Here is a 229,732-nt window from a genome sequence, read left to right on the forward strand (position 1 = left end):
GAAAGGACATGTCACGACCGCCGATCGACCGCAGCTTGCTAACGCGGAGGTCAATCGTGATCAGGGAAAGCCAAGGCAGGAGCGTGAGGTGAACTGAATTTGAGGTAAGAAGTTATGACCTGCACTCTATTTGGGTCAGATATAAACCGAGTTTAGGTGTAGTTTATTTAGCAGCAGTTCTCTTATGTGTTGCTGATAGTCGGCTAGCTAGCTAGCGCCGCTAGCATAGTTAGCTAGCACCGCTAGCGACCCTTCGTGAAAAAGCACCCAGGCTTGGCTTATATTGAGGCGGGTGAAACTCGTGTCAGCACCCGGTCGTCGCCGACAGTATGTGTTTTAGCTGGACTTATTTTTCGCTTATATGGACCGATGATTTATTTATTTATTCATTTTAGTAACGGTATAAACAGTGAAAGGTGGTGGATTGGCCAGATGTAAACTTCAAATATCTGCTCGTGTTACCAAGACATCCCATATTAGCTCTGATGTTTTCGGTGCCTGCAAAGAGCTAGACAGGTAGCTAGCTAACCCGAGCTGGCTGTCTTTTGACTCAGGGTCATAGCTGGACTTATTTTTCGCTTTTATGAGCCGATGAGGGTTTTTTTTAGTAACGGTACAAACAGTGAAAGGCGGTGGATTGTCCAGATGCTGGTCGATGTGGAAAAAAATAACTGAGTTGTTTGGTAGTCGCTGACGCCGGAGCTACAACCGAGGGCAGCTATCCACCGTGTGTGTCAGAAAGAACATGCGGGGAACGAGGCGGCGAGATGCATCGCCGATCGACCGGTGGTAGATCGTGGATCAGGGAAACCGAGGCAGGAGAAGCAGGCGGCTGCCGGTCGGAGCGTGAGGTGAACTGAATTTCAGGTAAGAAGTTATGACCTGCACTCTATTTGGGTCAGATATAAACCGAGTTTAGGTGTAGTTTATTTTCGTTGTGCTGACTTTTTACAATCAGTTATAATAACTCGTACTGCGTGGTAGCTAGCACGATGGAGTTTCTATACAGCTGTGTGCCCGCTAAGTTACTGATGTTGAACTTATGACAGCCTCCCCTGTCATTCTCTCGCCTGTTCAAACTTCAGTCATGAAACTGATCAATGATCGGCTTTTCTCTTGTTTGTTTATCGCGCTAAACAACAGCAGCACGTTTAAGCTTGATCAGCTGTTGTTAGAATTCATTTGATTTTAATTTCTAGTATCAGCTGATGTTTGCTGGAGCCACAGCTGTAGAAGCGGCTGGTCGAAACCAGGAGATGACTTTACTGAATCATCAGAGCTGAACTGGTGATGGAGAAACAGGTTTACCTTTTTTAGGTGACATGAATGAGTTGAAGGGAAGTTATGAACTGTTTCTGAGAGAAATAAACACCAAGCTCCTTTTTTTATTTAGCTGACAGCTGGTAACTGTGCAGGGGCGGATCTAGCAAAGCTTTTGCCAGGGGGCCAGGTAGGGCATTAACAGAGAAAGGTGGACACAAAGATATACTTTTCTTTTCTTACTCTCATACAGGAGTGCAGAATTATTAGGCAAGTTGTATTTTTGAGGAATAATTTTATTATTGAACAACAACCATGTTCTCAATGAACCCAAAAACACATTAATATCAAAGCTGAATGTTTTCGGAAGTAGTTTTTAGTTTGTGTTTAGTTTTAGCTATTTTAGGGGATATCTGTGTGCAGGTGACTATTACTGTGCATAATTATTAGGCAACTTAACAAAAACAAATATATACCCATTTCAATTATTTATTTTACCAGTGAAACCAATATAACATCTCCACATTCACAAATATACATTTCTGACATTCAAAACAAAACCAAAACAAATCAGCGACCAATATAGCCACCTTTCTTTGCAAGGACACTCAAAAGCCTGCCATCCATGGATTCTGTCAGTGTTTTGATCTGTTCACCATCAACATTGCGTGCAGCAGCAACCACAGCCTCCCAGACACTGTTCAGAGAGGTGTATTGTTTTCCTCCTTGTAAATCTCACATTTGATGATGGACCACAGGTTCTCAATGGGTTCAGATCAGGTGAACAAGGAGGCCATGTCATTAGTTTTTCTTCTTTTATACCCTTTTTGCCAGCCACGCTGTGGAGTACTTGGACGTGTGTGATGGAGCATTGTCCTGCATGAAAATCATGTTTTTCTTGAAGGATGCAGACTTCTTCCTGTACCACTGCTTGAAGAAGGTGTCTTCCAGAAACTGGCAGTAGGACTGGGAGTTGAGCTTGACTCATCCTCAACCCGAAAAGGCCCCACAAGCTCATCTTTGATGATACCGGCCCAAACCAGTACTCCACCTCCACCTTGCTGGCGCCTGAGTGGGACTGGAGCTCTCTGCCCTTACCAATCCAGCCACGGGCCCATCCATCTGGCCCATCAAGACTCACTCTCATTTCATCAGTCCATAAAACCTTAGAAAAATCAGTCTTGAGATATTTCTTGGCCCAGTCTTGACGTTTCAGCTTGTGTTTCTTGTTCAGTGGTGGTGGTCTTTCAGCCTTTCTTACCTTGGCCATGTCTGTGAGTATTGCACACCTTGTGCTTTTGGGCACCCAGTGATGTTGCAGCTCTGAAATATGGCCAAACTGGTGGCAAGTGGCATCTTGGCAGCTGCACGCTTGACTTTTTCTCAGTTCACGGGCAGTTATTTTGCACCTTGGTTTTTCCACACGCTTCTTGCGACCCTGTTGACTATTTTGAATGAACGCTTGATTGTTCGATGATCACGCTTCAGAAGCTTTGCAATTTTAAGACTGCTGCATCCCTCTGCAAGATATCTCACTATTTTTGACTTTTCTGAGCCTGTCAAGTCCTTCTTTTGACCCATTTTGCCAAAGGAAAGGAGGTTGCCTAATAATTATGCACACCTGATATAGGGTGTTGATGTCATTAGACCATACCCCTTCTCATTACAGAGATGCACATCACCTAATATGCTTAATTGGTAGTAGGCTTTCGAGCCTATACAGCTTGGAGTAAGACAACATGCATGAAGAGGATGATGTGGACAAAATACTCATTTGCCTAATAATTCTGCACTCCCTGTATAAAATATTTAGCTTTTATTAAATAGTTATCTGAATCTTACAACCAAAGTTTGTATAATAATACACAAGATTGGCTGTAGACCATTGTTCATCATTCAGAACACTGTGTAAAATAACAAAAACAAAAAGTGAATGCAAAAGTGCATAAATATTTATTTTACGTGTTTGATATGTGTGGCGGGCGTGGTCTGCAGTGCCGCTGCAGGGGAGGTGGACCCACGGTGTAAAGTCTGTGCTCTCTTGGCTGTTTTTGGGTGTGTGTTGGGCTATGAGTTGAAAAGCTACAGCTGCCTGTGTGGGTACACCAACCATGTGTGAAAAGTGGTCCATAACGTAATGCTTCAAAGCGTGTTCATGCAAACATTGTCGGGTCTGCCGTGGTACAATGGGACTTCTGCTCATGAACCTGTGTGCACAGCGTCTGCAAATCGGCTGTACTGTACGGTAACTTCATCTTTACACAAAACTGTAAGCTGTCATCTGTGAAGCGTGAGCGGTGTTTGTTTTACCATAGTTCATGGTGGAGAATGGCTGCTCTTCTGAGTTTTGCTCTCTGTAGCCGTATGAATGGCAACTACAGTGATTAGCAGCGGCATAGGCACACATAAAATTTCTTCTGAAATTTTCGCTTAGTTATGTGTGCCTATGCCAAGAGGCACACATATTACTATTCGTCGGATTTATTATTATTATTATTATTATTATTATTCTCCAGTTTCCGCCTGAAATTTTGCAGCGAATCTCGCCCCGCAGTTTTGAGACAAGCTTCATATATGTTACCTCATTTTGTGCGGCCGGATCTGGAATGGTGTGCTATGACTTTTGGTGTTTATGAATTTTATAGTTTTTAAATATTAATATTTTAGTGAAAATTTTCCCGCGCTCCTCTGCCAAACAGTTTTGACATTAGGATTACATATGTTAGATCATTTTGTGCGGCTGGAGCTGGACTATTATGTTGTGACTTTTGGTGTTTATGACTTTTATAGTTTTTAAATATTAATATTTTAGTACAAATTTAGGCCAATTCATCTTTTGGCGCCAAATAAACAGACTTCATTTGTGGTGTGTTGGCTCTCTCTAGTGGTATGCGGGAGTGGTACAGCCTGTCTACCCTTATTTGGATTACCGTAATGATGACAATTTCAACGGTGCGCACAGCGTCGCTGCTTTCAGGAGCCATTGGAATTTTTAAGGTTGCGCAAATCATTCAAAAGTTACGGTAATGCTTGGTGGAAAACTCAATATCCCACAATTCATAGCACGCCTCTACAGAGTGAACAATGGCAGCCACCACTTCGTTTTTATATGTCTTTTATTCGTGTTTCTAGGTCACAAAATAAGCTTTTAAGATATTTTCAGGCGAGAATGTAGGTGTGTAAACTTCAAATATCTGCTTGTTTTATCAAGACATCCCATATTTAGCGACAGTGCTCTGACCACGCCGGTCCTGCCTGACAGCTAGCTGGCTACCTAGCTAGCTGCCGCACTTGGCTGCAAATGGATAGCGAGGGACTCTCTGTAGTTTCACCTCCCGGTCTCTCGCAAATGCTCGCATAGAATCAGAGTTACAGCTGGATGTGGAAAAAATAACTGAGTTGTTTGGTGGTGGAGCGACAACAGAGGGCAGCTACCCACGGTGTGTCTGAAAGGATATGCCGCCAACGAGACATATGAGGCCGGGCAGGCGATTGCTAACGCGGTGGTCAATCATGGATCAGGGAAAGCGAAGGCAGGAGCGTGAGGTGAACTGAATTTCAGGTAAGAAGTTATGAACTGCACTCTATTTGGGTCAGATATAAACCGAGTTTAGGTGTAGTTTATTTAGCAGCAGTTCTCTTATGTGTTGCTGATAGTCGGCTAGCTAGCTAGCTAGCGCCGCTAGCATAGTTAGCTCGCGCCGCTAGCAACCCTTCGTGAAAAAGCACCCAGGCTTGGCTTATATTGAGGCGGGTGAAACTCGTGTCAGCACCCGGTCGCTCTCTATTTGGGTCAGATATAAACCGAGTTTAGGTGTAGTTTCTTTAGCAGCAGTTTTCTTATGTGTTGCTGATAGTCGGCTAGCTAGCTAGCCGCTAGCATAGTTAGCTCAGCGCCGCTAGCAACCCTTCGTGAAAAAGCACCCAGGCTTGGCTTATATTGAGGCGGGTTAAACTCGTGTCACCACCGGTCGCGCTCTCTATTTGGGTCAGATATAAACCGAGTTTAGGTGTAGTTTATTTAGCAGCAGTTCTCTTATGTGTTGCTGATAGTCGGCTAGCTAGCTAGCGCCGCTAGCATAGTTAGCTCGGCGCCGCTAGCAACCCTTCGTGAAAAAGCACCCAGGCTTGGCTTATATTGAGGCGGGTGAAACTCGTGTCAGCACCGGTCGCTCTCTATTTGGGTCAGATATAAACCGAGTTTAGGTGTAATTTATTTTCGTTGACCTTTACAATCGTAATGCCACGGAGTTTATATACAGCTGTGTGCGCACTAAGTTACTGACGTTGGACTTTATTTTATTCATTAGGGTTAGTTCATAGAGTTGCCGTGCCGCATAAACGGAATCGTCCCACATTCAGAGAAAACATTATGATTTATTCTGTCGCTACTGAAGCCTCCCCTGTCATTCTCTCGCGTGTTGAAACGTCAACCATGAAACTGATCAATGATCGGCTGTTCGCTCTTATTTATCGCGCTAAACAACAGCAGCACGTTTAAGCTTGATCAGCTGTTGTTAGAATTCTTTTGATTTTAATTTCTAGTATCAGCTGATGTTTGCTGGAGCATGAAGATGAAATCAGGAGATGTCCTTACTGAATCATCAGAGCTGAACTGGTGATGGAGAAACAGGTTTACACTTTAGGTGACATGAATGAGTTGAAGAAGTTATGAGTTGTTTCTGAGAGACAAAGACCAAGCTCCTTTTTGTGTAGCTGACAGCTGGTAACTGTGCAGGGGCGGATCTAGCAAAGCTTTTAGGGGGAGCTAGGGCATTAACAGAGAAAGGTGGACACAAAGATATACTTTTCTTTCTTACTCTCATATAAAATATTTAGCTTTTATTAAATAGTTATCTGAATCTCACAACCAAAGTTTGTATAATAATACACAGGATTGCCTGTAGACCATTGTTCATAATTCAGAACACTGTGTAAAAATAACAAAAAACAAAAAGTGAATGCATGTGTGAAAAGTGGTCTATAATGTAATGCTTCAAAGTGTGTTCATGCAAACATTGTCGGGTCTGCCGTGGTACAATGGGACTTCTGCTCATGAACCTGTGTGCACAGCGCCTGCAAATCGGGCGCTGTACAAAGTAACTTCATCTTTACACAAAACTGTAAGCTGTCATCTGTGAAGCGTGAGCGGTGTTTGTTTTACCATAGTTCATGGTGGAGAATGGCTGCTCTTCTGAGTTTTGCTCTCTGTAGCCGTATGAATGGCAAACTACAGTGATTAGCAGCGGCATAGGCACACATAAAATTTCTTCTGAAATTTTTCGCTTTCTAGTTATGTGTGCCTATGACAAGAGGCACACATATTACTATTCGTCGGATTTATTATTATTATTATTATTCTTCAGTTTCGCCTGAAATTTTGCAGCGAAACTCGCCTGCAGTTTTGAGACAAGCTTCATATATGTTACCTCATTTTGTGCGGCTGGATCAGGAATGGTGTGCTATGACTTTTGGTGTTTATAACTATTATAGTTTTTAAATATTAATATTTTAGTGAAAATTTTCCGCGCTTCTCTGCCAAACAGTTTTGAAAATAGGGTTACATATGTTAGATCATTTTGTGCGGCTGGAGCTGGACTAGTATGGTATACACTTTTGGTGTTTATGACTTTTATAGTTTTTGAAATATTTAGATTTTAGTGCAAATTTAGGCCAATTTCCATAGAAACAGACTTTATTTGTGGTGGGTTGGCTCTCTCTAGTGGTATACCGGAGTAGTACGGCTGAAAATCTGTATGCTTGTTACAAAACTCCATATCCCATAATTCATAGCACCCTCTGCCGAGTTAAACAATGGCGGACACCACTTCGCTTTATATGTCTTTTATTCGTGTTTCTAGGTCACAAAATACACTTTTAAGATATTTTCAGGCGAGAATGTGGGTGTGTAAACTTCAAATATCTGCTCGCTTTATCAAGACATCCCATATTAGCGACAATTCTCTTAAGTGTTGCTGATAGCCGGCTAGCTAGCTAAGCCGCTAGCTTAGCTAGCTAGCGCCCCTTCGTGAAAAACCACCCAGGCTTGGCTGATAGTGAGGTGGCTAAAATTTGTTTAATCGCCTGATCGCCGGCAAGGGTCTGTGTCTTAGCTGGACTTATTTTTCGTTTATATGGGCCGATGATGCTGGTCGATGTGGAAAAAATAACTGAGTTGTTTGGTGGTGGAGCTACAACAGAGGGCAGCTACCCACCGGTGTGTGACAGAAAGGACATGCCGCCAACGAGACATATGAGGCCGGGCAGGCGATTGCTAACGCGGTGGTCAATCATGGATCAGGGAAAGCGAAGGCAGGAGCGTGAGGTGAACTGAATTTCAGGTAAGAAGTTATGAACTGCACTCTATTTGGGTCAGATATAAACCGAGTTTAGGTGTAGTTTATTTAGCAGCAGTTCTCTTTATGTGTTGCTGATAGCCGGTTAGTTGGCTAGCTAGCTAGCGCCGCTAGCATAGTTAGCTTCGCGCCGCTAGCAACCCTTGGTGAAAAAGCACCCAGGCTTGGCTTATATTGAGGCGGGTGAAACTCGTGTCAGCACCCGGTCGCTCTCTATTTGGGTCAGATATAAACCGAGTTTAGGTGTAGTTTATTTAGCAGCAGTTCTCTTATGTGTTGCTGATAGTCGGTTAGCTAGCTAGCGCCGCTAGCATAGTTAGTTTCGCGCCGCTAGCAACCCTTCGTGAAAAAGCACCCAGGCTTGGCTTATATTGAGGCGGGTGAAACTCGTGTCAGCACCGGTCGCTCTCTATTTGGGTCAGATATAAACCGAGTTTAGGTGTAATTTATTTTCGTTGACCTTTTACAATCGTAATGCCACGGGAGTTTATATACAGCTGTGTGCGCACTAAGTTACTGACGTTGGACTTTATTTTATTCATTAGGGTTAGTTCATAGAGTTGCCGTGCCGCATAAACGGAATCGCCCCACATTCAGAGAAAACATTATGATTTATTCTGTCGTTAGAAGCCTCCCTGTCATTCTCTCGCGTGTTGAAACGTCAATCATGAAACTGATCAATGATCGGCTGTTCGCTCTTATTTATCGCGCTAAACAACAGCAGCACGTTTAAGCTTGATCAGCTGTTGTTAGAATTCTTTTGATTTTAATTTCTAGTATCAGCTGATGTTTGCTGGAGCATGAAGATGAAATCAGGAGATGTCCTTACTGAATCATCAGAGCTGAACTGGTGATGGAGAAACAGGTTTACACTTTAGGTGACATGAATGAGTTGAAGGAAGTTATGAGTTGTTTCTGAGAGACAAAAACCAAGCTCCTTTTTTTGTGTAGCTGACAGCTGGTAACTGTGCAGGGGCGGATCTAGCAAAGCTTTAGGGGGAGCTAGGGCATTAACAGAGAAAGGTGGACACAAAGATATACTTTTCTTTCTTACTCTCATATAAAATATTTAGCTTTTATTAAATAGTTATCTGAATCTCACAACCAAAGTTTGTATAATAATACACAGGATTGGCTGTAGACCATTGTTCATAATTCAGAACACTGTGTAAAAATAACAAAAAACAAAAAGTGAATGCATGTGTGAAAAGTGGTCTATAATGTAATGCTTCAAAGTGTGTTCATGCAAACATTGTCGGGTCTGCCGTGGTACAATGGGACTTCTGCTCATGAACCTGTGTGCACAGCGCCTGCAAATCGGCGCTGTACAAAGTAACTTCATCTTTACACAAAACTGTAAGCTGTCATCTGTGAAGCGTGAGCGGTGTTTGTTTTTACCATAGTTCATGGTGGAGAATGGCTGCTCTTCTGAGTTTTGCTCTCTGTAGCCGCATTGAATGGCAAACTACAGTGATTAGCAGCGGCATAGGCACACATAAAATTTCTTCTGAAATTTTCGCTTTCTAGTTATTATTATTATTATTCTCCAGTTTCCGCCTGAAATTTTGCAGCGAATCTCGCCCGCAGTTTTCAGACAAGCTTCATATATGTTACCTCATTTTGTGCGGCTGGATCAGGAATGGTGTGCTATGACTTTTGGTGTTTATGACTATTATAGTTTTTAAATATTAATATTTTAGTGAAAATTTTCCGCGCTCCTCTGCCAAACAGTTTTGACAATAGGGTTACATATGTTAGATCATTTTGTGCGGCTGGAGCTGGACTAGTATGGTATACACTTTTGGTGTTCATGACTTTTATAGTTTTTTAAATATTAATATTTTAGTGCAAATTTAGAAAGATTCTTCTTTTGGCGCCAAAGAAACAGACTTCATTTGTGGTGTGTTGGCTCCATCTTTTGGTCCCACTGAAACAAATTTCAGACTTCATTTGTGGTGTGTTGGCTCTCTCTAGTGGTATGTCCGGAGTGGTACGGCCTGTCTACCCTTATTTGGGTAGCAATGACGACACTAAGCAATGACGACACTATCAACGGCGCGTCTCTTCGCTCCTCCTCCGCTTTGAAATTGACCGTAAACGTGCTTTTCTGAGACAGCGTCGCTATCTCTTCGGTGGTAACGCGTCTTTCCCCCCCTCCTCCGCTTTGGAATTGAACTTACAGGGATTTTCTGAAGTGTTTACTAAGACACCCGTAAGCTTTTACAAGGTAAGTGTATCTCTCTCCTCTGCTTTGAAATGTAGGTTTGAAAGAGATTTTTTGTGTGTTTCTGGGTTAGCTCTTTGTCTGGATTTCGGCACTGTGCTAAAGCTAGCTAGCGGATATTGAGCATAGCTAAGCCTCTTTGGCCCTCGTTTGACATTGACTTTGAAAGGAATTTTCTATGTTTGGACGCTAATATGTACAAAATGACTGTGGTTAGACGCTGATCGGCTAATTTAAAGCGTATCTGCGTCCCTCTGCTTTGAAATGTAGGTTTGAAAGAGATTTTTCGTGTGTTTCTGGGTTAGCTCTTTGTCTGGATTTCGGCACTGTGCTAAAGCTAGCTAGCGGATATTGAGCATAGCTAAGCCTCTTTGGCCCTCGTTTGACATTGACTTTGAAAGGAATTTTCTATGTTTGGACGCTAATATGTACAAAATGACTGTGGTTAGACGCTGATCGGCTAATTTAAGCGTATCTGCGTCCCTCTGCTTTGAAATGTAGGTTTGAAAGATTTTTTTTGTGTGTGTTTCTGGGTTAGCTCTTTGTCTGGATTTCGGCACTGTGCTAAAGCTAGCTAGCGGATATTGAGCATAGCTAAGCCTCTTTGGCCCTCGTTTGACATTGACTTTGAAAGGAATTTTCTATGTTTTGACGCTAATATGTACAAAATGACTGTGGTTAGACGCTGATCGGCTAATTTAAGCGTATCTGCGTCCCTCTGCTTTGAAATGTAGGTTTGAAAGAGATTTTTTCGTGTGTTTCTGGGTTAGCTCTTTGTCTGGATTTCGCACTGTGCTAAAGCTAGCTAGCGGATACTGAGCATAGCTAAGCCTCTTTGGCCCTCGTTTGACATTGACTTTGAAAGGAATTTTCTATGTTTGGACGCTAATATGTACAAAATGACTGTGGTTAGACGCTGATCGGCTAATTTAAGCGTATCTGCGTCCCTCTGCTTTGAAATGTAGGTTTGAAAGATTTTTTTGTGTGTGTTTCTGGGTTAGCTCTTTGTCTGGATTTCGGCACTGTGCTAAAGCTAGCTAGCGGATATTGAGCATAGCTAAGCCTCTTTGGCCCTCGTTTGACATTGACTTTGAAAGGAATTTTCTATGTTTGGACGCTAATATGTACAAAATGACTGTGGTTAGACGCTGATCGGCTAATTTAAGCGTATCTGCGTCCCTCTGCTTTGAAATGTAGGTTTGAAAGAGATTTTTTCGTGTGTTTCTGGGTTAGCTCTTTGTCTGGATTTCGGCACTGTGCTAAAGCTAGCTAGCGGATATTGAGCATAGCTAAGCCTCTTTGGCCCTCGTTTGACATTGACTTTGAAAGGAATTTTCTATGTTTGGACGCTAATATGTACAAAATGACTGTGGTTAGACGCTGATCGGCTAATTTAAGCGTATCTGCGTCCCTCTGCTTTGAAATGTAGGTTTGAAAGAGATTTTTTGTGTGTGTTTCTGGGTTAGCTCTTTGTCTGGATTTCGGCACTGTGCTAAAGCTAGCTAGCGGATATTGAGCATAGCTAAGCCTCTTTGGTCCTAGTTTGAAATTGACTTTGAAAGGAATTTTCTATGTTTTGACGCTGATATGGTCGGCTGCATCCTTCGGAGGACCCGGCCTTCGCGGGTCTCACGTGGGGCGGTCCTTCGACAGCCTTTTGTCGCCTGGCTGTGACGTAATTGGCCTTCAAACGCGGCCTCTGGAGGATGCAGCCGACGTTTTGGGACACAGCTTTCGACTGTATTCCAGCGGTATCGTTTGTAATTAAAACTTTTAACAGGCTACTGTCGCGTCCGAATCAATAGCTTCGTTGTACCCGCGTTTCACACCTCTTTTTCTGTCTTCATAAGGCGTTAACTACAGCAGTCTTTAATACCTCAACTCTTGCTTCAGCCAAGGTAAGTGTCCCCCTTATATTTTCTGTGTGTGTTCAGGTGATATCTAGAAAATAGAGCTGTTGTTTGTAATTAAAACTTTTAAGATTAGATGGTACAGTGTTTTTACTCTCTTCCAAACAGTAAAGTTCCTCTTTGTCTCTCAGTAGGAAATCTAAACCAGACAGTACAAGGGTACATTTCAGCGTTACAAGCCAATCAGTTTGCTAATTGTTCTGTGAGATTTGTTTGCAAAGTTTAAGGTGTTAAAGCAGGAGCTGGCATTCTGCCAGAGCCTCAGCAACAAGACCGCCTCCCAGCAACGAGACTGCCTGTCAGCCTTGCAAGGTACCCAATTTTCCAATTACTCTATAACAAAACTGTTGTGGGCAACAAGACTGTCTCCTATGTTTGCAAGCCAATCACTTTGTTCTTGTAAGATTTGTTTGAAAAGTTTGAGGTGTAAACTGAGCTGTGAACATCCGGGTTTGCTTGCTGCTGGCATTCGACCAGCGTCTCAGCAACAACACTGCCTCCCAGCTTTGCAAGGTAATTACTTTCCCAATTACTGTACACCAAAATGGACTAACTGTCGTGGTCAACAAATCTGCCTCCCAACTTTCAAGGTAATCACTTTCCCAATTACAATATACAAACTGTTATGGAACTTTACTTAACAAAGCCTTAAGACCGGTAGTGACACTATCAATATGTCTATTTAAAGAAAAGAGATTTTTTTTTTTTTTTTTTTTTTTTTTTTTTGTTCTTGTAGTCATCTTGTCTATCAATGTATCAGAGGGTTAAAATAACAAATTGCTTGAAATGCCAATAATTAATATTCTGTTTTTATGCTGACATTCTACCAGATGCCGAGAAAAATAAAAGATCCCAGGCACAAAAGAAGCGCTGGAAACCACTTGACTTGGTCGATCCTGCTGTCCCAATGCTCACTGGCCACAACCAAGATGAGGCAGTCAGTCGTTTTCCATCTGACCAGGTAATGAGGATATGGTAGTGATCACGGACAGTCGAACAGTTTTCGAAACACATTTGAGACAATTAAGAACACTTACCCATACAGTTTAGGATTTTTTTTGTTATAATGTCACACACGTGGCATAACAGTGCATGGTATGCAGAACATTTAAATGAAATGAATGTGTCAGGTCACTTAATGTCTTCTATACCCTTTTTCCTGGGTTAGCAGACGGCACCAGCCAGGTTATCTTTGGAAACACAGGATAGACCCACCTCCTTATGTTCCCCAGGTCCCAAGGTAAATATCAAAAATATTCCTTTATTAAGAAATTACAAGGTATGCCCACCCATAGGGCTGCTCGATTATGGCAAAAATAATAATCACGATTATTTTCAATGAAATCTAGATCTCCAGTATTTGACAATATTTATTTAACAATAACAATGTATTGAATAATGGCTTTAAAGATTGTCATAAAATAGTGTGCAAATACTGATAACAGTGTAAATGTTTACAATATAAAAATAAATGAAAATGTAAACATGTATGTTTAGTGAACTTTACAGTGTTGCTCCGTGGTGCAGGTACGACATTGTAGCAAACTTTACACACTATGTCTACTTGATCCACGTCTGACTTCGCGAACCCATAATGTTTCCACACCACTGAAAGTTTTTTTTTTTTTTTAAATCTCTTTTCAACCAACGGCAGTCACTCTCCTCTCCAAATAACTTCTGCTTAGCTTTCCAAGCTTCCCTCTGTTAGCTCCTCTTAATTGTTGTGATGCGTGTTCGAAACGCAGAGAGGTGTGCTCGATTTGCCACATGGAGCAGCGCGAGAAAAAAGCACCAGGGAGGTGCTAATAATCGACTCATTCTCTCGACTCCTTTTCAATGATCGTTGAAAGCCCAGATCGTAATTTTGATTAAAAGTAGATTCATTGAGCAGCCCTACCACCCATGTGTATAACCTGTGTGTATATATCTGATCTTTGGTGTCTATAACCACAGTTAATATGTAGTCTTTCACTTAAAGCATGTTTGCTAACTCAATTTTGTCTAATTTCTATCCAAAACAAAGGAAAATATGACAAAGGGTGTTTTTTGTTTTTTTTTGTTTGTTTGTTTTTTTTCATAGCTCTGAACAGGTAATTCTGATGTGGTAGTGAGCACATACAATATATTTCTTATAACACTTACCCATACAGTTGACCATTTCTATCTTGTAATGTTACCCAACTGGCATAACAGTTCATGCCATGCATTGCATTGTAAAGTGAAATTAAAGTGTCAGGTCACTTAATGTCTTAACATTATATTCTTTTTTGCCTGGGTTAGCAGACAGCACCAGCCAGCTTGTCCTTGGAAACGGAGAATAGACCCACCTCCTTATGTCCTCCAGGCAGCAAGGTAAATTTAAAACAGTATTCCTCCATTAAGGATTTATAGTGGACAGTTACATTACCATTAAATGTTAAAGACATATGGTTACATGTTTGCCTTATGTAAACAGTAAGAATTTTGTTGTCTCGCTTCTGTTAGTTTTGTTTAAAGTTTTAAAGTTACACTCACTTTCAAATTTCTTAGTAGTTATGCAAACAGCTGGAATTTTTTTTTATCGCTTTGTAAGTTTAGTAACCGCTACTGTTTCATGTTTTCTTTAAAGTATCCAGTGTTACACTCTATTTCAAATCTGTTAGTAGGTTTTCTAATTTTGATTAACTGTATTATCAGATTTCAGACACTCGTCCACCAGCAAAACGAGTCTGGGCAACCGATGATTTCCACACGGCATCAAATTCTCCACCTAAAAAGGTAACCCTAACCCTATGTATAGTCACCGGGGTTGATATTTAGTCTTTCACCTTAAGTGTGCTTGCTAACTCGTACTAAATATACTAAAATCAATTTCTTTCATCAGACTCCTAAAATGCAGACATCTCAACAGCTGTCTGTTTAGCTGTTTCTATATCTATTGTTCTGAAAAAACATTTATACCATTTTATACTTAAAGCTTCAGATAAATTGACATCCACAGTGAAAAGCAGTGCAAATAAATACAAACATTTTGTGACACTGATCTTTTCTCAAGATGAATGTCAGTGTGTTCTGTTTCAATCACATTTAACCTGTAACTGAATTTTGTGTCATTTCTTTACAAAACGTAACACAACTATGAAACGTGTTTTTATGGCACATGTACAGAACCATCTGGTTTAATCTGAAATCAGTGATTGAATTACATCTAATTTAAGAGCATCTGAAATCCTCTTACGAATAATACGTAAACAGGATTTCCTTTCATATATTTGTATTTAGGCTGCAATTTAGTTGATGTTTGAAGGCCCGCATCAACCTAAAATAATGTGTTATACTGAAAGAAATTAACTGCTTTAAAAATATGAGGAGCAGAAGGTACAGGTATGACCTTTGTAAAAGGTCATTAAAAAAACAGCTCTAAAGTAGGGCTGCCACGATTAGTCGACTAGTCACGATTACGTCGACTATCAAAATCGTCGACGACTGATTTAATAGTCGACGCGTCGTTTGAAGCTTTGTAAGATCACAAAAGACGCAGGAATAAGTAGTAGGATTTAAGAGTGTAATAACGGACTGAAACAGAAGATGGCAGCACTGCATGTACAAGGATGCCAGCTGCCGTTAAACCCCGAAGAAGTAGCTCTGTCCCAGAATTCATAGCACAGCCCAGCTTAGTTTCCAACAATGGCGGCAGCTAGTTAGTTTTAATATTACTGTTATTATTCTTTCTGGGTCACAAAATAAATGTTTAACATATTTTCAGGCGAGAATGTAGCTGTGTAAACCTCAAATATCTGCTCAGTTTATCAAGACACCACATATTTTCAAAAGCGCTCCGACGTTTTCGGAGACGTCTGTTAACCACTAGCTCGATAGCGAGCCGGGGGCAAGGCTAACTAGAGCCCGTGAGAACACCGGACTCCCGGCAAATCGTTTTCAAACCCACCGCCGTCTTTCGTTACTCAGGTTAAAAATATATGAGTCACTTAGATAACTTACAAATGATATTGTTTGGCTTTTTTTAGTATTTTATTTGTTCCCGAGTAAATCGGTTTGGCTGAGATTAAAGTTATAGTTTTTACACAGCAGCTAAATAAACGTCAAGCAGACAACTGATTATCAGAAGTGTGAGATGCTCGAGAATATACTCCAGTGTCCTGTTATATTTTAGATAGCAAGGAGCAGACGGCTGAGTTTATTAAACTCCACCGGAACAATCTGCAAATATCATTAAAATTTAATAAACTATCATCTTCTCTTTATTTTTAGTTAGCATATACCTTAAACACTTTAAGCTGTAAGCTAATGATAGTTATATAAGAGCAGATGCATGCTGGTGCAATAAGCTGTAGTTTTACGTCCAACGGATGCATGATCTGATTAGTCGACTAATCGCAAAACTAATCGGTGACTAGTCGACTATCAAAATAATCGTTTGTGGCAGCCCTACTCTAAAGCAAATTACAGATATCTAAAATATTTGTCATTTTTACTTCCCACCTCTGCTCTCTCTCACTGTTCCTGTCACTGTCTTTCTGGCTTATCTGATGCTGTGTATCTTTAGATTATGCTGTAATATGATTGAGGAGTGATATAATTTGGCTTGAACGTTGTTTCATTATTTTACCATAGTTAAAAAAAATTTTTTTACTTTACAAGAAAATCTAAATTTATACAACTATTGCCACTTAAAAATGTCTTACATCATTGTACCAAGAGTTACATATGTTTTTACTCAACCGTGAAATGCATATCATTAAATACTAAACAATAACATGTGTCACCTTTACCATTCCTTGATCAGCCTTTCCACAACACAAATGAACAACTACTGACAGAGGAGCTACAGAGAAACGCAGTTCAGCACTTCTGGTGTGTCAGTGCAACTCATTGTCAAAGTGATGAAAGGTACACAGAATTCTCTCGAAATCATCAGTGCACATGTAATGCCCTCACATTCCTGGCCTACCTTAATGAGGAACACCAGTTCAACACAGCCCGACTTGATAAGGTGCTTGAACAGGGAGATGCACTCTACTGTTGGATTAAAACAAATCTTCAGCAGGAGAGGCGTTATACACAAAATCATCTGACCATGGAGGACCTGCCCAAAGAAGTTCATGCTGACATAAATGTCTACAGTGTGAAAATGGACAACATAAGGTACGGATACCTGAAAGCAGAGGACAAAACTTATCAAAGAAAAGGATGGTGGTTGCCTCTTGCTAGTCGCCTTGTATGTCTGTCAACAGATGTGAACTATGCTTTGCTCATGGTTTCGCCTCAGTGCATTGCAGTTTTCCGTGACAAATCTGGGAGGTATGGATTATTTGATTCACATTCAAGAAGTGCAGCAGGTTTACCCCAGCCAAATGGAACAGCAGTCATGCTCACTTTCACTCATGTGAATGACCTGATCACCCACCTGCATAACCTTTTCCAAAATCAAGGCAGGTATGCAAGATATGAGTTTGTGCCTGTTTCTTTCAAAAGAGTCAGCACTCACAACGAACAGCCTGCACAGTCAACTCAAGCAACACCAGGAGCAACAGCTACATCACCACAAAATGATGAACCACAAATCACAAATCCCACTGTGCAAGTGCCTCAACCAGAATCAGCCCAAACCTACATGACAATGTTAGAAAGTGCTTTAAACCCACAACAAGACAAAATGGCTTCAAATCAAATTTGTGAACATCAACTTGAAACATCTGTTGATCCAACAAGCAACATCCAAACAGAACAACAGGAAAATCTCGAACTCAATAATGAAAGAGATAAAGTCCTAGATAAACCCCCAAAAAGCAAGAAATGTATGCAGATTAAATAAACGACGGCGTGGGAAAGCTATTCGTCAAGCTCAAAGTCACAAGCAGCATCTAAAAGCTAAAGAAAAATCTTCATCTGAAGACTTGGCAAAGAAGATAAACAAAAAAGACACGAAAAGCAACGATATGCCTGCTTTCCTGAATTTCGAATGAAAAATTACAGGCTGTGAAAACTCAATATGCTCAAAACTGTCATCGCCAGTAAACAAAAACTGTTGTCAGCCAAAGGTTATTATGCAAATCCTCATATTCAAGAGAAGATAAAAGCCCACAAAGTGAAGAGATACCAAAATGATCCTCATTTTCAACAAAAAAGAGAGACTACATTATCAGAAGATATACCACAGATGCCAGCTTTCGAACCAGACAGAAACAATATGTGTTCAAGATACAACACGGATGCTGACTTTCAAAGCAGACAGAAGCAATATCTGGTCCAAAGGTACAACACGGATGCTGACTTTCAAAGCAGACAGAAGCAATATCTGGTCCAAAGGTACAACACGGATGCTGACTTTCAAAGCAGACAGAAGCAATATCTGGTCCAAAGGTACAACACGGATGCTGACTTTCAAAGCAGACAGAAGCAATATCTGGTCCAAAGGTACAACACGGATGCTGACTTTCAAAGCAGACAGAAGCAATATCAATATCTGGTCCAAAGGTACAACACGGATGCTGACTTTCAAAGCAGACAGAAGCAATATCTGGTCCAAAGGTACAACACGGATGCTGACTTTCAAAGCAGCAACATCTGGAAGAAACGGATCTGGTCAAAGCAGAAAGGTACAAAGGTACAACACGGATGCTGACTTTCAAAGCAGACAGAAAAAATACATAAGAACAAAATATGCATCGGATCCAAACTACAGGCACAAACAAAAAAAAAATCAATTCATGCCAGGTATCATAATGACTCACAATTCAGACTGCACCATATACAGCGCTGTGCAGAGTACCAGAGACACAAAATGGCTACCACTGCATCTTTCGCCATTTATAAAAAGTTGTGTGCGCAGAGAATAAAAAGAAGAAATACAGACGACTAGTAACACAATTCCAGCAGGGTCCACAGTCTGAAGCACAGCCCCAGCTTGTAGTGAATAGTGTGATGCAAGCAGCCACATTAGCTTTCCGTGAAACAATTAAGTTAGGACCCACCCATGTCTGTACAGTGTGCCACAGAACTCTGTTTCCTAATCAAGTTAAACACTGCAAAAGATCAAAGTATGTTAAAAATAGTCACATTGTTGACACTTGCTTGACAGGAAAATTTGTCCATGTTTGTGATGGGGAATGCTCAGCTAATTGTACTTTCCCAAAACACAGAATGGAGGAGTGGATTTGCTACAACTGTGACAGCCACCTACAACGAGGAAAGATCCCTTCCATCGCAGTGGCAAACAATTTAGCACTAGCACCCATTCCAATTGAACTGAGTCAATTAAATGTACTAGAACGACAACTGATTGCTAAAATTCTCCCGTTTGCCAAAATCATTGCATTACCAAAAGGACAGCAAAGAGCCGTACATGGGGCTGTTGTTTGTGTACCGTCGGATGTGGAAACCACAGTAAACTGTCTTCCCAGACCTAGCAATGAAGCCCAGCTCCTGCAGGTACAACTGAAAAGACACATCAGATTCAAAGGATACCAACACTTCTACACTGTGAACATGAAGAATGTGTTAGCAGGATTATCAAAGCTAAAAGAGATGCATTCAGAATACAAAGATGTATCTATTGATGATGACGCTACTTTTGCTGATCCCACAAATAATCAGATAATCGAGACGGAACATGACACTGCTGATGCAGATATTCAAGATGCACTGCCCAGAAACTTCGACAACCAAATTGTACCAGAAAGAAGAACCACTGAGGATACAACAGCTGGAATACTTGAGCCATGTCATGATGTAAACGAACTATTGGAGCCTGAACAGTCAAATGGAGAGCCCTTACAAGATACGGAGAAAGAAAAGGAAGAACTTGCCTGGTCTTGTTCTAGACACCTGTATGCAACCACCAGATATAGCACAGGACATTTTATCATATGGTGAAGGAATATTTAGCATTGCACCCGCCCAAGGAAATAGACCTGTTGGCTTCTTCTCTGTTCCTAAACTTGAAGCCATGGCCTTTCCTGTGCAGTTCCCAACTGGACAGAACACATTAGATGAAGCCAGACAAGTCAAACTGTCCCCAAGCATGTATTTTAATACACGGCTGTTCTCTGCAGATACACGGTTTGCAACTGACCAAAGCTACCTATTCTTTGCACAGTTTGTAACAGAAACACACATGGTTACAAACAGCATGTCCATCCAATTGCGCAAAGGTAAGGCAATCACCAAGGATGGACGAGAATTTGTAACAGAATGCTTCAAAATAAAGACGAAGTGGAGAGACTGATAAATAACAAAGATGCAACACGCTTCATGAAACCTCTGAGAGGTACTCCAGCCTATTGGGAGAAGGCACTGAAAGATCTGCATGCTATGGTCAGACAGTTAGGAAAGCCGACTTTTTTCCTGACATTTTCAGCTGCTGAAATGAGATGGCCTGAGGTTGTTGAGGTCATAAAAACTCAACAAGGTGAACAAGTGGATTTTTCACAACTTGACTGGAACACAAAGTGTGAAATTCTCCAAGCAACCCTGTGACTGTGATGCGATTGTTTGAAAAAGAGTCGATGCACTAATGACAACACTGATCCTGTCCCCAGCACAGCCCATCGGTGAAGTAGAAGATTACTTTTATCGAGTGGAGTTTCAGGCCAGAGGTAGCCCTCATATCCATTTACTGGTTTGGGTCAAAGATGCACCTAAATTTGGAAGCGACCTTGAAGACCATGTGTACAAATTTATTGACAAGTACATAACATGTAAGATGCCTGACCAAAATGCCGATCCTGAACTTCACAAAATTGTGTCTGAGGTTCAAGTCCACAGCAGAAATCACTCCAGATCCTGCAAAAAAGGTAATGTGTCATGTAGGTTTGGGTTCCCCAAACTACCGGTAGACCAAACAATGATCACTTTCCCAAGCCCAGATGATGACGATGATCACAATGATAAGCAGCATAGCACAAGTAAGGAGAAAGGCACAAATGAAAAACAAAAGCAAAAAAACAGACGAATGGCGCTCGCAAAAAAACAGAAAGAGGCCAAAGAAAAACTCCAGCCATTGAGAGATTTGCTCTGTGACCCAAATTCCTCGTTTGAGGACTTGTCTGAGCTGCTTCACAAATGCAGATTAACTTATGAACAATACTTGGATTGTGTCTTCAATTTAAGCAATGGCCATGTCATCCTCTTAAAGCGTGAACCTAATGACTGCTGGGTGAATGCATACAATGCAGATCTGCTGAGAGCCTGGAATGCCAACATGGACATCCAATATGTCATTGATGACTACAGCTGCCTGATGTACATGATGTCTTATGTCTCTAAACCCGAATTTGAGATGACACAATTTCTTAATGGAGTCATCCAGGAGGTCAAAAAGTCCAATGTCAATGAAAGAGATGAAATGAAACAGATAATGCAGGCATATGCTAAACACAGAGAAGTCAGTGCCCAAGAATCCGTGGCAAGGACATGCAGCCTGCCACTAAAAAGTGTTCACGCAGTGTGGTGTTCATACAGACTGATGATGATGCCCTGAAAATGAGTCTCCGATGAGCAGGTTGCAGAGCATGGCACCAGATGATGAAAATGTGTGGATGTCTGGATTGCCAGAAAAATATGCAAACAGACCCAGAACGCCTGAGTTTGAAAGAATGTGTTTGGCTGAATTTGCTTCAGAGTACAGGATTCTCTACAGCCGTCAAACAGAGTCAAAAATGCCATCCCTCTTTTGAATAACATGGGTTATATTCAAAAGAGAACAAGAGGGAAACCTGCAATAATCAGATATCCTCGCTTCTCAGAAAAGAAACAACCAGAGAAGTTTTATAGCAGACTACTAAAACTTTATTTTCCACATCGATCAAATGATGACCTTAAAAACACAGAACACCCCACATCCGAACAGTTCTACAAAAGTGGACGAAAACATGGTTTTGCAGTACGGCCAATTGTTACCTTTAACAAAAAGCGTTATGAAAGCCATGGCAAAACAATGGAAAGGGCATTGGAACAGATTGAACAACAAGGCCCACTTATCAATGCATGGAACACCTTTGCACCTGAGGTTGAAGTAGATCGTTTAGAGTGTGTGGCCCAACGACAATCCAGACATGACACTGACGAAAATGAAATGGACATTGTTCCAGACTACCAAGTCAGTGGTAGCAGCAGTGGAGCCATGCCAGCAATCATAGCACCAAAGCTGAGCCCAGACTTTGTCAGAAAAATGTACCAAAGTCTGAATGAAACCCAAGCATCCATATTCTCACGCAGTGCGTGAGTGGTGTTTCAAACTTGTGTGGGGTCACTGTCCTGAGCAGTTCTTTTATTTTGTCTCTGGAGGAGCTGGCTGTGGAAAATCACATGTTATCAAGTGCATATATGAGGAGGCAACAAAGATTTTGCACCAACTCCCCAGATTCCGTGACCAAGCAGACATGTCCTACCCTGCAGTCCTGCTGGCTGCATTTACTGGCACTGCAGCTTTTAACATATCTGGGAAAACACTGCACTCTCTGCTAAAGCTGCCAAAATCTTTAAAACCGCCGTATCAGGGACTGGGGAATGCACTGGATGAAGTGAGAGCTTCACTTTCAAATGCAGAGATTCTGGTCATTGATGAGATATCTATGGTTTCTAAAGACCTTTTGCCTACATCCACTGGAGACTTCAGCAGATCAAAGGAAACAAGAAGCCTTTTGGTGGGATGTCTATCCTTGCAGTAGGAGACTTTACCAGCTGCCACCCTTGGAAAAGCCAAACCACTCTGTGTGTACGAGGACAATGTCCTTGATCTCTGGAAAGACTATTTCCACATGGTCAACCTGACAGAAATCATGCGACAGAAAGATGATCATTCTTTTGCTGAAGTTCTGAACAGGATAAGAGTAAAGCAAAAAACAGATTCTCTTGAAGCCAATGATAAAGCCTTGCTCACACAGGCTATCCATGACATAAAAGACTGTCCATCTAATGTATTACACATTTATGCTACAAACAAAGAGGTGGACAAACACAATTCAGCAACTGTAACTGCTCTTCATTCTGATATCATAAATATTCAGGTCGAAGACTACAGAAAAGACCCACGAACGGGTGAGATGGTCCTGCTGGCAGATATGATGAAAGGCAACAAAGAGATTTACCTGATAACATACAAGCTGCACCTGGAGTGCGTGTTATGATTATTAGAAATTTGGATGTTGAAGATGGGCTTGTTAATGGGACATTTGGAACAATCACGAACATTGTGACAACCACACAGGATGGACCAAAAACTGTGAATCTCATTGGACTTACGCTGGACAATCAAAATTCTGGGCAAAAATTTCGCAGAAAAATACAAGGATCCTCAGACAACCTGGTATATATTGAGAAATGTGAAGAATCTACAAGTAAAAAAGGAGTTCTTCGCAGGCAATTTCCAATGAAGTTGGCCTTTGCATGTACAGCTCACAAAGTACAAGGCATGACAATGGAGTCAGCAGTAGTATGTTTGAAGCGTGTTTTTGAACCTGGAATGGCCTATGTTGCACTCAGCCGCACAACCTCACTTAAAGGACTCTACATCACAGACTTTGATGAAAGGAAAATCTATGCTGATCCTGCCATCACAGATGCACTCAAAAATATGAGACATGCATCATTTCAGAATGCAAGACCACTGTTGCAATTCTTAAAATCAGTTGTTCCCACAGTCCCCACGTTGACAATTATCCATCACAATGCACAAGGTCTCCCAACTCACATGGAGGACATGAGATGCCACCATGAACTCAGCCTTGCTGATGTTTTATGCATAACAGAAACTCACTTGTCTGGATCATCAGTTTCTCCCCGCTTCCAGCTCGAACAGTACAACATGGCCACACGCAACAGACACGTCTCTTACACAAACCATACAGACATGGCAAAGGTAAATGGCGGTGGAGTTGCAATGTACTACAAAACAGTTCTTACAGCAGAGTCTCGAAAATACCTGCAAAATGTGACTGACCTTGAATTTGTTGTTATCAAGGTTGAATCGCCAGTCACAGCTTTGATAGCAACTGTATACAGGCCACCAAATTACAGCCACGTGAGGTTTTTACCACAAATGCAATGTCTTTTGGACTCATTGGAAATGATGAATTGCCAACCAATTATTGTTTGTGGAGACTTCAATGAGGACCTTATGAGCAGAGGAAAAAAACCCATCCAAGAACTGTTTCAGTCAAGAGGATATGCACAACTTATTACTGCTGCAACTACCGAAAAACACACATTGATTGATCACCTTTACATATCACAGCCAAACGCCTGCCTCCAATCAGGTGTTCTGAATACATATCACAGTTATCACAACCCCATTTATTGTGTAATTCACTAACACAAAATGACTGCAAGGTTGTGAGGATATGGACTTGCCAAGTGATCTTAGTGTCTTTGCAACTGAGCACACTCTACCACCAACAAGGACAGCTCACCAGTGGGAGCTGATAGATAAGACTGCTCTCATCCATTGAAGAGCTGACCAGAAACGTGAACAGAGAGACTGCAACTGCACCTGATGGGATCCCTGCCATAACAGGTAATTGTATTTTGTTTCTTACTTTATATTGTAACATTTGATATTGATATTGTTTGAAACAAACTATAATCTCATCCATTCATTAAGTCATCCATTCATTCATAACTCCTCAGATGTGTTCTGTCCAGTGAAGGCAGTGGAGAAGCCCTACACTGATCTTGAAACTGTGCCACACGCTAGTAGAGACCGGCTACAAGGATGGGCAGGTATAGTGAAATTAAAATGCACCTTTTGGTTCAACAGGTTTATATATATACAGTCAAGTGATCAAAAGACACCAGTATTAAACCCATTTAAACCAACTACATGCTTGGATTGGAACTGTATACAGGCCACCAAATTACAGCCACGTGTGGTTTTTACCTCACATAGCAACTTACCCCATCCAAAGACACCAGTATTAAGCAAATTTCCTTTTTTACTACCTTTTAATATAGTTTTGGGTCATTTAGTTCTAAAGTTAGATTTGTTTTTCCAATTATTTTTAGAACTTCATTACTTGCCATTTCGCTAACTGAAGAGCTGCGCTTTGTGATGTCTCTTGTTTTATTGTTTTAAATTGTGTTTTCCTTTTATCTGTTTCTAGCTGTTTTCGCAAAGTCAGCCAACCACTTGCTTCCAAATGACCCTTATCCAGAAGTATCCGTGAGTGCCTCATCAACAGAAACTAAAGTGGAGACCTACCTCTCAGAGAAAAACGCACACATAAGAAAAGCCGACCCACTTCAGTACTGGGAAGAACATCCTAATCTGTTTCCCTCTATGGCTGCTGTTGCGATCCCAGTGTGCCCCCTGTAGCTCTGTGGACAGTTTTGGATTTGTTTACATCTCACCCAACCGCTCACGGCAGATGGCTGCACCTCTCTAAGCCTGGTTCTGCCGGAGGTTTCTTCCTGTTAAAAGGGAGTTTTTCTGAACACACTCTACCACCAACAAGGACAGCTCACCAGTGGGAACTGATAGAGAAGACTGCTGATGCTCTCATCCATTGAAGAGCTGACCAGAAATGTGATCAGAGAGACTGCAACTGCACCTGATGGGATCCCTGCCATAACAGGTAATTGTGTTTTTTTCTTACTTTACATTGTAACATTTATTGATATTCTTTTGAACAAACTATAATCTCATCCATTCATTAAGTCCTCCATTCATTCATAACTCCTCAGATGTGTTCTGTCCAGTGAAGGCAGTGGAGAAGCCCTACACTGATCTTGAAACTGTGCCACGCTAGTAGAGACCGGCTACAAGGATGGGCAGGTATAGTGAAATTAAATGCACCTTTTGTACAACAGGTTTATATACAGTCAAGTGATCAAAAGACACCAGTATTAAACCCATTTAAACCAACTACATGCTTGGATTGGAACTGTATACAGGCCACCAAATTACAGCCACGTGTGGTTTTTACCTTACATAGCAACTTACCTCATCCAAAGACACCAGTATTAAGCCAATTTCTTTTTTACTACCTTTTTAATATAGTTTTGGGTCATTTAGTTCTAAAGTTAGATTTGTTTTCCCAATTATTTTTTAGAACTTCATTACTTGCCAGTTTGCTAACTGAAGAGCTGGGCTTTGTGATGTCTCGTTTTATTGTTTTAAATTGTGTTTTCCTTTTATCTGTTTCTAGCTGTTTTCGCAAAGTCAGCCAACCACTTGCTTCCAAATGACCCTTATCCAGAAGTATCCGTGAGTGCCTCATCAACCGAAAATAAAGTGGAGACCTACCTCTCAGAGAAAAACGCACACATAAGAAAAGCCGACCCACTTCAGTACTGGGAAGAACATCCTAATCTGTTTCCCTCTATGGCTGCTGTTGCGATCCCAGTGTGCCCCTGTAGCTCTGTGGACAGTTTTGGATTTGTTTACATCTCACCCAACCGCTCACGGCAGATGGCTGCACCTCTCTAAGCCTGGTTCTGCCGGAGGTTTCTTCCTGTTAAAAGGGAGTTTTCTGAACACACTCTACCACCAACAAGGACAGCTCACCAGTGGGAACTGATAGATAAGACTGCTGATGTGCTCTCATCCATTGAAGAGCTGACCAGAAACGTGAACAGAAAGACTGCACCTGATGGGATCCCTGCCATAACAGGTCATTTGTATTTTTTGTTTCTTACTTTATATTCTTTGAAACAAACTATAATCTCATCCATTCATTAAGTCATCCATTCATTCATAACTCCTCAGATGTGTTCTGTCCAGTGAAGGCAGTGGAGAAGCCCTACACTGATCTTGAAACTGTGCCACGCTAGTAGAGACCGGCTACAAGGATGGGCAGGTATAGTGAAATTAAAATGCACTTTTGTTCAACAGGTTTATATATACAGTCAAGTGATCAAAAGACACCAGTATTAAACCCATTTAAACCAACTACATGCTTGGATTGGAACTGTATACAGGCCACCAAATTACAGCCACGTGTGGTTTTACTCGCATGGCGACTTACCTCATCAGAAGACACCAGTATTAAGCCAATTTCTTTTTTTTTTACTTCATTTTTAATTTAGTTTTGGGTCATTTAGTTCTAAAGTTAGATTTGTTTTCCCAATTATTTTTAGAACTTCATTACTTGCCAGTTTGCTAACTGAAGAGCTGCGCTTTGTGATGTCTCTTGTTTTATTGTTTTAAATTGTGTTTTCCTTTTATCTGTTTCTAGCTGTTTTCGCAAAGTCAGCCAACCACTTGCTTCCAAATGACCCTTATCCAGAAGTATCCGTGAGTGCCTCATCAACAGAAACTAAAGTGGAGACCTACCTCTCAGAGAAAACGCACACATAAGAAAAGCCGACCCACTTCAGTACTGGGAAGAACATCCTAATCTGTTTCCCTCTATGGCTGCTGTTGCGATCCCAGTGTGCCCCTGTAGCTCTGTGGACAGTTTTGGATTTGTTTACATCTCACCCCAACCGGTCGGCAGATGGCCGCCCCTCCCTGAGCCTGGTTCTGCCGGAGGTTTCTTCCTGTCAAAAGGGAGTTTTTCCTTCCCACTGTCGCCAAAGTGCTTGCTCATAGGGGGTCATATGATTGTTGGGTTTATCTATATACATTAATGCTTGTATGCTTTTCATTTATACTTTTGCCTTACTCTTCAGTTCATAATATAAAGTTACTTGAATGGTTTCCTTTTCGTTTTTCCTTTTTATTTTATATTGCTTTGCTATTTACCACAATCTAAATATCATGTTTAAATGTCATACATTATTGTAAATGGTATCTGTACAAAATATTGTTTGAATAACATGATACATTTATTAGTCCCTAACGGAAATTTCATAATTTGCATGTGGTATTTTCCCTTGACATTAAAATACGTTTGAAATACAAATTGAATACCGCTTAATGGACATCTTTTTTTCTACCACTTTAAACGACTCAAAACTGTAAAATCTAAATTGTAACTTCTCTTGAACACCTGACACTGAAGCATAATTTATTTTCTTTTATATCTATTAACTTATTTTGTAATCATGTAACTGGAGCATCTTTCATCTCTGTATGCCGCATATAACAGAGATCACAATACAGCTTACTTTGCTTTAAGTTGAAAATCAGCTGTATTCCATTTCCCCCCTCCTTGTGGTATAAAAAGCAAACTATGCTCATGTTGCATCTTGCTCCCTCTGGTGTTATAAATGACAACCGGCACTAATTGAACCACATTAAAGGCAAACTACACTCATTGGCAGTAGCATAGGCACACATAAAATTTCTTCTGAAATTTTCGCTTTCTAGTCTTGTGAGATACAAGTTTACACAAACAATGTCAATGTGGGGAATTCCCGTCTCCCTTACTGGGACAAACTCTGGATGAGACTTAAATTTAGGGATCAGAGTGAAAGTCTGTACAACAGCCTGTAAAGCAGTGAAAACAAGACTGTGTGTGTGTGTGTGTGTGTGTGTGTGTGTGTGTGTGTGTGTGTGTGTGTAAAAGATAGCAAAAAAGCTTTCACCCCACATTCTCATGAACAAACACCCAAGAGACCGGGCAGACCAGCATGCAGCTGACATCACTGCAGCCTGTGAATGAGCTGTCTGGCTGGCTCCCTTCATGAGAATGAAGACCACCAGAACCTCAATAAAACCAGTAAACGCCAGGGTCGGGCAACTGCTGCAACAGTTTACAGGCATTCCTGTGGGCTTAAACCCCGCTTTCAATGCTTGAGGTGAATTTAAATTTAACACATGTTGCAGCTGCTGGAAAACAGTGATGCAGCTCTAAAGAGAACTTGTACACAGGACAGCAGTCGTGAAATGAAGTGAATCAAAGTACCTCAACATGGACAAAGTCCCATAAAAAGTGGTAGTTTTCCTGGAATTTATGAATTTTAAATTATAAAAAAAAAGAAAAAGAAAAAGAAAAAGATCACATGTACATGATAAAAGTTAAATATTGCTAAGGCAGTTGTAGCGAGTAAATCCTATATTTTGATGCTACTGGTTCCTAATTGTTTGTTAGTAGACGTTGCTTTTACGTGCACTCAGTCACAGTTCACAGAGCCAAATCTTCGTTTCCATTTATATTCACGAGTCATTTATTTCGTCCGTTTATCTTTCCATTTCACAAAGACAACATTTAACCAGACTGAGCACAGCAGAAAACCGTTTGCCCCTTCTCATCAGCAAGACCTGAACAGAATTACCCTTGACCCTAAATAACCCCGTACCTGCCTCTGTCATAACAAGTACAGAAAATGAAATACAACCCCCTAGTGGCAATAAAGATAGGGGCACAAGAAAAATGACTCCTACACCAGTTATCTTCTTATACTACTGTAGGAATTTATCTTCGGTTCTTTAGGCCAATGTAGCAGCTAATGTTCAATGGATTAGGCTAGTGTATCAGCTAATATTAACTTGTTTTACATGCTGTTAAATTGGTTAGGCTAACATAGCAGCTAATGTTATCTTGTTTAACATAATGTAGTACCTTATGTTAGCGCCTTGAAGCTAGGAATGTATCTTGTTTAAGCTAATGTTAAACGGTTTAGGACAACACAGCAGCTAATTTTAGCTTGTTTAGGATCATGTCACATCTTATGTTAGCTTATTTAGCTGAACATAGCGGTTTACATAGTTTGTTTAGGCTAATGACGCAGCTACTGTATCATGAAATGAGGCCTGTGATATAGAGTGGCCACATCAGGAAAACAGACCACCACCACTGGAGTTCAGTGCTCCCAGGACGACTGTGTTAGTATCCAAATAAACCTCTAAACAAGGCTTTTGTGACAGCCTTTTGCTCGTCTCCTCCCCCGTTTCAATCCTCACACCCCCTCCCATTCTGCTGCCACTTGGCCCATGGACCCGCACACTGAGGTCTCTGTTCAGTGGGGTATGGGAGAAAAAGGAGGAGGTGGTGTAGGGGAGGAAGGAGGGAAGCTTAGAAAGGACGTGGTAAAAAAAGTAGAAGCCGTTCAAGAGTTGAATAACAGGAGGGCACACAGAGGGGTGACAGAGCTGAGAGAAAGGGAGGTAAAGCCAAAGGGGGATGGAGGGGGGAGCGGGTTACAAGATGGATTTCACAAACCCATGAAAGGTGTGAAAAAGAGAAAGCTGCCTAGCAACGAGGAGCAAAGACATGAAGAGCGACATCCACACTACTACCCTGAACACGTCTGGTTTTTAAGTCCTTGTATTGTTTGTAGTCGTGGAATAATAACAATCGGCAGGGAGAAAATCTAAGGTTCTGGAATGATAGAACCAAAGTTACATTTTCTGCATTAATTAAGAGAAATCTATAATACTGTAAAAGCAACAAATTAAGGTCACTTGAAGACTGTGTGTGTGTGATGGGGATTAAGAAACAGTTTGTTCCTTTATTAGATGCACATTTACTGGTTACTGGCAACAATTCAACAAAATCAGCAGCCTCTTCGGTGAGTTGCCCACCCGTGGATGAAGTTTCTTTCTCAGACCGTTGTGTGATGTCCATGTCAGTGGGGAGTCTGTCTGACTGAGACACTCCCAGAGGAGACAGTGAATGACACCGAGGACCACCACATTAACGACTCTGACAGATAAATGCCACACAGGGAGAACAGGGGCTAGCATACTTTGAACTTTTTTTTATGTGAAGTGACTGTCCTCTACTTACATACTTAACAGGGTTGGGGGAAAACAAAGATCTAGCATAGTATTGCAATATTTTGCATGACAAATAGGGATACCAAATATCTCTATTTTATTAAATTACTCAAAATACTCTGGGGCACTACAAATGAGGGGGCTCACCTCGGGTTCAGGGCTCATCGTGAGCCGAGCAAACATATATTAAATGGTCTCAACCAAAAACCCAGCCAGCCAACACTGGGCACACTTAGCTCAGCGGTTCCCAACCTTTTTTGCGCCACGGACCGGTTTACGTCCGACAATATTTTCACGGACCAGCCTTTAAGGTGTTGCGGATAAATACAACAAAATAAAACCAGTACCGGTACCAAAAAAACAGAAGATTTATTCATAACACACAGGAAAAGACGCAGGGAAACCGAGTTAACGACAAAAACAATAAAAAAAAATGATAATAAAAACCCTAAAAACAAACATAAATTTCACACCCGAGCCTCAACTCTCGCGGCCCGGTTCCAAACAACTCACGGACCGATACCGGTCCGTGGCCCGGGGGTTGGGGACCGCTGACTTAGCTGACAAAACTACCTCATGATTCAGGGCAAAGTAAAGACTCAGCCACACAAGTGAAAACAGGAGAGCAACCTTTGGGCAAACTGCAGTCGCTCAGAGAGATTGTTGAAGGTTTGGACTTGACATGAAAGGTTGCAACTGTAATAGTTTAACATCAATTTCTTTGTAGACAGACGACTGATGTGTGATTTTTAATGATTTATTACGGTTAATTGATGTATTTCCAAAAACAGATTGCATGTATTTGCCAACTTGATCCCATCCAGTTGCAGACTGATAGCAGCCTGACTCCATGTTATGGCAGGATTTGGTAACAATGTTGCTGTGATTGACAATCTTTCTTTGAACCAACAACAACAACAACAACAAAAAAACTCATATAGAAATGTCATATTATTGTTGGATACAACTGACACTGACAGTTTAACTTTCAGGACATTATTAGCATTTTTTTAAGGTGATAAATTACACGTGTCATTGAAAAATACTAAAAATCACAACGATATCGTATTGTGAGCAAAGTATTGTGAAATTGTATCTTGGCTTGTCTGGTGATTCCCTCTTCTACTAGTAAATGGATCGTGGACAGAGTCATTATCTTTGACATATCTTTTTTTAAAAATACCAGCGTAGTCTCACAAGTAATCTGTGTATAGGCAAAATGTCGGCCCCAAAAAACGATGGTACCATGAAACAGTGTGTCTCATTAGCACACACACGCACAAAGTTTCCATAGCTACATGTTTATTAATTGATTATTAATGCAAACAATATTAATTCACACATTTTAGTTTTCAAAGCCACTATCAGCTCATCTGCTTCAAATATGAATGTTGCTGGTGAGGAACAGCAACTAATCAGCAGGCTCGAGAGGTGTGTGTGTGTGTGTGTGTGTGTGTGTCTGCAGTCTCCTGCAGCAGGCCTGGTACCAGAAAAAATGCGATTCAGGGTGTGTCTGAAATCAGTGGGTGTTGCACAAGTCCTGACATGATCACTGTTTGCCTAAAATCAGATCTGGATAAAAATGAGGAAAAACCAAAACAGCTTGAGCTCTTTAGCTGTTAACTCGCTTCATCAATTATAGGACACAAATACCTCCAAACTGCTGAACCTTTGATGATACACTATGTAATGTCTCCTGCTGGAGAAACCAGTCCACTGCTGCAAACACATCATGCAATAAAATGAGGCCCACGGATGGTTTCCTGTCATCATCTCCAGCTTTTTGAGTCAGGGACAGATCTGAATACTAGATCGGTGCATTTGCAGAAAGCAGCTTTCAGTTTCTCAGTTGACCAGCAAGCATGACTGCTGACTGCTGGCTGTTAACGTGCTCAATGCTAATGTTAGCTTTCCTAACATTAACCCCCCAAAAACCCCAACCAAAAAAAACAAAACAAAAAAACCACAACACATGTACTTTCAATATGGATCATTTCATATTATTCAGATCATTCATGTCATTCATGGTTACACTTTTAGCTCTGCATTGCCTTTCAGTGTCCTTGAAATCTCCTTCAAATTTAATACCTAAAACACAAACTTTAATCTGAAATGATCTGTCGTGGACCTTTAAATACTAGGATTAGACTGAGATTACAGACAACTGCGCTACCCTCTGGAGATGATAAATAGACCTGGCAGGCAGAAACAGTAAACGCCCCATCACAACTGGGACAGCCATCTGAGGCTGAGGTCAGTCAAACCACTTCACAACCCAATCCTCTCTCAGAGGAAAACGACTGAAATCACCGTCAGTCATGAATAAACATCACTCCAACCATCCTCCAGTTTACTGATGTGGTCCTCACGTCACCTTACATCACCATCTAATCCCTGATTCCCCTCAGTCCTGATCAGTTGTTGCACAAAGCTAGTCCATGAGCAGGGAAATACAGGACAAGGCTATTCTTCTGTCAGCACTGCTTCTAGCCTTAGGCAGTGGTTATGTACAGGTCACAAGAACAAACAGGAGTTTGAAGGAGCATGCTACACAGGAACCTATAAAGCTACCTGGCATTTTTATTTGGGACAAACAAAAATAAGAAAACAATAAACTGTGTGGAAAACTGTTTCAAAAAGTGAAGGTAACACCACCACCAATCTGTTGGGACGTTTACTGTGTAGCTGATACCAGCTCATTTAAGTCCACTATTACAACAGGCTACATCATCGATCACTTTATGTGACAGGCTGAGTTAAGCTTAATGACGCTCTGTTTCTGGAAGACTAATCATTTTCTCTTCATTCAGGAAGTCGTAAACAGGCTCCCAGGTCTTAAGAACATGTTGGGGGTTTTTTTTTAAAAAGAGCTATACATAATTCTTGTAATTTTTCCGTGCACCTTCTTGATTCATAGAATCTCTAGAACTGAGGTAAACAGTGCAAAGGTAAGACGACCCATAGAAGTGTGCCCGAAGTGTAAACACATGCTTAAACAAAGAGGAATTATCTTAGAGATGATTTATCCACCATTTAAAACGTTTTTAGAAAGTTTCATTTACAGATGGAAAATCTGTATTTTAGTGTGAAAGCCAGCAAAAACAGACGGGGGATGCTGTAAGTTTGTTGGAATAACAAGATCGGGATGCTCAGCGCTGTCCGGCTGTAAGACACACTGTGAGCAGTTTGCTATGAAAAGATCAATAACTGCAAAGACTCAGCTCGACATGCTTTCTTTACCCTACAGAAACAGAATATGCATAGCATATATGCTGTGTGTATATATATATATATATATGTATCCCTCCGCTAGTGATAATCACCTCAGGAAGCATTAGCCATTAGGCACTTTGATGTACTGCCTCGGGCTCCAGGCCCCAAATCCAGTCTCCTCTCAAAGTGGAATCAGGCCAAGCTGACTGGGATCACTGGGAGATACATGATGGGTGTGTGAGTGTGTGATCGCCACTATGTGTCCCAGAAATGCTTCACTGCTTCAAGGAGAGGTGATGATGTCCTTGAACAAGGGGTAGAGTTTCATTTATAAAATCCAGTTGTGATCCTACTTAAAAAAAAAAAAAATCTAAAGATTTTCATACATATTTAGTGGATTTTGTTTCCCCCAAAAGGCCCTCTGAGCCAAGGACAGGACCCTTTAACAATGAGGTCTTGTTTTCCCAGCACAGGGACCACACTCACCCTCTCTGCTCTGTTCAGTGAGAAAGCAGTGAGGCTGAGCTAACAACAAAGAGCAAAGCTCTTAAACCCAACATGTGACATTTGGGTTGCTCAGAGTACTGTTGAGTCAGTCTCAGCAGAATACAGTTCAGTTTTATTCATATAGCACCAGTTCAGGACAACAGCTGTCTCAAGGTGATTTTACATAGTAAGGACCCAACAACATTAGAAAAACAACAATGATCAGGACTGTGAGCAGCACTTGGCAACAGTGAGGTGAAAACGAACTCCCTTTTAAGAGGAAGTGAGCTCCAGCAGCACCAAGAGGGGCAGCTCTCTGCCTCCACCATACAGCTTTGTAATGTGTCACTTCCTGTTTGCCAGTGAGAGACCAATGTCCAGTGTAACTCAACCTTATTCAGGATGAGCCAAATTACTGACAAATTAATTAAATGAATAAACAGTATTCCGGGCAAAATGAGAAATGTTACATTTAAACATTTTTACAACTGGATGAGAGCCGACTTTCTCACTGCCCCACAATCCCACTAGTGCACTTCACTGTGGGATGTTTCCTAGGTTTGCATATTACAACATTTCCCAACATTTGGCATAATACTGGACAAACAACACAATTTTTAGAGGTACTAACAAAAATCTACCTAAATACTAAACAAACATAAAGATACCCAGTGATCCAACTGTGAACCTCTGTATATTGTATATATATTATTTTATTATATTATATATATATATATATATATATATATATATATATATATATATAGCTCGGGTCCTCTACCAGATAGCTTGATATATATATATATATATATATCTGCATATATATATATATATATATATATATATATATATATATATATATATATATGTCATTCGAACCACATCACACACACACACACACACACACATCTTAGCTCGGTCATTCTCCACCACACCTTGGGGGCATATGACCTCGGGACTTCCAGGTTATACTCGGCACAGATGTTCCACACACACACTATGCCGGCCACTTGGTTATGGCGCTCCATGTATGCCTTGCCTGCTAGCATCTTGCACCCTGCTGTTATGTGCTGGATTGTCTCTGGGGCATCTTTACACAGCCTGCACCTATATATACATATTTGGTATATATATTCAGTAATGCACATACATTCTTATATTTGTACATAATTTATTCTCATAATTCTCAGATTCTTATTGTACTTTGCAGTTGGGGCCATCTTCGTGATGTATTCGTGGAATTTCACTCACACTGTGGTGCTGTACCAGTGTAGCAGCACATGTGATGTGACAATAAAAGTGATTTGATGTGTTTCATAAATAAATATGCACAGGCATAAAGTTCAACCTGACCTCTGGTGGCTGTAAGACACCTGCAGGCCAGGTGCTCATCAGGAATGTTAGTCACGCTCTCAAACATTAAACCTACATAAAATCTGTCCTTAAAAAAATCCAACTGAAATCTGATCACCAGCCAGTAAATGTGGTGCACATTTGGTGGCACAGATTGGCTTTTTGAGGATCATTTTCGTGGCTCATTTGGCAAGAAGAAATCCGACTGACTAAACCACTACAGACACCCCCCCCCCTTTTTTTTTTAAATGCACAAAATCATAAAATGGGGAGATTAACAGTCTGTACTAGAGCTTCACAGGCTGGAATCATTCCAGTTTATCTTTAGCTGTGCCAATTATGGAGCTTCACACTCAGCAAGAGATATTTGCACATTTCAAGTGAGATTCCATGACACGGATCCAAGAATACAGGAAGCCTGAACATTAATGTGCTATTCTCAAAGAAGCCACCTTCAGACAAACAGTCATGAGCATGCAGTGCTTCTGAGCCTCGTGTCGAGGTTTGACAGAGATATAAGTGACCGAGATTTACAGGATAACTTCAGATTGTTTATTAATACTCATATTGTCATTTAAGCCCACTAGTCCTGGTGTGATCCATCACTTTGCTGCTCAGCACAAATTAATTTTGTGTTACAGAAATGAATCCGCTGTGAAGCAAGGACTTCTCACAAAGCTCATTATTGTTGTTACTCGTGTGAACCAGAGTTTGTCTAAAGTAGATCTCTGACTCACACACACTCCGTCTAAAATACTGTATTTATAAGTGTGTCTGAGGGCAAAACCCATGACTGCCCGCTCATGACTGGCTCAGAGAACCAGAAGATTTAGAATAATTTTCCACAGTGGGTCATGAACCCACTGCTGGTGGGTTATACACAGAGCTGTCAACAAGAAAAGTTCCCATGGCAACATTAAATGTTCCACAGAACATATAGAACAATCCAACGAACCTGTTACTTTTATTCACCCATATGTTATGTAGTATCTAAAGTATACTAATAAAGTTAATCACCATCTGAACTACTTTTTAGAACCGTTCCTTAAGTACAAGTACCAACAACACACTACGACAACACCTCACTACACGTCAGACTGTGTATTATTGGTAAAGTGCAGTTAAAGTAAAAGTAATGATTCTGATGAACAAATGTTCCATCAGTGTTATACAGATCAATATTACTGCTGCAGATGTTTAAGGCTGTGTTCAGATACTATGGTTAACTGTCACTACCTAAGGCAGGAATTAAAATCTTAATGAAACATTAAGGTGGCGTATTAGCAAAAACATAAAAAAATCCTATACTTAGCCACAAATTTTATAATACATTTCACCAAAACTACTACTGTTACTACTACTAAAAAAATAATAAAGATTATAATAGCAACTATAATAGTGCAGAGAAATCTGCAGCTTTATCGGTCAATAATGGCAGTTCAAACAATGGTAGCTTCTACTGCTACCTTCTTGCAGACAGCACAACAGGAGCACTTTGCTGCCCTGACCTCCTCTAGCTTTGACCGCAGTACTTCTCCCCCGATTCATCATTGTGCTGGCCTGACGTTCACGTGCTCAGCTCCCATTCAGAACTTAATCACCATTTCCTTCCAAATAGGTCACAGTGAAAACAGCCAGTCGGGAGACCAGATGAAGGGATTAGCCTTGAAAAACAGCAACCTTCGCATATGTTCAAATGAAACTCCACATCAGAGTAGGTGGGGTTGTTTACTCTGGAAGGATGCTGCATTCACCTGCATAAGAAGGTACCTCAATCTGTGTGTCCGTGTGTTTGCTGAGGTAACAAGTGACTAGCAAAGGCAAGGAGGAGGGAAAAAAAAAAAAAAAAACCTTGGGTGACCTATTTCACGATAGGCTGGGCAAACAGCCCCGTTACCAGGAGAAACCAGGAGTTAGATGCTAACTCATTACATGTATGCTAAACACTCGAAAGTAAACTAACAGGTCAGCTCCTTTTTTTCTAAAACAGTGATCTGGACATCAGATGCTTCCTGTCTGGCTGTAAGGTGCTTTTATTACACTTTTCCCCGGGGAATAACAAACTACAGTATCATAACATCTGCTATTTATGGTTATTTTAGGGCCAAATAAACAAGAGGAACACTTCAATTAGAAAAAGGAACACTTTCAGGCTTTTGTTAAGAGGAAACGGGAAAGAACCTGAACTATTTGTTCAGCTGAAGGGTCCATTAAAATTAGCAACAATGGTTTACTTTGAGGCCAGTGTAAGAGGTATCAGAAGCAAACTAGAGATGCAACTGCATTTGAATTAGGTGCACTTGTCTTATCTAAGCAACAGCCCAAAAATATGCACTTTATACATTTATAAAACAGAGGAGAATACAAAAAACAGCCAAATGCCAGATGTTTAGTCCTTTTAATTTGAAAAACTGACAACAAGCCTACAGCTACAACAGCTGACCAAAAATGTTCAATCAACATTTTGAATAATCAAATCACTGCCTCAGCTCAAGAACACGTCACAGCATGCTTGATTGTAGGGCTGGGAGATTAGCTAAAAGTTAACCTCTTCAGATCCTCTAACCGATATAATCTGCCCGCGTTGGTTACTGTTTTTGTTTTTAAATTCTGTTAATACTTCCCCCATTATATCTTGTCACATGACTCTGCCCTGTCCAGTCTGTGACATGGTGACAGCAGGAAAAGTCAAACACTGAGCAGACACTAATAATAACAATAATAATAATAAAAAAACCCCAGTAATAATACAATGATATTTTTGTTTGTTTTAAAGTTGTTTCATTTGTTCTGAGCATCAGTTAAGAATCCACCAAAACTGTTGCCATTTGCTGTCAATGAATTGATTAATCAACTAATCGTTTTAACTTTGAAGCACTTGAAAAATGTTAAAAGTGAAATGTAAAATATCTTCTCATGAATCATTTGTTGTATAAAACAGTAAAAATTCCCATAGTGAAAACATGTCCCAATATCAGTGTAAACGATAAGATTACGCAAATAGATTTCTGATAAGACAAAGAAAACCTGCTATGTGGTCATGAATATGATGTTGCAACACAAAAAGCGACGGACTATCAGAAACTGTTAGTGGATCATTTTCTGTCAGTCCGTTCATCTTTGCTGTAATTTGTATTCTGAGTGTGAAGCAACACTGGATGAATGGAGAATATCATCGTTATGCGAAATGTGTGCAGCTCTAAAACACTGATGGGACACCTTCAAACAAGACATTTTCTGTCAACTAATCGATTGATGGATTAAATATGTCACACGCCTACCTTCCAAGCTGAAGTCTAGCAGTACATACTCGTACACGGTGTCTGTTTTGGTCTCCACCTGCGGTCTCTTCAAGGTGGAGTAGATTTTCCCGGGGCTGCTATCCTCCGGGTCTTCTAGTTTCCGCAAGCCGCAGCCCATGGCCTCCAAGGCGGGGACTGGCGTTAGTGTGGTGGGAGCACCGGAGGAGACTCAGCCTGTCTTTAGCTCGCAACTTCAACTGGACCGCCCCATCCCGCCTCGGTCCACGCTGTTGATTCCTTGAAATTTATTTTGAATTTCCTCTGAAAAATAGCAGGAAAGGCTTTTGCTCGGTGGTTTTAAGAAAAGAAGTTAAAAAAAGGCCCGAGAGATGACTTCATAAAGCGGCTAATGCTTAAAGAGTACGCCGCTGAAGTGGCTGCACGTCAGGAGCGTGGAGAGGAGGAGCGCGATCCTTGGAGAAAAGTTTCCCTCTACAAACAAGCTAGCAAAAACGCACCAAGAATACAACTTCCGCTAAAAATTCAAAGTAAAATAAGAGAAACAGGAAACGACTCATTCAATGTCAATTACATTTGAATGCACGTAAGGTTTGAGGATTCTACAAACACTACTGCTTTGCTTCATTAGGTGGTTCACTTTCACACCTTCGCCATTTTTGGCGAATAATAAAAAATTATAAAATATTTAAAGTATAAAAAGTATAAATATAAAAACTGACATAAACACTTATACTTGTTGCTCATGTGTCGTCTGAGATGATAAAATTAGTAAATATCAAAACTTAAAAGCACAAGGAAATGCAAAATATGACTATTATATGCTATACTATTATAAGAATGAATCAATTACTTCTCAGAACCAAACAGAACAAAAACTTAGACCCAAGCACCCAAGAACCAACGACCATGACTAAAAGGGTATGTTTTCTGCTTTCTTGTGTTTTCTGTTTTGCTGTTGAGTTGCTTTCAAAGACTGTGCGGGTTTTAAAGCCTCTTTTTAGTTTACTTTGGTCTGTTTGTTTCATGGAGGCCATTATGTGTCTCTTTGTGTTGTTCTGCATGTTTTTATTGAAGGTTTTCTTTCTATTTGTTGTCGTTTTCACTGTTGGGGTTATTAGTCGAAAAAATAAAGTATTGCACACTACTTTTCTTAAAAGTCATGCAGTGCATTACTGTCTTACTCTCTGAAGAAAGTAATTTATTACACTAGTCATTACGTCACGTTTGTGTTACTCACTAACATGACCTGAAGTGCACTTTCACATGATTACCATTAACGTTTAAGTTTGAACATAGTGCTGCTAACATAAAGCAAAAAGTGGTTTAAAGCCAGTCCAAAGAGACTTCAGTGTCCCCACAGTGATTCCACCATAGAAACATACAGGTAGAAAAGTCTACAATGCTACAAGCCGACTCCTCATCCCTCAGTAGATGTTTGCAAAGAGTTTAATGCTTTGATGCATTTTGCACTTTATCGTTGCACTTTTGTACTTTGGTGCAATAAAAATCTGCAAATCTCTGCTTCTCAAAAGTTAGAGACCGCTCCACCACTGTCCTCCTCACTGCACACAAACCACAATCAGCTGACTGTAGCACAACTGTGCAGGAAGAAAAGGACACATTTGATGCTGGTGTGTAGACAACTCAAGAACCTTTGTGATGCAAGCAACAAGATAATTGCAATCATGAAGTGATTACTGAGTTCAGTACAATAACTTGTTGCACTGCAGTGAAAAATGTTACACTGAAACATGTTTTACTTCCCTCCTTTGGCCATAACGATGAAAGCATCTTTACAGCATTTTGCGCCTCTTATGATAGTTATTATGACTCAGAGATATTGACTAAAGAGAATTAAAAGAGAACTGTTGGGTAACTTTTAGTACTCAAAGACACTCATCCTTTCTGAATAATGAAACGGCAGCAAAATAACTAAAGAGAGTTTGAGTCAGAAGTTTTTGTCGTCACAAAAATGATAGCAAGTAGAGCGGAAACCAGAGAGAAATTCAGGTGTTGGAGACGTGTGACCCAGCTTAAACTGTCAAACACATTATTAAGGAGCAGCAGTTCTTTGGAAAAATGTCATGTGTGTCGTTCCGTCACTAATGAGCAGTGTTGGGCAAGTTACTTTCAAATAGTAATTCAATTATAGTTACTAGTTACTTCTTCAAAAAGTAACTGAGTTAGTAACTGAGTTACAATATTCTAAAAGTAATTAATTACTTGGAAAAGTAACTATTGCGTTACTTTAAAAAAAAAACAAAGAACGTTTAACCTCTGGCGCCCAGAGTATAATTGGCCATTTTTTACTACTCTTGATTTTCTCTCCACATTTTACCTTTAAAACTATTTGCTTTGCCTTGTTTGGTATCATTCTTTTTAGCACAACCTCACGTGCCTGAATTTACAGTTATGTTCTCATTTTGTCATACTGTATAACCAGAATTGATCTAAAATCAGACAAAAACATAAAATCAGAGTAGAAAAAGTTATATTTTTACTGTAACAACCATAAACATGTTTAATGAATCATATTTTATAACTTCAAATGCAAATATTAATTGTCAATTTTAAAATCCTATGCACAAGTTTTGCAAACAACAAAGTTATTTGCATCCATTTACCTTTACCCTTTTTTAAATAACCATTTCAAACTATTTACAGAACAATCAGCTGTTCTTCAATAAGATGCCACACAAACTATTTGTGCCACTCCAAAAAAATCATTTCTGTCCACTATAAAGGAGAACATCACAGCCTGATACCTGCAGGTCTGACAACAGCAGGTGTATCACTGCTGTTTCTACCTGGAGACAGCAGTCGCCTCATTGTTCTGACACACAACACAAAACTATCCACAACACTACACACTAACTACACAAGACAACACATTAACTACACACTCCAAACACGCTAAACGTCACAAATCTCACATCTCAAAACTCTCTCTCTCTCTCTCTCTCTCTTTTCCTGCTCTCTCTCCTCTCTTTCTCTCTCCCTCTTCTCTCTCTCTCTCTCTCTCTCTCCGTCACTCCTAAAACTTCCCTGTTTTGTTTTGTTTTTTTGCTCATAAGCAGAGAGTGCTTGCTAGCGCTAACGTGGCGAAACTATTGAGGAAAAAAAAATGATATATCGTTTATCATGACTCTGGTTTTACGTGGCCTATCGACACAATTTATAAACTAGCACCTTGTTGCTTTGTCTTTAAGTGGTCATGAGCTTACCACGACTACTTTATTCTTCCTCAGTCAAACAGCAGCACTCATGCGATTGTTTTGCCTCCTTAGCTCCAGGTGTTGTGCTAGACAGTGATCGTGATTACCGTCCGCGGGAGCGCGCAGCTGCTTAAAGCTGTAGCGCCCAGATTACTTACAGCTACTTCCTGCAGCTGATATAAGATGCGGTGAACTGAACACAGCTTCAACTGTTTGTTGAAAATAGTAACGGACCGCGTTACCTTGTTAGTAACTGTAACGGCGTTGTAACGATAGGAATAGTAATTAGTTAGATTACTCGTTACTGAAAAAAGTAACGCCGTTAGTAACGCCGTTACTTGTAACGCCGTTATTCCCATCACTGCTAATGAGGGCGCCTCCTGTGCATCAGCCTGCTGTTCTGCACTCCTAATGGTCTTCAGTGGAAATCACAGAGTGACTCAGGTCAGCACACACACACAGAGGTCTAAGGTCAGCATTGTGAAGGTGTGTGCAGGGGTCACTGTCTCAGCCTTGCAGTTTGATGCCACATGTTCTGCTGCCCTCGAGCTCTGCTCCAGATGTTTTTAATTAGCACCCAAAGCTGAAGCGACAGCAGTCAGCCTTTCAGTTCCAGATAGCTTAAAGAGTGTGAATCCATACAGTGTGACATGAGCATGCTGGTAAAAAGGGCTGTGATTAAATTACACACTGGCAGCTATGTCAGTGAAAGCAGACGGGCAGATGGCTGACAGCGGGACAGGGAGGCGGAGGTGCGACAAACTGTTCAGTGATTGTGCGCGTGGCTCTGGGCACTACAGAGTCTTGGAAACATTAGTAAAGAGCAGGTGATGTGGAGTATTTCCCTCACTCGATGTTCCCTCTGTTAATGTTGACTGATTATTGAGTTTGTTGCACTGAAATCCTAAACTGTTGGCAGACAGACTGTGAGACAGCTGGCCTTTTAGGCTGTGTTAAAAGCTTGGTAATAGTTTTCATATTAGTGCTGCTTCCTCAGAGCTCTGGCACAAGTTGTAAGAAAACCCCCAACTTATATCTCCTGAGTCCCAACTCTGTTAACTCTCCAACCCCCACCACCCCATGCAATATGATCTTCTAACAAATGAATAAAGTTTTATTTTTTTCTCTGTGTCTCAAGTAGATGTTTTACATGTTGGGTACCTCCTTAAGTGTATCATTTAATCTATCACTGACTGGCAATAATCAATGCAGAGGAGTATAGAAGACAGTTTTCACTATGTGTATATGAACGAGTGGACACTGTGGGAAGGCTGTGCAGTGTTGGAGGTACTAGAGATTAAAAATGCTTTTTTTGAGACAGCCATAATATGAACTGACACAATTTAGAAATGTTAGTTTTCTATAAAACGTTTATTAAAGTGACTACAGACCACAGTAAGATTATATTAGCAGACATTTATTAATATATAAAATGATTATGGTGTAATTTAAATTGATATTGTGCTTGTTTTTGCTTTGTTAATGATGTTTTCAGTCATGTTAACTATTGTTTGGTCTAAACGAACGAAAGGAAGGAGACAAAGGAAGGAAGCAGCTTGATGGATGAAGGGCATTATGAGAGGAAAGGAAGACAGCTGCAGAAATCACAAATATATACAGATATTTCACATTTATAAACTGCGTGTAAAAATATATTTGTTCTTGAAGTCTTGAACTTTGCTTGAAGTCCTCCAACTGTCTGTGTGATCTTTTTTTGGGTCACGCTTGCTCCGTGTGGGTTTTTTCATTTTTACCCAATGCACTGCATACATAGAGCTGCATAATACTGATTATTTAGAATGCTCAACTCAGTTAGGGGTCAAGTTCAGTGTTAACTGGCTTTATCTTCAAAATTACAACAAACAGCTTGCAAATGACCGCCACCTCAGCCTCTCCGTTAAAGGGAAATGTGCCAGAATGACAAGAAAATAGTGTGAGCACAGAGAAAACCCTGCCAGACACACGATGACCAAACCCAGAGGGATTTGGGATGAAACTTTTAAAATAACTCTGAATGGTTTCGGCCTGTCTGAGCCTCCAGCAGGAAAACCACTGTCATCCAGGAGCTCCACCCAGTCAGGATGTGCTGAGAAGGAAACCCGGGGTCCTCCTCCACTAAACACAGGCTGGAATACAGGAAGGAAGGAGACAGTTTATACAGCAGTACATTAAACGTTTATGGCATTAATGTCTTCCTCCTAATAATCCCATAATTACTACAGACATTATTTTTATGTAGTGAAAAAGCAGCGCACGAATGAATGCTATGTGGCTTATTAGTAATATGGTTTTGTATAGAATAACTATTTTATGAAGTGGTGAAACTGGTTTCTTTACATCAGTGATACAGTATCACAGGTATAACATCAAAATGTACTTAAAGTACTAATGTGAAAATACTCAGTTCCAGATTCAGAGGCACCCCTGCCCCCATATCTATGTATCTTTAATTCTTTTCTCCGCCTTTTTTAAACATTTAATTTGAAACTTTTTCATTCTATCAATGAAAATATATTTAGCGTATAAATCATTGCAATCTTTTTTTTTTTTTTTTTTTTTAGCAGGGTTTCTTGAGATTTACAGTAAAGCAACAGATGCCACAAAGTATACTGTCAAGGTACAAATAATTGAATTTTGTATGATTGCCCTAAAGATGAAGAGGCTGAGCCACTCTGAGCTGATGGTTGGATTGATGGCGCCATCTAGTGTTAAAAACACACATATGTAATTTAAACTGCTGACCATGTGTTGCTTTAGCTTATTTTAGAGATCAGTGGACTACAAGCATTCAAGACTTCAGTATTTCTGTGGGCTTTTCAGCTATATTTATTTATTTATTTACATATTTATCCGATTATTTTACTTCCTAATTTTTCAGAAGAAGCAGGCGTACGGCCTATCTGTATTCTTGATGAACTTTACTTCTCACCATCATTTAAAAAATGTCTTCTTTATTTTATTTCTTTAGTTTCACACTGCTTTTTTATTTCTTTGTAATCCCTGCCCTACCTCCTGCTATCCAACACAAAGTGACAGATCATAAGACATCACGCATCTTTGCATATATTGTCATGGTCTGTGTGCAGCAAGCAGGAATGGAGGACCCAAGTGCAGGACTCAAGACGGCAAAACTAAACTCAGCTTTATTTGCTGGACGCCAAAAAGAACAGAAAACTAACTAGACTGGGAATCATGACAAGGCTTAACAGGCAGACAGAACACAGCCAAGTATGAGGGTACAACACACACAGAGCAAGGAAAACACAGGGCTTAAATACACACAGGAGCAATGGGAGGGAGACAGGAGGGAAACACAGCTGGGACAAATCAGACCTAAAGAGACAAGGCAAACAGGAAACAGGACAAGGACTATCAAAATAAAACACACAACAGGCACAGAGGCATGGACTTGACACTGAACAAAAGGAACACAGAAACAAAACCTAAGGACTGGAAATCACAGATCAAAGAACTACTAGAGCTAGAAATACAGAACCATAAACCAAAAGACTAGTAATGATAAACCACGATGAAATCAAAGCTCAACAATAATAGAAAAATCAAAACACTGGGTCACGACCCAGGACCGTGACATATATAGGGTACAAATAGTCTGGAAATCATTGCTCGTTTTAAATGTGCATTTTACAGAGTGTCCTCAGTTTTCCAATGGGGTTGCATATTTTGTGTTATCAGTTTCAAAAAACAGATAATATTTTGTCAGTGCAGACTGAAATATTATCCTCCTCAACTTTATTTCTTTATTAACTTCTTCACATCTTTCTCTATTCTATTTATTTATTTAAGAAAAAGCAGGTGTACAGTTCATCTTTACCTTCTCCACCATTTTCAAAAATTCGAGTTTTCTGCATACTTATCATAATGAAGGAAGCAGCGAGTGGCTGGATAAAAGCAGCAAATAAAAATGAGTGATTTATACAAATTCTTTGTACTTAGAGGAAGCTGATTTCCACATTCGTACCTACTTTAACTTCTTTGATAAGCAGGATGTTAAACTTATTAAACTTCATATGTTGACTGGATCTATTTTCTTATTGGTCTTTGTCATAATTATACTCTGACATATTCAATGTTTTAAAGCAAATTAAAGAAAGAAAACACCATGACAGCCAGCACTCTCTGATCTTATTTGGACTTTGTGAAGTGTTTGGACTTGTTGTGAATCTTTCTTCACAGAGATGGCGTGTGACTTTTCTTTGGTGTGGGTGAGGCTGACCTGGCATAGGTATCAACTCATTAGGGTTTTATCATTGTCTGTCCTCTTGGCCTCATTACATACACCCCAGTTAAACTCAAGAGAAGCTTCTGATTATTTCAAGGTTCACATAAAGCTCTGACTGATTTTCACTGTGGTGTCAGAACTTTAGATTCAGCTTTATACCATGGTTTGTGTTACTGTCTAACAGCTCCTGATTCATTATGAGCAGCTTGTAGTAACATGACAGCCCAATGAATATGTCTGTAAGCCTCTGGGTTCACTATGAGTCAAGTCAATGGGAATGAAGGATCCCTGTTACATCCCTAATCCTTACAATTGTGTGTGTAAGGTGTGCAGCAACATCTCCTCAGGTGGACAGGGATGGTCAGAATGAAAGTGCTGTTTGTGTAAATAAAGCACCAGGTAATATATTACCTTACTGATTTCTGACAGGCTGCATAATGAGCAGACGTCCAGGACAGCTTCCTGTTGTCTGTGCAACATTATTTAAAGAAAAACATTCTGTCTCAGGAAGATGCTGAAAAACAAGTTCATACATTTGTTATGTAGACTGGATATTACCAAGTTGTTCTAAAAGGCCCACGAAAGCCTTCAGCTTCTCTTCATGTTAGCTGCCCTCTTACATCCAGCATTGAATTTAACACTGTTACATCCTTAATCCCAAATGATCTAAAAGACCTTGTCGTTTGTCCCAGTAGAGAGCTTCGCCATCACACTGCCAGCTTACTTGTGTTTCCTGTAGTATTTAAAATTATAATGGGAGGCAGAGCCTTCAGGTTTTAGGCCCCTCTCATCTAGATCCACCCTGGTTTCAGGAAACAGACACTCTCTTTAGTTTTAATAATAGGCATCAAACTTTCCCTTTTGATAATTCTTATAGTTAGGGCTGGATCAGGCGACCCTGAACCTTGTGGTTATCCTGGTATCAGGCCAGGCTGCTGGAGTCTTCTTTAACTTGTGAATTTATACGTCATTAACTTTTGTCTGCTATTTCATGTACCTTGTATTTTGGCCAGTTTTTCCTACTATATAAAACTGAAGTAGTTATTTTTGAGAGTCAGAAAGAATGCTTAAAGTTCAATTCCCAGGTTTACTCCCAAATGAATGACCACCAACCGAGCCAGAAATCTTGTAGACGTAGGTGAAAACCTGAATCTTACCAGTCACAGAAAGACTGACATTTAACCTACTATCACCTTAACATTCTGAGAAATGATTGTCATGATCAGAATAAGTTTGGTTGACTCAGAAGCGAACTTGGAGTTGGGAACACGTTTAACAGGTTTATCTACAAAAAGTGTGAAGGGGTTTGGTGATGGGGCTGACAGAGCAGGGGCAGCTGGGCTGATGATGGAACAGGCAGACAGTGATGGCTTCCACAGGGAGGGTGTTTCAGGAACTATCAGTGTTACCACTAACAAAGCTGTTTAATCAGCAGAGGTGGGAAGTAACAAAGTACAAACACTCATTTACATGAGTAGTTTTTTTTCTGATTACTTTTTACTTTTAGTTCCTACATTTTAAACAAGTATCTGAACTTTCTACTCCTTAAATTTTCAAAACGGGCTCATTACTTTTAGTTTAAGTGGGAGTTATTATTTCACATCACTGCAACACCGGAACGACTGCCGGTGGCTGTAAGGTACGGTTATGTTACTTCAGCATCTAGCTAGCTGTACAGAAGACGAGTGAGCATAAAGGGAATAACATGTTGTTTCTATTAGTTCAACAAACATCAGCAACACACAAACTGTTCGTGTTCAGTTTGTTGCAGAGTGTTGCTAGCTAAAGGTCCAGAGAGCTGACTTCACTCAGAGATGGAGAAAGATAAGAAAGACAGGAGAAGAAGAAGAGAGCTTAGATGTAAAGGACTGCTCAGTGGGATTTGATAACCTGGAAATTTAAAGCACATGCAAGTCCTCATGTTTTAAATCAGACATCAGGTCTGTACATGTGACATTATGTTTTTTTCATATCATGAAACCTGCTGCAAAACAAACTTACTTAAAGTCTGCATGAAAATCCTCTGCAGGTTAGTGCAGGATAAACAGGTTAGTTTGCTGCACTGTGATGGATTTAAAGTAAAGAACAGTGTGTGACTGGTGCACAGTGGCTGTGGTCTCATGGTCAGAGTTAGGTTAGATCAGGTGAAGCAGAGAGACATTTGAAGTTAAGCTGATGATGTTTAGATTCATTGACTGAATTCCACCTTCACACCAACTTTATACTGGAAAGAAGTCAGGTTGATTACCTGACAGGAAGACCACAATATGTGCGTCTTCAACATTTTGTGTCTGACAAGGTAATGAGCAACACAGGGGCACCACAAGGGACCGTCCTCTACCCTCACTCTTCACCCTCTACACCACAGACTTCAGCCACCACACAGAGACCTCCATCTTCAGAGGTTTTCTGATGACTCTGCGGTGTTTGGATGCATCAGCGAGGGTGATGAGTCAGAGGTTTTCTGATGACTCATGACCAAAGTTTTGATTGTGTTTGGATGCATCAGCGAGGGTGATGAGTCAGAGTACCGGGCTGTGGTTGACTCCTTTGTCACGTGGTGTGAGCAGAATCATCTGCAGCTCAACATGGCAAAGACCAAAGATTTGATTGTGGACTTTAGGAAAACCAGGAAAACCTTGACCCCTGTTCACAACGTTCAGTGAGGGTCAAACTCCCAACATTCTTGAGCCACGATCTCCATCTAACACACTGTAATCACTAGTATCTGTACTTCAGTAAACTTAAGTTCACAGAATGTGTGTATTTATTGTCACCTCTGATAACAGGGTACTGCAGAGATGGAAGGCTGACATCTGGCTGTACTTAAATGCACAGATGGGTAATGAGCTTAAGGAGAGCAGGTGCACCAGACAGAGATCTAGTGAGAACTGGAAGGACGACATGATTCCAGGAGGACCCCACAGAGACAGTAAGACCTGCTCACTCACACACACATTCACAGCAGAGGAATGAGCGGGAGAGGGAGGGGCAAGGGAGAAACAAAGGAGAGAGGAGGAAAGGAGGAAGGAAATATGGGGACCAGGGACATTAGACACTTGGAGGATGTTCATTCAGCCTTTTTACTTTGTGGGAAATAAACAAACCACAGATATGACCCCAAACCATTTAATGTTACGTAGCTGGACATTCTTGCTTGATAAAAAAGAAAAATTATTCACATTCAAGACATTTTTTCCCAGATCGAGTAAATGAAAAAATATGGAACTATATTTTTAAAACAAATACCTACATAAATCTGAATATGCAAAATAGTCTGCAATTAAAAGTGAAATTTTGCAGAGCCATTGCACCTGGCTGATTGAAGGAAGCATGGCAAGAGTGCTGTCGGTTAAAACTGTGGAAAAGATTAAAGAACTAATTTAAGCTGTAAACCCAACAGGGAGTGTACAAATCCAAATAAAGCAGGAAGATTAAGAAAATAATAATATACCAGTAGATAGGACACTGCAATATGCCTTTGATATCTGAAAAATGCACAACAGAATAAATGAAAAATAACTGCCAGTAGTCAGTGTGACAGAAATAGAGGAAATGGATTTATGTCCAGAAAAGCCAAGAAAACCCAGCATTGATAGCTAAACAGAAGAAAACAAGGCTACAGGGTGCAGAGAGAAGCAGTGGTGGACTGTGGATGACTGGTGCAAAGTGATGTTCACTGATAAATTTGCTAAGGAGATGATGCTGGAACTTTTGTGTGGTGCCATTCCAGTGACACGTGGAACAGGCATGACTACTGGAAGAAAAGAATGAACTTGCCCACTCATGATATGGGTTTGCATGTCAGGGAAAAGCCCAGGGGAGCCATTACCTCAACTGTAGGTGCACAGCTTACAGATTTTGGACACTTTTGTTATTCCACTGACAGAAGGTAGACTCGTTGAAGATGATAATGCATTTTGCCAGACATCAGTTCTAAAGCTTTTCTCGGGAAAGGAATATCACCTGAATGAAATGGCCCACAAACAGTCCAGATCTCAGTCCAGCTGAACATTTATGTTGGAAATTGAAGGAAATGATCCATGATAAGACTGCATCCTTCCTGTGACCTCTATTTCAGAAGGTTGGAACCAGCATGATGGAGAACATTGTTTTTAATTAGCATAGCCCAAAGAGTTCAGGCTGTTATAAAAGCCAGAGGAGATGGAGCAAAGTGCTAACAGTATTTACTTTTTAAATTTCATTTATGATTCTATTCTTTTTTTATGCTCCACCCCTGGTTCACTGTGTCTCTTTCACGCTTTGCATCTCCAAAGTGTGAAAGAGACACGCATGCAGAAGTTGCAGTAAGCTGCAGTACCAGCAGAGGGAGATATTTTATTTCAAGCCAGCAGGAAAAGCATTGAAAGAGACTTTACTACACACTTACATGTACATACATATCAGCCACCTAGCTTGATCCTTTTTGGTGATTAAGGACCCTGGAGTGTACTTCATGCCTTCCTCTGCTCTGCTGGTAATGCAAATTCTGTCCACTCGGGTTTTTCCTGCTTTGGAGAGGCAAAGAGTGAAATGGACACGGTGAACTGGCCTATCTATTACACACTTTGCTGTGATATTGGATTGTGCTGGGTTTTTTCCTTTAACGAGGAACAGTTACACAGTTGTAATTAATTTCGAGAGATGTTTGACTTAGAAGGAAAGAAAAGGATCTCAAAATACTTGTTATTAATCTCTGTCTCTCTTCCACAGCATGTCTTTATCCTGTCTTCCTTCTCTCACCCCAACTGGTCGCAGCAGATGGCCCCGCCCCTCCCTGAGCCTGGTTCTGTCGGAGGTTTCTTCCTGTTAAAAGGGAGTTTTTCCTTCCCACTGTCGCCAAAGTGGTTGCTCATAGGGGGTCATATGATTGTTGGGTTTTTCTCTGTATCTATCATTGTAGTTGTCGACCTTACAGTATAAAGCACCTTGAGGCGACTGTTGTTGTGATTTGGCGCTGTGTAAATAAAATTGAATTGAATTGAATTGAATTGAATTGAAAATCTGCCTCAGAAATGTAGTTCTTCTGAGCAAAGTAACCAGAACACAGCATGAAGACATTTGAAAAGGGAGATTCGTGTTATGAAGAAAGACTCCTTCATTCTGTGTACAGCAATTTGGTGAACAACAGTTGCTCTGTAGTGCAGGTGTAGGAAGCTTTTGTCACTCTGACCCAGGAGACAGAGAGAGACAGATTTGCAAAACACCGTGGGATATGTAGAAGTTCAGTTCTCAACACCTGTTCTTCTTTCTCTTCTTTACAGGCGAGTATTCCCTGTGGAGCATTCGCAACACTTTGACATACAGATCCTCCCCCACACACCTGGCAGCATACACAGCACAAGGGAATATTCGAGAAAACTTGGAAAATGATGTTTCTTTTTCAGAAATAAAGCACCAAAGCTCAGTTTAGCAACAAAAAATTGTATATTATTTACCAGGCTTGATTTGATGGTCTTAACACGCACAGAAATAGCTGTTCTGTGTCAATGCTTCCACCTTAAGCTGTATAAAAGTGGGTTATCTGCTGACTGATAGGTGGAGTAGTGTTTCAGGCAGATTTCTTTTCATCTACTGAGATTATAACTGGAGCCAGAAGGCAACATGAAGAGCAAGGAACTAGCAGGAGAAGAGTATGCCTGAGAGAAGACGAGAACAGAGCAGAAAATAGATATGCCAAGTACAGCAGCAGGGAAAAAAAGAAACACGGGACAGGTCACGCATGGAAACCTGCTGGATGTGATAGCAGAAAAATATTTTGATCAAGGCCAATGCAGACAGAAGAGAAGGGTAAACGTCAGACATGTAGAGGGTTTACTGTAAGATTTAAATCTCTCATCAACAGCAGTGCAGAGAGGTAGTGGAGATAAGACCAGTTTGAAAAATGACAAAAAAGGAAAGGAAGTGTGTTCCAAACTGTAGTAGCTCATCAGACCGAGCATGCAGGGTGTCATGTGATGGGCTGGGTGCTACCTTTGGACCTGGCTTAGTCATCTTCATGGATGATGGCACAGGTGATGACAGCAGCAGGATTTTGCACACAAACAGTCCGTCTTGTTATGTACTCACTGTCACTGCTATGCACCAACTCTCACCATAGACTGTACAAGGATAGTCAGCCACACAGCTCAAACCAAAATATAGTGATTAGCAATTGTACACATAAGTGTGTCTCCAAAATGAGTCAGTCACCATATGTTTTGGTAAAATGCCCAAAATGTTTAGATTTAAAAGGACTAATTTGAAAACCTGATTGTTTTTTTTTTCTATTTCAAAGATCCTCCATCTGTGATGTAGCTCACTGCTTTCTGCATATTGAATCCTCAATGTTAGCATTTCAGCTGCTGCCGTGCTGGTTTTCTGAAGCCAGAATTGACCATATTTAGAGCCCAGAGTAGCTTTCTTTATCAACTAATGCTAACAAGCACTGTTAGCTATCTGTACCTGTAAACTGTATGGGTGCACTGACACACAGATGTAGCTGCAAACGACAGACCAGTAACGCATTAATAAACCAGAGTTTTCACCACACAAAACTTAATGGACAGGCTGCAGCTCACAGCAAGCTGTGTTTATTAATCAGGGACTAATAGCAGAAACATGGTTGAGAGCTCTATTCCAGCTTCAATGGGAGGCCTAGTAGACAGGTGCCATTAGAGGAACTCCAGCTGTTTGGCAGTTTAGCATCAGCTTGATTTTCTAGCTCCAGAGGCTGTGGCCTGTGCATCACCTAATGCCTCCTACTCTTCAGGTGGATTGCTGCCCTGAAATTCTCTTGTCACAAAGTTTCATGTTTTCCACCATCAGTGATTGCATCCGGGCTCTGAGGAGGCAAAGCAGCTGCAAACCCTGATGCCACCTCCATCGTGCTTCAGTGCTTGATGATATTTCAGTCCTTTTATTCACACCATTTTTACCCAGTGTCACGGTGTGTGATGGCAGACCGTGGGGATGTGGGGAAGGAGAACCCAAATGCTGGACTCTTTATGATGAACAGTGCGTTTATTTACAGTGAAGTACATATAACACAACAAATCCCAGTGGGCTCCCCTGACTCCTGTGTTGTGTCTTTTCCCAAAAGTCCGTGTTTAGTGCTCTCCGCTCCCGTGTCTCCACACTCCCCGTGCTCGCTGCTCTCTGCCACTCCACGCTGCTCCTGGGGGAAACAATAGAAGCAGCCGTCAGGACACTTTAAAACTGCAGGCATACACACAGTGAACTTGTCACACTAAGAAACTGACGTGGAGTCTCACACAACGATCCCACGTCGGTGGGAGCTCAATCACACTCTTAAATAGCTCCCCCGACGAGGCTGGTCAGCTGTGTGGCATCATCTTCAGGTGTGGCCACGCCCACCAGGCCTGAAGGTGCCTGCCTATACATATAAGCATGCAAACAGGGACAGCAGCACAGTGCATTAGAACCAAATAGATTTTCCCAGACAACTGCTTTGGTTTTACCCTGGGCAGTGTTGCCAACTCCTCAGTAACGATAAGATATTAAACAAGACACGCTGACACCCAGTGCATAATTGGTCATCTCTCATAATAGTGGAAACAGAAAGACACATTAGAGCCTAAAATTTAGTTTTTTCCCAGACAACTGCAATTTTGGTTTTTTAATGTTTTACCCTGCTCCTTTACCCGGGCTTGGACCGGCAAAAGTGGACCTTTGTGTGTGTGTGTTTATAAGTAGTTTTCACTTTCCACATAAGAGTAAAAGAGTAAAAGAAGAAAAACAGCCCCCGGCGCTTTCACGTCTTTTAGCGACTTTTTAAGAAAAAAAAACGAGCTGAAAGAAATCTAAAGAAGATTTAAACCAGACTGCAATTTGTCACTTTTATTTTCCGTTGATGCTCATTTGATAAGCTACTTCCAAACATCTGAAAAACAAGAGCGCTCTGACACCTTCACCATTTATAAAACCTGTGCCTGCTATTCAGCTTATCGATCACTTAACTCATTCTTTTGTCTCTGTTCTTAGCTTATAGGCACTTTGTTTGTTTTGCACATGGAGCTGGAGCTGTCAGATAAAGCAAAGCAGATACGGCACAAATAGCTGCGCCTGAATAAACGTACTCAGTGCTACATGGTGACAAACTGCAAACATTGAGAGAAATATCCCCAAATATCCCCAAAAGCTAAACTGGAATGCTTCTGAGAAAAAAGCACGGACGTTGTTGATAATCACTAACAAGCTGACTGCAGTGTAATGATTGCTTTTAGCTTAACATTCACTCAGCTGGTGTAAAAGTATTTAAAACCCAGGGATTAGGGCTGATCAGCCACCCAGGTGGTGGATTATTGCAGCTTGTATTACAGCTAAATGTTTTTATAGCTGTCTGCGTGATTAATGGCAGAGTAAACAAAGGGAGGGTAGCGACTCATAGCATGTTTAATGAGATCTGATAAAGCACAAAAGGAAAGTGAGACACTGCAGAGAGCGAATGTATCCAAAGACAGAGTTTCCATGACACAGAGATGGAGCTTGTAGGATCGTATGAGCTGTTTCTCAGCATCGGGAGTTTGTTTTTCAAGGTCCTGACGAGAACAGCACGCACCCTTATGCTGACCAACATTTTACACACCTGCAAGAAGCCTTTACTCTGACTTTCTCACACCGCGGTGGCAGCATAGCATGAAGGCACGAGTTTCAGCAGAGGGACACTCTGGAGCAAAGTCATGTTCCTGTTTTCATCCTTTGCAAAGTTTCACCCAGGAGTCAAAGCACAAATTTAGCTGGCACCTCTTCTCAAAACTGGTTTGTCAAGTTGCAGCAGCAGTGAGCGTGCTCACATTTGAATGTCAATCATAAGCCTGGAATAAAAGTTTCAGTTTCAGCAAACAGGAAGCTGAATGAAGCTGAATGAATCTCCACTTTGGAGAGAAGTGGCCTCGTATCATCTTCTAGCTCTTTTTGCATGAATTACAAGCCTCATATTAAAAGATCACATTATTAAAACAACAGTAAACTTATTATTCTAAATGATAAATGATGCCACGTTGTCACACCTTGAAATATTTGAGATGCCTTCCCTTCACTTTAACCCTGACATGACCGTATTAAGGGCGTCACTGTGACATCAGACAGAGCCAAGAGTGGAAGATTGAGATTACTTGTTCACACGCTGACCTGTATCATGTGAAACGTAGCCATATTTAATATAAGCATGCATCAATCGAACACTAGTTATATGAGAGAGAATAAAGAAAAGCACAAATCCAGTTTACCTGCACCTGACCTGACACCTGTCTGTCTCTGCTGTGGTTTCATGGGTCATGCTACCTTTGCCTTATTATTATTTTCTGTGTCTGTTTTTGTTTTTTGTTTAAAGAGGGTGACTAATAAATCTTTAGAAAAAAGATTATAATCTTGGAAACTTGGGAACATTTTTCTTGTTTTACTCATATGCTAAATCCAGTTTCCCCCTAACAGAAAAGCCAGTGAGCTACCATTTTGCTCTGCACGCCTACTTGTTACAAGGAAACGATTGCTCCTGTGGTAAAATAACGTACACAGCTTGAATAGTCAGGCTTTGTGCTTTCAAACAATACATGATTTGATTCAGCAATAGGCCAGCGTCAATCAATTCAAAGTACTTTTATTGCCTAAAGCAGGGAGACACTGTTAGCAAAAACAAGGCTTAGCTGTGAAGTCACATCTACGTGGGAGAAGGTGAATTCAGCATGAACCTGACGATCTGACGGACAGGATGAGAACAGTGGACTGATAAGACAAAGAAATAAAAAGTGCATTTCAAGTTGAGAATACCGGCTGGTTACAGGCCAACTTAGAGACTTTCACTCGTAACTTTTAGAGAGCAGAAAGAATAAGTCACATATGCAGCATCCGTATTAGGAAAAGTTTGTAGGATTCCTGCCACTGCTCCCAAACAGCTGATGAATGAATCACAGCTACTGCATCGTGCCTGTGGCTCAGACGAGGTGGCTGACCTTCATCACCATCTAAAGACGTCGGATTCACATTTTCAGAGCTGATTCTGTTTTCTTCCTGTTCCCTTTAAAAAGACAGAGACTATTAAAATATTCTGCAAGGTACCAGAAAAATCCAACTTAGCAGTAACAAAAACGCAGATTTGTGTGTTTTACTTTTTGTGTTTCTACGTCCTTTACGTGCCAGTGCTTGCTCTGAATATTGAGGAATAAATAGTGAGATAATTACAGCAGTGTAAATAACTAAAAGCAAAAGATTCCTCTCTGCTTTCTCTTGTTCTTTTCCCACTATCATAAAGTTCTTCATGCTCTTTCATGTTCCTGTCTCTTTGACCCAGGGCGTTATAGTTAAACTTTATAGTTTGTGTTTATTTGAATATCTTCTGTTTGCTTTCTGTTACTATATTTTCTTCATGTATTTCCTGAGTGCCTTCAGTCTGAAGCTCTTAGTTCCTGAGTACAGTTTTGTTTATATTGCTTTCCTTTTATTTCTCGTTAAGTCTCCATTTCTGTTCTTGTTCCTGTTGGATATTGATAATCTTTTGCTCGTGTCTTGCTTTGACTTTTACTTCCTTTATCTTGTATCCCATGATTGGTTACACCTGTTTTTTAACTCACCTGTTCCACATTCACTGGATCAGCCTTTGTGTATTTAAACCCTCAGTTTGTGTCTGTCCTTTGTTGTGTCGTCTGCTCTGTGTTTTGCGAGTACTTTAGCCTCTGAGTATCCTGCGCCAACTGTTCCAGGAGCTTCTGTAAAACTTGTATATGTACATGTCACATGAGCCTTAGGGGGTCTCCACCTCTGCTGCTGGCTTGGTCAAAGTCAGTCCTCAGCCAAGCCACTTGACGGTCTTCCTCGCTGGTTGCGAGCCTCCAGAGGAGAATCATGACGTGCCCCATCTCCTTCATCGCTGCCTGCTGCCTCCTTGACCTCCAGTCTCCAGCGTCCTGCATTTTGGCTCCACAATATACTATTTATATAGCAGAATATGATACAGAAATGTCAAGCTGTTCCTTTCATTTATTTTTGTTGATATAAACATAGCCTCGAACAGATGAAATAGGATGGAATTGTTTAAAACTACAGAAGAGATTTTCCTTTGAATGATTTTGTACTAAAATACATTTAAACTCCTGTAACAGTAAAACAAGCTTCTCCATGTTCCTGGTTATCATGGAGACAAGCTTCATAACCAGAACAATAAGTACCACTCTATTTATTACATGTCTAAAAACAAGCAACGGTGATTACACCTCCGCCCACCTGAAAAGCCCTGCAGCACGTGCTGCTGTGCATATTAAACACACACCGTGTAAATAGAAATGTACATCCAAAGGAATGTGGTAAAAAGAAAAATATATACAATGTTTAAAACTGTATCCGGAGGAACAGTGTGTGAGGTTTATTGAACTAAAATATCCATAATATTTTCTGCAGTATATAACACTGCTTTACGGGAACAGCTTTCGAGCTGGTGTAGCCACCTTTATTCAGCAGAAACAGAATGATGTGGTTTGCATAACTGCCGCCTGCTACACAACAAATTCAAGGGAAGACAGCTGACTTTAACCATAACTTGAATCACTATGCATGATTATAACCACATGTATGTGTTGCGCTCGTAGACAAACGTAGCCACAATTACACAATGTAGGATTCATCTCTTTGATATAAACGTGCACAAAGCAGGAAAGAGATTTTCTCACGGTGCACAGGTGGATTCATGAAATCAGCAGCACTGGCACACCTGGAGGCACTGAGCGTGAGTGCAACACATTTTCAACACATTCACTTGAAAAAGAAAGAAAAGAGAAAAAGCATTTGCATATATTTCATTAAAATTTGTGTCTGTGTATGAAAATGTTGTGTGGTGTGTGTGCATTATGCAGATACCTGAAGGTCTTTTCAGTTTAAAGGGATATTATTGAGAAAAGATATAATAAATAACTAAATAAACAGCCAACAGCAGCAACAAATAATGAGAACCGTTAAATCAAAAATAAAAGGGAAACAATAAATATCGAGAGAAGTTTTTAATCTTCAGGATTATTGTACATCTATTTAACTGATAAATTAACAGTTATTACCTGTTACAGTAATGTACAAAACAAAGTCACAATAAAATCCCCATACAGCATTTCCTGTTACCCTTTAAGTAGAGGTCAAAGGTCAAACATGACAGCACTATCCATGTTGGTTTTGATAAAGATAGTAAAGCGGGGAGAGAGAGGGGAAGACATGCAGCAAAGGGCCGTTGGTTGGACTCAAACCTGGGCCTACTGCTCGTGGTCCTTAAGGCCTGTGGTTGCCCGCTCATCCTGCTGAGCTAAACCGACGCCCCCTTATACAGTATTTTACAGACATTATATAGACAATACACTCTGCACTTTATAGTGTCATAGAATTATAGTTTCTAAGTTTCAAAGTGTTTTGTCAGTTTTGGACCAATAAATCATGAAGTTGACCTTGAAGGCCTCGGTGGCTGTAAGTCAGATTTTAATGTTAACATGAGCCCGCTCTGCAACTCTAACACATTCTATCAGCATGCATTCAAAGTTTTTCAAGCTATCGTGCTCATAGACAGAATGAAGAAACACATGCAAACACTACCAAAAACACAACAGAATCATAATTATTAAACAGAAACTAGAATTTGAAATGATAATAAAGGGAGGTACTGTGGTGACAGCTGGGAAACTATGTCAAGACCTCAGATGCAACCCATGGTGGTTCAGAGGGGGTCAATCTTGGTCAGGAGTGTTTCTGTCGTTCTGTGGTCAGTAAATTATTCTTTTAAATAAATTAATGGGTATATGGTGTAACATTCCTCTTATCCAGACAAGATTAGCTGCTCTGGTTGCCCCCAAAGGCCGAGGAGGATGCTGATCTAGGGCATACCACAGTATGTCCCAGTGCTATGTGTGGCTGTAGCCCCAGCTATCTGAACCAAACCAAGAAGAGTCAGGACTGGATTCCAGGTGTAGTGTTTGCATGGTAGGAAGCTGTTCTCACTGCTGTTCTGTGGGAAGATTAATCCAGTGGATTATATGTAGTGATGCCTTTGATTTCCAAATTCAAAGTATAGTTTTTTTTGGCAGCTGTTAGCGAGACAGGGAGCAGGTTCCTGAGTTTTCCTTGGATTATGTTAAGTTCTGGAATAATATCAAGCAAGCAGCGTGATAGAGATAGAGGGTTTCCACGGCTCACAGTAGTGGATAATCTCTCAGTTACTGCCATCCAAAAGGAGTGGACGGGGGTGACGAACCCACGTGGCATGAAAATCATCATCTGTGCTCCTTGAAGTGCACTGTGAGCAAGTGTCTGTGTTACTTAAACTCATTTAAACTTAAAATTTAAAATGTGGATCTTTGACACTTTCATTACCAACGTGTCTGACATAATTTTATTTATGTTTTTAAAAATATGATTGTATGAATTCAGCTAACTTTTCGATGGCCCTGGATCCCCAGAGCTCACCCATAGCATCACTGCTGTCCATGTAAAATTACTTCAGCTGCAAGATATATGATAGGCTCCTGTCAAAATACTGGCTATTTAAAGTCACCCGTGACATTTCAACAGTATTAAAATCGAGGCCATTCATTAAGCCTCCACTTATTCTTTCTGAGCCATTCCTTGGTGGATTTGCTGGTCAGCTTAAGATCATTATCTGGATCAAACGTCTACTTTGGAATCTGCAATTTTCAGACAGCTAGTGTCACATTATGTTCAGGCGGCCTCTGATATGTTGGAGAATTCATAGTTTAAATAGGCCTAATAGGCCTAATATACTTAATCTCATGCACATTATATTACTATTACAGATTTGAAGGTGTGGTAAATGTCAGGGTGTACTCTTTTCATGTGATATACTTTTACATTGCTGTTCATGATGAAAATGAATACAAAGTGGCAGTTTTATGTGTAATTTGAGAATATAACATATATACATATATATATATATTTTTAATAGTGTTTTCTTTAAAAGTCATGAGCTTCCTTGGGATGGACTTAGTGTTCATGAAACCTGGACACTATAATGCAACAATCTGTGCCTCCTCTCCTTTTATGAGAAAATATAAACAAATGAATTCCTTCTTTCTCCGAACAAACCAGGTTGCATACTTACTAGCAGCGAGGTGCCACTGGCCAGCTTTATGCACTAATAGGCCTCACCCACTGACCAAATTCCACAGCTGTGTGGCTAAAGGTCCAGCCACACACACACACATTCATATCTACTCAGTTGGGAACACCTTCAAATAATAATTCAGGGGTTTCAGTGAGTTTAAGCCAAATCTCGACCAGCTTCAAAGTGTTTCCACTACAGGAGAAGGGTGCTGAAGTCCAGCTGGGATTTAGGACTCTTTCATGTTGGCTTTGTGGCATAAAGGTATATTATTTCACATGAGCGTTGTAAGTATGTTCTCTCTGCAGGATCTGCTTAAACAGGAATATTGTTGATGTATAATGGCAGAGGCTCACAGTCACACCTGTTCGTTCAAATGGATTTAAACTCGATCTAATTTCACATTATTTATGTTTTAAACTGGGATTTTTAGGCTCCTAGAATAAGACTGTTTGGACTTCATGATGAGTTCGAATTAAAAATAATTTTTGAAATGCGACTGGAAAGTATTTAGAGTTTACCGCCATGACATTTAACACATATATTCAGGATTCCCAGAGGATGAATCCCATAAGTGACTTTCAGCTGCTCCCTTACTCACACTCGGTCACCACAGCAGGTAGCTTCACATGTTTGAAGCAGCAGATTTTTTTTTTTTTTACACCAGATGGTCTTCCTGCCACAACTCCAGAGGGATCTGTGTCTCCTACCAGGATTGAACCAGGGATTTTCCATGTGGTAGGTAAAAGAGGAAACGAAGAGCAAACACCTTTTATATACGATGATAATCTTTTTGCTTAGCAGTGCTGCTTTTAAGGACAAGATAGCCACGTTCCCCAGAGGATGAATCCTATGGACTCTGATGATCTCCTGACTTTTCTTCAGCACCTCTTGGTGGTTTATGTTAGGTTATTAATAAAATGTCTTAACAGCTGAGGCAGTGACAGCCCTGAGATGTCTCAGATATTCTTGTTCCCCAGAGGACACCGATCATACCTTAGAGCATTTGTTTTTAATGAAATGAAGACTTGTTGAACTCCTAACTGTTCTTTCATGGCCTCCTAAAGGTTTGTACAGAAGAGGTAATCAAACCATTTGATTGCTGTGTTGGAGTAGGGGTTAATTAAATGTCTTAACATTTGTTTTTGTTGAAATGGAGGAACTCCTAACTGTTCTTTCATGGCCTCCTAAAGGTTTGTACCCATGGAGGAACCCCCCCAAACACACACACACACACACCCACCCACCCACACACCCTTTAAAAAACCCCTGCGTTCTAAATACTTTATTTATGTTTTTAAAAAATAATTTTTCTCCCAGATAAATTCTACCCTTTCTTTAAGCTTGATGATTTCTGTCTGTAGTATCTAAATTACTTTCAGTTTGTGGCAGCTCAAGTCAAGTTCTAGAAACATCTCAAGGGTTATCAAGGGATGCATCTGACCTCAGCCTAACGAAACAGCAAAGCGTTCAAATACTTTTATAAATGAGAGACTGGAGTTAATTGGCTTCAGGAAAATACATGGTTCACATCCAGGCGCAGAGTGGTGAGGTGGTCAGCACCTGTCACCTGCTTTGAATAATGTGGTTGGCTGGGGTTCCGGCTTCCTTCCACAGTCCAAGGACGTGCGTGTTGGACTGTCAGCTGTCCAGGGTTTACCTCGCCCGAGACAATTAATGGATGGGTGTTTTGCATCCATCTTTGCGGATACTTTGTGGCATCTGTCTGCATCAGTTCACCCTGTTTATACGTCACTGAGCGAGCAGTAAATCCCTGTTGCTGCCTCTTTGACCCTGATCTCTGACCTCGCTGGAAGAGGCTGCTGCTGTAATGAATGAATAATGTAACACACTTTTATTGCACCTGTGCACTAGTCATTACTGGTTGCCTGTCACTCTAAATCAGCATCCACTGGACTATGATAAAAGGTCAGAGGTCATAGGTCAGGCTTGAAGCTCAGTTCTGTCTCAGTTCTCAGTTGCCTGACCATGAAACCCAGAAGACGGGTTGGTCCTGGATAGTTTGATGAAATGGTTTGTTTGGATGGGAAATTCCCATTTCCCCGCATTCCTCTCAGTGGGTCAAAAAATATGTTTTACACTAAAAAAAGAAGATCAGATTCTGTGCAGAGGCTCACTGGAAATGTTTTTATTTTAGTTTCATTATCTGGTTTTCAGGCCATGTTCTACAGTATTTGGGAGTTATATGTGTAGCCTGTGGTGTCTAACAGCATTAGGTATAAAAGCTATTTTTCCATCATATGAGACCTGAACCTAAATTTTACTTTTGTTATTCATTGTTATTGTTTGGCCAGTTTATTTATAAATTTTGGGTCCTGAAAACATCAGACTATAGTCAGAGTCAGCACATCATTTGTCTTTTGCTCTGCTTGCATCTAGTTTTGATGTCAATCAAAGAAAAACACCAAAAACAACATTTTAAAAAAGTATTCATTCATTTACACTGAAAACCTGCCTAAACTGAATGCGTAACATCTGTTCCTCCTCTAATCCAGAAAGCTGAGCTTAATTAGAATCAAATATATGATCCATTTCAGCACATCGGACACGATTTGTTAACTCTGTGCGGATAAAATGGTTTAAATATAGGCTCAGCTGGGAAATACAAACAATACATTATCCCACATAATGTCCTGTCAGCTCCTCCCCACCAAGTGTTAGGAGTCTCTCTCGGTCCCGTGAACTCGGTCGTCCACCTATCGGAGGCTCTGAGTGGCTCGGATCTCCCCAGCCGCCCCGCGCACTGGCTGCTCCGCGCGTCATTCGTGCTTTTTGGCCGGCGTGTGGGAGGAGCTGGGTAGAAGCGGTGAAGGGAGGGGTTCGCGGGCAAGAGGCGGCGCGACTGTCAGTTGTGTTCCGCGTCCTCGTCAAAAGTGGGCTGTTGTTGGCCTGAGTGCAGTCAGCACAGCCGGAGCGGCTGTTTCAGTGAGAGCGACGCACCGCGAGGAGGCTCAGGTTCGCTCCTCTCCGCACTTTGACGTCCTCGAGCTGTGGGAGGAAGGCAGGGGAGCAGCGCAGCCACGCAGGCTCTACTCTGAAGTGTCCTCCAACATTTTCTCTCCAGTAGCAGAAAGAAAGAAAGGAAGAAAGGAAAGGCGCTCCCTCAAGCTTTACGCGCGCTCCCATGTAGTCCCGCTGTTCGAGCAGCAGAGGAGGCGGACGGGAGACGGAGAGGACTTGTTGCGCGTCTTCGGGGGACGCATCAGTTCAGCTTTCATCCAAGTGTGTCTGCGCGCGCATATGATGCTCTGATTGGAGCGGGCATGGACTGTGGAGATCAGCTCCGACTAACAGCCTGAAGTCAGCGCGGATTTGTGCTTAGCGACTGAGAGAGTCTGCTCACAATCAAGGAAACCGGGGTGCTTAGTTTCCTCCAGGCGGACAGAGCTGCTGCTGCTGTCGGTGCTCGGGTGAAGACAGGACTCGATTCATCTTTAAATGGCATCCAGGCTCAGCAGAGGCAAACTTTATTCGGGTCAGATCCGACGAGTTGATTAATTTTTCCTCTCAAATTACTTTTAAATCAACTCCTCCGTATCCTCGTCGACATGTCTGAGCGTGATGGATGTGGAGATGGGCTGTGCAGCGACGAAGCGCCCGACTATATTCCACAGAGAGCGCCCCGCGGTCGGCGCAGCGGTGTCATCCTCCCCGGCGGCGGCGGCGGCCAGGACACTGATACCATCCTGCTGGAGTCGGTGAAGGCGGCACCTCGCCGGAGCAGCATCATTAAGGTAGTGTAACCCCAACCCAGCCTGCCACACTGTTTATTTATTCATTTATTACTTGTTGTTCTGGGTCAGTTTTCCCGTTAAGTCATGAGAACATGAGCCCGAACGCCAATCCCTGACTGGATCCGTTGGATCCACTTTGATTCATTCAGGGTTGGGAAATGGCTCAACAAGTGACACGCCTCCTCAGGAGGAAGCCTGTGAAGCTGCAGGGACGAAACATTTTGGGAATAAAATTTCACAGCTTGCTTTTAAATGTTTTGACTTTCCAGTCCCTGTGACGCCAGGGTTCACGGACCACTGCACCTTCCCAGTGCTATCCAAGAATTTAAATGGCGCGGATGCATGCCAGCACCCACGCATGTCATGGCACACTTCCAGCTTATAATGCCTATAGTGTATTTTATCTTTTAGGTAACATGTGCATCACGTAAACGTCCACAGTTTGCGTCTTTATCATTTGAACAAACAGATGAGCTGAGCAAAGTATGCACAGTTCTGAGCCAGCTGCAGGGAGAGGATCGTGCACAGCAAGGGTAGAAGAATGAGAGTTGTTTATGGATGAAATGCTCTGATAAGATCATCTTCACTGTGCTTCCCTGCACTACGCATACTTCCATCCTGGCTCACACAGTAAATAAATGTTACCTGGTTCAACTCAATCTCACTGCGGCTTACGCTGGAACGACCCCTCACCTGCTGGCCCCCTGACCTCTGACATGCTGCTCCAGCCTCACCTGTGCTCGGATTGCAGGTCACTAAACTTTCACAAGGAGCAGAGTGAGGAGGATCGTGTTCGAGGGATGTCTAACATATCTGCTCAGCAGGATCCTCTCCACCTCGGCTCACATGTCACCTGACTTGTAGCAGCAGTGTATGTTAATAAGTGCTCAAACTCCAGGTACCGAGCTACTTAAGTACAATTTTAACTCTCCTGTTGTCCTGGGGTCATTTTTTACCCCAGAGGACAAAAGGAGTGTGGCAATCAGGAGGACATTACGAGGGTTAAGCTTCTTCTCCTGCCTGTATGAAAAATTCACAATGTAAGAAATGAATAAATGAGATCAATCGTCACTAAAATTTCATAGTTTCCGTATCACTGGTGTAGCTCACCTGGGTGGGCAGGTGACTCATATACTGTGAAGCTATTGCTATTGTGAGGCCTGGGTTCAAATCTGCCTTGGGGTCATTTACTTCTGTCTGTTCTTTCCCAGGGTTCCTGTCTTACTCTCCAGTGTTGTGTCTCAAGTAAACCCCCCTTTTTTCAGTGCTAGGGCTAAATGTGGACTAAATGTGGATTTGGAGGTATATATGCACGTTACTCGACACCCCTGAATCAACATCTTTATTTGTATCTCAGACAGTGTAATACATTAGTTATTAGTTTTTTCTGTAACTGTGACTGCTCTCAGTTTGTGAAGACAAAATTTTGCTCCCAGTTCTTATATTGTGATGTTTGTGCTGTAGTCCTTCATTCACATTAGAGCCAAACACTGAGGTTTATGACCTTCTGAGTCCACTTCCCATCTGATGCTATCAGGTCACTCCCATATTTCATGTCAGCAGTCAAGTCACATGGGATGGTGACGATTCTGGCCCTCATCAGGGGTGTACACAGGCAGAGAGAGTCAGCCCCATCTGGGTGACCCAGCTGAACACAGAGTCCTTTGACAGCTGCCGGCAGAGGAAGTAGATAAAAAGATGGACGGAGGAGAAGCGTGATGTCGGTGACAGCCACCGTAATTAATGGAAATGTGTCAGGATGTCAATTACTGCTAACGATTGAAACCAAATCGGATCGTAATCCACCGAAAAACCCCAACTTTCCCCGATTCATAAAGTGACTGTGATGCACTGCTCATTGCTGACCTGTGTTTGGGAGGAAAAGACCTTTCACATCCTCTGATAATAAGAAAGGTTGTTAATATCAAAGCTATAGTCTCACCTTTTGGTGTAGAGAAACCATGTAGAAATATGTGGATATAACTGTATGGACAAGGACAGTTATTGTGCATTAATTAGTTGTTGTGTTACATCTTTGGAAATCATCCCCAACAGCAACCACATTAATTAAGAACTAAAGCCTCTTAAGAAATTTGAAATGACTGCTCTGTTTTTTTTAAGTTAAAAGTTCGTCAAAGTTTAAAAGAAGATGAACAAAACAGCCACAGAGACACTAAAGCTGACCTCAAAACTCAAAACTACCACAGAGAGACTCAAACATACAAAGAGATGTAAAAACTGATAAAGTCTGGATTTATGCATCATTTTCTAGTATGATTGCCGGGTGTAGGGTTGGTCCTCTGGTCTCCAGAGTGTAGAAAGACTCCTAAATTATTTGATGGTTCACTCCTTTCTGCAGTCGCTGTTTTCTCTATCAATTTATCGTCTGTAATAGGTCCAGGATGTTGTCAGAGTTAAGGTTGTTAGACTTGTCCAGCCATGGTCAGAGGATTGCACTTTTAATTTATAAAAACAAAGCAGGAGGGACATAGTGTTCAAAGTGAAGGAGACGTTTTTTCCTCTGTCTACACACACAAACTGTGATCTCTTGAGATGAAACCAACAGAGCTTTTTACTTGAAAGATGTTACCCTTTACCTTCAGTGAAAGTGAAGTGAAAGGACGCGGCTGCTTCCTTCACATCTCACATTACTATGACAACAAATGCTCACGTGCCTGCAACACCCACACAAGTTACATGTCTGTGGGCACACACACACACACACACACACACACCCCTGTTATTGCAGAACACTCCATCAAAACACACACACACACACACACACACACACACACCCCTGTTATTGCAGAACACCCCATCAAAACCAGTGATGGGAATAACGGCGTTACAAGTAACGGCGTTACTAACGGCGTTACTTTTTTCAGTAACGAGTAATCTAACTAATTACTATTCCTATCGTTACAACGGCGTTACAGTTACTAACAAGGAAACGCGGTCCGTTACTATTTTTCAACAAACAGACGGTTGAAGCTGTGTTCAGCTTACCGCATGTTATATCAGTTGCACGGAAGTAGCTGTGGTAATCTGGACGCTACAGCTTTTAAGCAGCTGCGCGCGCCCCGCGGATGGTAATCACGATCGCTGTCTAGCACAACACCTGGAGCTAAGGAGGCAAAACAATCGCATGAGTGCTGCTGTTTGACTGAGGAAGAATAAAGTAGTCGTGGTAAGTCAATCACATGACCACTTAAAGACAAAGCAACAAGGTGCCAGTTTTTAAATTGTGTTGATAGGCCACGTAAAACCAGAGTCATGATAAACAATATATACGCTGCGTTTTTTCATCAATTTTTTCCTCATGTTAGCGCTAGCAAGCACTCTCTGCTTATGAGCAATAAAACAAAACAAACAAAAGTTTTAGGAGTGACGTAGAGAAAGAGAGAGAGAGAAAGAGAGAGGAGAGAGAGAGAGAGAAAGAGAGAGCAGAAAAGAGAGAGAGCAGAAAAAGAGAGAGCGAGTTTTGAGATGTGAGATTTGTGATGTTTAGCGTGTTTGGAGTGTGTGGTTAATGTGTTGTCTTGTGTAGTTAGTGTGTAGTGTTGTGGATAGTTTTGTGTTGTGTGTCAGAACAATGAGGCGACTGCTGTCTCCAGGTAGAAACGGAGGTGATACACCTGCTGCTGTCAGGCCTGCAGGTATCAGGCTGTGATGTTCTCCTTTATAGTGGACAGAAATGATTTTTTGGAGTGGCACAAATAATTTATGTGGCATCTTACTGAATGCAGAACAGCTGATTGTTCTTTAAATAGTTTGAAATGGTTATTTAAAAAAGGGTAAAAGGTAAATGGATGCAAATAACTTTGTTGTTTGCAAAACTTGTGCATAGGATTTTAAAATTGACAATTAATATTTGCATTTGAAGTTATGAAATATGATTCATTAAACATGTTTATGGTTGTTACAGTAAAAATATAACTTTTCTACTGTGATTTTATGTTTTTGTCTGATTTTAGATCAATTCTGGTTATACAGTATGACAAAATGAGAACATAACTGTAAATTCAGGCACGTGAGGTTGCGCTAAAAGGATGATACCAAACAAGGCAAAGTAAATAGTTTTTAAAGGTAAAATGTGGAGAGAAAATCAAGAGTAGTAAAAAATGGCCAATTATACAGAGAGGTTAAACGTTTTTTTTTTTTTAAGTAACGTAATAGTTACTTTTCCAAGTAATTAATTACTTTTAGAATATTGTAACTCAGTTACTAACTCAGTTACTTTTTGAAGAAGTAACTAGTAACTATAATTGAATTACTATTTCAAAGTAACTTGCCCAACACTGATCAAACACACACACACACACACACACACACACACACACACACACACCCCTGTTATTGCAGAACACCCCATCAAAACACACACACACACACACACACACACACACACACACACACACAGACAGCTAAGTCAGTCCTTGTCCAAACTCTTGCACTGATGCTGCATTTGCACCTTTTAGCTCAAGACCTTTAATGTAGCTAACGGCAGAGATCATTATATCAGTTTGTTCTCCTCTAATCAGCTTTAAAGGTAACTGAATTCATCAAATGGCTCTTATATAAACGTATATGTACATGGAAAAATTAGTATCGTAACACTGTCATTAAATTTGTCACCTTTTTCCATACCTTACATATTTAATATGTTTAAGAAATTTGCTGTCTCCACTAGAATATAAAGTAATGCCCATGGGTGCCAAACAATATTCGGCTGCACAGGAGGCGTTTGTAGCGTCACTCTAGGTGTGAGAACACTGAGTACAGACAGGGAGTGAGGGGAGATGGTGACAGGTATGACCTGCAAAACAAGTCACTGGACAAATGTTTATTTTGGAGTTTTTTGGTCAAACTTTTATCCAGTCAAAAAAAATCTTGTTATTCTAGTCTGTGTCGCAGTTACTGGTAATGTGTCAGTACTGAACCTGTTCTCAAAGAACGGCAACCTTATTAGCAGACCACAAGAACTCATGCACATTTGCAACAACATTTTTATTAAGCAACTACAACAAGTGTTGTAGTTGCTGATCTCTGGTGATCAAATGTTTGGAGTCATGATCGACACAAGTGTATGTCTGTTACCTCTGAACCGCTGTTGTTCATCTTTTCCCCTCATAATCTATCTGGGAGAGTTTCACGTCCATCCAAACCCTGAAAACCTTCCAGCAGCCAGTCACCTCTTGACCCTTGTTGCCAGAAATAGCTTGTCCTCCTTCTCCAGTTTAATAAGCAAATAATTGTATGTGTAGGGCCTCAGAGAAAAGCCCTCTGTTGCTTTTTAAGGGTGGAGGGGCACAGAGAAGAGTGGAGTAGGAGCAATGTGAGTTGGTTTAAAATGCACAAACTGGCTTGTTAGTTCATTCGCTTTAATTTTTTTCTAGCTAATACAAATTAAGAAACAAAATTGGGTGAAGACCAGAGTATCTTTGAAAAAAACATCAGCAGAAAGACGTCTGAATATAGGGCTGGGCCATATTATACCGTTCACTGTAATACCGGTACAATGTTAGGCAACGATAAGAAAATGAAATATCGCGATAGAATATGGGTAAAACACGCATGCGCAGTGCCTTTGTTTTCATACGCACATGGCCGAAAAAGCATGGTGGCAACGGAGAATGAGAAGGGGGAAAGCGGATAGTTGAGTGAAAAGGATGAACCAGAATTGGTTTGTAAAAATGGTGAAACTTCAGTGATGTGGAACTGGTTTGGTGTTTGTCCGTCAGATACACAACAAAGCACTTTTTTTTGGTAGAACATGCAAGTGGGCCGTCGTTATTGCCGTATTTGTCGGACTAAGGTGCTCGTAAATCTGGGAGTAGCTTCAGGTCCCAAAGTCAAACGAACACACAGCATCACTGCGAGTTGAAAACTGTCTAAATTCTTTTATCTCTAATAAAACGATCAGCATTGCTGCTTTACCAGGTGTAACTATGAAGTTTAACATCCAGGCATCCATGAAAACAGAACTTATTACATTTAACGGAGTTAGACGTTAGCAGGAAGTCAGCGGTAGTTAGCTTGTTAGTTTCGCTAGTTACCTAAGCATGATATAGCATGTTCTGACTGAGAGATTTCTGACGTTTCTGAAATTAAGACGTACAGCTCTGCTGTCACTTCCAACATAAATGAAGACGGGAAACTAAACAGCAGTGACGTTTGTAGGGTTACTGAAGTTGGGCTAGCTGGTATGTAATGATGTGCTACGCGATCGCTAGCGACACAGCTATGTTAGCATAACATAAACACAGTGAAGCTGGAGGATGAACGCTAACTTTTTTCCACTCGATAAAAGTTAACGTGAGGGTTCCTGATGGTTAGGGACAAATGCAATCGCATGGCAGGATGCTGTAAACGGACCAAACTTCAGTCAGGAGAACAACTGAGATAATCCATCCACAATACCAGGTTAGTCATTAATATACTGCAACAACATGGGAATAGAGCAGCTGTGATAGAAAACAGCATTAATGAATCAATGGTACAGAAGTGGAGGAAGCAAGAAGAATGAGTTGAATAAAGTTTGATTTATCTGACTGCACCTTATGGTCCGAAAAATACATATTTGACTTTTTTATTTGGCACACTGCAGTTTAATGTTGCAAAGCACCTTTTTTTAACTTCAGGGGATATTATACATGGTTATGCTCAGGATATGTCAGCCCATTTCTACTGGAAATGCCTTTTGGTTAAACTTTCAGCAAGGAATTTGCATTTGCACTGTTACATTTTTATATAGCTTTAATGCACATAAAAAACAGCTGCTTGTTTAAGTGAAAATAAATGGATGTGGTTTTTTGCGCTAGTAAAGTTGTGGAGTTGTATTTTGTCTCGCAGAAATTATATCGTCAGTTATATCGTTATCGCTAATTTTCAAATATATATCGTGATATATGTTTTTGGCCATATCGCCCTGCTCTACCTTAATACACAGCAAAACTTGAAAGTCTAACTGTTCCTCCCTCATCATTCAGGCTCATTCATGAGTTGTAATTCAGGTTGTAGTTGCTGAGGCGGCTGCCAGACGCTGCTTCATCACGTATAAAGAGTCAGCAAAGGGGACGTTAATCTCAATCAAGTTAAACACATTAGGCTCAGGCTGTAATATCAATTTTCCCTAGCAAACCATCAGCAATTAGCTTACGGCATTACTGTGTAACAGACCAGAAGGCAAAACATGCACTCTGTGGTAGACATGCCAGTCAGGCTGGGGAGTGGGGTATAGGATTAGCAGTGAATGAAAACAAACACACACACACACACACACACACGCAGACACACACACACACACACACACACGCAGGTTTTCAGGATCGGGCTCAGGGGAAGGCTTGGTTGGATGTCTCCCTGACAGGCCTGCGTGTTGGCTGACTGCTCACTGCTGGAGTGCTGAAGGACACCATCTCTCTCCATCTCTGTTGCTGTAGTGTTTTGAGCGTAGAGCCTTGATGCCTCGCAAGTTGACTAAAATTAAAATTGCAGCAGCATTTCCAGGAGCCATCGAGTTTCCTGAACATCACAGATGTTTAAGAAGTGAGACAGGAATTAATGCATTATCTAATTCTTTTCCACAAGCAACTTGATGGAGATATATTAATCTGACTGTGGCTCTGTCTGAAACAAATAATGTAACCACTATGCTATTCGAGCTCTGGCGGCCAGGATCACTGTATTGGAGACTCAGCTTCGCACCCTTGAAGAACCCGTAGCTACCCAGGCCTCTGTAGTCGGTGCATCCAAAGGTAGCGTAGGGCCCCGAGCAGCCAGGGAAACAAGATGGCTGGGTGACGGTGAGGAGGAAGCAAAGTCTTAAACACAAGCCCCAGGTACACCACCAACCTGTTCATGTGTCTAACCGCTTTTCCCCACTCGGCGAACTGGCAATTCTGTTCTGAGACATGCGAAGCTGGAGACACCAGCAACCATAGTCAATCGTCTTTCAGGGGCCAGAACAACACTGAGGGAAATTTAAAACTGCTGGCTAAGGGTAAATGTAAATTCAGTAAAATTATAATTCACGTCGGCAGTAATGACACCCAATTATGTCAATGTTTGTAAAGACCCTTTGGCTGGCTTTCTGATTTTCTACATCTGAAGATATTCATCAAGAAGTGTTTATCATAGATTCCGACCGTGTAAGTAATACTTTATACTTTGTGACAAATATTTGGGGAACATCATGAAATGTAACATCCCCACTGAGTGTCGTGTCCTGCGGATGGCCGACTTCAGCCATGGTGAATTGACATGAAGTAGCCAACATTGCAAATGGCCAGCATTGCAGGGACTAGACAGTCCTGCAGAGAGGAAAACTAACGTTTCTATGTGGCCCAAACTTGGATAAGAGAATATCCGGGATATTAGTTGAATCATATGCAACGACAACTGCTACATAATAGCTGTCTGGAAAGGTCTAATGCTAAATGATTAACAGTGAAATGAGCCTAAAATGGCTTGTGTCAGGTTAAAATGAGGGAGTGCATAAAGGGTCGGTAGGATTCTTTTAAGCTGAATTATGCAAAGCTACTTGAGTAGCTGGAGTATCATAATAAAAACATAGAGCTGGAAATAATAATAGGTCTCCTTTTAAAAGCCCTTTAAAATCATAATGAGGTGAAAACATAAAAGTTTAAAAGTGCACAGGAATGTGCCTCTCATCCATTATCCCCGTCTGCCTCTTTTCCCCCTGCAATCCGCTCTCCTTGTTCTGCATCTTAACCTTGCCAGTCCTGGCAACTTTCTTCCATTTGCCACCACTTTGATTTTTGCTGTTTTCCAAGGCATCATTGTTCTGACTTCACTCTAATTTTCTGCCCCCCCCTGCTGTGCTGAGAAGTGAACAATGATTTGCTTGCGCTGCACTCCTGGAAACCCGTCAAGAGTAATAACAAAGCATCCCCTGTGGTTATGTGGATTTTGTGTGTGATCAGTTGCTAACCACTAAGGGCCCTCTGTCTTCCAGTATCATTCAGCCACTGGTGCCACATCTCTCTGAGTACAGACCTCATCACAGCTGCTGGTCAGGAGTTTGTGTGAGTGAGAGCGAAAGAGACAAAGCACATGTGGCTCTGTACACACACTTGTTATTGTTATCATTTCTCCACACTTGTGCGTCTTTTGGCCTTGGAGGGTTCAAAAATAGAGAGACGGCAAAAGTTATGTCTCTTCACCTCAGAGTATAACGTGAAATTTTGTAGTTAATAAAAAAATAGCGAATACAGGACAAATGTATTATGGTGCCTGGCTTTACAGCGCAGCATCGTGTGAAAATAACAGATCCATTTCTTTAATATTTAAAAAAAAAGATCCGATGTAATCATAGGAAGTAGTAAAAAGCAGAATACAAATTGAATTAGCATAGGTACAAAAAGTAACCGTTGGAGCCTGACTGATTTATCAGCAGGCCAATATTAGACATTTGCCGATATATTGATATTGGTATTTGATCAATAGTGGTGGCTGTAGCTCAGAAGGTAGAGGAGGTCATCCACTCATTAAAGGGTTAGCGGTTCAGTCTTTGGCTGCTCCAGTTTCCAGACAAGATACTAAAGCCCAAGTTGCTCTCCAATGTGTTTATCAGGGTATGAATGCATGTGAAAGAAAGCTTGTATGTGCTTGTATGAATGGTTGAATGAGGCAAGTTCGATAACGCACATTGAGTGCCCAAGCAGAATAGAGAAGTACTATTAAGGAACTAGTCCATTTACCAATAAACAAAAATTAAAATGGTAAAGAAGATGGGTGAAGGGAGAAGGAGCAAGGGGAAGACATTCAAGGGTCCAAAGCCTGCATTAGCCTTTTAAGACTACCTGCTCAACACAGCTGGGGTTTCACTTGATGCAAAAACAGTTAGAAAAGAGCTCGGGAGCCACCTGCAATAACAGCGCCAGAAGAAGCAGGTTAATTTCGCCTTATGAAGGTGTACCCATAAAAATGAACCATATAAGAGGGAACGGGATCTCAGAGGGAGAAGGAAAGTGAGAGGACTTGGGTCTCAGCACATTAATGGAGAAAGCTATAAAGCAATCTCTGAAATCTATCCGAAAGCCCATCTATCTACTATGAGGCAAGAAACAGAGTATCTTCTGAAATATCCCACAAACACAGTGAACCAAATACATCAGGTAAAAGCCAAAGGTACCTAACCATATTTGGTGAAAAGGCAACACTGTATCCAACTAAAAGAAACTTTTTCTAACAGTAACATTATTGACCGATATTAACTATTGGAACATTGAGGACTTTACATAATGAAAGGAACCAACGAATCCTGAGGCTTATCGAGACATTCTTCAGTAGAATGTCATGTTGTTGGTTATGGATTTGAAGCCTGACTGAAAATGGGTCATTCATCAAGAAAATGGCCCAAAGCATTCCAGCAAAATAATCAAGGCGGAAAAAGACTAATTGACGGTCTGCATTAGCCATGTCAGAGTATGGACTTCACTGTGATCAGAAAGCTGTGGCAAGGAGCAGTGTGCAAAAACCCCTGAACCGGGTAAAAGACATGCTTTTCTTTTCTTTATAAAGAAGTTCTTTGGTTGAATAATTTGCTGGTAATGTGGATGCGAGAAGCTTTTGACAGCTGTTAGTTTAAATATATAATCTAAAGGCATCTCAATCAAATAAAATGTTACTAGTGTCACTGGTAATAGAGAATGCATTTAGCTATTTTGCCAAAGTAGGCTAGTAGGCGTTCAACAGCACAAGATTTTTTTGTTATTAAATTGAGCGCCTACATTGATTTCTGTCAGTTGCAAACATGCATCAGAAGCTTTTTGTACAAGAAAGGAAAAAAGGGGTTCAGGTATTTTTAGCTATGCTATCGCGAAGCTACTTGTGACTATGTAGTGTGTAGTTCTCTTTGTATTTCACAAGGTTACACAAAGTAAAGGTCCCACGTGTGTCACGGTAAAGTATTAAGGTCACATGGCTTTGAGGGTTGGTGTATGTACATTTAATGGATCGTGTTTAACTTGAATAATCTGACTATAATCAGAAGTTTAACTTTTTAAAGGAAGCAATCACTTGACTGATACTTGAGGATGTATTTTATAAGGAGCTATAATCACGTTTGTTGGAAGTACGGGAAATACAACTCACAAGCGAGGAGTGCTGCACATCAGAAGGCTTCCAGAAGCTGGCCAATCTGAGGAAAGTAGAATTTTACAGGTCTTAAAGAGACAGCAGCTAAAATAGCAGAGAAAGAGGCGTAGAAGTGAGCAGCTGCATAAAGGGTCCGTGTCGGTTAAATTCACATACAGAGCCACTGTGTCAGACTTACACTACTTTATTAAAGGTAGGAAATAATGACAGAAAAAGACACTACTTAAATCATTGAGAGTGTAGGAAATAATGACAGGGAGTTAATGCGACCAATGTGGCCGTTGGTCGCATTAAAGCTATTCTTATTTCTGTTAATGATAAGAGACAATAATGATTTGGGGCATCAAAACCGTGACCTTCACTGCAAAGTCGACAAGGTCTCTGGTGCTGGAACTGCAGACACTAGAGCATGGAGAGGATTTTGGATTTGAATAAGTGAAAACACAGAGTAGTTTAAAGTTGAGTGGGTGCCATGCAGGGGGACTGTGGGCAAGGATAGAGGAGAGTTGTTTATATCTACAAATCACTTCCTGTTTAAAGCTCTCTGATGCATCCATCCGCATAAACACATGCACAGCTGTCTTTCTGTCACTGTCAGTCTTTGAGTTTTTCCCTGTGAAAAAGAGAGGGACAGAGAGGGAAAAGAAATGTCAGGAAGCAAGGAGAGCAGAGGATTGAGATACACACACGGAAAACTGCTCAGTGTGTTTTGACGCGTTGTAGAAAGCGAAGCGCCAAGAAATAAATGTGAGGGAGGGTACTGAAAAAGGAGCGAAGGAAAATTAGTGTCATCCAGGCAGATGCAGTGTGTGTGTGTGTGTATATGAGTGTCAGCGCAGTAGTGTGTGGCGTTAACCTCAGGGTGGATGTATCTGAAAACTCTAGAGACTGCATGTCAGCTTGTTTTGCTGCGTTGGGCTTCAGCCTGGAGGGCAGTGCACAGACGCACCAACAGACATTCAGATCCTAAATGATACAACAAAGGCCATTTTCTCACTGTGCTTGCTGGTTTGAATCCTTCGCTCAAAAGCACTGCTTCTTTGGGATGACATGGAATTTGATCCCAATACCACTGAATTTCCACCACATTAATAATGCACTACAAACAAAATGCACTAAAGCATATGCACATGGTATGGCTCTATTTATATTTCGAGCTGCTGCTGTTAGCATTGGGAGATAACATACTAAATTAACCCAAAGCATAAAGTGTATGTAAGAGATAGGTGTAGATTCCAGATGAGTGTGACGTTATGATGGCTACGTCCATTAGAGCCCAAACAATTTATCAGCGAGCCAATATTAATGACCGGTTATTAGCTATTTGCTGATCTATCGGTACTGGCTGCATTTATCAGCCTATCAATGTTCCCTTTTTATGTAGGGCCTTAACAAGATGCACAAAAGATTTGCTTAAGGCCCACAAACACAAATTCCTATTTTTATATTGTAAAAATTAAAACTTTCCAAAACCTCAAAAAGACTTTTAGAAATTTCAAGTTTTGTGTGACCAGTGCTCTAAAATTAAGCCAATGTACAGCTGATTACCAAACATAAAGACAGCAAATGTAGCTGCTGATTTCAGTTTCCTGTCATTATGCTAAGTTAAGCTTATCTTAATTGTGTTGCACACACATCAAAGTTGTATAAGAAAATATTTATCTATGATCTTTCTAGTGACACTAGGTACTGTCTATGAAGTCACAACCCAATCAGACGACTGAGAACGACGTGTTTCTTTAATAATGTCAGAACAAGACAGCGTAGAACATTTGTGTCTGTTGTTTTCTTTTTGCTGGCAGTGCAGGAATGTCGTTTGTGATGTTATCGTGATGCAGTCATGAACTTTCATCATATGAACTGTGATTCCACTGATGTAGACCAGCTAATCGTCGTGGACTTGGTTTGGGGGAAAAAATGTGCACATAAAAGTTTTCAGTGTAACTGCTTCTGGATTCTAGCTCCAGTCTTTTGTCTGGCCTCTGTTGCTCTGTAGCATGTTTTCTGCAGCAGTGCTGCATCATTACAGTGTGCTCGGTCCAGCTGACATGTTGCTTGACAAAGACAGTGGGTGTGTCCTGACTTACCAGAAACTTGTATCTGGTCGTGTGTGTGTGTGTGTGTGTGTGTGTGTGTGTGTGTGGCATTTACAAATGTTTGTTGCTGTCTGAAGAATAAACAGCTGTCAGGTGATTGTGAGCTTTTCTCTGTAAGCATGTATGAGTGAGTGTCTGTCAGTGAGTTTGTGTTTGCAGGACATGTTTCAGTTTTTTCAGAGAGGAGGAATGTGCGCGGCTGCCAGGGTTGGCCTCTGTGACTTCACTTGGACTAGCACAGATCCCTGGCAGCACATACACCTGCTGCCATGGTAACCACATATGACAAACTCCCTCCACATTCTAACCCCTTCCGCTCTCTGTGGTGTTGACTTGTAGTACTCGGTTTGTGGTTTCTGTTTACACAGGTTCATTGTGGGTTATCAATTAGTTTTTCTGACATAAGGCAAATCCTCATAAGCTAAATAATTGATTTTAAAGTGAAGACCTGGTTGAAGTGTTTGGGTTACTGTTCTCACTAGAGTCCTTTTAAAGGATGGAAACACAACTGTGCTGAAGAAATGTGTTGGCAGTCCTGCGTTGCTCATCGAGACCAAGCAGGTCTTAGAATGAACACGTTCCTTTGTCACTGCAGCAAATCAAATCAAACAGTCGAGGAATGTTCTCGATAAGTCTACCCATGCCCAGTGCTGTGGTGGGTCCATTTGTAGATGTTAGATAGATCCTTTCCCCATTTCCAGTCTTTATGTTAAACTAACAGAAACATATTTTGCTGCTTTTTTGCTGATGCTTGTAGATTAGCTTGGTATTAGGACAGTAATCAGACAGCTAACTTTGCTGTTTTGCGATAAGCTCTGTGGTTGGCTGTAGATTAGTTTAGCATGACAAAAGAATCCTGAATAAACAGCTACCATTGCTGCTATATGACAAGCTGATCTGCTGCTGCGTGTAACGTCATGCACATGCTAGTCTGTTAGCCCTGAAAATGTGTCATATTTTCTGCTGCTTATCTGGGTCCAGGTCACAGAGGCGGCAGTCTAAGCAGAGAAGCCCAGACCTCCCTCTCTGTGGCCAATTCCTCCAGCTCATTTGGGGGAATACTGATGTGCTCCTTGCCAGCTGACAGATATAATATCTCCAGCGTGTCCTGGGTCTGCTCTAGAATATATGCCTGGAACATCTCACCTAGGAGGCGCCCATGTAAAGCTTTCACGTAAAGCTAAAAATATTACATTTTAAGTACCTACAAATGTTTATAAACAAGAAATTCTTTCATGTAAAATATTTTAGTGCCTTGATTTTACTTTTCTGACAGAATCACATACATTTTGTCATGCAACAATGGGTGAAGGGTCTGTGCAGACATCTATGTGCCTGCACCTGTGCATCTGTGGAAACTTACATTACAACACACTAACTACACCCTTGGTATTTCTCCAGCAGTGTTCCTTCTTCCTGAGTGGTATAATAGCGATCACTACTTCTTCATGGTGTCCCCAGCTATGTCCAGCCACCACCATTTTGTCAGGACCAGAAGTATAATCTTAAGGCATTCTCCACCACCCTTGGGGGCAATCAAACTGAGGCAGGTTAATATCATCGACTGTTTTAACTATGCCGCCACTTTGTTATGGCGCTCCATGTATGCCTTAAACTGCATCTTGCACCCTGCTGTTAGCATTGTCTCTGGGGCATCTTTACACAGCCTTGTTCTCCTGATGTCAACCTCAAGATCTTGTACTCAGAATCTTATGCCATGATTAGTGCCCATGGTTATGTCCATTTGAGGATTTCTGGATAGTATCTGCCGGTGGTACATACCGTGAGGGCCTGTCCTCCATGATGGTTCCTCGCCTTCCTTCAAACATTGCTGCCTGTGAGAGTCAGTTGGGGCCATCTTTGAATTCGTGGATGTTTCTTGTCTCATCCTGGACTGTGGTGATGATGGTCAAATGCATACAGCCTCACTGGTTGATAAGTGAACTTCCAATGGGAAGGAAGCTGTCTTTATGTCAGTGGCTTTTACCTGGCCAGACCCCTAGTTGAACGGGCACATAGGTTTTGATATCTTGCACCCATCTGACACAGACTTGCCTGACCCCACAGGACTTGGTGGTTGCACCACTGGTCTGCCGTGGTTCGCCACCAACACTGAACCATAATTTCTCCATAACAGAGCACTGGTAGCATGTTGATAGTGGGAAACATACAATATATGGACAAAGTACTGGGCCACCTACAGGAGCAGCTGGGCCATGCCGTAAATCTCCCGGTGCACAGTTTTGGTGCTGATGTTAATCCCAGAAGAGGTTTGGAACTCTGAGTGATTGAATCAACAGAGTTTTGGCAACTTTTATTCACTATGTGAACAGCAGTGGGGACAGAGCATCTTGGTAACCCCACTCTGTAACTTGTGCTATGGGCTGGAGTTGGCCTTAGTGCATTCTGCCACATTTGTTGGCTCAGAAGGCTCTTGCAGTTGGTTGTAGGATATTCAAGAGGGAAGAAAATACAGGCAGTGCAATCTGCTTGTCTGTAACAGCTCGGCGACTGTTCTGTGAAAATATGAAATTCTTGCCAATCCCTTTCTTTAGAACAAACCATTATATTTATATATATATATATATAATATATTTCTCAATATAGATATATGATGATATAGGTATATATATTTGTATATATATATATATATATATATATATATATATATATATATATATATATATATATATATATATATATATATATATATATATATATATATATATATATATATATATATATATATATATATATATGTATATGTAAGATTGGATTGAAAACACCTGAAGTCAAAGATTAAGATTTCTATAGCGTAGCATCCTGACCAAGTGAAACTGTCACAAGTCAACTTGTTCCTCAGAGTAACAGAAAGCTTTCCGAGCTTTCTCATCTTTGTTCACTGAGAAGTAGAAACAAAATGTCATCAGATACAGAGCAGAATTTGGAAGACTGAAATGAACAAAAGTCCCATCCACAGTTTCAATGGACCATTAATATTAGTGGGCTAAGACATGCCAGCATTACACAGTGATGTGAGAAACGCACCGAACGAGAGAAAAGTCCAGTTTAATCAATGAATCTGAGATTAGTGGCCGTGACAGAGGGGATTATGTAAGGAGACAAACAGGAGAGAGATTGAGTGTGAGAACCCCACAGTGACATATGGTGGAGGGAATATTTAAGTCAGAGGGTTTACCGGCACCAAATCAACTCTGTCCCCACCGAGAGGAGTAGCAAATCATTCTTTAGACATGCTTCACCCTCTAGTTTGCATCTCTGTGGAGAAGGATTCAGGTTGTAGATATCGAGCTCATTACCAGAGAAAACTAACAAAGAGAATGGTGAAGGTATTTGTTCTGTATAGTCCAATGTACTTGAAGGGCATTTTCAGTTTATGCACACTCGGTGTCTTTACGCTCTTGTCCGATTGACTAATTGGCTCATAATTTTAACTTTAATTAAGAGAGATTACATCACTTTTAATAATCTTGCGCTTGAACAGACCACTAAAGCACATCAGGCAAGATAATATTGTGCTGTACTAAAACGCACAGCCAGGTGAGAAGTCTGCTGGCTGTTTGGTTGTGATTCTTGGCAGCAACCACCAGCGGTCACTAACAGGATTACTGGACTAATCATCTTTCTCTCTGTGTCCTTTGGGGACAAATCATGTCTGCATCCAGCCAACATCTGTCCGTCCTCTGTCTGTTGACCCACATTCTTCAAGTTCATGTAACGTGCAGGTTTACAAAATGTTACCAGATTCTTTGGTGGCCATTCGAGGGCAGTAGAAAGGCCATGTCTTAAGATGATGTGAAATTAGCAATCAGATGTGTTTTTCTTACTTATTAAGCAGCTAACATTATAATTCGTTCTTTCATTGTGTCTGATCAAGTCCATCTCTCATTCTCTTTTTGCTCTTTTTTTAGTTTGCAAAAACATGAACTGCCTTTTTGGGTAAATGTGTAGTTCACCGCTCTATGGAGCCACCTCGGATGTTGCCAGCTGGGTGTTTTAGGCTCAGATTTACTAACACTTTGCACCAGAGCAAACTGGGTTTTGGGATTAAAAAGTTCTGTCTGTACTCACTAAGAGATGCAGTGACAAGATTGCTTGTGGGAACTCTGATATTTTTTGCGCTTGACCCTGTTGCATATGTATTTCTGGGAGTTCTTTTCTCAAGGTGCAAAATATAGGAAAGTTATAACTCCAGTGATTCACTGACGTTTGCCACACACAATTTACTTCTTATTGCACCAATATTTAAAACAAAAAACAACTTATATTTTGCACTTGACACTGAAATGAACTGACTAAGTTTAGAAGAAAGCCCTCAAAGCCTGATTGCACTCATTTTGCTGTTTTTAGTAAATCTGGCCCATAAAGAACAACGGCCAGATCTGATGCTGAAACCAAGTGATGCTAAAGTGCCCTAAAGCTGCTCTACTTTATTGTGGTTTTTGTTGTAATACCAATAATTTACAAATGGACTTCATGTTGTGTTGAATGCTACAAAACAAGCAGTAATCATCTGATTACCAAGGTCACACCAATTGAGCAATAGGGTCATTTTCCAATCATTTTCCAGTAGATGGAAAGATGTCTACTCCTGCTGGCCAATAGAAAGAAAGCAGGTTTTCATAGACTTGGAAGACATCGTTTAAATACAGTCTATGATCCAGAAAAGTGAAAATTTAATCTGTTTGTCACTGAGGTAGTAAGTAATCAAATGTGTGAATTCTTTGGAATATTATTGTGAATGAACAATTTTTTCATTTCATGCTGATGTGTTTTTCACAAGTTTTCTAATAATTATTTATAATATTTAGTACTCTCATGTGAAATTACAATTTTAAAGCTGTTCTAGTGTTTTTCAACATTTACTGATTTTAGAATTTGTAGTATTTTTGATTTTGCCTTCATATTCTCACATTTGTCAAGATTTCCTTCCTTCAGATTATTCTGGTATTACACTGGTGCCCTCTCTCCGATTTCAGCTTTATTCAGCCTTGGATAGCGACAGAGGAAAAATGGTAAACGACACAAAGGGTGGCAGCTTCACAGTGAGCCAGGCACAGGTACAGAAGGGCAGTCAGGTGTTTTTGAAGGCACAGTTTGTTGGGACGCGTCATATGGAGTTAGTAAGTAGAAAAGAGGCAGGAGCAGAAGAAATAGATCCAAAGGTGGAACCTGCAGAAATGTGCAAACAAACAAAGCAGTGCAGGTGTTTGTCAGCCCCCAGCAATATATTGTCACAATATTGCTTCTTTCCCTCACAAAATAACATTCTGCCGCCTCTGTTAGGTTGTTTTTGCCCCAGACGGTAACATTTCATCTTTTCTCTTTTTCTCCAGGTGTTGATATTGCCTAAGGTTGATTGCTCTTGTTGTTCTGTGTACAGTTATACAAATTTTGCACTCTCAAGTACTCTCCTCACGTTTCAGTGGGTTTATACTATTACGTTTTTGCTGCTGTATAAATTATAATTACATTGGTGAAATTTACTGGATGTTCCTAGTGATCCACTTCCTGGTTGATGAGGGGAAACATGTACTGATTGAATGGTAGGACTACGAAGGGCTGTTTAAAAAACAAACATTTAAGTAGTTTTTATTTTTACTTTGTAGGTTAGCATTCACGTTAGCTGCTATATTAGCCAAAAGTAGATATTGTTACTTTTTGCATTAGCTAGTAGAAGCTCATAGGCTCGTTGACTCGGGAGTCCAGACTTCCGAGGATGGGGGGGATTCAGCACTGTGCCTGGCTGACCTGACATCACAGCTCAGGTCGGCTATATCAATGTGAAACAATTTGGAAAAACTGTGGAAGATGCTGGATTGATTTGTTCATTATTTGTATACTGGAACGATCTTTGAATGTGGGAAAGAAGAGTACACCATTATACTGAAGTAAATACTGAATAACTGACAGATTTGTAACTGAATAAACTAGAATATATAAACCTACAGGTAACAACCATTATTATATTAATCTTATGTATAGTCTTTAATCTTGTTCATGACCTTTATTGTAATGTTACATGAAGAGAGTTCAGCCTCATACACAACTCAACAAGCAATGACTGAAGCACACACTTTCTCTCTTTTCAACATTTGACATATAAACAACTCACATTGCTTATTAAACAAATAACAAAGGTCAGGTCAGACGTTACAATTATTTTATTTTATTTTAGTCTCTCTCACAACTTACAACAGCCAGCTGGTGTTCAGAATCGAGTTCAAAACACATAATTTGATGATTTCTGGAACTGACTTCACATCAGTCTTCTTCTGGTGAAAATGCTCTCGCTTTCCTTTCTGGATTAAATCAAAAGAGGTTTTAATTCAAAATAAGATGTTAAAGCAAAGATGAGTGAAAGATTCAGTTCAAAATATACTGATAATATAGATAAAATTGTATAAAAAGATCCAGTTATGGAGCTTTAACTTTAATTTCAGCATGATGGATTTGCTCCAGAACAAATTAAACACTGAAATAAAACAAACATGAAACAGATATAACCTAAGTGAGTTATCTCTCCACTGACAGGCAAACGCCACCGAGGGTTTTGAAGGCAGTGTGCTGGGAGCAGGCTGTTCTAAGCGGGTATCACAAATCCTGACTGCCCAGTTAGCGGGTGGCTGGCGAGGGATACTGGCTGTCATACTAGAGGGAATGGACATCTCTGAATCTAACACATATTTGAAATTTAGGCAATTACATTCTCACTGAAAAACAAGTTTTATTGTGATAGCTGCAAATAAAATGTCTACAAAGCTGTAACATTTGTTACAGGTTTATACAAGGTTTAAGTGGAAACTATACAATAAAAGACGTAAAGACATCTGAAGACTAAGGCTGCCTCATTTCACACTCACACATACATGTACAGTGATTTAGCTGCTGAGGTGACTGCTCCGTGTGCTGGGTGGTGGACACATCTCACATACGTGGAAAAACCAGGCACTCCTCTTTGTCTCTGGCACAGTAACTTGAGTTTAAATGTAAGTCAGATCTCTCCGTTTCATAGACGCAATCCATGACTTGTAACCTTGAATGAGGTCATCTTTGGTCTGTTTCCTTGGCTACCAAAAGGAGAATAAAAACGCTGACTTCCTGGACTCTTTGGCTCTTTTCGAATGCACACACCCATTTCTTTATGTCAACAGATTTTTGGAGGGTCTCACAATCCTCTGAGATGAAACTGTAGGGTGGATCAGGCTCATGTTTTCAGTGGAGCTTTCAGTCAGTGTGGAGAGAAAAAGTGAAATACCACAAAACATTTCCATGGCTTAGCTTAGCAATAACCAAGATGTTCAAGAAAAATGTGACCACACTGTACACCAGGAGAATTCTGGTGTATTTCAGCCTGAACCCTATTGTGGCTCCAGTCGTTATGATCAGTTTGAATTCTCTCCCACTTGGGCCTTTGTCTTGTGACCTTTTGGAAATTGATTCATTTGAATGTTAGTGCAGCACATGACAGCTAGCATGAGACCCTGGAACAGCAAAGCTAATTATGCGACTATATAAGAAAGCATGATTGCCATTACTGATGACAGTTTGCTCACCTTTAATTCAAAAGCAATGATGTAAGAACTGAGTAAAAGCCGGGTGATGCACTACCACCCGAAAGGTTGGACACACCTCATCGTTCCAGGATTGATCTCCACCTGGAGCTTTTTCTGAAATAACCAACAAGTGATTGGGAGCTGATATTGGCTGCTTTTCCATCACTATCATCCATCACATTATCTAACAGTCCTTAAAGACCCTGGAGGAGCATTTTGTCCCTTCATAAATAATGATGAAGATTTAGCTCAGTGTGTCAGTTGTCTTTATGGTACCCATGTGGCTAAATGTTTCCTTGAACTCTTGAGAGCCGGTTAAAAACTGTTTAATGTTAAATATTTTCTTAAACAACTACAAACCCAGTGTCCTCCTGCACCTCTGGACCAATGATTCGTTTTTTTGGATTTAAGAAATATTGATGTTCAGTCCTTTTATTATTTTGTCTTGAACTTAAGTGTTTCTCCCTGTGAGTTTCGTTATGTATATTTCTAGCTCTTGGTCCTGTTTGATTATGTTAGTACCTATTTATGTCCAGTGTTCCCAGTCTTGCTTCCGTGTCTCGTCATCAGCACCTCCTGCACTGGTGAGTCATGTCTCCATTATTGTTTACCTTTTAGTCTGTGTTGTATATGTTGCTTCCTGTTTTATTTTGATAGTCTCTCATCTCTTTTGCATTATGTTGACTTTTTCTTCCCCTGTCCTGTTATGTCTAATTTGTTCCTGCTGTGTTCCCCAGCTGTCTGCACTCCCTTAATCACCCTCCTGTGTATATCTTGTCTCAGACTGCCTTTGTCCCTTGGAGAGAATGTCTGCTCACATTTCTGTGTGTCTCAGTCCTCATTTATTTCTACTTTAGGTTCAGTAAGTTTCTGTTTTCCTTTTACGTTTTGGTTCTTTGTGTTTTTGTACTCTGGACAACCGCCTCAGTAGACGGCACGTTCATGTTTCATTCCATCTGTCTGAGAGTCTGCTTTCGGGTTCTCGTCTCTTCTACACACCCATATACAAAAATAAATATCCACTAACCCATATTTTACTAACAAAAGAACAGAAAATATATAAAAGTTTTGGACCAGGAAAATTAACAATTTTAAGAAAGGAAAGATCATTTTTAATTCTATGGCATCAACACCTCTCAAAAAAGTTGGGACAGGATAGCAAAAGGCTGGAAAAGCAAATGGTACGAAAAAGAAACAGCTGGAGCAACATTTGGCAACTAAGTGGGTCAAAAAGTCAGCAACATCACTGGGTTTAAAAGGAGCATCTTAGAGAGGCAGAGTTTGTCCAAAGTAAAGATGGGCAGAGGTTCCAGTCTGCAAAAAACAAACAAATTGTGGAATTAGTTTAAAATAATACTCCTCGAAATATCATTCAAATATTCTGGGAATCTGGAAAAATGTCAGCGCCCATTGTACAAAGCCAAAATGAATATTGGATTCGCATGAGCTTCTGGTCTCCAGGCAGCACTGCATTAAAAATGGGCATGATTCTGTCATTCAGATTCAATCAAAATTTGAAATTCTTTTTGAAAAACCTGGACACCACGTCCTCCAGAGTAAATAAAGGAGGCACCATCCAGCTTGTTATCAGCACTCAGTTCTGAGGCCAGCAGCAACATATGCTGTCATCCAGATTCTGGCTTTTTCAGGGACAGCCATGCACATTTCAACAAGATAATGTTAAACTACATACGTTGCCTTTTAGAAAAGTATGGCGTTGTAGTAGAAGAGTCTGAACTGTCCTGTCTGTGCTCCAGACCTCTGATTTGACACATCATCAGTCAAAAAAATACACCAGAGAAGATGCCCGACCTCTATCAGACAAGAACGAGATAACATTCTTCTCCCAATAGCCCAACAACTGGTCTCAGTTCAGTTCCCAGTTGCTTACAGACTTGCAGAAGAAGAGGGGAAGAAGAGGGCTACACAGCGGCCCCATCCCAACGTTTTTGAGACGTGTTACTCTAATGAAATGAAAAATGAGCCAATAATTTAAAAAAAATGGTAAATTTCCTTATTTTTTATGTTCTATTATAAATAAAATATGGGTGCATGAGATTTGGAAATCATTGGATTCTGCCTTTATTTACAGTATATGTGTTTATTTATTTGTAATATTTATAGTAAATATTAAAGTCTCAGCTTTTTCAGAATTGGGCTTTTACTTAGAAAACTTTGGCAGCTGGGTGGTTGTTTCTTTTTACAGACTAAGTTTTGTAATAGCGGGCTTATGCTTGGTATACATAAGTTAAAATTCCAGTTCCATTGTACTGCCCTCGAATGGGCATTTTAAAGCATTCCTGAGACATTGCATTCACAGGACTGGGACAGACATAAGTTGACAGGTGCACCGAGCATGCAGAAAGGACAGTAACGTTTCATTTTTAATGCCAAAGAAAGTGGAGAAGCGATGCATGTAGCAGGTAAAGGTCAAGTCTCCTTGAGCTACTCAGGAGGCAAACCTTGAATCTTCTCATCCGTGGTTGGACGTGTTATCTATTGCACCACTATCCCTTTGTGGCCCCGGCTTTTGTAACTCCTTTGTTTCTGTAGCAGTTCTCCTTAACAGGTTTATTAACAAAACAAATGCCCTGTATGAGGGTCAAGCTCATGACCTTGCTCACGCTGTGTACCACACTAACGGAGCTCAGTAAGCTGTAAAAGCATGTACAGTGGATTCTGTGGTGATTAACCATCTTTGACTAATCTCATGATTAGTCAACGTAGAAAAGTCAGCACCCTAATAATAAATACTCAATAAACTGGTGAGACGAAATCAGCCACCAGACATTTTCCTGACACAAAACATACATCTGTTAGTTCATGTGTCCCTTTTGAGGTTCAAAATCACAAGTGAATCAGATTTTTCAAATCTATCAGGATTGATTTATAAAAACATATCTTCAAAACTCACTTGTGAATGTGACGCTAGAAAAAATAAGAGAGCTCATACTGGAAAATACACCTAACTTCAGTCCATGTAAAATGCAGCAGATCCTGGAACAAGTCATGCATCAGTAGTTAGGAACACTAACTGCAGCTGCTGTGACCCAGATTTGAACAGGTTTGCTGTGACCACAATGCAGAGTGGAGTCCTAACCACTATCACAGCTACTCGTTGACCTTGAAACCCTGCTGTTGTGATGGCATCTCAGCCCTGCTAATGCTGTGGCACGTGAGCTCTGAATGTTAACATTAGAACCTTTTTCTGTGCCCTGTTCACTACACTGCTGGCCCTCCACACTATGCCGTTACATTAAGGGGTTGTTTGACATCTATGGTCTTTTAATTAGCAAAGAAGTATCAAGAACATAATCAAATTGCTTGTTGAGTTGTTCACTTGCGTGCCTAATGAAGCAGATCCTAATCTGGCTGTGTTATATTATATTGTCCATAGAACATGGCATAAAACTGTCACATCACAACATCAGCGATGCACAGGAACATGAAAAGCCGGGGCAACATTTTTTTGCAAAATGTGCGAGAAAGCTGTTCTTGCTAAAGGTGGAAACAGAAAACTGGTTTTACCACTTCAGAAAAAAACACTGTTAAGCACAACTAAGGCACATGAGGAGAAGATGCAGAGGTACTCTGTGGTTAACCACCTTTCCATTACCTGACATTACCCAGTCAACAGGGAAATGTCAGCATAGCCACCGTTGACCTCAAGACTCTGTTGTTGTAATGGCATCTCAGCTCTGCTGATGCTTTGACATATGAGCCCTGAACACCATGCCTTTGAGTTTGAGTTTTTGCAACATTGCACAACAACAGATATGATTGTGTAATTGGCAAACAACTGTCGAGAGCATGTTGAGCTGTTCACGTTCTAAAGAAGGAGATTCTAATAAAAGTAGAAGCTAGAGGCCTGGCAATAGACAGAGCTACAAATACAGATGCAGCGTTCACATGTTCACCACACCAGTGTTTGGCTTTTTGTCACATGTGGTCACAGTGTCACTTTACTCCTCCTGAGTGGCACTGAGAAATAATGGCCAGAAAAGAGTTTTAGTAGAATCTTCTGGTGCAACACATCTAACGAAAGTCGGGACAGGACCATCTGTGGGAACTGTGGAGACCAGTTTCTGGACTTTTGTGAGAAGAATGTTCTCATTCTTGACTTCCTGACTGACTTCTTTGTTGTGTTTTTCACTTTCATGTTTTCAGTTGCTGAGAGGTCTGGAGCACAGGTAGACCAGTTTAGCTTCTGCTACAAAGCCATGCTTTTGTAATAGATCCAGTGCACAGTTTAGCATTGTCTTGCTGAAATTTGGAAGGCCTTCCCTGAAGCATGACACCATATGGTGCTCTAAATTTTGTGTTACATTTCAGAATTGATGTTGCCTTTCCAGATATGCAACCTGCTGATTCCACCGATGCACCCCCATACCATCGGAGATGCAGGCTTTTGAACTGAGTGCCGATAACAAGCCGGATGCGCCCTCTCCTCTTTAGTCAGGAGCATGTGGCATTTTCCAATATTAATTTCAGATTTCAATTTGTCTGTTCACAGAACAGTTTCCACTTTGCCTCGGTCCGTTTTAAATGAGCTTTGGCCCAGAGAAGAGAACAGCGTTTCTGCATCATATTCACATATGGCTTCTTCTTTGCATGATGGAGCTTTAATCCCCATTTGTTGATGGCGCAGTGAACTGTGTTCACAGAGAGTGATTTTCTGGAAGTTTTCCTTAACCCGTACAATGATTTCCATGACAGAATCGTGGCCTTTTTTAATGCAGTGCTGCCTGAGGGCTTGGAGATCGTGCTCATTCAATACTGATCTCTCTTTTTATACCCAATCACCTCACTGACCTGTTGCCAATGAACCCAGTTAGCTGCAAAATGTTCCTCCAGCTGTTTCTTTTTAGCAACACTTGCTTTTCCTTTTTTCAGCTTTTGTTGCCCCGTCTCAACTTTTTGGACAGTTGTTGCTTCCATCAAATTCAAAATGAGCTCATATTTTCATGAAATAGTGAAACCTGTAAAGTAGAAATGATTCTAGTGAAGCAGTCTGCAGCGCTGTCATCCTGACAAACAGCTTTAATAATTTTGGTTTGTTTACCACTTTTTGTTCTCTGCATAGTTCTATATGGTGTTTCATAGCTTTCATGTCTTCAGTCTCGTTGTGCAATGACAGTAAAGCAAAGCCTTTAATAAGCAGGTGTGCCTGATGTTTTGACTTGCAGTAATAAACTGCATTTGGATTTAGACTCCACTCATGCATCAGCATCCTCAAACTGATGATCCATAACTTAACTTCTAGACATGATTCTGTGATGTCTCTGATTTTGTTTTGACATTTGTGCAGATGCTGATCAGACCTCGTTAATGAGCATCCAGTGAGAAGACGAGCTGGTGCACAGACAGCCAGACACAAACAGATTTTTGCAAAGCAGGCATTCCACTTGAGGACAGAAAGACATGTGGGACACTTACACTGCACACACACGTCTATGCTGCAGAGCCCAGTTTGGGCCTCTATTCACATTTAAACAGGGGCTAATTAAAATAATTACCGCTCTTGAAGCATGAAGAGATGTTCTCCCCAACACCGCTTTCCCCCCTCTGCAGTTTTTGTTGCTGCTGCAGGGATGGAGGCGTCATTAGGAGTCTATTCACTCCTGAAATAGTCTTCGCCTCGCCGTACGAACATCCCTCATTTTTTGTCTTTCTCGTTCATCTGTCAGCGTTTTCTTTTCCTCTTATTAAGTCATAATTGCCAACATTTGCTTTGAGGTGATTTCTGTACAAGTTGTATTTTCAAGTTGCAATTTGTTTTTTCTGTCATTGTCAGTGAAGCAATAAAACGTCATTCATTCAATAGTTGGTTATATAAGTTCACTTCTCACACTCATACTGTTTTGTTGACAAAACAATATTAGTTACTGGATGTAACTAATGTTTATGTAATAACGTTTATCTACTAAATGAATGCTCACAAATCTCAGTGAACTCAGCAGTCATAAGGAAATGATTACTTGCGTTTTTTGCATTTTTTGCATTTAGTTTTTCTAAATAAACAATAAAATGGTGTCAGATGTAATGTTTTGTTGTCACCTGATGTTGCCTCATTTTAAAAACTATTAAGGACAAGATTTTATTTTTTACCATGAGTGTATTATAAATCAATAAATAATTTTTAAATTGTTTTTTTCTCTTTAATTTTTCTTCTGGCTCCACAAAGTGCCTCATTTTTCTCTAACCTTTCCCAGGAGGTAGGACCAAGTCTCCATCCCCCAATTCACTCTCTGGTTGTAAATCCTCAGTGTGATATAATAGCACCATTTCCACAGTGTTTTCGGTTTTCTACAGGTGTGATGTGTCGTCCATCTTTATATACAGTCTGTCACACATTTGTACACAGCTCCCAGGCTTCATAGCAGGCACCTCATCCAGTGTGTCGGACAGACTTTATTTTTGCTTCAGTCTCTGTATCAGACTGTTGTGCGTTCAGTTTCATTGAGAAGGCCCCTAAAGCAGCCCTACAGAGCTGGAGCTTCCTGTGCTGTAGATGTATATCTAAATGCATGTGTTTGTTTGTTTTCCTGTGTGGCAGATTGACAGACATGAGGATTAATCCATCAGTGAAATTCATCTGACACCAAGTCAGACAGACATATTGCTCAGAGTATCTGGGGGCTTGGAATGATTTCAGATGCAAACAGGACTCGCTGCACATCATTTCACTGCAATAGGCTCTGTTATTAGAGCCTCTATATTAGTGAGCTTTCCTGATCTGTTGGTCTCTCTGTGTGACAGTGGGCTAAGTACAACAACAGACTGTGACTTTCCAATCCTATTAGTCTCCTTTCTCCTGTGACACTTTGACCTCAGGAGTATTTACTGATGATTTGTCATGGTTTTGTAGAGATAATCTGCTGCTGCAAAGTCTGACGGGATTACTACAAAGCCGAGCTACCCCATACCTCTGTTCAGTTTCTTTCTTATTCCTATTCAGGGAATGCAAATGTGGGGTGGGAGGTCGGCATTTTACAAGCAGCTAACATATAAGTGCTTATTAACACTGTTTCTAGACTGCCTCCAAAATATGCCCAATGCTTTCAGGGGGCTGCCCCAGTAGCGGAATAAATGTTAATCCAAGTTTTGTCATTTTTTTTAGCTCTTTGTTGTCAAAAAACAAGAAAATCTGCAGGAAGTAGCTAAGTGAGCCACTTTGTCCATCGTTTAGGATGTGACACAACCACTGTGATGAAGGAAAAATGTGTATCCTTAACTGGTAGGTGAGTGGGTCCTGCTAGGTAAAGGGATGCTGCACCAAAAGCCTCCTTGTGTTTTCTTCAGTCCCTAGCAAATTGCAGCTGTTACAGTTTGCATGGAAAACACTGACTTATCTGCTAACACTCGTTAACTAGTAGTCAGTGGTAGTGTGTTGGTTTGCAAACTACAGCCAATTTCCTGCAACCACTCGCTAACCAAACAGTATATAGAGTATACCGGTTTTGCCTGATGGTGCCAGATGGTCATGTAGTCATGGCTATATTCACTTGACCCCTACATTGTCACAAGTCCAAAATGGCAGACAAGTAAATGTCAGCTGGTTACTCGGCATTTGACTGCAAAATCTGAATGGTAACAAAAAGCTTTTATTTGTAACTGTTAAGTTTTAACAATGCAATCAGTGGGGAGTGACTTTAGAGGCAGCCTGAATTGCCACTAAAGGAATTACAGGTACTTTCATAGTAGCCCTGAAACCATTGTTAATAATAACATATACTTAATTAATCCCATAGGAAATTCCTTAGTCCTCTGCATTTAACCCATTCACTCAGCGAAGCAGTGGGCAGCTACCAATCCAGCGCCCAGGGAGCAGTGTAGAGACAGTACCTCTGAGCAGCCAGTGGATTTGAACCCCTGACCTTCTGTTTATGGGGTGAACACTCCACCCACTGAGCTATCTCTGCCCCTGTCCCCTCCATAATTATATATTTTGATAAAGAAACCATTAAAGAGATGTTCAAGGAGAAATCAGCTAATCAAGAGCTAGTTAAACTAATATCCACTGTTTGACTATCAGAATCAGAATCAGCATACTTTATTAATCCCTGAGGAAATTATGTGGGTTACACTTGCTCCAGGGAGCAACTGTAACAACTAGAAATCCTTTGATATTCTTAGTTCCCACATGATTAAATTTATAAACATGTGCGTGTGTGTGTATATGTATATGTATATGTGTGTGTGGGAACCATCAGCTAGTGTTTATTAAGATCATTAAATCCTGATGAACTGCCAGCTGTGGATGTGAGCAGATCATCCACGTACATGCTTGTGTTTTGAGCCTGTCGTGGTTTGACTCCACAGAGATACGAGACACTAATTGGGATAAATTTAAACATTGATGACATGCGGTGTTAAGGTCACTATTCAGAGATTAAACACAAGTCTTGGTGATAGAATGTCAACAATTAGCAGTAATTAGCCGGCTCGTGTGTGACTTCACCTTCACGGTTAACGACAGTACTCTCACACTGCATCTTATTTTCTCACTTTGACAACTTCTCCCCACATATCAGTTTTTATAAGGTGCCAAAATTTGTGATGGCTTAAATGCAGATACCATTTCTAGTGCCTGCTGAAATATGCGTGGTTTTTAGAGCTACCCGTGTTGAAGCTGCGGTGACTAAAGCCCGACCAATATTGCATTTTTAAGACTAATACCAGTACCATAAAAAACAAAATCTTCACTGTACAGTTGTTACCGCATTGAAGAACAAGAGTCTGTATAGTGGTGTATCTATGCATCCCACATCTTCTCCGTTAGGGTTAATTAGTTAAGTTATTAACAATCATTAGTCATTAAAATGTGAATTCTTTCAATCTTAATAATGAGCTGAATAAGAAGTGTTTGTACAGCGGTGACACACATCTTCACCTGGTGACATAGCTGTTTATAGAAGCAGCATTTAAAGTTTCGATTGCGGGATGATGGGCATTTAGGATTCCCCTCGCTCTCCCTCCTCCCGTGGCCTGTCTGTCTCTGCTGCTGGCATATCGTAAACATTTCAGTCACACTTAGTTGCAGCGCTGGCTGATTTATTTAGCGCTTCTCTGTATCAGCCTGTGCACAAAGCTGTCCTCTCTATCCCCACCTGTCAGTACAGCTCGCTTCAACTGCCTTCTAGCATGAATGTAGAAACGTACACTCACTCTTCTTCTGTCTTCAATTCATTGCTCTTCTGTCCTGCTCCCATTGTGTTCCACATTGCTCTTTCAGTCTCAGCGCCCTATCAGGAGCCCCTGTCCATCATACTTTCCTCTCAGCTGTTTGGACTCACACTGATGAATGGCACGCTCTTCACAGAGGGTTTTCTCGTCACACATGTTGCATTCTTTCTCCTGCCTGTGGCAAATGGAGAGCAGATACTTCATATACTCAGGGTTCTTAAGCTTGTGGTGAAGCAGGAACAGAACTTCGGCTCTTTAAAGCATTTTAAAAGCACTTCTACTCAATAGCACAATTTTGAAAAAAAGGTTTTAGCTTATAGAGGCCATCTATGTCCACTGTGAGCGACCATCTTTGAACAGAGGCGGTGGTTTATGACACCAACTGTCTGCCATCTATAATCCAGTTTTGAGTTCCCTCCCCAGACGCCTTAACGCCCACTCACATCCTGGGCCATCTGACCTCAGGAATTCACATGACAAGGTGGGGCCAGGTTTCACAATGAGCTCACCCGAAACCCTGGCTGATTAGGTCCCACACCCGCTTTCACACCTTGGCTCATGTGATTAGAGGATCACCAGGGGGTCCTTTGTCCCTCTTTGGGGGGAAACTCCCACTGGGTTTAAATCTGGGACTCGCGGCCATTTGACCTTAGAACTGAAGAAGCTTCTCGGATGAGAGGTGAAACGTCTTCAAGCAACTTAAAGAAGTCCAGACGCTTTTCTTTGCAAACTCCTTTGACTGTTTTAGCTTATAGGTCATGTAACCCTCAAGTACGGTATTTGTTTTCCCCAAAGATCATTTGCAGCCAAGCCAAGAATGAATCAACTTGGCAAATGGGTAGAAAATCTTATCATGTAGGAAAAAATTTGGGGGACCGAAACTGCCAAAATTGAAAATAAATTACTGCGTAAAGTAAAATGCCACCTAATGCACCAATATTTTCAAAACGAATGTAGACATTAGTTTCATTAGTTTTATTTCTAAATGTGACACGGGTGGTATTTGCAAAGCCTGGGGTGCTTGTTCACTTCACTCATGTGTGAAAACACAGACGAGTATATTCGTTTATCATATTGTTCTTTTTTTGTTCATTATATCACTGAATATAGTGAGATGGCAAATGGTGTTGAAGCTCTGCCGGAGGTGTGCGATGAAGATCTCACAGACTGGGCCTCTGCCAGGCGTTCCCAGGGAACCTCACTATATGTTTAGGTGCGCCCAGTCTGTCCAGTGTCCTCCCCCGCCACGTGATCAAACTCACCACCAGGTGGTGAGTTGTTGAACATATGGCCACAGGTCTGGTCATACGATTACAAAATTGATCATTGACCTGCGGTGTTACGTGCACTTATGGACACCCTTATGTTCAAACATGGTGTTTGTTTTGGACAAACTGTGGTTTGCACAGAGGTCAACAATAAAACACCACTCGGGTTTAGGTCCGGGAGGCAATTCCTCTTAATCAGGCCCCTCCAGGTTTCACTGTCGTTGCCCACATGAGCGTTGAGGTCTCTCAGTAGGACAACAGAGTCCCCAGGCGGAGCACCCTCCAGCACCCCGCCCAAGAGGGCTGGGTACTGTGAATCGTCATTCGGCGCCTAAGCGCAGACGAAAGTCAGGACCAGTTCTCCAACCTAAAGGCACAGGGAACAAACCCTCTCGTCCACTGGGAGAGACCCCAATGTACAGGCAGCAAGCTGAGGGGATACTATGATACCCACCCTAGCCCGCTGCCTCTCACCAGGGGCAACTCTAGACGGAGACAGAGTCCAGCTCCTCTCCAGGAGGCTGGTTCCAGAGCCACAGCCATGTGTTCAGGTGAGCCTGACTATATCTAGCCGGTAACCTCAAGCACTAACTCAAGCTCCTTCCCCATCCGAGAGAGGTGACATTCCATATCCCAGTTGCTAGTCTTGGTAGCCGGTCTGCCAGGACCTCTGCTCCTGGCTGCCACCCAACACACATGGCACCCAAACCCTACGGTGCCTCCTGTAGGTGGTGGGCATATGTACTAATGTGAAATAGTACAGTATGTAAATTCACAGATGTCTTATCTTATGCTTGATATCAACCTGTCTGTTCAATCGCTCCGTCACACTAGAGAAAAAATAGGACTGCAGCCTTGGTTGCCCACTAGTGTTGTCCGATATTACAAATTTTGGGAAAGTATTGCCAGTTCAATACTGTTACCTATGAAGGCAGTAGTATTTTATGACTTATGAGATGAATCATCATCAATTTGCAAATTCTGAACAGATTTTAATGATCACTAAATCAGAAGATGGGCCTATGTCCCTTTTTCAGGCTGTGCCCGGCCAGGCCCCCAGGACTAAGGCCAGGCCACCAGACGCTCGCCCTCGGGCACCCTCCCCAGGCCTGGCTCCAGGGTGGGGCCCTGGTAACCCTATCCCAGGAAGGAATAGGCTTGACCGTGCGCTCATAGGGGTCTTTTGAATCGCTCTTTGTCTGGTACATCACCTAAAATCAGTTTGCCATGGGAGACCCTACCAGGGGGCAAAAGAGAGATTATCATACGTGCATCATTGACAGAATATTAATACTTCATTTTTAAATCAAAGTTATTTTGACACCCAGTACTGACCCAATGTGCAATAGATAATATTCAAATACTGATAACAATATTGGCTCTAGCTATAACTAAATAATATTTTATCTACAAATTACACAACTTGAGTCTTTAATAAAACATTATTTGGTCTCCTCACTGTCTCTATTTCCTCTACTTTTCTTTAGAGTATGTTTATATATTTATATCAGTATATGGTGTATTTTTTGGGGGGCTTGTCTTGTCTAGACGTCTTATTAAAGTCAATAACGTGGACCAAGTGGGAGAGAGCGTATAACTGAGATGCCTTCAGGCAACTTTTCTACTTTAAGCCTTTGTGCCAAGAAACGTGCAGGTAGCCCTACATGCATGTATGATTTTTGTTTTTAGGTATCTGTTTTGTACAATTACCTGCTGAGAGAAGGCAGGTCTTATCTGAGCTACCAGTGAAGCATGAAACTGGACCAAATGCAGATACTGTTATTACACACCTGAGAGCAGCATGAGGCTGATAGTGTGTGTATTTGTGTGCTCTTGTGTGCTCTCACCTGATGTAATTGAAATTCGGAAAGGCATGACCCACTATATCCACAAACTAAACCATTAGCTGTGCAGCAGCGCGTGTCAGCCTCATATCCACTGACTGCAGTGCACCTGCAATAGAAAAAGAAACTCAATCTTCAATAAACTGGAAGAGCAGATCCCATTTTTCCTTTTTTTCTGGGACAGCTCCCAATAATCATCAAAACTGCATCGTTTTTTTAAAATGTAGTTTATCGTTAATTTTGGCACAACAAGCCTTTAAATGGGCTCATCCATGACCAGTTTTCTGATTTGATCACCTGTATACGACTGTCACTGTGTGGAGAGCTCTCCCCTCAAAATACTGCCTTAGGAAGGTTTTTGGAGATGTACATGAAAAATCAGCTACTGATGGAGCTTTTCCACAACAAAGTTCTGATCGTGGAACCACAGGATTAGAAACATGTCAGAAACCAACCCTCGCTTTCACTAATTTATGCCACGACTGCAGCAGCATCATAAAGATAGATGTTATTTTTTTCTTTTTTCCTGCAGCAGCAGCGGCGGCAGCAGCAAATGTAGGTCAGAGAAACTGAGGTAGTTGGCCGACCTCGTATTTGCAAGCTTTTAGCATCTTACTATGCAATCCTGCTGCTGTCAGACTGTGCAACCAGCTCTGCTGTAGCCCACCAGGCACTTCAGAGACACCAGTGGACAGAAATATGACCGATAGTTGTTTTTTATAATCTGCATTCTAGGTAAAGTAAGCTTGGTGATATAATGTGAAATAGTACAGTATGTAAATTCACAGACGTCTTATCTTACTCTTTAATTATGCTTGATATCAACCTGTCTGTTCAATCGCTCCGTCACACTAGAGAAAAAATAGGACTGCAGCCTTGGTTGCCCACTAGTGTTGTGCGATATTTCAAATTTTGGGACACTATTGCCAGTTCAATACTGTCACCTATGAAGGCAGTAGTATTTTATGACTTATGAGATGAATCAACATCAATTTGCAAATTCTGAACAGATTTTAATGATCACTAAATCACTGATTTTTACTGTCCACAATAATTAGTCAACGCAAAAAAACACACTTCAGCTTTTCATGTACTATACATGAAACACTTTGGGTCAAGTTTTGTTGTTTAAATGTGCTATAGGCTATAAATAAAACTGACATTTATTTTATTTTATTTTATCTCATAATTATCATTTAACAATAAAAACCTTAGGCAACAGTTCCCCACACCAACACCAATCCCTGTCCTGGTGAGGACACGTTTTTCTTTTCGGTATGAACACAAAGCCAACAACACAAAGCAAAATTGGTCCAAAATGGCTTCAGACAGTGGTGAGCAGCCTGACTGCTCATAACTGCTTTTACTACCTGCTTAAGTTCAGCCTCTGGCTGCTGGACTCAGCTTTCACTTGGCTGTATCGTCACTCTGGGTCCCGGCTAACATTGTGTTAGCATGCTGTCTGCCCAGGAAGCTTGCAAAGACACAAAACTGTGTCATCAGTATAATACAGTTGTTTCTGTCCTGGGAGTGGTTTGCACTACTCACCACCACGCTCTTGTCCTTTTGTGTAATCAGGATAAAAATCTGTAAATGTCCAAACTGCAGACCACTCTTTGATGTCTTTTTCTATTTCTATCCACTTGTCGTGCAGATAACTGAAGAGCCTTTTCTAACTCTTTAACATGTTACAGCCAAGACTGATCAGCAAACAGCAAACGCATTAACACTGTCTATAACATTATATAGTTAGCAATATGCTATAACCAGTTGAGCTTCAGGCTGGACTCTACAGTGTCTCACTATTGCCACCTGAGCTACAAAGTGATGTTACAACCATGTACGGCATGCTTATCTCTGTGAAATCTGGTCATTGCAAGGTAAATGATGAGGTTAAGCACATTTGCATAGCTCTTTCAGGTAAATTGCAGCGTGGGTGAACTTTTAAAAACTGCCTTGGTAGTTCTGACCTTTTACAAAGTACTCCAAACAGCAGGTACTCTTGTCATTTGTCTATTCATTGCCATTTAAAACAGATGGCTCTGGACATCACTGCAAACTTTATTATTCATTGTTCACTTGAGAACTCTGGAAACTTGTTATCTTCACAGCTGCACCATTCGAACAAACTTTGTTTGTGTGGGATCTTTTGTTTAAGTTATTGTAATGGTGTAAAACTCAGCCTCACTGCTGCAAATAAGATATAAGTAAGAATCAGATCCAGGGTCAGTCTGCATGTTCCACATAACTTTCTGACACACACTTTGGCCCATATGTTCTCCTGAGGCAGCCTGCCAGAAGTTAACAAAAAGGTTGCTTGGACATCCAAAGCCAAAGAAAACCTGATTCACGAGCTACTGGTACTGGGAGGCATTTGACTAACCAAATTACATCCTGATGTGAAAACAAAATAATGACTCTTTAATTTTGCTCTTGCATATATTTGTACAAGCCTCTCATAACCTGTTGAGAGACTTGTACAAAACTTCATCACTTTGAAATTCGAACCAAAGAGGTGTAGTCGCACGCCTCTTTAGTCCAGCAAAGCCTCTGTTCCCTGTAAATGCCTGCTAGTGTGTGGCTACAGGCATCAAAATGACGACACACTTTCAGTCGTTGTAAACATTAATCATGTCGTGACAGTGAAAAACAGGCCTCTCCTTACACTCAGTAAAAGAGGACACAGAGTACGTGGGATTGACTGTTTGTCTTGTAGCTCATTAGTTCTTTAAATTACATACCCCATGTTATATTTGGATATATGTGAAATGTTAGCGTGTACATGATGTTCTCACCGTAGTTCTGTGTTATTTATTGTTGGCATTTGTGTCCCTGAAGGCATTACGGTGTTGTTGGGGGTCCTAGCTGCCCCTGTGGTGCCACATTGCTTACAGTAAAGATTTTTCAGAATGAATCCATTTGTTGTCTGAGGAGTCTAGAGCTTCACATCTGTACGAGCGTGCATGTCACTGTAGTGGCACTTATTTCCATGGTTACAGTGATCCAGGATGGCCTATGAAAGCTTGCCTCCTGCAGACATTGGTGTGTGCTCTCATTACAGCCCAGTGTGTGTCCTTTCCAGCTGAGAGACGGGTAGGGAAAAGAGTGACGGAGGGCAAAAGCAAAGCTTGTGGGAGAAAAAGGTCCTAGTAGTATGGGAGTAATAAAACAATCAAAACTTCTCAAGAGAGACTCTCGACACAACAATGGAGAACACAGATTGATGCTGAGAGATGAAGAAAATGAAACAGCAACTAAAGCTGTGATAGTCGTGATGGGGCCTGACTCACGCCTCAACACCCTCGGGGTTTTTAATGTGTAAATCAATCTTCAGTTAATGTCTCCTAAAGATTACTGTCATTTAGTAATCTAAACTATTTAAGCAATAACTTTAATAAAAACAATTTTCCTTTCAATATTCTATCTAATATCTTTCCTTCCTTTAACTTTTCTGACTGATATGAGTCACTCTGTGTGGACAGCAGCTAACTGTTACAAACTAACAATGTATTACTAATTAAAACATTCACTGATGTACAGATACATAGAATTGTGCACCTTTAATCAATCAAACATTTTATTCCGTCCACCATGTTCTTGCTATTTCATACTGTAGTGGGATAAGTAAGCCACATCCTTCCAGTTATTAGTGCTAATCACAATGAGTTAAGGGTCCAAACCTAACAGCATTAAAAGCTGCATGCTATGTGAATCATGTCATGTTCCCATGAGATTATTAATAATGCACCCAAAAGCATTTCCTCTGTTGTATATCTGGTGTGGTGTGATGCACAGCTGCACAGTAAATGTGGCAACATTTGCCAATATTTTTTCAGTAGAACTTTTCCTTCTAAAAGTAAAATGTTTTGTACACCACCGCTGGTCGATACCAGGACCTTTGGAGTTCCACAAGTCTCCATATGATCAAAGTCCTTCCACAAGTATACCTGCCAACTTGACACTTATTTGTTATTATTCTTGTAATGTTTCTGACCATATTCAATATGAGCAGAGGAATCTGTGTATTACACTATAGGTCAATGAACATGATGCATCCAAAAAACACCCCAAAACAGCTGTTACACCTTGTTTCAACAGACTGAGATATACTGATGGTGGCTACTATTACCACACATAGGTTATGTTATGACCTACTGATCCATTACTCTAAACAGGATAAGGCTGTCCACTACGGCCCTTATATATTATTAATAATAGGTCATAAGGCCTATGTTAGCCTAAACAAATGATCTTTAGCTGATAATTTAGCCTACACAGGCCAGTGTTAGCTCATGTGTTATCTATAACAAACAAGCTTAATCTGCTGCATAGTCCAGACATTTGACTCAGTAAGATAAGCCCCATATTAGCCCAACTAAAATAATGCTAGTACTAAACAGCTAACTATTAGGATAAACTTAAAGGTGCTGAATAACTTTATAATTTTAACTTTTTCCTGACAAATGCGTGGAAAACACTACTTTGTTTGTCTTTTGTAATTTGCAGATGACTTTAGCTGATAAATCTGTAATCTCAGAAAATGTTACATCAGACACTTTGAGTAAACTGCATGTAAACACGCTCTTATTAATGGCAGTGCTGTGAGTCAAATAGGTAAATGTGGTAAACAACAGGAAATTTTAACCAGGAGTGGCGATGTGTGATTCTGGGGCTACAAATGACTGAAGAAAGCTTTCTATTAAAAGAGCAGTGGGTCTTTTATGGGTCACTCATGTTTTCATCCTCATAAACAAATTGAATTTGTTGCTCAGGTTCTGATCTTTCATGGAGCCATTTACAGTTAAATATGCAGACTAAAAATATTATCTAAGGAGACGATATTGTAATATAAAAGGAGTGACTCATGTGGTCTCCATGGAGATGGTTATGCGAACACTTCTAACCCCTTGATACACACAACATGCTGTGTTAGTGACATGAAATCACATTATTTTGGGAGCTGTTTCTCTAAACATTCATGTATGCCAACACATGACAAATATAAAGTCAACACTTCCTGTGAGGCTGGATTGTGTTAAAGGAGACGGAACATTTGGGTCTGAGTGCTGATCAGTCGTTACAGTGACTAAGAAACGATGTGGAGCCATGAGAAGTAGTCTGCTTCTTGCAAACTAATGTCAGACTCAAGCACAGGTTTAGGTCTGTGTGTGAGTCTGTGGTAACAGACATACATACGTTTATGGTCAGAAGCTTAAATACACATTGTGGGTTTGAATGTCATTGTACTTTTGGGCTTTTGATGATTTCTGGAATGATTTTACAGCACATATCTTAATAACTTAAAAAAACACAAGTGCACAAGCTACTTGGGATTTTCTCTAATATACAATAATAAAAGTATACATTTAGGCTCAAATACACTTCCCCCCACTAATATTTGGTTAATTGTCCCTTAGTAGGTATTAGCTCAAGCAGACTCTTTTGGCAGCCATGAACGAGCTTCTGCTGGATGGATATGTCTTCATTTAAATTGGTTTGGGAAGGCCATTCCAGAAAGTTAAGCCTAGCCTACTTTATTCATGTCAAAACGAGTTCTGATGTGTGTTTACGATGGTTGAAACCAATGACTGTAGAAATCAGTCTACAGTCATTGGTCGAAACATTCGGTGTCCAAGTTTTGACCATCTAGTGCTCGATTTGAGTTGAAGTTCAAAAACCGGGGGATAGCCCTCCTTTATTATTCCATCCACTTTGTGTAATGTACCAGTAACCTCAGAGCATGATGCACGATGCTATGACCATATTTGCCAGATGGTGCAGTGTTCTTAGATTTAAAAACCTCGCTTTACGCTTCCAAACATACCTGTGACCTGTCACTGTGACCAGACTGAGTGACTCTTTGTCTCGTCTGACCATAAAACTTTTCTCCAGGCATTTGGCCTGTCCATGTGGGCAGGTTCCAATTTTAGTTGATCTTGAAGGTGCAAATACTGAAGCAGGGCCTTCTTTCTTGGTCCAGTTTCTCTCAGTCCATGTCGAAGTCCCTTATTATTTACTGGGTTGTTCCTGAAGATCCTAACCTAGTTCCTCTGATATGACCGTGACAGTTTGGATCTTCTTTCAGACCCTGACAAAGTGGTGACACGTCTGAATAACCTTTACTTACATACAAATGCTGAAACTAATGATCTTGGAATCTGCAGTTGTTTGGAAATGGCTCCAGAAGACCTTCCAGACTTCTACCGTACTCTTACTTAGATCTTCACTGAGTTTCTTGGACTTTTCTATTGTTCTGAGTATCGACCAATCCACTTAAAAGAGATTGTAGAATATCCACTACCACTTGCAAGTTTAACCATTCTAAATACAGACGCTAAGAAGACAGGCAAGGAGAACGAAGGAAGTAAACACACAGGAAGCCACATGAGGAGCTAACCATCAAAATAAAACAGGAAGTAAACTGTCACAAGAATAAAAACAGAGAACGGAAAACAAGGCAGAGAAAATGATTCATAACTGAAACCACAGTGAGAATCCAACGATACAAAAGATTTTACACCTCTTGAATGCATTTGAGGAAAAAAAATAGTCTCAGCACCTTTAGCAATAAAAGGCAGGAATGAACTCATCCGAGATGGATTTTTTTTGTTAGAATATTCTGGAGTGTCAGCAGTTATTAGATTAGTTCTGTTTCTGATTAGCACTGTTTCTTCAAGTAATTGGCAAGTAGGCCAAGAAATCACAGCCCTGCATTCAGACTGTCTCAGGTTCTTAGGCTGCTTTTAGATGTGCTTCGAACTTATCAGATAGTCTTTTGACTTAGTTTCGAACTGGAATCACGATTTCAAACTTAGACCTGAAAATATGCATTTCAGACTTTATACTGTTTTTGAACTGCTAAATTTCAAGAGACTAAAACTGTGTTTTACTCTGGTTTTAGATTTACATTGATTGGACTGGTTTTGGACTTAATTAATTTAGTACTTTAAGACTGGTTTTTGGTCTGACTCTTGTAAAACTTGTGATAGTTCATCTTTAGGTCTCATTTTATTCTTTCTTAAGTTAACCCCATTAATGATGCTGGACTGATCAGATGCCTTTCCAATATGCTGCATGATCAATAAAGAATCTGAGGTGTGTAAATTATGTGTACTACAGTATTATATAAGTAAAAAGTGAAGTTTTTAGAAGAAGCAGATACTCGGGCAAAATTCAAGTACCTCAAATTTTGCTTGAGGAAATATAATTTGACCTTGACATAATAACATATCCTTTGTATTTTAAAAAACAAAGAATAAATATCTTTGGGTAGTGACTAAAAGTATTTTCAGAGTTACAGGGGATCTTGGTTTATACCAACAACTCCAACACCCTGTGTGCTTTTCTGCATGGGACTTAAACCACAAAAACATTTTTGTGTTATAAGGGATTTCATTAATAAGAAGCACGAATCACACAAATACTCTGCACCTTAAACCACAGCATGTAACAAGGATACTGAGGAACAGAGATATGGATGGATGGACGAGAAAAAGAGAGGAGAACGAAGGAGTTGATGATTGACTAAGAAAAGATGGGTGGCAAAACTGAGACAAGAGAAGTGGAGGGAAAGATACAGCTAGCCAGAAACAGATTATGATAAATGTCATTCTATTATTGCCTGAATAGAATTTAGGACAGCAGAGGGAGGGACGGCGAGACAGAGGAAGACTGAGAGAAATCGAGCAGCTGAAGCGAGAGGAGGTGTGTTGGCGGTTAGTAGAACGGTAAGTCCAGAAGTGTGTCAGGACATTTTGCAACACCATGACACACACCGTGACACACACCGTGACACACTGCTTAGTGATGCTGTCATCGCTGAAGGGTGCAGATGGGCTGGTCTGTGTGTTGTCTTAGCAGGTATTCTTTGGTGTCATTAGTGCAGTATTGGAGTATGCCACCTTTGTTTCTCCTACTGTAAGAAGTAAAAATGTTTGCTGTGAAAAAGTATTTGAGACAAATTTAATGTATACAACTCAATCCAAAGCCTGTGATCATTATATAACCTTACAATGTAACTATAGCCAATGGGCAAACAGTTAGACACCAGTATATTTGAGGGCTTCAGATAAGAATTACTCTGAGGCTAATTAAGATTCCAAGGGGTACATGAAGCTTAGGACTAGAAGTTTTTTCATAGCAAGTCATCCAAACCACGCAGCAGCAGATTAATTACTAATCTCATGTTGTGGATCTTTGCTGTGCTACTGTGTTTACGTTATCCTAACAATAGCTCTGTTGATATATGTCTCTCAGTCAGGCATTCTAACTTCTCTAACTTTTCTCTGTTAAACTGAGTAAATCCTCTTTTTTTTATTCCTAGATTTTAAATTTTATTGTAACACCTGAGTGAGAAGCTACACTGAACATATTGGAGATGAAAGAATTTTATCTCTCAGCGAGGCTAGTGTTTGAGTTTGGGAACCAAAAGAAGAGTTTGGACCTGGAAATGGCTAATGACATCAGACTTCAGAGGCAGATTCTTCAAAATACAATGAAGTAAATATTCCATCTGGAGGTTTCTAAAGGAAAAAATCAGTTCACATAGCTCAGTGGAGCAAAATGCAGCAGCAAAACTTGTAGTATTAATGAGGTAGTCTAAGGCTACGTTCACACTGCAGGCGAAAGCGCATCAAATCCGATTTTTTTATACCCGTATCCGATCATGGTATGACAGTGTGAGCGGCACAAATCCGATATTTTCAAATCCGATCTGGGTCACTTTGTATGTGGTACTGAACCGATCGTTATCCGATGTTTTAGAAAGCGACTGCTGTGTGAACGGTCAAGTCGCATTAAATCCGTCTTTACGTCACTGACACAAGACAGGCGCCAATTATCACCGCCGCGAAGCGCCCGATAGGACATCGCGACGATTTCCTACCATCCGGTGAAACTGTTGGGAAGACAACGTTGGAGAAATGTGAACATTTTATTTTTACTGTATTTTCTGCAGATTCTGACAGAAATCTGCAGCTATCCTCTGAAGCACCGCTCCTCTAAAACAGCAAAAAGGATCATTATTAGGTTATCTACATTATTATGTAAATAACAAAATAACTTAAAAGCAAAATATGGAAACATAAAGTCCGAAGTCTTTATATTAAGGGCCATCAGTCAAACAATATTGTTTGCTCTGGGTCTAAACAGAGCGAGTTGTGTGTGGCGTCTTCTTTTTGCGCATTGGCCGCTTTGAGTGTTCACACTGGAGAGCGTTTGATGTCGCATTTTATGTGTAGTGTGAACAAGCAGACAAAAAATCGGATTTGATCAAAAGATCGGAATTGAGCACTAAGACCTGCAGTGTGAACGTAGCCTTATTCTTGTCCTTGTTTTATGTGTTATATAAAGTGTTACAGTAGTTCCTATAAATGGAAGACGCTCATATTGAAATGAAAGTTTCAGACAGTGAGGTCAGTGTATGTACAAGTCCTGTGAACCACAAAGCTGTGGTAATCTTTCATTGTGCCGTCTGTTATTGTCTTATTTTATCAGCTACAATACATTAATCACATTATGTTATATTTTGTTTGTACTTCACTGCATAGTAACAAGAGTTGTATATTGATATGTTATAAGAGATATGAGAGAGATATAATAATAGTAATATAATGATTGTAGCACATGTACAGATGGATATTTGTATGTTCCATGTCTCTTCCTAGATGAGGGCACCGATCTTGATGAATCATTGGGGCGATCGTGGCTCAAGAGTTGGCAGGTCATCTTGTAATCGGAAGGTTGCTGGTTTAAGGAAGCCCTCAGCCTTCCACTCTGCACCCAATTATCAGAGGTGACAATAAGTACACACATTCTGTACTTAAGTAGAAGTACAGATACTAGTGATTAGGGGCGATCGTGGCTCAAGAGTTGGGAGTTTGCCTTGTAATCGGAAGGTTGCCGGTTCGAGCCCCGGCTCCAACAGTCTCGGTCCTTGTGTTCTTGGGCAAGACACTTCACCCGTTGCCTACTGGTGGTGGTCAGAGGGCCTGGTGGCGCCAGTGTCCGGCAGCCTCACCTCTGTCAGTGCGCCCCAGGGCAGATGTGGCTACAATGTAGCTTGCCATCACCAGTGTGTGAATGGGTGGATGACTGAATGTAGTGTAAAGCGCTTTGGGGTCCTTAGGGACTAGAAAAGCGCTATACAAATACAGGCCGTTTACCATTGCATAAACATTATCTGAGTGGAATGCCATCACACAGAATGGAATTAGGGGTGGGCGATATATCAAATATACTTGATGTATCGTGAGTTTTTTTCCATGTACGATGGTTAAAATGGCTTTGTCGTAACCGTCGAGTATAAATTGCCATGGCACTGTTAAGTTGTCTGAATTCACTGTGAGGTGTTTTTTTCTCCCGCACGCTGCAAATGCATCATTAACCACCTCCTCCCAACCGGAAAGATTTAATCCCGGCTCACTGTGCTGAGCATGCGTGTTTATATTCTACCAGATAGGGAAAAATATGGCGACAGTTTCAGATGAGCGAGTGAATGAGACTCGCTGTGGTTTGGATTTCACAAGGAGGATGTTGAACAAAATGCAGTAATTTGCAAAACATGCCGTAAAACTATTGCCGTAAAAGGCAGCAGTGCCATGAATTTATTCCACCAGTCAGCCAACCAGTGCAAAATTAGGAATGTTTTAAACTGCACAGGTCAGCGTGGTTTAAAACTGATGGTTTAAAAAAATGGGTTAAATAAAACGTTTCAATTCATTCAGATATTTTGTATTCAAAGAATTTTAGGCACTATGTGGTTGAAAATAACATTGTTTTTGGATATAGATATATATATATGTGTATTTATATATATATATATATATATATATATATATATATATATATATATATATATATATATATATATGTATATATTGTGTATCATGATATAGCCCAAAAATATCTCGATATTAGATTTTCTTCATATCGCCCAGCCCTACTTGGAATGTCATGACGGAGAGTAGAAACTAATAATGAATAACAGTATTTCATAGTAAAGGATGGAGACTCTTAGTACAGAATGGATTGTCATGACACAGAACAGAATCGACTGTAATGTCGTAGCATAGAATGGAAAGCTAAAATACAAATTGAAATTCCATAACACTAAATGGAATATCAGTGTAGAATGGACTCTCATAATACCACCTGGAATGTCATAATGTAGAATCGAATTTTGTAATACAAATTGGAATCCCATAACATAAATATTAATACATTTATATTTTTATGCTTTTTAAACTATATTAATTTATAGTTTCATCTGTCATCTTATTTTTTATGGAATAGAATGTTAGTATAGAATTTAATGTAACAGTACAGAAGGGAATGCATAATACAAAATGAATGCTATATTATAGAATGGAATGTCAAAGCAATGCAGTATGGCATCGTACTCCAAGGATTTTATTTATGTACCCTGTCTCCCACCAGTAGTGCGAGGGTTTGCTAGTATAAATAAGAAGAATGATGAAAAACATAAAGGGACTAGGCGTTTGCAAGACTTGCTTGTTGCTGAACTTGCATGCTTGCTATGCATGCTTTTTTGGTCTATCTGAAGAAAGTGAAACTCGACCACCAAGCTAATTATGTCTAAAGGAAACAAAGTTATGTTGGTAGTTGACATTAAGTGAGCTGAGATGCAAGTTTGAGAGAAAAGGGGAAATGCAACGTGTGTTGATTGGTACTGACTTGAGGTTCTGTGTGCTTGATTAAAAATAAAAAACAGTGAAAGTAAGACACAGAAGACCTGCCCAGCTGTGACGCCCTCACCCTGCTGCCAGCATGTGCTAACTGCAGGGCGATGTGATTGTGTGCATGTGTTGGGGGAGGCACAAAACTAATACCCAGGGGTTGTAAGTGGATGCCGGAGGTTATCCAGCTAAAGAGTCAAGCTAAGCTAACACTTACATATGTATACTAACTAGCACGCTCTATGGAACACTACAGTTGTTTTTCCTTAAGAAAAAATAAACATTATGTAACGTAATTTGCTTATGTAACAAAGTGAAGTTGCTACACATAGAAATAAGTATGCCTACACACACAGACATGTACACACACATGCAGACACACACGCAGACACACACATTTACTTAGACAAATGCACATGAGAAACAAATGCAGGTCGCATGGTTATATGAAGCAGGGGTAAACACACGCGCACACACTGAGATATAAACACATTTAAAATAAACAGGAGCTCTATTACGTGCAGCACTTATGCATTTATGTCATTTCCATAGTAAGCAACAGGCCTGCGCACACACACATTGTGACCCCAGCAGCCCACCGGATATCTTTGTGTGTTTGTGTTGCTGTTGAAAGCAACATGGGAATACTGTCTGGTTAGTCTAATTCCCACACACACAGACTCTGGGAGCAAATTCATGTCAATGAGCCTGACTCTTGATTTTGCCTGTGTGCTCTTTGCAAGGTTTCTGTTCAAGAGGACGTGATACATCATTCACAATTATATCTGCTTGCCTGGACATGCATCTTCCTCTGTGTGGACATAAGCCTGGGTGCCTACCTCTAAATAGCTCAGTGAAGGGGTTAAAGTGAATCACCAGTAATCCTTGAAGCTTTTCTGTTGCAAAGGCCAAACATATTTAAAAATGTTAAATCTTGGTTTGTCAGACTGTGCCTCTGTAAGGTGCTGCAGAGCACTAGACTAAATGCATGCAGCCTAGTGCTGTTAAAGTGAAACACAGCTGTGATGACGATGTGACGTAAGGTAATTTCTATTTACGATTTAAAAGCCAAGGTGCGACTCTGCTAATGTCAGGTGAAATAAAAACGAAACATGTGTTACTCACTCTGCTGCATTTACTATGTAGGGTGTGGTGGATGAGTCACTGCTATAAATACATTAATGAGAACTGGATACCAGAACTTAACAATAGGTCACTTGAATGAAAACTGTTCTCTTGGCACAAATGGGAACAGACACGCTCGCTTCTGGTACGCAGTCTGCTGCGCATGCTCATTGGTGTTATCCCAAATGTTACTGCCACTGGTTTCTGGCTGGCCAGTAGACCTTATGTTTTGTTAACAACGTGAATATAAAATGTATTTAATTAACTCTGGAACTTAAAACCTCGAAAGACAATCCCCCATGAGCAAGCACTTTGGCGACAGTGGGAAGGAAAAACTCCCTTTTAATAGGAAGAAACCTCCAGCAGAACCAGGCTCAGGGAGGGGCGGGGCCATATCTGTGATGGGCTGGGGTTGAGGGGAGGAAGACAGGACAAAAGACAGAGATTAATCATAACTCATAATTACATTCAGAGTGGTGTATAAACACATGAAAAGGGGTGAGAAAAGGAGAAGTGCTCAGTGCATCATGGGAAACCCCCAGTCTTTGCAGCATAACTAAGAGAGGAGGTCACCTGATCCAGGCCTAATATAAGCCTAACCCTTAAAAAAGAAAATAAAGAGGGTAGAGTTTTATCCAAAGATACTTTGGACAGTGACAGCTAGACCCAAATGGGTAAAGGCATGGGTAACGTAGTTACTACAAATGGGCAACACAATAACTACAGAAAACAAAAGATTTTTTTTTAGACTGTAAAAAGTTTGATTTCCACTGTAAAGCAGGACATTTTAACATCAGGATGTCTTGGGATGGACTTGTAAATGGAGTTTTTGGCACTTCTGACTCTTTAATCCACAAAGATTCACATCTACATTGTACTGTATTAACTGTTTGTTCCTTTGAAAACTGGAAATACTGCCTAGTCCAGATTATAGTTCAGATTTGGAACTCTCTTCTAATTAATCATGCCAAAGTCAGAAGAAAAAAAACTTTCTGTGCTTAATACACTTGAAAACAGCAGATGTCAAAGCCAATTTAGGGTTTAATGTCTCTGAAATGCAACGAAGACATTTGAAATATAAAGTAAGATGCTCCTTTTAGGTGCAAGATTTAAAAATACATAGAATAAAAAAAATACTGTACATGAAAATATTTAATAGAAGTACTTTCTTTATTATGTATTGCAGCACAGGTGTTAGATAAATTGATGCTTTTATGAGGTCATTTAGGACACCATATTATAAGTGTGGGAGTGTGAATGATGGTAGGAGTGCGAGTTTTCATATTCAAGCTTTTCTTGACAGCTTTCAGCTCAATATGAACATACAGTACATTATGTTCACCTAACAAGTCATCAGCTGTCATTGCCCAATAACTGACACGGTGCACACGGCTTTAAGCTTCTTTCATCTTTTGCTTTTTGTTTCTGGTGGATACTCGTTAAATGATCATTCTGAACAAATGCTAAAAAGCCGCAGGTATGATCCTTGGCCTAGTTCATACCTGCGGCTTTCAGACCTGAGCCTGTGTGTCACTGCTGAATTAAACAAAACTGAACCTTGAGACTGTTTGAGACAACTGGATGCAAAGTATGGTTCTTTGCAGGATGGTAAAGACAAGCTCTGAGCTGAAACAGGGATATCTTGACTGTATTCATTTAGATGAAGTCAGATTTTAATTATTGGATTTTTGACATTTTAGTTGACAAGAAAAAAAAACACCAACAACAAAAGATTAGTGGATTTTACTTTAGTTTTCATCTCTAAATTTTAGTTAATTTTAGTTAAATTTTAGTTTTTTAAGCCCATTTTCCTCAAACATTCCTCTGGGATGTTTTACTGATGGACATTTTAGTCAAGGTTTCCTGGAAGGACTGAAGGACATTATTGCAATGACTTTGTCCATTTATTCATCTAGAGCAGCGGTCCCCAACCTTTTTTGCGCCACAGACCGGTTTATGTCCGACAATATTTTCACGGACCGGAAAATATTGTGGATAATACAACAGAATACAACAGAATAAAACCAGTACCGGTACCAAAAAAAGAAGATTTATTCATAGCACACGGGAAAAGACCCAGGGAAACCGAGTTAACGATAAAAATGATAAAAAATAACGATAAAAACCGATAAAAACCCTGAAAACCATAAATTTCACACCTGAGCCTCAACTCTCGCGGCCCGGTACCAAACGACTCACAGACCGGCCCAGGGGTTGATCTAGAATATTATCAGTGACAAAAATGTTTAACCCGTCTGATGTCTAAGACATCATTGGTGATAACCCAACCCGAACCTCAGGCAATCAAAATACAAAAAAATTTTTATTGCCAAAATTAACATCATACCTCTATAATCTGCATCAACAATGCACCTCCACTGATTAAGCCAAGTACTGCAGCTGTCTTTCCCCAATGTCTCAAAAGAAGAGGTTTGTCAGAAAACACTGATACAGGAAGTCTCCTCCATCATCAGTCCAGGATGAGATCTGAAAAAATGACACCTCGCCCTTTTATGCTTTTAAAAATGAAATATTAGTCTTGCCACTTTGTTTCCTCCTGAGACCTTCGTCCCAGTCTTTCTCTTGTTTTGCTTGTTTCTGAGTCCAGCTGCTTCCTGTTTCTCTTCAACTCTCTCAAGGCCATTTTCTTTTTTTCCCTTTTACTTTTACTAAATAACAGAAAGGTTCTCCTCTCATTACTCTCCTGTTCATCCTCCCAGGCCTCGCCTCACTCATGTTTTTGTCTTCACGGTGTAGTTGGTGTATTGAGTGTAATTTTCTTGTCAAGCAGATTTGTCCCCTATAAATAGGGATTTAGATGTGATTCAGTTCTAATTCTGAAAATCTCTTTCTGTGTTCTGTACAATTTGGTTAATATGTTGCTGTGTATCCAGCAGCAGCTCAGCTGTGAGGAAATCCTGTTGTCTCATGGAGGGTTTACTGCATTCTACATAATTTCTATCCATCTGCCTCATCTGGATTTCATGTATTTCACTCTTTCTTTTTAAATGATCGCAGGCTTCACTTGTTTAACTTTGATATAAAAACAATTTCTAACCATCACCCTTTCAGAAACATAAGCAACCAGCTACGGTGGCCCTGAGAGTTCAAAACACAATGGAAGTAGAAAAACAAAACAACAGAAGTGTTTTTGGTTGCCTGTTTGCTTCGTTCCTGTTTAGCAAGATCGCACACACACGTAACATACACATAATGTCAACAACGTATATGTAGCGCAGCTATCCTTTTCAGATAATCTGCTTTCAGGGCTAACACAGAGAGACCTTTCTCGTCCACATTCACAGTTATGAGCAATTCAGAATTAGCAAAAACTTTATTCATTGCTGTTGCTATTTTTAGTTTGCTGCGACTTGTTCGTGTGCCTCAGTAAAGCAGGATCTCCTCCAGTCTGTCAAAATAGCAATTCTTCAACTTCCTTTTGTGGAAAAGGGTGACACTGCAGGGAGACAAATCTGAAGAGCGGGGCAGGTGGTGAGCGGTGGCGGTGTGTGGCGTTGCCAAAACACTTCTGTGATTGTGAATATAATGGCATGCACTACATTTCAGGTCATTACCGCTCAACACAAAACAGTGTGTTCATGCTCACATTCACACACAACCCTGTTTCTGTTAAAAGAAATCTTGATCTGATGCAGCTCTTTCAGGCTTGATTTGAATGTCGGGTCAATTTGACATAAAGGTTGGATGTCTGTGATGAAACCACAGACGCACAGCTGTGAGTAATAACAACAAGATTTACAGAACAGTCTAAAAATAGAATCCACACTGGAAGCAATCGTGAGGTGCACAAGAAGACAACCTTGAAGAGAAGGTCATCCAAAGCACATCTGGGTTATGATCTTTTGGGCGTTGGTGTCCCAAACCTTTATCAGTGTAGCTCATATATACAGTACAATTTGTGCATATGCAGCTCCACAAAACATACTTCATTCGCAGCCAGGAATGCACTCTTATGCTCAGACGTGAATTGAGTGGGTTCACACGTAGAGAGGGCTGGTTTTAAAGCTCGAGGGAATTATTTATCTGCTGTGTAAAGAAACAAAGCCATCACGACTCTGACTCTGGGAACCCACGCAAGTATGACGTGAGAACAGGGCTGGTCATAAAACAGATCAGTTCAAATCAATTCCATTTGATTTTCATAGCATCAAACAGTATTAAAGACCACATAAAAAACAGAAAATAGAAACATAGCTGTGGCCTCTGGAGAAAGCGCTCGGTGGTAGTGGGGAAGAAAGACTTTTGAGTTGAAAGTGCTGATTTCTGTAGCACACATCAGTGCAGCCTAAATACACAAGTTTAGTTGCGGAAATCCTCTGGGGCTCAGGCACTCACACAGGAAATGGGTGTGACACTGGGGTGTGGTACACTTAACAGTAGTGCACACACAAATTACTTTCCTCCTCCTGATTGTTCACACACACACACAAAAGGAAGACTGGGAGCATTTCAATTTCACTATCCCATCCAGTGTCCTTCACCTGGGGTTGCTAGGCAGCAGCTGACATCATATTTAAATTAAAAGGAGCAATAGCAATTGTTTTCTATAAGCGTGCGTGCATGTGTGTGTGTGCGTGCAATCCAGTCACTGCTCTGACATGTCGCTGTGTGTGCACTGGTTTTGGAGGGCGTTGCATAACTGCTTTCTGGGCCAGTGCTGGACTTGTCTGTCAGACGCACTGTTTGACTGTCTGCTGTGGAGCCTTCTGCAGACATTATTGCTGCTTTAGGAGTTTCCTCCAGCACACACAGACATTTTCTACACACACACGCACTATTCTCTATAGTTGTAACGGCACAAATTTAGATCCTCTCACATTAAAACAGAGCAGAACCCTTTTAGACGTTGGGCCTGATTAGTTAATCAAAACTCAATTTCAAATACAATTTTGGCTTTCGATGATTATGAAGACAGAATAATAGGGATAAAATGATTGTTCTGATTCAGTTTTGCTACGAGGCGCTCATTTTGTCCACTTTGTGTTATAAATCAAGCTTCTCCCTAACGGCTCAAACTCACTTGATTCAATTCAGTTTTATTTATAGAGCACCAAATCACAACAACAGTTGCCTCAAGGGACTTTATATTGCAAGGTAAAGACCCTACAGTAATACAAAGAAAACCCCAACAATCATATGACCCCCTATGAGCAAGCGCTTTGGCGACAGTGGGAAGGAAAAACTCCCTTTTAACAGGAAGAAATGACACTACAGCAGAACCAGGCTCAGGGAGGGGCGGGGCCATCTGCTGTGACCAGTGGAGGGTGAGTGGATGAAGACAGGACAGGAAAAGACATGCTGTGGAAGAGAGCCAGAGATGAATAATAACAAATGATTAAATGCAAAGAGGTGCATAAACAACGAGTGAGAGAAAAAGGTGACTGAAGTAGAAACACTCAGTGCATCATGGGAATCCCCCTGCAGCCTTGAGCTATTGCAGCATAACTAAGGGAGGATCACCTGATCCAGCCCTAACTATATGCTTAAACTATATGCTTTATGCTTGCTGTCTAGTTCAGTAGGAGCTAAAAAAGAAAGGCTACAGAAAAGCACTCAATCTAAAGCTCTGTCTGGTATGAATGGGTAAATGTGGCAAGTTGCATAAAATGCTCTGAGTGCTCAGGTAGAGTAGAAAAGTGCTGCATAAGAACCAGTCTGTTTACTATTCTATGAAATCCCCTTTGTTCATTAACTAGGTGATAACTTGTTAATTAATATTTGAACAGCTGAATAATACAGTGAGCTCATATTACAGAAAAGGAAGATGAAGCGTTGTTTCCCTACAGATTTCTACACAGCCAGGCTTCATTTTGCAACCATAGATCCCCCTACTGGAAATGATAGAGAATGCAAGTTTAAGGCAATTCCTCATTGGCTTTTTCACTCTTTCAGACGTAGCTGACATAGAGTGTAAGGACAGACAGGTAGTGATATGTAATTCCGAATCGTGAAGTAGTTAAATCTATAGTTGTATATTTAAAAATGACTTTCTTAACCTTATTTTGTGAAAAAACATAATCTGTTAAACTGCATAAAGGAAAGGTGGTCGATGACGATACTGGTATGTAGTGTCATCTTTTGTGGTTCACAGATCTAAAGAAGTATTATATTCTATTATTTTAACTCTATATATATATGGGAAAACTGCCTTTTTGTCACTTATCTCCCATCTAAATTAAGCCTTTTCTTCTCCTGGCCAGCATATTTGCATTTCTCAAGTCCAGGATAAGCAATTCTTTCCAAATGGCCCCTTAAGGTAGGGACACACATATTTGATGGATTGAAAATGATTTGTTAAATACAAAGTGGCGAAGTCTAGTCTAGTCTGCTGACTTTTGTTTTTTTTAACAGGACAAAAATCATATTTTGTGTGATATTTAAAAGACTTATTTTCCTCCTGAAAAAGTTATTGACATCAATGACCCAACATGTCCCTTTTGTTGCTAGGCAACTCTACTTGGAATCAGATTTTTTTAACCAAAGACTAAAGTGCTGTTCCCGAGGTACATGCCTCTTTGCCTTCTCTGACCTCACCTTCAGTATAATTGTAACTCCTGACCTGTAAAATTCCATGACTTTATGCTTCCCAGGAGCTTTAATGTTGACAAAATCACTCCACAGACAGACAAACAGACATACAAATTGCCATTTTTCAAAACTCTGTATGTAGTTTTCTCTCTTGATGGTGTTTCCAGGACCAAATTTTATCAGGACCACACAAAAAACAAACAAACAAACAAACTAAAACCAGCCACTGCAACTGACAATGATGATGTGGATGAAAAGACAGATTCTGTTGTCCCGTGAAGAGCTAGAGGTTCCAAACTAAACTAAACATGTTAAAATAAAAGGAAATGAGTAAACCTCTTTATGTAGTTGAATAAGACTCTTAGGATTCAGTCAAGGCCTTTTAACATACCAAACTAGAATCAGTGGGAACAGCACATACAGACAAAGATGGCAGGAATTCCCGCTCTTCATATTCCTCATGTGTCCAACATAAACAGTTGGCCTTTTGTTTTTCTCATGAACTTCACAAGATAGGACCGAGCAACATATACTCAGCAGTAAGAACTGAATGCAATACTGCGTATCTTTCAGAGCACAAAAAACACATATAACAACAAACATAAACAGATGCCAAATGTTTTCAGCAGGTGAACGGTCTGAACTGCCAGCAGGCCAGTTCAGCACCCGGACCTGCGCTGTTGTAATAGCTACAGTATGCGGTGCAGTATTGTCTCCATTGTGGAAGGTATTACCTGAAAAAGATGTTTTCTGGATGGGAGCATGAGTTGCTCTAAAACCTGTAGATGCCCTTCAGCATTGATGGTGCCTTTCCAGATGTGCGAGCTGTCACAGATGCAGGCTTTTGCACTAAATGCTGATCTCTAACGGTGATGGTGACTCAGTTTGGAGGACACAGTGTTCATGTTTCCCAAAGAGAATTTCAAACTCCAAACTCAGTTTTGATGAACGTTGAACGTTGTGGGATTATTGGATCCTGTTCACATTTGGCTGCTTCTTTGCATGGCGTGTTACAGCTTTAACCTGCATTTGTGGATGGCATGGTAAACTGTGTTCTCAGACACTGAATTCTTGGCGTGTTCCTGAGCTCATCCAGTGATTTCCATGACAGAATTATGTCTGTTTTTAATGCACCTGATGGGCATCTAATATTGATTTTCGGCCTTGTCCTTTACAGACAGAGATTTCTCCAAATTCCCGGAATGTTTTAATGATATTATGTACTGTAGATGATGCAATATCCAAAGTCTTCACAGTTTAACGATGAGGAACGTTATTCTCTTGTAGTATCCGTGTGTCAATGCTCACATTTGGACCTTTTACAGAAATGTCCTCTCTGTGATGGTTTTCCAAGACTGGTCCACACAAAATTAGGAAGACCTGCACGTGCATACACCCTGCCTCACATAGGACTCATGATGTATTGTATTGTATATAGCATTTGTACTCTATTTTTATCTCATTGTATATTTTATTCTATTTTATTCTACTGTATATAGTATTTTATTTTATTCTATTCTGTACAGTTGTGTACTGTATTTATTCTTATTTTATTTTATTCTAATTTTTGCTTCATAACTTTTGCACTGTCCACTTCCTGCTGTGACAAAACAAATTTCCCACGTGTGGGACTAATAAAGGTTATCTTATCTTATCTTATCTTATCTTATGATAAGTGCATATATATTGTTCAGATTTATTATGCATCAGGATAAACCACCTGAGATGTTCTGACTCAATTATTTAAAATAAGTTTTCCCTCCTTGTCTTCTTTTTCTTCTTCCATCCTCCTACTGCCCTCGTTGTTTCTCTGAAAGATTCATCAAGCCATTTACCAAACATCATCTTTTCAGAGGCTGCCATCCGACTGTGTCCCTTGCTTTTCCCTCATCTTCATGTTTGTGTCTCTGGGGAGCATTGAGATGGCTGAATGCTTCTGTTTTTAAATGTGAATGTTCTTTGTGTTTATTAGCATGACCACTTCTTCTTTCTTTGAGGTAAAATCTTCTGATTTTACCTTTTACTTTTGTAATTCTTTCATTTATTTTATTTCCCTAAACGTTTGAGCTCGGATTTTTCAGCTTCCCATCTGCTCTTCTTTTTCTTTTTCCCTCGTTTCCTGTCTTTCCTGCCTGCCTGTCCTCTTTCTCTCCCTCCTCCTTTTCCTTCTGTCGGGTCTCCATCCTCTTGATCTCAGCTCCAGCTTAATCTTTTGTCCCTCATCTCTCTCTGTGTCTCTCGCATTCTGAGAGTGTGTTTATCTATGCATGCGTGTGCACATTCGCAGATATCAGCTGGTTGCGAGGCCCACCAGAGAAGCCGGGAAGCTTTAAGCTGTTACATAACAAATTCTTCTTGACTTGGAAGTGTGTCATTGCTTTGGATAAGGGCCTCTTGTGGCCACTGCCTTAAGACCCTTCCAGACCTCCCTTGATAGCACTAATGTCTGGATGAAGGGACGATGGAAGACAAAAGAAGGATAGGGATTAAGGGCAAGCAACAGAAAAGAATGGGAGTGATGGAACAAGTCAAGAAACGAGGGAAGAGAGAGAGAGAGAGAATAAAACAACCTGAGGTGATCAACAACAAGCAAGAGAGAGCGAGGAGGCGCATCACTTAGAAGGTCAAACGCTGGTGGGAGTTAAGAGAAATTGAAGGAATGGAGATGAAGCAGCAAAAAGGCAGAGAGGCAGGTTTAGAGGTGAAACTGGGAAATCGCCTAGACTCAAAGGAGAGGTTGCCGTTCTGCCTGTCTGAGTGGGTTTGGTATGTCCTCTCGTGCCACAGTACTTAAATTTATGTGCTGGTTGCAGAATGCAGACACAGGAGGTGTGTCTGCACAGGAGAAACAACAGACACTCCAATCGGTTGTCTGCTTTTTACTGTACTGTGCAAGATTATGCTCCTTTGGTGCACTGAGAATATTTTACATGATGCCAAAACGGTCACACTGTAACACTGCAAGGGAATAAAAAAACAGTTTCTCTTGGTTGTTCATGTTGACTAATAATCAGTTAATTGCAACAGTGGGTGACAGCAGATGAGCAGTTCTTTCAAAGCAGCAGGCTTTGTTTATTCTGGCTTGGTTTCTGGATTCCTTGTTTTCCTGACATTTTCCAGCTCAGGTTGAGTCCAAGGTTTGTGAGACACAGTACATACATAAATGAACAATGTGCCCAGAAAAAGTAAACTGGAATTATCCTGTAATAATGAGTATCACTGTCAGGTTTACCAACTTAGTTAGAGCAGACTTTGTTTAAACAAGACAGGCACATCCTGAATAATGCCAAAGAGATGCTAAAGAGACAGAAGGTGGAAAGTTTTTATATATATGTACGAAGAAGAAAATGTCTCTTACATGTCAGAAATCATTCGCTTATTTGAACTTACAATGACAAATAAGAACATTACCGTAAAAGTCAACATAAAGCTGAATCCATGACTGAAACGATCCATGCTCAAACAGTTGACGCATTCCAGTGGCTTTTATTTATTGTGTGTTGGTGTGTGGGGGTGGCTCTGTGTGAGCCTGTTTGTATGTGTAGAGGGAATCAGTCAAGGTGAGGACGAAAGTGTTGTTGAAATCCATCAGAGATTCCCTTCGTTAAACACACGCAGACAGCCAGAGAGCCAGAGAGTAGCCAGACCCTCTTAATGGTCTCTGTGTGTGCAGACCTGTGGTGCAAAGGGCTTTGATTGAAAAGTCTCCATCAATTCTCCTGCCCTTCACAATCATCCAAACAGCAAGATGCTTCAACAACAGCCGAGCTGGACAGGGGTCGAGGTTGCTGTGAGTAACCAGGTTAATGCAGGAAGTCAGAGAACGCGATGCATTGCAATAAAATGCTGTGATTAACTACAGCCTGCAATTACATGCAGGTCCTCAGTAATTAGATCTCACCCTAATCCTAGTCATTTATTTACACAACAGTGAGAAGCCTTGCAGTTCATGACTGAGTAGCAGAAACACATTTTAACAGTTTAATGAAGTTCAGTCACAGAGGGTTGCATACAATGAGCCAGACTTGAACACACAGCTACACTCACAGTTGACACATGGAAGACAAAGGAAGAGGACAGAACTATTGATATACTGAGCAAGCCAGTTGTACAGGAAATGAAACAAGTCCAAAGAAGACATCATAGAATACCATCTATCAAAGTAAAACAAGAAACAACTAAACATGGAGTGAGCCAGACCTGCACTGAACATAAAGGCAGAGAACACTGCAGGACAAAGACATAAAGACAGCAAGACGTGTGGGAGGAACAGACAGGAAACACTGAGAGAACTAAACACACCAGACTACGACTCCACTCCAAACTCTGAAGTTTAATGAACAACAAGAATTGAAAACTAACACTAGAACATTTTGCTCCATCCTTACACGACAAGATGGGCTCTTCGGTTCTCAGAAAAGGTTTCCTTGTGATTCCATGTACCTGTCTGAAAACTGAGAGGGAAACTGTTCCAAACCACTCTCTCTTCATGTCCTTGTGTCTGTGGCCTCAACTTAAAACTAATCTATTCACACAGGCATTCAGGCAGTGCTTGAATTATGTGTTGTTTTGCTCGATTTGAGTGTGTCCAAGTTTCAGCTTTCAAGTCTTATTGTCACGTACAGATAAACAGTGTAGCCACATTTACCCATAATGAAATTCTTTGGCTCGAGCTCCTCAGCTTTACATGAGCATAAAGAGAGTGTGCAGTTATATTAAGAAGAAAATAACAGAAAATAGCAGTAATAGTAATAATAATGATAATAGAGAAAAAAGAGAGAAAAAAGTATTTAATGTTTAGAGAATTTAAAACAAGTTGGTATTTACAGGTTGTGCAAATTGTGCTATTTGACATTTATTGGATTTTACTGATACTTCTATGAAGCATTTTTTTTAGATGTTTATTATTTCGATTGCTTTTTTAAAGACAAAGAACACTTACTTACCAAATCACCTCAAAGACACCCAACAGTCCATAAAAACAGACAGCTGTACTTAAATAATACAATGAAACAGACGCTCAAGTTTACCAGAATTACCAAAATTCTTCAAAAAAATATGTCATATATCAATTTTTTTCTGCCATTCATGTAAATGTAGTTCTAGAGCTTTAATGGGAATATTTGGTTTGTGTCCTGGATTTAAGTTTTGATATTTTAAGATGTGCCCTTGGTTTCCTTGGTAGGAAAAAATTACAGACAAATTAAAAGTTTAAAAAAATATATTTTTCAAAGTATTAAATTATTATTTCAAATTGCAGCTTTATTAAAGAATAATTCCAGCTTATTTGGCCACATCAGTACCTACACTCATTGCAGAAAACCTAAAGAGTTCCCTAAAAAGTATAAAAAGCTAATAATGATAATAATAATAATAATAATAATAATAATAATAATAAATTAATAACCTGGACCTAGTTTTGTAGTTTCATAGAAATGAGGACAGCTCTGCTTTTCGTGCATGCACAAGCTAAAATTTGAATCCCCCCAAAATACTAAATGCTACATTTTACACATGTGTGCATCTAAGCTAACACACACACACACACACACACACACACACACACACACACACACACACACACACACACACACTAGCTAAACCATAATTATTATCCACATGGTCACGTTACCCACCCAGGTGTTGTTGGAGCCTCTTTGTACTTGCATTGTAAAAAGCTTGAAACGTATGCTTTATCAGGCTCAATGTCATTTTTACCAGTCAGAGATGATTGTAGGGCATTTATAATGATTAAAATGGAGCTGACTGTGTTGTTTGCCAAAGTGTGCAGCACAGTGCAGAATCCTTACTGTGCAGGAAACAACAAATCTTAGCACACACTGGTAGGAATCAGAGTTCTAACACCTTTGATTTTGTGACTCACCCAAACACAGTCGTGGGTATGAACTGAAATATCTGCACACACTCCCACCCACAGACTCAAACACAGGCACTTTTGGTCACGGATATCAATTAATCATTCTGGTTTTTTACAACTCCCTCAGAGTGTTAATCAGATTTTTATCATCTTCGACTCTTTCGCCACCTTCACACTCCATCTCTTTCTCCGCACTGTCTGTCCGTATCATCTTTCAATAAGTTTCCCAAGCGCTCCGAATACAATTTAGCAAAAAATCACAGTGAAAAAGACTCACATGAGCTCAGGGAAAAAAGACCTGCAGAGATGCGGGAGAAGGTGCCAAAGCCTTTGTAAACTATAAGGTTAAAGCCTGATACTGTTTACAAACTGTAATATCTCTGCATGAATATTGTCAATAAAAAGTGACAGCAGAGGCCCTTTCATCTTGTAAACACATCTGGATGCCTGACATTGAGCTGCTTAGATAAGTTTAAGGTGTCTTCTCCTTTTGTTTCAAATGCTCTGCAGGGCAGTTTGTGGCCTACAGAGCTCTCTTCATACACCACTCACTATTTCTGCTCCACCAGTCTTATTGGACCCATGGTTACAGTTGCACATATTGTTGAAAATATGATATAATGACAGAAGTATTAAGACTTTAAGCTTAATGTGGGACACACACAGACAGATGACAAATAATACCTGAATCCTTGAGCTCTCGTTTTCTGTAGGAGCGTTCTGCTGCTGGTAAATGTGGCTTTAGGCAGGTTCAAAGATTTCCCTCATCAACTTCATGTCTTACTATGATGTAGCAGCTCAGAGATCAAGGAAGCATTTCATCTCTTCTCTTCTAGTTATCATAGCAGACCTAATTTTCCTATCACTGAAAAATACATGAATGGTTAACTAAATACACATTAGGAATGGCAGCTATTAGTGGAGGTGAGTGATGTAGCCTCAGAATTATATCACAATATTTAAAGGAATAATGTGATAATGTTGTTACAATAGTGAAAAAAGAACACTGATCATCTTATCTGCTTTTCCATCCTTCTTATCCAGTGAACTGCTGCCATTGAAGACGAACGTCCTAATTCAAAGTGCAAATCTGATGCCATGCATAATAATGCAGTAGTAACGACACAGCATAGGTCAAGCACAAGCACAAAAACAGTTAAGAAGGCAGTTGCAAAGGAAACGTAAAGTAAGTAAAGTATAACATGGCTGCTTAGCACTTTAGTATACCAGTAGATAAATAATGTCACCTTGTAACTCTTCAGTAGCCTGTCACATGATAAAATGTAAGTGGACAAATATTTTCTACCTGGGATATTGTCTGGTCGAACTTCTTAATCAGCTGCTTAAGCCAACTAACGACATCAGTAACTTCCATCCACCGTCTGCTTTTCCTGTCACACGGAGCGCAACTTGCGAGTTCTCCAGCAGTGCTTAGTTGAGCCGCACGTCACCAACTAGTAGTATCGCCTCCTCGCGTGCCGTCAACACCTGGTTGTACTTGACTTTGTTATTTGTGGTTTTTAAAGTAGTAGTTATTGTGCGCTAGAAAATGTAAACGTTTAGCGTTGTGACATCGTGTTTGGACATTTTTGCAGCATGTAAAAATTGATGCTGATATTATCTTGACTGATGTGAAAATGGCACATCACTAATTACTATCATACAGCGTTACATCCAAAATGACACATTACAAACATAACTCTGAAATTTGAAACCACTGCTTCAAAGATAAAAGTCATTGCATACAGACATGAGAATGTTCCGACTGTTGACCTTTATGCTGTTTCTGTCCTCACTTATTGGGGACACGATGAGTGTAAAATGACTGGAGCTTTGGACGGATGTGTTAGGTAGTGCTGAGGTTGTTTTTGGATAATCCCTACTTCCTGTTCAAGGAGTGATATGTACAGAACGAAGGAGTAAGTTTATCAGCAAAATAAAAAAATGCTGAAACAAAGTCTTCTGGAAACTATTCTGGTCTTTTTCTCAATGTTGTTATTTATTCCACACAATTATAATATGGCAGATCAGCACTGGCCTAACCATGGCCAACATGCACTTCTGTGATAAATACATGTACAGGCTGCATTTTCTCACATCATTAAACAAAACAGACAGGATGTTACATTATATTCAAACCAGTGGCCTGCTGGGACTTAATGAAAGGCAAAGACAGTTGTGTCTGTGGTGGCTGTCCTGAAAAAACAAAAACAGTTGCTCATGAGCTGAGAAACAGAGGCCTCTTGATTTGAAACATGACGTTAAAATATACTAATAACAAAATAACAGGCTGAATTAAAAGGCTTGGCCAGTGTGTGACTTGGTTAACTGTGTTAACTTAAATAAAGGGAGAGATTGCTTTATCCTGGTGTCCTTCATTGATGTATATTTTTTAAATTTTACTCGATGAGCACTGCTGGGCTTGTGGTGCTGGAATGTAACTGCATTTTCTATCGTGAATAAAATTTGGGCTTATGAGATTTACAAATAATTACGTTCTGTTTTTATTCACATTTTACTCAACTGTTCAAATCGGGTTGTTAATGCTTTGGTAGTGGCTGTTTTAACTTTGCCTTTTAAAACTACATTTTTAAAAGGGAACAACTTACTAAAAACAAGCCTCAGTTGTCTGCAACTATTTAAAGTCAGTCAACTAGAATATTGGTAAATGTATTTATACAAATCTAAGATGTCAGCAGTTTTACTTTGCATCCATGGAGCTCGTTGATCTTAATTTGGATACATATTGGAAAGTGTTACAGCTTGACTTTAAGTGCAACACACTGGAACAGTTGCGGGTCATTGTGACACACAGCAAATTGCGAGTTGCAGTGGCTGTAAGACTGTGGATGCACTGGCAGCGCAGTAATCTATTTTGATAATCTACTGCCAGTGTGCTGAGGGATAATTAGCCAGATCGTGCCATCAGATTGGGGCTGGATTTATGCAAGTGCCAGGTGTTGTCTGGTCAGTGTTTGTGTGTCTGTGTGTGCGAGACACAGAGCTTTATAAATGAGGCTAACAAGTTAGTCAATATATGGAAACACTGAAGCAGTCTGCAGGCACAGCATAGGCATTGATGAATGGCACTTTGTGTGCGTTTGAGTGTTTTAAAAAGAAATTCATGTTAATGTCCGAGGTAATTCAGCACCGAAGGTCGCTGTGCAGGAAGGAGAACCTGAATGAAGGCTGTTGTTTCTTTTAGTGGTTTGTAAAGTTGCAGGGATTGATTATTGCCTCCACCTTTATTTGGTTCACAAATCATTAAATGTTACATATAAGATGGTAACATGAGTGACATGTGTTACTGTGGGGTTCAAATATTTTCTATCACAAAAAAAACCTGAGAGATGAAGTAAGTTTATTGATTAAACATGCACTAAGCCTAACATCATAATGGTTCTCCAGCTCTTCTGGGCCGACACCAGGACATCGCCAGACCAGCTGGAGACATAATCTCTCCACTGGTCTCGCACCGGGACCTCCTCCCAGTTGGACATGCCCTAACACCTCGCCTAGGGTTTGTTCTGGAGACATCTTGCTCAGATGCCAAAACCACCTCAGCTGGAGGCTTTAGATGTGGAGGAGCAGTGAGCTCCACTTGAATGACTTGCTTGTGCCCCATACAATGTACAGTTGCGGGAACATTAGTTTTTATCAAGATTGGAAAAGCCAAACATGGAGTCATTAATTCTTACACAGGTTTCAGTCATACTGAGCTTTTGCCAGCTAAATCTTTACACTGGAAACCACATTACAGACCCACAAGAACCAAAGTCTAGATATACCATCAGTGCCACTAGTCTGTGTACTTATCAGACCAAAATATCTTCCAAATATATTCCATGCCTATTGCATTTAACTTACCTTATACAATACACTTTAGGTTTATTTACGTCGTATAGAGCTTCCTGTACGTTTGCCTGCCTGCTGAGTAGGAGAAGACAGTTTTATTTTAAACGTTTCATTTAGTAGTTCTGTGATTTTGCTCAAGAAGATTACAATTAAAATCATAGGTTAGTTTTGTTATTAATACCAGCATTGGCTTTGTAGTTCTCCCTTTACATGCTACGGCGCTCGTGTTGTTTTCCTTTTACTGGCTCAACATAACAGTGCCCTCTGGTCATCAAACCAGCTTAGTGCAAAATTGTTTTCCCAATTTGGTGTGGGAATAAACGTGACATGCCTGCATTCCCTCTGGGATAAACTGTAACACTGGTAGGAAGACCTTGTTGTCTGCCATAGAGTAAATGCTTTTAGCTGGTTTCAGACCCGGTGGCGAGATTAATGAAAAAGATGGGGTGTATTCGATCGTTGAATCGTACCATATCTAGTTTATAGACTGCCTACAGCAATAAAATAAAAGTCACAGCTAAGTAACAGTTTTGAGCTGCTTTGTAGAACAGACGAAAAGTGACATTTAACCCATCATTATACACACAATCCAAACAGCAGTTTTACGTATACAGTGAACACCAAAGAATTATGGTTACAGAGCAATAAAGCCAGGATGACACAATTAAAGTTTAATTTTTTATTTAAAAAAAATAAACCCATTAATTATACCCATTAGGCATTAGCAGAATGTACTCTCCCCCAGAGGCTGCATTAATATTTTAAGGAAATATAACACAAAGTAAGACATAATACAACACGACCAGTAAAACGCACATTAGCCCTCAGCCGTTAGCCTCCCTCTGGGAAGGATTCCTGTGTTAGGCCTTCATGCTGATGCAGCTCTGGTCAGACAGTTCTGCTATTCTTACTGTGTCATTTCTAACATTTATGTTTGAAAATATTGCATGCATGGCACTTCTTTAACTGATGACTATTAAAGGTTTTTTTGGCTCATGGAGGCGACAGAGTTCTAAGATGAAGAGGCTTCATATTTGCCTCTGGCTGCTTCCAGTGGCAGATGGCTGCCCCTCCCTCAGCACAGAGGTTCTTCCTGTGAAAATTGAGTTTTTCTTCCCCGGTGTCACAAAGTGTTGCTCAAAGGGGTTCATCTGATAGTTTTTTTTCCTCTATTGTTGCTGGCTCTGCACCTTACAATAAAAAGTGCCTTGAGGTGACTGTCGTTGTAATTTGGCGCTAAATAAAATAAAATTGAATTGGAAATCATTATTCTGTGCTAAGGGTCCATTTCAGACGATACTCAGAGCAGTTTCTTTTTTCCTCCTGTGAATGTGGTTTTACATTTGTTACAAAAAAAGAAGAGTCAATAAAGTAGGTTTTCTATTTAGAGAATGCATAGATGTTTCTTGTTTTACGTCACAAAAGAATCATGACATCTTTGGATTTCAGAATGGATAAAACAAAGCTGTTGATGGAGTCACATTGGATTGAAGTATATGGAGACATTTCCTTTATTTGTTTATTGTTTGGATGTAGAAAACAGCCTGGAAAGAGATTTCTTGTTCATTGGTAACTCCCAGTTACTGTGACGAGACAGATATTGGCTAACAACTTTGCACCAGTCTCCTCGCTGTGTGCAGGTGCTCATACGAGCCTATCTGAGTCTTGTCTTCTGTGCCCAGTTGATATAACCAGGTATAGAAATAGTGTGGCAGTCCTTAGTGAAGAGCCAGCTGTTGTAACCACTTTATCTGCTGTCCAAGGCTTTCCAGCACAATGAGCTATTGTTCTCTAACCATGTATTCTACTTGTGTCCCGTCTCCTACTAGTCTGCATTTTGTGTCTGCACTTGTTGCATCACAGTCCTCCTTTCATCTCTCATCTTTGCTTCTTTGTGCCGAATATTTTATTTGTGCTTGTTTCCATTTGACTTGTTTCTTGCATATCCACTTAAGTCCAACCCATTCTCTTAATTTGTCTAGCATGACCTTTATTACATCTCCTCTTGCCTCCAGCTTTTGGTTCCATTTCTCTGGACTGTTTCTCCATCTGGGCTGATTTTTTCTTTCCCCTGGCAGTTACTCAACAATGAGAGTGAGAGTGATCACATCTGAGTTAAAAAGTGTGGTGAAGTCAAACACAAGGGAGAGTTTAATGCAGACGGTGGATTATAGCTGATAGATGGCCTTTTGAGGCCAAACAGGACTTTGCATTAAAGGCTTTTTTAAGGACGTGGCCTTACTTTCCTGGACGGCATTCTGTGTCATGCAGTGACAGTGGAAACATGTAGTCTTACAACGTGCACATGCTGGATTAGTAACGACAGCGAGCAACATCAATGTTCTCAACTGTCCACGCTGCCCCAGAGCATCACTAGCACAGTCAAAGAGATGCAGTCTATGGCCACTCCCCACTCTGATCTGTCCACCTAAATACCCACTGACCTGCTTTCTGTAAGCTCCTCTGTCCGGCCTCTGCTCACCAGTGTAATGAAAAAGACATTCTGTGGCACAGTAAAGTGAATAAAGACAAACAAGCTGTCATTTAAAACTCTGACCTTGCTGCTCATCCGTGTCTCTCTGCGTACTGGGAGGTGTACGGATATGGGAATTGGAAATCAATGTATGTTTGTGTACCGAATAGGACGAGGCAACGATTTTCAACTCTTCCTCTTTTTCTGCCTTGTTCCCTTTCTTTTGTTCAGAGGTAATCACTGCTGGGTTTGTCCTGTCCTTATCTCTGTTGTGTAGTGGCCTCTGTTTTTTTCCTGCAAAGAAAAAATCATTTGTAAAAATCAGAGCAATATTCCAAAAAGTTGCATTCAAGTAAAAGTACTGTTTCTTTTTCAGATAAGAGCGTGCAAAGGATTCCTTGCCTGCTATAATTATTTGAAAAGGTGCTTCATATGATAGTTGATGACTTTTATATTTCAGTATTAACAAGCCAATAATAAACATTTCTAAAGGGTGCTTACAGGTAAAGATGACATTCTGAAATATTACATAAAACTGACTGTAACTACACCGTGATGTTAGGATCAGGGTTTCCAAATCAGTTGCTAATGAGTAAAATCTAGGATCTGCTATTTCTTTGTGGTGTTGAGTTCAATTCAGTTTTACTTTCATATGAAAGTCGCTTAAATCAGCGTCCATGAGTCATCTGGTACCGGGCCGCGTGTGAAATTTATGGTTTTCAGGGTTTTTATCGTTAACTCGGTTTCCCTGGGTCTTTCCCATGTTGTAGCTGGGCGTCCTATTTTAAAAGAAATGTTTACGCGTTACCATAGCGACCAGAGAGCATTAGAAGCAGAGAGGAGGACGTTACTCTCAGTGTTGTTGGCGCATTTCAGGAGGACGCTGCTAATAAAGTTACACAGTGAATTCACGTTCATAAATGACCAAATTACCACAGTTTCGGTCGGATCATTTTATAGGCCGGTCGGTGAAAATATTGTCTGACATTAAACCGCTCCGTGGCGCAACAAAGGCTTTCTTCCCCGTTCTGATGCTGGGTTTGTAATTTAGCGGTTGACTAAAGTCAGAGAATTGCTGCGATGCGATGTTGACGAGCAGGTAAGGAGCAGTAGATCAGGCTTACCCAGTGAAGCGAGTGTATTTCCAATATTTAAGGAGAAGAGCAGTTGCTATTAGCAGACTTCTCTTACAGTATATTGTATGTGTACAGATGAAGCACTACTTGCCGGTTGAGCACCAAAGCAAAGGAGTGTACAGCATAGAGGTGGCCAACTCTGCACGCAATTACTGCTGTCATTTTAGCTCCAGTGGTTAGAGCTCATTAGAAATCAGCAACAAGCCATTGCCGTCGTTAAAAATTCCTCGCAATAGCTCTAATGAAAGTAAACAATGACATTTGCACATGAACTTGCCAATCAGTCTGACACAAAGACAAAGGCAGGAATTCAAAATCCCAGCAGGGCTCAAAGCAGGTGTGTGTGTGTGTGTGTGTGTGTGTGTGTGTGTGCTGTAACAAAAGGGGAAAAACAGTACTTCTATGGTGGTTCTGCTGCCCTCGGTGTCTCCACTGCTCTTTAATATTTTTCTATCAGTGAATATTTTTCATGTCCCAGGTCTTTCTTAAGCCATGCCTCAGATTTGTTGAAAGGAAAACAGACTTTCCACCTTTCCCTGGAATACCAGCGTATTAGGAGGGACTTTTCCCCCCAAACATCTCCAGTCCTACTTTTCCAGGTTTTATGACTGTACATCCTGCATGTTGATGCTTCTCATTTTTAACCTTTAGCCCGTCTGTCTTTGTCTTTCTTCAGGATCCCTCAGTGCAAAAGGTGGGCGGAGGCAGGAAGAAGACGGTGTCCTTCAGTAGTATGCCCTCTGAAAAGAAGGTAAACTGGAAATAAATGATCAAAATCAGTTTCACATAGATTAGGCAGAATCTTAAAGGGAATTCTGATTATCTCCAGGGAAGTTAGGTTACAGTTACATTAGGGAAAACAATGCCTGGAGACTACAGTCAACTTGTGATCTCCTTTCCTTGCCTGACCACTCACAGTCAGTCACTGTCTTCAGATTTACTTTGGTGTGCCAAGACCACGATAAAACAGGGATTATACAGCAATCAGACAGTCAGATGGCTATTAGTTTTCTGTTGAACTGGCTCAAGTAGGCACTTACATGCCACCTGTTTGCAGTAATGGTGATAAATATAAAATCTATTGCCGTCTACATGAGACACATGGTGCTGTACCAGAACCAAGGGCGGGTTGCCACTAGCGACTCTCAGCCACACACTGGGCCATAAATTTGCTGGTATTGCAACTGATGCTGCAGCTGTTATGATGAGCCGAAAGAAAGAAGCAGCCACACTCCTGTGTGAAAACATCACACCCAACCTCGCTGTCATTAACTGCATCACTCACAGTTAGAAGATGTTACTGTAGATGAATGAAAACGAAAAAAGGTGTGTCCCTCCCTGTAAGGAGATTTACAGATTTACAGGCACCATTTAAAAAACCGGGGGGGGGGTGGGGTTATGCTGCTGCTCTGTAGAGAAGCAGAAAAACATGTGTTAGGCTACTGTAGTGTATTAGTATTACATTTATAAATGATTTCATATTAAATCGTGAAGTTTATGCCAAGAAAGAGCACTACATATCCAACTTTTGATCAAGAAGAAGTTGTGTAAGACATGTATGAGGACAGCAAGACAAAGGTGAGGTGTGCGGAAGAAGTGACAGAGGGGGTGGGGTTACATGAGAGATCTCCTCTGAGTCCCTTCGTGTTTGCAGTGAAAATGGACAGGTTGACTAAAGAGGTCAGGCAGGAGTCTCCATGGGCGAAGACGTTTGCAGACGACATTATGATCTGTGGTAAGAATAGTGAGAATGTGTTAGATATCCTGAAGAGGTAGAGGTATGCACTGGAGAGAAGAGGAATGAAAGTCATTAGAAGCAAGACAGAATATAAGTAACAGCTCAGGTTGAGTGGTTAGGAGACAAAGTTAGAGAGGCCATGTGCAGAGGAGGAATCATGGGTATAATGGACAAAGGGTGTTGAATATGGAGCTGGGAGGCAGGAGGAAAAAGGAAGACAACAGAGGAGGTTCATAGATGAGACACACGGCCCAGTAGAGGACATCATGAAGTCTTTTTTTGAGTGTCTGGTCACAGACATTCACACCAGTAACCTGCTGGAGGTCATTTCAGTAAGGAGAGATCATTAGAAAGAATGAACATGATTTATTGAGAGACAGAATATAGATAGGTGTTTGGCTGGTGGAACAGAACCCCAGCTGTGAAAGGGATTAGAGCAGGGAGAACAAGGCCGGGAGAAGATGATTGGACACAAACAGCTTTACAGTGTGGGAAAGTGGGCGTGATAAGACTTAGATTTAGCCGGCAGCACCTGGGAGCGGACAGATGTGAGACCACAGATCTTCCTTATTGAACTTAGCTCAGGCAGTGCTTGTCCTGTTCCTCCTTGCACAAAGCAGCAGATACTGGTGCTGCTGATATGTCCATAACCCTTCAGCAGGACCAGTCTCCTATCTGTCCAGCTCTCCTAGAGTAACTGGCTGCCTCCTACTATATCCTCCATGCTCTTTTGACTGGAGACACAGCAAACATGCCAATGGCACATAAGGAGTAAGGAGCTGCAACCTCTGCAGGGTTGAGGTATGGCCGCATTCTACCAGTAGAGAAACTAACCCAGCTAAATGCAAAACCAGTGAAGAAACATAAAAGGTTAAAAAACATAAAAGGGGGGATAAATGTCAGTGGTCTCCACCTGTAAAACCATTCCTGTTCTGTCTCCTTGTTGGCTCTGTAGTGCATCAGTTTTTAATTTCATCAACACCAAAGCATCTGAAACTGATTAACAAATTCTTCCTTTTCCTTACCAGATTAATATCCGACACAGAGACATTAATAGGACATATTCCAATAAATTGAAAGTATATTTTGTCTGAAAAAAAGAAAATTCACGTGTGGACAGTGAGGTGTTTTTGGTGATTTTAATTTCCAGGTCAGCAGTGCAGCCGACTGTTTGGCGTTCATGCAGGGAGGGTGTGAACTGAAGAAGATCCGGCCCAATTCCAGGGTTTACTGTCGTTTTTACACACTGGATCCAGACTTGAGCTGCTTACGCTGGGAGCCATCCAAGAAAGATGGAGACCGGGCTCGGCTTGACGTTTCCAGCATTCGAGAGGTCCGCACTGGGAAGAGCACCGAGACTTTCCTCCACAATGGCCCTCTCTCTGAACATCTGGCTGAAGAAGCAGCCTTCTCTATCATACATGGAGATGACTACCAGGTAAGAACGGAAAAACAAATGTGTGTAACTTAAGTGTCAGCAGAAGAACAGTGTCAAAACATCTGTGTATAAACATATGAACGAAGAAAATCCCTAGTGTACACCCAGCCAGTAAACCAGTTATCCATCTTTCCCTACAGTCTCTAGACTTGGTGGCATTGTCAGCTGATGTGGCCAACATCTGGGTAACAGGTCTTCGTTACCTGCTGGCTCATCCTTCCATCGTAGGAGGGGCTGGGGGAGCTGTAGCAGGAGGAGGACCAGGTGAAGGAGGGGGGGTGGCCGTTGAAGGAAGCCTGGGAAGCAAGATGAGGAGCGAGTGGCTGACAGCAGAGTTTGCCCAGGTCGATGAAGACGGTTACGGGATCGTGTCAGAGGACGTAGCAGTCGCCACCATCTGTAAACTGTGCCCTGGTATCAAGGAGGCCAAGGTGACAAATATGCAATACCACAGAAACTTGACTTGCAGTATTAGATATGACGCACCACCAGTGCATAAATGTATTCTTATCTGAAGCTGTATTTTCCTCAACTTAAGAGTAACAGTAAGCTCCAGCTAGACAGAGTTAGAGACTGCCTTCAGACATTATCAGAGCAGCACAAGAGCCAGATTTCCTTCAGAAGCTGGTGGAGACCAAAAACCTAGCAAAAAGAGAGGATTATTTTAACTCTGTAATCAAGGATATGATATCAGATGACTGCTAATATTGCTCCATAACTGTTGGCTATACTATTAGGAAAGTGAGGGTCAAAACTGTAGAAAAACAATAGCTGCTGTTCACTAAAAGTTGAGAAGGAGGCTGTCACACAAAGCTTACTGACTCAGAAATAACTGGACATTTTGAGTTCTGTTTGCTCTAGGTTTTATACCCACAAAGCCAACCCCCAGAGCTGCTGAGATATTGTGCATTAACAGAACTTGCGCATTGTAAAATACAGCATCATCATTTAAGCTCTTTGCAATCAGGACTGCATTTCAGAACGACATGTTCAGCTACAATCACAGCTAAGTGATGTGTTTCCAAATAACACTGATTGGAGCAATAGGACATTTAATCCCTCATGACGAGGGATTTGTTGCTTTCTGCTGTTTCTCTTTTGGATTGCTGTTGCCTCATGCAGGGCAGCTCCTTCTCCCTTTTCCTGCCTCGTGCCTTATTTTGCTTACACACAGACTAAGCTTGGAAACTTAGAGAACATAAATGTCTGCACTGGCACACATGGGTGAGAACACAGAAGATACAGAAAGGAGAATTCAGAGCAGACAGAAACGATGGCTACATTGTGTTATATAATTTAATGTGGCTCGCTTTAATGAAAAAAGATAAGTAAAATGTAATCCTCTTTGCCAACTTCACTGAATGAATGAGGCATAATAGCTGAAGTTCTTGCTTAATTAACTGTCCGGACTTTCCTATTTTCATCCACTTCCTCATTGTTTTTCCTCAGGTGCGTCTCCGTTTCAAGGAGATCCAGCGCAGCAAGGAAAAGCTGACCTCCCACGTGACACGTGAGGAATTTGAGGAAGCCTTCTGCGAGCTTTGCACACGGCCAGATGTCTACTTCCTGATGGTGCAACTGTCCAAAGACCGCGAGTGTCTGGACCCTCAGGACCTCCGGCTCTTCTTGGAGACAGAGCAGGGTTTGTCTCTGGCTACCACCGAGGGCTGCTGGGAACTACTGAGGCGTTATGAGCCTTCTGCCCAAGGCAAGGAGAGAGGGCTGCTGGGTCTGGATGGATTCGCCCGCTACCTGCAGTCTCCAGAATGCCAGCTGCTTGACCCAGAACAGCTAGGGGTTTGCCAGGATATGAACATGCCTCTGTCCCACTACTACATCAGGTGAGTCAAACAGATCAACATGACATCTTTTTAAAAAAAAACAAACAAAATAAAAAGGGTTCTTTTTCTGAAGCAGTTAAAGAAAACAATAGGAGTGCACAAACAAACCAAAAATCAAACCAAAAACGATTCCTACACCTGAAAATGAGGATGTGCTGTCAAATGTACTGTAAGTATAAGTATAATATTTATGCAAAAACCCTGCAAATCTAATTACATCTCAACACAAAACAAATGCCACAAGGAACATGTTTTAGTTACAGGTGCCGAACCCTAAAACTCGCGGCTGTCATGGTTCTGGGTCTTTTACACTGAAGTATTCTGTTTGATTCACTTTTACTTCATGTGTTTCTTTAGTATTGTGAGTCTTTCGTGCTTAGATCCAGCTTCTGTTTTTATTAGAGGTGATGTAATTTGTGAGTGTCTCCCTTCACTTATATTTCCTGTGTTAAGTGTTCAGTGTTTCTATTTCCTGTTTTACAAAGTCTTACTTGCAGTGTCCTCAGTTTGAATTGTGTTCATCTTTGTTTAAGGCAGTGGTTCCCAAACTTTTTTTGCCAGGCCCCCCTTTGTTTTACAAGAAAAATGTTCCCCCACCTAACCCCCCCCAAACACATCCTCCAAACACACACACCCATATTTTGCTCCATTGCGGTTTATTTGACACTTCAAACATTTAGTAAACAACTAAGCAAATACAAGTAAACGGCAATAAATTACAGGTAGTAATAAAATATACTACTAACTCTTTTACGCTTCGTCCACACCTACACGGGTATTTTTGAAAACTCAGCTGTTTCTATGCGTTTGGGCTTTTCGTCAACACGTAAACGGCGTTGCGATTCACCGAAAACGGAGATTATTTAAACTCCTTTTTGCGTTTACGTGTGGACGAGGATTACAGAGTTCGCCACGCAAAGCGACAAAGGTATGTGCCTCTTTTCACGTCACGCTGTGCGCCACGTTATTGTTTACATGAGATGAATTGCAGAATGGCAGATAGAGACAAAATACTGTTACTGTTAATCTGACTATCTGCAGGTTTTACACACAGTTACTGTCCCTCCATTTAGAAAGGCAGAGGCCTCACGGTGTGATTATTTTACGTGTAGTTGTTTTTTTCCTGTGTAATAATATTCAACATTGCTGTCAATACATTTTTCAAAAAATGTCTCTCTGTGCAAAATGGGTTTAAACACATAAACAGCTGTGGGATACTGTTTGTCCGTGATTTGAACAGGGGAACAAATCGTGGCAGGATCAGCCTGATATTATTTGTATCCCACTGTAACTTTACTGCATAAAGAGCTAACATGTCCAAAATGTCAGGAGTAGTTAGTCATTACAAGAAGTGTTTGTGAACTAAAATCAACATTGCTGGATACTGTTTGTCCGTGATTTGGAGAGCCCAGCGCTGCCGTCAAAAACCTGTCCACAGTGCAGCGGAAACTAATTTTGCAGGGCAGACCTACATGCTCCTAGAGTGCACTTGTGCAGGTGAAGCCGATAAAAAGGAAGATATGATTTCACCATATTTTTCTAGTCTTTGGCTTGGAAGGAAGTTGGAGGGGAAACATATTTGGCGATGCTTCATCTCCTGTTTTTGAATTACATATTTGTTATAGTTTTTGTGTGGGAGCCCGTTGAAGAAAACCTGTCCACAGTGTGGTAAAAAGCACATTATTTATACTACTTTTTTTTTTTCACACTGTTCGCCCCCTGCAATGGCTCTCAGTTTTGGTAGCCCCCTAGTAGGCGGGCCCCACACTTTGGGAACCTCTGGTTTAAGGTCACTTGTATCATGCTCCTAGTGTGTTCCAGTGCTTTCTTGATTGTAATTTACAATACTTTATCAGTGAGTTTTCCGTAAATATTATACATTAAATTAATGATTGTAATTAGTTTTTGTGTTCTGGATGTCACAGCTGATAAAAAGTCGTATTTTGCTAAAACGTTAGCAAAGAGGCGATTTAGACGCAAATTGCATGTTGCCACAATTTCAGTGGGATTTCAGGTGGTTTTCTACTGGAAATGTACATTGCCATTACAGGTCAAAACACCTGGTGAGGAAGCAAGTAAACATTACTTTACATACTTGCTATATGTTTTTGTGGAATTACATATTTGTTATAGTTTTAGACAAATGAAACAAGTGTCCCCACCTCTGAGGTGAAGCTAGTCAGAACTAGTCAGAGTGTATAAAATGAGCAGCCAGTTTGAAGATCTAGAAATGGCCTTTAATAACCCCATAAAGCAAATGTGTGTGGTAAAAATGCTGTAGACTGTATATTTTAACACATTATCATGTATACTACTTTAAATTTTCATTTAAAAACAGTTAAAGCTGCACTGTTACACTATTACATCATGTCTGTACGTCGCTCTGAATTAATTCAGGGACTGGTTGCTCTTTCAAGGCTGGCTGTCCACTAATCTGCCAGATTGCTCAGTTTACTCAATGCACAGTGCAAGCCGCCACTAAAACCAACATAGAAGAAAATATCCATCGTTAAATTGTCAGTAACTCCTGCTTGTGTGGATGTGCTCAAAGCCTGCCCTTCTTGTGCCATGATCTGAGCCTCTGTGCTGTCCTTTAAACCTGCCTTTTCTAGCCACTGGTAGAATTTCTTGATGTCAGGCACTTCCTCTGTCCGTCGATGACACATCCCATGCAGGGGATTGGTCATTCATGATAGTTCCTGTTCCTCTCTCTCATCACCCTCTGTTTTCAGTTGCCTGAGGCACTCTTGGAATAGCTCATCTTGGGGGTGATGTATTTGCGGATGTTTCATGGTTCATTCTGGATTATGGCTCTGTCACTCACTAATCCTTGCCCTTGGGGTGTTGGACTTCATGTGGAGACCTCCGCGCATTGTAAGGAGTTCTTTTTAGGAGATGGATGCCACTGATGGCATCTATCGCCTGCTCTGCCTCCTTGGCTCTTATTTCTACCATTCAGCTAGCTTCCCAGCACCTCTTTTTCCTTCTGGAGGTATTTGGCTGTGCTGACCTTGCACCTTAATCATGGTTCCCGTGGGTCTGTGGGACACCCAGGTACTTGAAGCTCTCCTGTATGTCTACTAGTCTTCTTACTGACAAATCCAACCCTTTACCTTCCCTCTATTTGCAGCCATTCAGCCACACTTATCCAGTCCAAATGACATCCAAATGTCCTCACTGTAGATCCTGGTGAGGTGGATCACTGAGGCAATGTCTCGCTCACTCCTGGCATGCAGCTTGATCCCATCCATGTTCCAGAAGTGGCTAATGGACACTAAACTTCTTAATTTATATCCATATCAACTTTTTGAAAAGAGCTGATTGAGGGGATTGCAATAAAAGGACCCGATGCACACAGCGTTGCAAGTCTTTATTTTCACTGTCCTTCATGCTTTTATTGGAGCAGCTTTCCAGCTGCCTTCTTCCCTCCACACCACACATACTCCCGTCAGGTCTTGGCAAATAATAGGAAAGGCATGACCAGGTGATGAAGAACAGCTGTGTGGTTCAGCCTCCACTGCTCCACCCCTCCCACGCAGCTGAGCCACACACCCTGCCACAGAGGCAAATATGCACAACAGCAGTGGGACAGTCCATCACCTTGGTATATTTAACACTTGATGGTAACTTGTGAGACTGCCTTGGAGTTGGCCTCCAGCGTTGTCTCCTATTGAGTTCCTGATGAGCACTCCAGTATCCGTGTGTGGAGCATTAAATGATAGACTTTCCTAGGTGGTGCTCAGGTTGGTCTGACAGGTTTTAAATCCCTGGTCTATGGCTCTATTGGCAAGGACCTGGTGCTGATGGAAACACTGCACTTGCTAAGCGTCCCAGTAATGGAGTAGCGTTAAACTGATAAAAACCCAATCCTAACTTTAACCTTAATTCTTAGCAAATCAGAACATGTTATTTATATTTTCATTAAATTGTTTTCTCAAGTCTTGGCACTCAATGAACAAAGAAAATAGTAATAATCACATGAAAACGTGCATTAATAAACAAACAAAACTTAAGGTAGGACAGGAATGTCACCTATGAAGACTTAAATAAGCCTTTAGAAAGTTTATTGATTTCTGTATATCTTTCCCTCTTGCCTATATTTTTCAAGAGCAAAGCTCATTGAACCTTGAATTAAATGTTAGCAATATTAAAATGACACATGATTTGCGTTGCTGCCTGATTTATTATTGATTTGTTTTTCACCCTCAGCACCTCATACCGCTCCTACCTGTTGGATGACCAGGTCCATGGGAGAGCAGATCTTGGAGGACTGATCAAGGCCTTGCAGTCTGGTTGCAGATGCCTGGAGTTGGGAGTAACTGATGGCCCAGAGGGGGAGCCTTTGCTCGGGGTCGACTGTGGGCCTGATATCCCACGACACCATCATCATCACTACCATCACCACCACCATGCACCAGTCACTATCCGCTCTGCTCTGGAGGTGGTCAATAAATACGCCTTCCTGACCTCTCAGTACCCTCTTTTGTTGTACCTGTGTCACCGTTGCTCCCCAGACCAGCAGCACACCATGGCACAGCACTTGAGGAAAGTGTTTGGATCACGTCTTTACACTCCAGAAGCCCTGCCAGTCAGCCTGGGAGGACGAGCTACAACCTTACCCTCGCCTGAACAGCTTAAGGGACGCATTGTTATAGTGGGGAAGAAACTCCCTCCAGACCATGAAGGCTGTGATGGGGAAGTGTCTGAGGAAGATGAGGAGATAGGAGGAGGGGGACCTCTGGCAGGAAGAAGAATGACAATACCTGGTGAGGAGGAACTGGGTGTGGTCTTGGTGGTGCCTCCACCCTCTCAACCCAGGAAGCTCCGTCTCCACAAAGAGCTGTCAGACCTGGTGGCTATTGCTCGAACTGGAAGTCGTAGCTTCTATGCCCAGAGAGCCAGTCACAAGCAGGCTCAGCAGCAGACTCCCCCCAGTAGTCCATCCTCTCCCAGCACACCGATGGCTCCCGAGCTGCCTTACTGGACACTATGCTCTTTAGGCGAAGGAGAAGCTGGACGGCTGACCAGTGAAAGCCCAGAGGACCTTGTTATGTTTACCAAGCGCACCCTAACCAGAGTACGACCCAGCTCCGTGCGTCTGGACTCCAGTAACCCTAACCCACAAGGGTACTGGAAAGGAGGAGTCCAACTTGTGGCCTTGAATCAACAGACCCCAGGCGCAATGTTGGACCTTCACCGAGGCCGCTTCACACAGAACGGAAGCTGTGGTTATGTTCTCCGACCTGCCGTGATGCGGGATGAAGTGTCGTATTTCAGTGCCCACACGCAGGGCTGCGTGCCAGGTGTCCCACCTCAGACCCTTCGTATTAAGGTCTAGATGTTACTCTGTTTTTCCCCAACATTACATTTTTCATTCTGTCGCACTAACCCTCTAAGGTGATGAGGTGACTCTGACCCGCGACAATCGGAATATATACTTTTTCTTTTTATTCGATCAGTCATGCAATATCCTGTGTTGGCCCTGCATTAGTGTGTACCCCGCCTCTCGCCCTATGGTAGCTGGAATGCAGGCATTTAGTGGGGTTAAGTTCACTCCTGATCCTAAATTGCCCATAGGAGCAATCTTTGCCACAAGCAAAACCCTTTTTTTGTGAGCATTGTAACAGAGATGAAATTAAAATAAACTAGGTGACATTACATTGTTCAACCCTCTAAATCAGGGGTCTCAAACTTCAATGAGCTGTGGGTCACTGCTGGCACTCTCATCACATGTGAGGGCCACTTTAGTGTTCAAGTAGTACAAAAAAACAAGCAAACAAAGAAGAAGACATCCACAAATATTTCTGAGAATGTAGTGTTTTTTTTGTTTTTTAAATTTCAAATATTCTATAATAAGACAAAACTGCAAACGTGAACTCAAGCCTTTCATTGAACTACAAATTGGTACCCTCTTCCTGCCTGGACACGTGGCAGCACTATATAATTATAATTTTGTTCATATTTAACAAAATAAAAATGCAGACATAAGTGTCTGACATACCTCTCTGCTCATGTTGCCTTCAGATTAAATCATTTTGTGCTTTTTAAAGAACTTATTTTAACATTGGACTCAACAACAAACAAATCAAAAAAAGCCACTTCAAGGGCCAAATTGCATCATATTTCTTCAGGTCAATATACAAGTAGGGGTGAGGTGGGCCGCAAGTGGCCCCGGGCCGCGAGTTCGAGACCCCTGCTCTAAATACACTAAAATGCAAAAGTCTAAAACAAATTTAACATAAGCTGCTTGTGTTTTACTCTGCAGATTATCAGTGCCCATAACCTACCCAAGCCCCAGGGTTCGGGCGCTAAAGGAGAGGTTATTGACCCATATGTGGTTCTGGAGCTGCATGGAGTACCAGCTGACTGTGCTGAGCAGCGGACTCGTACTGCTGCTCAGAACCAGGATGACCCACTGTTTGATGAGACGTTCGAGTTTCAAGTAAGTTATGTTTCTACATTATGAAACTGGCAGAAATGTTTGATGCTGCTCTCTATTTATTACATTTTTTGGGAATATAATAGGGGTGAGCAGCTTCATTAATAACAGTCAACAATATTATATATGATTCATGTTATTAAGATCAATAATAGATAGTTCCCATATTTATTGAACTGCATTTACCTCTTGATGCGTTCACTGTCTTTCATGGAAGCCCGTTTCCGCCACAAAAAAAAGTGTCCATAATTTAAAATTTCAAGTTATTTTTGTTTATTTTTGTTTAAATCTGGTTGGCTCCATAAAAAAATAGTCTTTAAAAACTGTGTTTAGTCCATCTGACCTGGTTGATCTGGTCGAGGTCTGTGAGGATTCGTTCCAGTGTTTGCTCCCTTCCCGAGTTCCTGTTTTTTTGTATGTTTGTCACACTTAACTGTTTCAGATCATCAAACAAATTTAATTATTTATATTAGTCAAAGATAACACAGGTAAACACAACATACAGTTTCCAAATGAAGGTTTCAGGCTAGGACTTAAAATTCAATTCAATTTTATTTATATAGCGCCAAATCACAACAACAGTCGCCTCAAGGCGCTTTATATTGTACAGTAGATCGCACAATAATACATACAGAGAAAAACCCAACAATCATATGACCCCCTATGAGCAAGCAGTTTGGCAACAGTGAGAAGGAAAAACTTCCTTTAACAGGAAGAAACCTCCGGCAGAACCAGGCTCAGGGAGGCGGGGCCATCTGCTGCGACCGGTTGGGGTGAGAGAAGGAAGACAGGATAAAGACATGCTGTGGAAGAGAGACAGAGATTAATAACAGATATGATTCGATGCAGAGAGGTCTATTAGCACATAGTGAGTGAGAAAGGTGACTGGAAAGGAAAAACTCAATGCATCATGGGAATCCCGGCAGCTCACGTCTATTGCAGCATAACTAAGGGAGGATTCAGGGTCACCTGGTCCAGCCCTAACTATATGCTTTAGCAAAAAGGAAAGTTTGAAGCCTAATCTTAAAAGTAGAGATAGTGTCCAAAATCAGCTTCATTTTAACTACATCTTCATGTGGTAACTTTCTGTTGTCCAAACAATGTAGGTATCTAGGCTAAAATTGGGATTCTTTAATTTAATTGACATCTAAATTGCACACAGCCATACTTAAAGCAAAAAGTCAGCATTTCCAGACTGGCATTGCATCCATGACTGGCAGTTTAGTGCTTAAAATGATTACCTGCTGTTTGGAAATGGATGTTATTCACTTCGTCATATGGCTTACACTTTCAACCAGGCAATTTTTTTTTTACCATGATGAAGCAGCATGACCTCTGTGACCTCTGTGCCTAAAAAAATGAAGCCGATGCAAAAGTGCGACAAAATCCCGATGTCACTTCAATTCAATTCAGTTTTATTTATATAGCGCCAAATCACAACAAAAGTCGCCTCAAGGCGCTTTATTATGTCCTTCTAATGATGTTGTAAAGTTGTCTTTTCAGTTAGTTTTTGCTGGGTGGAATAAAAGTTACACAGTTAGAGTGACCTTTTCACAGATATTTTAAAAAGATTTCGGTGCACCATTAGGATAACGGACCTTCTCCCAGGTCACATTATTTGAGTATATTGACAGTTGCACACCATTGACTATACAGCAAGCACTGAGAAAGCCATAGTTTGTTTAAGCCATTTACATAACCGCTTCAGCTCCTTATAATAATCCTGCTTATAGACTGCATAATATTATTTTGATTTTGTAGAGAAGATTGTTTGGGTTGGTTTTTCCTAAAAAAAGAAAGTAAGCCTGGAGACGTTTAATGGAGGACAGGATGCTTCAGAGGTTTCAGTTCAGTGAGATTACAGTGAGAAAGAAAAGGAGTTTGAAGCATGACATCACTGGATCAAGAATCATCCACTAATCTGGCCCTGTGCAGACTCAGATTATATTGCATAAAGTTGCATTTTAATGTGCGATGTAGTGTGTCCTAGATTATGCATTGATATGAAGAGGAAAATGTCAACAACGTAAAGGAATCTCATATGATTTCAGAGAGGTTTATGTCTGCTCTTATTTGGACTTTGCACCTGCTTAAAACTAAAGTCCAGAGTGCTTAATTGGAGGAGAGTCAAGATCAAGATATAAATAAGATGCTTCTATGAATACACTTACGCATGCAGTGAATTTATCATGGGTGATGGTACTTGATGATTGGCTGATGGCGCTTTTTGGTAACTTTTGCTGACAGCGGCTTGCATTACTGTGTCTGAGCTATAATCATAAGCTGTCGCCGCGGATATGTGCTCTGCGATCACACGATATACGCATGTGTACGTAGCTCCCTGCAGACATAATGTACATCCTCAAGGACTGAAGAAAGAAGGGCATAATACCTGTAATCAAGAGACTGTAATTGCACTGTCTCTTTGGCAGGAGATGACATAAAATGAGATTTGAGAACGCAAATGCATGAGATGCAGCTGTGTCCCATTTAAAATGATACCTTCATCTGAGTGTTACATTAGGCAACTTTGGTGGTGGGTCAGCCGTACACAGTGTTACAATCCTGTTAGTTTAACACTCAGACCAAAGTTCATTCTGGTGATGGACAAGAGATCATGCTTCACAACGAGGCTACTAACAGCTTCAGTTTCTTTCTTTGCTGCTCACAGTGAGCTGACAGATAAATGGTGAATATATCAACATCTATATATTTCTATATATCAGGTCTTCAGCTGGACTTTATTTATCATAAATATCAACAGACAATTTATGATTCAGTAACAAGTGTTTAATTAAGGGAGATCACCATGCCGACATGGCTACACATCGGTCACTTCCCCATGACCTCATGTGCTGCCAAGAACTGTAGAAGCAGCGACTACTCTTAGCTCAACTGCAATTTGCCTTTAATTTTACCATCTAAAATTGTTATATGTCATATCTATAATAGAAAAATGCAGCATTATGAAGCCTTAGCGTTCTTAAGCCTCAATTGAGCTATTTTTGGATCTTCTGCATACTCATATCGGCATTTCATGGCCAGGTGAGACAAAGGTCTGACTCCAGTCTTAACTCAGTTTTGTTACTACATTTTAGTTAAGTGCTGCATGTGTACTACGACGTACCTACAACATCAGTATCAGTGTCTTACCACACAATAACCTGATCTTGGCTAAAATCATGTGAGTCGGGTTCTTTGGATTGATTTCTTATATATTCCTTTCCTCACGGTTTTCTTGATGAAATGATAGTGGGCACAAAAACATGAACAAACTGAAGTAAATAGAGGAGATGCCATACTTATCTGGGCCAGTATTGCCATGATAAGCCTATTGTTGCCAGCTGATTTTGATGGTGAATGACAGATAAGGTGGTTTAAACCATCTAAGGGGAACAAAAGTAGGAAAAGGAGCCTGTTAGAGAGTCACGCCAAACAAACAGTGTCGAAAATCTTCTTATCTGGAAACCGCATGGATCACACCTGACCGTAGAAATGTGTTGGGGAATGTTGATCTGGTGCTGGATTCTGAAATGTCCAAATAGTTGTTTGACTCTGTTTTGAGTAGTTCTTTTATTTGTCTGATTTGTCCATGTAGCAACTGTCAAAAGGTTTGCTAAAAACTGCAGTCAGCTGGTTTGAATAATATTGGAACAGCATTTGACATGTTACACCGTAGCTGTCTGTAAAACCAGCGCTGTGCGATGACATAAAGCTGTACTTGAGATTACATTCTTTCTTGATTTTTCCTGCTTTCTGTCCACGATGAAATTACTCACAGCAGTAGTGGCTTTTCCCTTTTTGTCGTCACTGCTGAAGACTTTATTGGATTTGTCACTGGACAAAACTGACCAGGGACTCTATGCTTACAGTGTACACTGCCACAGTCTTTAGTCTCATTAGCATTAGCGACTGTAACCCAAAACTAAGCAAGGAACTGAAGTGCAGTGCGCCTTGTCACACACATAAGAAATCCAGGACCCCACTAACATGCAAGTTGGCCTTCAAGAGCAGCAGCTCACAATCAGACACAGTTGATTTCATGGTGTTTGGTTAAGTGTGGTGTCAGCCCTTTGCTCTTGTATGTCTTAATCACTGGTCCTTCAGGCTGAGGGACACTCACCAGTCCTGAGCGCTGAAGAAAACCTCACCCTCAGCTGTCTGCACTCAATAAACACTCACTAAGAGTTTGTTATACAGGTATCATAGTATACGATAGTGTGATACAACAAAAAAGTGCGTTACATGACATGTTATCATAGGTCATAAAGGATAAGATAGAGCTTCAGAAAGTAACCAAAGTATCTAAAACCCTCATCGCTTCTTATACACTTTTATTGCATTTCATTTGTCAGAAATTTATTTGTCAGAAATCTGACCATTGAAAACATGTTGGTAGAAGCTTTTTTAAAAAAATCTAAAAAACGAGACTTGAACCCTCTCATTTTAAAAAGTAGTAATGTACCGTACATTGTTGTAGCTGTTTATAGCTAGCTAGCGCCCAACTGTGTATAAGTGACGTAAATTTCATTATCAGATGATGAGCACAAGGCTCTCAGCGTGCCCTGTTTTTGTGATACTACTCTATAATGCACCAGTTACACGCGTACCCTTCAGGAAAGTGGAATTCAAAGAAGTATAACATTTGTCCTTGGTGTCTGCATTTTAGCCACAAGCTAAGCAGGCATTATTTGAGAAACTAGACAATTTCTATAAAATCAACCCACTGAAATGTATTCTCATAGGATGGCCAATGCAGGCAAAGTGAGTAACTCCATGTGAAGAGGCTCTAACAAAGCTGTAGACGTCATCTGCAGGGCTGAAAGAACCTCCTGTGGGGGCTGCAGTATCAGCAGCTTTTAGGTCATCAGTTGAAATGTTACCCCCGATTACCAAGACTTGAAACTTACCCATACTTCATCCACCCATTCTCTTCCCCTTATGCTTTTCATGGTCGTGGGGGCGCTGGAGCCTATCCCGGGGTAAACCCTGGACAGGTCGCCAGTCTGTCGCAGGCTAACATATAGACACAGATAACTATTTGCACTCACATTCACCTATGGGCAATTTAGAGTCTCCAGTTAACCTATACTCACTAGTTGCATGTCTTTGGATGGTGGGAGGAAGCCGGGTGGTATTTCCCAACCACTGTGCTGCTGCACATAGGTGTGCTGTGGTTCCTCCTGACTAGTACTCTTAGTGATCGGGGTGAGTAACTGGCAGAACAATTATCTTCCACTAGAGGGCAGTACAACTACCTGCTCTAATTAAATTGGTTGCCAACTGCCGGTAAAAACAGAAGAAGATGAAGAAGAAATTACATAATAGTCATGCTGCAAGTGAGACAACGCAGCGCGTAATAGCAATAGATAAATATTTGAAAAGAAAAAGTAGCTAGTCTGACCTGGGTCCTGGAGAAAACTCCGACCTAGATGAAGGCCCTAGCAAGAGTGGTGAAAGCAAAACAGGTATACTGGGGACCAGTGTTGGGCAAATTACTTTGAAAAAGTAATTAATTATAGTTACTAGTTACTTCTTCAAAAAAGTAACTGAGTTAGTAACCGAGTTACAATATTCTAAAAGTAATTAATTACTTGAAAAGTAACTATTGCGTTACTTTAAAAAAAACGTTTAACCCTCTGGGGTCCAGGGTATAATTGGCCATTTTTAACTACTTTTGATTTTCTCTCCACATTTCACCTTTAAAAACTATTTGTTTGCCTTGTTTGGTATCATTCTTTTCAGCACAACCTCACGTGTCTGAATTTACAGTTATGTTCTCATTTTGACATACTGTATTAACACAATTGATCTAAAATCAGACAAAAAACATAAAATCAGCATAGAAAAAGTTATATTTTTACTGTAACAACCACAAACATCTTTAATGAATCATATTTCATAACTTTAAATGCAAATATAAATTGTCAATTTTAAAATCCTATGCACAAGTTTTGCAAACAACAAAGTTATTTGCATCCATTTACCTTTGACCCTTTTTTAAATAACCATTTCAAACTATTTACAGAACAATCAGCTGTTCTTCAATAAGATGCCACACAAATTATTTGTGCCACTCCAAAAAAATCATTTCTGTCCACTATAAAGGAGAACATCACAGCCTGATACCTGCAGGTCTGACAGCAGCAGGTGTATCACTCCTGTTTCTACCTGGAGACAGCAGTCGCCTCATTGTTCTGACACACAACACAAAACTATCCACAACACTACACACTAACTACACATGACAACACATTAACTACACACTCCAAACACGCTAAACGTCACAAATCTCACATCTCAAAATTCGCTCTCTCTCTTTTTCTGCTGTCTTTCTCTCTCTCTCTCTTGCCGTCACTCCTAAAACTTCCCCTGTTTTTATTTTGGGGGGTCATAAGCAGAGAGGTCTCGCTGCGCTGTGCTTAGACAGTAAACATGATGAAACTATTGAGGAAAAAATGCCGCGTACATCTTGTTTATCATGACTCTGGTTTTACATGGCCTATCAACACAATTTATAAACTGGTATATATCACCGTGTTGCTTTGTCTTTAAGTGGTCATGTGATTGACTTACCACGACTACTTTATTCTTCCTCAGTCAAACAGCAGCACTCATGCGATTGTTTTGCCCCCTGAGCTCCAGGTGTTGTGCTAGACAGTGATCGTGATTGCCGTCCGCGGGAGCGCGCAGCTGCTTAAAGCTGTAGCGTCCAGATTACTTACAGCTACTTCCTGCAGCTGATATAAGATGCGGTAAGCTGAACACAGCTTCAACCGTCTGTTTGTTGAAAAATAGTAATGGACCGCGTTTCCTTGTTAGTAACTGTAACGGCGTTGTAACGATAGGAATAGTAATTAGTTAGATTACTCGTTACCCGTTAGTAACGCCGTTATTCCCATCACTGCTGGGGAAAAACCGAGCCAATTCTGCTATACCTGGTGTGTGGGGAAAAATAATCAATATGCTTTTTGTGACATTTTTGTTTGGTGTTGTGCGGTGTGATTTTTCTAATGTGAAATATGTGCCGTGGCTCCAAAAGGTTGGGAAACACTGATCTATGCTCCTGCCTTTTAAGACCCTGCACACTTAAACCTACTTTTTTCTGATTGGCCAGCTTCCAGAAGCCTGCTGAGGGGTATACCTTACAAACCAACACTGCAAAGCACACACCTTACCCTCACCGCGACTCAATGCCTAATTTTTTCCCATGTTTGGTATGAAAACATTGTAACATTATTTCAGCAGAAAATTTGAAAAGGTTTGTTCATTTCATTTAAAAACTATTTCCAGGCCTGAAATATGACTTATATGGTATAAAAAATGTAACTCAAAGAAATATGAATGCATTATTGTGAACATTATGTAAGCATGGATCCTGAGTCTTGAGTTGAGATACTGTCCTGTGTCTTATTGTCTGGCTTTGAAGAAGAGCATTTGGTTTGAAACTGATTGAATTAACTGTCAAAGCTCTGCTCTGCTCAGCCACAGGCGTGCTGCTGAAAAATTGAGAAAGTTGAAATCAGAGTGAAGGGGATTAGAGTCATCATTTCATGCACACATGCGTGCGCACACACGTGCACACAGACATGCAAACACTGTGCTGCTTGTCCATGCACTAGTGCTTTTTTTTGCACCACTGAGTAGGGCTGTGCGATGTGACCAAAATCTCATATCCCGATATAAGAATTCTATCGTCCCGATAACGATATAAATCACAAAAATGTAACATTTTCTGTAAATTATGTGAATCTCGGGCAGCTCGACTTGCGGGAAGTGTTTCCAGCTGCGCATCATGTACCTGGAGTCCAGTATTTTAACAGATGCATGAAACGATACATTTTTAGACATAAGTGGTAACGGCCGCCGTTTTCTTTGTGAGTATTAATTACACGGCGTGCTGCGAGGAAAAGCCTGTTCTAACGTTTGAGTCTAAGGTTTATTTTTTAGCACCTGACGGCTCTTTTTTGCTTCTCATCTGTAAATAATCTGCTCTTTCACGTGATTGAGTTTATTTTGAAAAGTCTCAACAGGATCTTGAGCTTTATTGTGAAGGGTTTATGTGGAACATAAACAAGCGGACACGCGATGGTGTTACCGTCGTTGTTGCTAACCGCAACGCATAAAAACAGGCGCTTGTCCGTCCGTAGTGTGGTTATATTAAATATAAGAGAGAGAGAAATTAAGAAAGTAATATAGCCACTACAGTGACCATCAAAACGATGAAAAAATATTGCCGTAAACAGTTTATTTTGCGACACCACGAAACAAACGATAGCGTAAAATGAAACGATAGACGTTTTTATATGTCATCCGATATATATCGTTATATCGAACAGCCCTACCACTGAGACATAGTAACTCCCAGATCAAAGCAAAACAGACACATTCATAAACCGTTTCGGTCATTGTGTAGCTGAGTTCCTTCATCCTAAATGATTATAAATGATTATAAATGTTGCAAAGAAAACATTTTTAGGCAGTTCTATTCACAGTAAGGAGAGAGAATGCTTTAGAAGTGTTCTATACTGCTTTATGGTTTTTCATTGTCTTTAGTGATTTGATTCAGAATGTTGTCTTGATGTCAGTAGACAAGTTATTTCATTATCTAATAGTTGCTATTTTGTATCTTATTAAAGAGTTCTTAACACACAGTTTCCATTCTGACATAGGTGATCCTAAAACCTCTTAGTTTTAGCTTTTTCTAAAAAAGCCCAAAGAAACCTTTCTTAAAATCAGAATCATCTATAACTCTTCAAGAGTACAAACTATATTTGTCCCCACAAAGATAGATATGCAAGTATGCACACAAGCAAAACTGTATATTATTTATAACAGTGCAGTCAAAGCTTAAGAGCAGCCCAGACCTAGTGTCTTGTTCACTGCTCCTTTATATACATATACATGTACACATATATATTAAGAGCATATATCACACTATCGCTCCCACATTGTGTTGCTGACCAGTTCTGTTGTTTTCATGAAATGCAACTTTTCTACCTCAGCATCATCATACCCACCCAGCCCTCCTGTCTGTGACCCAATTAAGTAGATACTTTTTGAGAAGTAGGCAGATGAGGATGACTCAAAATGTTTTGTTCAGGGTTGCTGTTGGGCAGAAGAATGAATTGGGAACCAATTAGACTTGATGCTGTGGTCAAAAGTTCCAAGGTTGAATGATTGTACATGATACATGCATGCTTTAATGACTTTCAAAAGCAAGACTTGAATGAACAAATTAGATTTTTTTTAGGTTTTTCTCTAATACACACAGGGTTAAAAGTATACCTACTGGGAAAAAGAATACATACACCCCCATTTGGTTAAATGGCCCTGACCAAGGTGCATATCGATCAGACACTTTAGCTAGCCATCAACAAGTTTCTGGCACAATTCTGGCGGCTATGTGACCACTCCTCTTGGCAGAATTGGTAGAGTTTATTTAAATGGCATAGACCTGTTTTTTAAGCACAGTACACAAATTTCAGTTGGAACTGTAAAACACGTAGACTGTACTGGAAACCCTATGATATTTGAGAATCATAGAACCTAACGATCTGATAAATCAGCATTTAGTGACTCTGGGTTGACAAAAAAAGCATATTGAAAACATACAGAAATCAAAAAGAATTCATTTGAAATAACCTTATGACATAAAATAAAGGTAAAGAAATGTAAGATATTTTGGACATTTCTTCCATAAGATGAGGTGGAAACCCTCTTAGATGTGACCTTTCCAAGAGTGGATGATGACTGTGTCTTGCAAGTAGTTCTTGTTATAAAATCGTCAACTCCTGAACTTCAATATAGCTTTGCAAAACTTTTTGGTGTCTATTATGTCTGGGCAGAAGTTTCCAGGGACAGCAAGTCTTTCCATCATGTGGGTGACCAGCCATGTGAACAACCCCTTCTTCCTGGCTACGATAGCCAGGAAGAATAGCGTGACATTTATTCATTACTTTTACCGTGAGCCGGGTGACAAATAATTCGAGCTGTCTCTTGCTACCTCGGTTGTAGCGTCACATCCTAAAGAGACTCTTTGCTTGTTTCTTCCTTAGAGACTTTTTCCTGCACTGTGATGTTTGTCTCAGTTATGTCTTTGGATAAAGTGCTTGCTTCTTATTGATGCAAACTAATTTTCTTTCTGAACAATGTGTACTAGCCTCTAATGATGGTATTAAGCTACACACATACTGCATCTTTTTGTGAAATGTTGGCTTTAAAACCAGCCTAGCGGAGACACTTTTGGAAACTGTTTGATGTTTGAAACTTGGGGTTAATATTAGAAAGGCTCAAGGGCCTGGGAATGTATTGATAGAGGTCAACTCTGTTTTGCTTTGCCATAGTTGCGACTTCATTCTGACATAACACACTCTACTGAATAATAAATATGATACACATACCAGAATTACAATACAATAAAAATACAAGTACCACATCATCAGCGATGAGCCCCTATTAGCACCTTTAACTACATAATAAGTGAATCTTTTTCACTTTGAGGCACATGACTATAGTCAGGCACAGTTTGCTTCCTTCATTTAGGCACGGCTTCTTTAACTATGTTTTATAAATGGACTAGAAACTGGTCTGGGTTTATTCACAGAATAATGCATGCATCAAAGATAGAGGGGCATGCATTAGTTTGTGTTTCAGTGTACCCGGCCTTGTCAAGATAAAGCTGATAATGTTTTATTGTGAAGCGTGTTTACCCTGCACATTGAATGAATATTCAGAGACACGCTTCCAGCTTCATTTGTTCATTTGTGTTTGTGTGTGTGTGACACTATGTGTGCTTATAGCCTTATTAGCTGAGGGGAAACGAAAGTCCCCTGAAGGTGCGATCCGAAGTGCAATATTTCAAACAGCTCCCCTCTGCAGCATTGCCATGATGCGTCTGCTATTGTGTTGTGTAATTAACGCTGATGTAGTGCTTCAGTAGCTTTTTGAGTGATGCTTTATAATGGGAAATGATATTGGATGAATACTTTGACTAAGTGATTGTTTTTATCTGTTGTAAACATTTTATGATGCCCATCTTTTACACCTAATAAGAGATGAATTAAGGATTCTAAATTGGGAGCAAATAAATATTGTACAGATGCTGCCGTATTTCTGTACAAATAACTGAGGTGAGAAAATGTAAAGGTGTGCTGAATTATTGATATAAAAACCAGTAAACATTATTGAAAGTGTATTTAGTTCACACTAAATTCATAATATAATTTTAGAAATCTTACTAAATGTGTAAACCAAAAATGTGTGATTCAAGAGTGACCAAAAACTGAGATTTGCACATTTTTCTGTCCTCAACTTTTCTTGTTTGTTTTCATCCACTTTTTGCAATACTTCTTAATTTTCAAACTGTAGTTTTGATTTACGTTTTGTCTCATTTTCATTGCAAAAATATTTCGTCAAGTGATTTGGGATTGGAGGCACTTAAGGCAGAGAATAAAGTACCATATTTTCCGCACTATAAGGCGCACTTAAAATCCTTTCATTTTCTCACAAATCGATAGTGCGCCTAATTCTGGTTGTTCTTACTGACCTCGAACCGATTTTATGTGGTACATGGCGCTCAAAAATCTGTCAAAAATGTTTTAGTACAACTTTGGTAAGCTACGAAGCCGCACCGCTTGATGGATTGTCGTCAGGAGCCTCGCGGAGTAATCTGGGTCCAAAACTCCGGCTGCTTCAGGTCCCAAAGTCAAACACTGCAGCATCACTGAGAGTTGCAAACTGTCTGAATTCTTTCATCTTTAATAAAATGTTCAGCGTTGCTGCTTTACCAGGTGTAACTATGAAGTTTAACATCCAGGCATCCATGAAAACAGGATTTTTTAAATTTAACGGAGTTAGAAGTTAGCAGGAAGTTAGCTCGCTAGTTTCCACCTAAAGATGATATAGCATGTTCTGACTGAGAGATTTCTGAAACAATTCAAATGTACAGCTCTGCTATCACTTCCAACATAAATGAAGACAGAAAACTAAACAGCAGTGACGTTTGTAGGGTTACTGAAGTTGGGCTAGCTGGTATATAATGATGTGCTACGTGATCGCTAGCTACACAGCTATGTTAGCATAACATAAACACAGTTTAAAAACAGGTGGTTGAACATTGCACATTTGGTCACTCACATAATTACTGATTTCTAATCTGAAATTGATGGCTGCATCTGTTCTACTCGCCAAAGTGGAGCTTATTACTATTACAGCAATAAGATCTCAGTAATGTAAAGGATGTATGCGTATGGGTGAAACACTTTATAGTGTTTGGGATAAAAGGATAGTGATCATGTTTTTAGATTAAACTAGGCAAACACTGCTTGCCTTGCTTTTCCTGGTGGAATGCCATTATTGAATAAACACATTAGATTCAAGATCTTTTTATTTGTCACATACATAGTTATACAAGTATAACACGCAGTGAAATGTGACCTGATACGCTCCTCGACTGTGCAAATTAGTGAGGGAAAAACATTATATACAGTAAGTAAGTACATATATACAAAGAGGACATTATGTGCAATAAGTGAGTGAATTATATACATTAAGTTAAATAGAATAAAACAATCTGGAAATTTACAGTTCAAAATTTGGGAATGAATATTGTGTGAGTGGGTTGTTAAAGTGACATTTGCTGCAATGAAGTCAGAAGGATCAGGCATGCTATGGGAATATGTGAGTCCTGTCTCAGTTCGTTATTAATATTAAGATTAATATTCTGAGAGTAGTTTCTTAGTTATGATGACCCTGATCCCCAACCCAAGCCCTGACACTAAAACTAAAACTATTCAAAAAGGGTTTTTGTTTATATTAAATGGCTCTCTCAAGTCCTGGCAACCAGGAAACAAAGAAGATGGCACACATGAAAAACTTCCCATTATTTCCCAAAACTCAATTTTGACCTTAGACCGCACAGGGTGAACTTAGGGGATAATGTTAGCATATGTTGCATTGAAGCCACATGCTAAACAAGCCGTTTTTCAGATATTACAAGAAAATGAGAATCTGTTACATGCATTTTGGCCTTGGAAACCTTCTGTCATAAGGAATGCCAATATACAGTGGCTTGCAAAAGTATTCGGCCCCCTTGAACTTTTCCACATTTTGTCACATTACAGCCACAAACATGAATCAATTTTATTGGAATTCCAGGTGAAAGACCAATACAAAGTGGTGTACACGTGAGAAGTGGAACGAAAATCATACATGATTCCAAACATTTTTTTACAAATAAATAACTGCAAAGTGGGGTGTGCGTAATTATTCAGCCCCCTGAGTCAATACTTTGTAGAACCACCTTTTGCTGCAATTACAGCTGCCAGTCTTTTAGGGTATGTCTCTACCAGCTTTGCACATCTACAGACTGAAATCCTTGCCCATTCTTCTTTGCAAAACAGCTCCAGCTCAGTCAGATTAGATGGACAGCGTTTGTGAACAGCAGTTTTCAGATCTTGCCACAGATTCTCGATTGGATTTAGATCTGGACTTTGACTGGGCCATTCTAACACATGGATATGTTTTGTTTTAAACCATTCCATTGTTGCCCTGGCTTTATGTTTAAGGTCGTTGTCCTGCTGGAAGGTGAACCTCCGCCCCAGTCTCAAGTCTTTTGCAGACTCCAAGAGGTTTTCTTCCAAGATTGCCCTGTATTTGGCTCCATCCATCTTCCCATCAACTCTGACCAGCTTCCCTGTCCCTGCTGAAGAGAAGCACCCCCAGAGCATGATGCTGCCACCACCATATGTGACAGTGGGGTTGGTGTGTTCAGAGTGATGTGCAGTGTTAGTTTTCCGCCACACATAGCGTTTTGCATTTCGGCCAAAAAGTTCCATTTTGGTCTCATCTGACCAGAGCTCCTTCTTCCACATGTTTGCTGTGTCCCCCACATGGCTTGTGGCAAACTGCAAACGGGACTTCTTATGGTTTTCTGTTAACAATGGCTTTCTTCTTGCCACTCTTCCATAAAGGCCAACTAAAGGCCGACTAATAGTTGTCCTATGGACAGGTTCCCCCACCTGAGCTGTAGATCTCTGCAGCTCGTCCAGAGTCACCATGGGCCTCTTGGCTGCATTTCTGATCAGCGCTCTCCTTGTTCGGCCTGTGAGTTTAGGTGGACGGCCTTGTCTTGGTAGGTTTACAGTTGTGCCATACTCCTTCCATTTCTGAATGATGGCTTGAACAGTGCTCTGTGGGATGTTCAAGGCTTGGGAAATCTTTTGTAGCCTAAGCCTGCTTTTAAATTTCTCAATAACTTTATCCCTGACCTGTCTGGTGTGTTCTTTGGACTTCATGGTGTTGTTGCTCCCAATATTCTCTGAGACAACCTCTGAGGCCGTCACAGGGCAGTTGTGGAGCTGTTTTGCAAAGAAGAATGGGCAAGAATTTCAGTCTCTAGATGTGCAAAGCTGGTAGAGACATACCCTAAAAGACTGGCAGCTGTAATTGCAGCAAAAGGTGGTTCTACAAAGTATTGACTCAGGGGCTGAATAATTACGCACACCCCACTTTGCAGTTATTTATTTGTAAAAATGTTTGGAATCATGTATGATTTTCGTTCCACTTCTCACGTGTACACCACTTTGTATTGGTCTTTCACGTGGAATTCCAATAAAATTGATTCATGTTTGTGGCTGTAATGTGACAAAATGTGGAAAAGTTCAAGGGGGCCGAATACTTTTGCAAGCCACTGTAGGTAGAAATTCCATGTAAAGGGTTTAAATCTAACATTAAGCCTATACCCCTGACCCTAAACAGATCTCAGATCTCATTTCAACCAAAAATTCATAGCAGATATCTGCTCTGAAAACCAAGGTAACTTTTTGTCTTCTTCTCTCCCTCAAATATGAATAAAACTGTGTTTCAGTAAGAGCATGGAGCAATAACCAGAATTAGACTTGGAATAATAGCATTTAAACTAGAAAGCGAAAATTTCAGAAGAAATTTTATGTGTGCCTATGCCGCTGCGAATCAGTGTAGTTTGACATTCATACGGCTACAGAGAGCAAAACTCAGAAGAGCAGCCATTCTCCACCGTGAACTATGGTAAAAACAAACACCGCTCGCGCCTCACAGATGACAGCTTACAGTTTTGGGTAAAGATGAAGTGACTTTGCACAGCCCCGATTTGCAGATGCTGTGCACACAGGTTCATGAGCAGAAGTCCCATTGTACCACGGCAGACCCGACAATGTTTGCATGAACACTCTTTGAAGCATTACGTTATGGACCACTTTTCACACATGCTTGGTGTACCCACACAGCCGGCTGTAGCTTTTCAACTGACAGCCCGACACACCCAAAAACAGCGAAAAGAGCACAGACTTTACGCCCGTGGGTCCACCTCCCCTGCAGCGGCACTGCAGACCACGCCCGCCACACACATCAAACAAGTAAAATAAATATTTATGCACTTTTGCATTTACTTTTTTTTTTTTGTTTTTTACACAGTAAATGATTAACAATGGTCTACAGCCAAACTTGTGTATTATTATACAAACTTTGGTTGTAAGATGCAGATAACTATTTAATAAAAAGCTAAATATTTTATACGAGAGTAAGAAAGAAAAGTATATCTTTGTGTCCCCTTTCCTGTTAATGCCCTACCTGGCCCCTGGCAAAAGCTTTGCTAGATCCGCCCCTGCACAGTTACCAGCTGTCAGCTACACAAAAACAGGAGCTGGGTGTTTATTTGTCTCTGAGAAACAGTTCATAACTTCCTTCAACTCATTCATGTCACCTAAAGCAGGGCTCATAAAATTTCAAAATCCCTGGTAGCCCTTCGGGAGGCACTCTTCAGTTTTGGTAATAAATTTAAGTAGCCGAATAAAAAAAAAAGAGGACAATTTTTTGATTGATGTTTTGTTTCCTTTACAATATTATACATTAAAGTATAATACTGTAAAGAAACAAAACTATCAATCTAAAAATATTTAAAACACAAATTACAACAACAATTTCAATCATCAACTCAAATATTTGGTTCTAATTGAACAAATTTCTATGAACTTGTAAGAACTGTACAACAGGAATCAGTCTGTGTCAGATCCTTATTTTTGACATTTCCACTGAAATCACAGGTAAGAGGCAAGTGCAACCAAGATCTAGGCCATTTGCTTTTTGAAGTTTGCAAAGACTGCTAAATTTTGTCAGTGGTAGTTCACTCTTTGCAACATAGTAGGCTGTTCTAAACAGATTTTCAGGACTTCTTGTTATGCTTGGTTTATTTTTAGTATGCTTTTTGCAATTGGTGTTTGTTCTGGGAAAGATATTGCAGACTGGGCAATAATGCATTTCTTGCATTTGTCATGGGTTCTGATGGGGTCTTTCTTAAAATGACTGGTCCCAGTAACAAAGGCGCTTGTCGACTCAGAAATCGAGGGAAACTCACAACACACCCGGCAGAACATGAGGTTATTTAGCTCGTCGTATTCCAGCCACATAAATTCTTTAGTCCATGAAACCATAAAGCTGCGCTTTCTTTTTCCCTCATAGTCTGATTTGTCATAACTTTTCCGTTTTGTGGTTGGCTTTTCTTTGGCTGCCCCTTCTTCACCCTGACCTCTCTTGTTTGGCTCTGCAGAACTAAAATACCTGCTTAAATCCATCTGCTCTTACATGCATATTTACATAACGATCAGCAATTCTCTGCGTAATCAGCCTCTATCACGTTTAAGCTTGCTGCAGGAGATTTCACTTGTCATGTTTGATAGTAAGCTAACGATTGATAAGGCGATGTCAGAGGAAGTGGTGTGCAATTAATCTGTGACTTACCAATTAGTGCTGTCGCTCTCTACACACAGTTAGCGCAAAGTGAAAGTGAAAGCAAAAAAAAACAAGCGCAAATTCAAGCGCGATTTCAATGTGTCACATATTGACAGTGGCTCATCGATGCCGATGACATAATTACTCAGCTACATTTGCGAAAGAATGCAAAAGCATTGACATATCTTTCCCTCCATGATAGCCCGACGGGCAGGGCTGAGATGGATTTTGGTAGCCCGACTGGAAAAATCGCTAGCCCGGGACGTCGGGCTAGCGATTTTGCGAGCCCTGTAAAGGGTAAACCTGTTTCTCCATCACCAGTTCAGCTCTGATGATTCAGTAAGGACATCTCCTGGTTTGGACCAGCCGCAAAATTAAAATCAAATGAATTCTAACAACAGCTGATCAAGCTTAAAGCGTGCTGCTGTTGTTTAGCGCGATAAACAAGAGCGAAAAGCCGATCGTTGATCAGTTTCACGATTGAAGTTGCAACAGGCCAGAGAATGACAGGGGAGGCTTCATAACGACAGAATAAATTGTAATATTTTCTCTGAATGTGGGGCGATTCCGTTTATGCGGCAACTCTACGGACTAACCGTTATGAATAAAATAAAGTTCAACGTCAGTAACTTAAGCGCGCACACAGCTCTATAGAAACTCCTGTGCAATTCATAACTTCTTACCTGAAATTCAGTTCACCTCACGCTCCTGCCTTAGGTTTGCCTGATCCACGATCTACCACCGGTCGATCGGCGGTCCCCCGCCGCCTCCTATGTCTCGTTCCGCATGTTTTCTGACACACACGGTAGATAGCTGCTCTCTGTTGTAGCTGCGCGTTAGCCAAGACCAAACAACTCAGTTATTATTTCCACATCGACCAGCATCATCGGCCCATATAAACGAAAAATAAGTCCACCTAAGACAGTCTGTTGGCGGCGAACAGGTGATGGTCGCAGTCTCACTGAAGGCAAGCCCGGTGCTCGAAGGGTCGCTAGCCACGCTAGCTAGTTAAGCCGGCAACATCGTCAGATATAATATGGGATGTTTTGACAAAGCGAGCAGATATTTGAAGTTTACACACCTACATTCTCGCCTGAAAATATCTTAAAAGTTCATTTTGTGACCTAGAAACACGAATAAAAGGCGTTTAAAAGCGAAGAGGTGTCCGCCATTGTTGAACTCGGCAGAGGCGTGCTATGCATTATGGGATATTGAGTTTAAAAACAAGCATACAGATTTCGGCCGTACTACTCCCGGTATACCACTAGAGAGCCAACCCACCACAAATAAAGTCTGTTTCTATGGAAATTGGCCTAAATTTGCACTAAAATCTAAATATTTCAAAAACTATAAAAGTCATGAACACCAAAAGTGTATACCATACTAGTCCAGCTCCAGCCGCACAAAATGATCTAACATATGTAACCCTATTGTCAAAACTGTTAGGCAGAGAGGCGGCGGGAAAATTTTCACTAAAATATTAATATTTAAAAACTATAATAGTTATAAACACCAAAAGTCATAGCACACCATTCCTGATCCAGCCGCACAAAATGAGGTAACATATATGAAGCTTGTCTCAAAACTGCGGGGCGAGATTAAGCTGCAAAATTTCAGGCGGAAACTGGAGAATAATAATAATAACTAAGCGAAAATTTCAGAAGAAATTTTATGTGTGCCTATGCCGCTGCTATTCAGTGTAGTTTGCCATTCATACAGCTACAGAGAGCAAAACTCAGAAGAGCAGCCATTCTCCACCATGAACTATGGTAAAACAAACACCGCTCACGCTTCACAGATAACAGCTTACAGTTTTGTGTAAAGATGAAGTTACCGTACAGCGCCGATTTGCAGGCGCTGTGCACACAGGTTCATGAGCAGAAGTCCCATTGTACCACGGCAGATCCGACAATGTTTGCATGAACACGCTTTGAAGCATTACATTATGGACCACTTTTCGCACATGGTTGGTGTACCCAAACAGCCGGCTGTAGCTTTTCAACTCACAGCCCCGACACACACCCAAAAACAGCCGAGAGAGCACAGACTACGCCCGAGGCGTGATTGCAGGTGCCGCTCAGGTGGGTCCACCTCCCCTGCAGCGGCACTGCAGACCACGCCCGCCACACACATCAAACACGTAAAATAAATATTTATGCACTTTTGCATTCACTTTTTGTTTTTGTTCTTTTTTATACAGTGTTCTGAATGATGAACAATGGTCTACAGCTAATCTTGTGTATTATTATACAAACTTTGGTTGTAATATTCAGATAACTATTTAATAAAAGCTAAATATTTTATATGAAAGTAAGAAAAGAAAAGTATATCTTTGTGTCCACCTTTCTCTGTTAATGCCCTACCTGGCCCCTGGCAAAAGCTTTGCTAGATCCGCCCCTGCACAGTTACCAGCTGTCAGCTACACAAAAAAAGGAGCTTGGTGAATAAATTTGTTTTCTCTCAGAAACAGTTCATAACTTCCCTTCAACTCATTCATGTCACCTAAGGGTAAACCTGTTTCTCCATCACCAGTTCAGCTCTGATGATTCAGTAAGGATATCTGGTTTGGAACAGCCGTTTTACAGCTGTGGCTGCAGCAAACATCAGCTGATACTAGAAATTAAAAGCAAATGAATTCTAACAACAGCTGATCAAGCTTAAGCGTGCTGCTGTTGTTTAGCGCGATAAACAAACAAGAGAGAAAAGCCGATCATTGATCAGTTTCATGACTGAAGTTTCAACAGGCGAGAGAATGACAGGGGAGGCTTCAGCAACGACAGAATAAATCGTAATATTTTCTCTGAATGTGGCGCGATTCCGTTTGTACGGCAACTCTGAACTAACCATTATGAATAAAATAAAGTCCAACGTCAGTAACTTAGCGCGCACAGCTGTATATAAACTCCCGTGCGCTAGCTAGCTAGCACGACTATCGCAATTGTAAAAGTCAGCACAACGAAAATAAACTACACCTAAACTCTGTTTATATCTGACCCAAATAGAGTGCAGTTCATAACTTCTTACCTGAAATTCAGTTCACCTCACGCTCCTGCCTTCGCTTTCCTGATCCATGATTGACCACCGCGTTAGCAATCGCCTGCCCGGCCTCATATGTCTCGTTGGCGGCATGTCCTTTCTGTCACACACGGTGGGTAGCTGCCCTCTGTTGTAGCTCCACCACCAAACAACTCAGTTATTTTTCCACATCCAGCTGTAACTCCGATTCTATGCGAGCATTGCGCGAGACCAGGGAGGTGAAAGCGACAGAGAGAGTCCCTCGCTATCCATTTGCAGCCAAGTGCGGCAGCTAGCTAGGTAGCCGGCTAGCTGTCAGGCAGGACCGGCGTAGTCAGAGCACTGTCGCTAAATATGGGATGTCTTGATAAAACAAGCAGATATTTGAAGTTTACACACCTACATTCTCGCCTGAAAATATCTTAAAAGCTTATTTTGTGACCTAGAAACACGAATAAAAGACATATAAAAGCGAAGTGGTGGCCGCCATTGTTCACTCTGTAGAGGCGTGCTATGAATTGTGGGATATTGAGTTTTCCACCAAGCATTACCGTAACTTTTGAATGATTTGCGCAACCTTAAAAATTCCAATGGCTCCTGAAAGCAGCGACGCTGTGCGCACCGTTGAAATTGTCATCATTACGGTAATCCAAATAAGGGTAGACAGGCTGTACCACTCCCGGCATACCACTAGAGAGAGCCAACACACCACAAATGAAGTCTGTTTATTTGGCGCCAAAAGATGAATTGGCCTAAATTTGCACTAAAATATTAATATTTAAAAAACTATAAAAGTCATGAACACCAAAAGTCATGACATAATAGTCCAGCTCCAGCCGCACAAAATGATCTAACATATGTAACCCTAATGTCAAAACTGTTTGGCAGAGGAGCGGGGAAAATTTTCACTAAAATATTAATATTTAAAAACTATAAAATTCATAAAGACCAAAAGTCATAGCACACCATTCCAGATCCGGCCGCACAAAATGAGGTAACATATATGAAGATTGTCTCAAAACTGCGGGCGAGATTCGCTGCAAAATTTTAGGGCGGAAACTGGAGAATAATAATAATAATAACTAGAAAGCGAAAATTTCAGAAGAAATTTTATGTGTGCCTATGCCGCTGCTAATCACTGTAGTTGCCATTCATACGGCTACAGACAGAAAAACTCAGAAGAGCAGCCATTCTCCACCATGAACTATGGTAAAACAAACACCGCTCACGCCTCACAGATGACAGCTTACAGTTTTGTGTAAAGATGAAGTTACTTTGTACAGCCCGATTTGCAGGCGCTGTGCACACAGGTTCATAAGAGAAGTCCCATTGTACCACGGCAGACCCGACAATGTTTGCATGAACACGCTTTGAAGCATTACATTATGGACCACTTTTCACACATGCATTCACTTTTGTTTTTTGTTATTTCAACTCACACAGTGTTCTGAATTATGAACAATGGTCTACAGCCAATCTTGTGTATTATTATACAACCTCCCCTGGTTGGCACTGAGACCACGCCCGCCACACTATTTAATAAAATAAATATTTATATGAGAGTTTGAAAGAAACTTTTATATTTTTGTTATTTTCCACAGTGTTCTGTTAATGATGAACAATGGTCCCCTGCCAATCTTTGTATTAGATCCAAACTTTGGTTACCAGATTCAGATAACATTTAAAAAAAGCTAAATATTTTATACAGGGAGTGCAGAATTATTAGGCAAATCAGTATTTTGTCCACATCATCCTCTTCATGCATGTTGTCTTACTCCAAGCTGTATAGGCTCGAAAGCCTACTACCAATTAAGCATATTAGGTGATGTGCATCTCTGTAATGAGAAGGGTGTGGTCTAATGACATCAACACCCTATATCAGGTGTGCATAATTATTAGGCAACTTCCTTTCCTTTGGCAAAATGGGTCAAAAGAAGGACTTGACAGGCTCAGAAAAGTCAAAAATAGTGAGATATCTTGCAGAGGGATGCAGCAGTCTTAAAATTGCAAAGCTTCTGAAGCGTGATCATCGAACAATCAAGCGTTTCATTCAAAATAGTCAACAGGGTCGCAAGAAGCGTGTGGAAAAACCAAGGCGCAAAATAACTGCCCATGAACTGAGAAAAGTCAAGCGTGCAGCTGCCAAGATGCCACTTGCCACCAGTTTGGCCATATTTCAGAGCTGCAACATCACTGGAGTGCCCAAAAGCACAAGGTGTGCAATACTCAGAGACATGGCCAAGGTAAGAAAGGCTGAAAGGCGACCACCACTGAACAAGACACACAAGCTGAAACGTCAAGACTGGGCCAAGAAATATCTCAAGACTGATTTTCTAAGGTTTTATGGACTGATGAAATGAGAGTGAGTCTTGATGGGCCAGATGGATGGGCCCGTGGCTGGATTGGTAAAGGGCAGAGAGCTCCAGTCCGACTCAGGCGCCAGCAAGGTGGAGGTGGAGTACTGGTTTGGGCTGGTATCATCAAAGATGAGCTTGTGGGGCCTTTTTCGGGTTGAGGATGGAGTCAAGCTCAACTCCCAGTCCTACTGCCAGTTTCTGGAAGACACCTTCTTCAAGCAGTGGTACAGGAAGAAGTCTGCATCCTTCAAGAAAAACATGATTTTCATGCAGGACAATGCTCCATCACACGCGTCCAAGTACTCCACAGCGTGGCTGACAAGAAAGGGTATAAAAGAAGAAAAACTAATGACATGGCCTCCTTGTTCACCTGATCTGAACCCCATTGAGAACCTGTGGTCCATCATCAAATGTGAGATTTACAAGGAGGAAAACAGTACACCTCTCTGAACAGTGTCTGGGAGGCTGTGGTTGCTGCTGCATGCAATGTTGATGGTGAACAGATCAAAACACTGACAGAATCCATGGATGGCAGGCTTTTGAGTGTCCTTGCAAAGAAAGGTGGCTATATTGGTCGCTGATTTGTTTTGTTTTGTTTTGAATGTCAGAAATGTATATTTGTGAATGTGGAGATGTTATATTGGTTTCACTGGTAAAATAAATAATTGAAATGGGTATATATTTGTTTTTGTTAAGTTGCCTAATAATTATGCACAGTAATAGTCACCTGCACACACAGATATCCCCTAAAATAGCTAAAACTAAACACAAACTAAAAACTACTCCGAAAACATTCAGCTTTGATATTAATGTGTTTTTGGGTTCATTGAGAACATGGTTGTTGTTCAATAATAAAATTATTCCTCAAAAATACAACTTGCCTAATAATTCTGCACTCCCTGTATGAGAGTAAGAAAGAAAAGTATATCTTTGTGTCCACCTTTCTCTGTTAATGCCCTACCTGGCCCCCTGGCAAAAGCTTTGCTAGATCCGCCCCTGCACAGTTACCAGCTGTCAGCTAAATAAAAAAGGAGCTTGGTGTTTATTTCTCTCAGAAACAGTTCATAACTTCCTTCAACTCATTCATGTCACCTAAAAAAAAAAAGGTAAACCTGTTTCTCCATCACCAGTTCAGCTCTGATGATTCAGTAAGGTCATCTCCTGGTTTCGACCAGCCGCTTCTACAGCTGTGGCTCCAGCAAACATCAGCTGATACTAGAAATTAAAATCAAATGAATTCTAACAACAGCTGATCAAGCTTAAACGTGCTGCTGTTGTTTAGCGCGATAAACAAACAAGAGAGAAAAGCCGATCATTGATCAGTTTCATGACTGAAGTTTGAACAGGCGAGAGAATGACAGGGGAGGCTGTCATAAAGTTCAACATCAGTAACTTAAGCGCGCACACAGCTGTATAGAAACTCCATCGTGCTAGCTACCACGCAGTACGAGTTATTATAACTGATTGTAAAAAGTCAGCACAACGAAAATAAACTAACCTAAACTCGGTTTATATCTGACCCAAATAGAGTGCAGGTCATAACTTCTTACCTGAAATTCAGTTCACCTCACGCTCCGACCGGCAGCCGCCTGCTTCTCCTGCCTTCGGTTTCCCTGATCCACGATCTACCACCGGTCGATCGGCGGGTCTCGCCGCCTCGTTCCCGCATGTTCTTTCTGACACACACCGGTGGATAGCTGCCCTCGGTTGTAGCTCCGCGTCAGCGACTACCAAACAACTCAGTTATTTTTTCCACATCGACCAGCATCTGGACAATCCACCGCCTTTCACTGTTTGTACCGTTACTAAAAAAAAACCCTCATCGGCTCATAAAAACGAAAAATAAGTCCAGCTATGACCCTGAGTCAAAAGACAGCCAGCTCGGGTTAGCTAGCTACCTGTCTAGCTCTTTGCAGGCACCGAAAACATCAGAGCTAATATGGGATGTCTTGGTAACACGAGCAGATATTTGAAGTTTACATCTGGCCAATCCACCACCTTTCACTGTTTATACTGTTACTAAAATGAATAAATAAATAAATCATCGGTCCATATAAGCGAAAAATAAGTCCAGCTAAAACACATACTGTCGGCGGCGACCGGTGCTGACACGAGTTTCACCCGCCTCAATATAAGCCAAGCCTGGGTGCTTTTTCACGAAGGGTCGCTAGCGGGTGCTAGCTAACTATGCTAGCGGCGCTAGCTAGCTAGCCGACTATCAGCAACACATAAGAGAACTGCTGCTAAATAAACTACACCTAAACTCGGTTTATATCTGACCCAAATAGAGTGCAGGTCATAACTTCTTACCTGAAATTCAGTTCACCTCACGCTCCTGCCTTCGCTTTCCTTGATCCACGATTGACCTCCGCGTTAGCAAACACCGGTCGATCGGCGGTCGCGGCATGTCCTTTCTGTCATACACCGGTGGATAGCTGCCCACTGTTGTAGCTCCGCGTTATAGCACCACCAAACAACTCAGTTATTTTTTCCACATCCAGCTGTAACTCCGATTCTGTGCGAGCATTTGCGAGAGACCGGGAGGTGAAAGCGACAGAGAGTCCCTCGCTATCCATTTGCAGCCAAGTGGCGCGGCAGCTAGCTAGGTAGCCGGCTAGCTGTCAGGCAGGACCGACGTCGTCAGAGCACTGTCGCTAAATATGGGATGTCTTGATAAAACAAGCAGATATTTGAAGTTTACACACCTACATTCTCGCCTGAAAATATCTTAAAAGTTTATTTTGTGACCTAGAAACACGAATAAAAGACATATAAAAGCGAAGTGGTGGCCGCCATTGTTCACTCTGTAGAGGCGTGCTATGAATTGTGGGATATGGAGTTTTCAACACAAGGATAAAATCTTTTCGGCTGTACTACTCCCGGTATACCACTAGAGAGAGCCAAGACACCACAAATGAAGTCTGTTTCTATGGTGCCAAAAGCAGAATCTTTCTCAGGAGCCTAGAAATTGGCCTAAATTTGCACTAAAATCTAAATATTTCAAAAACTATAAAAGTTATAAACACCAAAAGTCACACCATACTAGCCCAGCGCCAGCCGCACAAAATGATGTAACATATGTACCCTATTGTCAAAACTGTTTGGCAGAGGAGCGCGGGAAAATTTTCACTAAAATATTAATATTTAAAAACTATAATATTCATAAACACCAAAAGTCATAGCACACCATTCCAGATCCAGCCGCACAAAATGAGGTAACATATATGAAGCTTGTCCAAAACTGCGGGTCGAGATACACTGCAAAATTTCAGGCGGAAAAAGGAAAATAATAATAATAACTAGAAAGCGAAAATTTCAGAAGAAATTTTATGTGTGCCTATGCCGCTGCTAATCACTGTAGTTTGCCATTCATACGGCTACAGAGAGCAAAACTCAGAAGAGCAGCCATTCTCCACCATGAACTATGGTAAAACAAACACCGCTCACGCTTCACAGATGACAGCTTACAGTTTTGTGTAAAGATGAAGTTACTTTGTACAGCGCCGATTTGCAGACGCTGTGCACACAGGTTCATGAGCAGAAGTCCCATTGTACCACGGCAGACCTGACAATGTTTGCATGAACACACTTTGAAGCATTACATTATAGACCACTTTTCACACATGCATTCACTTTTTGTTTTTGTTATTTTTACACAGTGTTCTGAATTATGAACAATGGTCTACAGCTAATCCTGTGTATTATTATACAAACTTTGGTTGTGAGATTCAGATAACTATTTAATAAAAGCTAAATATTTTATATGAGAGTAAGAAAGAAAAGTATATCTTTGTGTCCACCTTTCTCTGTTAATGCCCTAGCTTCCCCCTAAAAGCTTTGCTAGATCCGCCCCTGCACAGTTACCAGCTGTCAGCTACACAAAAAGGAGCTTGGTCTTTGTCTCTCAGAAACAACTCATAACTTCCTTCAACTCATTCATGTCACCTAAAGTGTAAACCTGTTTCTCCATCACCAGTTCAGCTCTGATGATTCAGTAAGGACATCTCCTGATTTCATCTTCATGCTCCAGCAAACATCAGCTGATACTAGAAATTAAAATCAAAAGAATTCTAACAACAGCTGATCAAGCTTAAACGTGCTGCTGTTGTTTAGCGCGATAAATAAGAGCGAACAGCCGATCATTGATCAGTTTCATGATTGACGTTTCAACACGCGAGAGAATGACAGGGGAGGCTTCAGAACGACAGAATAAATCATAATGTTTTCTCTGAATGTGGGGACGATTCCGCTTGTACGGCACGGCAACTCTATGAACTAACCCTAATGAATAAAATAAAGTCCAACGTCAGTAACTTAGTACGCACACAGCTGTATATAAACTCCCGTGGCATTACGATTGTAAAGGTCAACGAAAATAAATTACACCTAAACTCGGTTTATATCTGACCCAAATAGAGAGCGACCGGGTGCTGACACGAGTTTCACCCGCCTCAATATAAGCCAAGCCTGGGTGCTTTTTTCGCGAAGGGTTGCTAGCGGCGCGCGAGCTAACTATGCTAGCGGCGCTAGCTAGCTAGCCGCTATCAGCAACACATAAGAGAACTGCTGCTAAATAAACTACACCTAAACTCGGTTTATATCTGACCCAAATAGAGTGCAGTTCATAACTTACCTGAAATTCAGTTCACCTCACGCCCTGCCTTCGCTTTCCCTGATCCATGATTGACCTCCGCGTTAGCAATCGCCTGCCCGGCCTCATATGTCTCGTTGGCGGCATGTCCTTTCTGTCACACACCGGTGGGTAGCTGCCCTCTGTTGTAGCTCCACCACCAAACAACTCAGTTATTTTTTCCACATCCAGCTGTAACTCCGATTCTATGCGAGCATTTGCGAGAGACCAGGAGGTGAAACGACAGAGAGAGTCCCTCGCTATCCATTTGCAGCCAAGTGCGGCAGCTAGCTAGGTAGCCAGCTAGGTAGCCAGCTAGGTAGCCGGCTAGCTGTCAGGCAGGACCGACGTAGTCAGAGCACTGTCGCTAAATATGGGATGTCTTGATAAAACAAGCAGATATTTGAAGTTTACACACCTACATTCTCGCCTGAAAATATCTTAAAAGCTTATTTTGTGACCTAGAAACACGAATAAAAGACATATAAAACGAAGTGGTGGCCGCCATTGTTCACTCTGTAGAGGCGTGCTATGAATTGTGGGATATTGAGTTTTCCACCAAGCATTACCGTAACTTTTGAATGATTTGCGCAACCTTAAAAATTCCAAGGGCTCCTGAAAGCAGCGACGCTGTGCGCACCGCTGAAATTGTCATCATTACGGTAATCCAAATAAGGGTACACAGGCTGTACCACTCCCGGCATACCACTAGAGAGAGCCAAGACACCACAAATGAAGTCTGTTTATTTGGCGCCAAAAGATGAATTGGCCTAAATTTGCACTAAAATATTAATATTTAAAAACTATAAAAGTTATAAACACCAAAAGTCATAACATAATAGTCCAGCTCCAGCCGCACAAAATGATCTAACATATGTAACCCTAATGTCAAAACTGTTTGGCAGAGGGCTGCAGGAAAATTTTCACTAAAATATTAATATTTAAAAACTATAAAATTCATAAACACCAAAAGTCATAGCACACCATTCCAGATCCGGCCGCACAAAATGAGGTAACATATATGAAGCTTGTCTCAAAACTGCGAGGCGAGATTCGCTGCAAAATTTCAGGCGGAAACTGGAGAATAATAATAATAACTAGAAAGCGAAAATTTCAGAAGAAATTTTATGTGTGCCTATGCCGCTGCTAATCACTGTAGTTTGCCATTCATACGGCTACAGAGAGCAAAACTCAGAAGAGCAGCCATTCTCCACCATGAACTATGGTAAAACAAACACCGCTCACGCTTCACAGATGACAGCTTACAGTTTTGTGTAAAGATGAAGTTACTTTGTACAGCGCCGATTTGCAGACGCTGTGCACACAGGTTCATGAGCAGAAGTCCCATTGTACCACGGCAGACCCGACAATGTTTGCATGAACACACTTTGAAGCATTACATTATAGACCACTTTTCACACATGCATTCACTTTTTGTTTTTGTTATTTTTACACAGTGTTCTGAATTATGAACAATGGTCTACAGCTAATCCTGTGTATTATTATACAAACTTTGGTTGTGAGATTCAGATAACTATTTAATAAAAGCTAAATATTTTATATGAGAGTAAGAAAGAAAAGTATATCTTTGTGTCCACCTTTTCTGTTAATGCCCTAGCTTCCCCCCTAAAAGCTTTGCTAGATCCGCCCCTGCACAGTTACCAGCTGTCAGCTACACAAAAAGGAGCTTGGTCTTTGTCTCTCAGAAACAACTCATAACTTCCTTCAACTCATTCATGTCACCTAAAGTGTAAACCTGTTTCTCCATCACCAGTTCAGCTCTGATGATTCAGTAAGGACATCTCCTGATTTCATCTTCATGCTCCAGCAAACATCAGCTGATACTAGAAATTAAAATCAAAAGAATTCTAACAACAGCTGATCAAGCTTAAACGTGCTGCTGTTGTTTAGCGCGATAAATAAGAGCGAACAGCCGATCATTGATCAGTTTCATGATTGACGTTTCAACACGCGAGAGAATGACAGGGGAGGCTTCGTAACGACAGAATAAATCATAATGTTTTCTCTGAATGTGGGACGATTCCGCTTGTAACGGCACGGCAACTCTATGAACTAACCCTAATGAATAAAATAAAGTCCAACGTCAGTAACTTAATACGCACACAGCTGTATATAAACTCCCGTGGCATTACGATTGTAAAAGGTCAACGAAAATAAATTACACCTAAACTCGGTTTATATCTGACCCAAATAGAGAGCGACCGGGTGCTGACACGAGTTTCACCCGCCTCAATATAAGCCAAGCCTGGGTGCTTTTTTTCACGAAGGGTTGCTAGCGGCGCGAGCTAACTATGCTAGCGGCGCTAGCTAGCTAGCCCGGCTATCAGCAACACATAAGAGAACTGCTGCTAAATAAACTACACCTAAACTCGGTTTATATCTGACCCAAATAGAGAGCGACCGGTGCTGACACGAGTTTCACCCGCCTCAATATAAGCCAAGCCTGGGTGCTTTTTTTCACGAAGGGTTGCTAGCGGCGCTGAGCTAACTATGCTAGCGGCGCTAGCTAGCTAGCCGACTATCAGCAACACATAAGAGAACTGCTGCTAAATAAACTACACCTAAACTCGGTTTATATCTGACCCAAATAGAGTGCAGTTCATAACTTCTTACCTGAAATTCAGTTCACCTCACGCTCCTGCCTTCGCTTTCCTGATCCATGATTGACCACCGCGTTAGCAATCGCCTGCCCGGCCTCATATGTCTCGTTGGCGGCATGTCCTTTCTGTCACACACCGGTGGGTAGCTGCCCTCTGTTGTAGCTCCACCACCAAACAACTCAGTTATTTTTTCCACATCCAGCTGTAACTGCGATTCTATGCGAGCATTTGCGAGAGACCAGGAGGTGAAACGACAGAGAGAGTCCCTCGCTATCCATTTGCAGCCAAGCGCGGCAGTTAGCTAGGTAGCCAGCTAGGTAGCCGGCTAGCTGTCAGGCAGGACCGACGTAGTCAGAGCACTGTCGCTAAATATGGGATGTCTTGATAAAACAAGCAGATATTTGAAGTTTACACACCTACATTCTCGCCTGAAAATATCTTAAAAGCTTATTTTGTGACCTAGAAACACGAATAAAAGACATATAAAACGAAGTGGTGGCCGCCATTGTTCACTCTGTAGAGGCGTGCTATGAATTGTGGGATATTGAGTTTTCCACCAAGCATTACCGTAACTTTTGAATGATTTGCGCAACCTTAAAAATTCCAAGGGCTCCTGAAAGCAGCGACACTGTGCGCACCGTTGAAATTGTCATCATTACGGTAATCCAAATAAGGGTACACAGGCTGTACCACTCCCGGCATACCACTAGAGAGAGCCAAGACACCACAAATGAAGTCTGTTTATTTGGCGCCAAAAGATGAATTGGCCTAAATTTGCACTAAAATATTAATATTTAAAAACTATAAAAGTTATAAACACCAAAAGTCATAACATAATAGTCCAGCTCCAGCCGCACAAAATGATCTAACATATGTAACCCTAATGTCAAAACTGTTTGGCAGAGGAGAGGAAAATTTTTCACTAAAATATTAATATTTAAAAACTATAAAATTCATAAACACCAAAAGTCATAGCACACCATTCCAGATCCGCCGCACAAAATGAGGTAACATATATGAAGCTTGTCTCAAAACTGCGAGGCGAGATTCGCTGCAAAATTTCAGGCGGAAACTGGAGAATAATAATAATAATAACTAGAAAGCGAAAATTTCAGAAGAAATTTTATGTGTGCCTATGTCGCTGCTAATCACTGTAGTTTGCCATTCATACGGCTACAGAGAGCAAAACTCAGAAGAGCAGCCATTCTCCACCATGAACTATGGTAAAACAAACACCGCCACGCTTCACAGATGACAGCTTACAGTTTTGTGTAAAGATGAAGTTACTTTGTACAGCGCCGATTTGCAGACGCTGTGCACACAGGTTCATGAGCAGAAGTCCCATTGTACCACGGCAGACCCGACAATGTTTGCATGAACACACTTTGAAGCATTACATTATAGACCACTTTTCACACATGCATTCACTTTTTGTTTTTTGTTATTTTTACACAGTGTTCTGAATTATGAACAATGGTCTACAGCCAATCCTGTGTATTATTATACAAACTTTGGTTGTGAGATTCAGATAACTATTTAATAAAAGCTAAATATTTTATATGAGAGTAAGAAAGAAAAGTATATCTTTGTGTCCACCTTTCTCTGTTAATGCCCTAGCCCCCCAAAAAGCTTTGCTAGATCCGCCCCTGCACAGTTACCAGCTGTCAGCTACACAAAAAGGAGCTTGGTCTTTGTCTCTCAGAAACAACTCATAACTTCCCTTCAACTCATTCATGTCACCTAAAGTGTAAACCTGTTTCTCCATCACCAGTTCAGCTCTGATGATTCAGTGAGGACATCTCCTGATTTCATCTTCATGCTCCAGCAAACATCAGCTGATACTAGAAATTAAAATCAAAAGAATTCTAACAACAGCTGATCAAGCTTAAACGTGCTGCTGTTGTTTAGCGCGATAAATAAGAGCGAACAGCCGATCATTGATCAGTTTCATGATTGACGTTTCAACACGCGAGAGAATGACAGGGGAGGCTTCAGAACGACAGAATAAATCATAATGTTTTCTCTGAATGTGGGATGATTCCGTTTGTACAGCACGGCAACTCTATGAACTAACCCTAATGAATAAAATAAAGTCCAACGTCAGTAACTTAGTGCGCACACAGCTGTATATAAACTCCCGTGGCATTACGATTGTAAAAGGTCAACGAAAATAAATTACACCTAAACTCGGTTTATATCTGACCCAAATAGAGAGCGACCGGTGCTGACACGAGTTTCACCCGCCTCAATATAAGCCAAGCCTGGGTGCTTTTTCACGAAGGGTTGCTAGCGGCGCGAGCTAACTATGCTAGCGGCGCTAGCTAGCTAGCCGGCTATCAGCAACACATAAGAGAACTGCTGCTAAATAAACTACACCAAAACTCGGTTTATATCTGACCCAAATAGAGAGCGACCGGTGCTGACACGAGTTTCACCCGCCTCAATATAAGCCAAGCCTGGGTGCTTTTTCACGAAGGGTTGCTAGCGGCGCGAGCTAACTATGCTAGCGGCGCTAGCTAGCTAATGGCTATCAGCAACACATAAGAGAACTGCTGCTAAATAAACTACACCTAAACTCGGTTTATATCTGACCCAAATAGAGTGCAGTTCATAACTTACCTGAAATTCAGTTCACCTCACGCTCCTGCCTTCGCTTTCCCTGATCCATGATTGACCACCGCGTTAGCAATCGCCTGCCCGGCCTCATATGTCTCGTTGGCGGCATGTCCTTTCTGTCACACACGGTGGGTAGCTGCCCTCTGTTGTAGCTCCACCACCAAACAACTCAGTTATTTTTTCCACATCCAGCTGTAACTCCGATTCTATGCGAGCATTTGCGAGAGACCGGGAGGTGAAGCGACAGAGAGTCCCTCGCTATCCATTTGCAGCCAAGCGCGGCAGCTAGCTAGGTAGCCGGCTAGCTGTCAGGCAGGACCGACGTAGTCAGAGCACTGTCGCTAAATATGGGATGTCTTGATAAAACAAGCAGATATTTGAAGTTTACACACCTACATTCTCGCCTGAAAATATCTTAAAAGCTTATTTTGTGACCTAGAAACACGAATAAAAGACATATAAAACGAAGTGGTGGCCGCCATTGTTCACTCTGTAGAGGCGTGCTATGAATTGTGGGATATTGAGTTTTCCACCAAGCATTACCGTAACTTTTGAATGATTTGCGCAACCTTAAAAATTCCAATGGCTCCTGAAAGCAGCGACGCTGTGCGCACTGTTGAAATTGTCATCATTACGGTAATCCAAATAAGGGTAGACAGGCTGTACCACTCCCGGCATACCACTAGAGAGAGCCAACACACCACAAATGAAGTCTGTTTATTTGGCGCCAAAAGATGAATTGGCCTAAATTTGCACTAAAATATTAATATTTAAAAACTATAAAAGTTATGAACACCAAAAGTCATGACATAATAGTCCAGCTCCAGCCGCACAAAATGATCTAACATATGTAACCCTAATGTCAAAACTGTTCGGCAGAGGAGCGCGCGGGAAAATTTTCACTAAAATATTAATATTTTAAAAACTATAAAATTCATAAAGACCAAAAGTCATAGCACACCATTCCAGATCCGCCGCACAAAATGAGGTAACATATATGAAGCTTGTCTCAAAACTGCGGGCGAGATTCGCTGCAAAATTTCAGGCGGAAACTGGAGATAATAATAATAATAATAATAATAATAATAAATCCGACGAATAGTAATATGTGTGCCTCTTGCATAGGCACACATAATAATAATAATAATAAATCCGACGAATAGTAATATGTGTGCCTCTTTCCATAGGCACACATAATAATAATAATAATAATAATAATAATAAATCCGACGAATAGTAATATGTGTGCCTCTTTCCATAGGCACACATAATAATAAGAATAATAAATCCGACGAATAGTAATATGTGTGCCTCTTGTCATAGGCACACATAATAATAATAATAATAAATCCGACGAATAGTAATATGTGTGCCTCTTTCCATAGGCACACATAATAATAATAAATCCGACGAATAGTAATATGTGTGCCTCTTGTCATAGGCACACATAATTATCCGAGATTTTCCCCCAGAAAGTCTTTGGAGGCAGACGAGGTGTGTTGTATTAATGTAGGTCAGTACTCTGCAAAGTGTTCACTGGCTGTGGTTTTATTTTTGGTCTGGTGCACAGCAGAATGGATTTCATCTCTTTTGTTCATTTCCTGTCCCCAGGTAAATATGCCAGAGCTGGCCTTGCTGCGTTTTGTGGTATTAGATGATGACTACATCGGAGATGATTTCATCGGCCAGTACAGCGTGGCCTTCGAGTGCCTTCAGCCTGGCTACCGTAATGTGCCCCTGCTGGGCCTGGCAGGAGACCCCTTACCTCACACCAGCCTGTTTGTCCACGTGGCAGTCACCAACCGACGAGGAGGCGGGAAGGCCCAGCGGCGAGGTCTTTCGGTGCGGAGGGTGGGGAGACGTGGGAGAGAGTACGTCACACTGAGGCACACTGGTATCAAGGTAGTGGATGAGACTTTTAAGTCAGCTGGTGGCCCTCTCAAAGAAGCGACGGACCTGCGGGAGGATGCTCAGGTGAGACTGGATGTGGACTGACTTTTGATAATATGTGCGACAGGCTTGTTAGTTTGTGATAAATGACAGACCAAAGGTTCATTTATATTTCATAAATGAAAAATAAGCAAATATAAATATTTATTTATGAATATATAACTATATAATGTAAATAATATAAATGTTTATTTTTATATAAATGACATCCAAACTTTGGTAAAACTATGTTCACTGAATGGCCTTAGAGGTGAAATAGGCTTGTGAACTGACCCAATGTTGATAGGATGCTTAAAAAGGGTGAAAGGTGTAGGAAATATAGTTAAACTTTATTTATATGGCGCCTTTCAAGATATTGATCACAAAGTGCTGTGCAAAGGAAAACAAAAACATTAGACATCAGTACATCAAATAAGTCAATTGTAAAAAGGTGTGTTTTTAATTGATTTTTAAAAAGCTCAAGAGGTTTGTGAGGTCTGCAGACACAAACTAAAGGGGAGAGAGTTCCAGAGTCCTGGTGCTACTACTGAGAGGGCGCGGTCACCTTTAGTTTTCAGCCTCGTACATGGCACAAATAGCAGGCTTTGGTCAACTTAGGGACCTGCTAGGAACATACAGATGTAAAAGTTCTTTGATGTCAGCTGGACCATTCAGAGCCCTGTAAGTGAGAACCAAGATCTTGAAATGTATTCTGGATTGAACGCCAATGGAGCCGGGTGAGTAGCGGTGTGAGGTGAGAAAACTTTGGTGTTTTGGTCAAAAGTCTGGCAGCAGCGTTTGTACAGTCTGCAGATGGTCCAGTGATGCTTTGTTTAGGCAGCTGAATAATGAGTTACAGTAATCCAGTCTTGAAAAACAAAAGCATGAAGAACATTTTCCAATTCTGTTTTTGAGATAATACTATTTAGCTTAGCAATACTTTTTAAGTGAGAAAAACATGAACAAACCAGAGACTGAATGTGACCATCTAAAGTAAAACCAGAGTCATAATTTACCCCAAGGTTCCCAATAAAAGGCTTGGTATAAGAAGCTAATAGATCAAGAGTTTCCATTATTAGAGTTGTATGCTTTTCTGGAGCAAAAACTAGAATTTCATTTTTTTCCTCATTAAGTTGGAGAAAATTTTTATCCTTGTGTAAGAGATACAGTTTCGATACCTTATGCGGCTTAAAAGGATGTATAACCAGGGGTGCACATAAGTGGTCCGCAGGTGCGCATTCGCTGTCAAAATAAAAGACGCGCACCAGATAAGTTGCAACGCGCGTTTGCATACATAAGATTTTCTGGAGGAGGACAGACATTTGTTTAGAACTCTTAAAGATGTCAAAGAAGCAAGCTCCTTTAAGCAATTACTTTGGTGTTCCTCCACCTCCAAAGAAATGTCAGAAGGAGTCTGAACCGCAAAAGAAGCGCGTATTCTCGGAAAAGTGGTTGCAGGTGAGCTGGCTTCAAACAAATGATGAGCGCACAGAGATGTGGTGCAGAATATGCCGTGAAAATCACACTCTAGCGGACAAAAACAGCGCCTTTCATATGTACGCAAACGCGCGTTGCAACTTCTTATCTGGTGCGTGTCTTTTATTTTGACAGTGAATGCGCACCTGCGGACCACTTCTGTGCATCCCTGTGTATAACTAAATATCATCTGCGTAGCAGTGATATGAGACATCTTTAAAAGTGCTCAAAATGTGCTAAAAAACAGAAATAATAAGGGCCCCAAAACCGAACCCTGAGGTACACCAAAATAAAGATGGCTTAAAAAAGACCTATATATTGAAGTAGCCACACAAAAAGAATGATCAGAAAGATATGAAGTAAACCACTGTAAGGCAGATCCCATTATACCGGCCCAATACCTCAACCTGTCAAGCAAGATATGGGGATCAACTGTATAAAAGACTGAGGTTAGGTCCAACATAAGGAGGACAGGACAGTTTCCTGTGTCACTTTACACCAAAACACCATTAAAGATAAGAGAAGAGCTATCTCTGTTAATGTTCTTTAAAACAGCAGTTGGCTGCTTAGCAACAATTTTTCTCAATAATAATTGGTCTATAGCTGCCCAGGAGAGAAGGGTCTAGTGTGGCTTTTTTAGTATAGGGTGAATAACCGCATTCTTAAATTAAATCGGGACTTGACTCGAAGCCAGAGAGGAATTAACAATACGAGGGCCGATGGAGCGAAAAACATCTTTAAACAGGGACACAGGTAAAATGTCTAAACAACAACAACAGACTTTCACAGAGCCAACTGGGTTGGTTAGTTCAGGAAGAGAAACAAGTATGAAATGATCTAAAATAACAAGCTGAGCTGGGGCAGAAATGGACAGCTAACGGAGAAATTTTATTTCTAATATGAGTGATTTTTTAAAATTTTCACAGTCAATGTCAAATGACATGGGAACAACAGGTGAAGCAGGGGTAACAATGTTACTAATAGTGTTAAATAGAACCTTAGGATTGCCTCCGCTTTTAGAAACCAGACTGGAGAACAGGCAGCCCTTGTTTCTCTAACAGAATTCTTAAAAGACACCAAAAGATCTTTGACATAAATTAAATGAACTTGCAAACGACTTCTCCTCCACAAGCGTTCAGGTTTCCGGCAAGAACGCTTTAAAGAGCAGATAGTGCCATTAATCCACGGTGAGGATTTTAAAACAGATACTGATCTCCTTTTAAAAAGGACAGACGCTGTCTAAAATAGAAAGGCAATAGTTATTAAAGTGGTTAGTCAAGATATTTACATCACTAACAGGAGATAACAATAAATTAAAAGCAACACAGTAATGATTAGAAATAACAACATCCTCAGGGCAGATAAGATCCATATTAAAGCCCAAGGTTAAAACAAGAGGGTGTCCTTTTGTGTAAATGGGGCCAGATACATGCTGGGTAAAATGAAAAGAGTTCATAAGGTTGATGAAACTCCTCGCAGAAAGAGTCGTCATCGACATGAATATTAAAATCACCAGAAATAACCAGTCTGGACAGATTCAGGGTGAAAGACAAGAAGTCCTTTAAAAATACATTGATTGGACCGGGTCGGTGGTACAATATAGCGCATTAAATAAAATGCTGATTAAAGAATAACCCTCCGGGCACAGTTCAATGAGGGATGCATAATCTGAGTCGTGCTGCCAGGTTTCAGTGAGCAGTAAGAAGTCCAGTTTTTTGGAGCTCAACTCTCAGGTAGAATTAGACTTGTCTGTAGAGCGAATAAGAGAGTGGGGGAGGAGGAGGAGGAGGACGAGGCAGCGACAAAGGAGTCAGTGAGAAGAGTGGAGGAGGATTATAAATACCAGCGAAAATAGAACCTGGTCGCACAGCTCCCACCAGCTTATCACTGAACACCAACATGTATGGGTGGGCAATGTGAAAAGAATCCTTTTTTGCACTAGATCTGTTTTTAGAGAGGTATATTGTGATTATACCCATATATGTGTTGAAACTAGGACTTTCTTGTTCCTGGAGGGAGCAGCTCTGTGCATAAAACCAGGTGTTTAGGTACTCCAATACAATCCAGTGCCTCTATACCATTTACCAAAACTGGTTTGACCCAATGATAGGCTAAATCCCAGAAGGCCTGACGTGACCTTATGTGCACGATAATCCAGAATCAGCCCAGTTACACTGGCCAAAGCCCAGGTGCTGAAAACAAACGGGGCGTAGATATTGTCCAAACTGATACTCACACACATAATACATAGTCCATCTGAACACTTTTAGTGAGTCACAGTGAAGTGTGGCAACACCAGGCCTTACCTTGATCAAGTCACCTGACTACTTGATTTAGATGACTTGGAATAGCAACTTTAAAGTATAATAGAAGGCAGGGGACAGAAATACTTGTGCTTTTCTTCTTTCATTCACTAAAAAGTTTTGATATGAAATACTTGTTAAATATAATTTTACAGTGTAAAATAGAAAGAAATTAACTGGGAATGTTTAAAAGCACAAAGCAGGATAAGACAGATAAGTTAGTATATAGGCACTACTGTATAAGATAAGATACAGCCAGGAGTTCGTGGAGACCAACCATGGAGTTAAAAGAGTCAGTATTGGACTTAAAAGACCTAAACGATGTAACTTCTTGGTCTGAAGCCAAACAAAAAGACTTCCAATTGTGTAGAAGTTTAAGGACGAGCAGCCCTCGCCTACTTTGCTGTGTGACCTACAGTATAATCTTAGCAGGTGATGTTATAGTCTTAATCACTAGTTACAACAATTCAATTTAATTTTATTTACATTGCACCAAATCACAACAATAGCTGCCTCAGTGAGCTTTATAGTGTAAGGTAAAGACCCTACAATAATACAGAGAAAACCCACAAAATTAGACAACCCCCTGTGAGCATGAACATGGCGGCAGTGGGAATGAAAAAATCCCTTTGAACACAAAGAAACCTCCCTGAGCCTGGCAGAATCAGGCTCAGGGAGGGGCAGCCATCAGCCATGACCGGTTTGGGGTGATGTGTGGAAGACGAGACAAAAGATACACTGTGGAAGACAGCCAGAGATTAGTAACAACTAATGATTAAAAGCAGAGCTAAAAAACACTCAGTGCATCATTGAAAGCCTCCAGTTGCCAAAGACTTAGAGAGATTTAAAACTAGAGTGTCTGTTTCCTGAATCCAAACTGGAAGCTGGTTTCACACAAGAGGAGCCTGAAAGCTGAAGGCTCTGCCTCCCATTCTACTTTTAAAATCCCAGGAACCACAAGTAAAGAATGAAGTGCCCCGTTGGGGTGATACGGTACTATGAGCTCTTTAAGATGGGGCCCAGTCTACGATATGTTTATTGGCTTAGACCTGGTTTCAAAACACCAAGATGGAGATGGCAAAACCACTTCACTAACCAGTAGGTGACTTCATGGCAGCTGTATCCTTTATATACAGTCTGTTTGTAACTGCTGTTAAGTTCACATTATCAACTTAAATTATTCTCAAATGTCAGAGTTGTGTCCCAACGTGTTTCTGTTGGTTCAAACTATCCTCTAATACAGGGGTCGGCAACCCTGGGCACGCGTGCCACAGCTGGCACGCGAAGGGTTAACTGATGGCACGACATGCAGTGAATTAATCTGAGAAGGTGCATTAAAAAATAAATGGCCGGGCCAGCGGTGCACATCGCAAATTAGCTCGCATAGACACATTGGTTGTGCCGCTTCTTAATGACGGTATCTTAGCAAACAACCCCAACTACCAGATTCAACATGTAATTGGCTAAAAATCACTTAGCCTACCGGTGAGAGGGACGTTGCTAGCTGGCAGTTTTTTCAAGCGATGTTGAAATTTCCACATTCCGACACTTCAAATGCTTCAGGAGCTGCCCGCTCAGCGCAGCATCAGCACCACGGAAATACACGGATACATCCGTAGACTCGAGACAGAATTCACAATGTGTTTTAGGGACTTTCAGGTGTATGGACCAGTGTTTTCTTTTCTGATCAAACCAGAAAGGTCTAATGAGCAGCTGGGTTTGTCTCACATTAACTGGCTGGACACAGAGGACATCGAAATGCAGCTGATTGAACTGAAAATCTCGACTCTGTGGGGGTCAAAGTTTGCAGAACAACAGATGCAGCTCGAATCCACAGCTGTGCATGTTCATGGAGCTGCATTTTCACCTGCTGGACATCACTACCTGACAAGTTTAACTGTCTTCAGAACATTGCAGAGGCCTTATTGACAGTATTTGGCTCTACATATCTGTGTGAGCAGATTTTCTCTCACACAGTGTCCTCAGGTCTGAATGTTGGACACTCGGAGACCTGTGTCTCTGAGTGGGAGACCAGAGATCACATTAACATGTGTGTCTCTGTATTAACAAACATACCATACTGGCTTAATTTATTTTTCTTATCATTGTTGTGAGGAGACCATAAATAGCATTTGTATTTTCTGTTGTACAGTTCATTTGCTGTTATGGATAAAAAGTCTTTTTTTGTTTTAAAATAGCTGATAACTATTCGCTGATAGCTGCCAACATCTGCGAACAAATATAATTCTATAAAGTTGTTCTATATAGTGTGTAACTGTTCATATAGAGCGTTATTAAATTTATTGCCAATGCAATCATATGGCACACTGACTTCTGAGGAAATTTTAGATGGCACTCGCCATCAGAAAGGTTGCCGACCCCTGCTCTAATATCTTCGGCTTCCTAATAGAACAACCACAGTTTTTAAAAAATGTCCAGGAGGACATTCGGCCACATTAATGAGCCATTATGAACACACACATGATTTTCCTGCTATGATGTGACAAAAATGTCTGCTTGTGTGTAATGTTTGGGTGACTGCACGGTTTCATCCATGTAGTGTAGGTCTGCGAATTTAAAACTGGAATGAATCTCTGGTTGAAAAATGTCAATCCTTTTCAGCAGAAAGCAGAGAGCAAATTTCCTGCCATCTCATTGATCATCCAATCCCACCCAGTCAGTCTGTCAGACACACTCCCACACAAACCCACGCACACACACCGAGTCCTACACAGAAATACTTTTTACTCACTCAGAAACTGCTTTTAATCCTCCTGCTTCAGTCTCATTGTACACCCTGCTTCTCTCTGTCTCTCTGCCATGAGTCCAGCTGTGGGCTCATCTGCCACAGTTATTATTCATCATGCTTCTCTGTGTCTGTCACATTCACAGACATGCGGATGCACTTACACACAGGTGGAGCATGATAATTGCTAGTCCAGTTGGGGATGTGGCAAGTGGCAAATGGCATTCAGTGCAACAGCAGAGGCTTTATATTCTACTGCTCATACATGCAGAAATAAACCTTTTACCTTTGTTATGAAGTGACCCTGAATGGCAGTTCAGCAAATGAGTCCTTTAATCTGTCACACTCAAATCTGTGAACCATCCCTCCAACACACACTCTAAATGCTTCGTTTCCTGTTCCAGATTTATGCCATATTGTCTCCTTTTTTTGCTAAATGCGCTTAAGCTAAGGCTGATTTCACTGGATTAAAGGCAGCAGTGAGTGCCATATTGATTTAAACCACAAGGGAGACAGCAGATGACAGGGGAACGGAGGGGAAGTGAGCGGGGCGTGTCATGATTTTTGGCTTTTCCCAGCTTAATCTTACAGCCGGAACCGTACATCAGATCTAACACTGTTTTCCCTCTCTTCTCTGTCTGTTTACCTTCACACCATTTCCAGAGCACCACAGCCAGTTTCAAAGAGCAGTGTGGGCTCCCCACTGTGGCCAAACTGAAGCAGTGCATCCAGACCCTGGGCACGAGGCTACAGAGTCCTGAGGGCACTATGGGGGCCACCATGGTTCTGAAGGATGGCTATCCATGTCTGGAGCCCCTGGTCGGCCTTGCGGAACCAACTCGCAAACTGCTCGCTGCTTATGAAACGGTCAGTAAGACAGATTTATTGAGCTAACTGCTTCCTTAAAAAAAGAAAGTTGTATTAATTCCTGCCGTGTGCAAACATGAAGACAAAATTCTGACGAACTGCACAGACAAATATTGCTGTGAACTGCATCATAGTTAATCTTGCTCTAGGAAAATGATTGTAGCTGGCCAATCCTGTTTATGATGCAACACTTATTTGTATTTTTAGTCCATCAGCTTGCACTCGTCATAGTGACGTAGCCTACGTTGTTGCATATTTGTCACACTTTGCCCAACCATGAATTCTTCTCTCTACTAGAAAATCCTGAAGGAGAATTCCCAGTCATTTCATGCCCTGAAGCTCATGCATGCTTATGTTATGCAGCAGGAGAAAGGTCTGAAACAAACCAGCAAGTCCACCTCTCGATGGCTCAAAAAACCCACAAAACAAAACAAATCAAGTCCAGACTCAAATCCGACACCCTTTATTCTGATCTCAAAGCGCTTAAACAGACCGAATTAAGACAATCCTCTGCAAAAGAGTGGGCCAAAATTCCACCACAACCAGTTATTAGGTTTAGGGGATATTACTTTTTCACGTGGTCTCTGAACAAAGGCAATCATTATTTAAAAACTGGATTTTGCATTTTCTTGGATTATCGTGGTCCAATATTAAAATTAGTTTAATGACCTGAAGCATGGAAGTTTTATAAATATGCCACAAAAATGTGAACTCACGTGGGGGCTTATAGGGCTTTACACTCAGCTCTCTCTTTACTATGACGGACCGGTACAGGGTCCACATGACTACAGCCGCAGCACCAATCTCCGTCTGTCGATCCATCGGTCCGTCTCCCTTCTCCCGTCACTCGTGAACAAGACCCTGAGATACTTAAACTCCTCCACTTGGGGCAGGAACTCGTCCCTGACCTGGAGTGGGCACTCCACCCTTTTCTGGCTGAGGACCATGGCCTCCGATTTGGAGGTGCTGATTCTCATTCTCACTGCTTCACACTCGGCTGCGAAACGTTCCAGTGTGAGCTGGAGGCCATCACCCGATGAAGCCAACAGAACCACATCATCTGCAAAAAGCAGAGATGAGATCCTGAGACCACTCAAGTGAAAGCCTTCTGCCACTTGGCTTCGCCTAGAAATTCTGTCCATAAAAATTATGAACAGAATCGGCGACAAAGGGCAGGCCTGGCGGAGCCCATCACCCACCGGGAACGAGTCTGATTTGCCGGCTATGCGGACCAAGCTCTTGCAACGGTTGTATAAGGAATGGATGGCCCGTAGCAATGGGCCAGTCACCCCATACTACCGGAGCACCTCCCACTGGACACCTCGAGGGACACGGTCGAATGCCTTCTCCAAGTCCACAAAGCACATGTAGACTGGTTGGGCAACCTAGAGTATCCTTGAGAGGATAAAGAGCTGCTCCAGTGTTCCACAACCAGGATGAAAACCGCATCGTTCCTCTGTGTCCGAGGTTCAACTAACAGACGGACTCTCCTCTCTAGCACCCTGGCCTAGACTTCCCCAGGGAGGCTGAGGAGTGTGATCCCCCTATAGTTGGAACACATCCTCCGGTCCCCTTTCTTAAAGATGGGGACCACCACCCCGGTTTGCCAATCCAGAGGTACTGCCCCTGATCTCCACGCAACATTGTAAATGCTTGTCAACCAGGACAGCCCTACAACCTCCAGGGCCTTCAGGATAGTAGGGTCTTCCGTAGGGTCTTGACATGGAAGACCCTACCAGGGGGCAGAAGCCCCCGGACAACATAGCCCCTGGGATCCCTGGGACACACAAACCCTGCCACCACGATAAGGTAGCATCATTAGTAATCTCCAGGTCTGGATCAAACCATAAGCTGGGGACTGAAGTTCAGGGTTGAATAATGCTCCTGGTTAGCTTCCACCTGGTGGTTTGTCAGTCACCAGCACCTAGAATGTCAGTTAAACCACTCCCAGTCTCAGACATAGCTTTCTTTGAGGTCAAATGTCACCCTAATTTTCAGTTGGTTTTTTTTTTCAAAACAACCATCTGCACCAATCAGGAGTGAATTTAGCCAATGAAATCAGAAATATAATGATTATGAGACTATTTTGAGACGTGCATCTAGTGAACCCTACTGCATTGACATGCTAGGTGTTTGCAGTGCTAATTTTAACTGTGCTTTGTGAGACCTACGTGTTTGTAGTTAAACCATGATATGCATCTTCATGAGCTCTGTTTCACTTATGAGCTCCTCATAATGCTGCTTTTGCTAATTTTGCTCCTTTGGCTGAAACTTTTAGCATCAGAAACTTTTCCACAGTTTGTGAAGTTTTTTTAGACATCTAACACTGCATCACTGAGTGTGCACACCCTTGCTTACGTACATTTGCACCGCCTATAGGCATTAATTATACAGCAGCTCTGTGGTGACAAGCGTGAAACACACACACACACACACACACACACACACCTCCTACTCAGTCTCCTCTTGCATTAGATCAGGACGAGACTCTCCCACCTCTTTTAGTGCTCAGCTATTTACTCCTACACATACCTCAGAACAGTGTGGTTGTTTACGTATGTGAGTGCAGCTGATGATGTTTGCGGCAAAACCCAGCAAATGCAGCCCAGGGCCCTGTTTCAGAAAGCCGGTTTAGTGCAAACTCTGAGTAAGTATACCCTGAGTTAACGAAAACTCTGGGTTTTCGGTTTCACAAAGCGAGTTTAGATTAATTCTGAGTGAGTTACTATGACGACACACTCCGTGAAGCTAACCTGCCCCCTAGCAGGTTTACTTCAACTAACCCTGAACTTCTCCGCCTCTTTGTCGGAAACCTGACTGTAGGAAGTGTCAGACATGGCGTGCCCCTTCCTTGAAGAGCCAGTAGATGTTGAAGCCCAAATTCTCCGCAGAGCTCTCCGCCGGGAGAGAGTGATTAGAGCGCGTTTGGACATTTTATCATGTCCTGATGATTTTCTGTGTGAACGTTACCGTTTTCAGCACAATCTATAATTTATTTGAATAACATCCTCAGGCCTTATATTGCTCATGTGACACATCGCGGACATTCTCTCAGTTCTGTACATATTATTTGTATTGCACTTCGTTTTTTTGCAAACGGGAGCTTTCTGTATAATATTGGTGACGCTGAGCACGTTTCCAAGGCTACCGTCTGTCGGGCAGTCAGGAATGTGACAGTTGCACTGAAACGTCTCCTGTACTCGTTTGTGGTGTTCCCGGTCATAGACCCACAAGATTTATCAAAGAGGATTCCACAAAATTGCAGGTATCAGGATGAACAAAACTTAATTCATGATGTGGTGATACTTGAACTACTACTTAGATTTTACATTTATTTTCAGGGTTCCCAGGCGTGATTGGCTGTATAGATGGCACTCACATTCAATCATTGCTCCTTCAGTAAATGAAGGAGACTATGTGAACAGGAAGTCTTTCCACAGCATTAATGTACAGGTACATAGTTCCTGTAGCATTTCAAACTAACAAATTATTTCATTATAGTAATGGAGTATAGTATAGGCCAACTGCTCCGCCTCTGTGAGTGGTGGTGGTGGAGGACCCCCACCTGTTTTTCGGGCCTCCGCTTTTTTTCTGTTGGCTATAACGGGTCACATTTGAGCATACAGAGTAAGCAAATCTGTACTTGTAATGTGCTCAGATAATTTCAATAAGTGCTTACAGAAAGAAAATTAATGTAGCCTCTAACTGCAATTGATTTACATAGGACAAACAGACCAAGCACTATGGCTCATAATACAATTACACCTTACCTGTTTGGACTATATTTTTATATTTCATTTTTACTTGCTGCCAGGAACGTTTGGGGCCTGTTGGGCTGCACATGCGCTCACATCACATCACAAAATAAAATGTATAAAATAAAAAATAAAATGAAATATAATAAAATAACGTGTTAAATGGGTGGAAATCCCTAGATCAATTTTTAAATTAACACTCACGCATTGACTCTGTCGGCTATGTATTGCCATGCATGCTCCTTTCTTTTGCAGCTGAGGCTGTGTTACTTTTTTTCATAAAATTTGCATGTTATCGGCATATGCTGCCATCAGAATTTCGGCCTCAAGCGCTGTAAAATACATTGGCGCGCCTTCTTTCCCTCCGTCTCCATGGTGACTCGCTTAATCTGTGCTCCACTAATCAGGGCTTTATGCGCGTGCTTAACTTGGGGTTAAAGCAACTCCGTGTTGATTGAACTAATTGTTATCAGCCTTTCTGAAACCGAATATTCCGAGTTGGACAGTTCGGGGTTACTCAACCCTGAGTATCATTTTTAACTCTGAGTTTTCTAAACCGGCTTTCTGAAACAGGGCCCAGGTATCCTTGGTAAAGAGAAAGTGCGTTTATTTACAGTGAGACACCAGGTGAGAATATATATACAGTGTGGCGGGGGAAAAGGGTCCAGGGGGAAGCAGGGATTAATCCAATTCACGCTCTCAGTGGGTTCCAAACACACACACGCTCGCTCGGGTCCAGGGCAGATCTATATACACACAGAGAAAGAAGTCCAGGTTAGGGATAGTCTCAAACTCTCAGGTTCAGGTTCAGGTTCAGGTTCAGGTTCAGGTTCAGGTTCAGGTTCAGGTTCAGGTTCAGGTTCAGGTTCAGGTTCAGGTTCAGGTTCAGCGGGACAGACGCTGATGGCTCAACAATCCAGCGAAGGATGACACAGGTCTGTCGTCATAAATAGTGCTCCAAATCAGCTGGGATCGGCTGCAGGTGTGACGGTGAGCACAGGTGCGTGGGCCAGGGGCGGGAGCCCGTAATGAGCACCGCCCCGGCAGAGGAGAGAGAGCACAAAGGAAAAAAACAAACAAAACATGTTGCCAAACACAGAGTCAGCCAGCGAGGCACGGGGACCATGACAAGTATGTTCCCATGTTGCAGAACTTTGACGTACTAACCCAAGCTGCTTGGTCTGCAGTGCTGTTTAAGTGGGTGGTACGTGTCATCCACAGGGATACCAGGACCCAGAGTGTTCCAGCAGAACACTGATGTAATTAGAGGAAAATCGAGGATAAGTTACTTGATTTTGTATAAGTTTAATGTAAAATGTCATCATTTGTTTCAAACAATAATTTAGTTTAGGTTATTTTAAAACAAAGAAAAACAGTACCTGTTTACATCAAGGAAGCTGGAACCTGCTCAAAACCTACTTGAGGGTGATCAGTTCATTACCATAGTCTAATATTTTCAGCTCTGTTGTATTTCATAACTGCACAAGCTGTGATCAGAAAGTTGTACATTGTCTCGGCCCAGGACACACTCGCAAAAGAGATTCTTAATCTCGAGATATTAAGTACCCTGTTAAAAAGTTATTTTGCCTGTATGTCATGTTGCTCTCAGTTTTGTATCATGTATATAAGTAACTGAGAGATTAGAGTATTTACTGTACGCCTGAGTATCAGTGTAATGGCGAGAGAGTTGACTTGGAAGTGACAAGAACCAATGTTACATCAGCAGTTTAGTTCAGCTACAGCTAACCATACCTATATTGGCTGTTCATGTATGTGTTATATATAAATCTCTGTTATATGTTATTGCATGATTTACCGAAGGCTTAAATCACAGTGTGACATTACACACGAGTTAATAATGAATGAAATTAAGCCCCAGTCACAGAGAGTGTTCGGCGAACCCCTGAAACCCCAAATCACTGTCATCTCCAACGACTCAAAGTCAAATTTATATATTTGGTACGTCAGGATATACACATTTTTCCCTGGTGTCTGTGCATGTGTGACTGGGGCTGTAGCTGGTGAAGTAATTTCCGCTCACTTCTGATTCTACTGGTGTTAACCTTGGAAAGTAGAAAGATATGGTTAGCCTGCTAGTTGTAGCTGGTGATTATTATTTTGTTAACTGATTTGAAAATTGTCTACAACCAACTAAACTCCTCATAACGACAAGCAAGCACACTGAGGTGGCTTCAGATAGTATTATGATAGTGATAGTTTGTGTTAGCAGGTAGGCTGCTATTTGTTAACGTTAGCTCTAATAAAGCTATTTTTATTCAAAGTTGTCAGGAGAAAACAGGACATTCATGTCAAGTGACTTTGATTTATTTAGCATATTTAGGGCAACAGGAGTTACCCACAGTCCTTTCTGGTTACAGCATACTAAGATTCCACAGCTGTGCATTGACAGAAAGTATCAGGCGTCTGTTGGACAAAACCTTAAACCCCAGTCAGAGGTAACGGGTACCACAGTGGTAGTTTTCAGTTAAGCGAGGCTTTCTGCTTCAGGTTCTGTGCATCCTCACATACAGAGGGATGCATTTATGTCATGTGGCTCTTCGTCTACACAAAACCATCTCAATAAGTGAAGCCTACTCCAGTCGGAAACGTTATCAATGATGATGATAAGATCATGATAAGAAAAATCTAACAGTGACATGCAACATGGGTTTACAAATAAAAGATTATTGCTACAGAAAAACTGTTAAATTAATGATTTAGTGAATTGAGCGGTAACATTTTAATTCATTTTAATTCCAGTTTAGTGAGCCTTCAGTGAACAGTGGAGCTCAGAAACTTTAGAAACCCATAGGCTAATGAAGGAGATGTGCAAACGTCTTTAGTTTGTCACCAGATCAAAGTGAAATTCGTTTTTGCTTACTGAATAGTTATTCTTGGCAATAAAAATATTTCTAATCTGTGTTCTAGTAGCTGCAAGTCCTGCAGTGTAAAACCAGCTTAGCAACAGTATAACATTTATCTGGAGTATGCCTACTCAGAGAGGTGTAGGATATCCAAATTCCACACAGAAAGGCCCAGATGACCGGGGCTTTTAATACTTAATAATAAGTTGCCCATTTAAATTTAGCTGATCTCCCCATCTCTGGACTTGTTCTACTATATTTAGATTGCTCTCTGGTAGTCCCATTCTTTTCCGTTACATTTTTAATCTCCTCCAGTGTGTAAAAACAGCTACACTTTGACTTGATTTTAAACTTAAGGAACAAGAACAAAGTACTAGAAAGGTTCTGGTGATTTACATTGAAAGCTGTCCCTCAGAACCCTCATGACATTACAGTGATGCCTGGACCTTCTGACTCTGAGGGAAGAATTCATGGCGTACAACCTTGTGAATGTGTCAAATAATATTAGCATGGCCCTGGCCACACTCTTGACTTGATGCGCCACCTTTGGGGGAAAACAGCTGGAGGTACGCCTCTCAACACCAACGATGATCCTTCACACATATGTGGGTTGTTTTGAAAGAGAAGCTTATTTTTGCTCTCTGTCACGTTTTGAGGTTCACAGTGCACAGTGCTATTTTACATCGTTTCCTAATAGTCATAATGGGACTTCCAGGAAACCCTGAGATTCAAAACCTTAATCTGTAGCCCTGAGATTCCCAGGAGATTATCTGGAAGAAGAAAATGGTCACATTTAAATCAGGTAAAGGTTAGATCTTGTATGGCCCAGATACATAAGCAATGTGAAATGCCACATTTTAGAATACACTACACTAAAATATTGGGCCACACCTCTTAATCTTTGAATTCAGGTGTTTTTAGGCCCTTATATCCTTATATCTGCACAAAGTCAAACCCTGAGCAATGCAATCTTCCTTTGTAAACACTTATGAATAAATGAAATGTTGTAAATAGTCTGGGATGCTACCGCTGCAAAAAGTCAGTTTGTGAAATTTCTTCCCTAAATAGTCCATGATCAACGGTAAGTGGTATTATTGCATCAACCGGAGCATTCTGCTAGTTTGTACAAGTAAGAGCACTCGCAGAGCTACAAAATGACCTCGAGCTGGCCACTGGTATGAGTGTTTGGTCACAGGCAGGACAATGTTTGCCAAACCTGCTATGACCAAACAATCAGAAACAGACTTGAAGAGGTTGGCCTGAGGCCCAGGCACTCTTATATAAGCGCTGTACTCGACGCCTGGCACCGTGGAGCCCAGTTGGTATTTGCCATAGAATGCAAGAATTGGCAGATCCACCACTGGGTCCCTGTGTCTTTTACAGAGAGCAGGTTCATCCTGAGCACATGTGACAAATGTGGAAGGGTCTGGGTGTGCTTCGAACATTATCCTGCCTGTGATATCGTTCAGCATGACTGGTTTGGTGGTGGGTCAGTGATGGTCTTGGCAGGCATATCCATGGAGAGATTGCTTAGTTCTCTACACACTAGGCAACAGCACCTTGACTGACATTAGATATCCAGATAAAATCCTTGGACTCATTGTCAGAACCCCTACTGACGCATGGGTTCCTCTGACAATGCTCGGAATGAAGGAACTCCTCCCAAATCTGGACCATTGACTGGCCATCCTGGTCCCGATTTGGGAGGAGACCCCTTGACATCATCTGTTGTCTCATTAGGAGCATGCCCTGATATTTTCAGGCATGCATACAACCACATGTGGGCCATACAAACTACCATTTTAAGTGAAAATGGTGAAAATAGTGAAATTTTGACAAAATCAACTAGTCTGCTGCATATTTTTTTCACTTTAGGGGTGTCTTTGAATTCAGCCCTCTGCAAGTTGATAATTTTCATTTCCATGAAGCGATGTGGCCTAACACATTATTCAGTCCATATGAGTACAGATATTCAGCATTTCAGTTCAATGTGCTTTAGAGTAAACGTTTACACATTCCACAGAGAAAAAGAGGTAATGGAGGAGTTATTTCATCTGGCTTTAGAATAAACCAAACACATTTGAGAAAAAGAGTTACTGAGAGTTATTCATGACACTTTATTGAGTGCAGACAGGGTAATTTTACTGCTATTTTCCTGGCAGCATCCATAAAGTTTGGGACAAAGAACACTGTGGTAATGTTTTTCTCTTTACCATCATGACACAATCGGTGTCTCATCTTAAATAACTTGTGCCATCCATTTGGGCGTTAATTTAAGGGGTTTTACAAAACATTTACATGCACTGTTTATAAATTACAGCCATTTTTATCCCCAGCCCCCCAGTTTCAGATGTTCAAAATTAATGGGAGAATCTAACATGAATTTAAATATAAAAACGTTTTAATACCTGGAGAAAAAGCCATGTCCACCTGAACTCAAATATTGTGTTTCCTCCCGTGAAATGCTTCGATGTTGTGAAGTTGTTTTTTTCAACCATGGAAATAATTCTGTCTTCAAGCAGCTTCAGACCTTTTGGTGCACCACACTGACGATTCGGCCTAATCTCTCTCTCTGAAAGATTTGTTTTGTCTCTAATGATGGCCTCCTTCACCTGCCCTCACATCTCTTTGGGCATCATCTTTAAAATAACATTAATGTTACAGTGAAAAGCTTTAAAATACAAATTGAAGAGTTTGAATCAACTTCAGATATTATGTCCACTTCATTTGGCATGAAATACGAGCCAAAGGGCCTCACATGGCCACAAAACTACTTGTCAGTCAATTGTCCAATTAATTTGAACCTCTGAAAATGGAAGATGGGACACATATTCGTACACAGTTTGTAAAACCTCTTGGATTAAAGCTGAAAGTGCCTCTGCATATTACTGCAGTAGTAGCAATAACATTGATTACTTTTATGCCTTCTACATACTTGACATAGTATTTTTCATAAACCTTGAACATATAAAAGGACCAAAAAGTGAACATAGAAATTGTCTTGCTGTTTGTTCAGATGATTGCTGCCCAGAAACAGCTGATCGAGAATGCAGATGCAGTACAGGAGAGGATCGCTCAGGTGCAGAGGGAAGGTAAAGTATGCAGAGATGGATGAAAGGCTGCGTGGGCTGATGTGAGTGTCGTTTTGATCAGGTCTCATGAATAAAAGATCTGCAGCACGGGATATTCCCAAATTCTAACAAATCATCAAATAAGCAAGTCTGACTGAAACATCTAACAGGAGAGCTTAATTAGGGTGACTCCTCAGAGAATGGCTCTGCGAGTAAACAGCTTTGCATGTGGTGGTTGTAGCACTCTCAGTGTGGGTGTCTGATTAGAAAGAAACCAAAGACAAGCTCCTTTTTCTTCATACTTTTTCAAAATTCGGTTCCCTTGAGGGACATATTTACAAAAGTATCTCTGTTTGAAATGTTGTTTACAATAAGTCAGCTGTTCTGTCTCACATTTGTACTGGATTTTCTGAACAGCTTATTTTCCAGCATGTTTTTGCCTTTGGATGATTGACCTTTATGTGTCAGTGCTTTTGCTTTTACCTAAACATGTCAGTCTAGTATATGACAACACACCCATAACTGTAACTGGGATAGCTGAGGGAAATCATCCGTATGCTTGACAGCTGTATTTCACCTGAATTTGATTTGCTGATTCCCAAGCTGCTCTGCCTCAATAATGCTCCTGCTTTCGTGCTTCACAGGAATGGACTTCCATGAGGATCTCTCTCGGCTTGGAGAGAAGGAAGGACTAAAGGGTCGCAAGCTTAACAAAGCCGTGGAGAGTTTCATCTGGAACATTACTGTACTTAAGGTATAGGAAGGAAGAACATAAATAAATAGAAACAGCACAGACACTGAAAAATGTATCTGTAATTTCAGAAGACAAAGAGTGACAATAGCCCGACTTAAGGCTGGACGAGGCCTTTACAGACCGGACGCGTAGACTTCGTGCAGATATTTTGTTTGTTGAAAATATTTCTGGACTCACTTGCTAATGCAGCCATTGACACTGAGCATGTAATTTCACAGGACGAATTTTCAGCATTTCAGCTTGATTTTTGACGATTTTTTGAATACAATAAACAGATCTGACCAATCAGACCACAGCATTTGGCGAAAGTACGCTTGTAGCTCAGAAAGAGCATTGGTACTAAATATACATGTACAATGATATGGAAATAATACAGTTTTATAGTATTATTATATTATTATTATTATTTATACTATAATGATACTTTTTTAGCTCAGGCACACAGATAGATGCAGCTTGAGCTCCTGGATCAGCTTCTTCTCATGAGGATTGGATGGATGCAGAATATCTGTGCCGTACTTTTCTTGTTTAAAAACCATCAGGGCCAGCTCATCGTAGCTAGATGTCGACTTCTTTTTTTAAATTTTTTAAGGACATATTTCCTGTAACAATGCAATGTGTTCAGTGTGTGTATATACACTGAACACGTGTGTATATATGTTACGAAAAATTCATGATTTGCTGTTGCTTTTTCACAGTGCGCTCGGTCTCGGCCTTAGGTCCTTAAAGACTCTTGGCTCAGTCTTGGTTCTGCATGATGTCAATCAGAGGCAGCCAATCAGAAGAAAGTTGATGTAAAGAAAGAGGAAGAGAGTTAATTCTACAATCACACTCGGTCAGGCAGTGGTTGAGCCACAACCTCATAGATTTGAAACACCAATTCCTCCACAATTAATGATGTAATTCAGGGGTGTCTAACTCCAGGCCTCGAGGGCCGGTGTCCTGCAGGTTTCAGATGTGTCCTTGATCAGACACAGCTGATTTAAATGGCTAAATGACCTCCTCAACATGTCTTGAAGTTCTCCAGAGGCCTGGTAACGAACTAATCATTTGATTCAGGTGTGTTGATCCAGGGTGAGATCTAAAACCTGCAGGACACCGGCCCTCGAGGCCTGGAGTTGCCCACCCCTGATGTAGTTGCTGCAGGACATCAGTATAACTGCAAAATGACACTTTTCATAAAGGAATAGAACCAGAATAGAACCAGCTGAGTCGAGTCCTCGATTACAAATGTGTCGACAATCTCTCTGCGTTTAAGAATTGGCTGCAGTCAGTTTGAGTCGGACCGTGACTGTAGACAGGTTGGCTCTCACTTTGAGACCTGTGCGATCGCCTTGCAATCGGAAGCGGTCCAAGACGTTGAGCGTGCGGCTGAGGGCGTGTCTTAGCATGACTACGTGCATTCAATCATCAAATTTTAAAAAAAGCAATGCAATCACCGGGCAAACTCCACATTTTCCTTGTTGCAAGGAGGCTTCTATCTTATTTTCACTCTTGCTGAGCCATAAGGCAGCTTGTTTTAGACAGAGCCGAACCAACGCCAAGAACGAGATAAATAAGGATTCATCTTTTTTGGAGCTGGGATCGCGCAGAGCTGCTACAGGGGAGACCAAGAATAAACATATGGAGCCTGAAATGAGCAGAATATGTCATCTTTTTACATACGAGGAGAATTCCCCCCAACACCTCCTGCATACACCCGTCCCTAATAACAAAAGACTATAAAACTCATTTAAATGCTACCTTTTGCTTTCATGACTTTGCAGGTATGAGTCAGACTCACGCGTCTTCCTTTGTGCTGCAGGGACAGAGCGATCTGTTACGTGGGGCTAAGATGGATTCTCTGGATGCCCTGAGGCAGCTGGCTCTGGCCTGTGAAGCCTGTGGACTCACCTCCTCCTCCTCTTCCTCCAATTCCTCCTCCTCCAATTTCTCCACAGCTGAGCTGCACTACTCCTCCCACCCCCTGTCTGGCCGCCGAAGCAGCACACACGGCAACGGACGCATCTGAGACCCACCTGCCCACCCCCCACCCCCCGGGTCCAACACACTGCCAAAGATGAAAAGGGAGTGAAAATAGTAATTACAGAGGATAGCAGACAGAAAAAAGAAAAGACAAACCTGGACCTGGGTGTGTAAAGCAACAGATTAGACTGGAGGATTTTCTCTATGGTAGAGTGTACTCCTGTATACAGTGCAGTAAATGTGTAGACTAAAGCCTTACGGTGAGTCCAGCCTGCAGAGAGGCTCCTCATGAATGTCTGCCGGTGGAAGAAAAACGTTCCACACAGGAACTTAATTTTCTGAGAGCTTAATTCAGCATTTAAAAATCAGCAGTTTCTTCCTCATTAAAGAGGAAATCAGAGACAACTTATTAGTAGTTTGTGACACTGGGGCCACTGACGATGACGGTCATATTACTGGTGTTTCATTTCAGAGGTGAAGTTTTGGAAAGGAGCGAATGTAGAGCTGTTACTTTGGCTTGTCCCTTGGGAAGGCAGCAAAATTGCCTGTGTGTGTTGGAAATGGTGGAAAGGTGCAATAACAGATTGAGAAAACCTCACAGGTGGAGAGTTGCTGATTACGTTAGCCTAGACTTTTAGTATTTTTAAGTCACAAAAATGTGTGGTACTTTTGCTTTTAGACGTAGCTGCAGAAATGTTTGCAGTTGCTTAATATTTAAAAGGACAACTGAGGTTTAATCGAGTTAGGATGACCACAGATCAAGTAGAGTATATACTAACATGACTGACTGTTAGTGTTGTGATCACTAACCTCTGTCCTCTCACCTGAATAGTGGAAGTATCCTTTTTCTGACTCGTTCTCCTTCTTAAAAAGCATAGCAGCGTCTGCCTAATTTCTTCACAGCTTTCGAACAAAATGAGCTTCAGATGGAGAAAAAGGATCTTATCTCAAATATGAAGGTTTATTAATGAGGTTTGGGAGTTTGGAAAGGTTGCAGGTCAAATCAATCCAGCCATTTGTGTGATTTATCGCTTCTTTCCAGACTGCAATCTCTTAACCTCTGTAGGCCTTATCTGGCCTGTTTGAGGATTAATGCACTTACTAGTTGCCCTTGTAACTCCGAGTACACTCACACATTTCCCCTTCTGGTTTGTGTGTTTGTGCAAAGAAAGCACCAGAAGCTTGCACACACACAGGTTCTTATTATCTCCACGCAATGGCCTGTGGGACTGTTGGCATTTGTTGTTTGTTAGTGCGGTAATTGGAGAGGATGTGTATGTAGTACTGCATGTCTGCTGTGTGGATCTCGTTACCACCTGACTATACTGACATGTGGTGTAATGAAAGCTCAGAGTCTGTGGAGGAAGAGCGGCTTCCTGCAGCTTGGATGAAATTTACTACACTGGTGTAGCAATAATAGTAATACACAAAGACTGTACAACTCAACAATAGAATGAACTCAGTTATAAAAGTAATCAACTAAAACACATGTGGTATGATGTGTGGCAGGGGCTGCTCATGGTTGTGTCAGTGATGGTGTCCTTCTGTGTCTCTGAGCATTAACATGTGCTTCTTTTTAACACAGCGAAACTTGTTCTTAAACTCTGCTGTTGTATCTGTCTCTGGTAATGCTGGGTTTTAACCAAACTCCATAGAAGTGAGGCTCAGCAGCACATGGGACCAATCTAGCATGACTCCAGAAACTCTCAGCTCAAGCTTTCTAAGAGTGACATGTCCTAAACTGGACCTGTTCCACTCCAGAACTCTAGTAGACTGGCTTTCGTGATTTATGGTAAATAAAAATAATCCTTATTTGTCTTATAAAGTTGTTTCACTTTCCTTTGACCAGCTGCCCTTTGCAGACTTCTGTGCTCAAAGAGCTGTGTGCCTCAAATGACCATATTAGGTAAATCCTGTCCTGTCTCATAGCCTGTCACACAGAGCCAAGAGTAGAAAAACTGTGTGAAACAGAGAATGTAGAGCAGACGCTTACTCACTTATATTTGGCCACATTTAATAAGAGCAGCCACCACTGGGACCATAATGGCAGAAAATAAGAGAAAAACACAATAGGTACCTTTGCAAACAACACTGTTTTCTTAATTTTGTTTGAGATACAATAAAAATCACATCTTAGTTCTGCTGGATTGACTTGTGATTGTAATCCAGTGCCGACCAACTTAAATCCCACCTCCGTGTTTGAAGGAGGAGGCATCTTAACCTAACTTAAGACTAAAAGACATTTTGAATGTTTCTTTTGCCCTTTCAGGAGAGCAGGGCCACGGCTAAATATTGGAGCTTAACAGCCGGTGGCATTTTTAGAGTAGACATGATATAATGAGAAGCACAGGGTTTACTAACTTAGTCCTGTGCTGACGTGTATGTGCAAAGCTACTGTATCTTCTGAATGAGTCTGCCGTGTTTTGTAATAACCTCCTTCTTACCCCCTACTTCTCTCCATCCTCTTGTTCCTGCTGCTCTTCCCGAGACTCCAGGTGGGCAGTGACAGAGCTGGTGTACTGAGTCATAGCCACAGGAGGAAGCTGACCTAATAACATTTCCATGTTTTTCTTTGGGTGTGTGTGTGTGTGCGTGCCTGTGAAAGGGCTTCACAAAGTAGAAAACAAATAATGGCGAGAGAGCAAAGGTTGCAGAATAGAAGAAGCGTCTGATATTGGCTGCATGTGCGGGTCGGTGGGCACACCTGCAGAGTTTCGTAATTGGCTGGGAGCAGTAGACATGGTGACAGCGCCTGCTGTTTGGGTCTATTAATAACACTCTGACTCACTGGAGGCTTCAAGATGTGAGTTTGTGCTGGAGCGCTTATGTTTGTCACCATACAACGGTGCCCTAATTCCTGACCCGATCATACTGGTTCTCGGTCGCTGGTGTTTCGGGTCCTCTGTGGAGGATCACTGCCCCCAAGAGGCAAGTTTGTAAATGCTTTCATAGGGTCATAGGAGGTGTTGACTGCCTAGAGCTCTCCAGGACTGCAGGGAGGATCCCTCTGCATTAATGGTCTGTGAGCTGCAGGTAAACAAACCACAGTACTAGCTTTCCTCCTGACTAGAATGAGACGCAGTAAAGCAGGTTGCTCAGTTTACCTGTGCCCAGCTAAGTTAAGCTTATCCTTGGAATAACTCATCATATCAAAAAGTATTTACATCCCACGGAAATTGTTTGTTTTAATATATTTGGACAAGTAAACACTAGATGAGCTTTGAAACTCATCTGGTGTTTAAAAACACAGGGTTTAAAAACTTATTAGGCTGTTTGCTGATGTGTTTGTGCACAGGTGATGTTACTGTCCATCTTAGAGGACTCCACGCCGAAAATTAACACTTTTTATTCAACATAAAGTATGTAAACTTCAGCATCTGAAGTTAGTATTGATAAATGATAAATGGAGTGGTAATTTGCTACTCTAACTGTGCACAAAGCACTTTTATTGCCCCCCTTTTGTCTGCTAGCTCATTCCATAACCCTCATTCCTTCTTTTTTAATTGTTTCTATTCTTTTTCATCACCTCGTCAAAAGGGCCTTGCATGCATTCCAATCAGTCTCTGATCTCACACATAATTAATAGCTGAATCAGTGTCTGGAATCGACAGTCCCTAAGGTAGTGAAGCAACCCCAAACCGATTATTTCCACCTCCATAGTTCTCATGAGGTTCTTCTTCCGAAGCTGCCTTTGGTCATTCCTGATACAATGACTGAGCAACTCAGCCAGGTTTGTTCTCAACTTCTTTTTCAAACAGTAAACACTTTTTGTGGCGCTATTAGTCGCGAGACTTAAAATCCTGGTTTGTCTTTGCATGAAATGGTGTATATAATATCATAATATCATATCATATAAGTTGGAAAACACATGAAATCAATTGCCAGATTTGTAGACATTCACAACTGTGAGTATGATGGCAAAGTCTTCAGGAGCAAAGAGAACAGCAGAACGATAAAAATGGGAGCTCCTAATGTTATGGACATTACGTTTTCTATGATGGAACTGACAAAAACAAAAAGAAAATAATAATTTTAAGTTTTACTTCTTTTAAAATAGCCCCTGTATTATTATTTTTTTACTGTTTCACCTTCAAATGTTTGCTTAAGTAAGTAAGTAAGTAAGTAAAATTTTATTTATATAGCACATTTCTAGATAAAAGATCACAAAGTGCTTCACAAGGTATAAAACAGAAGCAGTCCAAAGTTAACAAAATGCTTGTCCAAATATATCAAAAAGAACTTTTATGAAGATCATAAACTTTTCTGTGACGTAATGAGTTTTATGCTCTATTTAAAAAGCCCGTGATCACTGAGCTGATGCATTGAACAAAGGCAGTATGTAAGCCAAGAAAAATTGCGGCGTGTCAGGAATCTGCACCTGAGCCCACATGTGTACACTGTAAAAAAGAAAATGTTGAGAAAACGTAAAATTTCAAGGCAACATGATGCAAGAGATTTTTGAGTTTTCTCAACTTTTGCCAACTGTTGTTGACTCAACTAAGATTTACAAGTTCTGCCAACTTGGATCTTCTTGTTCACCTAATTAGGATAATCCTGGAAGTCTAACGAAGAAATTCTGGTTTCAATGCCATGTATTTCTGCCTTCACCAAACACAGATATTCTTGTTGAGTAATCATACAATTCTTACTCCAGTGAGTTGAAAATTTACCTATATAAACAAAGGAAAATGTATGTTGTTATTATACTTGAAAAAACACTTAATAAATAGATATAGAATAAAACAAAGCACAATTCAATGTTATCTAAAAGCTTATTTATTTTGTTCAACAGTCTTTTCAGTACATTTCAGAATGTCATGGGTAGTAGGGTGAATTTCTGTTAAAAAAAAAAAAAAAAAAAGAAAAGAAAAGAAATAACAAACAAACAAAAACGTGTTGCCAGTTTCTTTTTGGGTGCTTTGAGCACCCCAGCAGAGAACGTTAAAATTCCAGAGTCCAGAACCAAAAAGAAAAGTGTCCAGCAACTTAATAATTCATGCACACACACCCTGACCGTCTTGTAAAAGCTGAACATAACTATTGCACATTAAATAGGGTAGTGCCACAAACGATTGCCTATGTACCCAGACATTGACATTTTACACAGGCTTACTATGATGAACTATGGAAGTTAAAAGTTCTTAGAAATGTTACCATCAATGAAGAGGAAACTAACACTATAACAAATCTTTTAAAATACTACAAGACAAATTTTCACCATATATTCTCAACAATACAGATTCATCTGACTAAAATTTACATTTCGAATAATGATTTATCCACTTCACCTTCATATTGTCCCGACCAGGCCAAAATAAGATGGCCTGAATTGCTTCAAAGGTAAAAACTCATCTGCTTTGGATAATCAATGTTGAGGGCATACAGAAGGCCAAAGAGGTGTGCCAGGCAGCAGAGAGATCTGGAATGTTATGTAGCACAATGTCCCCTTCCAACACAACTGCATGTTCTCGCACAGACGTATCAGCATCGTCATCTTGTAGGATGGTGAGGATGGCAACTGATGCACCGTTCAACACTGGTTCCAAAATGTCAGTGTCCTGAAGAAAAGTAAAATATGAATTATTGAAAGCTAAGAAAAACTAAAGACAAAACAAATTTCTAAAGATTTTAACTTTAACCTCTATACCATGCTGGTCGTTTGACCCATGGAGGTTTTAAGAAGAAAAAGCTTATTTTCTTTTAATTAATGCCACCTTGTGAGTTTTGTACAAAAATATTTTCTGCTATGGAACAACCACTAACAATGCCCAGCTGCTGCTCAGCAGAAAAAAAGGAGTGAGTGTTATGACAACTGCAATCCCCACTATAAAATTATCTGGACTGCACTGAGAAAGTGTACATTTCCATTTTGGATAAACTCATCCTTTAAAAACATCTCATAGCAATTAGTTTTACTTGCATTACTTTTTTTGTACTTACTAAGCACTTCAGGAAAACCTCTGTTGCATCTTCTCTTGAGGAAAATGGGCGGGCCTCTCAGTGCCCGTTGGACACAGTGTTGGATGTCTAAAGAGTATTCAGTGGAAAACAAGAATTTCAATTAGTGAAGTAACATGGTGTACTATACACAATGCAAAATCAGAACTCTCATAGTAATGAAAGTAAAGCACAGGTCAGACCCAGCAACACGCAAAACGCACACACCCCAAAAAAAACAACAACACCATGTTAACAATTTTACTTTGTTTTACAAATTAAATAAAATACTGCCAAATAAGAACAAAGCAATGACTCATGACATTCATTTTACTGACATGTCCACTGATGTGTTTTGTTTGAAGCCAACATCTTTTCAGTTTCTGTTAAGAGAAAAGTATACTCTCTTCTAAAATGTCAGATAAAGGAGCACTTCACTCACCTGTTCATCAAGTTTATCCAGGAGGTCTTCCATCTCCTCACCAAGAGCTCCCTTCTTAGACCAGTACAGTTTCAGCAGGCCAGGCACAACTTTGTCAAGGGATGCATTGAAGGTCCCCAGGAGGTCTTTGCTTGTGATCCGATGAAATTTTCAGATATCTAAACAATACATTCACCAAAATATTGTCATTTATTCAGCACAGAAAATTCCTGGGTAGCTGTCTTGGACAGTCTGCACCATGTTATATGCCTGACTGTGTTATCAACAGCAAAACCTACCTACTTCAAAAATCTCTCATGAATACGTCTTTTGCACAGGAATAGAAACACCCCCACAAAACCCAGTATCAATATGAAAATACATATTATGTTCTAAGTTGCACCAAAATCTGTGACCAATCAGATTCTGTGACCTGCCTTAGTATTCTTTCCTAACAATCTCAGACTATAGAAGTCCTATTTCTAGCACAAAAGAAAAAAAATACATGCTAAGTCAAAATTATGAGATTGCCTTTCTGTTTCACAATTTCGATTGAGCATGGGGACTCTTGTACTGGCAGAAATGTTCAGGGTAAGGATTTCAATATAACACTGGCAAGGGCCTTGACTGGAGTGGTAGCACAAGATAATAAAGTACGGTATTTGCTGGGGTAATGCATTACCCCAGCAAATACCGTACTGCTTCAATATAAGTATAAATCATGCCCAATTTGAATAATAATTAAATTATAAATAAATTAGGACAGTCTTACCTACTCAGAGGAAAACAGCGCAGGTCATCTCTCCTGGACCTCAGATACCATAGGCTGACACTCCACGACCTCTCTCCGCCTGAGAGAAAATGTTTGCAATAATGAAACATTTCAATATAATGTAGAAAAAAAAACGAGAAAAAAAAAGTTACGGATCGGACTCCCCGATCCTTACTGCGCATGTGCAAAGTCGGACCGTACAGATCGCGTCTACCCGTGGAATTGTACATAAAATCAATACTCCACCAACAAAAAGGCTCTCAAAACAATACAATACTTTCCACAGCTTTGAAGGATGGGTCAGGTGTATCTTCGTGGCCCACCTATGCCAGAAACTAGAATCGCCCAGCAGATTCTAGTTTCAAACAATAATGGCAGCCACTTAGTTTTAATATTACTCTTATTACTCTTTCTGGGTCACAAAGTAAACTTTTAAGGTATTTTCAGGCGAGAATGTAGCTGTGTAAATTTCAAATATCTGCTCAGTTTATTAAGACAACACATTTTTGCAAAAATGCTTCTACGTTTTGGAGACGTCTGTTACCACCAGCTTCGATAGGTAGCTGGGGATTCAAGGCTCGCTAGAGCAGCGAGAACAGCGAACTCCTGGCATATCATTTTCAACCCCGCGCGCGGTCCTTCGCTAGCTTAAACATGATATATAAGTCCCTTAGATGACTTAAATATGTTATTGTTTGGCTTTTTCAGTGCTTTACTCGTTCCACCCTCCTGGGTCCTCAGGAGGATGCAGCCTAGCGCTTGTAGAAAATCCTAATAACAGATGTCATTAGCTTACCTGCTAGGGCAAATGGCGGCAACTCCCGCACCTGTCCAAAAAATGGTCAAATAATACACTCCAACTTCAGACCAGGTAAAATCCGTAATGGTCGAAAAAATTGTAATTTTCATCCAACTTTGGCCACGTTTGTTCAAAGTTTCTTAGCAGATTTTCAGTTCAGAACACATCGACAAACCACTATCACACAGTCTGCTCAGACTCGTTTGGTCTAGTTCAAACTTATTCAGACCACGGCGTGTGCCAGTCACCACGGGGTTTCCCACCGGTTCCCAACTCGACTCAAAAATCTACTCAAAAGTTGATAATCTTTGTTATGCTCGCTAGAAAATCTTAGTTAGGACAACAATGGAAGAAATTTGTTGGGCAGACAAGCTATTTTAGGTTGTAAATGGAAAGTTTTATTTCTAAGTCAGTTTAATTTGAAAACTTTACTCAAATCAACAATTACTAGTTATCGTTTTTACAGTGTAGCTGGATGAATCAAAAGAACCAGATCTTTGTTTCTTTTTCTCACTTGATTGAACCCTTTTACATCTACAACATAACTGCAACAGCAAAACATATGAGAAATTATCAAATGAATGTCCTTTTATACCTTCCAGGCAGCTATTGCTTTCATTTGGTATCTGTATGGTATGAAAGTCAGCTTCCAGGTTAAACCAGTTCAGTGAACATCCTGCTCAGGTTTATTTTATCAGTGATATTATTCTACAGATGCAGGCAGACATAAAACGAGCAATATTTTCATCAACACAACAGAGAAAGTTCCCTTTCTCAAAACCCTTTCTGCTCAAGAAGCTACCAAACTGACATCACTACATACTTTGTGATTAATGTGATCAGTGCAACACTGCAGCAATCAAAATGATCTTGGGACTTCTCAGTAGCACACGGTTTTCTCACAAAAACGTTTTCTTTGTTGTTAAAGGTACTTAACATGTACTGTGTTATTCAAAAAAAGTTTTCAGTGTTCCAAACAATAACCAAAGCTTTGAGCAGATTTTAAAGAAACAACCTCCAAGTCTTTAAACATCTATTATTGTTGTGTTGTAGAGTTATCATCTGAATTTAAGTTTTGTGGAAACATAACAGCATGACCTCAATGCAGTCTTTATTTAACCAGGGAGTTGTTAAGAGAACATTCCTCTTTATGGTTGCCCGGAAAAAGGCGAGGCCTTGTGATGAAACTGGCCTGTAGGTAAAAACAAAATATCAAAACTGAACAGTACACACCCGCTGGTAAAATCCTGCCACCTGCTGGTGAAAGCTGGAAGTACATTTAGAAGGGGCTAATTACAAAAAACTAAATTATGCTTTTGTTGCGCACAAGTTAATAAAGCTGAGCATGTCGTTCACTGTAGTTTGTTTCAAGCAAGGGTGAGGTCAGTCATGACGATCTGTAGTCATTCAGCTCGCAGACAGAGTGGCATTATCCTGGGAAGAAAAGCAAACCAACACAAACGCAGGGTTCAGCTAATCCAGCACTCCTACGTTTCGTCTTCACGTCACCTCGTGTGATGATGGCCAATGTCAGACGTTTTGCAGTATTAAAACTTCAGTGTTTACCTCTGCCAAAGGTACTGCAGTCAACCATTCAGTACAGTGCTTTACATTCAGTGCATTGCATCCCATTGGTAACCCACTGCTGCTCCCGGATCCTTGAAGCTATTTCCCTTTATGAAAAGTGGGAACACATCCACGGAAAGATTTCTCTCTCACTGTGATTCAATATTTAAGCAGAATTCTGGTTTGTTTCAGATATTTCCCATTATTGTGTCAATTGCTGCTCCATGAATCGTGCTTACTCTGCTCTCCCCTCCACTGTAAAGATTCAGTACAAAACAATATCAACGAAAAGTGTTCTTACTTGAGTCTCTCTGATTGAAACACAATAATGGGAAATATGCAAGGTTAAAATAAGCCACCATTCACCCATATGATGTCGGTTTGAGGTGTGGGAGTGGTAGACTAGCCATGTAAAAGATGGGTGCTACAATTGTACTGCAATGTACCTGTTAATCCATGTGTCTTAACGTAGAGCCAACCCTCCCTGTACTCTTCAGCCTGTGTGATGCTACCAGTGGTCAAATAGCGCTTAACGTTCATGTGAATAATCGGAGAGTTGTTTATACCTGCCGTAGTGACGTGGACAAACATGTGAAACACTTGGAAATGTGTAAAGGTGTTTTAGGTTTCGTAGGCTAATATCTGTGGCATCTACAATGTGTGTATTGGCCTGTATCTGCACCACTGACCTTTTAATCCAGTGCTGTTCCCTCAACTGTTCTCATAGTCCATTGTATGTTTTTGTAAAGCTGACAGGAGAAATAAAGACCAAAAGAAGAAAAAATATTTATTGAAGTGTGTTTTAAAGCTATAAATATATAGAATTAATTAAATGGACCTTGCTTTTATTTTGAAAAGCTACTGTGTTTTCTATCTGACTAATAATCAAATATAACAGTATGTATCCCAGCTAAATAAAGACTTCTTTTCCTGACCAAATCTTCTGGTCGTGTCTACTTGATCTCATCCTGCTGTAGGTATGTTTACAGTATATGCACCTCTAACATATAACTGTCATAGGGCGTGGTGTCATGCAAGTCTTTTCTAATGCTGTAAAGTCAGGACAGCTCCAGAGGTTTCTCCTTGGATTATACTTGCTTGCTGGTATGCACACAGACAAACACCATGGCTGTAAGATGGAAGTGTAGTTTCTGACAGATGATGTCCTTGCACTGCAAAGACAGGTTTCACTAAGGCTGGCAAAAAGCAGCGAGCAGCAAAAGCACCAGAGCTTACTGACAGCAACGTTTTATTGAATTAGTAAAATCAGTGAGGATGTGGCAGGTGATTGGTGTGTGTGTGTGGTGGGGGGGGGGCGGAGATAGAAAAGACGCATGAAAGTGACTAACAAAATAAAACAGGAAATGACAAAGGAGACGTTAACTTAAGGACAAACAGAGACAGATAAAGAAACAGGAAAAACAGTAAATGTAAATGAATTTGTGAGGGAAAACAACTACAACAATAAAAACTAAACAGACAAAACCCCGACATTACAGTGCAGTATCATAAATATTTATATTACATAAATACATACATTTCTGAGCTTTTCTAAGGTCACCTTTTTTAAAGAATGTTCCAGGTTTATGAAATGTATTCAAGTCTATAAGGATGGAGCCAATAACTTATATAATGTATGATGCCATTTTAAAATAGATGTGAAACAATGAACGCACCGTTTGTCTTCCAAATCAGATGTTAGTACAGTGGCAGGTGTAGCTGTGCCAGCATGGCTGTGGCGAGTAGCAGGCCTGAGATACTGAGAGGTTCATGTCCTGTGCGTGATGTTACTCCGTGTTTCCAGGAGGGGGAGCCAAACATCAGGCTATTTTCTCATTGGGCAAAACTGATCCTACCGTTCAGTGGTTTATTTTAATGTCCACTTTCTGACATTATGGTTTTTTTTCCCCATCTTTGGTTTTTGTGCATATATGTTGTTGAGCTTTTCTAATTTCATTGTGCAACAGTGCAGAGAATCCTGAACAAACACTCACAGACGATCTGTTTATTACGACTTATATATCATATTAGAGATACAACAAACAGTTATTACATTTGTTTATTTAATCTGTTGATTAGTTCTATCATTAATCATTGGCCATAAATATTTTAAAAATTGTAAAAACAAACAAAAAACAAAAGTAATCAGAAGTGTCCATGCTTCCAGCTTCTTGATCTCCAAATATCCAACAGAACTCTAGTGACTCATATAGTACTGGGGTCAGATTCATATCGACCCATGTAAATGGAAGTTTCTTAAATAACTTGGAGTCAGCCTGCCTCAGCCGGATTCAGCTCCATGGTGCTGAGCCCGTATGTGTTGCAGGGGCTCCTTGGTCTTCTGGGCTGAAGATGGTTCTTCATAACTGCCTGCCTCCCTCCCATCACGATCTGTCAGTGTTGTGATGTTTAGTCTCCTAATCTAGAATGAAGGGCAGCAAAGTCTCAGTCTTTTCCCATCCCCACCCCCACCCACTTTCTCTCCCTCGAGAGGTGTTGGGCAGCAGATGGGAAGTGATGGAACTGCGTGGTAGTGTAGGCAGTGACATGGCAAGCTGTCAGGTCCTAATGCAGGCTAACATCTGGAGGTTGTTGGCCACGTCACTTCGGGGTCCTCTAGCCTGGGGCGAGAAGCCACCCTGTGGGACATAAACTCAGGGCCAGAGCTGGGCTCTTTTGATAGGGAACAGCGTACGATGGGAGTCAGCTTGCCTTTGACTTCATAGGGAAAGCGAGAGATTAAGATTTCGATTGTACTAGGGGGTAATACTGACTGAGCTCCAGTACAGTGTGACAAAGCAGTAACTAGTTTAAGTGGGCCATCAAAGTAAAGGTTCTCAGAAAAATACATTTAGTATGAAACTACATGGCTCTGCATATATCATGAAGCAGCTTTTACAGTGTATTTATCACAGGAAACAGCTGGCACAATCTACAAATAGACCATCATAAGACATCCTCGGCGAGCGGGTGGTGTAGCCATGGCTATAGGCACAGCAGGATAATACAGAGCCCGTTAAAACCGTCAGTGCCATCGAGGCACTATGCTATTAGCGCTTCATGCTTGCCTCGAGCATCCAAGAAGCAAGTGCCTCTTCTATTTTAATGACAGCCCTCACCCAGAGGTAATTTCACAGTGATTAAGGCAAGAGGAAAAAAATTATGTCTTAAAAGTCTCTAAATTGCATCTTATTTATCCACCTTTTAACTAACTACAAAAGGAAGACAGACAATGGCACTGCATGTTTCTACCTCTCCTGGTGAACAATTATACTTCAGACATTATCTGGTCCATTGTTAGATGGGTATTAAATATGGCACCCAGGAGATATGACAGAGTAAAGCTTTGATGGAAAAGTTAAGATGAGAGAAATTAGATGAAAAAACAACAACTTGAATTTATTAGTTTTTAGTTTTTTTCTTTTTTTCCACAGATCAAATTTAATCTGCCTGATCTAAACACGAGCTTTGGTTTCAATTTTTAGTGTAGAGTATTTTTTAATTGTTTATTTTTTGTGTAACCTTTGTCCTGTGTCAGCTTTATCATTTATTCATTTATTTTTAGCCCATGTTACGTAGCATGGCTCAACACATAGCTTTGGCCTAGATACTGCTATTCATCATCTCTTGAGGATGAAGGCTGATGGTCTCCTTATATTGTACTTTGGCACGAAACTGATGATCGTCTCAAGGGCCGACTAAAGAAAACAACTCCCAAAAGCCAGAAACTGCAGGTGAGCTATTCAAATTGCTGGCTCCAAAACCAACTCAGTGCCTTCGCCAAAACGTAAAAAATTGTAAAACCTTTGGTCCTTGTATGTGGCAACTGTATGCATGATTTTTAGGTAGACCTTTAAAATGTTTTATGGCTTAATGTCATGCAGAATTAATGGCCTGGCCATTTTAAGGGACTGCTTGGTTGCAATTTGTTTAGTAGTACAAAAATGTTACACTGTCATTGTTTGCACTGATACTTGAGTGCAGGTGTGCATTGCTCTGGCATCTGACTGATCTGCTCCTGTTGGACTTGGAACTAATAAATCTTTAACAGCTGCAGCTTTTACTGAAATGTAGGACGAAGAGACTTCTGGACCCACTTTGAGTCTATGGATGGACTGTCAGAGTTATGAAAGTGCAAATAGCAGTGCACTGACAGAATAATAGCTATTTTGTGAGGATAATTAGCAATACAGTTACAGTTAGGGATAATTCCTGTGCTCACATTGATTTACTGTGCTAAACATAAGAAAAGTATATGTTAAGCTATAATTTTTGCTAACTAAAAATTACATTTCTATCAGTTCATTTCAATTGTATTTTATTTATGCTGTGACAGATCACAACAGCAGTCACTTCAAGGCACTTTATCTTTGTAAGGTAAAGATCCTGCAATAATACAGAGAAACCCCAACAATCAAACATCCCCATTTAAGCAGCATTGGTGACAGTGAGAAGAAAGAACTCCCTTATAACAGGAAGAAATTTTCAGCAAAGCCAGGCTCAGGGAGGGGCAGCCATCTGGGGATCACGGTACCTTCTGAATGTTCCTTGCTAACTAAACTCAATGCTACCAACTGTTCCTTTTCATTTTAAAAAATGTACCAGCAAACTGGCCAACCTGAGACTTCAAAATGGTTTCTCTAAAAAATATATACATAAACATATGTCAGCTCAGGAATTGCAATGCATTCTGGGTCGTCACCGCCGTGTTGTTGTTCACACAAAACCGAAACCAAAACAAAGTCAGACCCTAGCAGGTGACAGGGAGGAAAACAGAGTAATGAATGCATGAAAAAAGCATCCAAATGACCCGTGACACAACACAATACAAAGAGAAGCTAAACAATAAGGAAAAGGAGCGTGATTGGGAGAGGTCAATCATATTAACACAGAGAATTCTTACTTTATTTTTAGGAGCTATTGATTCAATTTTATTGATAAAGCGCCAGGAAGCAGGAAGAAGATTCATAAATGGACAAAGGGCAACAACACTCTGGCTGTGGCACTCAGATGGTACTAAGGGATCAAAATGTGTCAAGAAAATATTCTCCACACTAATGTAGCCTCGAGTTCAAGTTGTTATCTAACAGGAGTCGATGTAGTCTTCTGTAGCTCATCTGCTTCAAGATTTGATATGTTTTGTGTTCAGAGATGCACGTCTGCATGCTTTGGTTGTAATAAGTGGTTATTTGAGTTACTGTTGACTTCCTATCATCGTTGAACCACTCTTCTCAGCCCTTTATCATCTATAAGGTCTTTTTGCCCAGAGAACTGCTGCTCTCTGATATTTTCTTTTTTTCTGAACTTTCTCTGTAAACTTCAGAGATGGCTGTGTGGGAAAATACTCAGACAAGCCCCTTTGGCACCAACAACAGTGACATATTCAAATCACATAAGGTTTATTCACTGTTCTGATCTGATCGGTTTGAGGTTCAGCGAGCCGTTTGGACCATGTGGCTGGTTAGATATATGCATCAACACGCAGTTGAACAGGTGTACCTAACATAGTGGCAGGGCATCAATTTGTACTATGGTTGCCTGTTAGTAAGAATGGTAAATGGTAAATGGCCTGTATTTATATAGCGCTTTTCTAGTCCCTAAGGGCCCCAAAGCGCTTTACATATCCAGTCATTCACCCATTCACACACTAGAAAGTAAGAAATAAGCTTAAAAGTCCCATCTCCCTTCCCTCACCCCCAACTCGTCGCAGCAGATGGTTACTCCCTCAGTTTGTGTCTGCTAAAGGTTTCTTCCCGTTAAAAGACAGTTTTTTGCTTCCCACTGTCGCACACTGCTTGCTCATAGTGGGTCAGCTGATTGTTGGGGTTCTCTCTGTGTTATTGTAGGGTCTTTACCTTGCAATATAAAGAGCCTCGAGGCAACAGTTGTGATTTGGCATAATATAAATAAGATAGAATTGAATTGAAATAATGAATTTAGTTGAATACACAGTTGTAAAGTTGGCAGTCTCTCATATCTTATTGTTAAATGACACTTTCCGTTTTTCCAGCTTTCCTTTCTGAGTAAACATTATTAAGACCACAGACGTTTAAGTTTCTTTTCCAGTCTTACTGACCAAAGAACTTTGAGGTCACACACAGTCGTACAGTGCTTTTTAAACTCTACCTTTCATGCTGCTTTGTTGCTTTCAGACTATTATTTTTTTAACCTCTTTATATTATTTAAACATAACAATTTTATCTTCTCTTGCTCTGTGGTTATTAGGCCTGTTCATCTTTGTGATTGGTCAGACGCTGCCAGCCCCTCCCTTTTCATGTGAGCTTACGTAAAGTCAGGCTGGGAACCCCTGGTTTGACTTATCAAGGTGAAAATAGCCTCGGTGTCACTGCTGAGTACAGGCCCCTGTACTCAGGGGGCACTAAAGAGTTCAGAAAAAGAACAAAGAAAGGAAGTAAAAACACAGAAAGCCACACAAGGAACTAACTTCTAAAATAAAACAGGAAGTAAACTGAATGAGGAAGAGACATACCAAATACAAAATAACCATGTAAGAAGCCATAAGCATCATTACGACCTAAAAGCCAAACAAAGTACACAACAGAAGTAAACACTGTTACAACTTTGTCAGCCAAATAGTTACTTTTAATATCATCCCCGATTCTCCAGTGACTGCAGCCTGATAAGCATTACATATGAATCCTTTGCTTGTGCTCAAGTTCCAAAGTCACAGACAGAAACTGTCTCTAATTGGATGAATCCCAGAAATGAGTTTCATGAACCGAGGAGATGAAGATCGAGGCCCCATCAAGGCATTTCGTCTCTATCAAATCACTCTCCATTGTGCCAGCTGGAGAGGAGCTTGGAGATACGGATAATTATGCTCACCAGAGTCCATGTCGCACCTCTCTATACCCTCCCATTCTCAAGGAGGACAAGTTCCTCCTCCCCTACCTGAGCAATCACACACCATCTTCACAGATATTGTATTATAATCACGGCCATTCACAACTTGCTAAAGTTTGGATTTACCACTTCCCATTATCCTCCTGAATCATCCCTCCTCCTCTACTCTTTTCATTTATTTTCTCTCTTGATTGCACGTTTTCGGGCTCATCAGTCACTGTTAGTCACATAGTCCTTTACAAGTGATTGAAACACTTGCATACTGAATTGTAGTGACTCTTTTTTTCTTCCTCTTTCTCACTCACACACATGCATACACTCGTCTAGCTAATGCTGCTAATGTTAATAGCTTGTTCTGCTTTAATTGGTTCCTAAACGCTGTAAGCAGAGTTCCCACTGTGTGTTTAATGAACAGGTAGCACCCCATGATTACAGTAATCTCAACCCACCACCCCGCTGCTACAGACTCCCTTCACACACACATACATGCAAACCTACACACACACACACACGGTCCCCGGGCCTTGTCGTAAGCAAATGGACAAAGGCAATTTGAGAGGCTCCTCAGCTCTGCAGGATGCTGGGTAATTTAAAGACGGGGATGAGAAGGAGAGAGGGACCAGACGAGGGTGAACACAAAAGAAAATGAGAGGAGATGAGACCCCCCCCTCCAAAAAAATGATTACTGTTTTTTTTAAGCCAAGAAGAGGTGGAATCATTTCACAGCTCACGTGTATGACCAGTAAGCATGTTACTACTGTGCAGGCTTGAGTGTGTGGGGAGAAAAAGCTTTGCTGATTATAAAATGTGTGTCTCTGACTCCATGTTGTGATTGTGTTTGATCCTTGTGTGTTTTTGCTACAAATTTTCACTGCACTTTTCCTTTCCTTCATTTGTTTCCTCTGTCTGCATCTATCCTGCTCTCTGTTTTTGTTCTTTCTCATCCTACCTTCCTGTCTCGGAGTTTCTCCTCTTTTCTTTGCCCATCTTTTGTTTTCTAAAAGTTTTTCCCCTCTTGCTTTCTCATCTCCTCGGGTGTCATGCTCCTCTTTTACTTGTTTCCCTTCGTTGTCTTGTGTTATTATTTTTTGTTTTATTCTCAACTCTTTTATTTTCTGCTGTTCCTTTTTTTGTTTCCTTTACTTTTTTCCTCCTCTCCTCAGTTGTCTTTTTCCATTTTTCATCCATACTCTTTTCTTTTCTTTTCTTTTCTTTTCTTTTCTTTTCCTGATTTGCTTACTTTTCATATTTGTTCCTAGTTTCCTTCCCTCACACCCTTGGCCCTTGTGTTCTCTGCTCATTTCCCTTTTCCCTCTTTCCTCGTCTCCCCATTTCCCATCCTGCTCCCTGCTTATAGTCTTTTCCTCTTCTCCTTTTCACTTGCCTCCTGCCTCCTCTCCTGTGTTCTTTACTTCCTCTCCTCTCCATCTGTTAGTCCTTGTCTATCCCGAGGCACAGAGTCAGAAACTCCTCTCCTCAGTGGGCTGATGAGGATGTGGGACGACATCCACCTTTCTCTCTTTTTTCGGCAGAGTGAGTAGAAACAGAGGTGGGTCTCATCGGACGCCTGTATATATGTACGGCTGGGTGGCAAACCTCATGTTGTATACATATTTGTTCAAACATGTGCGAGTTGCTTAGTAATCCTCCCCACTCGGTTCACCCTCCCACACGTGTATATAAACACGCAAGCCTCTGCCCATCTCAGCTACCATGGGGGAGATGTGATAGGTGAGCTTAACAAAAAGGGGGATGTGGAACAAGGGAAGGGTCCATGCACAGCTTCTGCCAGATGCCCTTTGTAAATAAGCAGGGAGCCCTTAGAGGGGCGCCGTCGGGCGCCCTGAGTCACCCGTCCCACAGGATGCAATCAGGGTGTCCCCGCCCCCTGCCGTGTATAAGGGGTAAGGAAAGGAGAGGGTCTGGTCTCTGTGTTCCTGGTGCTGACACAGAGGAGCTGTGGGTCTAATTCATTAAACCAGCCTTCTAATATAAACAGCCATTCATTTCACTGCCTGACACTGGGCCGTCTGGACAATGTGAAGAGCCCCAATAGAACTGCCATACAGAACTGTTTGTGTGTGCGAGAGGGAGCGAGCGGTCGTGCTGGGCTGTTTGTGTGTGCGAGGTCTCGGGAAGCCTGTCGGTCCCGAGCAGGTACAGTGAAGCTAACCAGAGGCTTTCGTGAGCCTCGACACGGTTCGCTGAGCAACTGAAGTGAACATCACATTTTGTAAAAACAAGAAAAAAACCCACACAAATGCAAATCCAGTCAAGCCCTGAAGTCTGTGCATATTTTAGGACATCCATCAGTTAAACTACAAATGATTTGCAACTGGGAGGGTAAATTGTTAAGCACGGAAAGCATTTACACAAGAAACTACAGTTTAAACATTGCATAAACAAGCCAAATACACTAAAATGTTACTATTTGATTTGGTTTGAAACAAGGGCCGTCACTACAGCCTGTGTTTCCTGCAGCAATGGTTCTGCCTAATGTGTGTCAGTTAGGAATGCAATGCAGCTTTCTGACTGCTTAATCATAATCGTATAAATATGTTTGTCCCTCCACCTCTCTGTTCCTGTGAAAAAAATGGAATCAAAAATGTAAGAACTCATGCTTCCTCTGTTCATCTTTACCTTTTAGAGTGAACTCAACATGCAGTAAGTATAACTTCTTAAATGACCCTCAGCGAGCAGAGTGGACAAACAACGAGACAAAACTCCCAATGTTTTTGTTTTTTTAATCCTGATTCTTTGTTTTAAGTTAACTTGTAAAAAATAAATAAATAGACTAACTCACCTATGCACAAACACAGCTTTCCCATCTCCCACGAGGCCAAATTGGTTAGATCAACCCCCCGTTCACCGCGCACGCTTGGCTCCATATCTGCTTTTGTTCCACTGCAATAAAGTGAAATGTTCTTCTTTTGTTAATCTGAGAGAAATGAACCAGAGAAGAAGCTCTTAAAGACCCACACACAGTCAGACAGTGTCCAAAAACTAGTCCAGTGGACAAATATTCTTTGAGGTACTGGTGTACAATCATAAGGAAAGAGGCCTGTTTTCCTCTGGACTTTGTACTCCTTAAACTAAGGCACGTGGCAAAGAAAATGTAATGCATTAAATTGTTCACACATCGCCCTGTGTTTGAGCTTTAGGTGGCAGATGGATTCCCACTGACCCACAGACTAGCCAGTTGTTTTTCAGGGACACGTTGACAGTAAGCACAGCCATCATCAACAGACAGACAGGGTGAACACACCCACTGACACTGATACTGAATCTGGAATGTGGGTTTTATGGGCTTACAAATAAACACACACACACACACACAGTATATGTGCACACACATTTTCATACACGCCCATCCATCCAAGCATGCAAGCATCCACCCACCCACACATACAAACACACAAGCACCTAGGTATCTGTGACCACTAATTGTGTCTGGCCAGTGCCGTCCCCAGCAGCCAGGGTCATGGGAGCGCTGGGTAGCCATTGCGGTAGCCTTTTAAACATAGCTTATCCTGAGGCCTGTTATTACCCTGAGAAACTATCATCTTTTTCTCCTCAAAACCATCCTGCTCAGTCAATTTAATGAACCAGGCATTCCAACAAAGGGAAATGAGCAACAGCTCCCACAGTCCCATGCTGCACCAGCAATTAATGGTTCAAGACAACAACCTCCGGGACAGAGAGAGGCCTTTCTTCCAGCAAATAGGTTTGTCCTTACAGTGCTATTATCATTTGTCTCTCTGTTGTTTATCAGTTGTTAGCTTTTCAGTTCATATATTAAAACAGCATTAAAGTATTATGCTCATCTGCAACGCAGAGTGAGTGTTTATGTTTAAAGCCAGTATTATTTATTTAATGCCAGTTCACAAATTTGTGGCTGTCGGGAATGAAGAACTCCCTTTTGAAAGGACTAGACCTTCAACACGAGCGGACTCAGGGTGGAGAGCCTTCTGCCACAAGAGCAATGAGACATTTCATTCCAAAGATTCACAGATATTTGTAATTAAGACAAAAGTAATATAACAGGTAAGCTTATTGTGCAATTTCTGACAAACATTTATATTAATGTTGAGTATTATTTAATTCTACTACAAAGTAACAATAAATCTAGAACAACAAAGTGTTACAGTTTTCTAAAGATAATTTGTCTGTTGCTGAAGTTAACAATTCTGCTTCAGTTTTAGAACTTCACAACATTACCCACTGGTGTTTCAGTAATTTGAACATTGTCGTCTTGGATATTTTAACCTGATGTCACAAGCTACATAACAGCTCATTCACACTACAGTAGAACTAGGATGACATCCATTTGCACGTAGCTGAAGTGACTGCTGGGTTTTAACCTTATGGTCCAACTCGGACTGAGTGCAGTCACTCTCAGATAGATTGGCAAAGGTTTGCATGTAACTGGTGTCTAATTTATAAATGCATCATCATCTCTTTGCAACAGCGGGCTTAACTTGGCTTCCCATTGGCCGTATTCTGGTTACATTCCTGTATAAATGCAAAGTTTCAAAGTGCCTGTTAATATTGCCATTGAATTGCAGAGAACCACAGAACCCGAATGCTGTTCCTGTACCAGCCCAGCTGTGGGCCTTGGGCTTCAAGAGGACTGGACAGCTTTGGCTTCAACTGAGAAACATGAAGGTGGGATGGCCCTTCATAGAAGCAGGTATCTTCAGACATACAGCAGATGGATCGATACTTCTCTCCACCTCAAAGGGTCCAAAGCACTTGGGGGCTAGCTTCTTAGACAAGAATTTTAAGGGAATATCTCAGACAGACTTTCTGACCTAGAGAATATTGTGGGGCTGGGTTCCTCCTTTTTGCTGAGGCATCAGTTTTAGTTGGCTTTTTGGAGGAGTGCTGCTTGGTTTGTCTCCAGATGCAGCAACATCAGTGGACATGCTGCTGTCCTGAAGGTATTACAAGGAAACAGAGGAGGCTGATGCTCTAAAAATGCCTTGAAAGGTGATAGGCCTGTGGCAAAGGAGGTAAGAGTGTGTGTGTGTGTGTGTGTGTGTGTGTGTGTGTGTGTGTGTGTGTGTGTGTGTTACAAGCAGTGTTGGGGAGTAACGGAATACATATATTCACGTATTCAGAATATTAAATATGAGTAACTGTATTCCGTTACAGTTACCGCTTAAAAAGGTGTATTCAGAATACAGTTACTTTGTTGAAATAAATGGATTACATGGCGGTACTTCCCTGTTTCATATTGTCGCGGGTCAGGACTGTTTGGGTTTGTTTGACAGCTACGTTCTGTTGTTCCAGGCGGCAGCGTTACGGTTGCCATGGTTACAGGGTGACGCGCTCTCTCTCTGCGTGTTTCCTGGGTGAGAGAGCGCTTTTTGTTGTTGTTGTTGTGCTGTTAAAAGGCAGAATGCTACAGGCATGGTCTAAAGCATGTAGCCTGATGGGCAGTGTAGTCCGTGCTGCAGGAGAATGGACTACCATGTTATGTGTCTGTGAGCGAGGGAGGAGAGAAAGGAAAAGTCCGAGCTGTCACGGAGCAAAAACGGGAGCTGGAAGCATGTAAATATAATAATAACCACAGCAGCCAAGAAGAGTGCCTGAGGAGCCCATTTGTAAGTAAGCTATTAAGACTCAACTGTACACTGTGTTCGTGTTTTGAAAAATAAGTTCTGTTGAAGCCTTTCAACGCCTCTCTGTCTCCCGCAAGCAAAGTTGACCCAGACAACAAAGTAAAGCTAGTGCCACCAGCCCGACAGGGAACCGGACGATTAGCCAGAGGTCCCTTTACTACGTTTCGGAGTCGCGGACCTTCAGTAACAGTAATAAATCACAGCAATAGGACATTCATGTAGTTGTAAACAGCATGATAATATATTAAGTAATCCAAAGTATTCACGTTACTCTCATTGAGTAACGAACGGAACACGTTACAGAATACATTTTGGGGCATGTATTCAGTATTCTGTAGTGGAATACATTTTAAAAGTAACCTTCCCAACACTGGTTACAAGTATATTCAAGTTATGTTTAATGGGTGCTCCTGGAGGAAGGGTTGAAGCCACCACAGACAGCTACCTCTAGCTCTTTGTTTGATCTTTCTGACTGATGATTGGACTGAAGGTGGTAACCGGAGGCTAAGCTAATGCTGGGAGGATCAGTTTGTAGAGATTGGTGGATCTGATTTTCAGTCTCCCAGGTAACGGCTTGATGACGTAGGAAGGTGGCAGGATGGGTTCCACTTCATCCGGGTCGGAGTCTGCTGAAAAATGACGACATAGACACGTTCAATAGAGCGGGGTTCACATTGTGGGAGCCTGGGCAGTACGTTATGATGAAGCTGAAGTGACTGAAATACAATTGTTTGCTTCTGATGACCGTCTAAATGGCCTGGAAGACGAGGTGAGTTGGATTAGATGCAAAGCAATCTAATTCTAATTTCTGAAGATTCGATGATAGAAATATGCAAAACCAAGAAACTATTGTTGTTTCTGGGATGGGCCAGTCTGTTATGGATTTCACTTTCTCTAGGCCTGTGTTCACTTGTCCACTTTCTAAGATACGGCTAAGGAACAAAGGTCACTCAGCATGGACTTCACATATTTCAGGTTTCACAATCAACTTTTTCTCTAGTAGCCTCTGCAATACTTACCTGACATGGTCACAGGGGTCAAAAAATCTGAATATAATCAACGCAACCAGGAAGCAACTGAGACAAAAGGGTAACTGATTGGAACTTGCAAAAGTCAGTTTAAATGAGGCCGACTGATTTCCATAGTGAAGGCAGTGATCTTGCAGAGTGGCACTACCATAACCGACACACACATACACAGCACTGATGAAGGCAGTGATTCGCAAATGTGTGAAAGGAGCCCAGGAAAGGGCAGCCCCGCCTTTGGTCGGCAGCACAGATAATCTGCCCACGCCTCCACCCAAGAGAAACCATTGAAACTTTACAGAGAGACTTTACCAGGAAAATGTTTACCGAGGCAATAAATAAAGAGCATTGGGCTAATCCTTTTATGGACTTCTATACATTCTAACTTTGTTTTGTAACCAGAAGTTGCAAAACAAATGGCCTTCAGCCACCTCCCTGAGCCTGCCCAGAGGTCTCTTCATGTTTAAAGGGAGTTTTTCTTCCAGCTGTTGCCAAGTGCTTCCTCACTGGGACTGTCTGATTGTTGGGATTTTCTTTATATTATTGTGCCTTGAGGTGACTGCTGTGATTTGGTGTTATATAAATACAATACAGTTGAACTGAATTGAAGTGAAATAAACTGAATTATCCATGTATTCTTGTGTGCTGCAGTTTTCAGACCCATACATCCATCTTTGTGTTTCATTAACGATTAATACTTTCCCTCTAACACTTGTGGACCTCTCCTTTCAAAAGTGAATAGGTGAGGAGCAGGTGCTTACTTTCAGATTGGCCACATGATAGGAGGTTAACATGTACATCTTATAATATGCAAGGTATACACATACCTGTAAGCCTACCCTGCTAACATGCTAAAGCTAAAAGATAACAATAAGCGAACTCCAAAAAAGAAGAAGAAAAAGAAGAAAAACTTCATAAAAATCTTTAAATCTGGTTTTCAGAATTCAGAAACTAACAACATGGCAGAAATATGAAAATCATGCCCAACACTATCCTGTGGCTTCTATTTCACATTTGCGCAGTTGGATTGAATTTCCTGTTTCAGTTTGAGGATAATATCAGTCGTTTAAAGAAGGCAGAACCACTAGCTGAGTGACAGCCAAGCCCTTAACTTTTCTTCCCCTCTCAAGGACTTCCCTTCAACTGCTCAGTTGAATTAGCCTTCTGCTGCCTTTATTAGCAGCAGCGGTGGAATCAGAGAAGCCTGTCTGTGTGGATCATGGAGGAAGGCACGGGGCGAGGGGGGGACGCCCGCTAAGTGCCTCACTTCAGATCTCTGATGGGGGTCATGGGGTCGCCGCTCAGCCTCACCCTGATGACTTCTGACACTGCATGAGCAACCAAAACACACACACACACACACACACACACACACACACACACACACACACACACACACACGATTTCATGAACACACAAAGCCACATCCTTAGGGATTGGTGAAGCACTGATACAATTAAATCAAGTATACTAAATATCCTTCCAGAATTTATTCACATTAAAAAGGCAACCTCAAAACAAAACACTCAAACCCACTACAGTTTATTCCTACACATGTTTTTAAAAAATATGGACTGATAAGCTATTTTTAAGCAGCTGTTGCAAACAATTAATGGGTCCACATCAGACTTGTGGCCGATGTTTACGGGAAGTTTCGCCTTTAATCACATCACCAAATTAGCTGTAATTTGGGGTTCTGAGTGAGACTCGTCTCATTTTACTCACTAGTTATGTCTAAACGTACCAGTCTCAGACATGTTGTAATTAAAAATGAAATGTAATCACGTATAATACATGTTTTTAACAGTACTCCAGACTTTTCCAGTGTCTGAATCTTGGTGGAAAAACAGAGCCACAAACAAAATAAGGGGGAGTGCTTAAAGTTGCTTTCCATCCTCAGGAGATATTAAAATGACTGGGCAACATTTGCTGCACATACCTGTCAACTGATAACTGAAAGGAGGGAACATTAGAACGATTAGCTACTCAAACACAACGCTGATCCACACAATGCTGCATTTGTGGGCAAAAGTGACTACTCAACTTAAAATCCAGGTCTCCCCTTTTCATAACTTCAGGCTTTGGAAAGTTGGTCCTCACTTGTGGTATTTTGTATATTCCATGTTGTTCATACAACTAGACATGAAATTTGCCTTTAGGAACATATACAACTCTCAGATTGTATGTCTTCAGTGGTCCATCAAGTTAAAATCTGAGTGTCTCATGCACCATATCCTAAATATTTTCACAAATGTCGGCGTTACATTTGCTTTAGTTTAAGTTGTGAAAGACTGCCTTTAATTAAATGTATTCAATTCTGTCATAATCTTCAGTCTGGTTTCTTTCACTTATTAGAACAGAGCATTCCAGATGTCCCTGAACATTTTACCCAATAGGACAGAATCAGTTCTAATGAGTCAACTATGGGCCTTCTGAGGAGCGCAAACTTTTATTTTTATAGCAGCTTCCAAAGTATCTGGATTTGCTGAGGGGAGTTTTTTGGCTGAATGACTCGAACAGAGGGACGGGGACACTGAACCCCACTTTAGTGACATCACAAAGATGGACAGAGCCATGTTTAAATCATCTGATGAAAGTAAATTCCTTTTAGGAATACTTGAGCATTTTGACTGACACTGCACATTTATATGGTGGATATTTGACCATCTTTTTGACAATAGTGGGACCATCCATCCATCCTTTTCCGCTTATCCAGTTCACAGCGTGAGGGGTCTGGAGCCTGGCTTTATGTTGATTTTAAAATTAAAGTAATCAAGTTCATGATTTCTGGTTACTTGATGATAACCAAAACTCATAAAAAAACAAAGCAAAATGGGGAAAAAACCCAGCAACAACCTCACTGGCCACTGAAGGCTCCTCAATGTTCAGAAGCTAGCTGCAAAGCAACTTTGGTTCTGGGCTTGTGGTGTACAGCTGGCACTTTATTAGAGCCTGAAATCACCTGCCTGCTGTTTTAAAGACAACCTCATCTAATGGCAGTTTGTAATAAAGTCACACCTTTAATCCATTTATTTTATGATCCTCAACACAAAATTCACACAGATTTATGTTTGTTTGTAAGACAGTTGGTGCCCCTGCCTGGGGGTCAGGAGATAATTGGTATGCACAATACTGATTGTATCCCTAACACACAAACTACAGAGTGTCAGAATCTTCCATATTATGTACTCTAGATGAACAGATATTCACAGTCCTCACAGGTTCACAGTGAGGAACATTATCCTAAAATTGTTGCAGTTTGTGTGAAATTTTATTTTGAAACTCTTTTCGTGACTCGTCCTGACCGGTTCCCAGTTGATCTAATTAGTTACAAAATGTTTCTCCAGCTGTTTCTTTTGTCAGGAATAGAAATATTGTCCTGCTATTAGTTGCTGCTATTTTTATAATCATCATTAACATTTCAGTATTAATAGTGAGGTTGCAGTTAGATGCATTCAGATGTTCAAATATATGGTTATAGCCTTTATTACAGGTCCAAAGAAGAACCATTTTAAATGGTTCTGTTGAATCTATAATTTAAATGTTATTAATGCTTTTATGATCTCTGTGTAGAGGGCAGAGACAGGACAATACTCTCTGTGCCAAAATGAGACAGGAAACAAAACGCGTCTGCAGAGCATGTTTTGCAGAAGTGAAACTGAAGCCAGAAGTTTAAGTGCAAGGGTGTTTAGTATGCATTTATTGCGGATTAAGCCTTAAGCAGTTGTGGTAGATTGAAACAGTTGTTTATATATTTCACATATAAGTCAAGATCATTACACACAGGATGGCCTTAGCCTGGTTGGTTGCTTAAGTTGAGGTCAACTAAGGTTCAGAAAGCAGATGCAAACTCTGCACGTACACACAGACAAATAGTGAGAGGTCATGACACGCACGTAGCATACACTGCAGACACATACACACAGAAATGCAGAAGTGTGCCGACGTACTTAGAGGAAGTGCACCAGACGAGCGACAGCGAAGAGGGAAGCACCGACCCGAAGACAAATTTTTTAGAGCAATGTTAAAGGTCAGGGAACATTTTGTGGTTTGGATTGACGTAAGCTGTACTATTGTCTATTTTTGTAAAAGAGGGGGCTTTGTTATTGTACCCATATAAAACCTTGTCTCATGATTGTAAGTTCAGTTCAACACTGATTGGGTTGTTGAACTCACACATGTGTTCATTAAAATGCCGTCTAAATTGCACACGCCTGGATCTGTGGTTTTATGGATTCTTCTCTCAACATTGAACCCTAACATTTGGGGCTCGTTCCGTGAGAGAGAGGGAATGTTGGGGTTTTGGTGAGATCCGGGGTCCGTGGTAATTGGACGGGCAGACGGTAATCAGTGGTGAAAGTGAGCAGGCATTCCCGGGGCATTTAAAGGTAAGACACTGCCTGTTGAAATATATTTCCAAAAGGTGTCACATTGGGCATGTCAAATTAAAGTCTACTCACTGGAATTACTGGTAAATGTCTGTTTTTAATTTTGGCGTAAATTTTGATGAAGTTTACCGTTGAAGTAATGATAATGAAGTATAAGTGACAGTACTGAGTAATGAGAATAAAGGAATGAAAAGAGAATTAAAGCAGTTGGACTGCTAAGTGAACTTTTAGAATGATAGGAATTTGGTCATTGTGTGGGTTCAAGTCCCATTGGTTATGCAACCCTTAAGAACTTTCTCGGAGGTGACGCTCCCTGCTGGATAGAGAAATCTATCCTTCACCTAGCGATGACTAGGGATAGTTTCGGGCAACATCCGAAGAGGACTGGGGAATCTCTAAAACTGTTGAGGGTTGTCCTCAATCTTAATCCTGTGTTGGGTGTAGATTGTTGTTTCAAATTATTCTAAATTTTTCTAGAACGACAGCGGCGTCTGTTAAGAAGCGCATAGCCCGGACGTTGCGATCCTCCTCGATGCGGACGCTGGCGCATTGTTGACCTACCGCGTAGTAGGGTTAGCTCGGTTTGGCTTGACCGTGGGGTACAGGGCATCCTGAGATAAGCTAGGGGTTCAAGTCCCCTATTCTTGCGCTTTTTGGCTACGATAAATTTGGTTAGGGCATTAGCAATCGGGCCACCGTCAGGGACGGAATACTGGCTAAAATTGGTCGCAAAAAGTCAGGGACTTTTATCGGTCGGACCGTTATGGATAAATTTGTTAAATTTATAGGATTTAAGAGGCCTAAAAAAAATCTGTGCAGTTGTAATTTAAGACGTCTGTAATATAAAATATGAGATCTATGAGTAGGATCAGTCTCTGTGTCAGTCATGCACAGCCGGAAGTGCACTGATTGTGTGTGTAAATGCAAATGAGCAGCAGTGACGCGCAGAGAGGGTGGTTTCAATTTTGAGAGGACTGAGAGCTTTTTGCTAAATGCCTGTATATAAGAGCTTATTATGAGAGTGTAAATACAGTGTGAATATATTAGTGTGGATGCATAGTAAATGACTGAATTTTGATAGATGTATATTTCGTGAGCCATAAATGTTGGTGTGTTTTATTTTTTCAGTTATGTGTGTGGGGAGAAGCCGTGAGGATGATGAGAGGTTTCAGTTTTCTTTTCTTTTTCTTTTGACTTGCTCTTTCTGATCATGGAAGGCATGTCCAAAATACTCGTATGAAAGCGTATTTCGAGTGATTTTAACTGTGTGAGTGCTGTCAGTATTTGATTTGAGTGACTCTGCGTGAGTTCTCTGAGTGAGAGAAAGGCAGTGCGTGTGAGACGATTTATGGCGTCTGAAAGAGGTGAGAACTTTTAAAGGTGTGTATGGAATAAAGGAGTGTGAAATATATTTCTTGGGTGATGAAAAAGTAGGATGTGCTAAAGTTTGAAAGTGTTTTAATTCAAGAAAACAAAAACAAAGGAGTTAGATTAGTTTGAGGAACAGGAAATATTGCTCTGTGTATCGGGGCTGCAGCAACAGGAAATAGTGAACAGGAACTGTGCATGCCCATATATGGGAACTGAGTGTGTGCAGAAAGAACACAGAGAGACAGACGAGGAAATGGGAGCAAATGAAGCCTTTAAGAAAAAATGAATATAATACTAATTATATGGTCAATACAGGTGGGCGTCTTTCAACTTTGCAACCTTGAGTTCAGCAGCAGAAAAGTAGATTAAAAGAATTGGGAGAATAAGCCAGTTTTTGGCTCGAAATTGTGCGGCTGGATCTCTCACTTTGTCCCTGAAGCGGAGAAGAAGTTCAAAGGACAGTCAATCGCCTGATGAAGACCGATAGAACATCGTGGATTTGAATACAGCAGGCAAACGGCAGTGCCACTGATCCAGTAACACTGATGACGACTGACGACCAGCAGCAGCATGTAAGAGTAATGTAACATGTACTGTGAAAATACAGGCTGGGCAGTTGAACAGTGGGATAAAGAATTGTGGAAGAGCACTGGACATTGAGTGATATTTTGCCATGCTGGGACTTAAATCTGAAAGAAAGACTGTAAAGAAACAGAGAAGAAGACAACAGCTGAGTTGAGACTGTGTTTGCTGGAGCTTTGAAGCCCGAACAGGACATTGTGCAGAGAGGACCAGTGAGAGATGAAGCTGGACGAGTTTGACTGCGAGAATATAGGATATAATTGGATTGAAAATTGAAACCTGAACTCATGAATTGTTTAGGGATGTCCACTACAGCATAACAAAGAGGTAAACATTAGAAAAGGTAGGAATAATGAACGAAAATAATTGTCATTACCTTAATGAATAGAAAACACACATACAAATTGTTACATGTGAGATTATTTTTGAAATGAATCAGAAGTGAGATAGTTTGAGTCTAAAGCTCAGTGGTGAAATGCATAAATTAAATATGAATATATCGGATGCAATGAAGAAACAGCTTACACGTAGTGTACATTAACATGAATACATCGCAAGGCAACGAAGAACTCAATGAGTTAATTTAATGAAGAAGCAGTTTACACCCAATTAACATAAAATGCAGGGAAGAACACGCTTACATGCATGGCATAATTGGTGTTTCTGATCAGAGATAGAGAAATGGGTTATTTAACCACTGGTGATAATAATGAAAATGTCTTAGTTTGTTATTTTCAGGGTAAAAGCAGACCCAGGCCAATTCTCCAGATGCAGGAGTCTGAAGAAATTACAGGTTAACATGAATGGATATGTTAAGGCAAGTTTCTGGTTGAATTGTTCACAGCATGATGTGTCCAGGAACCTGAAAAGCAAGCCCCAGCTCCTGGCTGAAGACTAGGAGTGCTTTTATTTAAGGTGGGAAATCAAAATGTGGGTTAGTAATTGGGGAAAAAGAAAACTGACTGCTTAACTGGAGAGTGGGGAAGAAGTCTGGGAGACTGTGAAGCCATAGATGCAAAATAACATATACCCATACACACACAAACAGAAAATGCATTAACCTTATAAAGACAAGCTCTTGAAGCTTAATGAACAGGTATTGATTTAAAACCTGGCTAAGAACATAAGCATATGCAATGAAGATCTGCTTGCTGCTTGTATGAGTGAGAGAATGGTGTGAATGGTTAATACAACTGATGGAAAGATTTAAAATAGATGGAAAAAACAAAAGAAGAGTGTTTATAAGAGTGACTCAGCAGTGCTTTTGCACTGAGTGATTAAAACAAGTGATTAGTATAGAAAGAAAATGAAAATAATTCAATAATGTGATAAAGTTTAAACATGTATTCCTCTTGTTAAGTTGGCTGTTGAGCTGTGGGTTTATGCAAATTAGCTGGAGTGAGTGAGTGACAAAGACACTTCCTGTGTGCGTGTGTGTGGGAGGCTTTCGGTTCAGTTCAAGAGAGAGCAGTGGCTGTTGAAGAGTATTGGGAGAAATATATAATGGTAAAGTATCAGGATATTTGATTACGGTGGTCAGGTCTGTTCAGAGGGGCAGATTTGGACAGGAAATTTATAATTTAAGGATGATACGTTGTTGAAATTGGTTTTATCTTGTGCTGAATGAAAACGGTCTTTGATCTTTTGACGAGGTTTTCGGTGTGTTGAATGGGTGAAATTTAAGATTGTTTCAGATTTTTGAGGCTGTTGTTTTATTTCCAGAGAGGTGTTTCATTAAGGCAGGGATAGGTCTGAGAGGGGCCCCAAAAATTTTTGTAGTAGTAAGTGCACTCAGGAAAAACCTGTCAGGTGATTTTGTTTGGTACTTTGATGAGCTAATAATCAGCTCTCTTTTTCATTTTTGTTCTAAGCAGGCCTGGAAGAGAGTGAACGGACGGCGCTGACAAAATTACCAAGTACGAAAATCAGGTGGGCTTTACAGAATTATAATTGATTACAATCAGAGACTGATTGGCGGCAAGTCTCTGTCTAAAAATGGATTGTATCGATTCAATCCAGTCAAAAGTATAGAGAACTATTTTCCTAAACAGGAAAACGAAATAAAACAAATGATTGAGCTCATTTTGCTGATGTGGAGCATCTGATGACGTGCGCGGAAGGCTGCAGATCAGCAAAAAAATATCATGAGTGAATGCATGTGAGTGAATGTGAGTGACTGGACTAAGGTGGGAATGAATAAATGTGGACAGATTTATCATGTGAGGAAAAGAAAGGGGATGCTTTGTTTTGCTTTTGCCATAGGCAGGACAAGTGGGAGACTTAAATCTGGGAGGCTGATTTTGGGATGCTGATGTTTGCTTTGAGAAAATTTCTTTTACGGGGTTAGATTATGGGATTACATTATATTGTTGGGAGAATGCTAAATGCTAAAAGGGAAACATTGTTTGATGAGATTCAAGTTACCATTAACTGAGGTAACTCAGGATTAATAACTGTTCTGTTCAAGTTTATTTTTGTTATGACATAGACGCGGGATCATAAGGGAGAGTTGAGTATGAAATGTAAACTACAGGTTTTGTTTTCAGGAAATTCCAAGGATCCAGACCTTGCATGGAGCAACGAGTTGGAGGAGATTTGACATGATGATTAAATTGATTTTGTTCCTTAAACACAGGTTTTCAGGGCTGAAGCAAAACACCGGAGAGGAGAATTGCTGAGCGGTTCTGGGCAATGAAATGACTAACCTTTTTTTCCTTTTAATTTGTTAAGCTTGGGTGGAGCATGTTGAGTTTTTGCCACATGAGATGTGTCAAAAAAGAGAGGGGTTTAAGATTTAATTTGTTTAATGTGAAAGGGTTTTACTAGGATTTTATAACGATTGGGGTTGTTTGATAATTTAGATATGGTAAAACTGAGGCAGAGATTGTTAATTCTAAAGAAAGGAGTAAAATGAACTGAATTCTGTTTAGAAGATAAATTGCTGGGGTTAAAAGAAGTTGTACACCAAATTAAAGGGGAAATTGTGGGAATAAAGGATATGCTTTGGGGAAAATAGTGAACATTTTATGAGTAGAAAATGTGGGATTTTTCTTTGATTTTTAGGATAAGTGGTAACAGTGACATAATGTTAGAATGTTGTTATTTTTAGGGTAGTGGAGAGCTTTTTTATGAGGATGTTAAAAGTCTCGCTGACTCAAATGAATAATATTGGAGATTATATATGTAGAAATGATTTTTCATACACATTGCATTTGGGGCCTTTAACGGAGTTGTGGCTCAGAGAGTCGCTCTTGAGGGTCATAAACTTTTGGTTAACGTTATGATTAGCCAATCTACTGTGAGAATGACCTGAGTTTTGAAGGATTGCACACGCTTACAGACATACAGAGTTCATCAACACACAGGACAGTATTGATTTGAGGCCTAGGGCCTGAAATTCCTTTAGCTTTTAACTGAATTTGAGTTGGCCCAATAACAAATGACAGAAAGAGGAACTGAATAGGAGTTTTGCTTGTAACTAAACTGAGTGACATATAAAATATTGAGATAACAGATGCAGCTCTAACTTAGTCCTCTTATATAAAAAGCAGTTACAGAATACAGAAATACAGAAAACAGAAGCAAAGGGAGAAAGCTTATATATGTTGGTTAAGTCTGATAAAGTTTAAGTTAGAGGAGGCATTACATTAAAAGCAGCAAAATGAAATAAAATGATATATTCAAACAGGTTATTACCCAGAAAATGGGAGTTCAAAATACTGTTAGAGTTCAGTTTTTAGCTATGATGAAGTTTATCTAGAAGCAATTAACTAGGTGCTTACACTTAGTGATTAAAGTGGTTGTTTTTTCTTTGATCCTTTTAGTAGAATAAGCCGTTATAATGATTTTATGATGATTTTGCTGGTGAGAGGTGACTTTAGATGAGAGGCACTTGCAGCAGCAGGGACAATTTTGTGCACAGGATGTTGATGATCAGATAAGGAAAAACAGGAACGTATGACAGCAGTGCTGTAAGACTGTTAGAAAGCTGTAGATTGAGATGAGTGATGTTTAAGATTATATAGGAATAAAAGTCAAAACCAAATACGAAATTAGGTTCATGTTTTGAGAACAATCGAGAACAGAGTAACTTAGAGCATAGTAGGGAGAAAGTGTTTTGTTTCCTTTGCAGGTGGCCAGATTTCCACCAGAGTGGGACCCAGAAAAGGACAGACCACTAGAGATTCACAAGTGTAAGGGTCTTTCACCGGGTATGAGTGGGTTCTGGGGTGAGGGAGGAGTGCTGATTGAGCTCTGCTCGCACTCTTATTCTCTCATGCCCCTGATCAACTTTAGGCTCGCTGATACTTTGGTGTGATTAACCTTAAGCATGAGTGTTCTCAAGTGGGAGCTGGCATTTTATTATTAAGACCACCTAGATGACATGAGGTTGTCTGATTTGTTAAGTCACAGGATGCCAAGAGAGGGTCAGAGCTAAGAACAGTGATCCTAAATGTCCATGATGTCTGGGATGGACAGGGGAGCAGTTGAATGGGCCAAGGAGTGACCCAACACACAGTATGGTGACCTCTTGTGGTCAAGAGGTCAAGAGTGGGAGTGTCAGGAATAGAAATATTGTCCTGCTATTAGTTGCTGCTATTTTTATAATCATCATTAACATTTCAGTATTAATAGTGAGGTTGCAGTTAGATGCATTCAGATGTTCAAATATATGGTTATAGCCTTTATTACAGGTCCAAAGAAGAACCATTTTAAATGGTTCTGTTGAATCTATAATTTAAATGTTATTAATGCTTTTATGATCTCTCTGTGTAGAGGGCAGAGACAGGACAATACTCTCTGTGCCAAAATGAGACAGGAAACAAAACGCGTCTGCAGAGCATGTTTTGCAGAAGTGAAACTGAAGCCAGAAGTTTAAGTGCAAGGGTGTTTAGTATGCATTTATTGCGGATTAAGCCTTAAGCAGTTGTGGTAGATTGAAACAGTTGTTTATATATTTCACATATAAGTCAAGATCATTACACACAGGATGGCCTTAGCCTGGTTGGTTGCTTAAGTTGAGGTCAACTAAGGTTCAGAAAGCAGATGCAAACTCTGCACGTACACACAGACAAATAGTGAGAGGTCATGACACGTACGTAGCATACACTGCAGACACATACACACAGAAATGCAGAAGTGTGCCGACGTACTTAGAGGAAGTGCACCAGACGAGCGACAGCGAAGAGGGGAAGCACCGACCCGAAGACAATGTTTTTTAGAGCAATGTTAAAGGTCAGGGAACATTTTGTGGTTTGGATTGACGTAAGCTGTACTATTGTCTATTTTTTGTAAAAGAGGGGGCTTTGTTATTGTACCCATATAAAACCTTGTCTCATGATTGTAAGTTCAGTTCAACACTGATTGGGTTGTTGAACTCACACATGTGTTCATTAAAATGTCGTCTAAATTGCACACGCCT

The 229,732-nt window shown here is 40.9% G+C and overlaps 2 protein-coding genes and 2 long non-coding RNA genes across 5 annotated transcripts in view; 3 read left to right on the forward strand and 1 right to left on the reverse strand.

The window, feature by feature from the left end:
• rftn2 (raftlin family member 2) overlaps nucleotides 1–39,170 on the reverse strand; it is a 96,998-nt gene extending 57,828 nt beyond the window's left edge. Inside the window, exon 1 of the mRNA XM_031748252.2 lies at nucleotides 38,685–39,170. Within this exon, the coding sequence (XP_031604112.2) occupies nucleotides 38,685–38,823 (139 nt within the window). The 5' untranslated portion in view covers nucleotides 38,824–39,170. The remainder of the gene's footprint in view (nucleotides 1–38,684) is intronic.
• LOC120433470 lies at nucleotides 24,437–25,970 on the forward strand. Its single transcript, XR_005608582.1, has 4 exons — nucleotides 24,437–24,470; nucleotides 24,851–25,321; nucleotides 25,431–25,521; nucleotides 25,895–25,970. It is a non-coding gene; the product is annotated as an uncharacterized LOC120433470 (long non-coding RNA).
• Nucleotides 26,103–26,941, forward strand: LOC120433472. Its single transcript, XR_005608583.1, has 3 exons — nucleotides 26,103–26,359; nucleotides 26,455–26,545; nucleotides 26,924–26,941. It is a non-coding gene; the product is annotated as an uncharacterized LOC120433472 (long non-coding RNA).
• A 23,408-nt stretch (nucleotides 39,171–62,578) lies between the features above and the next one.
• On the forward strand, nucleotides 62,579–199,351 carry plcl1 (phospholipase C like 1). 2 transcript variants are annotated; one of them, XM_039599940.1, is made up of 12 exons: nucleotides 62,579–63,965; nucleotides 130,446–130,520; nucleotides 132,658–132,945; nucleotides 133,086–133,376; nucleotides 134,395–134,786; nucleotides 138,996–140,118; nucleotides 141,052–141,228; nucleotides 174,843–175,205; nucleotides 182,349–182,552; nucleotides 192,188–192,263; nucleotides 192,887–192,996; nucleotides 194,801–199,351. In XM_039599940.1, exons 1-12 carry the CDS (start codon nucleotides 63,780–63,782, stop codon nucleotides 195,005–195,007), a joined length of 3,492 nt encoding a protein of 1,163 aa, XP_039455874.1. In that variant the 5' UTR covers nucleotides 62,579–63,779; the 3' UTR covers nucleotides 195,008–199,351. The 2 variants fall into 2 exon arrangements, with proteins under 2 accessions (XP_039455874.1, XP_039455875.1); XM_039599941.1 differs by lacking the exon at nucleotides 62,579–63,965 and adding an exon at nucleotides 129,516–129,732.
• The last annotated feature ends 30,381 nt before the right edge of the window (nucleotides 199,352–229,732 follow it).

The sequence above is a fragment of the Oreochromis aureus genome, linkage group 16 (genome assembly GCF_013358895.1).
Source record: "Oreochromis aureus strain Israel breed Guangdong linkage group 16, ZZ_aureus, whole genome shotgun sequence".
In the NCBI taxonomy this organism is placed as follows: domain Eukaryota; kingdom Metazoa; phylum Chordata; class Actinopteri; order Cichliformes; family Cichlidae; genus Oreochromis; species Oreochromis aureus.

Coding starts and splice junctions, on each gene's coding strand:
- plcl1 (XM_039599940.1), top strand. CDS start 63,780: ATGTCTGAGCGTGATGGATGTGGAGATGGGCTGTGCAGCGACGAAGCG. Junction 182,553..192,187: donor TGCTCGCTGCTTATGAAACG/GTCAGTAAGACA, acceptor CTGTTTGTTCAG/ATGATTGCTGCCCAGAAACA. Junction 192,997..194,800: donor GGAACATTACTGTACTTAAG/GTATAGGAAGGA, acceptor TTTGTGCTGCAG/GGACAGAGCGATCTGTTACG.